The 286,045-nt window shown below is 46.6% G+C and overlaps 8 protein-coding genes and 1 long non-coding RNA gene across 17 annotated transcripts; 3 read left to right on the top strand and 6 right to left on the bottom strand.

Moving 5' to 3' along the window:
* Positions 1 to 8,135: 8,135 nt before the first annotated feature.
* On the bottom strand, positions 8,136 to 44,024 carry CDH17 (cadherin 17). Its single transcript, XM_048508061.1, has 18 exons — positions 43,936 to 44,024; positions 37,283 to 37,359; positions 29,682 to 29,771; positions 29,370 to 29,507; positions 28,242 to 28,380; positions 27,416 to 27,574; positions 26,587 to 26,780; positions 26,093 to 26,227; positions 25,199 to 25,349; positions 22,978 to 23,193; positions 21,056 to 21,132; positions 19,523 to 19,714; positions 18,490 to 18,734; positions 17,750 to 17,880; positions 16,213 to 16,452; positions 15,088 to 15,204; positions 14,877 to 14,990; positions 8,136 to 9,377 (listed from the first exon to the last, which is right to left on the bottom strand). Exons 2-18 carry the CDS (start codon positions 37,331 to 37,333, stop codon positions 9,268 to 9,270), a joined length of 2,499 nt encoding a protein of 832 aa, XP_048364018.1. The 5' UTR covers positions 37,334 to 37,359; positions 43,936 to 44,024; the 3' UTR covers positions 8,136 to 9,267.
* A 17,729-nt stretch (positions 44,025 to 61,753) lies between these two features.
* On the bottom strand, positions 61,754 to 85,622 carry GEM (GTP binding protein overexpressed in skeletal muscle). Of its 5 annotated transcripts, none has more exons than XM_048508029.1 (5): positions 85,567 to 85,622; positions 75,749 to 76,097; positions 67,877 to 67,953; positions 66,646 to 66,850; positions 61,754 to 62,757 (listed from the first exon to the last, which is right to left on the bottom strand). In XM_048508029.1, the coding sequence occupies exons 1-5, from the start codon at positions 85,612 to 85,614 to the stop codon at positions 62,480 to 62,482; spliced, it is 957 nt and encodes a 318-aa protein (XP_048363986.1). In that variant the 5' UTR covers positions 85,615 to 85,622; the 3' UTR covers positions 61,754 to 62,479. The 5 variants fall into 5 exon arrangements, with proteins under 5 accessions (XP_048363986.1, XP_048363987.1, XP_048363988.1 ...); XM_048508030.1 differs by having other exon boundaries at positions 75,749 to 76,094; positions 85,567 to 85,615; XM_048508031.1 differs by lacking the exon at positions 85,567 to 85,622 and adding an exon at positions 78,142 to 78,236.
* An 11,030-nt stretch (positions 85,623 to 96,652) lies between these two features.
* Positions 96,653 to 123,750, bottom strand: RAD54B (RAD54 homolog B). 3 transcript variants are annotated; one of them, XM_048508056.1, is made up of 13 exons: positions 122,049 to 123,750; positions 117,134 to 117,319; positions 114,975 to 115,259; positions 113,718 to 113,880; positions 109,846 to 110,071; positions 108,589 to 108,796; positions 106,575 to 106,714; positions 103,442 to 103,732; positions 101,832 to 102,007; positions 98,970 to 99,231; positions 98,440 to 98,506; positions 98,102 to 98,302; positions 96,653 to 97,022 (listed from the first exon to the last, which is right to left on the bottom strand). In XM_048508056.1, exons 1-13 carry the CDS (start codon positions 122,071 to 122,073, stop codon positions 96,823 to 96,825), a joined length of 2,430 nt encoding a protein of 809 aa, XP_048364013.1. In that variant the 5' UTR covers positions 122,074 to 123,750; the 3' UTR covers positions 96,653 to 96,822. The 3 variants fall into 3 exon arrangements, with proteins under 3 accessions (XP_048364013.1, XP_048364012.1, XP_048364014.1); XM_048508055.1 differs by lacking the exon at positions 122,049 to 123,750 and having other exon boundaries at positions 117,134 to 118,433; XM_048508057.1 differs by lacking the exons at positions 98,970 to 99,231; positions 101,832 to 102,007; positions 122,049 to 123,750 and having other exon boundaries at positions 117,134 to 118,434.
* A 79-nt stretch (positions 123,751 to 123,829) lies between these two features.
* On the bottom strand, positions 123,830 to 124,862 carry LOC125439135 (fibrinogen silencer binding protein). Its single transcript, XM_048508058.1, has one exon. The coding sequence runs from the start codon at positions 124,710 to 124,712 to the stop codon at positions 124,233 to 124,235; it is 480 nt and encodes a 159-aa protein (XP_048364015.1). The 5' UTR covers positions 124,713 to 124,862; the 3' UTR covers positions 123,830 to 124,232.
* A 20,995-nt stretch (positions 124,863 to 145,857) lies between these two features.
* On the top strand, positions 145,858 to 158,172 carry LOC125439275 (protein virilizer homolog). The gene is made up of 9 exons (XM_048508304.1): positions 145,858 to 146,072; positions 146,726 to 146,858; positions 148,220 to 148,372; positions 148,997 to 149,157; positions 150,691 to 150,787; positions 154,740 to 154,906; positions 155,965 to 156,296; positions 156,733 to 156,876; positions 157,835 to 158,172. Exons 1-9 carry the CDS (start codon positions 145,966 to 145,968, stop codon positions 157,990 to 157,992), a joined length of 1,452 nt encoding a protein of 483 aa, XP_048364261.1. The 5' UTR covers positions 145,858 to 145,965; the 3' UTR covers positions 157,993 to 158,172.
* A 3,644-nt stretch (positions 158,173 to 161,816) lies between these two features.
* On the top strand, positions 161,817 to 169,051 carry LOC125439151. Its single transcript, XR_007245488.1, has 4 exons — positions 161,817 to 161,940; positions 163,712 to 163,892; positions 165,002 to 165,155; positions 168,941 to 169,051. It is a non-coding gene; the product is annotated as an uncharacterized LOC125439151 (long non-coding RNA).
* Positions 169,052 to 173,528: 4,477 nt separating this feature from the next.
* On the bottom strand, positions 173,529 to 190,484 carry VIRMA (vir like m6A methyltransferase associated). Its single transcript, XM_048508608.1, has 10 exons — positions 190,399 to 190,484; positions 185,994 to 186,109; positions 183,797 to 183,883; positions 182,122 to 182,170; positions 181,097 to 181,265; positions 179,339 to 179,461; positions 178,145 to 178,432; positions 176,573 to 176,593; positions 175,244 to 176,390; positions 173,529 to 174,024 (listed from the first exon to the last, which is right to left on the bottom strand). Exons 1-10 carry the CDS (start codon positions 190,459 to 190,461, stop codon positions 173,529 to 173,531), a joined length of 2,559 nt encoding a protein of 852 aa, XP_048364565.1. The 5' UTR covers positions 190,462 to 190,484.
* Positions 190,485 to 194,855: 4,371 nt separating this feature from the next.
* ESRP1 (epithelial splicing regulatory protein 1) lies at positions 194,856 to 233,129 on the top strand. 3 transcript variants are annotated; one of them, XM_048508453.1, is made up of 15 exons: positions 194,856 to 195,084; positions 195,678 to 195,806; positions 197,481 to 197,594; positions 200,683 to 200,797; positions 208,935 to 209,033; positions 209,842 to 209,896; positions 211,700 to 211,810; positions 213,621 to 213,753; positions 213,849 to 213,891; positions 215,578 to 215,879; positions 220,036 to 220,254; positions 223,037 to 223,223; positions 229,013 to 229,181; positions 231,513 to 231,618; positions 232,007 to 233,129. In XM_048508453.1, exons 1-14 carry the CDS (start codon positions 194,953 to 194,955, stop codon positions 231,601 to 231,603), a joined length of 1,899 nt encoding a protein of 632 aa, XP_048364410.1. In that variant the 5' UTR covers positions 194,856 to 194,952; the 3' UTR covers positions 231,604 to 231,618; positions 232,007 to 233,129. The 3 variants fall into 3 exon arrangements, with proteins under 3 accessions (XP_048364410.1, XP_048364409.1, XP_048364411.1); XM_048508452.1 differs by having other exon boundaries at positions 223,037 to 223,235; XM_048508454.1 differs by lacking the exon at positions 231,513 to 231,618 and having other exon boundaries at positions 223,037 to 223,235.
* Positions 233,130 to 263,119: 29,990 nt separating this feature from the next.
* On the bottom strand, positions 263,120 to 265,734 carry LOC125439346 (GSK-3-binding protein-like). The gene has a single exon (XM_048508416.1). The coding sequence runs from the start codon at positions 265,291 to 265,293 to the stop codon at positions 264,589 to 264,591; it is 705 nt and encodes a 234-aa protein (XP_048364373.1). The 5' UTR covers positions 265,294 to 265,734; the 3' UTR covers positions 263,120 to 264,588.
* Between the last annotated feature and the right edge of the window lie 20,311 nt (positions 265,735 to 286,045).

Raw genomic sequence — 286,045 nt, 5'->3', positions numbered from 1 at the left:
AGAAAGGCTTTCACTGGAGGAGCGAATGCAGGTCGGGAAACTTGCACCCGGGCCTCTCCCCGGCCCAGGAGGAAAGAGGGGAGTACTGAAGCAGCTCCGAAAGCCGAAGCCTGCACCGCAAAAACCCAGACCACCTCCTTCTAATGGTATTTATTTATTTATTTATTTATTTATTTATTTATTTATTTATTTATTTATTTATTTATTTATATTTTAGACTTGTAGGCCGCCTCTTCCCCGAAGGGCTCGAGGCGGCTCCCAACATGGCTGTTTCCAACAGCAACTCAAAAACAATATAACTTAACAAATTTAAAATTCCAGCAGCAATCAGACATAATTTAAAACAGCTCAACAATATAACTGTTCAAACACTTCAAACGGTTCAAACCGCACAGTCTAACAGTTTAAAACAGTTCAAAACAGTTTAAAACAGTTTAAAAACAGGCGCCCAATCCCAAGGCTAAAGGAGAGGGAAAAGATAAACAGTAAAGAAAGAGAGAGAGGAAGAAAGGGAGGGAACAGACGGGCCCAGATGGAATCGGCAATGGGCCCGACCGGGTTGGCAGAAGATGAAAAATTGGCGGCCTCAGTTTAAATCCGGCAGCCTCGGTCAGTGGGGGGCAGTAAAACCGCGGCCAGCCTCTCCAAAGGCCCGGTGGAATAGCTCTGTTTTGCAGGCCCTGCGGAACTCCCCAAGGTCCCGCAGAGCCCGAACTGATGGAGGTAGAGCATTCCACCAGGCAGGGGCCAGAGCCGTAAAGGCCCTGGCCCGGGTCGAGGCCAGCCGCATCGTCGCGGGGCTAGGGGTCACCAGCAGTTCTGCCACCGCTGAGCGTAATGGCCTATGTGGGACATAAGGGGTGATGCGGTCCCGCAGGTATGAGGGCCCCATGCCGCGTAAGGCCTTAAAGGTTATTACCAACACCTTGAAGACGATCCGGAACTCCACTGGGAGCCAGTGCAGACGGCATAGCACAGGGGTGATATGATCGAAATAATCACCCCCTGTCAGAAGCCGAGCCGCTGCATTCTGGACCAGCTTCAACTTCCGGATCAAGCGCAAGGGAAGGCCCGCGTAAAGCGAGTATCTCTCTCACCTGCACCCAACCTCTTTCCCTCAAATTCCCCCATGAGATCCTCGTCGCTCCAACTCAGTACAGCGATCCCATTCCCTCGGAAGCCGTCGGATTGGTCTTGCCAAAGGCCTCCGCCGCTGAGCAGGGGTTGTTTGTTATTCCAGGGGTCATTGACTCCACACCAGGGAGCCATTCACATCCAGGTGTGGACAAACATCCCACAGGAACTGCCCAGCGGAATCAGCTGCGCACAGCTGATCCTCTTGCCCCACGCACTGCCTGCCGCCGATTCAATAAAGGCCACGAGCCCAGGTAACCATCACGGCGCAACCAGCACCACCGTAGCAGCGGTGGAGACGCCCATCGGTAGCTCCCATCCATACTTGGAGTTCACCATAGAAGGGTGTCCGTTCAAGGGGCTAGTGGACACCGGCACCAACGTAACCGTCATCAGAGCAGCCGAGTGGCCTGATCAGTGGCCAACAGAGGCTTGCCCGCGCATCTGGGGGGGTGGGGGGAAAGCAGACCGCGAGACGGAGCATCCGCCCGCTCACGGTCAGCAGCCCGGGACTTGAGCGCCAGCTCACAGTCCGCCCCATTGTCTTGGACATCCACGTTAGCTTGTGGGGAAGGGATCTTATGAGCCAGGTCAAAACGACCTTAGTTTGGGATGGATAAGCCTACTCCCACCGCTCTCCCTCTCACATGGATCACTGAGACCCCCGTTTGGGTGGAACAATGGCCGCTGCCCAGAGAGAAGTTGGCTGCCATGCACCAGCTCGTAGGAGAACAGCTAGCAGCTGGCCACATTGAGATCCCCACCTCCCAACCCTGACTGTGTTCCTTCTCCTCGTCAGAGCTCCTGCTCTGAAGTTCTTTCCTCTTCTCTCTCCTTCTATTTTCCAACCAGCAAAAGCGGGAGGGCCAGCTGACTGGCTAGCCCTCCCTGGTTTAAAATCTGGGCCCGTCTTGGTACCGCAGCACTTCCAAGACAGGCCCCAGGTTAAAAAGGGGCCGCCACCATGCCCCTACTCACAAACCTGTTTGGGCTGTGGTTACCCAGCGCCTGGCAGCTGTATCAATACAATGTTACAGTCCAGGCGCTTAGCCGAAACCGCCCCTTAAGGAGTGGTTTCGGCGGGCGGCATTTCCCCAAGATGCTCAACCGCAATCCCAACATCCAAGCACCTTCTTTTGATCGACCCCTGCGGTCACGGTGAGTATTCTCTAACCCCATTGTGAGACCTCTCCCAGCCCTTTGTCTTCAAAATTGACCCCCCCTTTGTGTGATTACTTCCTTCCCAAGTGCGCTCCCTTCTGCGCAACACCTTCGAAGTTCATTGTTCTACAGAAATTAAGTATGCATACCCACAATCCCCTAAGGGTCCGCCTGCCCTCCCAGGAGGCTCGGACCATTGCCTCGTCGCGTCCTTATGACGTTCCTGAAGCCAACGCTCCATAGGAGTCGCTTGCCCTTCGCCCTTCCTATCACAAACCCTGCGCTCCAGGCGTTCAAAATCGCCAAACGATCGTTGAACGAGCCAGGAGCACATTCAAGGAAATTTTGGCCAAACAAATTAAAGAAAGGGGAGTAGGTGGCCCCCCCAACTTAGGCCTCATCCAGCAAACCATATCCAAAGTACTATTCACCATCAATCATTTAAACTTGCTCGCCCTACCCTCTGGGCAACAGCTCACCCCCGTGGAGAGGCACTTCAGGCAATCAGAGCCTCTCCCCCACGCCCAGGTCTACTACCGCCAGCTCCCAGACCAAGCCTGGCGGGGCCCGGCCCCTCTCATAACCTGGGGAAGGGGGTATGCTTCAGTCCTTCTCCCTACAGGTCCCCTGTGGATTCCAGCTCACCATGTCCGGCCAGCCCATGGAGTGGCACCAGAAGGAAATCAACCCCATCCCAGAGATGGAGCGGATCTCCCTGGAGGACCCTGCCCTGCTGCCTCGACGGAACCGCCGCCAGCGCCAGAACGGTCCGAGGACCCAGATGACCGGGGGGGACGTCAAGGCAACGACCAGCCAGGCTCGGGAGCTGCTGCAACAGCGTGGCTGCCCCGAGACACCCGAGGATCTCTGCATTGCCATCTTTGCGGTTATTACTGCAAATTCCGCAGTCACAATCATCTGCTTGCTCTGCTGCCTCCTGCCCATCGGTCACCCCCTCTTGGATCTTAATCAAGCCAACATCTGGGAGCGGTTTGCTGCCGCTGCCAACGTCTCGTCCTTCTGCTTGGGCCAGTATCTGGGGGTGGGAAGTTTGCTGAGCTCCTGCCTGCTTCCTGTCTGCAAAGCCCCTGGAGACTTCCTAGAGGAGTCTGGCCTGAGCCCCTTCATGAATGCCTCGTCCATCAGGTATTCTATGAGCGCTGACTGGGGACCCGTCGTCCAGACCCTCCCAGCCGGCGCTCTCTCCCTCATCACCAAGACTGTCGCCAACCACGAGTCCAATACTTGTGCCCGCATCATCAACGTGGCGGGAGCACAAGCTGGCTCGAGCCCTTTCACTGGCTCGGCTAATTGGAACTGCACACACATGGAGGACATTCCCCCTGTGTATGGGAACATCCTGCTCCCTAAAGGTTGGTTCTGGACTTGCGGGGAAAGAACCTTCAACTACATCCCCTCCTGTCTTTCTGCCGGGACTCTTTGCTGTCTCAGCCGCCTCACCATCGTTCTACCTCAGGCTCCACCCCGGGAGCCCAAGCGCCGCCGTCGCTCCACCCTCCCTCTCGATCCGGCCTGCCGGAGCGACGCAGTTGCCCTCTCTGAGGCGGAGTACGTCTCCCTCGCGACTTCCCTTTTGGGAGTCCCTGATCTTGCTTCCTACAACGCTAAGACTATCGGCCGCTTGGCCTGCGCCCTTGCGAAGTCCATTAATTCCACCTCAGTTGCTCTGGATGCTCTGGCCTCCGAGCAGCAGGAACTCCGTCAAGCGACTTTAGATAATCGTGCCGCTATAGATTACTTGTTGTTATTGCATCACCAAGGTTGTGAGAATGTAAATAATATGTGCTGTTTTAATCTTTCTGACAATTCCCATTTGATTCATATGAAAGTGCATGAGTTGCAAGATATTGTGTCTAATCTGAAATATGACGTGTTGCCCCATTGGTGGTCAGCCCTGCCTTTGGAGCTGGCTGCCAGGGGGATGGTTAAGTGCTATTGTACAATTCTTCATTGGTTTGATTGTATGCCTTGTTATCGGATCTTGCTTTGTTCAATGTATATCTACTTTTGCCTGTAATAGTAAATGAAGGACTATCAGGAATAGTAAATATTAGAAGAGGTGTAAAACAGGGCTGTCCGCTGTCTCCATCTCTGTTTGTAATGGCAATGGAGTTCCTAGCTAATAGAATTAGAAATAATGGAAGAATAAAAGGATATAAAATACATAAGGAAGAAATTAGAATAAACATGTTTGCAGATGATGTATTACTGATAACAACTAATGCTGAGGATACAATGAAAGAGTTAAAAATAATTTTGGAAGATTTCAAGAAATATTCAGGGTTAACAGTAAACATGGACAAAACAGAAATATTAGGAGTGAATATAGAAAAGAAACAGTTTAATAAAGAGATATTAAAGAAGAAAATTAAATATTTAGGAATTATAATTTCTACCAGAAAAGATAGGATGTATAAATATAATTATGAAAATAGATGGAAAAAAATACAAAACCAGATAAAAAGTTGGGAAGCTAAAAACCTATCTATAACGGGGAAAGTAAAAGCAGTAAAGATGTGTTTGTTACCCAAAATCTCTTATTTATTTAGAACATTACCAATGGAAATTAACAAAAAACAATTTGAGGAGTGGGATAAGAAAATAAAAGCATGGATATTTAATAAAAAAACTGCTAGAGTGATGAATAAAATAGTATATATGCCAAATGGCCTTCTAGGATGGGGAATACCGAAAACTCAGGAATATTTTGAGGCATTCCAGATAAAGAGTTTATTAGATATTAATGAAGATAATACCTCAAAATGGTTAAAATTTGAAAACGAAGTAAATGAAGGAATAGGCAACCATGGAATTTACACTAATGATTATAAAAACAAGAAACATAGAGTGATAGGCCCAAGAAAAGTGAATATGGATATATGGGAAAAATGGAGAAGTAAATGGATGCCTGGCATTCTGGATAGATCCCCGGTGGCAAGCGTGACTGGAATAGAAGGTTGGAAAATCATAAAGAATTTGAAAGAAAAAGGAATACATAAAGTATCTGATTTAGTTAGTGAAGGAGAAATTATACCATTACAAAATTTAATAGAACTGGGAGGGAGAGAAAACTGGTTGGCGATAAGAGGCTTATGGGAAAAACTAAGGAAATTTAGAATAAAAGATGATTGCATAATAACTCAATGGTTAAAACTCCATGAAATATCACAAGGGAAAATTATAGGATCAGTATATAAGTATATGGTAGAGGATAAAGAATTCATGATAAGAACTTTGAATCAAAAATGGGAGAAAGAAAATATTTTAGATGCAGAAAAAATAGAAAGAATCATGGAGAGTATGAAGAAGTTAAAGATAGAAAAATATGTGGAACTAGAAAGAAAGATTTTACTTAAATGGTACAGAACCCCAATACAACTAGCCTATATGATTAAAGGATTAAGCCCAAAATGTTGGCATTGTGGAGAAAAGGGAGCATATTATACTCATATGTGGATAAAATGTAAAATGGTGAAAAAGTTTTGGGAAAATATATTGAAATATGTAGAACAGTTAGTAAAAGTAAAGATTGATATAAACAATGAGTTATTAATTGTGGGAATAATGGATGATAAAAGAGTGAATAGAAGTTTGGAACCAATGTACAAAATAATGATTAGAGCAGCACACGCAGTGTTGGGCTGGAAAGATAATTAAAAATGGACAGTATCAAAATGGATGGAATACATATGGGAACAAATACAGTTAGAGATCTTTGAGAGACTGACAAAAAATAAACTATGGGAAGAAAAGATGGAAGATATCATGAAATTATGGACAGTGTTTGAAACATGGATGGAAGAAGCCGGATTTAAAAAAAAACTAAGGAATAAGAGAATAAGAAGAATGAATCTCCTGCTGCTTGCATAAAATAATCAATAGAAAAGGGGGGGAGGGGGGAAATGGAAAAATGTATAGACGAAATGAAGATATTGATTGTAACAAATGTATGAATATTCTATACAATAAAAATTTATTTAAAAAAATACTTTTGCCTGTAATGTGTGCAAGAAACCCTTTGACTTTCCCCTGCGCAGAAACCAGGTTCTCATGTTGCACAAACAGCTCAACCAGCTTGAGCGAGTTCCTGGGGAGGCAAGCGTTCCCCTAAATTGTCCCAGCTAATTCGGTCCCCGTTCTAAAACGTTAGAAATGGGGAGATGTAGGGGTGAGCCCCGCGAACCCAGCAGAGCCGCAGAAAGAGCGCATGGAATGCCTGTGCCATTCATGCGCCCTTCTGGGCGCAAACTGGCTCCCTCATCCCCAGGCCCCGTGCAGTCACAGGTCATGAACTACCTGACCGCCACGCAGTCACCAGAGTGTCCCCAGACAAAGCGGGACAAAGGGGCTCTTGCACCCACAGGTATGGATTGAACTCCAGGCGCTGACAGCTTCCTCCTGCACGTAGCCACCCCATGAGATCATGCATCACATGATGCTCTCCCACTCTCCCGCTTATCTGCCTATCCGCCTCCTCTACACGCCCCCGCTAAAACCCGAATAAAAGGTGCCAGGGACTAGCACACGGCAGAGTTGCCAGGCCCATGGATCAGAGTTGCCGGATCCAAGAACCGCACTTCCTGCTGCTGGCTCTCTCCACCGGATGATATCACCGCATCTCGCCTCTTCCTTGCGACCCCTGCGGGCCGACTTCAATCTATTTCTAGTTATGGTACACAACTAGGATCCCTAGATAGAGACGTCACGTGCAGCAGACACATGCAGTCCAATCCAGATGGGAAAGGTGAATCGTCCTGTGGAGGTGGCCCAGGGCTAAACTGGCCGATTTGCCCTCCCTGGGGAACTTACAATGAACACAGCTACATAATGCATCAAGCTGATTTAAGGAACTGGATATACAAACACAGCAGCTGCTCGATCTTGGATTGAAATTTTAAGAAGAGTTTGGATTTATACCCCACCTTTCTCTCCTGTAAGGAGACTCAAAGGGGCTCATATACTCCTTTCCCTTCCTCTCCCCACACAGACATCTTGTATGGTAGGTGGAGCTAAGAGAGTTTTGAAGAACTGTGACTTAACACAAGGTTACCCAGCAGGAATGTAGGAGTGGGGAAACCAGATAAGAGTCCATCACTTATGTGGAGGAGTGCAGAATTAAATTCAGTTCTCCAGATTAGAGTCTACCTGCTCTTAAACACTACACCACGCTGGCTCTCTTGATGTACAGTACATTTCACGTACTGAAACAATATAAGCACACAGGGCCAACATGACAGCTAGTCTTGTGTCACGTAGAACATTCACAGTGCCATCATTGAACTATTTAATCGCTTTCATAAATGAGAGTGTCAAATCCATGTTGAGTTCGTTATGTGAGATGATCCTCCAGGAATGTATTTTACCATTGGATGTTACATACATGTTGGAAGTATTTTCCATGAGAGGAAGGCATACTATGAAGGGTTGTCGATTTCTTAAGTCATTGCCAATTGTAGCTAAGGTTGTGGAGAGAACCTTTAAACAACTGTAAAGTTTGAAAAACCACCCAAATCATTACACTGGGTTACTAGGCATATGCCAAATACACTCAAATGTAACTGCAATAATGTCAAGAAAATAGCTTATGCTTTCCGCATGGCTGCAATGTATGCAAACTATAGAATGGCAAAATTAGAAAATAACTATGCAACATTGCCCCTGCCCCCACCCCACATGTGCCACTTCCTTATGGTGCTTTTTAAAAACTCCTCTGAAAAGAAATTGTAATCCAAAATCTTGGACAATATTTGTGAACGCTAATTCTTTTTCTTAAAAAAATTATTGCTTTTTATTTTTTTCTTTAAAAAAAACAGGGAAAAACAAAAGAAAAAACTTGAAATCTAGCAACAAAAAGTTAAAAAGAAGAAAGTAAAAAGGATATACATAAAACAGAGACAAAACTATAACAACAGTGCTGATGGAGCTAAACATAGGTAGATGGTTTCAAGTTATCTAAAAACAAGTCCATACAAAATTGCCGTCTAGATGCCATACATACAAATATTGATAGTGTTCAATCCATTGATTTACCAGAGGTGGGCTTTTATCTTTCCATTGTCATAATATGAAACTATAGTAAGGGCATAGAGGGTTTGTTTCCATTAACCAAGGCTTAGCCTCCATGAAATGGGCAGATAATTTAAGAGTATATAAGCATCCTCAAAAATCACAGAACGTTCTAATACAAAACTGATATGGTAATAACTTCTCAGAAAGAAAAATGACTGGACACACTCAAAGAATATGTTTAAGGGACTCGTCATGTGATTTGCAATTAATTCCTGAGACTTTACATATCTAATTGACATCAAATATTTATAAACAAATATTGTAGGTTCCATTTTCTGCCTTGATTCAATTGGAGCTTCCAGAAGCAAAAGGTACTCTAGATATTTAATGCCCCAGGCCCATATTTAGACTCTAACAGATGAATACTAATTCTTTGCAAAACAGTGAAAACACAATCAAATAAGAGTTCTGATTCTTCTTCTCCCCCAACTCAACCCGCCCCCCAACAGCAGAGAATGCCTGTTTGACTCTGTTCCACTCTAGCCTCTCTTCTGCTCCAAAATACAAACAGATAACCTTTTCCCCCAATGGGAATGAATTTAAAATGATGAATCTCAAACTTTGCATTTGCTGCAGAGTCTGGTTTTATCATTGGACAGGGTAGACAAGCAGATCTTGAGGGACCATGAAAAGTCAAGACAATGGCGACTTATTGTTTTGTTTACAGCCATGGGAACCATCATTCCAATTTTGTGTCTGGCACATAAATCTCTTGGGAGTTGCCTGCCCTGTGCCCTCAATACAAGTTTGCTTCTATGCCTAAAGGAACAGGGGAAACAAAAAAGGGAAGTTTGCATCCACCTGAGTCATAGATATTTCTGCAAGGACAATGATTCCAACCAACTAGCAAAAAATATGCTTACTGTCCCTTTAGTGAAACAATTATGTCAAGGTTGCTATTTCTGATGGGTTCTGGGCAGTCACTGGGTTGGCTTTGAGCATGTTCTCCTTCTTGCGTTTCAGGTGCCAAAATACAACTCCTAAAATGATACCTGGAAAGGAGGATGGAAAAGATGTTTAAAGCACACTGGAAACAATCACGTCTTTGCAAATATTTCAAAGGCAAAGCAAGCCTAATCTGCCTAGAAAACTACATTTGGGTTCATTGGGGCTTAAGCTGAGCCATGGCTCAATATGGCTTAACTCCAGGACCTGGTTTCATTGATGGAACCCCCAACATGAGAAGCGAGCTGTAAATGGCCAGAGCATTTCATGCTTGTGGGCGTGTGCCTCTCACTCGTGAGCTAGCACTGAAAAATACCTGAGCTGCAGTGTTTATTTGACTTAAAGCATTTTGATCCAATAAAAGGTCTTATCCCCATTTTAAGTGGCAGCAGATTTGAAATGTTTAGAAGTGCTTTAAATACAAGCCCTTATAAAAATTGCAGATGACAAGCACCTTCTTAGAAGCAGCAGGGGATGCCTCTTCAGAGATTACATTTGTTGTAAACCCTGCATAGATCTCCAATAAGCAAATTAAAGTGCACCTGGAGGATCTTTTTGTGTGGGGGTGGGGGGAGGGCAGCAGTTAGAAATATAGGGTTGGATCCAGCGATGCACCAGAGACTTGGTCAGATGGTTGAAGTGTGCCCCTCCAGCCCCCTTTTGGAAGAAGCTTCCTCTCCTAGTGAATGGGAACCACTGTATCCAACCAAAAGTTCTGAATTACTTTTGATCACTCTCCATAGGAAAACTTGGTTGTATGTTATTAGATTCCTGTGTTTTGTAAATTATGACTTTAGAGTTAACAGTTTCTTTTTATTATTCTTGTTATATCCTTCTGACATGGCTTGTATGTTGTATTGATCTTCTGTTTTAAAACTGTGATAAATGAAGCCTAGGGGAAAACATGAATTCTTGTTGTCACTCATGTGCAAAAAAGAGCGGCCGCGAATCACCGCGGTTGCTGTTGCTGCCCGGGGGTGGGGCAGAGAGAGGGGCAGGCTCAGTGGTGGCATCCAGCGCAGTATGGAACTGGGTTGCCCAGCTGCCAGCGCAAGCGAGTAACATGCCCGGAGGAGGAGGGGCTGCAGCCTTGTATGAGCAGGCCAGGCCATTCCACGCCTCTTGTTGCCCAAGTGCCAACGGCTTCTCCCACCCTCCCTCCCTGGGTGGGCCTGGGGTTTTTTGTTGCTGGCATTCTGTTTATGGTGATTGTTGTGATTTGCATATAATCTGTCACAGCCTGGCAGGTTGCGCATGGGGACTGATCCATTCAGGGGTGGGGGAGCCTGCATGCTGGCCCTCCTGCTTCCTCCCCCCCTCGGGTGGCGATGTAGAAGTTCACCAACCAAAGCTCATATACATTTAATCAACTAAGACTTATGTGTGCAATAATCTTTAATATGTTATCTTTTTTAAAAAAATGAAAAACAATTATGAATTGGTTCAGATCCAGACAAAGGTATGGTGCATTTGTTTTCTTTCTAGCATATTCGTTATCTGGCAAACATCTACTTAATCGGTTAAAAGATGGATGAAAACTGTGCTCGTTAGCCACCTTTCCAGTTCCATGCATTAGCAACATTAATGCTTGCTTATGTTTAAGAGACTCCTTTTGTTCTTTCACAGCTTTCGTTTTCTAGGAGGTTGATCAAGGAACCTGTTCAGCTGTGCCCTTTGAGGGAGCACCGGCACTGCCTTCTGCCCTCTGCCACTGAATGGAACCAAATCCTGGTATACTTCACACATGACTGGGATCAGGAGATGGTACAGCCAGACTACCATTTAAGTACACCAGCAGGGGTGTAGGGGGAGAAAACAGCACCCCGGGGCAAAATGGCCTCAGTTCTGACCCCACCCCCTCTTACCTTTTTTTGCCAGCCGAAAACAGCTTTCTACTGAAAATGGGCCAGGCTGGTGGGACGGGGCCAGGCCTAGTGAGGCGGGTGAGTGGGGAAGGGGGCGGGGTCAGTGCCCTCCTGCCCCCTTATAGCCACTTCTCTGTACACCAGTTGTTAAGACTGGTCACAGCAAGGGACCCAGGCTCACTACAGTTCTTCTGAGTGGTAATTCTGTATGTGGGTTTGCACCATAGAGATGCTGGGGTGCAGCAACATCCCAACTGTTTCCATAAACAGACATGTCCAGTAGTGTCTTTCAGTTCACTCTATTATTTTTCCTATTCCTGTGGCTTCAACAGCTCCTGGTGAAGGAGCCAAAGACCTGCAGTTCCCCAATGGTGACTTTTCTTCCCAGTATGGACCTGTGGGCTGGATCCCTTGTTTCCACAACTAATATTCCATTAAAAGTTCTTTTTTAGCTACTTCCTAGTGTTTGTTTGGCACCTTTGCGTATTGGCAGCCCACTCCAAAAGGGTTGGTAGATCTGTGGCGGCACAGCTGCACCACATCCTAAGGGGTTTCAGGCAGTGTGGGGTGCGCGAAAAAAGACCTCCCTGACCAACCTGAAAACCCCTACTGTCACCCAATGGGTTACGCCACACAAAATATGGCATAAGTGTCAAGACGGCAAAGAGGGGGTTCCAGGCCCAAAAGGCTGTGGAAGCCAACTGAAATCAGTTCCACCACCAGGAACACCCCTGGACTGCCCCCACCCATGTTGGTGTGGGCCCCCACAGTGGAGGGGCACCAGCACATGCAGCAGCTTCCAGGCTGGGCATTGCATAGCTGCACTGTGCCTTGCTACTGGCATAACAGCTCCTCCACCAGCATATCCCCCCCCCCCGGATTGTACTCTAAGACTGCTTTATTTAATTTATTTAATTCAAGCTTTTTATTATTTTATTTATGAATCCACGTCTCTCTCTCTCTCTCTCTCTCTCTCTCTCTCTCTCTCTCTCACACACACACACACACACACACACACACACACACATGTATAAAGAATTGTGATGATGATGATGATGATTATGTTTGAGGGGAAGATTCCTCAGTTAGTTACCCTGGCTTTTTCCACATTTGAATTTAAACTACTCTTGTCTTGTGTTGTGTGGAGGGGGATCAACTTTGTCTAAATTCCATCAGTTCTTGCCTGCCAGAATATGATATAGCACAAAGTAATTTGTTTTTATAGTTTTGCTTTGTTCAAGGTAAACACAATAAATACTGTTAAATTGTAGAAAGTTGGGGACAGTAACTTGGGTTATGTTTAGAAGCAATGCATTGGAGATTTATGTATATACAAAAAGTATTAGCCTAAATTCCCCTTAACTTGTCTTGGGTGACATGTACTGAGTTTTTAAAAAAGAGAAAAAAAGAGCCAGGCTCGGCAAGGAAGCATAGGATCATCAAAGGCTTTCACCGCCAGATTCAACTGGTTGCCGTGGGTTTTCCAGGCTGTGTGTGGCCGTGGTCAGGTAGATCTTGTTTCTAACGTTTTGCCTGCATCTGTGGCCGGGTCCAGACATAGTGTGTAACACACTTCTCTCTGTGACATACCTCTGAAGATGCCTCTACCAGACCAGGCCACACAGCCCGGAAAACCCACAGCAACCAAGCATAGGATCCTTTTACATACAACATACCAGAGTGCAGTTAAACTACTGATCCTTAGTGGGACTGCAAGATCAGACCACTCCACTAACTATGTTAACATCATCTGTCAAGCCAAACTCTTAGGCTGCATCTTAAAACGGCTATTTCAGATCTGGAAAAAGTAAAGCGGGCAATCAAGATTTGTCGAAGGCTTTCATGGCCAGATCACAAAGGGGAGACTGTTACACACTGTGTCCAGTGACACAGTGTGTAACAGACTTCCCTCCGTGATACACCTCTGAAGATGCCAGCCACAGATGCAGGCGAAACGTTAGGAACAAGATCCACCAGACTACGGCCACACAGCCCAGAAAACCCACCACAACCAATCAAGATTATTAATAAATTGAGTATCTTTCTTATCAAGAACAGTATTCACTGTGGGTGGGGGGAAGCAACTAAAGCAGGGGTCAAGATAGTTTATAAAATTATGCATTGGGTAGAGAAGTTTTACAGAGAGAAGTTCCCAGTGAAGGTAGCGAATGCGATAGCCATGAGGATGAATGGATTTAAAGAGGGTTAGACAGAATCATGGCTGACAAGTCCTTCAATAGCAATTAGCCATGATGACTAAAGGGAATCATATACTGAGGGTGCAAACCAAATGATTAGCAGTTCTAGAAGGCAACATCAGGGAATGCCTTGGCCTCTATGCACTGTTTGCTTGTCCTCCAAGGCAACTGATTGGTGACTATGTAAAAGAGGATGCCGGACAAGATGGACCACTGGTTTAATTCAGCAGGTCTCTTCTTACATACTTAAACCATAGTTTGAAGTTGATTTGAAACTGGCAAGTAGCCAAGTCTTGTCTGAGGCTACTTAATGTGGTTACTTAATGTGGCTAGCAGCAAATGTTTTTAATTGGCTAGGAATGTTAAGTGGGACTGTGAAACCACCATGGAGAAGTAAGTAAAGAGTTCAGCTTTGACTGGGAAGGCCCATGGGTTTGTGGACCAACACAAAGCTGGGGAAACAGGAAGAATGACATGTAAACTTTCCAGAACTCTTTGGATAAAGGGAGGGATGAACATACTTAATAATAAATAATTTGCACGGCTAGGTTATGACTGCAAAGCTAGAGTGAAGAATACCTAGCAATGGCTGGTCTGAGAAAAAAAGCGGCTGTGTCTTATAGTACCTAAAGGTACCACCTACTCAGCTATACAATTAAGTATTGTATACTTAATTGCATACTTATTGTATACTACACAGGCCATTGCACTGGCTCCCAGTGGAGTTCCGGATTGTCTTCAAGGTGCTAGTATTGACCTTTAAGGCCCTTCGCAGCTTGGAGCCCTCATACCTGCGGGACCATATCACCCCATATGTCCCGAACAGGCCATTGCGTTCTGCGACGGTGGAGCTACTGGAGGTCCCTGGCCCTTCCACAATGTGGCTGGCCTCTACCCAGGCCAAGGCCTTTACAGCCCTGGCCCCTGCCTGGTGGAACGCTCTTCCTCCAGCTGTCCAGGCCCTGCAGGACCTTGGCGAGTTCCGCAGGATCTGTAAGACTGAGCTGTTCCACTGGGCCTTTGATGAGGCTGGCCGTGGACTGGCTGCCCCCTCATAACACCCACCACATCTACCATCTTTGGCAGCACCTGCTGGTTCCATCTTTCGGCGCTGCCAGCCCCTCCCGGCCTTTTAGATTGCCTCCAATCATGAATTGTATTGCTGTGATGGAGTTATTTGCTGCATTTGAATTTTAATTTAATTTATTACTGTTTTTGATGGTTTATGTATTTTGTTGGATTAATTGAATTATTATGTGGTTGTTTGGGGTTGTTGTGAGCCGCCTAGAGCCCTTTGGGGATGAGGCGGCCTATAAAATCGAATAAATAAATAAAATAATAAATATTATAGCAGTATCTTCTCCTGTGCAGTATGACTGCTCCCCTCTCCTCCCAGCAGTGATCAGACAATCCACAGAAGGGTAAAGAAACGGGTAGCTCTTAGCTATGTCTACCCATTACCAAGCATCCTGCTGCAACTCACCAACAACTACCAGTACACCAACCAGGAGGCCAACTGCCAATGCTACATCTCCAGTCGGGTTCCCTGGGACTTCTCGGAAGCATGACCCATCATCTCCACATTGGCACATGTTTACTAAGGACAAAAGGCAAATTTCCTGAAGTTAGTGAAAACCCATCACATATCATGGTTTTTTTTAAAAAAAATGAGTGTGAATGTATTTTTACTATACCTTTCAGCATAACATGTCCAGCCAAAGGTGGATTTCCATTGTCATTAATTTGTATTGGTATTTCATACACTTTGGATTCAAGATTTCTGTTCTTTGGGGAGATGTATGCATGTTTTCCTGTCAACACAAACAGTGAATGGATAAAAAGAGAATTAGAGAGCTATACAATCTGAATGCCCTGGACACAATCCAAACAAATGATTAAAAGTCAGTGATTTCACGGGTAGAAGCACTGAATTATTGGCTTAATTCTCCCATGGAAATCACTGGGACTTGAAAATGCTTAATTTTGAGTGACAGGTATGCCCTGGCCTGTCTACTTTGTCCTGAAGCTCAGGAACAGATCTGAGATATTTATTTATTTTACTTTATATATTTCTTTCTCCCCAAAAGGGATCCAAAACAGCTTACATCATTCTAGACCAAATATTCAACAAATATTCAACAGTTTTAACATGGCCTGCAAATTTTGCATTTTTCTCCAGATCCATATGATTCATGTTCACTTGTAAGTTGCCTGCTGAGAACTCAGTTCTCAGGTGTGTGAGGTCCAGTTTGGATGTGGGTTGCAATGAGTAGAAGGAGCTTCAGCCTTCCCTGCCCCCCATGCTGTTTTCCTGACTCAGAATGGTCCTGGGGTGCTGTTTATCAGGTGTACTGATAGGTATTAGGACCATTTCAAGTCACAGAGTAGGCTTGCCAATCCTGGCTTGGGAAACTCCTGCAGACTTGGGGACAGTACCTGTGGAGGACAGAGTCTGAGAAATGGAGAGAGCTCAGATATGTGATACAACAGAATCCACCTACAAAGCTGTCATTTCCTCTAGGAGAACAGGTCTCTGTAGGCTGGAACTCAGTTGTAATTCCAGGAGAATTCCAGGCTTGCCCTAGAAGTTAGTAACCCTAGGAAAGGCACATAAGGCCCTTCTCCCCTCAAGCCATAGGCCCTGTCATATCTGGGTCTGTACACATTTGAGAACTGAGTTTCCAGCAGAGAACTCCAGTCACATGTTGATGATGTGGACTGGAGAGAACATAATATGTAGCTAGACCCTGAATCTTTAATTTGGGATCACCTTAGGAGGATTTGGAACTGAACATAGATTGCTTTTGGCATGGGCTTACCTTCCACTTTTGAAAGATTCCAGTCATTTTGCATTGTGCTCCCACCCAGAAGAGCATAAGTGAACCTTTGATAATGTGAATGTTCATCAGGATCAACAACTTGGATCATCTTTCCCTCCTCATTTCCTTGGAGTGGATGGCAGAAGAACAAAGAAAAGTCTTCTGGTAATGCTGGTGGGTTGTCATTCACATCCAGGATGCGTATGATTACTTGTCCTGTGGAGCTCCGGGACTCTCTAGCTATGGATTTGAATAGAGCACAGAATTATATTCCAGAGATTCTAACCTCCCTACATGTATGTGAGGGTAATGAGCATAATAGGGGGCCAGTAAAATTACTTCCACACTAGCTATTCAGTCTGGAATGGATATAATTTGCTCACTCAGATTTTACAGAGAATTCAGGCAATGATGTTGCCACCTGTTGCTGTCTACTGTTTTTTTTGTGGTCTGTGCTGGTCTATGACCATAATAAAAACTGATTGATTGACTGGCTACTTTTGTGATTTCCCCTCATCATTTTCCATGTTATTTGTAGAATTTTTAAGATGAAGGGCAATTGCAGTACAGCCAAAGGCAATGTGTGATTGAGGTTTCTCGGGGCTACTCAGAGGTGGTTACTTCTAGTGGTTACTAATTCTATTGGTTACTACGACGACGACTTCTAGTGGTTACTAATTTTTTTGGAGTGCCGAGAAGGGGTTACTAAAGCAACCTTCCTGCCCAATAGGGACTGGAGGTGCGTGTGTGCGGCGCCGCCACTGTTTGAAACCCACCACCATTGGAACCTGTTATTAAAATTTTTGGATCCCACCACTGGGGCTATTGACCCTTTACTTTTTGCTCCTTTGTTTTAAAGCTACATCTGCTGAATTAGTGCCTGCAGAATTCCTACATCAATCTCTGATTAACTGTTTTGGTTCCCAATGCAAATGTCATTTACAGCTTTTCTCTTTGCAGCCAAAATGATTTGTTCATTGATGTCTTTCCTTTTCCATTTTCAAAATGTCATAATCAAGCAGAGTGATCATACAAATGTAAGAAAATGCAAATTATTAATGTCTTTATCTGCAAAGAAAACTCTAAGCGATTAAGCCCCCTCCCTGTGGAACTGATAATTAAAGATTGATTTTAACAATGATGTTACCACTGCAAGAGCAGCAGAAACGGCTGTAAAATAGAGGCATTTAAAGGGGTCATGTTGAGTTCTTTGGAGGAAGGCAAGACAAAACAGATAAAGGTCTTGTCCACAGAAATGGGCATTTGATCAAAAAGTAGCACCACCTAAGAAGATGTTCTGTATTCTGGATTTTGTGGGATGGGAGTGGTTGCATGTAGGACAAATAATTGTTATTTCTGTCAAAGAGCAAGTATACGTTGGCCTTTGTATATTGTAAACTGTACCAGTTTTTAACTAAGAGAAGATTTGGAACGTCCATGATACACCCAGCATTCCTTCCTTAGTGCATATGTCTTCTCCCTTTTAGGAATCACCACCATCAAAATGTATTTATAGATATAACATTTTTTGGCTTACTTTCCTCACTTGCAACTATTTGTACCATGTAGGTATGTTCCTTTTCCCGATCCATTGAAGCAGCTACATATACAATGCCATTTGAAGGGTCAATCCTCAGCCAATTCCTGTGGTCATTTCTCAGTGAGTACCTTTGCAAGAGGAACAAAAGAAAGCTAGATTATTTATGTGTTTTTAGTGATAGCATGGACCTGCCAATGTTTATGAACTGATGACTCCACTTCTGTTGGACTTTGTGGAAAGGTACACGCTTGGTTCCTATGCTTTAATTAGCGTGCCCTTCCCCTTCCAAGGAAGAGGGGGAAATGAGGAAATAAAGACAAGGCGGTGATACCATCTAATCTGTGAACACAGGGAGCAGCCTTATACTGAGCCAGACCACTGGTCCATGGAATTCAGAATTGTCTTTTCTGACTGGCAGAAGCTCTCCAGGGCCTCAGGCACAGATCTTTCACATCACTTACTACTTGATTCTTTTAACTGGAGAAACCAGAGATTGAACCTGAGGCCTTGTGAAGGCCAAGAGATGCTCTTCCACTCACCATAGTCTCATCCCTATCAAATTACAAAAATCATTTTTACAGCTTATCTTTCCATTGTGGGGTTCTGCCTCTTTTGTATATTTTTACCACAGCACTTCTTTCCTATCATGATCCCAAGGACTTCGGTGTTGCTATCAGAAGACTCCAATGTCCCAGCAACTGATTAAGTTTGAAATGGTGAGAGGATGTTTTCTTTACCTGATCCGGTCTCCTTCAGGATCAAAGGCTGATGGAATCACCACCTCAGAACCAACAGGAGCACTTTCAAGTACAGCAACCATGTAGGGGGCTTTCTGGAAAACTGGTGCTTCCTTCACATCCACTAAGTTAACTATCCAGTAGGCAACAGAACTTGAATTATATTGTACTCCATCCACCAAAGGCTCAGGGTTCGTGGCACTGATTGTAAGGTTATACACTGGTAAAGTTTCAAAATCAAGTACCTATGAAAGTAGGAAGAGCAAAAGATGGTGTAATTAGTAGAGTCCTTGATGAATCTCCAATTGAGGAATGAATCTTTTTAACTTCTCAACATAGGCATATGGAAACAGCCTTCCTTGAAAAGTGTTTCTACTGCTGCTCCCTCAGTGGACAGACATTTAATGATGGCTTATCCCTCCAGTGCTTAATTTCTTAACAATTTGGGATTGGAAGTCATACCAGCATTTGAAAGTTTCCCTCCAGTCACTGATATTGGGGGTGGGGGGCAGTATTTTGTGGTCATTCAATATAGCAGGAAATTGATCCTGTGCCTGAATAGGCACTGCAATTACTTCATAAACCTCAAAGCTAAGTGCCAGAGACAGTGGGGGACTGAACAGGCAATATGTAATAGTGGTTAGAGCATTGGACTAAAATGGGGGAGACTCAAATTCAAATGTCCACTCAGCTGTAAAGTTTACGCTCTGAGCCTAAACTTTCTCACAGGGTTGTGAGAATAAAATGTATATTGTTTATACTTTAGAGCTTCTTAAAGTGAGAACAGAATACAAATGTAATAACCAAACACTGACATGACTTTAAACCCTGCTTTCTTGGGTTTGTATATCCTCTTCTTGTCAACCAGTGTCAGCTATTTCCCCTATCCTGAGTATCACAGCAGAATTTGATCTATCTTACAATTTGCAAATTCTGCCTGCAGGACACACTCCTTTATAACTTGTCTTTCTTGCTAGGACGCAATATTAAGCATTTCTACTAATGATCTTCCCTTTCTGCACAAATTATTCACCTTATTAATTCTAACATATCCTTTGTTTGTTTTGGGGTCAGTCTCTATTGCAAAAGTATTGTTTGGATCTCCTTTTGTGAATGTGTATATGATTTGAGAGCTTCCAGTGAATGGCTCATCAGCATCTGTAGCTTGGATTTCCAACAGTACAGTTCCAACTGGTTTGTCTTCTGGCAAAGTAAGAGAGCCATACTAAAGAGAGAAAGAAGAAATGAAATGTGGATCATCAGGTGTGGTGTTATTGAAAGAATCCTTTAATTCATTCAGATTTATCCAGTCAAGAGAGAACTTTGTACACATTAACTATCTACACTAATTGCTCTTGGGATGATTAAGGCACCAAATAAGGTGTGTTTTTATTAGAGTAATAAATTCCTTTTGGACCTTGCACATATTACCCTGAAATATTTCAGTTTGTAGTAGCCATTTTTAAACAATAAAAACAGTCCTGCCTGACCATGAAAAAGGTTCTGTTTTTATCATAATGACACTTAACATAAATTCCCTGACATTTCACAGATGAAAATAATATGCATGCATACCACACCCCCTTTCTCATATCCTATCCTATTCATGGTATTACTCAGTTTTGAAGGCTCTACTCTACTCACTGTATTAGGGCTAGTCCCCATGATACAAAGTTCTTGTGGTTGCCATGAGGACTTGGTATCCCATATGTTCCTCTCTCATCTGTAGTTGCAAAATTCCAATCAAGATTGCAGTGTGCATGTGGAAAGGGCAACAGCACACCCATGCATTTTTGAAACCGTTTCAGGGAACTGCTCTTTGCTCTGCATGTAGCCATCGCGACCTGCAAGTTTCCCAATGGAGCAAGCAGCAGCTCCCAACGGCTGTTTCAGTTTGTAAAAATGAGGGAGGGGTTGTTGCCTTTTCTCCACATACATCATAGTCACCCCTGGAGTTTGCCCTTGCATACCTAGGAGGCACAGAATTCCCAGTGCCTGGGTAACGCAAAGTCCTTGTGATGGAAACAAATTATTTTGTTCCTGGTGAATCAGCACTTCATTAACTGTCTGGATTCAGCCATTGTGTGAAACCTTGGTTGCACCCAACAGCTGGTTGGAACTGTCCTTTGGACAGTACTAATCACCAGTTAGTCAGAATCAGTCTGGGTTCAGATCTTCACTACATGATTCATTTGCCATGGAGCTGCCACAAAAAAAGTGCAGCAAGCTCTTCCTTCCTCTGCCTTAAAGTCTAGGTGTACTCTCCAAATGGTCCAGAATATGACAACAGCACACATGCCTCTTTTCTGCACTAACACTCCTGATCTGGTTGTGCAAAATAGCACCTTCAAGACCAAGAAACATTTCCATGATATAATATTTCATGAGTCTAAGCTTACCACTGCCTATCTGAAACTATAGTCTAGTTAGGAATGTTTGTACAGAAAGTTGCTTCTTGTCATTCCTACTCCTACACCACCCTTACAGGAAACTGTGCAGGGATCAAGAGCTCTGGTCAAGTGCGTGATATTTCTATAAAAGCCAAGAGAATAAACTGAATACTCACATCTGATTTCTCAAACAGAGGGATCTGATCATTGATATCAATAACATGTATTTCCACTCTGCACAGAGTTTTGAATGCTGTAGAGAATGCAACAGTGTCAAATGCCAGCTGTTCTAGATAGATCAGTGATGCTCAAACGTATTGATCCAACATTTTAAAGTATATTCAATCAAAAGACAATAATAGTGATTATTTCTGATAGTTTTGATGCAATGATTTTGTTAGCTGTGGCCTAAAGTCAAAGGGTTGGGTCCAAAGATTCTTTTACCCAGACAAAAAAGAAGAGATTTTCACACACACTACATATACAACAAACTCCCATTCTCCATGCTATTTCTGAGTGTCTCTTGTCCTCCAGAATTTAGTTGCTCAAGTGTACGGTGTGAGAGAAGTTCCAGTCTACTAGCAGGAATGCCTTCCGCTGGTGGACTGCTCCTTTTGGTTTAAAACAATGATTTTGATGCTTCCTGGGCTTCTGTAATTTTCTTGCTGTAATAATAGCTGGGTAGTGTAACAATAACATGCCATTGTGTCTGAAAGGCCTTTTGGATAGGGTTGCCTATTACCAGCTGCCAATTGCCAGCTGTTGCAAGGTGACAATTTACCCTTGTTGCAATGGTAAATTCAGTGAGGTGGGGGAGAGGATGCCAGCAGCACCACATACACTGCGACATCATTTCCAGCTGAAAGCCAGTATTGACATCACTACATTGCAGTGGTGCTCTAGGAATCCCACTGATCTATGATGGGATTCCTAGAGCATCGCATAACATCATTTCTAGCTCTCTGCCTTTCCCTGGACCCCCTCCAGTAAACATCTTGCTGGTTGGGTCATTGCATAACTGGGAGAAAGCACTGCTCAGGTGACCCTATCATTGGGTCACTGCATGACTAGGAGAAAGCATGGTTGAATAGACCTGTGCAGGATTCTGGTTAACAGTGATTGCTCGTGAGCATCATGATTGCTGCTTAACAGTGGTTACTCTGCTTATGACACTTAAAATCTAGATAGTTAAATCACCCATGGATTCCTTAATCTGCTGACTACTCGAGAAGCAGCCTGCTCTGCCAACACCACTGTTCTGTCTTGGTCAAGGGGAATGTGTAGTGGTACAGCAGATTCATTTCAAAAAGAGCTGCCCCCATGATGCTCTAAGGCCCCTTCCGCACACGCAGAATAATGCATTTTCAAACCACTTTCACAACTGTTTGCAAGTGGATTTTGCTATTCCGCACAGCTTCAAATAGCATTGAAAGCAGTTTGAAAGTGCTTTATTCTGCATGTGTGGAAGGAGCCTAAGAAACAGACTGGGTCAGGGAGCAGAGGATTGGCCTTGGAACAGTGAGATCTGGGCTGCTGTCCTTGCTCAGTCATGAAGCTCAGTGAGAAAACAGACATGACATTGGAAGATTCCCCAAACAGATCTTCTATGCTTGGTTTTTAAAAAACATTTATTCTATAGGTATCTCGGTATTATTTCCTCCCCCCTTGTGGAGCAAGTAGCAGCTCTGTGGAAGTGATCGAGGTAAGGAAAAACTGTATGAGGGATGGAGCATTAAACCTCTTCCTTCCTGCACTGTGATCCATTCTGAATTATATAAAAGAGAGGCATGGCTCTCACTTGGTCACTCCTGGCTGCTGGATCTAACTTAAAATGTTCTTGAGAGGATCAAGCAGAAACTGCCATTTGCTCACTTGGAGTGGGGGCGGGGGGAGGATACAAATGTGATAAATCGTCAAATGGTTTATCTCCATCTTTGAAACATATATAAATGATAACAGTGATAAAAGAAATAGGCCAGCTCTATGTGTTCTGGTCTGTCATATAAGGAATTCATTGGGAGTTTGCACAACCTTTGAATTAATCTCCACAGCCAATAATTTGTTGGGGGAAGGTCAATTTTACACATTATTTACTGACCTGGATCTGCCACTTCTACCTTCACAGAATAATTAGAAGCCACCCGTCTATTTAATTCAGAACTAAATAACTGGAATTTTCCACTTTCCATGTCAATGCGGAACATGCTCCGTGAAGGGATCTGAGGGCTCTGTTCTACTATGTTGTACTTCAAGCGAGAGTTGAGTGTTCCTTCTTCATCTCGATCGGAAGCCTTCAGAATTCCTATATCATTCCCTAAGAGGGGGGGGGGGACAAAGAAACTTGAAATTAGTCATGTCAGCGCATGCGCACAATTGCACATAATTTCCTTAAAAGTTGCAAAACTATTAAAAAGATCCCCATTGTAAATCTCAGGAAATAAATGGTAGAAATTAAACAAAACAAAACAAAAGGATCTTAAAGAACATTGTTTCTCAAATTGGGGGCCTCAGGGGTACTCTGGGATCAAAAGGTTCCTTTAAAGGAGGTCCCTATCGCACCTGCCCATTAGATATTAAAAATGAGCCCTCTTAAGTTTTCTAGAAATGACAGTAAGAATCCTCTACTTCAAGAGAAGGAGATTAAGTTGGGTTCCTCTTCTTTTGAAGTGGGTGATCTCATGATAGCATTGATGCTGCTGCCCACAATCATCTAGTCACAACATCACTTTAGAGCAGTAGCTAGAAACCATGCTGATTAGTGGCCAATGTCCAGTAACTTGCTGAGTGGCATCAAGAAGGTACAGTCATCGTAGTGATCTAGGTATAAAACTGAACTTGCTTTCGCTCTATTTTCTAATTAGGGAGACTCAGTAATCTCCTTCAACAGGCGCCCTCCTGGCATCCCTCTTTGGCTTTTTTCCCACAGAAACTGGCATTCTGTTTGTATGTTAAATCCCATCAAGCCACTTCTGACTCATGGTGACCCTATGAATTAATATCCTTCAATACGCCCTATGGTTAACAGCCTTGCTCAAATTTTGCAAGCTGAGATGCCATGGTTTCCTGCATAGAGGATCTGCATCTTAGGTTGGGTCTTCATCTTTTCCTGCTGCCTTCATTAATGAGTTATCCAAGAAGACCTGGAGTTGGCCCACTACTGCTCTATCCATCACTTTGCCCAGAAAGGGCAGATCAGTGCCTGGGTGACAATTGGCAAACCAGTGCATGGAGGGTACCAATGAGAGGGGAGAAGACTTGAAGGAAGTCTGTGAAAAATTTGATCCAAAATGGGAGTCTGCTATTTTAGTTTATAATCCTAATGATTTTCTGTGGCCATATTTGAAACTATTGGGAAAGGCTGTGGAGAGCTTTGGAAGTGGCTGTTATCACACATAATATTCAGCTTTACGCTTCATTCGCCGACCAGTTAGGAGTTGTCTTGTTTATGAAAGATTCTGGAGGTGGTCATGACCTGTTCTGCAATGAGGCAGTGGCTTCAGATGAAGGATTATGAAGATAGCAGCTTCCATCCCCTTCACGACACATTGCTGTTCTGCCTCAGACCCACTTCCCCCGGAACAGCAAACACTCATTCCCAGTTGGGTCCTTGGATATCAACACTCATTCCCTGTTGGGTCCCTGGATATCAATGTTTGTGATACCTCACTGAGCATGCACAATTTGCCCTGCCACTTTTAAAACTGCCTGGGGAGCCAGGACTATTATCTATTCTGGGGGAGCAGTAAGAGGCTGTGGGGTAGTTTGAGTGCTGAGGAGTGGGAATGACAAGATTTTGCTGAACTGACACTGGAGACTGTGGACAAATGGGTGATCTGGAAGAGGCTGAAACTGAATCAATTTCTGACTTGTCTGATGTTAGTGAAAAGTCTGACCGCCTTGAGTGAAATATACATGAAACAGATTAAACTCTGTCAAATCTGACGTAAAGCATAGATCACTCCAAAACTGCTGCACTAGTTTTGGTGGAAAGAGATGCTTTGCACCATCTGATATGGAGCCTGTTGTAGAGGGGAGGGAATGCACTATCCTCATCCACACCTTTATAGATGTACTATTCAATGCATTTTATACAAATGAAGATGACTGAGGAACTTTAGCGAATGCAGAAGGTGGCTACCCACCAATTGGCATGCATCGGGAGCTGGTTCTCAAATAGAATGGTCATAATAGTCTGATTTGAAATACAAAGTGATTGTGCCTTTGCGTACCAGACAAGGATGCTACAAATAACAGCTACCTTTAGTTCAGCTGTTTGAATTCCAAACGTGTGATATAAACGTAGTATAAGGCTTTCTTACCTACACGTTCATTCTCCTGAACTTCAAATTTAGTCAGCACTTCGTCACAAACAGGAGGGTTATCATTAATATCTAGCACTGTGACACTAACAGTTATTGGGACGGCCAGGAACTCTCCATCTTCATCCTTTGCAGCTACATGGAATGAATACTACAATAAAAAATATTAGGAGTATTAGCAACATTTTATTTCAAGTAACTGCAAGGAAAGCTACACTTCCAAAACTTCACCTCAAAATGATTAAGACTTCAGCTAAACTCTCCCATTTCTTATACTGCACAAAGAGAACTGGCAGACAAATGCCCTTGTGCTTTCCAAGTCTGTTAGCCCTTCCACAGTACCTATTAAACAAAACATTTGAATTTGTGAATGAGCTTTCATCTCAAATGGACAATTCAAATCCTGAGGCCATTATCCACATTATCCTGAGGCCAATGCTCTTATCCGCTAAAGAATAATAATAAGAAGAGTTTGGATTTATGTCCCACCTTTCTCTCCTCTAAGGAGACTCAAGGTGACTTACAAGCTCCTTTCCCTTCCTCTCCCCACAACAAACACCTTGTGAGGTAGGTGAGGCTGAGAGAGTTCCGAAGAACTGTGACTAGCCCAAGGTCACCCAGCAGGAATGTGGGAGTGCGGAAACACATCTGGTGAACCAGATAAGCCTCTGCCACTCAAGTGGAGAAGTGGGGAATCAAACCCGGTTCACCATACTAGAATCTACCTGCTCTTGACCACTACACTATGTTGACATGGCTACTAATAGCCCTGATTAGGAATTAGAAAATGGGTTATTATAACTAGTGGTAACAGCATCTGTCGTAATAGTCTCCAAACACTGTAAGAATGCTTCCACTTCAAAGCACCTGCACTGTCCTCTTCCATGTACTTACAAAGGCTTTTTCTTCTCTGTCCAGTGGTTTAATCACATAAATGCTTCCATCTTGGTCCACTGTAAATGGGAGTTCAATAGCAGGTTTCTCTCTCTGAACAATTTCATACTTTGCACCTGCCTCGTTCCACCGCACCTGAGAAAAGCACAGTAAAAGTACAGGTTTAAATCCCAAAGGCTTTAAATGTCGATTAAATGTAGCAGCATATGGGAAAAGTGCATTTAGGATTTGAACTTAGGGCTAATATTTCATCAACCAGGCAAAGCACACCCACCTTCTTCCCAGGTCCAGCCAGCAGTAAGAAAAGCCCAAGAAGGGATACCAGACATTTCCCCTGATGTTGTTGACCTAGATATGCATGAGCATATGCATGAGATTCTGCATGAGCTTCAGTACCCACCTCATTGTACCACCCCAAGCTGCTGCTTGAATAGCTTCTCTGGAGAACCAGCCCAGTTTTGCTATTCATGTTATTGGGGATGGCAAGATCCTACCTGAGCAATGATGGCAGGATATGGTCCATTCTCTGCGATCTTTACTGGAGCAGGTGCCTTCCAAAGATTTTCCATCACCGTGACATTAACATCAACATTAGTCTTGAAATAATTTATAGACTGTCCTGCCATATCCTGCACTGAAATGTCGAGGAGAAACGAATCCACTTCCTGGGGATTTAGTTTACGAGCTCCTAGAAAATGCATGTAGAGAGCAAGTGGACTTCATTTAACTGGACTTCATTTAACTGGTATAAAGTTCTCAAGAAGAGAATATCAGCTGCTGGAAAATTGAGTACCATTTTGCTCCTCCCTTTCATTTGTTGGTGTAGATATAATGTTGATACTTCGAAAGTCATGGTTAGTAATTGAGGGCCGGTTTTGGGAATATGAATTCTTTCCCTGTTCCTTCTTTCTAGAGCAAAATTCTCCTTCCTGTTCTTCTTAATGTTAACCATGACTGAAGGTGACATGTTTGCCAACACTAATCTTGGCTAAAGCTAACCAGGCTCCCCTTTATTGGCCAAACAGAGGGGCAACAGGGCTCCTTTTCTGAAATCACAAATCTACTGATTTTTTATATATCCTGACACATATGCACGTCATTCAAAGAGTAAAAAATATAGAGTGATCTCTGAGTATCCTTGCCCCCCAGCGGATGCCCTGGTCTCCACGCCCACTTCAGACCATGGTTTCTTAGTGTACTTTTTGAGGGAAACATAAAATGAAGATGCTTCCACAGGGGGAACCTTTTTGTTCTGACTTAAAGGAACGTCTGCAAATATAGCCTTCCTTTGAGTGTGTTGCTATCAATAGTAGATTTACCTACCCGTGGGGCTTGTAGAAATTGCTCCTGTGATATTATCAATCTGAAAAAGCATCTCAGGGTAAGGGTTAGGGAAATGATGCTGAATGCTGTAGACCAGCTGTCCATGTGGGGTGCTGGGGTCATCGCGATCATGAGCACTGACATACATGAAGGGCTTTCCTGTTTGGATTGAAACATGAATAGACACATAAGAGGATGTAACAGAAAGATTTCATGATTTGTTAAAGGGCTTGTGGGAGTGACATGCGGTTTCCTGATTTAAGTTTAGCCATCACATAGCACACAGTGCAGAGGCCAGATCTGTGGATGATAACAGGATGGTGGATGGTGAAAAATAATTTGGATTGTGAAGATGGTGGATGGTGAAAACCAACTTGGATTGTGAAGAACTCCAGGATGACCTTTAAATCAGGTTAATGGGCAGCAATATGCAAATGAGTATGGGTAATCATAAGGTGATACATGTTGGAACAAAACGTCCTAATGTGAGACATATGCTGATGTATTCTGAAATAGCAGAGACCAAGGCTGAAAGACATCTTGGTGTTTTAATGGATATCCTAATGAAAATGTCAAGTTCAGAGTTGGCTTGGCTGTGGGTGCCTCTGAGTAACAACACTAGACTTTCTTGGTGGTCTCCCATCCAAGCAATAATCAGGGCTGACCCTGCTTAGCTTCCAAAATTGTCAAGATTGAGCTAGTTCAGGAAATCTAGATAAGGGCCACCTCTCAATAATCCTGGTTCAACGTAATATTGTTATCCAATCTGGACCTCTAAACAATACAAGGTAGTCCTGAAAGCTAAAGTACAAATGGAAGTAAATACCTGGACGGGAGTTTTGTCTTACTATTCCATAGTATTTTTCCTGATCAAATTGGGGTGGGTTGTCATTAATATCTTCAACATTAATAGTGATGGAATATGGGCCTTTCACTCTCACATTTTTTGCATCCAGACCTTCTACCTACATTGGCAAAGAAGAAGAAATGATAGAAGCAGAGTCAGTCAATTATGTCCTTCATGCATGCATTAAGATAGAACTATACCCTACATGGGATGGAATTATGGTCAGACAGTTCCCCAACCTCTCTATAACTAGTTGGCTCAGCTGGTGCCAGCACAGATGTGATGACATCACAACAATCTAGGTCTATGTTGCTACATGGTATGGGGTGGAGAACTCAACAGAGACAAAGCAGTGTTGTGTTGAACTGAGAACACTGGAGAGGCAATTGAGGTACCCAAGTTCAAATACCGCCAAATATGAAATTTATAATTTGGTCTTGAACCTAGTCTTTTTCTCAGCCAGAGAATAATGCTTGGGGTTGGGGGGAGCCATATGCACACCAGCCTTGTTAGAATAATAATGGGATCAAATAAAAGAATAAAACTAGAAGTCCTGGCTTTTGGTAAGTGGTCCGAAGACTTCCATTAAATGCTCAGGTCAGTCTATCAAAAATAAAATTATCTGAGCAAGACTATATAGAAACAGAATGTGGGCTGAGTGCATCACAAAACATCTGGGATGGGCCTGCCAGATGTTTGATCCCTCAACACACAGTTGAGCTATTTATGTTTACCCACACAGAAAATCTGCAGAATGGAAAGTGCTATTTGTGTTAAGCAAGTTAGCAATGGAGGCTCGATGTAGACTGCGAAGCCTGGCAGCTGCCCCACCTCATATGCTGATGCTGGCACCAGGGCCAGAGCAAGGGGGAACTGCACCCAGGACACGTGTGCGCCCTGCGCCCCTGCCATGCCCCAGCCTGCCCCCGGCACAGATCACCCCTGAAACACCCCCACACCGGCACGCGCCCAGTGCGTTGCACACACCCCTGTCCCCTTGGTGCTACACCACTGGCTGGCCCTGAAGTGAATAGTGGTGATGACGAGAGGAAGTGGAACAAGACACCACATTTTAAAAAAATAACCTGATTCATATTTTTGCTTTACCTGTAACTTGTAAACATTTTTCGTTTCCCAGTCTAAAGACCCATTCACATACAGAATTCCCTCCCTTGGCAAAATGTCTATGATGCCTTCTTGTTGACCGGTCAGTCTCAAACTGGCAACAGGAGGCTCAAATGTAAACTAGAAAATCAGAAAAAAAGAGAAATCAGAATCCCAAAACTTTTTTTAAAAACTGTATTTGCTTCCCCCCCCCCCCCCTTGGCCAATATTCCATTTTAGAAGCAGTTTTCAGACATCTCTGATAAATGTTGTATTTGTTTCAAACGAAAGCAAAGTTTTGAGATATGAACTTACCCGGTATAAATATAGCGGTCCTGGTTTGTTTCTTTCTTGAACAATTAAAATACTGTCCTGCAAAGGTCCACTTAGATCTTGGCAAACAATCTGCGGAAAACAATGGAAGGGAAATAGATTATAAGTATTTTCTGTATTGGTGGTAGAAAGTGCTGTTCCAGACACATCTGACTGATGGTGACCTAGTAAGGTTTTAAAGGCAAGAAGTTAACAAGGTGGTTGGCCATTGCCTGGCTCTGTGTAGTGACCCTGGATTTCCTTCAAGGTCTCCCATTTAAGTATTGAGCAGGGCTTAGCTTCTGAGATCTGAGGAGATCAGGCTAGCCTGGGTAATGAAACATTGGCCTGTCAATGCAGAATAGTTATACTTCATTGTGGGTACAGCAGCAGTGCAGCCATTACATTTTTGTTTGGGGATTAGAACAAGGGAAATAAATTTGTTTCCAAAACATTCTTCTTTGTGAATTTTTTCTGAATGTTCCCCCAGATGCTATTTGGTCAAATATTCTCTAATATCTATTTATTTAAAACATTTATTAGCTGTTTTTCTTCATTACAGAGCTCAAGGTGGCTTACAAACATAAATAAGACACATCAAATAAAATGTATTAAAATATAAAACCAAGATTTAAAAAACACTGCTCAGCACCACTACTAAACTTAACCGAATGCAATCTGGGGCAGCTGTCCTAGACACCATGCTGTGGGTGGGCTACAGGGCTCCAAGCAGAGGTGGGATCCAGCAGGTTCTCACAGGTTTCCAAGATTAGGTTACTAATTACTTGTGTGTGCCGAGAGGGGGTTACTAATTGGTGATTTTGCCACATGATTTTTGCCTTAGTTACGTCCCTCCTCTCAGCAGTAGCACGCAGAACTTGAAGCAGTCTAGCAGGAGGTACACTGGTGTGCATGGCAGCCTGCGCCTGAGTGCATTTGTTTCCCGCCCAAGGACCGGCACAGCGGCTGCGTCCTTGCCACAGCCCCGCCCAGGAATGCCCTGTTCCGGAATGCCCGGCCACACCCCCGTCGTGCCCCGCCCAGCCCCATTGGCGCTACGCCACAGTATGAATCCCACCACCATGGGAACCTGTTACTAAAATTTTTGGATCCCACCACTGGCTCCAAGGTCCCAGCTGTCCCACGCCATCGCTTTGGGGTCAAGTAATTCACTGATAGCAGCTGGCCCAGCAGGGGATGGGAGTTGTCTTTGATGTGTGGGTGTGGAGCAAAAGCCTGCTTCTCTTCCTCCAGGGGCAGTGAAGGGGCTGAGCTCCAGAAGAGGCTGGGTGAGTGCTGGAAGGAAACCTCACTGCAGTGGAAGGCTCTTCTCTCCCACTCACTTGCCACAATAGTGGCTGCATCTGCTTGCTTACTGCAGTAGAGGCTCCTCCCACTCACTCAATTGCTTGCCTGCTTACCCGACTTGCCCACCCACCCAACCAAGATTTTTTGGCCAGCATCCCAGAATCACTAAAAAAAACCCTAGCTGGGGATCTTTGCATGTCTTTTACAGAATCTTTGCATATTTCAAAAGATTCCTGGACAGTAATTGCAGTGCCATCATAAGCAGAGTCCCAATATTCCAAGTCCATAGAAGTAAATGGGTATAACCATTTTGATCTCTGGTCAGTTTCACCTTCAACTTGCGCCCAACATTTTGTGTGCAGGCTCTGATTTCCTTGCCACCATTTGCTGAATTCTCCATGCCGCCGTTTGCTGAAAATTGCCTTAGGATGTTTGCCCTGCAGGCTCCAATCCTGGGTGCCTTTTCTGCCCAAAAAGTACATGGTTGTACTCAGCAGGTCCTGTTGATTCCAACAATCTATAGTTTTCCCTTTTTTATTTTCGAAGAACTATCTTTGTAGCTACGCGGACACAAATACAAGAATCCTAGCTGCTCAGAAGACCCATCTTCCTCACATTGAGAAGCATTGGGTTGAACTGTCCTCCATGGGCTGACTTAGTTTAGTTGGTCAGCAGAGGGTAGGTCACTGAAGGCATAATGACATCGCTGTGAGGCCTCCTCCCAATAGTGCGTTTCTGTCCAATTGCTAGCCTCATGCTGGCTGCCCTAAAATGAACTTGGGCCAGATAGGTTCTGGTGGGTTTTCCGAGCTGTGGGGCCGTGGTCTGGTAGATCTTGTTCCTAATGTTTTGCCTGCATCTGTGGCTGGCATCTTCAGAGGTGTATCACAGAGGTATATCTTCAGAGGTGTGACATAGTGTGTAACATACTTCTTTCTGTGATACACCTCTGAAGATGCCAGCCACAGATACAGGCGAAACATTAGGAACAAGATCTACCAGACCACGGCCACACAGCCCGGAGGACCCACCACAACCAGTTGAATTCGGCCGTGAAAGCCTTCGACAATACATTGGGCCAGATACTCTCTTAGGGTTATTTTGAAGATAAAATATAGGAGAAGAAGAAACTGCCCAAAGCTTTTTGGAGAAAGAAGAAGATATAAAGGCATGCAATTAAAAACTGTAGGGAACTCATAGGCTATGCATGTAGGCTATGCCAAGAATTAGTCAACCACAAGTCATGTCTTGCTATAATATTTGGCTTGGGTCTGAGTGGTATGAGGAAGAGCCCAGAGGGAAGTTTTTCTTGTGTGCCTGTTGCAGTTCTTGACAGCTCTTTGGGTAATATAAAATCACAGAGTAAATTATCAAAGGATTGTTGATCATGTCAGCTCGATTCATTTCTGACCAGTTATTAAAGCATCTGGAATACAACCAGTGTCGTGGCCTGCTTTTAACTTCCATGATTGGCTATGCAAGGCCTATTAATTTACAACAAAGTACAGGATACAGAGCTACGGGCCGATAATGAACAAGGTATCCACTGTGTGATGGGGCGAATGTCCGTCACAGCAAGATTTCTTATACAGATATATTTCCTCAAGCCCCGCTTTCTCTTTCCATTCTCTCCACAGCAAGCGAGACCACTTCTAGTACAATTTTAATTTGCTTCGCTGCTAGAGCAGGACAGATTTGCCAGTGAGCACAGTTTTTCCCTGCCTGGACATCTTCCGTCTGCCCACATTCAACCACTCCCTCACACAGCCATTCCTGCTCATCCCCCTTCCATGTTGCCAGCAGCTTCTAGTCAAAGAAAAGAAGCTCACTCACACAGTCTTAGTCAAAACACACCGACCATTTATTCTCATACTGATATATCATAATATAGATTCAATAATAACAAAGAGTGCTTGGAAATAACAAACCTCTCTGTCCAGCAGCAGCAGCAGGAACACTCTGTCTGTCTGTCTGTCTGTCTGTCTGTCTGTCTGTCTGTCTGTCTGTCTGTCTGTCTGTCTGTCTGCCTGCCTGTCTGTCTGTCTGTCTAGGATGGCCGCCTTCTTCAGCAGCATGTGGTCCAGAGAATTGCTTTGCCTCTTTTCATTTGGGGGAGGGCATTATTTTTGGAACAGTAATATTGAGATAAGTGCAGTTTAAAGGTCTAAGCTAGTAATCTTGACTATTAGGTATAATGAGATCTGTGCCTTTAAGGATTACTTGATGGGTGCAGTTAAGGGAACCAGGCCCAGGAGAGTTCTTTGCAGAAAAGATCCACAGCAGGAGTGAGTGTTTCCTTGCGTTTAAACAGAAATGTAAGGAGAGCCCACTGCACAGAGAAAAGCCCTGAAGTAAGTGTTCCATGCATAATGGGCTAGGGTTACTAACCTTCAAATGAGACCTGAGGATCTCCTGACATTACAGCTAATCTCCAGATGAAACAGATCAGTTCCCCTGAAGAAAATAGCTGCTTTCAAGAGTGGACTGCATGCCCTACTGAAGTTCCTCCCCAAGCTCCACCATCCCCAGGCTCCACTGCCAAATCTCCAGAATTTTTTTCTGCTGGGATTTGTCAACCCTGTGGTGATGTGTACCTTTAATGGTTTGAATTGATGGGTGGAGTTAAGAGACTGGAAAAAGAAGTTGTAACTGGGGTCTGAGAGACTGAGAGCTTTTGTTATCTGTTAACTGTTTTACAGTTCATATCATTAGCCTTAATTAAACCTGTTTTATACAACTATGGATGTCCTGCCATTCATCTACAACAAACGCTACCAGCATGAGAGGAACTTCCACCATTGCACTTGTACACACATAGGCTGTACATAGACAATCAGATGAAGGCATGGGAGTCAGGAGAAGAGGCAGCAAACATGATCCCCACCACAACCTCCTGCCCCCAAAAGCTCTCCTTTTTAAAAGCATCTTTTAGTTTAAGAATTCTGGTTGAGAACCTGGCAGATGTTAGTAGGGTGAAAGAGATAAACAGAGCTTTGTAAATCTAAGCAATATTTTAATGGGATTTTGTCTTTGAAGAGATTTGTCATATTTTATGGGGAAACGTGTCCTGTTTGGAAAGATCAAAGTCTAATCTTTTATTTTCCAGGGTGCAAAGTTCCATTCTTATATCAGCATATAGGCCCTTCCCTGTCAATTTAAAACATTTTATGTGAGCTGTAAAATGTCCAAATGCCTCATGAATCATTAGTTAATGAAAGAGAGAGGAGGGGCACTTCTTTCTGTGTCTTTGTATCATGTACTGTTTGGCAGTTGCTCCAGTCCTACAGGAAATGGCTGCAGCCAAGTAGGGTTTCAACAGTCTACTGGTAAAATCCTGGGCAATAAACATCTGAAGTGCAATATGGCAGACAATTCCAAGGCTCTGTCTTGTCTGATTAGTCAGTGTCTGTGATACAGAGTTCATGAGGCCATATGTATGAAGAGAATTTCAGTTTTTTAAATTAAAATAAACTTTACTGCATACAGTTGTTTCCTTGTGTGCTAGAGTGGCAAACCCAATCCATCTAGCAGGTGGAAAAATGGCAGACCCGATAAATGAGGGCACCCAGGGAGGTGCTTCTAGTAACTCGTTCCACAATCTAGAATTCAACTTCTTCTAGAGGTCCACCAAAATACAAGTCTAGGCATTACCTTCCCATAGAACATAGCTGCAATATTGCAGAAGGATGAGATTTGAGAAGAGGGGGCTGCCATCCACAGTCGTTTCCCCACTCACCTTTTGTTGCGCGGTAGTTGCGGCAAATAAACCGGGGGCCTGCTGCATTCCCCACTACCTAAGCGGCAGCAACACAGCGACCTTGACTCTGCCGCTCTCCGTCCTCCTCAGCGCGCATCATTTCTCCCCCTGGATGGTCGAGCAACATTTCTGAAAACCCCGGGGCGACCGCAGGGGAGAGCGAGGCAGTGGGGAAGCCGGGGGTCACTGCAGGTTTGAATTTCCCGCCACACATGGTGACGTGGATCAATCAGGGCACTGCGGGGCGTGCGCAATGCACACGAAGCATTTCCTTCCGCCATATTTTAAACCAGGAAATCAGTCGTCTGCACATTGCTTCGAGCGCACGCGGACACAGCGTATTTTCATTGTTCATTCAGAACATTCATTGTTCATTCAGAACATTCATCTCATGAAATGGAGGAGAAAGGAAAGTGGGCACTTCTGTGTTCCGCGAATTTTCGCACCACAGCACGACAGCCAATCAGAAACCATTTTTTTAAAAGGAAAAAAGGCATTGGTTCAATTTGCAATGACGACTGTGCGTGTCGACGTTTCGTCGATGATTTCAAGTTTTTTTAAAACCAAGTTCCGCCCAAAAACCGGCGCTCCAGCCAATCGGAAGAGAGAAATGCCCTGCCGCTGACCACTGAACGCACGTTGTGGAGAATGCTGCCTATCATAAAGCTCGCGGCTGCCGCGAGGTTTACTACAGGGACAAGCTGCGGTGGGGAGTCAGACCTCGCACTCAAAAGCACAGATTCAAAGGAGCACAGTTTGGCTCAATGTTATTTCTTAAAGTGGGGAAACGACCCACAGCAATAGTTGTATACCATTGCCATTCTGAAGGCCTCCCTGGCTATGACTAGGCACTTAACTTCTCAAAAGTTGTAAGCTGGAGGTCTTATTGTACAATGAAGCCAAGCATCCTGCAAACCCATGTAACTCTTAGCATAATATTTTGCAGAATCTTTTCAATGCCAGCAGAATGTGTGAACATTTGTGAATTTGTGTTTGGGAAGTGATTAACTTCTGTTCTCCTTTCCCATATTTTAAGAAAACCCAGTGTGATGTGTACTTGCCAGTACAGGAAAGGTGGAAATTTACCATCTCCAAATAATGTCTGTAAAAATGTAAACTAAAAGACCCACAAAATAGCTGCACATTGCTCTGGGATGCTAGCACTAGTGATGTTCAATTGCTATATGATCACCCCAGCATTTGTCTTGCACAACTGAGAACATAAGAACATAAGAACATAAGAACAAGCCAGCTGGATCAGACCAGAGTCCATCTAGTCCAGCACTCTGCTACTCGCAGTGGCCCACCAGGTGCCTTTGGGAGCTCACATGCAGGATGTGAAAGCAATGGCCTGCTGCGGCTGAACACAGCCTCTGAACAATTTTAAATATATGTAAAAATAAATAAAATGAACGTTTACAGGAAATAGGGAATCAAACAGTGCATGTTATATAGTTCTGTGTGCCCCCCACCACCACACACAAAGACATGCTGCTTACTTCCTTGCAGTCAGAACAATCCTAATTCAATATATTGTTCTAGGCATAAACATTCTGTATATTACAAAATGAAATTCCCTTCACAAAAGAAGCATCACAAGTAATGACAAACCATATATTTAATGCATATCCAAAAAAAATCATGCAGAAATGTTCCCACACGGCCCCCATATGTTCCCACACGGCCTCTTCGTTCAGCTGAGGCCAATTTACTAGTGGTCCCCAGCCCCTCGATGATGCGGCTGGCCTCCACTCGGGCCAGGGCCTTTACAGCTCTGGCCCCGGCCTGGTGGAACGCTCTTCCACCAGCTGTCCGGGCCCTGCGGGACCTTGGTGAGTTCCGCAGGGCCTATAAGACGGAGCTGTTCCGCTGGGCATTTGGAGGGTCCAGCCGCTGATAGTGCCCCCCCTGTTCCGGCCCCCGCATTTGGGCCTATAACATCTACTGGAACCTGCCGTTTCTCTCTTGGGGGGTAGAATTTGATACTAGGCTATCAGGCGCCACCTATGTTTATATCTATGCTGTATTAAATGTTAATGCTTACTTAGTTAGTTTCGCTGCTTTTATAAGTTTTAGTAAATTATACTGGTTTTATGATTGTATTTATTATTATATATTATATTATTATATAAATACGGGGCGGGGACGGGGCGGTCTAGAAGCCCAAAGTATAAATAAATAAATAAATAAATATGTTGTGCACCGCCCAGAGCCCTTCGGGGACAGGGCGGTATAGAAGTTTAAAATATAAATAAATAAATATATAAATATATAAATATAAAATGCCCTGAAAAAATCTCCTTCGCGTTCACACACTCAGCTGAGGGGCAATTTTCCCAATGTTTCTACTGTTGGGAGAAGATAATTTGATCCTAAGCATACTGTCATGATCCTAAGCATTGGGACAGGTTACAAATAGTATTATTACAAAAAACAAGCTATCATCCAAACATACTTCCTATCCTAATATCTGTAATTGCTGCAGCTTACTGAAGTAGAAAGCATTGGGAGGGGGGAAGACAAGAGCTTTTTAACTTACCTTGTGAATAACAAGAAGACACAAGAAGTGGAGTCCACATGGCTTAAACATCTTGGTAGGGTCTGCAATGCGGACTCCTAAAATAATAATAAAATAAATTGGAATCATAGAATCTTAGAGTTAGAAAAGATCCCAAGGGCCAGCAAGGTCAACCCTCTGCCATGCAAGACTTCACAATCAAAGCACTCCTGACAAACAGCCATCCAGCTTCTGTTTAAAAACCTCCAAAGAAGACTCTGACACACTCCAAGGCAATGTATTCCACTGTCAAACAGCCCTTACTGTCTGGAGTAAGGGTGATTATGGGTGATGGAGTTAGAGGAGATTGCAGTCCCACTGTTTCTTGGAAACCTGTTTTGTTTCTATGTCTCGCTTGTGCAATTCAGATCTGTGAGCTTTTATTTGCATTTCATTTGGTATTTCCGCATTGTCATTTAATAGAAGGATGTGGGATTAGTTTTGGGACACAGAAGAAAATAGATGGAAGGGGATTTTTCTCCCATACTGCATGAGACTAGTGGCAAAACTATTGCAGACAAAATCCTGAAAGAAAAGATAAACAATAAACAGAGTTGTTAAATGGTAAGGGAATCAAAATGGGAGGTGGTGGAAACATCTGTGACACATCTAGCACACTGCAGTGAGAGCCATTGGCTATTTTCCCTCAAATAACATTAACAGCCTAATTGGGGTGGGGGGGTTGGTTCTTGGAGCCAGTGTGGGGGAGCTCCAGCGTATTTGCTCATCCCACCAGTGCAAGAGGCACTGACGCTGGTCGGGAGGACAACAGGGAGGCAGACAGGCTCTGTGGAACTCCGTAGCACCTGACTCAGAAGAGCTTGCTTCCTACAGAGCTGCACCAGCCTAAAGTCAGACATCAGCACAGCAGGGGGCAGGCTAGGGGTGTTCCTGGGGGCGGAGTCAACTTTAGCTGGCTTCCACTAGGTTTTCGGCCAGGGAATGCCCCTATGGTTACCTTAAAAAAAAGTTAACTTTGTGAGGAAAGTAGTCCTTGAACTTTCTCAAGCCATCCATAATCTTGGCCATGCAGGTATAAAAAGGAGAGTGGAGTTTTTCTCACTTGGGGAGAGGGGTATTCTCAGCCATAAGTCAGCCACTCCCTCTTATTTATGAGGAAGTGTGCAGGACCCCTTCTGGGAAACAAAAATAGGGTCCTGCGGGTGGTAGCTGCCTAGACCAGGGGTAGAGAACCTGCGGCTCGAGAGCCGCATGCAGCTCTTCTGCCCTTGCACTGCGGCTCCACGAGCCAAGCCGCCGGCTTCATCCTGCGGCCGGCTGGGCTGTGTGCTTCCTCTTTCGCCTGCCCCGTTGGAGCGGGGCGGGTGCTTTCCCGGTGGCTGGCGAGGCTGAGCCACCGGCTTCATCCTTGCCTGCCCTGCAGGCAGCAGGGTGGGCGCACCAATTGCCTGCAGCCGGCTGGGCAGCGCCACGGGCTTCTCCTCTCGCCCACCTTGTTCGAGCGGGGTGGACACTTTCCTGGCGGCCGGGAAGGCCGAGCCACTGGTCCCATCCTTGCAAGGTGAGTGCATCCATGCGCTTCTCAGAAGGAGTGGAATAAAAGGTTAAAAAGCCCAATATGTACAGTGTTATCTTTATTTTAAATGTCAAAAATTATTTGCGGCTCCAAGTGTTTTCTTTTCCCATGGAAAACGGGTCCAAATGGCTCTTTGAGTGTTAAAGGTTCCCTACCCCTGGCCTAGACTGAAGGAATCAAGAGTGGGCTAGGACCTGGGGTGTTTAGCTGTCCCTGAGGGCAAACAGGTAATTGCAAAGGGGAGTCACCTTCCCCTGCCGTGAGGTGGTCTCTACCTCCAGTTCACCACAACCCCCTGCACAGGAGTCAGATTTATGCCTCCCCAAAGGGTGGCATTTTTAAGGCGGCCAGGGGTTTCTTGGTTTTTGTTGGCTCCTCATGTCTCCTTGAAACCCTCTGGAGGTGGTAAGACGGCAGCACCATCCCCAGCCGCCATATATGATATAAAAGGCAAACAAATCAGAAATCAGCAGTGAAAAGGTGCAAAATTAAAAGGCTTGTGATAGGGATGCCAGCCTCCAGCTGGGACCTAGTAAACCCTTGTAAGGTGTCCCGGTTAAAACATCAAAAGAGATTAAGAACTTAGATGAATACCTTTTGAATCATATAAATATAAATGGGAACAGTGGACCAGTTATGTGAATGACATCAAGGGGACAAAGATCTCCCCAGTTGAGAACTGAAAAAAGCCGGTAGGGGTATAGACGGAAACAACAATACTAATGGAATGTTCGGTTCAGATTATGGGCTATTTTGTATCTAGATGGGAAGAGAAGTGTTAAAGTTTTCCTTGATTAAGTAAGTAGAATAGAATTACATTAGAGGGCTACGTGGTAGGTTGTATATTTAGGTACTATGAGGGCATTAAGTAATAGGTAAAGATGGTAGCATGAGTCTAGTTAGTAAAGAGTCTTAATTTTTAAAATATTCTGAATAAAGGGAGGGATATTATTTTTCATTAATATTCATATTGTACTTAAAGCTTTGTTTGGCTTTGTTTTACAAACTGAAAAGTGTTAATAAAATTTTATACATATATACATATACATATACATATACATATACATATACATATACATATACATACACATACACATACACACACACACACATACATACATACATACATACATACATACATACATACATACATATATATATACACACACACATATATATAAAGAGATTATAAGAGATAAGAGATTAAGAAGTAGCATGGCTAGGCCAATTAAGAAGCATCAGGAAACGCTACATTTTGGTGTAAGCTTGGGCAACATAGCTGCTAAACTTTTTGACACAATATCTGTTGTAAACGAGTCTTTGTCTCTCAGAAGAAGTTTTATGAGGTCCTTCTCATTTATATATTGTTCCAGTGGCAAATGTTGACAAATTGTTTGCAATTGAGCAATAAATGTAATAAGAAATCTGGAGTAGTGCACCCCAAATAAGCACAATCATTGTTGGAATGGTATATCTCTGTATCTCCCGCTAGTAGCATTTGATGGAACAATATTAAGTCTAAGTTATTTTATTGATAATATGGGATGGAGCCTATGTATTATATTTTATGTATGACTTGCTCCTGCCTGACGTTGAATTTTGTTGTTCACCGCCCAGAGCCCTTTGGGGATCGGGCGGTATAAAAATTGAAGCAATAAATAAAAAAAATATAAAAAATAAATCCGGCTGGTACAAATGCTCACTGATAGAGTGGGATGTCTAGAGAAGCTAGGTAAGGTACTGAGCTCCTGTATAAATAAGTTAGACCAAAAAAGTTGGGGCATAGATTTTTTGAGTAGATCCTACGAAGGTTTGTCTCTTGTTGTCTTCTAACCTACCAACAATTAGCCTCAGAATCAGCTTTTCTTCCAAGTCTACCAAGGAATTTATATCCAACCTTGAAGGAGCTTCTTCAAAAAAAATTTTTTTGCCAGCTAGATGTAAAAGAGTCACTCAGCATACAGGACAAGAGGCTTGTTGGTTGAGAATGAAAATAAGTTCTTTATCAATAACGAGATCTTGAGGTCCATGCCTTCGTCTCTAGCCTTTGTTGACTTAGTTCTGAACAGATTTCTGTGCTCATTACACTATTAGGTATGCCCAATAGCTGTCGAAATAGATGAGATTGGAGATTTTCCATCTTTCGATTAAAAGCCTTGATCCAAACCAGGATACCATGAAGCATTTTGGGAACCATCTTTATTTAATAAATTTTGAGCACAGCTGGTCTGTATTGGTTTCCTTTGAGGTGGTAAAAGTGATTCAGGGTAAGAGATGCTTTTGATATTTTTTATAGTTTTAACACAGTGAGCAACTTAAATTGCTTCACTTGCTCAGTTGATACCCTTCTATCTTCCAGGAGTAATTATGCCAAGTTTTAGCAAAAGCCATATCTGAGGTCTTCTCAGTATTGATGGTTAAATGGTTCTTCAATAATGATGAAAGGCATCAATGTAGTGCTCAAAGACAATTTCTTGCTCTAGATAGAATTCCCATGTCATCAGCATAAAGTAGCAGTGAAGTAGGGCAAGTTGTGAGTCTTGGAGGATTGTGCAAAAAGAGATTAAATAAATGTAGAGCTGGGGTACAGCCTTATTTGACTCCCTTTGAGATAGGGTTTTTTGTTATTAAGTTGCCTTTTTGAGAATATTTTATTTGGCACGTATTGGTAGTATGTAATTTTACAAGCAAATATAACAGTCTATGGTCAATTCCTGCCTCTTAAAGTTTTTTCCTTAAAGGTCACGATCGATAGAGTCAAAGGCCGCTTTTAGATTGAAAAAGTGTATTTTTCACTTTAAAATGATAAGACTGTACAGTGGTCCAAAGTAGTTGTACTGCATTCAAAACCAATCTGCTCAGAACCTAGAATATTATTTGCTGCAGTCCAGTTGATAAGTCTTACAGCAAGATGCTTCACATACAATTTATCAACACATCTGGCAATCCTATTCCCCATCCCCCACTGGTGGCCAGAAGGTACCAGGCAACCCGAATTTATGACAGCAACACACTAAAAAAAATAAGAAACATAAATGCCATATTTATGTATTCTAAATGTTCCATACCTTGCCTCTCTACAAAATTGTAATCAGGGTGATTTACAGTGTATAAAAACTTCAATAGCCCATTATAATCCTTAGCTGTTATCTTGTTTTTGTGTGTTTGCAACTTCTTGCTTTGTTAGCTACTTTAGGTCTATGGAAATAAGGTAGGATATGAATACTTTAAAATTGCAAGACTATTTTTTAAAAACACAATACCAGCCCTACTCTACCACCACAATCTGCACCAAAATAAAGAACTGCATAACAGGAAGACACCCAACCATAAAACAGGCTGATGCTTCCTGGTGGGTACAATTATCTATTGTATCCTCATTATTGATGCAAATGCAAATACAATCCCAGTGATAATGAAGCATCCACAAGGGGACATACTCTTTTCCCCCTTCACTTCCCGTTATGTCACCCCCCACAAAAGCTCACCCAGTGGTGGGATCCAAAAATTTTAGTAACAGGTTCCCATGGTGGTGGGATTCAAACAGTGGCGTAGCGCCAATGGGGCTGGGCTGGGCATTCCGGGGGCGTGGCCGGGCATTCCGGGGGAGGGGCATTAATAATTTATCTGTTACTGTAAAAAACTCTTACTGTAAAAAAAAGTTCCTAATTTCCAGCTGGTATCTTTCTGTCCATAATTTAAACGCATTATAGCAAGTCCTATCATCTACTGCCAACAGAAACAACTACTTCCCCTCTAATTGGCTGCCTGTCAAATACTTAATACTTTCAAATACTTAATTTTGTTTCTAGAAATCAAAAGAAGGATACTTTCCTTAAACAAGGAACTTTACCATATTACTAAAACATGTTTTTAAAACAGTCCAACAGGGAGAATTATCCCGTTTTCTACCTTCGCTAACCAGCCACATAGGAAACAACAGGATTTTATTATTTTTGGACCTAATGGAATTTCTAACGGAAAAGCAGACCCAATTAGTAACCCCCTCTCGGCACACACAAATAATTAGTAACCCACTCTCGGGAACTGGTGAGAACCTGCTGGATCCCACCTCCAAGCTCACCCCCCACAAAAGTGCCTAACAAAGCAAGTATGGTATTCATAACCATTTTTTAACTTTAAGTCACAACTGTAGAGTTTTCAAAGCAAGAAACTTGCCACTTTTGTGTAGCAATCTTGGACTTCCTTGGGGTTTCCCATCCAAATACTGACCAGGGTGGAGTCGACGCTGCTTAGCAGCCAAGATCAAACTAGCCTGGGCCATCCAGCTGAGGGCTAAAAAAACCTGATGTAGCAGGGTCAAAAAAAACTTTAGAGAATGAAAATACTTTTGTCTCATGGCTTCAGAAATTGAAATTGCATGCCAGGCAAGACTCCACATTGAGGAGGACTAGAGTACAAGAACCACCAGTGAGATATGCTCATTTCTAGAGATTCATGTCTATCTGAGAGCTGATTCAAATGTTCCAGGAAAAATGTTATCTAATACCCTACAGGATTGTTCCATCTCAGCGACTTTTGATATCCAACACCGGACAGGACATCCTTTCTCAGAGGGATATGGCAGTCATTTGCTGAAATGCTTCAGTAGTGCTTCCCACAGCAAATTATACCCTCATTATCACATAATGGAAGGGAATGGGGTAGTCTTGGTGCTAGACTTAAGAACAGATCAAAAGACAAAATGTTAAAAGAAAAATAATAAAACAAAGAGAAAGCACTTCTAAATGCTGAGGGGATTCAAAATGGAGGATGACAGAAGGAACCAGAGAGACATCTTGCACACTGCTGGCCATGTAACAATGAGTCTTATTCCTGCTTTCGTGAAAATGAGATATTCAGTAAAGGCACTCATTTTCTTCTTCCAGTCTCTGTCACTGTTATAAAAGACCTCCACTCGGAAAATACATTAGCCAAGCTGACAACCAAGAAACTTGATTTTAGATTTTTGAACGACAGTTCAAAGCGGCAACACTCCGAAAACAAATAAGAAATCAATTTGCTACACTGATTAAAGTAAGTCAGACCTGCTTTTAAAATTTTATTTAAAAATTATGGTAGGAAGATAATCTCTTACCTGCTGCATAAAAATCCTGTATTTTTCAAAAAGATATACTTATATACCTGCCCAGCTTGGTGGCATCTACCTTTGTCTCTGAAAGCACTTGGCGGTTTCACAGAAACTCGGTAAATGTTCCAATCAAACATTAACTTTGTATATTGACAAGACGTGATCTTTAAGGGCAAGGTGTGGCTTGAAATGGCAACTATAGCAATAAAAAGTGAGGAACCAGTTTCAGACTGATGTGATTTCTTACGTTTCAACAAAAACCTTCCAACAGACTTTCTTTCCTTCCAACGAACTCTTGCACTACAGAACAAGTTTTTGTATATCAAGTGCTAGAAACTAAGGGAAATAAAACTGAGGACTGTATCGTTCAGCAATAGTTATGATGAATTTAAAGATATAATCCTCAAGTAGTTACAATCCTTGCATCATATTTTTTCAATTATTGCTATTAAATATTTCTATTTCTAATAGTCCTGACCTGCATAGCCCAGGTTAGCCCTATCTTATCAGCTCAGCAGGGTTGGCGATAGTTAGTACTTGGATGTGAGACCACCAAGGAAGTCCAGGATAGCTATACAGAGGCAGGAAAACATCCTCGTTTTGCCTCTTGCCCTGAAGTCTCCTTGAGGGGTCATCATATAAGTCAGCTGTGACTTGATACCACCATTTCAAATAGTAATCGTGGTTGCCTCCTGCCAATCATGAAAGCAGCAACACAGAATGAATATGCAGCAATAACTTTTGCTTTCAAAGAACAAAACAGAATTCCTGAGGCACCTTAAAGCCTAACAAAATGTTATGCCCATACAAGTTTTCATGGACTGTACGTGTAATTTTGCTGTCTTGTATGTGTAATTTTGGTTCACAGTTGACTTATGGCAACCGATAGGGTTTTCCAGTCAAGAGACGTTTGGGAGTGGTTTGCCATTTCCTGCCTCTGTGTGGGCTGAGAACAGTTCTCAGATAACTGTGGCTGGCCCAAGGTTACCCAGCACGCGTCATACAGAAGAGTGGGAAATCAAACCAGGTTCTTCCAATTAAAGTCCGCTCTTTTTACCAGTTTATCACGTTGTCTCTTTCATGGACTAGAATTCATTTATTCAAAGAGTGGATTGTAGTCCATGAAAGCTTACAACAGAACAAATTTTATTAGCTTCTGTTTGTTTTTCTTTCACTAGGGAAAGTCTGACTTCAAGCCACATTTAGCATTCACAGGCTTCTTCTTTAAAAAGGAGCACAAATGGAACCCAGAAGGATTTACAGGTAGGTGACTAAAACGTACATGAAACCAGACTTCATGCAAGTTTCATAAATAAGAAAAGATATGCTGATGATTGGACATTACTGACATTCCAGCAAAAGTAATAAAATAGTGAGGTGGCTCTTAATTTCGTAGAACTTCTCTTTGGGATCCATGCCAAATAAATAGATCCATTCAACAAGCAAGTGATACAGCATAGCTCTTCCAGGGCAGCAGTGGTGTAGTGGTTAAGAGCAGGTGCACTCTAATCTGGAGAACTGGGTTTGATTCCCCGCTCTGCCACTTGAGCTGTGGAGATTTATCTGGGGAACTAGATTAGCCTGTGCACTCCAACACATGCCAGCTGGGTGACCTTGGGCTAGTCACAGCTCTTCCGAGCTCTCTCAGCCCCACCCACCTCACAAGGTATTTGTTGTGGGGGACTGGGGGAAGGGAAAAGAGACTGTAACCCCTTTGAGTCTCCTTATAGGAGAGAAAGGAGGGATATAAATCCAAACTCTTCTTCTTAATATAGCCAATGTTTTAAGGGAAAGCCTGGGACAAATTTTGATTATTTTGAACCCCCAGTGGTAAATGACAGTGGCATAGTGCCCACGGCCCCTGGGCGGAGCAGCGGCAGAGGCGTGGCTGGGCCGTCAGGGGCGTGGGGCGGGCAGGGCAGGGGCAGGTGACGCTGCAGCAGGGGCATAGGGTGCGCACATGTCCTGGGCACTGTTTCCCCTCACTCCACCTCTGGTAAATGAAGAATAAAAAGAAGACTAACTATAGCACACTGTTCATTCTTGCCTGTATTTGAAAAGCATCTGCAGCTTTTGATTATTGCTGTAGGCAAAATTACCAGGAATAATACCTTGAAAGTGGCCCTATGAAGCCACTTTGCGAGACTTACAGCCAATTTCAAAGTCTCTTCTTTATCAGCTAACGACTCTTGCTTCTTCTGATGCAGAGTTGCAGAAAGTTATTAACTATGCGTCCAAAGGATGCCCAAAATATGCACATTGTCTACCAAGTGACATTAGTCCTTATTTCACAGAGTATGGACATCTTACTGTGTCACATGGACTCATTTTCCATGGTGAGCATATTGTTATTCCCACTGAGAAAAGGCAGTACATATTATACCAGCTTCACACTGGACATCAAGGCAATACCAAATGCAGAAAACATGCACTACTTTCCATGTGGTGGCCACGAATTAGCCAAGATCTTACATCGTTCATTCAGATCTGTGAATTTTGCCAGAGACATACATCTTCCCAAAGGAAATAATCTTTTTTTACCTTCTCCTTTATTTTCTGAACCCTGGGAAAGGGTTGGTGCAAATGTGTGTACACTGCAAGATCAAAATTATTTTGTTGTTACTGATTATTTTTCTGGGTTTATACCAGAATTGCTTCCATGACAGACATGTCAACTCTCACGGTCATCACTTGTCTGAAAAATATATTTGCCAGATGGGGTTATCCAGATGAGCTGATGTCTGACAATGCACCTCAGTTCACCTCAGGAAGAGAGTTTGCTGAGGCTTACTAGTTTGAACACATGACAGCCAGTCCACACTTCTTACAGTCAAGCAGGGAAAGCTTTGCAAACTGCAAAGAAAATTCTAAAGCAAGAAGATTCATTCCTGGCTTTACTGGCCTACCATGCTACTCCAATAATTGCTACAGTTCTGCACAACTAATAATGGGCCACCAATTTTGGGCACCACTCCCTACCTTTGGAATAGCCTTGTACCCTCAATGGCCAAATCTGAAGACTATTCACATTATTGACCAGAAAGCCAAGGCAGGATGCAAAGGATGTTATGACCAGCATTGTGGAGTTCACATATTACTTTCACTGCCAGAAGAGTCACAAGTAAGAGTAAAGCTGGATGATGATAAAGAATGGCCCAGCCCTGTGTTCTGAAGTTCTGAACAATGCCAAACACCACAATTGAACCTCATTAAGACCAGCACTGGAACTATTTGAAGAAATAGAAAATACCGCCAGTTAGTTCCAGAACCAGAGACTCCAGAACCAGATTCTCCAACCAGCATTGAATCTCCTGCACCAGATCCAGTTCAAGCTCAGACTGCAGTAATGACCACTTCCTCTCCTTTGTCAACCACAGAGAGTAATTTCAAACCTGCACGATATAGAAACTGATGTGTAGATAGTAATAGCAACATAATGTGGGGCAGAATAAGTCCCAGCTGCTGTTGAGGTGCATGATAGTCCACTCATCATCTCAAGTTAGGATGTTAATCTGTATATTTTATAGTAATTTATATTGTTATTTAAATAACCCTTTAATTTAATATTTATTCAGAAGGGGAAAGATATGGTAATGTGTGCCTTAAACAGTTTGATTTAATGGGCAGAGTTAACTGAGGAAACTCTGCAAGTGTGTGGAAAAAAAATTGTTAGAAGAAAAATGGGATGGATGGAGCCCCAAAAAGAAGAATTACAAAAATTAAGCAAACTTCAGAGGGCAGTTGAGAGGGCCAGTTTTAAAAAGTTAGGGAAATTGGTCTGTTAAAGCCCCAATTTGTAAAATTTATAGAATCCTGCAGATTTGGGAAGCAAGAATTTCCAAGTCCTTTAACTCCCACTCCTCACTCACCACCGTTCCTTACAGTGCCCCAACTTGTTCTCTCTTATCAGAAATGTCATTTTGATGTGCCTCTCACAAAGGGAGTGAAAGGGCCAAAGTCATGGTGTTCATTTATATTCATATATTCATTTTTTCAGTTTTAAAGATTCATTTTTTTCAATTTTAAAGAAAGTTAATTGTGCTGAGAATGTTGAAAGTAGTTGAGGTTAAACGAGAAGAAGACAGAAGACATTGGAAGAAGTTAGCTAGTGTAACCTTCCAAGTGTTTATAGAATGCTGCATGATGAGAGGGTGGATTGCCCCATAAATTATTCCCTTATGAGTTCTAACAGCAATCAATCAAGCCCAATTATCAAATGTTTCTGTTTGATGATTGATCTGTGAAGCTGTTTAGAATTCGTGACTAAGAATAATCACATACACCACAAAACTGCAAATGCTTATTTGTCGCCATTCCTACTTACGGCAGGGAGCCATGATCACTTTTACTTCCCTGATATATTAGGTTTGCAGAACTGCAAATGTTTCTTTGCTGCATATAAATAGAATAGAATAGAATAGAATAGAATAGAATAGAATAGAATCTTTATTGGCCAAGTGTGATTGGACACACAAGGAATTTGTCTCCGGTGCATATGCTCTCAGTGTACATAAAAGAAAATACATTTGTCAAGAATCATAAGGTACAGCACTTAATGATTGTCATATAGGTCTAGTAAGCAATCAGGAAACAATCAATAGTAATAAAAACATAAAATGTAAAATCATAAAATAAAATGAAATGTCAGCACAGGCTATAGTCATACAGTCTCATAATTGGGAGGGAGATGGGTAATAGGAATGATGAAAAAAGTAGTGCAGTAATTATATAATAAATATATAATAAATAGTTTATTTGACATTATCGAGAAATTATTTGTTTAACAGAGTGATGGCATGGGGCATTACTGCTATGCTCTAGTTGTCTTGGTGTGCAGTGCTCTGTAGCGACGTTTAGAGGGTAAGAAGTTGAAACAGTTTATGTCATCAGGATGCGAGGGGTCCAGTAAAATATTTTCACAGCCCTTTTTTGTTGACCGATGCAGTATACAGGTCCTCGTGGAAGGCAGGTTAGCAATTGTTTTTTCTGCAGTTCTGATTATTCTCTGAAGTCTGTGTCGATCTTGTTGGGTTGCAGAACCAAACCACACAGTTATAGAGGTGCAGATGACAGAACTTTCAATAGATTCCTCTGTAGAACTGTATCAGCAGCTCCTTGGGCAGTTTGAGCTTCCTGAGTTGGCGCAGAAAGAACATTCTTTGTTGTGCTTTTTTAATGACATTTTTGATATTAGGTGACCATTTTAGGTCACGAGATATGATGGAGCCTAGAAATTTAAAGGTCTCTACTGTTGATACTGTGTTGTCTAGTATTGTGAGAGGAGGTAGGATGGGAGGGTTTCTCCTCTTACCTGTAAAATACATCTCCTCTTACCTGTAAATACCTGTAAATACATCTCCTCTTACCTGTAAAATGCTGATTTTCGTCAAAAAGGAAGATGATCCTGAATGTAAGACAACTCGATGTGGAGTGCTTTCAACCTGTCCAACTTCAACAGAGTGTACAAAGCAAGGGACTAAAAAAAGAAGCAAAGGATTATAGACAGTTTGTGGTTGAAGAACAGGAAGCTAGTTTGTGGTCATGAGCAGCACCAAGTCAAGTCAAGAGGACAGAATATGTTAGAGCGTAAGGTCGCCTGTCAATGGACATTAACCAGTCTCTGATATTGATAATAGTAGTCTTTATTGGCAAGTCTCAGTAGAGCAAGGTACCAAACTTTTTATAGCCAGTTCTGGAAGACATGGGAAAATCCAAGGGACATATAGGTTCAGCTTCAGCCCTCCTCTCCCAGCTGTCCAGCTGGTGGGAAAATAGGGTGGTTAGCAATGATTACGTCTAGTGAGGGAAGAACAGTTATCTGGTTGCCCAGCACTGGGAGGGAAAGGAATGCACAAGAGAGATCTCCTCTATGAAGTGGAGCCAGCACAGATTGCAGGTGGATAACATGAATGAGTTAATGGCTGCCAGTCTCCCGACAGGAGATTAGCAATAGGGTAGGCAAGGTTAAAAGGTTATTAGCAGGAGCTATTGAGCTCTTAAACTGCCATAAAACACTTACACAAAAGAGCTCAGTCAGGACTCTGACATTGAGCTTGCAAAAAATTAGCTCTGTTTGCAGAACAGAGAGCATGCGTAGAAACTCTCAGGAAGTGTGTCAGAATCTGGCCAATCGGCCATAAACGCACACTTAATCAATAGCCTAGGGAAATTAGGTTTGAGGTTTTAGGGCCAATCAGAAAGTGACTCATGTACTAATGGGTGTATAAATTATGCAGTTGAATGCTGCATTCTTCAAACACATCTTGCGTAATTTAACAGCATGTGTTCCTCTTTATTGCAATAAAGACTATCCTTTTCTATTGTCCACAAATTGTTATTTAGCATTATTTTTCCAACAAGAGTAAACTGTGAGTACGTGGCTTCATGCAAATGGATCTGTTCCTGCAACTGAAATGAATGATGGTTCCTGTTCATGCAATATTTCCATATGATGCACCAGAATGAGCTCAAGGCTCTGGATCAGGGAATCATCAATCATTTCTGTGTCTATCTCACTGGAAGTGTAAAGAAGAAAAAGCACAAGATGTCAGAGCATTATAAAACCCAGAGACTGTAAACGTAGCTCTTCAACACAATTGGGGTCTATCTCCAGCTGTTTCTGGAGAGTGTGAATGATGAAAAGCGAACAGCAGTAGGGTGCTCAGTACATGACTCAGTTTTTCCATATACAGTTTTTCCCCATCTCTGCTGCGCACCATTTATTCCACCTACCCATTTCTCGACTCTGATGCTCCTCTCCCTTCTTCCTTTGCCTTGTCTGGCGTTCCTTTTTCTGTTAATTTTTCTCATTTCCCCAGTTAAGCGTTCTTTGATTTCATCACAACTGTACCACTGCTTCACGCAAAGCTCCTAAGAGCCCCAAAATAGTCACTGCCTTCTGCTTTATGCCAAACATTATTTTGTTCACAGTATTTTGCAAATAGCATCTCAAATAGCCCTTCATGTCTCTCCACCTCTTCTCACGTATACCCTTTTTTCTGGTACCAAGTATCACTATACAAAGTTGAACAGTGCCCTAGATTGCAAAGGCCTTGATCAGTGGGGCTGGGCTGGAGAAGAGATTATTGTTTGTGCCTCTTAAATAGTGGGCTCCAGATCATCCTTCAAGTCCTTATAGCTCTGTAAGTGTGTGAATCTAAAATGTTGTCTGTATTGGCTGGTTCCTTCATGGATTTAGCTGAAGATTTTGGTTTTTCTTCGCAAGATTTAGTTCCTTTCCCGCCCCCTTTGCTGATGGCCGGAGGGAGTGTGTGTGAGTGTGTGATTTCACCATAAGGAACTGAAACTCTGGGAACTTGTTTGTCCCATCGCACTATGCATAGTGATTGAGGGCTAGAGAGTTTAGCTTAGTTGCCTCCACAGTGACTGGTGGATGAGGCTGCTGATATTTGGCTGCGGTGGCATGTGACTAATCTGTTAAGGGATGGGAAAAGACAACATTGCTTTTTTTCTCCATTCACTTTAAGCCCTTTTCCTCCACATTCCTAGGACAGGTATCATCCCCCAACCTATCTACTATAGAATTATAGTATAACACAAGAATCATGCTCTAGGATAAGTAGTTCCCATTACCCATATGGCTGGTTTTTAAAAAAAGGTTCTAATGTAAAGGAATCAGACTCTTCATTGTCATCGCATTTCAGCAATTGGTTCATGGTTTGAGTGTGCTACGAAGGAATCAGGAGATATAATTTTATTTCCAACTAGCGGAGCCCGGCCACGCATTGCTGTGGAAATTGTCCTTCTCATCACAGTCCGCAACCCACACAGATGTCCATGCAGGTCCAATGATCCCCAGCATAGCCTTTTGGGAGCAGCAGTGGCATAGTGGCTAAGAGCAGGTGCACTCTGATCTGGAGGAACTGGGTTTGATTCCCATCTCTGCAGCTTGAGTTGTGGAGGCTTATCTGGGGGATTCAGATTAGCCTGTGCACTTCCACACACACCAGCTGTGTGACCTTGGGATAGTCACAGCTCTTCTGAGCTCTCTCAGCCCCACCCCCCTCTCAGGGTGTTTGTTGTGAGGGGGGAAGGGCAAGGAGGTTGTAAGCCCCTTTGAGTCTCCTACAGAAGAGAAAGGGGGGATATAAATCCAAAATCCTCCTCTTCCTGTTCCTCTTCCTCTTCTTCTTCCTCTTCCTCTTCTTCTTCTTCTTCTTCTTCTTCTTCTTCTTCTTCTTCTTCTTCTTCTTCTTCTTCTTCTTCTTTTGGGGTGGTCAAATGGAATCCCTCTTTCCCTTTTCAATTCACATTATTATATGGTGCTGTCTTGGTTTGTAGTATAAGGTAACCCTTTCCATTCCACAACAGAACTGTCCAGAGTGCGAATCCCGCTGTCCATGAGGCTGGTTGACACGCACAGTCCTGGCTTGAGTAAGGCAGAACTGGGGCAAGGAGGCTATCCCAGTCAGGCAGCAGAGGCAGGGTGGTGAGGCGCTCAGATCGAGGCCAGCTCCCTTTGTTTTTAAAGGGCCACGTGCAAAAGAAGCAGAGGCAGTAGTGTTGGTTTGCCCCCACCCCGCGGATTTTCTTAGAAGAAAAAGGCAAACTCCAGCTTGCTTTTAGTAAAAGAGAGCTATGGCGAATATGGGTGAGGAAGTGGGTAAGTGGTGGTTGGATGTGAGGGAGGGCAGAGTGAGGTGTGTGTGGATGAGCTGGATGTATATGAGAGTATGTGTGTTGTGTGGTAGTAGTGGGTGAGGCACAGAGAGTGAAAGTTACCTGCGTGTGAGGGGGGGAACCCCACCTGACGTCTCACACGGCAAAGTGTGTATGTGTTTCACTTCCACTCGTATTACCTAACAGTATTACCTATTTACTGTTTTCACTACTCATCTCTGCCCATCTGCACGAACATTCTAAGCCCTCATACCAAGCCCTCAGGCCACAGACAGACAGGCTGCACGAACATTCTAAGGGTGACAGTTAAACACAAACAGCTCCATGGCCTGGTGCGCCAGGAAAAAGACGTTTTACCTGGCTCAGGTATGGACTTTCGGCGATTTGAAGGTCTGATTACCTGCCCGCAACAGGGAGGGACGTCATGTGAAAATTTGGGGGCGATCCGTCCAGTCGTTTCGGCGTTAGGGAGTCACCAACAAACGGATGGTTAGCTTTTTATATATATAGATTTCATACACTCTCAGCCAGTAGTACTCGGGCCACCATGTGCAGAAGCTCTGGACAAGCTTGCAAGGTAAGTCTGCCCAGTAAACATTGCTGAAAGTTATTATATTACCCCAGTTTAATTGCTGTCTTCAAAGAGGAGATGCTACTATTTCATTGGATGTGAGGGCAATCTGGCTGGGACATCTGTCACCCCATTGATCGGCAGGGTTGATTCGGCTGATCTGACTAGCTAGGCGGGTGTCCCCTACCTCCCTCACCACTCCATGTGCGTCCCTCCTGAAGCTGCGTGCTCGGTGGAAGAGGACGACCATCCCAGATAGAAGGAGTGTACCGTTCTTCGGTCAAGGGTATACGATAGCTGTGCTCCCTTGTTACTATTTCATTTTTAAAAAGCCTGCCAAGATTTATAGATAAATCAATATTCATTGATGAGCTCTACCAGAGAGTCACAATCCTATTCTCAGGCTGGAATTTAGTTTGGGTTATTTACACACACTCCATAATCAGGTTTGCTCAGCCTCTCTCTGACCCAGTTTGGTGATTGTTGGTACTTTTATCATGAACAAATGTTTGCTAAATGGGTGTTTCAAATTTTAAAAATCTTTTAAATTTATTTTATTATGTGCTTGCTCTTCTCTTCCCCAAGTGGTGAGAATTCCCAGGAACAAGGCTAAGGCATTCCTTTGGATGAGAGAAAACTGGAGATGTTGTCTTTGTAATATCTGTTTTCTTGGAGATATCGAAAGAGAATGTAGGAGAAACAAATAAACTACAGCTCCAAGGAACACTGTTCTTTGAGTGTGAGATCATAGCACAGGACTGGCCTTTTGTGCCTTTTGTGCATTTTTGTGCATTTTGCAGTGCAGTTGGGGTTTCCCCATATTTCCAGGTTGGCACATGAGAAGGTGTCCCACTGCTTCCCCTGAGTCTAAATGCCATTTTGGTCAGGTTTTTATGGTCAGGTCAAGTTTTTCACCATCCCTCTCCCTCCCTCCCTCCCTCCCTCCCTCTATTTTAAGAAAAAGCTGCAGGAGCTGTAGATCAAAAATATTTTAAAAATGTAAAAGTAGTCCCACCGATCCCCCAGAAATGTCAGCAAGGGAGTGGGTGGAACTGCGTGGGCAGGGGAAGGCAGAGAAGAGAAGACAAACCAAAGACAATAGAATGCACACTGGTGCGCTTCCCTTTTCCTGTTCAGGCAGAGAAAATATTGCACTTTGCTCACTCTTGGAACATGTGGGGCTTCTCTGATCTGAAGAGGGGGAAATGTGTGCAATTGGGAATCTGACCCGAAGGTGGTGTGTGCTTGACCTGAAGAGACCAAATACACACAAAAGACCACAGACAACAGCTTTTTCAATCAAAGCTTCATCTTATTTCCAGATAACCCCAACTAAAACTCCCTGAACTGTACCTGCCTATCTCTAAATTCAGACTGCAAAACTTACTTGAAACTGTTTGGAATGAATGTCCAGCCCAACATCCCCAGTCATTAAAGAGACTCTTTTGTTAAAATCTTGGCTCATTCATGAGCTATTCATAAAGAATCATAGGACTTTTGCAGTGATCAAGGTAGCTGTGCTCACAGCAATATGTGCTGTTGCTTGCTGTTCTTTTATGGTAGTGTTGTTAAGGATGCAGTGACATTTAAAATTATGAATAGCAAAATTGCTGCCAGAAGTTTTTCATACTGGTTTTGGTTATCCTACAGTTTTGGCTAGACTGTTACCTCAGACCATTTGTCTGAAGATCTAGGCTCATTGTTTCACCTAAGGGCCATATTACATATGACCCCATCTCAAATTTACATAACCTCTGTATGTTCTCATCAGAGGCTTGGATTGGTGGCAATCAGATACGTAGTTAAGTTGCAGAAAGTAGCCTTGGAGGGGACAATTTGGATTTTGTATCTGAGAAGCTGAATCTGGATTGGAGTCTAAGCCTTGGGTTCATGGCTGCACTGTTCCCTGAACCAAGCTTTGTGTCCTAAGACAACGTTAAGTTCCAGGAGCGGGGAAAGACCTGTCCTTTTCACCCTGCTGGGTCTTAAAGCACCTGGGAGTGTTCCAATTAGGGAAATCAGGGGAAAGAGAACACCCCTAGCCTTCTCTCTGTGATCCCCCATATGGATGGACAGCCTTAGACTGGGCGTGTGCCATTTTGATTCTCCATTTGTCTTGCAGAATGTGAGCATGCCCCAAAGAGACAGAGAATCAAAATGGTTAGTCTAAGGTGTTTTTCCCCCTATATGTCTTGCTGTTCATTTGTCAGAAGATGCATCACTGTGTTCTTAAATTCTGGTATATGATACTAGTTGGCCCAGCCTAAGGTAAACATTGGTCCTGATGAAGAAGGTGTTTAGTCAACAATTTCCTGTTCATTCCAAATCCATTTAATGATCAACCCACATTGTGTATAAAAGCTCATTCTACTTGTTTGAGTAGTAAATGAGTCAGCAAACCAACAGTCATGATGAGTGTTTAGAATATGTTCCCCTACCCATCCATCCAGTCTCTCCTCACCCAACACATACTGTCATCAGTGAATCTATCCATTTAATTCCTTTTCAAGAGATATGCTCTGTATAGGATTTTTGGCCACTGAAAACTACCTACTACTAGTTGAAAGCACTGTTCTCCTAATGTCTGTGCAAGGGAGGGGTGTGGTGATAGAGAATGGCAGATCTCCTTGAAGGCAAATGCTTCTGCCTCTAAAGAGTTCTTCTGTCTGAGACACCTTCTCAATCGTGAAGACTCAGGTGATCTGGGAAACCATTTGGGCCATCTGCCTCATGACAAGAGGAAAGAGGAAGAGACAAGCTTGATAACGCTGTGATAGAAGCATATCTATGGCCCCTTACACACATGCAGAATAATGCACTTTCAATGCACTTTGCAGCTGTATTTTACTGTGCGGAATAGCAAAATCCACTTGCAAACTAACGTGAAAGTGGATTAAAGTGCATTATTCTGCATGTGCGGAAGGGGCCTATGTGAGAATAGGTTCTCACAAGAATTCTCATGAAAATGTGAATGCAAACTTTATAGTCTAGGGACCCAAGTTAATTGTGACAGTCTCATTGATGTCAGTGGAACAAGTTAATTGCTCTCAACAGGGCTTAATTAGGACTAGCTTCAGATGCATTTAGCCTACATGTACCATGCAGCTCTGATTATAATTTTTTTGGCATTATTTTCCTGCCGTATTGTTAGCATTCTGCTTACTTTTGTGACCATTGGCAGTTACTGAGATGCTCTTTTCAATGTGACTCTGGTTAATATTTCTAGTGTAATTGTGCCCCTATAAAAAGATATAGCTGCGCCTTGTCATTTCACATGATTCCAGTTGTATGCTGCTCTGTTGGTTTTCATTGCTGGCTCCCGGGACTTCAGCATCACTGCCGTCATTTTGTCAGGGCTATGACTCATGAATTCCACAGCTCCTGCCAGATATCTGCAGATGACATGGCCATTATCTTATTACTTTCTATTACTGGAACTCTCATGTTTAGACATCTTTTTCAGCACAGATGCTGAATCACTAGCTCAGCTGACCTATGCCCAGCTCTGCCACTTTGCCTTTCAAGTGTGCCAGCCACTTGATGCTTCTCAGATTTGTTTGTAGAAATTACTTTCCAAAGGCTCAACTAGATATGATGGAAGCGGAGCGACTGCCAAGCAGCTTTATAGGCATCAAGAGGAATTTAATGCAGATAAACAGTAGGTGGGAGGAGGAAGATCTTTCTGCCTGCCATGTTTCACCCCGCCATGTTTTCCCCCAAACCAGGGGTAGGGAACCTTTAACACTCAAAGAGCCATTTGGACCCGTTTTCCAAGGCAAAAGAAAACACTTGGAGCCACAAATAATTTTTGACATTTAAAATAAAGATAACACTATAATCAGGGGTAGGGAACCTGCGGCTCTCCAGATGTTCAGGAACTACAATTCCCATCAGCCTCTGTCAGCATGGCCAATTGGCCTCACCGGCCGCCGGGAAAGCGCCCACCCCGCTCCAAGAGGGCGGGCGAGAGGGGAAGCCCATGGCACGGCCCAGCCGACCATGGGCTGTTGGTGCGCCCGCCCTGCTGCCTGCAGGGCGGGCAAGGATGGGGCCGGTGGCTTGGCTCATGGAGCCACAGTGCAAGGGCAGAAGAGCCGCATGCGGCTCTGGAGCCGCAGGTTCCCTACCCCTGCCCCAAACCATTCTTCTCTTTGATATGTTATTTCTGATTAGAGCAGTGATTCTCAACCAGGGTTCCGTGGTACCCTGGGGTACCATGAGCACGTCCCAGGGGTACCATGACAATGCTACCACCTGCCCACCCACCCACTGGAATCAAATGGATTTTGAAGGGGGGGTTGGAAGCTTCATGGGCTCCCTTTAAACAACACTGAAAAACATCATTGTTTTATTTGCCTAAATTCGGTGTGGATTGGGGGGGGGTAGATTTAAACGGAGCTTTTCCTTTAAATACCCCCAATCCAAGTCGAATTTAGGCAAACAAACAACGTGGCTGTCAATGCTGCTTTCCCTCCCCTCCCCCTGCTTGCCACTCCCCCCACCTACAGGCCAAAAATGGAAAAAAATCTAAAAAATGCAAAAAAAATCAAATGAACCTCAGGGGTACCCTGAGATATGAAGAGTGAGGTCAAGGGTACCACGATGTCGAAAAGGTTGGGAAACAATGGATTAGAGTCTAGGATAAAAGTGAGTCAGTGTGAAGTAGAAGAAGCCTCATCCAGCAACACACTCTCAGCCTAAGGGTGGCCAGCTATGGTGCTCCAGATGTTCATGGACTACAATTTCCATCAACTGGCCATGCTGGCAGGAGCTGATGGGAATTGTAGTTCATGAACATCTGGAGCACCATAGGTTGGCCACCCGTGGCCTCGCCTAACTCACAGGATTGTTGTGAGGATAAGATGGGGAGGGGAAATCATATAAGGTGGGCAGGATAAAAATAAGATAGAAAATGGCTGGGGGAGGAATTAAATCTTTGGGGGAGTGGAAGTATTGAAAAATCGCCAGCATCCTGTCCAGTTGTTTGGGGCAATTTTTGTCTAAACTTAACAGCATTACAAATATATTAAAGTAAGTTCCACTACAAACAAATCGATGGATCTGTAGAGAAAAATTAGCGATCACATCATTGGTAGGAAAAATAACCACGTTACTTAAATTAGCACTTAATCGCTGGAAAAATATTGACGTTGGGTGGTAGCCAATATTTGTGTTTACAGTCAGAAGGTTTAGACAATTCTCATAATAGCAGGGAGATCTAACTAATCCTGGAACCTTCTTTAATATATTTGTAATGCTGTTAAGTTATGTTGCCTATCTGCCATCATTCAAAAATTCAGCACAAGATGACACAACTTCCCCATCCTAGAGCTAGATTTTCTTCCCCTCTGCTGCATTCATCAGTTCTTGAACTATGCATTCATCCTTAACTGATAATAAAAACAGTGGCCCAACTTGGCTAGCATCCTCTCTCACATATAGTGAGCAGTCACCCTAGAAGGCCAACAAACCAGGCATAGAGGACAAGGCCTTCCCCTAATGCTGCCTCCTAGCACTGGTATTTAGAGGTTTGCTGCTTCTGTGGAGGTTCCCTTTACTCAGCATGGCTAGTGACCACTGATAGACCTGTCCTCTATGAATCTAATTCCCTGTAAAAGCTGCCTGTGTTTCAGGCAATCACAATATCCTTGACCAATAAATTCTACACACGAACATAATCCACCAGATCTGCATTAATCCAGTCATTCTATACCATAGGTTATTCTGTGCTGCTATTGCTTTCACACATGCTGAATAATTTGCTTTCAACCCATTTTCAATGTACTTTGCAAGTGGATTTTCCTGTGCAGAAAAACCCACTTGCTAAAATTCACTGAAAGTGGATTGAAAGTGAATTATTCAGAGTTTCTGAAATGTCTTATGCTTTCTGTTTTATGCTTTCCTATAGGGCATGCCTATACTGTGCACGAAGTTCTTTGTACAACTTGGGTCTTTCAAGTCTGAAAGGATTTTGCTATGCAGAAAAAGATACAGAAAACAGTAACTGAACTGATTTAGGGCTTGGAGCACCTTCCTATAAGAAAAGTGTGTTAGGCTTTTTAGTTTAGGAAAAGATTGTTATGAGCACATGACTTTATAAAATTATGCTTAGTAAGACAAAAACTTTGTGTGGACAGTCTCCTTGGAGAAAATAAAGATAAAACAACGTTGTAAATAAATATAAAATGATTCCTGCCCTCCCCCAACAGGGGTGTACCAGCTTAAAACAGTGCACAGAGCTTGCCCTGAGTGCCCCCCCCTCCAGCTCCAAGACAGGTAAGGAAGCAAGCAGTGGACCAGGCAGCAAGCGAGCAGGCAGATCAGGCAGCAAATGAGCAACCTGGGTGCTGAGTGGGAGGGCGGGCAGGCCAGTTGGTGAATGAGCAGGTGGGCCAGGCAGTGAACAAACAGGCCTGAGCCAAATGACTCCTGTCCCCCCCAACGATACGCCATTGCCCCCCAAGACAACTAGAACTATGATAGTTCTCCCCACTTTCACCCCCATTCTTATCCCTCTGAAGTCCTGGCCGGCTCCACCTATCTTCCTGCATCCTGTTAGCCCTCTGCAAGGTCACAGACATTCGAATCAATGCCTTTACATAACCTGTACAGGTCCAAAGAACCTGAGGTCATGTAACTTGGGGAGATTCCGATAGCAAATGGCTTTCCAAGCCACTTTTTATAGCTCTGGCCAACATGTTTCATTAGACTATCATTAGACCAGAAGTCTGCAACATGGAGCCCGTTGACATCTTTCCTGGAGCCCACAGTGTTTTCAGAAAGTGGGTGGGGCTTGTACCCCACAAGGCTTCGGACTGGCTATTGCGTATCTGATTAGCTGTGCTGATTAAAGTAATGTTGTTTCTGCAGCAGCTGTCCCCACAGTATTAGTTTTGTTCTCTCGATCACTCCCCTTTCCTAGGCAATTTTTAGACATTACTTCTGTTGTCCCCTGTACTTGGGCTTCCTCTGGGTATGTGTGTGTGTGGTTCTGCGTCTCTGGTAGTAGCCCTTTTGTGATTGCCTCTGCCTCCTGTTGCAGTCACACTGCGCTTGTGCCCGGTGTCTTGTATCAGAATTCCAAAGGCTCCCCACGGTGTCAAAAGAGTGGGAATCTCTATATTAGACCAATCTGCAAATTAAAAATCTCCCTCATGAAAATCAGATGAGCAAATTTTAACATTTCTAGTTAGTATTCAAATACAATGAAACCTTTTATTGATATATTACAAGGCATGTAAATAAAAAGTTGCTTAATCTGAAAAACGATATTATATAGAAAAAACAGTAACAAAACCCAAAATGTCTCTTGTTTTAAAGAAATCAATAAATACATCCCAACCACTGGATGTCATACCATTCCCTTCAGTATACCCGTTAAAAAATGCAATATTTGAAAGAGAATGAATACAAATAATTGTAGCATGATACAAACAATACCATATGAGCAAAAATGTACTCTCTTAGAAAAGGAGATCTATAGGAAGTTAAACAAAAATTTTAAAAAGATTTGGCATCTGACATTTGATTTTTAACATTTTTTTTAAATCTCTCTTTTATTCTTATAAACAATTTTGCAGTAAAGTATGAGAAAATATGTTATCACAAGTTTCCACTTTAAAAGATAATTAAATATCTCCATATGTAACAAGGAATTGTTTTAATATTTATCCTAGCGGCATCTCCTTCATTCAAACTTTCATTCAAACCTTATCCTAGCGGCAAACCTTCATTCAAAACAGACCAGACATGGAGAGACAGGAGACTGGATCCTCACGGTGCCTTTTAAAGCTCCAGATTTGAACCCAATAAGCATCTTAGAAACGAACAAGATTATCAAGATTGTCAAGAGTTAAAGCCCCTTTGGATGCCACTTTATACCCTGAAAATCTTGTTGGTCTCTGAGGTGCTTTTGGACACCAATCTAGCTCTTCTACTGTAGACCAAAAGGGCTACTCTCTGAAACTATTATAAAGCTTTAAATGACTGTGATTTAGATCTTGTCAATGTAGGGAAGGAAGAGGTCACCCCCATGTGTTTTTGTAAATCAAAACAGCAAGGTTTCCTGTGCTTTAAGATGAGTTAAAGGTGAACATCAAACAGATTTTTTTCCCTTTAAATTCTAATAACAGGGGTGTGGGCAACTTGCAAAACTATATGGGAATCACAAAGTTTCTCTTCTTTCCCTCCATGTTTCCAGGGCCAATTCTGTGGCTAAACCGCCCAAGCAACTATTTGGAGTAGTACAGGGAGGAGGGTGCCACCTTACCCCAGGGATTTAGTTCACTTATGGCCCTCAGCAGAGGCAGTAGGGACAATCATGCTCCTGGACATAGGCAGCAGTGACCAAGGCGGCAATGGATATATCTTTCTTGGGGCATCAAAATACCTTGAATTGGCCACACCTGGCCCAATCCAAATCAAGAAGAAGAGTTGGATTTATGTCCCCCCTTTCTCTCCTGTAAGAAGACTCAAAGGGGCTTACAAAGTCCTTTTCCTTCCCCCCTCACAACAAACACCTTGTGAGGTAAGTGGGGCTGAGAGAGCTCAAAAGAACTGTGACTAGCCCATGGTCACCCAGCTGGCGTGTGTTGGAGTGCACAGGCTAATCTGAATTCCCCATACAAGCCTCCACAGCTCAAGCAGCAGAGTGGGGAATCAAACCCGGTTCCTCCAGATTAGAATGTGCCTTCTCTTAACCATTACACCACTACTGCTCTTCTGTTCAGCTATTATCAAGCTCCTGTTCAGCTATTATCTAGTTGTAGATGACTGATATGTACCATGATCTCAAACCTGACTGGTTCCACCCTGGCTTCTACTTATTCTGTTGACGCCTCCCAAGCTATTGGGATGGATGATATTATAACAACAGATACTGTGGGCACTTAAGAAAATCAAAGCACTGGCTCACTGTGAAGAAGGTATCTCTAAGAATGTTCATTTCCCTTTTCACAGGTTTACAAAATCCCATTTACCAAAATTAGTAACAAAAATAATAATGAAAAAATAACATTCATTTCCAAAATGGCGTTTTTCAATTTTTGGGTCATTATCCAAAGGCATCTCATTGTAAGTGTGGAATGGTCTTTTGTTTAAGACAAAGCTGTTTACTGCTGCACTACATAAACTATAAACCAGAAAAGTATGACTGACTTGTTCTTCTTCCATGCATGCATTGACTGTGCTTATCGCTGGCACATTTCATCACAATAATCACAACTGTGAATCAGAGTCAATTTACGATGCTTGTTGGCCAATCTAATATAGATTGATTTATTGTTCAAAATGGAGTTGAGTCATGTCCATAAAAAGAACATCTGGAATGGTCTGACGTTCCTAAAGGACAGAGAGATCGTGGCAAGATTTGGACTTCAGTTTGAAAGCCATGTTCTTGTTTTTCTTGGCAACAATTTTGCCCCAGAATCTCCTAGCTTTCTTAGGGATGCTCTCTCGCCTCTTCTGAAATGCCAGCCTCTTCTCATTCTTTTCTTTGCTGTCTCTTCTGAGCCGCACTTGACGCACAATCCCTTCAAACAGCTCCTTCACATTGTGCTGGACAGCTGCTGATGTCTCGATGAACTTACAGTCAAATACTACAGCACATGCTCTGCCCTCTGCAAAATAGTTAAAGGGTATACATCAAAATCCTAGACCGAGAAATTGGAGTTTGTCAATAATAAAATGAAAATGTCCTCAACATGGTGGCTGAGGGAAGGAGCAGAGCAGAAAGAAAATCATTACAGCCTCATGCATGCATCTTTCTTTATCCTTTGCAGATGATACCAAATTATGTAGGGTGGTGAGAACCACAAAGGATTGCGAAGAGCTCCAATCGGACCTTGATAAATTAGGTGAGTGGGCTCAGAAATGGCAAATGCAGTTCAATGTAGCAAAATGTAAAGTGATGCACATAGGGGCAAAAAATCCAAACTTCACATACACGCTACAGGGGTCAGTGCTATCAGTCACAGACCAGGAAAGGGATTTAGGCGTCTTAGTTGATAGTTCCATGGGAATGTCAACTCAATGCATGGCAGCTGTGAAAAAGGCAAACTCTATGCTGGGGATCATTAGAAAAGGAATTGATAATAAAACTGCAAAGATTGTCATGCCCTTATATAAAGCAGTGGTGCGACCGCACTTGGAGTACTGTGTCCAGTTCTGGTCACCGCATCTCAAAAAGGATATTGAGGAGATAGAAAAAGTGCAGAGAAGGGCAACAAGGATGATTGAGGGACTGGAGCACCTTCCCTATGAGGAGAGGCTGCAGCGTTTGGGACTCTTTAGTTTGGAGAGGAGGCGGCTGAGGGGGGATATGATTGAAGTCTACAAAATTATGCATGGGGTAGAAAATGTTGACAGAGAGAAATTTTTCTCTCTTTCTCACAATACTAGAACCAGGGGGCATTCATTGAAAATGCTGGGGGGAAGAATTAGGACTAATAAAGGAAACACTTCTTCACGCAACGTGTGATTGGTGTTTGGAATATGCTGCCACAGGAGGTGGTGATGGCCACTAACCTGGATAGCTTTAAAAGGGGCTTGGACAGATTTATGGAGGAGAAGTCGATTTATGGCTACCAATCTTGATCCTCTTTGATCTGAGATTGCAAATGCCTTAACAGACCAGGTGATCGGGAGCAACAGCCGCAGAAGGCCATTGCGTTCACATCCTACATGTGAGCTCCCAAAGGCACCTGGTGGGCCACTGCGAGTAGCAGAGAGCTGGACTAGATGGACTTTGGTCTGATCCAGCTGGCTTGTTCTTATGTTCTTATGTTCTTCTCCTTCTGTCCCCTAGTGCATTCTGGGAATTGTCACTTCAAGATCTCCTAATATTTAACATGATGGTTTTCTAAATGCCCAGTACACAAGATGCACTGAGAGGGGATAAATTAGAGCAGGGGTGTCCAACTGTGGTGCCCCAGATGTTCATGGGCTACAATTCCCATCAGCCCCTGCCAGCATGGCCAATTGGCCATGCTGGCAGGAGCTGATGGAATCATAGTTGGACACCACAGTTGGACACCCCTGAATTAGAGGAAAGAAAGATGAAGTGGAGCTGGGGGAGGAACACCTCCCCTTCTTTAGTCACAGGCTACATATGGGGCCCTGCCCTCCTGCTATGCCAAAATGGCCCCAGCTTGCTCAGTCAAGTCCAGCTCTGGCAGCGCCACTATATCTGCAATACTGTTAGCCAAATTTGGTGTTTGTAAAAGCTGAACAGAATGGCTTGCATAGGTCGTGCATAGTTATCACATTTGCATACATCTGTTTTGCATAATTTATCCCAGTCTTTGCCATTCATCAGAAGGGATGACATTAGACATCACACTGAAGCCCCGCCTTCTAGCCAGTGGAAATGCTGCCCAGCCACATCCCCCTCTTTTGGCTTCAGAGATTTCAGCCAAGCCAACTGGAGTGCAAATTCTCAGGACGGTTAAAGAAAAACAGGACATTCCAGTCTTGCCTGGTGTGATTACATTATCTGTCCAGCATTTTTGTGAAAGCCTTTAAGCATGGGGATTCTACAACTTCCTTGCGAAAATCCCAGTAATATTTTGTTTATAAGAAGCTGAATTTTTCCTAAAGGTTTATATTCAGCTACATCAAACTTTGATCCCCAAAAGGATTTTAATGAGTTACATTTTGAAGTTTTTATAGTATTTTTCAAATCAACTTTGGACATGGTTTTAGCTTTTTAAGAAAAGGCAAAGGCCGTTTCCGCACGACCCCCCAGGCGCCCCCACGCCGGCAAGAATTCTGCCGGCCTGGGGGCGGAGGCCGTTCGCACGCAAACGTGCGAGCGGCCTCAGGAGAGGCCAGCGGACGACAGGCGGCTCCACATGGAGCCACCTCTGCCCCCTTCTTTCCCACTCACCTTGTCCCCGTCGTCGGCCTGCTGGCCTCCGAAGCCCCGTCCACGCTGCCCTCCGACCTCCAGGGGTCGGAGGACAGTGAGGGAGGGGCTTCGGAGGCCAGCAGGCCTATTCCACGGGGACAAGGTGAGTAAAGGGTCGAAAACAGCGTGTTCCCAGCGGTGCCGTTCGCACCGCGCCGCTGGGAACACGCTGTTGGGGCAAAAACAACCCTTTAAAGGGTTGTTTTTTTAGGGCGGCCTGACGCCGCCCTGGGGGAGGGGGAGCGAAGCCAGGTCGGCGCTGCTGCGTTTCAGCAGTGCCGCCTGTGCGAATGGCTCCCTGGGAACGGCGTTTTTGCCATCCCCAGGGCGCCATAAAAGGGCCGTGCGGAAACGGCCAAAGTTAAATGGATATTTAAGAGATGGGGGAAATAAACAACAATATGAAGATCCATGTACTCCCATGCTTAGTACAGTTTGCAAGGTGAACCACAGCACAGAATATGGACATTTTAAAAAAATAGTCAACTGGCTATGCATTTTTCAGAGTTTAACAGATACCAATAAAGTCCCAGATACTAGTGAGTTGCTGTGTATAAAAGTTTATAAGCTAAAAGGCTAGGGTGACATGGAGATAAAACAATAAATATACTGTATTGTTACATATTTACACTTGTGTCAGCACCTGGCAAAAACTGAGAGAGAGACAGAGACAGAGAGAGAGTGACTGAGCAGACAACAAAGGAAAACAAAGTAGCTTTATAACTTCAGGTATACGTGCTCACAAACATGTAAGCAATGGCTATGTAACTGGTGAATAACTAATACATCAGCTCATTAAAATATTACTTCAACATCCTGTTTACATACAGACAGTTAACACTTTTGTGACTGGTTGTGACAGACACTTGCAAACACCAACTATCTGCCAGAACAATGTATGCCAACCGGAACAGATTATGGGCTGATTCAAATTCTTTAAACCACTCCATTTGGGGTGTCCCCGTGGATGCAGCCCTGTAATCCAGAGCAAGCCTGATGATAGACCTTGCATCTAAGTGCTTCCTCACAGAAATGTGCAAATGTATAATTATATTAAAAATAGACTACTGTGACCATGCAAATGACTACTATACATCAACATCACATGACTTCCAAGTCACGTGACTGAATCCAAAGGAATGGAGGCATTTGAAGTATCTGATTTAATACTGCGTCTGGCTATACTTAAGGTTATTCCAGCTACAGTGTCAACAAACTTGGGTTACCAACCTCAAGGAGGGACCTAGAGTTGTTCCAGGTTTACAACTGATCTCTAGACTACAAAGATCAGCTCCCCTGGAAGAAATGGAAGCAAATGGAGGAAATATAGCATCATATACCTGGGAACATCACAAGCTGCAGTTGGCAACCCTACCTCCAAGAGTTATTAGGATTTTTTGTGTGAGTATGAAAAAAATATCCTACAGATAACTCCAGTTCCTATGCAGAGTTACATTTCCCAGAGTTCCTTGGGAGAAAGTCAAAATCAAAGTAGTTTTCATTTAGTATAGGCATGTTACCATTACCAACACACTGGGCAGGGTCAAAGCAGTAGAAGCCACAAAAACAAGATTACCAGTTGCCTTCAAAGGTTTCATACCTGCAACAGTGACTTCACGACACCGAACGAGATCGCTTTTGTTGCCCACTAAAATGATGGGGATGTCTTCTGCCTGACGGGCCCTGCGGAGCTGTATTCTGAGCTCTGACGCTCTCTCAAAGCTTGCACGGTCCGTGATGGAATAGACAATTAGATATGCATCGCCAATCTGCATGCAGTGATCTTGGATCCAGCAACTTGCACCCTGTTCAAATAGAGCAATCAACACTGAGCAAAATGTGTCCCTGCTATCTGGGAACCACAAAAGAAAAGGCCACATTACTGGAACGTACAGAGTCACAGCCAAGGATGCTTTCGTGATTGCGGCACAGAGGCCAAGACTCTGTTAGAAAGAAGACCACTGCTTAAGGTTGCCAACTCCAAAGTGAGAAATTCCTGGAGATTTGGGGATACAGCAGGGTTTGGGAAAAACCTCAGCAAGCAGCCTTTTTCCTCAGAGGAACTACTCTGGATAACCTGGATATCAGTTGTGATTCTGTGAGGTCTCCAGGACAACGTGGAGGTTGGCATCCCTATCTGGAAGCTCTGCATGGAAATTCTCTCTTTGAACCTCGAGATGCCTTTCCCCATATTTTCAGACCTAAAAGAGCTACCTGCGATTTCCCAGGGGTAAGAGGAAAAAAGCACTCTGCACACATTAGGGTATCTAGGTACAAAGGTCAACCATGCAGCTGAATTTTTGAGCATTATACACAGGTAAAGATTTTGGCCTGGTGGCTTTTTCTTCTGAGAGGTGCCCCTTTCCTGCTTAAAAAGCTACCGTACATCTACTCGTTTTCTCTCATTTATACATTTCAAGTGTATGCAGGGTCTCTTTCCTCCTATGCATCCAGAGAAAGGGGGGATATAAGCAGAGGTGGGATCCAACCAGTTACTAAGTGGTTACTAATTTTTTCTGAGTGCCAAGAAGGGGTTACTAAAGCAACCTCCCTGCCCAATAGGGACTGGCGGTGCGTGTGTGCGGTGGCGCCCCTGTTTGAATCCCACCACCATCGGAACCTGTTATTAAAATTTCTGGATCCCACCACTGGATATAAATCCAAACTCTTCTCTTAGAGGTTCACAGTAGAATAGTCCAGTGGCACCTTAGGTGAACAAGATTTTCAGGGTATGAGCTTTCGAGAATCAAAGCTCACTTCATCAGATAAATCATAACATAACATATTGTATACAAAAATATTCTGCGAAGACAAATGAATGTCACACCCACCTTGTTTTCCCACATATCAACAAGCATGATGGTTGTGCTTTCGCCATCTACCAGCAAGGTTCGTTCATAGGTGTCTTCTAGAATTGGAGGGAAAAACCCGCAAACTGTCAGTAATATTTTTTCTTAACATCATTTTCTTAGGTGGTTAAAACTAGAGGGCAATATTGGTTGGTGAAGAGAGAATTCTGCCTTGCTCAAGTGATCTCATAACATAGTGGCCTTAAAATATGGGTGGGGACCTTCAGGTGGTTCAAGAATCCCTATAAAGTATCATAGCCCCCCCCCCCCCCCCTGCACCTTCCCAGCCATTTTTGCCTGACTGCTGAGAGGAGCAGGAGGAGAGCAAGTTAAAGTAGATCAGTGATAGAAATAATTCCTTTTTAGCATGGTAAGAGAAGAGTTTGGATTTATATCCACCCTTTCTCTCCTGTAAGGAGACTCAAAGGGGCTTACAATCTCCTCTCCATTCCCTCCCCCCATAACAAACACCCTGTGAGGTGGGTGGGGCTGAGAGAGCTCTGAAGAACTGTGACTAGCCCAAGGTCACCCAGCTGCCATGTGTTGGAGTGCACAAGCTAATCTGGTTCACCAGATAAGCCTCCACAGCTCAAGAGGCAGAGCAGGAAATCAAACCCAGTTCTCCAGACTGTAGTACACCTGCTCTTAACCACTACACCACGCTGGCTCTCTTAACCTGCTCTTAACCAGTGCACCACACTGGCAAGGTCCTTCCTTTTCCTGTGATAGCATGTCAACTTTGCAGACTTGTGCTGTTTGGGGTGGGGGAAAGTCCCAGCTCTGAAACGTTCAAAGATCTCTGCCTTAGCCATTTATATCTATATGGCTGTTTCTCAGACAGCGATAGCTATATTGATTCCAAAGCATAAGGGATGTTATTTTATTCTTATTACACTGACTCAGTATAGGAGTGTGTGAATTTAGAGCATCACACTTTCCATTCTGCCTAATAAAGAGTTCTGTGAGACTCAAAAAGTCCAAAACACTTCTAATTTATTTTATGGGAGAAGATGTTTGAACATTCCACATTGATATAAATGAAGGCAAAAATATATATATTATTTCCATTTAATCTTTGAGAACTAAATTCACTCTTCATACATGTCCAAATATAAATCCATTGCTTTGTGGCAGCCATTTACACCAGCAGTATCAGCTTCAACTATGCAGGGTGGCGTAGTGGTTAGAATGTCAGATCAAAACAGTGAGAAACCAAATTTCAGATCCTCTGTCTGCTATGACATTCACTGGAAGAACTTGGCAAGTTACTCTGTTTCTCAGCTTAACCAGACTTGCCAGGTTGATGTGAAGTTAAACAAAGGATAGGAAAACTCATGTATGTCCTGAACTCCTTGAAGAAAAGGAGCAGTACGATACGAAGCTAAATAAATTTTAAATCCCTTTTGTTTTCAGGCCTGCCCCCCCCCCCCCCCCCAGTTCGTCAGGGATGCAGCTATGAGGGTTCAAATCCCTACCACCAGCAGGAAAAATCCTGAAGATAATTATGTTATGTTTGTCATTCAGATTGCAACCTCTGACCAAGAACTACATGTTGTCATAACTTCCATGATCTAAATTATGAAATCTGTAAGATTTGCTTTTTGCTGAAGTTATCTTTATCCTAAGGAGGATGATAAATGGAAGAAGACCCATTGGAAGAAATAAACCAAACACTGAATGTTTGACCTCATGGGAGCAACAGACAGACGTACAGTCTCCATCCAGGCTTAGTAATGGAAAATATTTGTTTTCACTCAGTTTATGGGTGAACAGTCAGCGCCACTGCGTTAGCATGGGGTGAAAGTGTGTTGAAGCAAGTGGAGCTACCTGAAATAAATCTGAAATGCTAAACTGGCAATCCCCACCCCAATGTATAAAAAAGCAGGATAAATACATGAAAATGATAAACATGAAAATACTTGGAATAGCTATCCTTTTTTTGTAAATTTCGTGTTTCTGTAACAGGCTTCACTACCTTCAGGGTAAAGATGATGTTCTAAAGCTGACATATCTCTCATAATTCACATAATTCAGAAAACTGCAAGGTCCCTGGGACTACAGATATTAATACATTTTAACTGATTCTATCTCTTTCATTTCAATTTTTTTTTAAATTGGGAAGCCATGCACTTCTAGGGAATGGTACGCAGGCTAGGAGACACATTTGACATAAACTTAAAAGGAATAAATAAATATTAACAAAGACATTCAAACAAAACATTAAAATTGGTTCTCTTTGGTTGCTATTGCGGGTAGAAGTGTGGCCCTTCCTGCTCGGTGACCTGATACACAGAATAATACGCCAGACAATATATATGTAGTGTGGGTAAGAAAACTGGCCATAGCCAATGAATTTATTAACAGAAAACACAGGAAAGCAAATTGGCACAGCATGGGAGGTGATCCAAGCATCTGGGCAGCCCGAGTGCTGTCCCCCAGAGGATGACTAGTTCCTCCAGCCCGTCTGCTGGAGGAATGTAACCAAGCAGAAGATTGGAGTGAGACATTCCAGACCGGTGAAATGCCCATGACTGGAGCCCCTTCTCCATCCTTCGCTAGGGGCGCAAGCTCCTTAGCCCCCCGTGGGGCATTCCAACCGTGGGCTTGTTCCACCCCTACCTCTTAAGGAGGTGTAATAAACAGGGGAGCTCTCCCAGCTCCCCTTGCCAGCGGATCACCCCCCATGAACAACCCGCAAACAGCTATGACAATTATAATAACATTTAAACATTTCCAAAAAAATAGGGATCGGGGGAGGTTAGTGCTCCTGTGCTTTTAATTCTTGCATAAATTCAGCTGGAGATATTTTCCTCATCACTGTAATTCCAGAAGGGCAGCCATGTTATTGTAGTAGCAAAACAAAACTGGAGTCTTTAAGGCAGGACTGAGACTCTTGTTCCATTTTCCCCTCCTATCTTCATGCCAGGAAAATTTTTGCTGCATAATTTTTTTGCAGGCAAGGCAGCATTAAAATGGCAGTATCCCCTCCCAGAAAAGATGGGTCAGTGGGAGATGCGTCTTAGTGCAGTCCTAAACACAATTACACCCTTCTAAGCCTGTTGACTTCAGTGGTCTTATAAGGGTGTAACTTTGCTTAGAAATGCAATGTCGGTAGGTGTCGGTCACTCCAATGGCCACAACATGTAGAATCGCCTGCAAGGGGGTGGGGTTGCGGTGCTGTATTCCCTCCCCATCATCTTAATAATCTTCTTTGCCCACACTTACTTCTCCTTCCCTTACTTATAGTAAGCAAAGGCAGCCGAATGCCTATTAGCTCCAGGAATAATTACAGTTCAAGGCTCCAGTTTTAATCGGCAATGTAATCCCCATGCTTGGGGAAACCCCTGGCAGGGAATACCCCCCATGTACTTAGTACAACAGGACTCCCAGATTTATCTTCTTGCTGCCTTGTATGCAGAGAAAAACAAAGTCTGTCTTTACTAAGGACACTACTTCCTTAAGTGCGTTTTGCGTACTGTTGTTTCTTTTTTGTGTATATAACTATCCCTGACTATCTGGTAGAAAGGTGAGACCTGGCTTTTTCTTTTAAATAATGAACACGTTCACAATGATTGAGTTAGTCAGTGTCAAAGCAATGATTTCTCTGCCCAGAGCCAGGAACACACCTGCTTAAACAACAACAGTTAGATTAGAGGGCTCTACTCTTATGAAAGCTTGTGCCACAATAAAATATCTCTCAAGTGCTCCATGGTTCCTGTTGTTTGTTGCTGAAAAAGACTAAGATTGCCAATTCTACCTTAAGAAATTCCTGGATATTTGGGGCGGTGCCTGGGGAGAGTTTGGAGCTGGATCTCAGCAGGAATTTGATGCCATAGAGGTGGGCCCGTTTCTTCCAGGAGAACTTTAGTCTGAATATTAGCTGTAATTCTGGGAGAACTTCAGGCCCCACATTAGAGTTGCTAAGTGCAGATTGGGAAATACCTGGAGATTTGAGGTTGGAGCCTAAGGAGGGTCAAGAAGAAGAAGAAGAAGAAGAAGAAGAAGAAGAAGAAGAAGAAGAAGTAGTAGTAGTAGTAGTAGTAGTAGTAGTAGTAGTAGTAGTAGTAGTAGTAGTAGTAGTAGTAGTAGTAGTAGTTTGGATTTAGGAGACTCAAAGGGGCTCACAATCTCCTTGCCCTTCCCCCCTCACAACAAACACCCTGTGAGATAGGTGGGGCTGAGAGAGCTCCGAGAAGCTGTGACTAGCCCAAGGTCACCCAGCTGGCTTGTGTGGGAGTGTACAGGCTAATCTGAATTCCCCAGATAAGCCTCCACAGCTCAGGCGGCAGAGCTGGGAATCAAACCCGGTTCCTCCAGATTAGATACACAAGCTCTTAACCTCCTACACCACTGCTGCTCCTTAAGGGAGGCAGTAGGGTTACCAGGTCTCCTGATATAGGAGAACTCGGGCCCTCACCATTTTTGTCTGCTGCTGCTTAACTGGGAGACTGCTGGGTGAAATGTGGGAAGGCGACCTGCATCACCCACTGCAATGGCGTCCCTTCTGGCATAACCCAGAAATTATTTAATGACATGGGGTAATGCTGTAGCATTCTCCCAAAACTTTATGTTTAAACCATGGCGTTTAGGGCAAATACTACAGAATCACCCCCCAGGGCAATGATATCACTTTGGGGTCATGTCAGAAATGACATGATTGCATTGGAGGGCACCACCAACACACACACACACCCCACACACACACACAACTGTAAGTTCCCACCTTCCCCACTACCTACTGGTTGCCAGCCCCTGCCTGGCAATGCTAGAAAGGGGGGAATTCAGCAAGGATATGATATAAATTCAACACTCTGAAACTGCTGTTCTCCAGCAAACTAATTTCTGTAATCTGGAGGTCAATTTTAATTCTAGGAGAACAGGCCCCACCTGGAAATTTGCAACTACCGGTATATGGTTATCCTCTCTTCAGTGGTACCAAATGTGTGCTGGCAATCTTCCTATTTACGTTTCTATAGTGAAACATTTTGGAGCACTGAGTTACCCTTTCTTAAGGGATTTATAGTAGACTTACACAGACAAAAGTAAACACTGGAGCACTAACGGCGATCATAAAGAGAAACAGAACAGGGCTGCTTAAACTGATACTCATGGAAGCCATTTTAGAGTCTTTTTTAAAAAGCTATGCTTTGTCATGGTAACTGTGGCTTTGTTCCAAAAACAAGATGGAGGTCAAAGATAAGATGGTTTATGATTAAAAATGAACTCTCGTTTACTCTAACTATGAGAAAAGCACTGAAGGAGTTACTATAAAGTCATGCAAGCCTAGCTCATAACCTGTTGTGATGATGCTTTGGGAAGTGGTAGCAGAGAATGATAATACACCAATAGAATTAATAGATGCAACTGCAAGGCATGTGTCAGACTCAAACCACAAATGGAGAACTGAAATCACCAAGTTAATAATGACTGGATTCACAGGCAGACCAGCTCTTGGTACATTCAACAAGCAGAAAAACTGTTCTAAGCATCTGCTTTCCAACCTTCCATGCATTCTACAATGCATATGTGACTTTGATCTAAGACATGTTAATGTTTTGTGCCGTAAATTGTGGATAGCTATGGATTGTGAGGTAATCCCAATAATCAAATGAAATATTTGAAAGAGGTACAAAGTCTCACTTTTCAAACTCTGAATCCTCAGTTTGATGTACGGACCTATTAATATTAAACAGAACAAGGGTCTGTCAAGTGAACCCACTGGACTTGATCAAACATCCTGGGAACCAGGAACATATTGGCCAATTTAACAAAAAAGCCCTTTCTTACAGCCCAATCCAGGACAGGGACAGATTTTCCAAAGGAAGTGATGCAGCCCTGCGTCAGCATGGGTGCCCACCGCACCAGCGCAAGAGGCAAATGCACCGGCAGAGGAGGCGATGTACGGGCAGGTGCCATGCAGCCCCAAAGCACTTGACCAGGAAGCTGCCACCATTTCCCAGACCCACTGGCACAAAAAGCTGTGCTCAGCATGGCTGGTGGTGTTCCAGGTGTGGGGCATTGGGTGGAGCCAACATTAGTCCACTTCTACTGCCCTTCCCACCCCTGCATGCCAACACAGCTGGCCTGGGATATATGTCATATTTTTCATAGTGAACGTCCATTACCTCCTATGAGGGATTTTGGCTGGCCGAGGTTTGGGTTTGTTGCTTCGGGCTTTCCGCTCCATACAGAAGCTCTTTGAAGGTATCAGGGCATTGCCACAGGGGTGCTGTGGCCTGCTGCCCAAATTCTCTGGATTGGCCTGTAAATCTCCTAATTCAACCGGAATCTTTCAATGGAACACCTTTGGGTTAGACCCCCTGCCAGCTTTTCTGCTGGCATGAAAGGGAAGAAGGGCACCTTCTGTGTTCCCAACAGGCTTTGTCCAGGATCATGGGGCCACACAGACCAAAAGCCACCTGGAACAGGGACGCAACATGAGAGAGAATTAGATGACATTACCTGTCCTCCCTCTTACACCGGGATCTATCCCATTCTTTCAGTTGCTCCTTGGTAATTGAGAGGATCAGAATATTGGAAGAGAGATTATTAGCTTTAAACTGTGAATATTAATTCAATACTAACTTAAGTTCATCCCGTTATATTTTTTATTTCTTGTTTCATGTTAGATTAGTTGCAACTCAGTAGAATCTACTTTGTCCATAAAAAGAAAATTTCTTAATCCTATTGATTGTCCTAGCAAATTTCTTGCCTTTCATTCTGTTTGGCTTTGTAATGTATGTGTTTTGAAATGTGAGTAAATGTGGGGCAAACTAGTAAATGGCACCCAGGGGTCTAACCCGTGGATGTCATCGCCATTTTAGAAGTGAATTTGGGCCATTTAAAAATGCTGCTGTTTCAGCACTTGAAAAGGTGCACGGGAGGAAACAAGGTCATCTGCCCTTGCTACACTGATTGGGAGCTAGTGATATTTTTTTAATGGCCTAAGTTCACCTATAAAATGGGAACAGTGCCCATGATCAGATCCACGTTTGCTGTAATTTCTAGTCTGGCCCTTTGTTACAGTGCAATCCTAAACAGAGTTACACCCTTCTAAGCCCATGTTCTTCAACTTTGTGTTAGTTTTTAACTGTTCATTGATTAAATTGGTCTGGTTTGTGACTAAAAATGTGCTGGGAGAACATAGACATAGCTCTAAGGGACACAGGGGGTGACACACCGGGTGCGAGCCACTGTGGGGATGTGGGGAGGGCATTCCAGGGCCGTTCCGGGGCAGGGCAAGGGCAGAGGACGCACCAGTGCACTAGGTGCTTTCCCCGCTTGCTACGCCTCTGCTGAGAAGAGAGCTCAAGTATCAAACCTTGGGCAGGAAATTATTGGGCAGGAACCATAACACTCATGTAGCAATCAATAGATTCCACAGCCACTACCCAGGATATCAGATAGGTTCCTAGCAAATACCTGATTTATTGTCTTCCCTACCCTCAGTACATCCTTTCTCTACATGAATACAGAGACCCAAATCTCATGGAACCATACATACTCACTGCACACATGTATAGTTTGATATTATAACTATTTTATTTAGTTTTTGGATTTACAGGCTGCCTGTTTTTTTTAATGTCCCACTGGTACCAGAGTAATTTAATTTCTTGTTTAAACCACATATTTCCTTTATATACATTTCAACAGATTTAAAACAAAATACCTGATCTATAAGCTCTCCCATCCCATTTCCAAGCTTATTAGATATCTGTGACTTGAAGGATAAGAGCCAAGGGAATTGTGACTTCAGTGTCAGGGTTTCCCTCTTCATCTGCAGTGATATTTTTTGATGCTAATTAGTGCTTAAGGGAGAGGTTTTAAGTACCCTGCAGTCCACATGGCACTTACCTCCTAGCACTTCGCAGTCACTGTCCATGCTGTCATGTACGCCTGCAAAGACATTTGCAATGGTGGTTTTGCCAACCCCTTGTTCCCCAATGAGGACCACGCGATAAAAGGTATTTCCTGACTCGGAGGAGATGACGGAATCAGAAGACTCTGATGACCAGCTTCTTCGGTAATACTCTTCAGGGCTGATGGTGTACCGTTTGTGCCGGAGGCACTCATGAGGGTCTTTCTGAACTACCAGGTGCCTTGCATCTGCTGGGATGCTCCAGCGTTGGTGTTGTGGCTGCAAAGCACCACTGCTGCGACGCATTGTGACATTGTTCAGCGTCATGGCTTTCCTTCCTACCTGCTAAAGAAAAGCAACACAGTCATACTTCTTATATATTACAAGATTATGAACTGCAGCATACCTTATCTGGTTGATTAAGTGTGTTTCATATATCTGAGCTGACTATGTGTGTGTAAAGTGCCATCAAGTCACAGTCGACTGGTGGAGACATCATACGGTTTTCAAGGCAAGAGATCAGCAGAAGTGATTTGCCATTGCCTTCCTCTGAGTAGAAACACTGAACTTCCGTGGTGGTCTCCCATCTGAGTAGCAACCCTGAACTTCCGTGGTGGTCTCCCATCCAAGTACTAACCAGGGATGTCCCCATTTAGCTTCTGGGCTCTGACAAGATAAGGCTAACTTGGGCCATCCTGGTCAGGGCAAGCTCACTGAAATATCACCGAGTGCTTCCAAAGAGCACTACTAGAAGGTGAGTGGCGGACAGGCACACTACCTGAAAAGAAAAACAGGAGTCCAGTTACACTTTAATGAATATTTATTCCTCCAAAATCAATATTTATTCCTTCATAAGTTTTTGTGAGTCAGAGCTTACTTCATCCATTGATCTCATGAGGTGAGCTCTGATTCACAAAAGCTGATGATGAGGTATGTTTTGTTGGTGTTGAAAGTGCCACTGGATGCCTGTTTTATTTTACTGCCATGGACCAATCCATATGATCTTCCCAAAACAAACTACCATTAGAAGTGTTGGCAGTAGCCCTGTCCCGAGACCAATGCCATGGTAGTCCTCATCATGTACTAGCAGCAATTTTGAATGGGGATGGTCCCTCTTCCTGCGTCTAGACATATGATTTGTGGATAATCAAAGCTCTGAATCAGTATACTGGCTACCCACCAAAGTGCAACAGATCCTTAGGGGGAAAAATCAGCATTTGAAGGAAGAAATTTGGTATCAGGTCATGCAAAGCAATAACTTTGGGTCCAGTTTTCATTCACTGAAATTAGTTAATTTCATTTGCATTCTGGTTCAGAAGCCAACATTATTATTTACCTCTTAGGAACTTTCCTTCACTCAGTTCTAGTTCCAGTTAGTACAGACTGCACCTCAGTCCTTTTCTGCCTGTTAAACTATCAATTATAGCATAAGGAAAACACCCTGATGAATAAGGGCTACGCATTTATTGTGCAAGAAAGACCAGTCAGTTAGAACAGTCCTAATTCAACTCAGAAATGACCCAGGCTTTCTCCTCCTGGCTAAAGATGGCTTTTCATTATGCTTTGTAGGAAACGACTCCTTAGCTTGGGTGGGAAAAAGATTGCCATGAGGTAATTCCTGATGGCCAATATCATTTGCAACTACCATTTTTAGGAAAGTTATTTTGATGCTCTCCAGCTCCCACAGTGACAGCCATCTAGACATCTTGCTTATGCAGTTGAAGCTGTTTCAACTCACATTATTTGTCTCTCTAGCTCACAAAGGGAATGTTTGCCACAGAGAGAGGTGGAGGCCATGTCCAAACTCCATGCACCATTGTAGTTCACAAGTTTGCCACCATCCCAAAATGTACAGTCCTTATGCTGTGCCGACAAGCTGTCTTCAACTTTAAGATCTTTTGCAAAGAAATATATGGATAGGAAAGTCACAGAGTTCTCTCTGAATTATTTGTAATGGAAACTCTTTCATGCATTTTGCAGCTCACTGCAGAATTTGACACATTTGACCTTCCCTATTTTTTGAGAGACATGCAAAGATGTGAAGAAATGCTGTGAGCAGAAAGATTCAAGATGCCATGCAAAACAAACTCTGCTTTTACTACTCTGGCCACATCTACTTTTTCAAACAAAGGACTATGTTTGATGTATCTCAAATCCATCTCTGTACAAAAGGTGCATGGATTTATTGATCTACTCTGCCTGCAAGGGACAGAGAGAGAAACTGTTAACCAACTGGTATGGTCTGCAACTTTGCTGTTATTTAGCAGTCCACTCAAACACAAAAATAAAGTTAGGTGCAAGTTTCAAGCAGCATCTTTTAAAAAATGTTTTGCATGTCTACAGTATGAAAGTAATGCTTTCAAATGAATGCTCCTTAAGCAGACACTACCTTGTTATTTACCAGGCGTTCCACCACACTCCCTTCTTCTCCGACTGCTGAATGCCCAGCTAACCTCCTGCAGGAAATCCTTCTTCTCTTCAGGGGCTGCCTCTAATTCTTTCTCAGCAAACCTGGTTTATATTAAGCCCATCTGATCAGATGCAGGGCTTTTCCGTGACGTAGTTATGCTGTCCACTGGACAGCCAGCCCCCAGCTGGACGGAAACAGGCAAGCAGAAAAGGGAGGGAGAGTGTCCACAGCTAACAATATAATTTGTTTGCAGTGAAGCATTATGTTTTTAAATAATGCCAGTTATTAAAGTACAGGGCCTGGTTTGCAATATAAATTGGAAACCTGATGTGTGTCCTCTCTGTGCTAAAAATCCTGTCGAAACTACTGATTCTGAGGGGGAAAAAATCACCTGGTCTTTATGAATACAGGAAATATGACAAATGTTTCAGTTTGTCAAAGGTCACTTCGTACAGGAAATGTCTATCTGAAGACTTTCATTTTATTAGTCCTTTTTGTTGCTTAGGTAAACAAGAAGGATGTTCTTTCTTTGGAAACTTGGAAAGAAAAATTGGCAAAATAGCCCATCTTTCATTACCTTCACAGCCTGTAAGACAACTTAACTACAGAGTCTCCAAAGTTATAACTATAATAGTTTTTCTAGCCACTTTGTGAACGGGCCCAAGCCTCTCTCACAAAGAATTCTTAGTACACCACCAAACTACAGTTCCTGGGTTCTTTGTGGGAAACCATTCTTGCGTCCTACTTATTTTGTCAGCCATATTATTTTAATAGTGGTTTTACAGAATTTGCTGTGCTGGAAGTCGCAATGAGCCAGGCTACTTTCAGTTGTAGCAAATTAGTTGTTTTCACTTGAAGGACACAGGAGGAGCTAGGTCCCAAAAGGACCACAAAATTTTTAAATAACGTGTTCACACAGTCTTACAGATAGTTTTCTTTAAAAGTGCTGCTAATTAAGCTCAGAAATGCCTTTTTTCTGCTGTGTTGCTCTCATAACACAATACTCATAATTTATTAACACAAATTTCCACCGGTTTGCGCAAAAATACAAAGTGTTAGATTAGGGTTTCCAGCCCAAGTAGCAACTGGAGTTATCCCATGATTACAGTTAATCTCCAGATGACCAAAATCAGATCCCCTAGAGCACAGGTGTCTGTACACATGATGATGCTGGCAGGGGATGATGGGAACTGTAGTCCATAACATCTGGAGGGCCGCAAGTTTGACACCTATGCCCTAGGGCCTTGAGAAAGTAGGCTCTATGGCATTCTGTCCCGCTGAGGTCCTTCCCCTACCCCAAACCCCACAGTCCCCAGGTTCCACCCCCAAAATATCCAGGTATTTTCCAACTTGAAGCTGGCAACCCTAAGTTGAATGCAGGCCAGATTTCCAGCTAACTGAAGAGGTAGGGTAATTTCCATCAGTGGTCTCTTCTTGCTGGATATCCTGAGGTTGCTTCATGCTGCAGTTAAGGGTTCCCCCCCCCCCCCCCCAGGTGAAGTGTCTGTTAGAGATCAGTGGTCTGCAACAGGGAGGGGGAGAAGGCAGGAATATTCTGTTCCAGCGACAGAATGAGCAGAAAAATTAGTCTGGATCCAGCAGGGTTATCAAGCTGCTTCCCTAGATGGGCACTGCCTCACTGCCGCTCAGCTAGTCGGGGGGTGGGGGGAGGGAATGCCAAGAAATATGCACCTGGAAGTGACATCCATGCACTGCTGAGGATGTTCTGGCTTTTGTGCAAAACTAATAGCCAAGGGGGGACCTGGCAACTCTCAGATACAGCCCCAAAGGATTTTAACCGCCACCACCACCCTGCAACAGGTTGCAACACCTATCAGGGGCATACCGCCCAGGGAAACATATGAGGGCAAATGTCCCTGGGCTAAATGTCCCATTTAGTCCCATGGGGGGGGGGGGGCAGAAAATCATTCCCCATACCATTTCTCCTTCTCCTGAGTCCCGCATGGCCGGCGCTCTCCAGGGAAGGAAGGGCCAGCCCCTCTGTGGATAGTGCACTGGGCTGGCCACCCCGAGAACGCTGCTGGGCCAAACCCGCTGCTGCCCCATCTGTGCACCTTCTGGGTGGTGGCCCTGCCAGGCGACTCAGCAAGTCAGGAAGGTGGGTCCTACATGCTCCTGTCCTTTGCCTGCCTCCAGCCCCTCTCCTCACCCCAGGGGCCACCCAGGGGGAGGGGCAGAAAACTCAGTTCTTGTCCTGGGCTCCATTTTCTGTTGATACTCCACTGACGCCTGTGAATGTAAGACAGAAAAACTCCAGCATACAACTTGGTTTGTGTAGAAACTTCTTTGGCATGCAAAAAAGTTTCAAAAGTAGAGACTGGCCCAGGGCAGTGAGTTTGAAAACAGATCATTGGGCAGTTTGACAAAAGGGACAGGGTCATGGGGGAGGAAATGGAATTTCCCCTCCTTTTTCATTCCTTGCAGATCTTCCTCTTGGGTATAGTAATGCTTTTAAATTTATCCAAAGTTAAATCTTCTCTCCTGAACACATTCTGAGGATGAGCTAAAAGAGCTATGTAGATAGCTGTGCCAACCCTGAAGGCCAATGACTCCGAGTTATAATTTAAAATATATCCTGCTTGCAAACATGCGAACTGTTGTCTCAGGTTCGGGGCAGGTGGTAGGCAGGGGCTGGTCAGGCAGGCCCAAAGTCAGTTGGTCCAGGAGTGCAAGCAGGCAGACAGGCTGGAAACTGAGGTTCAGGGGAACCAAGCAGGCACTTCCCTGTCAAAAATACTTGTTGCGCTCAGACTGAGCTAAGCTCCATCATTTCCACATTAAAAGTACATGAGTGAAGTTAATTTTCACTGCTAATTTGGCACACTTGTTTTCCCTTTTTTATTTTGAGGGAGGAGTCTTTGAAGCTACGACGACTCAAGATATGCGCACATTGCTGATGCTCATATCACGTCACCATAGCTTTGAAGACACCCTCTGCGAATGTTGCACAGTTATCAAGAATCCCAAAGTGGCAGAAAATGGCAGGCGCAAGCTGCTGAGGAACTGAAAGTGAGAGCTTTAAAGTCAGGCAGGAAAAATAAAACATTTCCTGCTTTCTGCGCAGCAAGCAGGAAACGTCTTCAACTGGTCTTGGGAGAAAAGATTGCTAGCTTAGGATTTTCTTTAAAAGCCAGGCTGAGCAGAAATAAAATATCCTGAGGACATTTGGAGGAAAAAGCTATGCTCCCCACTTGGGTTCTGTGATTGGAACTGCCACCCTCCCCTCCCTGGTGGTTTTTGGTACCTTGTACATTCTTAGAGGAACATTTCATTCCTGTGTTCACACCAGACCACTAGACAGAGCCCTATGTAGGTCTCAGGACAAGAATTGGATTTAGGTGAGAGCTAGCATCATGTAGTGTTTAAGAGCAGGTGGACTCTAACCAGGTTTGCTTCCCTACTTTTCCACATGAGCAGTGGACTCTTATCTGGTGAACTGGATTCTCCCTCTTCCCCCCCCCCCCCCAACATTCATCTGGTTGACCTTGGCCTAGTCACATTTTTTGGTGCTCTCTCAGTCTCACCCACCTCACAAGGTGTCTGTTGTGGGGAGAGGAAGGGAAAGGAGTTTGTAAGCCTCCTTGAGTCTCTTTACAAGAGAGAAAGGTGGGGTATAAATCCAAACTCCTTTTCTTCTACTTTGAACAACAGTTCAAAATATTGCAAGTGCTTGTTGCAAGGGTTCTTGCTGCAAGGAATGTTATGTTCACTTTCTGTTTCTGAAGTGTCTTTGTCCTGATTAAAGAAATTGAACATGAATTCCTTCCTTGATACAGTGAATAAGCAGATGTTACAGCAGAAGGAACACGAGGTTCTTGCGCCTTGCACAACAAAGTTATATTTATGCTTGCTACCTCTAAAGCATTTCCTCATTTCATAATTGGCATTCTTTGAAGATAGGCATGTTTTGTTAGATGATCCATCTCTGTTGTTCAAAATACAATGTTGCTATAGGGAATCAGAGGGGGTAGAAGTGCAGTGGATCTTGACTTTTGAAGGATCCAATGGATTTGGAACCTAAACATCAAGATATATATATATACACAGCATATGTTCTCATTCCCAGTGGAGAGCTGAAGTAATTTGCTCATTTCCGTGTTCCCACAGGCAGATTTATCACATGATATTTCATCACTTGAATATCCAATGCTTAAGGATTCACAGTCAAATTGAAGTCAAATTAAATAGCCTTTGATTTTTCCCTCGATATGTTCATTGTGCTTGGAAGTCAGAGGAAACTGAAGAATCAGCTGCATTTTGCATACACAAGACTTGCTTGAACATGACATCCTCAGATGCACAAGTGGTATCACTGGAGAAGTGGCAGGTTCGTGGGTAGGTGGGCTGGTAGGCACACTCTTGTTCTCAGTCCCATTTTCCACCATGCACAGCAGGGGGATGAAGGGGTTGCCAGGTCTCACTATGGTGGGAGACCTCCTGCCAGCAACCCCCACTTTCCATCACTGCTCCATCAACTGACTGGGAAGAGTTCATTAAAAATTGCCATTGATGCAATAGCATGATGTCACTCCTGGGGGGAACCTGGAAGTGATGTGACAGCATTCTAGGATTTGCCAGAAACTCAATAGTAAAATCATAACATTTTCGGTAGTTCCTAGAGTGGCAGGACATCACATCTGGGCTTTCCCTGGAAGTGATGCCATGCTGTCAGGCCAATGGCACCCCCTTCATATACCTGACCCGTGCCTTCCATAGACACCAGCCATAGAAGATATATTGCTTGCTCCGTACTTCTCAAACCATCCTTCACTGTGAGGAATGTTCCACCTGGGACAAAATCCTCTAACTCTCAGGATGGCTATCCTCATGAATCCAACCTCTTTACAAAAACAGTATCACTTGTTCTAATGATTTGCTTCGCCAAAAAAACTAGAGCCCAAGATTTACAAAAGAAATTTTTATGGGGGTGTGTGGTTTTAAGGGCACATTCAGTCCATATCAGATGCCAATTCTCTTGCTTGTATCACCCAGTGTGATATAAAATGGCAGCTAACATTCAGGAAGGCCACTTGTGAAGACTGTGAAGATCTGCAGTGGACACCCCAGTTTAACAAAAAAGTTATTTTTGATTCAATGAAAACCAAAATAACTTACCAGATACCTTCAAAATCCACTAATCCATCTTTTGGCTGAATATTTTTGGGTCTTGACACTGTAAACATCACCTTGGAGTGCTCCAGAGCTTCCCAACTTTCAATACTATTTCTTAAATATTTTCATACTGACTACTGTATGGTTTAATATATAATGGAAACTAAGTTTGCACTTCTCGATCCCATTGACTTTTTAAATGGTTTTCTATTGTCTGTTATAAAAAAGGGCTTTTCATTGTAAGCCATCTTGAGCAGGAGGCTGAAGAAATGGCACAAAAATGGTCTAGATAAATAAATTAAGGAGAAATTTAAACATGTCCTTAAATCCTTCCATTGAAACCCTTTAGGTCTTAAAAGGGCCTAAATTTGGCTAGATTGTGCCCCCAGATTTTAATTATACTGTTTTGATTGTCTGCTGGAAGAAGTTGTGGGGTTTTTGTCTTGAAATGTGGACTTATGTTTTGGGACCTGGTTATAATCTCACATAAACATCATGTGCAGAAATCCAGGAATCCCTTTTCCTGAGCAAAGGGCGTATACAACCAGTACTTTTCTGAAGGGCACAATCAATAAATGCCAGCAGTGAGAGTACTCTGGGCTTCACGCCCACTCAGTTACACCACAAACAAGTGTCAGAGCGGCATACCGCTAGAGCAGCACGTGTGACTATGGGTAGATGCATATACACAGCAGAGCTGTGTTCTCTTCTGCCAACTGACCCCCTTTTCACTCACTTCAGTTATATTATTGATTTGTCAAGCGCATAGCAACAAAAAGCATGCTTTTCATATAATAAAAACATCCGCTCCAATGACTTCTCAGAAAGCTTTATATGGATATTAAAACATTACTAAGAAGAGTAAAAGTTCATTGGGCGTGTCAGCTTTCTGTCTGGCTCAAAAAGTGCAGAGTACAAAATCATAGATTCTAGGAAAGGTACAGTTCATGGAGCAGAGGGACTATGAAGCGATAGAGGTATAAAACTAGTGTCTGGAGTCACTGAAGGAGAAATTGATTTTAAAAAATTAAACAAGCCAGGGAACGTGGTGTTCCTGGGAGAATATGGCAGATCTAGGAATGGATGTTTCACCTGCTTTTTTGGGTGTGTGTGTGTTATACTCAGTGGTGGAATTCAAATAATTTAACAATTGTTTGTTTACAAGCACCATCTTAACAACTGGTTCTGCTGAAGTGGTGCAAACTTGCTGAATCCCACCACTGGTTATACTCTCCCTCAAAGAGGAGCTTGGTTGCTTGAGGCAGCTTCCAGAAGCCTCATTATCTTTGGAGGAACAGGTGCCAAGAGCTGTGTTGATCAGGCACATGTTTTTCTACTGTGGAGGTCAGCTCTGTTCCTTCTGATAATTGTTCCTCTGTCATTACTAGTAGTACCCAGCTCCTATTTAGGGCCATAGCTAACCTTCCATGCAAACTGAAAGATAGGGAGTCAAAGAAATAAATTGAAAGAACTATAAGAACATCTAGAACCCTATTGCTAAGCCCAAGTGTCCCTTTCTTGCTTAGACTATTTATTTCCTATTTTTTTCTCCCTAAAGGGATCCAAAGGAGCTTATAATTTTAAAAAATTCAGACCACCACAGAAAATGAGCAATTTAAATAAAATAAACAAAAAAATCTATATCTTGAATCCTGTCTCGGACCTAATGGGACACCTCGTCCAAAACCACTTAGCATGAGTTGGGGGGCCTTTAGTTCATCCTGTTACACCCAGTCCAAAACGGGACATAAGGCAGTTCTATGTGTTTGTCAGCAGAGGGAGCTCTCACACAGATCCCAATGGCCAAAATGCTGTTTAGCTGTAGCCAGTCACCTGCTTGACCACCATAGCTGTAAATTGCACAAGTATCGGCTGGCAGTCATGAGACAGTGCAACTTAAAGTGTACTTTATAACATTTAATACTCCAATTAGTAGTGAATTCAAATCAGACATGAAAATCTGGGAGTTCCCTTAGTCTCCAACTTCATTAACATATTTCATTCAAACAAAAACAACTCAAATTTAAAGGAATTATTTCCCTTTACATAGTTCTCGAGCAATATCCATATATATATATATGGATGTTAATATGTACACACACAATCTGTTCTCCAACAGTCTAAACCCTGGGAAAACCTTTCCGGGTTTGCTGCAGATTCTTTAGTTTGTATTAATTCGAGCTAATTGGGTTGGTGCCTGACCTTGCAGCATCTTCAAAGAGTCAAAATATCTTTTGTGCTCACCAAGCCTCATACATTCAACATGCTCACCATTTTCATCCTGGACTGTGATCTTTCACCAAGTCTCGAAGCAGCCATGTCTACCGTAGCTGTTATGAGTAACTAGGGAGACTGAAGCAGGAATAGCTAAGACAACAGGAAAGAGCAGGAAAGCTCTTGGGGGTTCTGTGGATATCACATGACCACTAAAATGATCCCTCCATGTTCAGCCTTCTGCTACTCTAGTAGAAAAGTAAGCTGTATGGTGTCAATTAGCATTTTAATACAAAACAGAGAAGTCAAGACGCAAAACACGGTCTCAATAAGAACTGTAAAACAACAACAGGACAAATAGCCACCATAAACAGTGTGTTAGAGTAAGTGTATTTGTTTTAAAATTGTTTTGAGTTCCTTGGAATGTGTGCACGGTGCTATACTATTTACAGATCTTTCCCGGGGAAAGAAGAGTTTCAGGAAACTGCTTCTTATTGTCTAGTGGAAAGGAAGTGAACACTAATCTTTGGGCTTGCAGTGATGGCAGTCTGGGGTCAGATGGTAAATTAAATGTGGGGGCTGTAACTAGGAGATCAAAATATTTTGTATTCCTTGTGTAACAATATAAATCTGTCATATAGGAATCCTTTTTCTGTATTATCTCTATTTGATCAAAAGTCTTTATGATCTTCTCTGGCCCACATCTGTGTGGTAAGCTTGGTTGTGTTTTATGCCTTGACAGAGTAGTTTAAAAGGAACCAAACTGCAGTTTCAAAATGTTTGCACTATCTTTTCTGGAAGGGCATTTGTCTAATTTATTTTTAAGCTTACAGCATTGCAAACTTATGCAAAGCTTGAGATTTGCAGTGCGTCCAAACCAATTTCAGCTAAGCCCTTTAGAAATATTTGCAAAATGTAATGGCTTAGCTCTGGCATGGCGTTTCTGTGGGTTAAAATTTCTGTTCCTGGTGGAGGATACCTGTCCTTCAGGAGCAGCATGGTGGTGGTCATTTGGAGTTCCAGCCGGGGTGGTGGGGGAGGCACTGAAGTTCTGCTCCGCAGGTAAAATTCTCATGGAAATGCTTTGCTAGACTCAAGCCAATGAGAATCTATGTTATTATTGACTTAATTATTAAACATAAATGGGATTCACACTTTCATATATCGCCAGCTTGTTGGAACAGATTGCGTTCCACCTGGTGATGCCAAAACTTCCTGGTCAATCTTAAGATGCAGAAGCTGTGCCATAAATCTTTTGAAGTTATACCACCTAGCAGTTTGCTTAGGAAATGTTCCTTATAGGCTATGCCATACATATGAAGGCTCTTTATGATGTGAATAAAAGTCATTAATCCAGGCTACCCAACTGTTCAAGGAGGTTAAGGCATTTTCTCAGCTTAGTGTGTGCATGTTTGGGGGGAGTAAGGGTCCCTGTTTATAAATAGCTGGTGCTTGTTTTTAGCCACAAGACAGATTACTGCTATGAATGGTGTTGTGCCAGGAGCAATCGTTGAGGGACAATCCCAAGAGATCATCAATCCTGAGTGGTTACAGAGACTAAAAGTTTGCCTTAAAGCTGTGCCTTTCATCAGCGATTTTGGCACGTGATCACCATCCTTAAAGCCATAGCATGTGGAAACAAGTCAAAAAGGACAATTGTTGTTAATGATCTTTAAGGCATCAGGAAGGCAAATTCTGGACTATAAGCACACCAACTTCCTTTCACCCTTTACTATTGCAAGGAGCTTGTGAAGTATACATTCCATGTTCTGCCATGGAAGAGGGAAGTCATACATGTAGAAGAGGCATGTCGAAATTTTAGAACTCAGTCAGTGATGTTTGTAATGGTGGGGAGAAGACTGAACTTTCTAGTCTGTGCAAACGAACTTCCTATGGTGGAAACTTGAAATGCCATCAGAAGGACTGGGTTTGAGCATATCCCCTTGATGCATTGCAGGGAGTTTTAAAATGGGGAAGCAGTCAATGTTGCAATCTACCTGTTGTCTGAACTGGTATACCCATTCCAGGGAGAACAGGAGCAGTATAACTGTCATGTTGCCTCCTGGGACAAAATGCCCTGACTGCATACAAAGGCAGATTTGTCTACAAAGAACCCATTCTCCACGAGGAACGAAAGTTTTCAAATGTCAACACTGCACAGCAATTATAAAGTACAGAGGGGCTTGACATGTGGCCAGCTACAATCACGTTGCAAGCTTCCACATCAGATGCTTCCATGAGTATCCACCATGAGGTACAGAAATCCTCCCTTGCATTTGGAGGAATCCATGTGGTTCACTGAAAAATCCATTACAACTGGTGTATGAAGAATTGCTACTGAGAAGGAGGTTTCTATGGGGACAAGAAGCAGCATGACACAGCGGTCAGGGTGTCAGACCATGTTTTGTGCAACTTGGGATCAAATCCCTTCTTTGCTGTGAAATTTGCTAGGTGACCTTGGGTCAGTTGTTCTTTCTCAGCTTACTTTATCTCATAGAGTCATTGTGAGGAAAAAATGGAGAAGAGAAGACCTATGTCCTCCTCTCTGACCTCCTCGGAGCTAGAGCAGTATTCAACTGTAAATAAAAATAAATACTAATGTGTACACCTTTCCAAAGTGGGAATAAACCAAGGAAGTGTTAGCAGGGGAATCTCCAAGATGGGAGTCTGGAGTGGAGAACTGGTGGAGAACTAGAGCTAAATTCACATGATTTCTCACAGCAGCCAGGATAATACATCAGTGGTGAAGCTGCAACGGGGCAGGGGGAGGCGCCACAACCCGGGCGTGCGCCATTGGCTTCACATGGAGGCAGAAAACTGCCCCCAGACCCCCTCTCCCATGGGTGGGGCAGGGGCCAGCAGGTCATACCCCGGGTGCAGTTCCCTCTCCCTCCGTCCCTGCAGTGCATTAAGCAACCCTGTCATTTCACTCTTGGCAAAAAGAAGACCTACAATTGAAAAAATAGCTTATAACAATTTTCAAGAGATGAATGTTTTTAAACAATTCACTTTCAGACAAAACACACACACACACACAAGCTCAGGTTCCTTTTCTTTTGAAGCTTGCCAATCTGAACATTTGCCAGGTGTTACTGGCCTAACAGGGGAAGGGGTTTTATAAAAGGGATTCTCCACCAGCTGCTAAGAGTGTAACAGCACACATTAAGGTTTTTAAAGGTAGCAAAGGGGAATGAGCACTCAACGTTGGCAGCGAGAGGGGGCCAGGGGGATCTTTTAGACTGTATAATACGGGGAAGGAATTCTGGCAATGAATATTCCACAGAGAAACGCAAGAGTCCAAATTAAGTTTTAACGTATTTATATAATTTTGGTTCAACAACACACACATACAGTAAGGCACAAGAGCACATACATTCAAGTTCTAGTATATAAAAAGGTTTGAAATATAGATGGGAGGATAGAGAGGGAATTGGGAATTGCAGGGTGATACGTTACCTAACGATTTCACAGAAGTAGACGAAGTAGAAGGCAGGGATTCCACACCAGCACAGAAACCCAGTGAAGGACGAATTCGTGTCTCACACCAACAAGACCAAGGGAGGTTCAAGTTGGCAATGAGCAAGCTGTTGCAGGTGAACTAAACCTTTATAGGGTAGATCGTTCCTTGGTGGGAAAAGGAACCAATCACATTAAGTTTTGTTTCTGCACATCTGTGCTGGGTTAGGGGGTGCTGATCTTGATGAGTCAGCTCACCTATTGCTAACCCCGTGACAATAGGGCCAAAATTGCATTGTTAGTCTAAATGAGGAGCTGCTGTAAGGCTTCCATGCAGATTAACCTTTTAAGGTTACTGCCCAAGATATTCAGATTTTAGCTGAGACCTTTGGACCAGGACAAGGCAAGGGGTTTAGGAGAATCATTCCAAAGGAGGGAAATGCAGAGAAGTAAGTATTTGTTGCTGACCTGGGTGGGTGGAGGAAATGCAGTATCTGATGGCAAGGTGGCTTTCCATATCCTTTGTCTTTAACAGTTTCCATAGCAAGGTGTGGTAATCAAGCATGCTATTAACTCAAATGAGACCTCCAAGCTGCTAGGAGTAACTCATTATCTTAACTTAGCTTTTGTTAAGGCAGTTCTGACCTTTTGGCTTGTTGTCATGTGACCATGCGGCTGCCTACACCCAAAGCCAGCTTTGGCAACTGGCTTTTTGGCCAATATGTTTCTAAAGCAAAAACATATATACATAATATTCTGGGGGTGTCAGGGGCCATAACACAGGCATCATTTCAGCTTGTCCAAATCCCAAACCTATCAGACATTTCAACATTGCAATGGCAGATTGAAAGCAGAATGGGGCTGAAACGGCTGATGAAGGTAGTTCCTTATCACCGGCTGACCTACAATGTGTGCCCCTCTGCTAAAACAGATCAGACCCTTGGAGGATTCATCTACATCAAGGGGTGATTGAGTTTTCCAGGATTTAGCAGATGCTTGGGGCCAGCAGGATTAGTATGGACAGCATCCGGATGATGCTGAATTTCTTTGCCTGTTTATCTCTGTGGAGCATCTGAGGGTTCTCATCTGATGGCCTTCCTTATCTGTTGTTGCATCGCGTTCTTGTTTTCACCATTCTTTCCCAGGTATGTAGGGATTAGCTGAAGGAGACCTGATGGCCAAATCCAGCCCTCAGAGAAATACCAGTTGGCCTCCTTTTGCCAACGCAGATGCAAAAGGGAATAAGAGATAGTCAAAGGGGCATAGTGAACAAGCAATCCACTTGGGGGTCCCATGGGAAATACTGTAGGCTCACTACACTCCTGCAAACTAATTTCTGACACGGGCATCTTGAAGTGCATTCATTGTGCCTGGAAAGCATTCAGAAGAGCTTTAGGCCTTTCTGAGCTGAGTTCCACCACCTCTGACTCTGCTGTGTGTTCAGTGGGATGGGGTACAAACCTGACATTTGTGGGTGACAGAGTAGCCATACACAGTTCGAGACATTCAACCCCAATCAGGGCTTTTGTTATTGTTCTTTGATCACACAACTATCTGTTTACTGCATGTATCATTACCCTACTTTTCAGCTAAAAATGGCTCCAAACACAATTAACAGAGGCTTTTCAGGTCTTAGGTTTATATCTTTCACATCACCTGCTATCTGACCCTTGTACCTGGATAGCAAACCTGGTACTTTCTGCCTGCAACGCTGATGCTCTGCCATTGAACTGCAGCTTCTCCCCCAAAACTGTGGGTTGTTTTCTTAGCAAAGCATAAGTACCTTTGTGGCACCATAAATATCATAAACTGGGACCCACTTCATCTGATGCGTGAAGTGTGCCTTGGACAGATAAGTGTAACATACTGTACACAAGAGAGATGAGTACAAGCAAAACTGTAAGATCAAAAGTCCATAAAATGCCAGGTGCAGACTGCGACATTTTGTATGGAAAATTCAAACTGATACACAATGCACAGAGACACTGATTCATCTTCTTATAAGAATCTCTTACGTCCGGAACACAGATTCTGTTCTCTCCTTTTCCGTAACCAGTTGCAAAGTACACATCGGCGTGCGTTGCGACCGCTTTCACACACCTTTTCTCCCTCACCAGAGGAAAAAACGGCAAGTGCTCAGAGAATGCAAAACTATTTTGACAGCAGCAATTCACCTTCCTTTTCTGGAAGTGTGCGGGGAAACCCGGCTTCAGATTTACTGTAGCCTACAGAATGGGGTCATGTTGGCTGCTATCTTGCAAAAATGTTTACTTCAGTAATCCCTTGCGCTGTAAATATTGGACAGTTGGCATCACAGCGTGGAAAAACAACATGAAACATGAGATTCGGTTTAAGTATTTAAATGCTTCTCCAAGGCAGTAGCGGTTGTGGAAAGATGTGTCATGTCCCTGAACAGGGCTTGCTGTAAAAGGAGATCTTCCTCTGTCCAGCAAGCCAGGCTAGACCCCTTGCTGGGGTCTAACCTATCCACATTCTGAACACAGGAACCGCCATAATGCTTGACTATGAAAAACTCTAGACTGCATCAGGCTTTTCCACTAACACTGAACCCAGACTGAACCTTGAACTGAATTTTCGTTCTTGAAAAAAAATCTGTGAAATCAAGATTTCATGCCTAGAGTTTTCAGGTGTGACACCGCCTGTACTTGTGAGCAAGCATTTTAGCTGACTAAATAGATTGTGGCTTGAGTTGCTACAAGGCAGGTCTTCCCCAGCTGTTCCTTCCCCTAGAAGTCCGCCAAGACCTTCCAAAACCTGATGCTGAAAATCACAGGTTCCCCGTGGAGAAATAGGATGGGGCGCACCAGGCTGCAGGGAAGGGGGAATCCGCAGCCCTGCCCCCACTTCCCTCCTGCACCAACAAAGGTTCTTTCGTCAGCAGAAAGTCTGTTGGGGAAAGAGCAAGGAGTAGTGGTGCTCTTGGGCCTGCTGCAACACCCAGCGCCAGTTTTTGGGAGGTCTCGGATGACTGCTGAGAAAACAGGCAAGGCAGGATAGTTCTGGGTCTGCAGGCACACCAGCACGTGCTTTTCTTAGGATGCAATCCATGATGCTTACCTTCCTTCATTTGTGCGGTGTTTTTTTTAAAGCACCCACAGGCCTGAAAGAAAGCAAAATTGCTGCCAGACCTTACTCTTGAAAAACACATGCTGGTTACATGAACTCCCCAGACACAGGCTTATTTACACTTGCTTCATCACGGCCGTGGAATCTCAAAGACAGTCCACACCGCATGCAGATTCCTGCTTGGAATTCCCCCTGTTGTAACGGTACCAACAGCAAGCGGACAGCATTCTCTCTTCAGTTCATAAAAGATGAGTGCCACTGCCTGGCAAGCAGCGGCTGTTATTCTGAAGAGCGCTTACTCCCAAGGGTCACACAAGTGTACATTTGAATCATCACATCCAGCGAGAGTAATCGTTTTGCTTTCATGTGTTTCAGAGGTTTAGCAGGAAACATTATTTGCCTCCCTCACACCATCATGACAGTTCTTGCAAAGTAATAATGCAATACTCTCTGGTTGGACATGAACCTACAAGGATGCTGCGTGCAGATGGGATAGCACATGCCGACAACCAGTGGTGCACAGCGTGACCCAAGTACATATTTGCCACTCCTTCCCCAAAGGCTGCGCTTATGCTCAAACTCTGCAAACATTTTAACAGCCCAAAAGCTTGTTCCAAAGCATAGGAACGTGTAGTTGTTTTTGTTCTTAGCTAGCGATGAGAGGGAGTGAATAGGAGATATATACAATTTAGTTTTAAGCATGCCTCGGTTCTTTTCCATCCATTAGAGTTTTCTAAACAAGTGGAACTATTAATGTTCCATCTTCTTGGCCTGTGGGGAAATCTGTAGGATGTAGATATATCGTATTTCACCATTCATCAGGAGCAGTTTGCATACAGTCATGAAAATGAGTGAGCCAGGGCATTTTAAAAAAAAAAAACTGGAGTGAAATGTTTTGGCTTCCTTAAAGATAGAACTGGAAGGGGGGAAAACTTTAGAGATGTTCTGTGTGGACACTTAAGTTGCATCAGGACAACAAAAAGAGACCAGATAGAGAATTTGTGAAGTATAGAAGAGTCCTATTCTTTATAAAAGTTATGAAGCTTTACTCATAGTTAGTAGGACCCAGGCTGAAGGGTCTGGGGTTGGCAGTCAGCTTCATAAACCTGTAGGCACCATCCAGCTGTCAGTGTGCTGTAATGCACTTGTGCGCAGACAAACCACCAGCTGGGATCCTACAATATTTGCAGGCAGAGTGCAACTTGTGGAGTGGGACTTCTCTGCTTCTCCCTCCTCCTGCAGCCCAATGCATTGAACCAAAATTATATTCTGAAGGGGCGGGGAGGAGACCTTCGTAAACAGTTTAGAGAGCTAAATGGGTCTGCAGTGTTAAAATTGATTGAAAAACCCAGCTAATGGAAATACCCTTTTAAAACCTATTGGCCGCAGAAATGTAGGATCCAAGGCAATATCTATACATATCTTCATGTATGTGTAACATACACACAACCCCCCAAAAAGGAACATTAAAATGGACACGCTATTTCTTACAGCTTGAAAATGTTTTTAGCAGAACCATCTGAAGTCAGAAAGTTTACTTCAGGATGCGTCTGGCCCATGGGCCAAAACTAGTTTGTCATCTCCTGGTTTCCCAATCAGACAATCATTAGCAGTACTATACAAGTCCCACAGGCTGTTGTTAAACCCTTTCAGTGACAACAACCAAGAGACTTGGAGCACACCTCCTTAAGGACTTTATTTGGCCTAAGCTTTTTATTATTTATATTCATACCACAATAATATCGTCCAACCCTGTAAGGCAATTTGGCTCTTTGTAAAAGCAACAGCAAATAAAGAATAAGGAACAACCAAGCTAAAGGACTAAAATTAAGGGGAATGAAAGTCATAAACCCCACACCAGACGCCTTATACAACCTGTGAATCTAATTTTAAAGTCAGACAGATCTGAAAGGTTTGTTACACTACTTGGGCATTTTTGTTCCAGACAAATAGCATCCTGTGATCAGTTGCTGCCATCATCAGGTTGCTCTGGGAAAAAAGCAAAATTGCTTCAACCTTTTGAGCGTTAAGTCTGGAAAGTAATATACGCAAGTAACCACAGCTGAGCAATACCTCTTTTGATAAGTGTATGATTAGAGTGCAATGACAATATAATGTACCAGAAAGTGTCCATGTTTTCAAATAGAAATGACTAGAATTTATCTAAATTAGTTATGTAACTTAGCCCACAAGCTTCCATGGCATACAAAGGATTTGAATCCGAGTCTCCCAAATCTTAGTCTAGCACTGTAAACACTACACCCTACTGGCATTCTTTTTTAGAATCCTGTTGCCCTGGCACTGCTAATGTAAGGAGGGGCGTATGCAAGGAGAGTTGCTGGCACAGTCCCAAGTGCTGATGCAGCTGGATATTCTGCAATCGTATTCTCCAAGGTGGTTTCAAAAGCCAGCATCAGAAAGCACAAGCGAGTCTGGCAGCGGGATGGCATTTGCTAGGACAAGTCAATAGGTGCAAAATGGGCTAAGCCCTCTTAACTATCCCTCCCCAATTCCTATTATCTCAGGAAACTCAGGATTGTTTTACTCAGAAGCTACAGCAACAGAAAGCATGGTCAGACTACAGCTTATCATGTCCAGAAGCATTGTTTTAAAATCCAACCTTAATTTTTAAAATTTTAATGATATAGCAAGCTGTTTCATCCGTGTATCTTTCAATGTTGTAACTGCCTCACGTCACAGTGAATTCTAAGAGACCCACCACAGACTCTAAATGTGGCAAAAGATGGCATGGCTTTGGAAAGGTGCAGTTTCCAGAGGAAGAAACCAATACAGCCATACCAAAGAGTTTTAAAATCTCTCTTCTTCCACTCTATGAGAATGGGGGTACGAAGCAGCCTTACATCACATCAGACCTTTGGCTCAGTAATCAAACTGGGGATCCTACTGGGGCAAAACAGTTTTTCTGCTGAGCTGAAAAACACTTTACTGCAACAGAGGGATGGGAACAGAGGGTAGCACAGAGGAAGAGGACCTCAGCATGCCACTTGTGAGTGTGTGGGGTCCCACAAGGGGCAGTCCTCTCTTCGATGTTGTTTAACATAGACATGCACCCTCCCGCAATGTTGGTCAGGCTGCTGATGACACCCAGTTGCACCTACAGATGGGTGGCCAGTCAGATATCACCTCAGCTGTACTGGCCAGCTGTCTGGCAGCTGTGATGAAATGACTAAAGCACAGCCAGCTGAAACCGAATCCATCGAAGACAGAGGTCTTGTGGCCAGGCCAGGGAGCACAGCAAGGGACTGCCAGATCCCGACTCTTGATGGTGTGCAATTAACACCTATGCCAGCCGTCAAGACCCTGGAAGTGATCCTGGATGCATCCACAGATATGCCTCCACAGATCACAAATGTTGCATGCTTGGCAGTTTACCGCCTTTGCCAGGCAAAGCAGCTGACACCCTATCTGTCCCAAACCAACCCAGCCAGTGATCCATGCAGTGGTCACCCCCAGACTAGACTACTGTAACTCACTCTATGTAGGGATGCCACTCAAACTGTTTCGGAAACTTCAGCTGCTGCAAAATGCAGCTGGGAAATTCCGTAGCAGGCACATATCCAGCCAGTGCTCTGCCAGCCACATTGGCTCAGGTGGGACACCAAATCAGGTTCAGGGTTCTAGTACTAACCTTCAAAGCTCCAAACGGCCTGTGTGACCACCTTTTCCAATATGTTCCCCAAAGAGCCTTGTGCTTGGCAAATTACAACTTACAGGTGGCAAATTACAACTTACAGGTGGCTTCTGGCTGTTCTCAACCAAAGCCTTTCTCAGCTCTAGTGGAACGTTCTGTCAAGTGAGACCAGGGCCCTGTGGGACCTATTACAGTTATGCAAGGCCTGAAAGGTGGAGCTATTCCACCAGGCTTATGATTGAAGGCTGCAATGGTGTCCACCTAGCTGGCCTCACTTAACCCTCCCCACCCCCTTTTCCTCCGCTTTGATGTGATGATGTCTGCATGGAAGGTTGTATTAATACATCATTCTTCAGATTTTGGAATGGCACTTTGATATGATACGTTTGTTATTGCTGGTTTTATTGACTTGGCTGTAAGCTGCTCTGAGCCAATCTGGGGGGAGGTAGCCTAGAAAACAAACAAACAATAATAATAAATCATCCTGGCACCACTTTGGAAAAAGGTGAATTTTGAACTTGCATCCCTGTGGACACAGACTGAAAACACTTACCATGGTAAACCCTTGATAGTTGTTAGACCAAATGATACAAGTGGTAGAATATATGATATTAACAGATTAAAACCCAGCAGGGGAACTAAGAGACACTGAAACAGGTTTTAAAATTGACAATAGAACCCTTCCCAAACAGTGAGGTGAGAGATGCCATTTGGAAATACTAGTGTCAGAGGGAATATCCAAATAGATGCTCCTCATTCATATAGAACACTGCACACGACGGTCATGCTGGCATGGCTACACTGTCTGAGGAAAGCATTTCATCGTCACAGGTAACACAACAGTGCACATTATTATATGAAAAAGCCCTTCTGGTCTGAAGACTCTGGGATGAGATCAGCCCCAGGGATGAAATTACAGAAAAATGTCAACATAAGCAACCAATGAGATTTTTCCTTCCAATCATAATTTATTTAAGAATTAAAATTTTAATCTTATTATATGTTCTTAACAATCCTTGGCAATCCTATTATTTCATATCGCTTGAAAAAAATATGTTGATGATCAAGAGCACACCTTAACAATGGAAACACTGTCTTGCTTTTGCAGGTGGTGGCTCTCAAGTGGTCACATTTTGGAAAATGAATGTAATATTTCCTTTTATTCTTTCGAGGAAGAGACTGGGTAGACTCTCATGCTCCCCAGACAGGTGTTTCCACTGCATCAGCTGTGACATAGACAAGTTTTTTCGGGAGATGAGTTTGCCCCTGCGTTGGTCAAGCTGGTCGTCTTCCTGCACAGAAAGCTTTTCTGGAAGTCCTGAAAAAAAATCAACCCAGTAGAAGGCAATGAGGAAAATCAACAATAACCACGTAGTAAAATTTTGAAGCGAGAAAAATGCAGGTTCAGAAATGATGGTGTAAGACAATGTGAAGGTCCTGAATTTGTCATCTGATCAAGATAGGGGTGTGTGTGAGACAAAGTGAGAATACAGAGACACATGAAAAGAAAGATGGCTGCCACTGGGCACAATCCAGTTAGTTAGGTTTTTATCCCAGGAGATCACTGTGGTATACATGATTCTCTCCTGTTCTGTCCTCATAACAACCCTATGAAGTAGGAAGAGTGAGATAGAGTGACTGGCCCAAAGATAATATGTGAACTTTATAGTCGAGTGAATATTTGACCACCACCACCACCACCACCACCACTGGGTTCTAGTTCTACATGCTAACAATGATGTCACACTGGGTCTGATTATAAGGTAGCAGCTTGATATAGAAATGTATAAATTGAGGAAATTGGCATTTCTATTTAATCCTTAGGTGTGTTGTCCCATACTGAAGCCTATAATAGTCTGAAAGAAAGATTACTAGAAACAGAATCTCAAAATCTATTTGCAGCGGCATTCAAAACATAGCTCCTTGATACCATTTAAACAGGGATGGATAGCAGGTTATATATGCATAATGACGAACCCTGGCCTTAGAAATGTATAATTTGAAGGCCCACAGAAAAGCACTTACTTATTTCTACATCAGTATGCAGAAATGTCTAAACTGAGGCTATCACACTTTGGTCACATAATGAAAAGACAAGAGTCGCTGGAAAAGACAAGCATGCTAGGAAAAGTTGAAGGCAGTGGGGAAAAGAGACAGACTGGCTCAATAAAAGAAGTCACAGCCTTCAGTTTGCAAGGCTTGTCAATGGTTGATCATCTTGGAGGTCGTTAATAAATCTTGGGGTTGTCATAAATCAGAAACAACTTGACAGCATATCATACACACACCAAAAGGTGCTGAAGTCTGCCAATCCCAACTACTCCCAAACAATAGGATCAATTTGATTTGAATTGTGTACTGTGTTTGAAAGGACCCAAATATGAAAATAAAGCTCACCTTGATGATCTTTCTTGCCCATGCACTTACATTCCAGCAGATCATGGGTAACACACGGCGAATCTTCATGCAATATAAAGAGATTTCTGAGTTCTTCAACAGAAAAGCGGATTTGTTCAGATCCCTTGGAAAGGTCTACAACAGCCCCGGACAGCCCTTGCTTGCTGATCTGCCTCTGATAGATTTTCTCTTCGATTGTACCTGCATTGAAAGCAAAATCCAAAATCCTGTAATAGTCAGATGTAAAGATACTTGCTGTTTCTTCGCAATCATTGCTTCAAGTCTGCATTACATAGTATCCAAAACTGAGTAGCATTTGTAGATCTAATATGGCAGACCTGTAGTAAGAAGTCTGTAGATGTGTACTGTTCGCTTCTGTCCATCTCGCCACACTCTGGCCATTGCCTGAAAGACAAGTAGACAAGTAAACAACTTTGAAAGGCAACTATATAGGCAGGCATTTAAGGACTGTGAACAAGAACACAGTGATTCTGCACCAGGGAAGTCGAATTAATCGGCCTGAATAAATTATGCTAGTTAACATTACCTTGGCTGTTTTACTTCATTTGCTCTGCCATAGTGATGGGAAAGATGCTATCTAGAGCCTTTGAAGCCAATACTGGAAATCTTATTCAGCAATTGCTCTGGCTTCCAACTTCCACCACACAAAAGCCCACACAGCTTTTGTATAATTTATGGATTCGCAGTGCCCTATGGCATTCTGGGCAGACTTGCATATAAAATGGGAACCTCAGATTGGAACGAAGCTTTGAAAAAGTATTGGTACTGCTAGGGGATCACTGCTACACATTAAGGATGACTTATACAAAAGGCACTTCCCAGCCAGAGATAAACATTTGGGACATACCTGAATATCCGTGGCTGGATTCCAGTCAATATCATATAGGACTAAGTGGGATGCTCCAGTGAGGTTCAGGCCTACACCGCCTGCCTTTGAACTCAGCAGAAAGACAAATGCTGGACTAAATTTGCTATTAAAACTATCAACAATCTGTTGTCGCTGGGAAACAGGTGTGCTTCCGTCGAGTCTTGTGTAGGAATATCCATGCCGTTTGCAAACTTCTTGCAACACATTTAGCATCTGGGTGTAATTAGATACCACCACGACTCTATCAAACCAAAATACAAATAACTTGTTACCGGTGGATGAGGGTCTTCCATGTTTACTGAGCACAAGCCTCCAAGTATATGAATTAGAAACTACCCCGTCAATGGGTATCAAGAAATGCGCCTGAGGTTGAAGAAATCTAAGTAACTTGTGCTATAACCAACAACAAAAAACCAGGAGCTCCTCAGTATTGGAGATTGTGAGCCTTCGTGGCTGTATGGGATTGGTCAGAAAGACAGATTAGGGATGCCTTAAAATAAGCTGAGCTGCAACACAGACCTCAGAGATGGTACCCAGGTGCTATCTCTCCATGACTGAATGCATGCTAATAAACCTAGCTTGCTACTTGCCATCCTTGTGTTGGATTCCTTGATTGGTAAGAAATTCCATAACAGTATCACATCTCCAGTTTCCCAGCAAGTTTCTCATCAAGAGAAACAATTCACATATCACTCTAGGGGCACGTTTCCTTCGATTTTTTGGTTAGCTGACTTGCATGGAAAGGTGACTGTATGCTGAAGGCTTATACAGATGATAACAAATTAGAAATGGCAAATACTGGAATATTGCATTTTGGGACAATAGGCAGTGATTTTTAATATTTATGTATTTATATTTTTATATTGTAAATATAACTGAAGAATGCCACATATGTAAGAGCCATCCAACCTTAAAACTATGGAGATCGCAAGAATTGTCTTTGAAGAATGACGGGCAATTACACTGTTGACCTTTATTTGTATTACCATTTTGCACTGATTGTTCTTGTGTTTAAAACAAACAAACACACACACACACTCACACACACACACACACAGAAGGGAAATTTATGCAAAGGTCAAGAAGTTAAGGGACACAAACAGAATGAATAACCCTGCAGCTGGGATGAGACCAGGGGATAGCAGATGATCAGATGCCTGTAGCCCTGTACCCATGACGTATGGGGGAAGCCAGCCTATTATCCTCATTACAACCAATCATGCTGGCCCTGCTCTCTACCTAGAGTGGTCACAATTGAGCACATTGGCCCACCTTGCACATACATGTAGTCAGTTCACATGAGCACAGTGCCTCCAAGTATCACACAAAGGAACTGCCTCTCTGTGTTAACAGACTTCCCTCTGTGATTCACCTCTGAAGATGCCAGCCACAGATGCAGGCGAAAGGTTAGGAACAAGATCCACCAGACCACAGCCACACAGCCTGGAAAACCCACCACAACCTGAACTGCCTCTGCTTCCCCATGTTTCTAAACACAAGGATGGATTCTACACACAAAAGCAGTACCCACAAGAGGCGAATGTGAATATAAGGGGCGCAGCCTCAGGCTCTCTTTCAATGCACAGGAGACAGGTACATATGTAGATTGCATGCACTACTGTCATAAAGCTACTAAAGTCTTAAAAGCCAGCACGAATTTAACTTTGATAAATGCTTTTTATAAACAGTGAAAAAATAATGGTTGTAACTATGAGCAAACAGAAGCTTTTTTATCACAGTGATATGCAAAAGGAGGGAAAGATCAAAGTGGCCCTATGAGCAATCAGGCATAGGATGCTTCCATCTCATGCAATTTTGTCCTTAACAGCTGAACATCTTTTTCAGCAGGGAAGACAATGAAAAAGGAGAGGACGTTTTCAAGACAAAATGGCATGAAATGGAAACATTTGATGCTGCTGTCCTTACCAGCATACTTACTGATCTTTCAGAGGACCACTTTGTGTGATCTCTTCCTCAATAAGAACATAAGAACATAAGAACAAGCCAGCTGGATCAGACCAAAGTCCATCTAGTCCAGCATTCTGCTACTCGCAGTGGCCCACCAGGTGCCTTTGGGAGCTCACATGTAGGATGTGAACGCAATGGCCTTCTGTGGCTGTTGCTCCCGATCACCTGGTCTGTTAAGGCATTTGCAATCTCAGATCAAGGAGGATCAAGATTGGTAGCCATAAATCGACTTCTCCTCCATAAATCTGTCCAAGCCCCTTTTAAAGCTATCCAGGCTAGTGGCCATCACCCCCTCCTGTGGCAGCATATTCCAAACACCAATCACACGTTGCGTGAAGAAGTGTTTCCTTTTATTAGTCCTAATTCTTCCCCCCAGCATTTTCCATGAATGCCCCCTGGTTCTAGTATTGTGAGAAAGAGAGAAAAATGTCTCTCTGTCAACATTTTCTACCCCATGCATAATTTTGTAGACTTCAATCATATCCCCCCTCAGCCGCCTCCTCTCCAAACTAAAGAGTCCCAAACGCTGCAGCCTCTCCTCATAGGGAAGGTGCTCCAGTCCCTCAATCATCCTTGTTGCCCTTCTCTGCACTTTTTCTATCTCCTCAATATCCTTTTTGAGATGCGGCGACCAGAACTGGACACAATGGTCAATAGTACATCCACAAAAAGAGAAGTTGTGCAATCAGGCTTTTGAGTGGAGCACGTAGCCCACACAATAGATGTTGCCAGCATGATGGAGCTGTCAGCCCTTGTCTGCCATGCAAACTGGAACTGGTAGCTGGAAATGTCCAAATGATAAGTTGAAACACAGTGGCTTAGTCTGAGGAGTCAGCTAAATTCCAAGGGAAGCTGAGAAAACCTCTCTCCTACCTTTCTGAAGGACTGTGTTCATGAATGTTAGCCAGCAACTGTGTCAGCACCTGCAATTTTCCCGAGTCTGACTCCAAAAAAGATGCTGGAGTATATTCTTGAGAAAAAACGTTGAGCAAACCCTCACAGAGATTCAGTTTTTCTTGTTCATCACAATTTAGATTGCCTTCCTTTTCCTGTGAAAAGTGGGAAAAGGTGGCTATTCTTAAAACCTTTAAAAGATTCCAAATGCGCTAACCACAAGCCTTTCCTAAAATATGAACAGGAGCTGTAAATGATTTAACCAGGACTGCCCTGGGAGAATAATGATACAAATAAAAACTGTGAATACAACAAAAGGAAAGAACCACTTGAAGGCTAGCCTTACACTGACTTCTGTGTTTTTTCCCAGTTGGTTTAGACATCATCCTATGAAACAGAGATACACACCTGTTCTAAAATAAAGTGAAAATAAAGACACTCATTCAATTTTTTAAAAATTCACTGTTTCATTACCTTGCTGGCTGCATTCTGCTGGCTCTGGACTAGCTACAAGGGGCCCCTCTCCCACTGAGGAGTCCCCACTGACCTCAAGTCCTGACTACCCATGACAGGGATGAAGTGGGTGACAGAAAACACTTTGGAGAACACCATGGCACCACACTGCTCCAAAGAAATCTCGATTACTACTGGTAATATAATACAGCGGGGGAGATAAAAGAACCTGATAAACTAATCCTGACATCTCAGGGCAGCTTCTCTTTAAGAATTTGAGAGAAAACAGAGGTGGGATGGAGTGTGGGGGAAAAAAGAACCAAGGACAGAAATCAGACTGGATGATAAAGTCTGCACGGGAATGAACTGATATGGACACGTCCTTTTCACTCTTCCCAAAGCTGAGCTTTCTGAAGCTTTCAAATGCTGCATCTGCTTTCTTTAATCCTTTCTTGCATCCAACACAAAGGGGTCTGCAAAAGCTTCTATCCAAAATCATGATGTTGGTATGTTGGCTTTCATTCTTTGTGAAAGAAAATTGCAGGATGGATGCCTCATTTCTACTTAGGACTCCTTTTCCCCTTTAATATCATCTAATTTTATATTGACAGCATTAATGCAGAATTGAGTTGACAAACATTGAGACCAGCTGGATTGCATGTCTGAAGTGAATATCAGAAATGCTCTCCTCAGAAGGTGGAATGACTCATCATAGAGCATTGATATTTGAAAAAGTCACATGTACAAAATGCGTCAAAAGTCTGGGGAACTCATCAGTCACTTTAGTATCCATGGTTCCATATGACATTTGTTCTACAACATACTTATTGTACTGTCCCAATTATATTTATACCTACTGTCCAGTATATCTACTGCACAGCATGACACATTCTATGTAGTTCTATGATTATTCACATGTTTATGTAGCTGATTTTTAGCGCAGTCAATTGTTTTTGCATGGATCCATTATCTGTGGCTGTTTGGTTAGGTTGGCTGCTACAGAATAACACAACACAGATTTCGAAGATCGTAGCTGAACTATATGTGCAGGGCAGGGCGGGGGGGAGGGCCTAAAAAACATAAAATTCATTTTCCAAAAGATGGCCTACAAATCTGTAATGAAAAGCAATACAAACCTTCATTGTTTTGAAGAGGAGCTGAGGATGGTTGCAAAGTTTTTTCAGAGCTCCAATACATATTAAATGTGGGCTGTTCTCGAGACTCCCCTGCAGACACGATCTGACCATCTGGGAACGTAGCAGCCGGAGGTAGAGCTCATGCTGCAGTGCTGTCGGGCGGCAGAAAATGATGCTCTCCTTCTTGGGAGGGAGAAACTTGCTGATCGTCTCTTGGGTTCTTCTGAGAATAAAGAGTCCAGTCAGGCGGGTGAGCTCTGCTGCCCTTCTCTCCCCTAGTTCAATTTCTTCCTAAGGAACAGAGGGTCAACTTAGGTCATGCAAGCAGGCGCAGCTGAATTGTGCTGCAATTCTCTCTGTGTAGACACCAGCTCTTAGATCCCATGTCCCTCTAGAGAAAGGTATCAAATTAATTTGTTCAAGGGCTGGATATGACATAAATGTGATGTGGTTGGGCAGGGCTGGATGGTGGCGGCTGCCTTGCTCCCGGTGGCTCGCCAGCCAAGATCAGCCCTGGGGGCAGGTGGCTGGTAGTGGGATGGGCGGCTGCCTCAGTTGGCAAACCTGCAGCAGGCTCACCAGCCCAGATCAGCACTGGTTGGGGAGTGGCTACCTTGGTCAGGGAGCCTGCAGTGGGCTGGTTGTCTGGACTGACGAGCCTGCAGAGGGCTAACCAGGCCAGATTGGAAGAAGAGGGGGTGCCTGGACTGACAAGCCCACAGCAGGCTCGCCAAGCCAGATTGGGAGAGGGGTGGGGAAGCTGCCTGAACCAATGCAGCTCTCAGGCCAGATCAGAAGGGAGGAGAGGAGAGGATTGCCTCAGCGGCTTGCAGACCTGATAAGCCCCCTCAAGGGGCAAGATCTGAACCCCGGGCCACATCTTTGACACCTCTGCCCTAGAGTGATGGAGAAATGTAATCTGGGGGACAGTTAAGATATCAGGATCACCAGGGACAGGAAACATGTTTTGCCTCAATCCTGTGCTGTGTTTTTACTTTTTCATGTGTTAAAGCAAATAGGTGTAATTTGCACCTATGGAGTCCCTGAGGGTGCTGTCTCTCTTAGTGCATGAGGTGCCTCACTTACACACACACACACACACACACCACCCAACACAATGAAGGGCATTTGGAAGCTGCTTTCAAGCATTAGCTTGTGGCAACCATCACGGGAGAGTTAAAGCTGAACAGAATCATCTGTGTTGAATTATTTTGAAAATCCAGCTGCTGCCCACCCACACTGTTCTGAAGATGGAAGGACAATTTTGTCTAAGACAGTGGTTCTAAACCTTCCTAATGCCGCGACCCTTTAATATAGTTCCTCACGTTTTGGTGACCCCCAACCATAAAATTGGTATATATAAAATATAAAAAGACTGTTTTCTGATGGTCTTAGGCGACCCCTGTGAAAGGGTCATTCAACCCCCAAAGGGGTCGCGACCCCCAGGTAGAGAACCACTGGTCTAAGAGGCTGAGTGACTTTCACGGATTCCTTTTGCCCCTACAGACCATCACTCTGGATGCTGCATTGTTCTCCAGGGACAAAATTTTGCACGAGCTCAAGGGGACAAAAGTCCCCTTCCACATTATATTCTGTGAGTGGCTCTCATTGGATAGAACCACCATCTCTAAAGCTTTTTAGGCTTACACACACACACACACACACTAATAAGCAGCTAATTAGCACTAACTGATCCCAAAGATCTCTATGGTAGAGTTCAGCCTAATTAATTTATTTCTGGTATATAGCCTTTGGTTATGGAAAGAATTATGATCAAGTGACTTGTGCAAGGCCACCGGTAAAACATAAATATAGACCTGACATTCCTAACCAATGGATTGTTTCCACTTCAAGGCATTTCTCAATTTATATAATAGGACTCAACTGTATTATTCAAAATTGGATAGAAACATCACAATTTGTCATTAAATAATCTGACTAATTAAGACAATGGCAGGAAGTAGCCTCAATGAAATTTAGGATCTGCGTCTGGAAATGTCCATCGTGATCAGCTTAAAAACTGCTTCTGTTCTTTCCATATCTGTAGCCATTTTTACATGAGCTGTGAGAGAGACTAGAGATAAGCTTCAGTCACTTCCGAATTCTTGAAAATGGTTCAGGAGCTTCAGCTGCTACAAAATGCAGCTGTCAGATGATTCTCTGTGCTTTCATAATGTTCATTTGTTCATTTTATAGGCCGCCCTTCCCCATGAGGGCTCGGGGCTGCATACAATATCGCTAGTAACAATAAGAACAATGTATCTGAGCCCCATAGGCTCCACTAAGGGCTAATTAAAACCATATCCCTTAAAACCATAATTCACACCAATATTGGGAATGCGGGAAGGGAAGGGAAGGGAAGGGAAGGGAAGGGAAGGGAGAGGGAAAGAAATGGGGAAGGGAGAAGGATAGGAGGCCGACAGATGGAATACCATTGCTGTCCTCAACCATAAGCCCGGCAGAATAGCTCCATCATACAGGGCCTGCAAAATCGTACCAGATTTCTCAGGGCCCAGGTCTTGCTCGAAAGAACGTTCCACCGGGCTGGGGCCAGAGCTGAAAAGGTTTTGGGTCAGAGACCTCAAGTTGTTGTTAAATGAGCATAATGCTCTTTGGGGAAAAGGATTGGGATCACATTGCTCATGTACAGATAACAATATCCCAGTTCGAAAGCTAACAACCAGCAGCCTAATTTCTTTGGGGTCCAATTCAAGGTGCTGATCATCCTAAACAATTTGAGACCACCATATGTAAAAGGCCTTCTTCTACCATATGTTCCCAACAGTAAAAGTTTTCCAGACAATTTCTTCCCTGGGTGCCCCCACTTGTGGGTGTAAGGTAGATGGTCACAAGGGAAGGGTTTTCCTGTAGTAGTGGAGTTGCCAGGCCCCTGGCCTTCACTGACAAGCTAGAACTTTCCTGTTCTTCAAGGCTTTCCACTGAGGATTTTTTTACTGAGTGGTTTTATGTATATTTAGTCTTTTAAAATTGTATTTGATTTCATATTCTATAGTTGTAAGCCAACCTCTGAAGCCATAAAGGATGACTGTGTGGGACAGAATTATTAATAAACATAGGTCCCTTGATTTCACACAGTGTCGCTCTGTTTCATATTTTGATGATGGCATCATACCGTCGTTGCTGAAGGCTCTTGTGATCTGATAATGGGTTCCTCGTATACTTTTCTGTATGCGGACAAAGGTCCAAGTATTCCAGGATTTACAAAGTCTATTAATGCATAGAATTCTTGAAGATCATTTTGTACTGGAGTACCTTAACAGACAAAAGATAATCAAATATGAATTTATACCACCACCCCCCACCACCCCAAAAAGTACCATCTCCTGAATTAGGTTACATTTTATCACTGCAATGTGAAAGAAGTACAAAATATGAACACATGAATATCCATTCACAAAAGCCCAACAGCTTTTCCAATTTTGTCTTTCATATAAACTCATGATTTAATGAGTAAGTGTCCTGAGAAATACATACTCCAGTTCTATGAACAGTGTGGTAGCTTCCTATGTTGGACATCAGTCCTGCTTGTTGGTTAATTTTCAACAGGTGTGAGTCCAGCATCATGTTTATTGGGAAGCCAGTGGTCAAAGGCAGACTGTTGAGAGACAGTCTTGTATCAAAGATAGAGTCTAAACCGAAAATCTGGAGAAGTAAAACTACAACACAAAAAGATTGGGACAAAACAGGAAGTTCCATAGCAGCCAGATATGAACAAGATTTCTTATACCAGACCAGATTGTTTGTTCATCTAGTTTGATATTACCTAGAACAGACAGTGATGAAGGCAGGGCTCCCCAAGATCTCAGGTACAGAACACCTCAACATCTGCCTACCTGAATTCCATTTAATTGAAACGTCAGGGACTGAATTAGGGACCTCCTGCACGCAAAACTCTTTTCTTTAGCAATGACCTCCGCCCCCACCACAAAACTGAATAAATTTTCACTGGCCAAGATCGACTTTTATCAGCAGCAAGTTATTCTTCCTTGGACTGAGTAGGAAATAGCTCTGGCAGCATTATTCAGCTGCCAGCATTATTCAGGCATTCGTCCAAGGCTGGCAGAATTACCAGCGCTGGCAGGGCAAGAGATGCACAGCGGCATATCATCAGCATCCTTCAGACGCAACAGAGGCTGAAATAGGTTGTGTTTCTCTTCTGATATTCAAGGAAGAGCAATTCAGTATCAGGGAATATTTTACAAGGCAGCGCAGAAGAAATCGGAAAAAAGGATGTTTATCAACAAAGGATGAAAACTGCTACAGAATTACCTCAACCTTAAAAATCCTTAATGCTGCTATGCTCTTGATTTAATTTAGAAACAGATTAACATTTGCTTTGACAGATGCCTAACTCCGCTCTTTTCTTGATGCTTTGGCACTGATCATTAACTGTGATATGCCGCTGCCTAAGAATCTGTCTAGAGCAGTGATGGCAAACCTTTTTGAGACTGAGTGCCCAAATTGCAACCCAAAACCCACTTATTTAACGCAAAGTGCCAACATGGCAATTTAACCTGGATACTGAGGTTTTAGTATAGAAAAAACGGTTGGCTCCGAGACGCACGTTACTCGAGTTAAATTGGTGAAGCAACTGTGCAACGCTTTGAATGGGTGAATCACGACCCTAGGAGGGTTTACTCAGAAGCAAGCCCCATTGCCAGCAACCAAGCTTACTCCCAGGTAAAGGATCATGCCCAGGCCAGCCTAGATATGTGTGGGGTGTGTGTGATTTCCCCCCCCCCCCCACATGACAAACTCTGTTCACGTGTGCCCACAGAAAGGGCTCTGAGTGCCACCTCTGGCACCCGTGACATAGGTTCGCCACCACTGGTCTAGAGAGATACTTGTGGCTGCCTGGCTGCCTCTTTCCTATTCTTATCATAAGCAGGTGGGGTATGGGAACCAATCTTCAGGATGTAAGGCTTTACAATGGACCATACAAGAATACAATTAAGGTGGAAATAGAACAATATGCAAAGACTAAAGAGAGTGGTTAAAGGTCAGTGAGGTTTTTTTTAAAAAAAACTCAACTTTTTGTTGTTTGTTTTTAACTTTTAACAATTTTAATCCACGAGTCGACCTACTGGCCCACTTGTTGGCACATGAAAAAATTATTAAATATTCACCTGTAAGTATAATTCTTCTTTCACAAGGTAAGCTGGCAAGAGCAGCACTAGTTTTAATGGAGGTGTTTTTCAAACGATGTCCCTCATCACAGATTATCAGACTGAACTCCGTCTTCTGAATTTGGTCCAAGGACCGCAGAAGCATCTCATAACTAATGACCAGGACCACATAAAGGGGGGAATTGATAAACTCTTCCACCTTATGATCCTAAAGATAGTAAGAAGAACTATTAAGCGTTGGTGTTCATCCAGGACAACAGTTTAAATAAATTAGCAAGTGTGTCTGTATAGACAAGTGAGCAAAGACTCACAAATATTCCCATTATTGTAGATGCTCACACGCTATGCAGCCTGCAAGTTCTTCCCCATTGGGGCACTGTTGCGATTTTACTGCCCCTCCTTCCTCTACTGGCTGCAGTAATCCACCAGTATTATGGAGGAGACCAACAGTGAAATCCTATGTAAGTTATTCACATCTAAGCCCATTTTATTTCAATGGGCACGGACTGGAATAATTCTGCATAGGATTGCACTGTAAGAAAATGGACTAATGCAGGACTGCAGCAGAAAGCACAATTCCTGTACCCTGTGCACTTTCTCCCCCCTCTTCCCTAAGCTGTATGAGCCATGTAGTGGGGGGGGGGGGGGACAAATCTCAAAATACTAACTTGCAGAGCTTTAGAAGCTCCTTATTGCTTAGGAGTAATTAGAGGGCTTCTATCTCCTGCATGTTCCCTGGGCCACAAGTTTGAAACACAAAACCCAGTTGTTGAGTGTATAAGTCCCAGAGTAGTTCCATTAACTTTACTGCAATTGTTCAGGCAATATCTCAAAGTAAGCAGGATTCGGATAGGCGGGGAGGGCCACATCCAGACTGCTTTGTTCCACATGGTGAGAATGCAAAAGAAAAAGCGATGCTCAGAACAATAAAAATAAATGGTAAAACAAGCTGCTCACAAGTTGCTATAAAACTTTTTTCTTTAGTTCTCGAGCCTGCCAAAAGATTAAAAACAAAACTAAAATGCACCAAATATCCCCCCCCAAAAGTCTCTAGGGCTGTGGTGGCAACCCTACGGCACTCCAGATATTCATGGACTACAATTCCCATCAGCCCCCGCCAGCATGGCCAATTGGCCATGCCAATTGGCCATGCTGACAGGGGCTGGTGGGAATTGTAGTCCATGAACATCTGGAGTGCCGTAGGTTCGCCACCACTGCTCTGCGGCAACATGTGAACATTATCCCTGAGTATCTTACCTGATCAGTCAAAAACACCTTGATCCTTTCATTTCCCAACCACTTCTGAAATTCTTTCCCCCAATTCTTCACCAGGCTCCCAGGAGTGACTATCAGGACTTGTTTGATTACTGGCTTGCTTCCATAGGGCCCCTGATGCAGGAGAGTCCAGATGAGGGAAATGCACTGCAGCGTTTTGCCTAAGCCCATTTCATCGGCCAGAATAGCGCCTAATCTGCCATTCGCTCTGCAAAGTGATCATTATATTTTCATACATCTTAAAGATAACCAATACCTCCACCCACCCCAGTCAATATTATTCAAATTATATATAAATCCACTCAGGTCTACAAATATTCAGATTTGCAGCAAAAACAGAGGTAAACCTCACTAGTAGTAAACAGATAACATATAGGAAAAGGTAATACGATAAAAAAAACCCAAATATTAACAACTATTAGCACAGTGCCCTCTAAACAAAATACTTCTACAGATCAAGTCAGATGATCTGCTTAGGGGCTAAATCAATGCAGGGAAGGGGAGTAGATTAAGGATGTGATGGCAGACCCTGCCATGACCTATAGAGAATGATCAGCATTTTGACTAGAGGAAGAGCCCCAAGCTGAAGGGAAACATTAAGGTTGTTGAGCAAAAAGGGCAGGCAACATTCATGCCGGTTGCCGGCAAATAGACTTTCTCCATGCAACTCTGCAGTTTGTAGACCAACAGAACACAAGAAGAACATCTTTTCCAGGGGGAAAGAAGTAAAGCATTTGGACCTGCTTCATTTAGGAACAATACTACTAATGGGTTGTTGTGGGTTTTCCAGGCTGTGTGGCCGTGGTCTGGTAGATCTTGTTCCTAACGTTTCGCCTGCATCTGTGGATGGCATCTTCAGAGGTGTATCACAGAGAGAAGTCTGTTATAACTGTGTCCAGTGTAATTCCCACTACTAATGGGAATCATGACAGGCGTTTATAAAAATAAACAATGTGTAAAGAAAGCGGAGAGAAAGGAAGCTTTTCTCCCTGTCCCCTAACACTAGAGCATGGGATCAATTAATGAAGCTTTTTAGGACTCCTGTTTGCCTCTACCTATTAAAGGCACATTTTAGCATCTTGATGTTTTATTCTGCTGGTCTATGACTGTAATAAATGACTGACTGACTGACTGACTGATAAATGCTTAATCAAATATTCTTCCTGCTTTTCATACAATATTTCATACACCATTTCATGAGAAGAGCCATAAACTATGCCAGAATTTTGTTACGTCATCAGCAACTATGTCCTAAAACAACCCAAAGCAACCAACACAAGCAGCTTTCTCATATTTTTTGCGTATGTCAGGAATATAACACCATCTTCCCTAACGTTATCAAAAAGTACACAGTGAAACCAATTAAGCACTGAATGCACTTTGATGAGCTTGTCTAACTCTTCCCTTGAGCATGTAGGCAGAGTATAAGTATTTATGCTAATCAACTGACAAATTTTCCCAGCCAAGCCAGTCGGAACCACCTGAAAAAAAGTTGGAATACTCGCCCAATCCTGGGCCTCCACAGTTAGAGCCACAGATCTGCACAGTGCCAGCTTCTTGGATGCCAACAATGATCCTTTCCACACAGCAGAAATAAAACGTATGTTGAAGCCTTTCACGGCCGGATTCAACTGGTTCTGGAGGATTTCCCGGGATCCACCAGACCACGGCCACACAGCCCGGAAAATCCACCAGAACCAGAAATAAAAAGTCCTGTAGATGTTTTTAAAAGATCAGTTTTGACTTTTTGTGTTCTCACAGCACAGAGAACACAAGTGTGGCCAGCCAAAATAGTTCTTTTTTCCCTGCTGCTGGCCAACAGAGCTCTCAATTTTACAGTTGCGCCTGCCATTTTTGTGCTGTAGAGATTCTCCTGCCTCTGCCATTTGGTGAAGGTTTTCCATGGAGGTTTCCTCTGCTTGCAGTTCATCCATGTGTGATTTCCATGTAAAAAGTAGATGAATAAACTGGTTGTGGTGGATTTTCTGGGCTGTGTGTGGCCGTGGCCTGTTAGAACTTGTTGAATCTGGCCATGAAAGCTTTCGACAATACATTAGATGTATTGTTTTGACCACCAATCTCACACGTGTCGTTTTTCCTTTGAGGGGTATCTGTGAAACAACAATTAAACTAATATGTGCACATTGCAGTTTCTCCAATTGTGACATCATCCTTTGGAATAGGGCGGGATAAAAATATGAAAAATAAATACTCCTCAAAACAAAAGAAAAAAAGAAAAACGTGTGCGCAGGATTGCTCAGCAAAACAAACTTTGTTCATTTACTTTTTACACCAAAATCATATGGGAATGAGCTGCAAGCAGAGGAAACCTCCGTAGGGAACCTTCACGGAGAATCTCTGCTGCAGCACACAAAATGGTGGGCACGAACAGCAAAAATGAAAGTAAGAGATGTGGGCAGGTGGAAAAAAGCATTCCCTGCATGCTTTTGTTTATTCAACAGGCAGCAAATGTCTTCTACCCAGGTTGGAAGAAATAGATTGCTAGTTTAGCAATTTTTGGAAAGAGCTGTGTAAACTTCTTCCCCAAAACGCCCTTTAAAATGTCACAAGATATGGACATCACCAATGGGAAATTGACTAAGATGGTCAAAAAAATCATTTCTCCAGCAGTTTATTCCTAACCATACATTTACAGTTAACCATACATTTATTCCTAACCATACATTTACAGACACAAAATCAGAAGTTGCATCTAGGCAACATGCCACTCAGTTATAAAATGGCCAAGAAAAAGATGGGACTGGATCTGAGAATCCTGCCTTGCTCTCTCCTATTCAACAACTAGATTTATGAAGGAAAGGAAAGACAGCTCCAGCAAACCTCAAGGTGGGATTCCTGCATAGCAGAGACTACCGTGGTATCTTCATTTTTGTCAGCATTCTCCTCCAGATTTTGGCAAAAGCTGTAAACACTGCACAATACCAGCTGTCAAGGACTAAGAGCAGGACTACACATTATGATCACAATAGGAATGCTACCTCAAACGGCACATGATGGAAATCACAGGTTGGTCTCAGTGTCCCTATCCTCTTTCATGTTTAACAGCTACATCTAAACTGGGGTTCTTAGTTCCCTGGCAACAGTTGTCCAATTTGTACCGCAATCATAACATGGGAAAAGGAGGTGTTCCGCCTTCCCCCCTCCCCCGGCACCATTTGTCTGACCTGAAAAGGTTCCAGGGGTTGCTATTTCAGGAAACTCACAAATGATTGTTTGGTAGCATACCCACAGAACCCTTACAGGCCAGGAGAATGGTGCAAAGAGAAAGCCAGAACCCCTTCTCCATGCATGCCACAGATGAAACCCAAATTGGACAACACATGCCCAGGAACGGAGAAGACCAACCAACTCACATGTGACTATTACACAGGACAGAGGGTGAGGAATCTGAATCCAACCTGTTTTCTCCAAAAAGTGTAAATAACCTACCTGGGCTTTAGGAAAGTTCTTTATTCTTGCCATATGATGTGACATCAGAGCTTTGTGAGCTGTCAATTTCATGCCTACATGTGCAGCAGTGCAGAAATGTGCACAGCACATGACGCTGGGCCATCGGTAAGAGCCTAGAAAAGTTACAGCTATAGAGCAGAAACTGTGCTGCCTGGGTATTCATGGCAACTTTCATATGCAGAGAAGCTCTAAGGGTCTTTTGCAAAGACTGCCAGCCTCCAATATTTCAAGATACGAAAAAAAGAAGGCGTGTTATTTTTATGCACTGCAGCAGATGACTCTGTCAGGACAAATTTCAGCATCTAAACCCTAAAATTAAGTCATAAAGAAGGCACTAAAAAAAAGGTACACAAATGAAGTACGCTGAATTCTTGTCTTCTTACCTCATTCCCATCACGCACTCATAAAGAAATATTACTCCTTCTCGCTGGTGCGGCCGAAGATAATTTACAATGTGAGGATCTACAACCACGTCCACAATAGGCAAATTCGCTTTATTGAACTTCTGTTGGTGATTTATGGTTGGGTGTAGCATAACCAAACAATCTTAAATTTCAAACATAGGTATTATGAATACAAAATTATTGTTTAATAAGTAAAAAGTATTCAGTTTACAATGGGAAAAAACAGAACACTGATTTCCTGTCTGCTAAATTCTAATAAAAACAAAATAATATTTCACAGATATTAAGTCCAAGATTATGTAAACCAAAGGACAAAGGGGTGGGGGGCGCTGCAGTGTTACCCAAATAGCTTTTACAATAGCACTGGTTTAAATATTAAGTGCAGGAAATTAAACTTTATAATATATTACAGCCATTATTTCTGGTCTCAAGCACACTTGCTCATCCTTGTTTTTCCTCTCAGAACAGCAGCCAAACACTGATACGTGATCAATACATGCAGATGTGCAGGTTAACTGGAGTGAGTTTTCCCTGGATGATGGGAGTGAACTCTCAACATCAACTTCCCAGCCTGAGGGTCGAGAATGCCGTCAGGGTCACCTAGAAACATTTTAACAGCTTGTTTGCATAGGTTTCCAAACAGTTTCTACCCTCATCCCAGTCCAAATTCTGGCCTTCAATAATATAGGAACCCATCACATGTCCTTCCACCCATCAGTTCATAGTGGAGTATGGAGAAATCTCTATTTCACCCTCACAACAACACCGCAAGGTAAGTTAGGCCAAGACTTAGCAACTGGTCAAAAGTCACCCTGTGAGCTTCATGGCTGAGAAGAGATTTGAAATCCACTTTCTAGTCCTATTCAAGCACTCTAACAACTATACCACACTGTCTTCCCCATCACTACTTGGTTCAAATAAATTTCCTTTGAGAACTGCTAGGCTCAATGGCTACTGCATGATTTCTGGGACAAATAAAATGTTATCTTTTATGGTCAGAGTAGCTGCAAACTCTCTATACTCATCTGTAACTAGTGGTGTGTTTTTCCATCCCCAGCTCATGCCATCATGTGAATTTAGCTAGTATTGTTCCAGTAACAATGCTCAACTTGATCAGTTGCACAGTGAAGGGCAAGAAGAAAACCTTTTAAATCTTCAGTGTCCATTCAATTTCTTTGGGCAATTTTAAAACCGAAATAGAGACAGGTTAAGCAGAGAAACATTAAACCTCCTCACTTGGTGCGCACGGATCGTGACGAGGTTTACAGTTCCGGGAGCCTTTCAGCAAGTTTCCTTGAGTTTTGGTTTGGCAGATATTTTTGAGAGGGTTACAGAATGGCTTCACGGTGGATTGAGAGAAGTTTGGTGTCTCCATTAGAGTCTCCCCACCAGCTTGAAAACACCGGCCGCTTTTGAAATCCTCTTCCTGAATGACGCCCAGCACTTCGATCTCTTTGCCTCCAATCTTGAGCGTTTGACCTTGATCAAGATTTTCCAGATCTTTGGCTTTGTATCCAGTGCCTATGAAAAGTGAAAAATGTACGATACAGATCTTGTGTGTGTGTGTGCGCGCGCGCGCACACGAGCAGATCACACTGCTCAGGTCTCCTCCCCACTGAAACTAAGTCTAAACAACTGTAACAGAAATGAATATAACTTTGGTCTTATTTTTCCCTTGGCTTTAATTAGTTCTGTTTAACTTTTACATAGCAATATTCTTGAAGCAGAGACCAGACTTCTACTCTTAAGGGCACCAAGTGTTTGGGTGCTGGTATTTAACCAAAGATACCACTTACTTGTCAAATAAGCAGCCTTCCTGTGACTATACTAAGTGTAAAAAAGTGACACTGGGAGATCAATCACAGACCTCCTAGCAGTTCAGCCCTCAGGTTGTATTTATGTTGGTAAACGGAATGTGCTGAAAGTGGACTTTGAGAGTTCACAGCACTTCTGTATTAGGCTTGCCCACAGCCCATATTTTTCATTTTCAGGCTGAATTGTATATTTTTAGGAAACCATTGCTTTCAGTTCCCTCCCTTTACAGAAAATCAGAAATACAGGAAACGCATCTGTCAGATAGGTTAGCAAGAAAAAACAAAACAAAAATGGATGAATTAAAATTGCTTATGGCAGCCAGCTTCAAGATTTGGCTCACACTTTCAAATCAAAAGCAGCTTCGGATGCCTCAGCCAGTTCCCACACAGACACTTTTAGCTGGCTGTTCTTCTCCCCAGTGCTTTGCAACTTTGTCTCTTCCATGTTCCAGTCCTCATCTCCACCTGCTTACCTTGAATTTGTTCCTCCTCGGGTCTCATGACTATGCTATTCTCCTCAAGTCCTTCTACATGTAGGGAAACTGGCGCAAGATTGTGAGGAAAGAGATCTAATTTTTCAGTGTGTGCTACTGCCATGACGTCACTTCTGGCATGACCCGGAAGCAACTTTACTGTGCTCAGGCAAGACTCTAGCATTCACCCAAAGCTCTGTGGTACAACCATAGAGTTTTAGACAAATGCTAGAACATCACTCAACACAACTTCATTTCTAGGTCATAATGTCATAGCTGTGATATGTATTTTCCCTGGCATTTCTGCCCACCACCTAGTTGAGTCAGCATATGGTGGGAGTTCTCCTGCCAAAGCAGGAGACCTGGTCTCCCTTTCTGCATACCATGCCCATCTCTCCATGATTTCAGTAACTCAGCCAATAACAGAGACTCTTCTGACTTTCTGTGACATTCCACAGGGCCTGTAAAACAGAATTGTTCTGCCAGACCTTCTCTGCCGGGTCAACTGGACATCTGTTTTCTTACTAAATCATCTCCGGTCCTCGTTTAGTTATGGTGTGTGCATCCATTTCTTTCTGTGCTACCTCGTCAGGCTCTGTTTTTTACACCACCTGTTTTGTAACTGTTTTCAAACTATGTTATTGATTGGTTATTGTGTGTTCCCTGGGCTGTGTGGCCGTGGTCTGGTGGATCTTGTTTCCAATGTTTCGCCTGCATCTGTGGCTGGCAACTTCAGAGGTGTATCACAGAGGGAAGTCCTTTACACACTGCGTCCACTGGAACAAGATCTACCAGACCACAGCCACAGCCCGCAAAACCCACAACAACCAGTTGAATCCTGCCACGAAAGCCTCTGACAATATGTTATTGATATTTTAAAATGTTTTAATATATTATTATGCATGCTTGTTGTGAGCCGCCTTGAGTCTTTGGCGATATGGCAGGATACAAATGTAAACGATAAATAAGACAATTTAGCCAGTCACCAGCTAAGGTACCACTATAAAATTTCTGAGGACTTTTACAATAAAGACTATAGGACATTTCATTCCAAAATACATTGTTTTGAGGCCAGTGCCTATTCTTCAAGCATGCTAAGAGACATTACCTCTTCCAATGACTTTGCCTTCCATGTCTTTCAGTACTGCGGACTTCCCCTTCACAATAACCACAGCATCGCCTTCCCATTTTTTGTGTTTTTTCTTTGAGATCTTACACCACACTGCACTGAAGTATTTTGTGAGGCAGCTTGGCTCCTCTTGCTGCCTTGAGACCTCCGCCGCCCCTGTGCCTGCTGTAAGAGGGACAAGACAGATCAGGGAAAGAGAGAGCTCACAACGGACCTCTCTGTTGCAGACTGAGCCCAGCTCCTCAACTGAAAGAACAGACATTCACACCAACAAGCCACTGGCTCCCTCAAGTGAGTTATCCACTGAAACTCATAACAGTGCTACATGAACAGTATTTATCCATTCATTTTCCACCACTAATCCTTGATGACATCACAGGGTGGAAACCAATCAGCACCCAGCAAAGCTGGCTTCTGCTACAGACAGTTTCCCCCACTTCAGAGCCTGACAGTGGCATAGGCCCATTTGATTTGAGGGAGTGAGGCTGCTTCTAGACTAGCTCCACTGATCCAGCCCACTGACTAAGCAGGGTGAACTATCAAGGGCTGTGTTTGCCCATCTAATAGGCAGAAGCAATTGAAGTAATTGAAACCAAAGACAGCATGCCTCCCATTCAGAGTTGTTGGCAGTCTCCTTGCATACAGCAAGCATAATTCAGATTCAAAATAGCATTGAGTGGAGGGGAGAGACATATGCACAACACAGAAGGTCTTACAGCAGACACAGAGAACGAGATGTATGACATTTAAGGAATACCTTAGGCAAACAGTTGGGAAAGAAGTAATTTCAGACATAAAGGTTCAACACGGTTTGTCAAGGTCAAGAATTAGAAGGCAAGAATGACAGGGAGAGGCTAGGCAATAACGCACAGAAATTTCCTGTCTGCATTACAACCATTGTTTTAAGTTCTCCTTGCAATTGATACAAAGCACTCGACCCATGGTTTTGCTTTACTAAAGTGCACAGCCTCACTGAGGCTGCATCCGTATGGCCACAATCTTCCATGTTCCTTAGGTAGCTGCTGTGAAAAAGTCCTCCAATGGTATGGGGGGAAATGATGTCCCCAGCTGACTGAAGCAAGAAAAAAAAAAGCTACTGGTATGGGCCAAAAGGCCCACTTCCCTATCCACAATTGCCACAAAAGAGCAAATGCAATTTAAAAATCATCTTTGCATGCATTGCATTTTACTGTAAATAGATGGTGTTCTGATTATTAGGCCTTTTGGGGGTACAAACATTTTGATCCCCTGGTTGTGGTGGGTTTTCCGGGCTGTGTGGCCGTGGTTCCCAGTACTTAAAAAAATGGACTGATAACCCCACCTGCAATACGATGCACTCAACCACACCTTAGCATAGCAAATTCCACCCAAACACTTACTGATTGGTTCCTCACCCTGGGACATGGACAATATACCCCACTAAACTTTTCCTTCTTGCTAAACACAGTGCGAAACAGACTTTTCTCTGTGATACACCTCTGAAGATGCCAGCCACAGATACAGGTGAAACGTTAGGAACAAGATCTACCAGACCACGGCCACACAGCCCAGAAAACCCACCACAACCAGTTGAATCCGGTCGTGAAAGCCTTCGATAATACATTTTGATTCCCCATCTCACTTAAAAGGATGTCTCTATTTTTATGAGTAATAGGAGCACAGCTACCCTAGCAAGTTGCAGAAATCCAAAGATGTTAATATTGAATACAAATAGCAGGCAGGGAAGAATCATATATCTAACAGTGAATCTGGGGGTGTTTCTGCTTACTTGCTTGCCCATCCTGCACAATATTGATTCATAACAAAAACAACTGTTTATTTAAAAAAAATATCTAAAGGGAACCTTTTCAGTAGAGCTACCATATTCTCCATTCTGGTATTCCATCTTTATATAATTTCAGCACATCCGCCTGAGTAAAATGTGTGGGATTACAGACAACGGAAGACGACAACTGTCGGAAAGCTGATTTGTATTTTTGAGCAAATTTATGCATTATGCAGGGGTGATTACTTATAGATAAGCGAAAGATATTCTTGGAAGGAGAAGACATAATCTTTCCAAACCACATTACATAAGTCTGATTTACATGAATGTAATCCACTCAATAATTCAAGCAGGAAAAGTAACAGTTCAGTCCAAATTTAACAGGTTTTGTGCAGCAGCCATTACGTGCCTCAAAGATATACATTATGCCCCAGTAGACAGTCTTCCCTGTTTACAGGGACCTTAACTTTAGTGAAAGTTAAAAAACGAGCTTTCCAGAACCTCGCCATTCAAATTTTAACTGAGCCCAGCAATACAAATTACTTTATTTATTAATATGGTAGTGTCCTGCTATCGCCTGCATTCAGAGCAGCTCAAATATCATCAGCATACATGCATTCAAATTGTAGACACGTTTTTCAAAATAAAATCTATTGCTGCTTTAATGCACGTTGATAATATTTGAGATATTGCTTTCCAGCATGGGGTTCATACTCTATTCTAACTTCAAATCACTGTTAGGCAGTTGTACGGGAGAAGTGAGAACAGGATTCATGCAAGTTTGGGGAGCAGCAGTTCAGAGCTGGAAAGCCCCCAAATATCTAATAATTTATTCTTTTGGACTGTGCCCAAGTTTTGTTTTCCATTTCTCTTTCTGAAATGCTTATGCGTGCTTTCACCTGAAGGCAGAACTTCAAATGTTCAGGCAGTGGTAAAAAAAACAAGTAGTACTGAATTTCCCCATCTTCCAGACTGGGAAATATTCCAGCTCTTTCTTCTAGCTAGCTGATTGCAAGCCTTGCCTTTGGCATCATAGCCAGCCCCTGTCTCATACAGCGTCAGGGCCCTCTGGCCATGGAGTTATCCCCGCTTCAACTTGCTCCACATCTTCTCCTGCTCAAGGTCTTAAGTAACATGGTCTCGGTAACAATCTGGAGGGTACAAATCCAGCATCTCCGTCATCTTCTGGAAGCACACTACTTTTTTAAAAAGTGTTTTTCAATTATGCCCTGCCTTTCTCCCCAGCAGGAATCCAAACTGGTTCACATTGTTCTCTCCCCCACTGCATCCACACAACAACCTTGTGAGGTAGATTAGCCTGAAAGTCTGTGACTAATCTAAAGTCACTCAGCAAGCTTCTGCGGCAGAACTGAGATTTGAACCCGGGTCTCCCAGATCCTAGTCTAGTACTGTAAACACTGCACCATAATGGGTCAACCAATCAAGCTACAACTGGTCAGCAAGCAAAATGGTGGGGAAGCAGGGAAGAGTCAGTAAAACAAACAGACCTGGGGGGGGGAATCAAGCCAACAGTGGGCCTTTCCCCACTTCTCCTGCTGCCGCCGTCGCTGCGCGCTGCTCTGAGCGCACGGCATCCCTGGCGCGCGTCCGGGAGTCCCCACGACCCCGCAAAGGTGCCGTTTTCGCCAGCGCCAGGGATGCCGCGCGCTGAGGGGACGCAGGAGCGGCAGTGTCGGGGCGGCTGTGCTGTTGCCGCCCCTGACGTGGGGAGTGCAGTGGGACCCCACACTACTTGCGGAGAGTAGCGCAGGGCTTAAGGTAAGTGGGGAAAGGGCCAGTCTTAATCCTGTCACCAGAAGTGTTATAACAAATGTATACACATTTTCCAAACATTTACTAGAAAGGGGTCATGGCATACAACCCATTTTTCATGCTCCCAGAGGAGTTTTGGAACTGTTGGGGGGTTTTTTAGTGCATGGATAGACAACTGTTTTTTATTTCTCTGTACTTACACTCTTTAAAAAACAGAACAAGGCTCTCTTACCATCTCAGTAATAGTGAATAAATGAAACTGCCTTATACCATAGGTCAATGCAGACCAGAACTTCCTACTCTGAGCGGCAGATGTTTCTCAAGGTATCAAAGATGCCTGATACCCAGCTGGAGATGCTGGGGTTGAAACCTGTGATTTTCTGAACGTTCCTTACAAATGAACACAGCCTCTGCCTAAATGTATTCCACCGACTAATAATCATCTATATATCTATTCTGCACCATAATGGGTCAGCCAATCAGGCCCACACTGAAAGAAAGGAGATTTTGGGGTGCTGTGTGGTTTCCGGGATGTAGAAAAAGGAGATTTTTCTCCAAACTTGTTTGCAGAAAAATCATAAAACTTTTTTAAAAAACACATTGGGAACAATAGTGTTATCTGGACATGCATAGATTACTTCCCTTCGCAGCTGAAATGGTGACTCCCAAGCACCCTGCCAGCTGCCAAGGGCCCTGCTACTGACATGGCAGCTCTCTGAGCAAACAAAGCCCCAGCAGCTGAAGAGGAGATCAAGGTAAGGGAGGGAGAAAGGGAGATGGGGGAAATATTGGCAGAGAAAGGAAGTAGGTAAGAGGGGGTAGATTGACAGAGGAGGAGAAAAGGGGGAAGGGAAAGGAGGGAGGAGATAGGTGAAGCACCAGAAGTGGGGGGGGGGGGGGGGGGAATGTGCCCTTGCCACAAGTTTCTTGTGGGACCTGACTTGTACATTCTAGTAGCCAAGTCAGCTAAATCTGAGGATACTTAACTCTGGAGAACAGAGCCATGAACAGACAAGACAGTTTCTGCAAACCTGAAACATGGCACAGGTTTGCAGGAAAATCTGAAATCTAAACACACACACATACACACACACACTGTGTGTGTGTGTGTGTGTGTGTGTGTGTGTGTGTGTGTGTGTGTGTGTGTGTGTGTGTGTGTTAACAATCCAAAATTACAAAAGGAGCACCAGTGAAGCCCTCAGTGGTTGTTGCTAAGTAACAACAGCATTCTATGCTCAGCCTTTGTCAGTAAAAAGCAGAGGGAGGTGCCAGGGCTGTTTCAATGGCTGTTTTGACTTTTGAGGGAAGACACCCAGTACCACCCAGGCACAACATGGTGGTTTGTACAAAATTTACTTGTCCGCGCTGGTCGACGATGCATGGATGGGGGATCCTGTCCCCTGCTCTTTTCCCAAAGCAAACCACCATCTCCTCCTCAAACTATAATTTGCCTTGCTGGGGTAAAATATGCAGTTCCCTTTTCCCTGGAAGAGGCAAGGAGCAGTTTTGTAAAGAGCCAACAGCAGACTCATTTTCCACACAGAGTGTAAAAGAGGAGGGTGAATAGGAAAGGGTGTTGGTCCTGTCATTTTCCCATCTAAAGCAAAATGTGTCACTTTCCCATTCAGAGCAAACAGTCTGTGTATATGTGTGTGTGTGTGTCCGTCCATGTCGGTGTGCAAACATTTGATGGTAGCTTTAAAGGGAAGGATAAAAAGTGATTACCACAGCTAGGGAAGAGGTGGGGAGTGGCTTTCAATTGCTTAAATGGCACAATTGCACGGAATTGACACCATTGTTTGTACCCTTGCAAAAACCGGTACACAACGTATCCTCCAGCCTCAAGGTCACGTTCTCATCTCTTACATACTTGTCATGCAGCCAAATGAACATAGATGGAGTGAGCCCATCGGTCTCTTAGCTCAGTAGTATCTACTCTGACTGGCAATTCTTTACAGTCACAGGCAAAGAAATATATTTCCAAACATCTGCTACACTGAAGTACCAAGAACTTAACCTCATATGGTCTACTGCTGAATTATAGAACAGTTTGGTATTTTATTTTAGATGGTCTCTCCAAATAATGCATTACAACAATTACAAAAAGGCACAAAAGTAGAAATATGAAGGTCCTAAGGAAGGGGAAACCAGCTGGGGGGAAACCTCCCTACCACCATTTCCCCCAGGGCCAGAGATGGAAATATTAGGCATTACAGGGAAAGTTGGAAAAAGCTTTTATGAAATGTTCTATTTTTTCCAGAATAAATTATTTAAAATAATACGGCTCGTTTTGCTCCAAATCACTTGGATTCAAGATTCTAAGTTAACAATGCAAGGCAGGGGCAACAGAGATGCTCTTTGGCTAGATTACTACAACAGGCAACACTTTTGGACTTGGAGAGAAGGACATTCAAACGCTACAGAAGGCAGACTAGATTGTCAGGTATTTGCTTCAGGAATGCAGCCCTGACAAACACATGGCAACGGCATGGCAACATCTCTCTCTAACACAGCCTCAAATATCTCTCTCTGGCCTCTTATTCCTCCATCTTCCTCATCAAGTGAAATAACCCAATGCAAATTAGAAAACACACAACCAATGAACAAGCTATCCTCCACAGGTATGCATGGAGTCATACATAAAGCTATATGTGTTCTAGGAGAGTATGCATGCCAGCTCTATGTTTTACCACCAGTATAACTTTTCCAGCCAGAAATTTTGAGACTTGATCTAATGTTATACCAATACAGCATTCAAAGGATAACATTATTTTCATCCTGTTGTCTGATTTGTCTGACCATACTGTGTTCTTGAACACAAGTACCTCTAATCTATAAATGTATCAAATCTCTCTAAAGCCATTTTATTCCAAGTAGCCTATGGCAATGAATTCTGCATTGTGCAGTGGAAGCAGTACACTGAAACACAACACTGAATCATGAGTGAAAATGCAGAATTCTCACTGGAGACTGCTTACTGCAAAAAAATATCACACTCCACAATGCAGAGACTAAACATTTCCTGTGTTCAGCAGAACATGAAAATATCCAGTAATTCCTTGCTATGCTTCTTTCAAGAATTCTATCATTGAGCAAAGTGTTCCGTTTTACAAAAAAAAAAAAGAAAACAGATATTCTTGTTTTCATTCGTTCTGTTTGTTTATTGATCCACAATTAAATGAATATTTAGAAGGGCAGATAAGAGTTGTTCCAGAAAAAAAAAAGTTAGCATGATTTTTAACAGCTGTATAAATTATCATTAGTTTTCACTAACAGTAATATGCACAAAATTTCAAAGGACTCTTTTTAAAGAGTCTCAGATCTGGTTCTACGTCAGATCTGAAATGCTGGAAAGACCAGTGAAAGATGGCTTTGAATTTCTTTTGCAAATCTGCTTGAAGCACAAAATGGAAACCATGCGCTCGTTTAATTCAAGACTGGCTTTTGATCTGTCCAAATTAACATGGTAAATAGCCATTTCTAGATCAAAGGGAATTATGAAGTAACCCTGGTTTTGTGCAAAAAAACCCCTGCAAATATTCAGAGACTGTTGAATTCAGGAAGATCACGTCGTAGTCGTATTGCCTTTAACTTTTCTACTTTAATTTTGGCTCTCAATAGCTCTTCCTCTAGCTCCTGCCTTCTTTTCAAGCCATCCCTCTTTTCTTGAATATACAGCCCGATTTTCCTCTGATTTTCCAAAATGATGTGATGCTCTTCTTTTAGCATTTGCAACATCTGTGGGCCATAGGCCCCACACGTGGCCCGAAATCGATCCCCGCTTTCAAGCCTAAAAAATTCATCTCTTCTGGGGATGGGAGATGGAGAGAGCATCCTTATGTCAACAGAAGACAGGGAGGTTGAAGGAGACCTCTCCATGACATGGACCATGTGCTCTTGGTCTCTTTCCTCCAAGGCCTCCTGTGCCTGCAGCTCCACTATCAACGAGGGAGGCGGCTTCACATCCTCCTCCTCTTGATCCAGCTCCAGCGTGATGGCTGCAGGATGGTGTTCTAACATGGACTGTGGAGAACTGGTAGTCGCAATGGTTTCTTTATCCAGGGAAGGACTGGGGGGAAAAAAAATATCCCATTTTAAAGTCAATCACAAACAACAAAAAGAGGCTTTTGTCTGTCTAAGGCAGGGGTGGCCAACCTATGGCACTCCAGATGTTCATGGACTGCAATTCCCATCAGCCCCTGCCACCAGGAGCTGATGGGAATTGCAGTCCATAAACATCTGGTGGGGGGGGGGGGGGGGGGGGGGGGGGGGGGGGGGGGGGGGGGGGGTGGGGTGGAGGGGTGGGGGGGGGTGGGGTGGGGGGGGGGGGGGGGGGGGGGGGGGGGGGGTGGGGTGGGGGGGGGGTGTGGGGCCGGGAGGGTGGTGGGGGGGGGGGGTGGGGGGGGGGGGGGGGGGGGGGGGGGGGGGGTGGGGGGGGGGGGGGGTGGGGGGGGGGGGGGGTGGGGGGGGGGGGGGGTGGGGGGGGGGGGGGGTGGGGGGGGGGGGGGGTGGGGGGGGGGGGGGGTGGGGGGGGGGGGGGGTGGGGGGGGGGGGGGGTGGGGGGGGGGGGGGGTGGGGGGGGGGGGGGGTGGGGGGGGGGGGGGGTGGGGGGGGGGGGGGGTGGGGGGGGGGGGGGGTGGGGGGGGGGGGGGGTGGGGGGGGGGGGGGGTGGGGGGGGGGGGGGGTGGGGGGGGGGGGGGGTGGGGGGGGGGGGGGGTGGGGGGGGGGGGGGGTGGGGGGGGGGGGGGGTGGGGGGGGGGGGGGGTGGGGGGGGGGGGGGGTGGGGGGGGGGGGGGGTGGGGGGGGGGGGGGGTGGGGGGGGGGGGGGGTGGGGGGGGGGGGGGGTGGGGGGGGGGGGGGGTGGGGGGGGGGGGGGGTGGGGGGGGGGGGGGGTGGGGGGGGGGGGGGGTGGGGGGGGGGGGGGGTGGGGGGGGGGGGGGGTGGGGGGGGGGGGGGGTGGGGGGGGGGGGGGGTGGGGGGGGGGGGGGGTGGGGGGGGGGGGGGGTGGGGGGGGGGGGGGGTGGGGGGGGGGGGGGGTGGGGGGGGGGGGGGGTGGGGGGGGGGGGGGGTGGGGGGGGGGGGGGGTGGGGGGGGGGGGGGGTGGGGGGGGGGGGGGGTGGGGGGGGGGGGGGGTGGGGGGGGGGGGGGGTGGGGGGGGGGGGGGGTGGGGGGGGGGGGGGGTGGGGGGGGGGGGGGGTGGGGGGGGGGGGGGGTGGGGGGGGGGGGGGGTGGGGGGGGGGGGGGGTGGGGGGGGGGGGGGGTGGGGGGGGGGGGGGGTGGGGGGGGGGGGGGGTGGGGGGGGGGGGGGGTGGGGGGGGGGGGGGGTGGGGGGGGGGGGGGGTGGGGGGGGGGGGGGGTGGGGGGGGGGGGGGGTGGGGGGGGGGGGGGGTGGGGGGGGGGGGGGGTGGGGGGGGGGGGGGGTGGGGGGGGGGGGGGGTGGGGGGGGGGGGGGGTGGGGGGGGGGGGGGGTGGGGGGGGGGGGGGGTGGGGGGGGGGGGGGGTGGGGGGGGGGGGGGGTGGGGGGGGGGGGGGGTGGGGGGGGGGGGGGGTGGGGGGGGGGGGGGGTGGGGGGGGGGGGGGGTGGGGGGGGGGGGGGGTGGGGGGGGGGGGGGGTGGGGGGGGGGGGGGGTGGGGGGGGGGGGGGGTGGGGGGGGGGGGGGGTGGGGGGGGGGGGGGGTGGGGGGGGGGGGGGGTGGGGGGGGGGGGGGGTGGGGGGGGGGGGGGGTGGGGGGGGGGGGGGGTGGGGGGGGGGGGGGGTGGGGGGGGGGGGGGGTGGGGGGGGGGGGGGGTGGGGGGGGGGGGGGGTGGGGGGGGGGGGGGGTGGGGGGGGGGGGGGGTGGGGGGGGGGGGGGGTGGGGGGGGGGGGGGGTGGGGGGGGGGGGGGGTGGGGGGGGGGGGGGGTGGGGGGGGGGGGGGGTGGGGGGGGGGGGGGGTGGGGGGGGGGGGGGGTGGGGGGGGGGGGGGGTGGGGGGGGGGGGGGGTGGGGGGGGGGGGGGGTGGGGGGGGGGGGGGGTGGGGGGGGGGGGGGGTGGGGGGGGGGGGGGGTGGGGGGGGGGGGGGGTGGGGGGGGGGGGGGGTGGGGGGGGGGGGGGGTGGGGGGGGGGGGGGGTGGGGGGGGGGGGGGGTGGGGGGGGGGGGGGGTGGGGGGGGGGGGGGGTGGGGGGGGGGGGGGGTGGGGGGGGGGGGGGGTGGGGGGGGGGGGGGGTGGGGGGGGGGGGGGGTGGGGGGGGGGGGGGGTGGGGGGGGGGGGGGGTGGGGGGGGGGGGGGGTGGGGGGGGGGGGGGGTGGGGGGGGGGGGGGGTGGGGGGGGGGGGGGGTGGGGGGGGGGGGGGGTGGGGGGGGGGGGGGGTGGGGGGGGGGGGGGGTGGGGGGGGGGGGGGGTGGGGGGGGGGGGGGGTGGGGGGGGGGGGGGGTGGGGGGGGGGGGGGGTGGGGGGGGGGGGGGGTGGGGGGGGGGGGGGGTGGGGGGGGGGGGGGGTGGGGGGGGGGGGGGGTGGGGGGGGGGGGGGGTGGGGGGGGGGGGGGGTGGGGGGGGGGGGGGGTGGGGGGGGGGGGGGGTGGGGGGGGGGGGGGGTGGGGGGGGGGGGGGGTGGGGGGGGGGGGGGGTGGGGGGGGGGGGGGGTGGGGGGGGGGGGGGGTGGGGGGGGGGGGGGGTGGGGGGGGGGGGGGGTGGGGGGGGGGGGGGGTGGGGGGGGGGGGGGGTGGGGGGGGGGGGGGGTGGGGGGGGGGGGGGGTGGGGGGGGGGGGGGGTGGGGGGGGGGGGGGGTGGGGGGGGGGGGGGGTGGGGGGGGGGGGGGGTGGGGGGGGGGGGGGGTGGGGGGGGGGGGGGGTGGGGGGGGGGGGGGGTGGGGGGGGGGGGGGGTGGGGGGGGGGGGGGGTGGGGGGGGGGGGGGGTGGGGGGGGGGGGGGGTGGGGGGGGGGGGGGGTGGGGGGGGGGGGGGGTGGGGGGGGGGGGGGGTGGGGGGGGGGGGGGGTGGGGGGGGGGGGGGGTGGGGGGGGGGGGGGGTGGGGGGGGGGGGGGGTGGGGGGGGGGGGGGGTGGGGGGGGGGGGGGGTGGGGGGGGGGGGGGGTGGGGGGGGGGGGGGGTGGGGGGGGGGGGGGGTGGGGGGGGGGGGGGGTGGGGGGGGGGGGGGGTGGGGGGGGGGGGGGGTGGGGGGGGGGGGGGGTGGGGGGGGGGGGGGGTGGGGGGGGGGGGGGGTGGGGGGGGGGGGGGGTGGGGGGGGGGGGGGGTGGGGGGGGGGGGGGGTGGGGGGGGGGGGGGGTGGGGGGGGGGGGGGGTGGGGGGGGGGGGGGGTGGGGGGGGGGGGGGGTGGGGGGGGGGGGGGGTGGGGGGGGGGGGGGGTGGGGGGGGGGGGGGGTGGGGGGGGGGGGGGGTGGGGGGGGGGGGGGGTGGGGGGGGGGGGGGGTGGGGGGGGGGGGGGGTGGGGGGGGGGGGGGGTGGGGGGGGGGGGGGGTGGGGGGGGGGGGGGGTGGGGGGGGGGGGGGGTGGGGGGGGGGGGGGGTGGGGGGGGGGGGGGGTGGGGGGGGGGGGGGGTGGGGGGGGGGGGGGGTGGGGGGGGGGGGGGGTGGGGGGGGGGGGGGGTGGGGGGGGGGGGGGGTGGGGGGGGGGGGGGGTGGGGGGGGGGGGGGGTGGGGGGGGGGGGGGGTGGGGGGGGGGGGGGGTGGGGGGGGGGGGGGGTGGGGGGGGGGGGGGGTGGGGGGGGGGGGGGGTGGGGGGGGGGGGGGGTGGGGGGGGGGGGGGGTGGGGGGGGGGGGGGGTGGGGGGGGGGGGGGGTGGGGGGGGGGGGGGGTGGGGGGGGGGGGGGGTGGGGGGGGGGGGGGGTGGGGGGGGGGGGGGGTGGGGGGGGGGGGGGGTGGGGGGGGGGGGGGGTGGGGGGGGGGGGGGGTGGGGGGGGGGGGGGGTGGGGGGGGGGGGGGGTGGGGGGGGGGGGGGGTGGGGGGGGGGGGGGGTGGGGGGGGGGGGGGGTGGGGGGGGGGGGGGGTGGGGGGGGGGGGGGGTGGGGGGGGGGGGGGGTGGGGGGGGGGGGGGGTGGGGGGGGGGGGGGGTGGGGGGGGGGGGGGGTGGGGGGGGGGGGGGGTGGGGGGGGGGGGGGGTGGGGGGGGGGGGGGGTGGGGGGGGGGGGGGGTGGGGGGGGGGGGGGGTGGGGGGGGGGGGGGGTGGGGGGGGGGGGGGGTGGGGGGGGGGGGGGGTGGGGGGGGGGGGGGGTGGGGGGGGGGGGGGGTGGGGGGGGGGGGGGGTGGGGGGGGGGGGGGGTGGGGGGGGGGGGGGGTGGGGGGGGGGGGGGGTGGGGGGGGGGGGGGGTGGGGGGGGGGGGGGGTGGGGGGGGGGGGGGGTGGGGGGGGGGGGGGGTGGGGGGGGGGGGGGGTGGGGGGGGGGGGGGGTGGGGGGGGGGGGGGGTGGGGGGGGGGGGGGGTGGGGGGGGGGGGGGGTGGGGGGGGGGGGGGGTGGGGGGGGGGGGGGGTGGGGGGGGGGGGGGGTGGGGGGGGGGGGGGGTGGGGGGGGGGGGGGGTGGGGGGGGGGGGGGGTGGGGGGGGGGGGGGGTGGGGGGGGGGGGGGGTGGGGGGGGGGGGGGGTGGGGGGGGGGGGGGGTGGGGGGGGGGGGGGGTGGGGGGGGGGGGGGGTGGGGGGGGGGGGGGGTGGGGGGGGGGGGGGGTGGGGGGGGGGGGGGGTGGGGGGGGGGGGGGGTGGGGGGGGGGGGGGGTGGGGGGGGGGGGGGGTGGGGGGGGGGGGGGGTGGGGGGGGGGGGGGGTGGGGGGGGGGGGGGGTGGGGGGGGGGGGGGGTGGGGGGGGGGGGGGGTGGGGGGGGGGGGGGGTGGGGGGGGGGGGGGGTGGGGGGGGGGGGGGGTGGGGGGGGGGGGGGGTGGGGGGGGGGGGGGGTGGGGGGGGGGGGGGGTGGGGGGGGGGGGGGGTGGGGGGGGGGGGGGGTGGGGGGGGGGGGGGGTGGGGGGGGGGGGGGGTGGGGGGGGGGGGGGGTGGGGGGGGGGGGGGGTGGGGGGGGGGGGGGGTGGGGGGGGGGGGGGGTGGGGGGGGGGGGGGGTGGGGGGGGGGGGGGGTGGGGGGGGGGGGGGGTGGGGGGGGGGGGGGGTGGGGGGGGGGGGGGGTGGGGGGGGGGGGGGGTGGGGGGGGGGGGGGGTGGGGGGGGGGGGGGGTGGGGGGGGGGGGGGGTGGGGGGGGGGGGGGGTGGGGGGGGGGGGGGGTGGGGGGGGGGGGGGGTGGGGGGGGGGGGGGGTGGGGGGGGGGGGGGGTGGGGGGGGGGGGGGGTGGGGGGGGGGGGGGGTGGGGGGGGGGGGGGGTGGGGGGGGGGGGGGGTGGGGGGGGGGGGGGGTGGGGGGGGGGGGGGGTGGGGGGGGGGGGGGGTGGGGGGGGGGGGGGGTGGGGGGGGGGGGGGGTGGGGGGGGGGGGGGGTGGGGGGGGGGGGGGGTGGGGGGGGGGGGGGGTGGGGGGGGGGGGGGGTGGGGGGGGGGGGGGGTGGGGGGGGGGGGGGGTGGGGGGGGGGGGGGGTGGGGGGGGGGGGGGGTGGGGGGGGGGGGGGGTGGGGGGGGGGGGGGGTGGGGGGGGGGGGGGGTGGGGGGGGGGGGGGGTGGGGGGGGGGGGGGGTGGGGGGGGGGGGGGGTGGGGGGGGGGGGGGGTGGGGGGGGGGGGGGGTGGGGGGGGGGGGGGGTGGGGGGGGGGGGGGGTGGGGGGGGGGGGGGGTGGGGGGGGGGGGGGGTGGGGGGGGGGGGGGGTGGGGGGGGGGGGGGGTGGGGGGGGGGGGGGGTGGGGGGGGGGGGGGGTGGGGGGGGGGGGGGGTGGGGGGGGGGGGGGGTGGGGGGGGGGGGGGGTGGGGGGGGGGGGGGGTGGGGGGGGGGGGGGGTGGGGGGGGGGGGGGGTGGGGGGGGGGGGGGGTGGGGGGGGGGGGGGGTGGGGGGGGGGGGGGGTGGGGGGGGGGGGGGGTGGGGGGGGGGGGGGGTGGGGGGGGGGGGGGGTGGGGGGGGGGGGGGGTGGGGGGGGGGGGGGGTGGGGGGGGGGGGGGGTGGGGGGGGGGGGGGGTGGGGGGGGGGGGGGGTGGGGGGGGGGGGGGGTGGGGGGGGGGGGGGGTGGGGGGGGGGGGGGGTGGGGGGGGGGGGGGGTGGGGGGGGGGGGGGGTGGGGGGGGGGGGGGGTGGGGGGGGGGGGGGGTGGGGGGGGGGGGGGGTGGGGGGGGGGGGGGGTGGGGGGGGGGGGGGGTGGGGGGGGGGGGGGGTGGGGGGGGGGGGGGGTGGGGGGGGGGGGGGGTGGGGGGGGGGGGGGGTGGGGGGGGGGGGGGGTGGGGGGGGGGGGGGGTGGGGGGGGGGGGGGGTGGGGGGGGGGGGGGGTGGGGGGGGGGGGGGGTGGGGGGGGGGGGGGGTGGGGGGGGGGGGGGGTGGGGGGGGGGGGGGGTGGGGGGGGGGGGGGGTGGGGGGGGGGGGGGGTGGGGGGGGGGGGGGGTGGGGGGGGGGGGGGGTGGGGGGGGGGGGGGGTGGGGGGGGGGGGGGGTGGGGGGGGGGGGGGGTGGGGGGGGGGGGGGGTGGGGGGGGGGGGGGGTGGGGGGGGGGGGGGGTGGGGGGGGGGGGGGGTGGGGGGGGGGGGGGGTGGGGGGGGGGGGGGGTGGGGGGGGGGGGGGGTGGGGGGGGGGGGGGGTGGGGGGGGGGGGGGGTGGGGGGGGGGGGGGGTGGGGGGGGGGGGGGGTGGGGGGGGGGGGGGGTGGGGGGGGGGGGGGGTGGGGGGGGGGGGGGGTGGGGGGGGGGGGGGGTGGGGGGGGGGGGGGGTGGGGGGGGGGGGGGGTGGGGGGGGGGGGGGGTGGGGGGGGGGGGGGGTGGGGGGGGGGGGGGGTGGGGGGGGGGGGGGGTGGGGGGGGGGGGGGGTGGGGGGGGGGGGGGGTGGGGGGGGGGGGGGGTGGGGGGGGGGGGGGGTGGGGGGGGGGGGGGGTGGGGGGGGGGGGGGGTGGGGGGGGGGGGGGGTGGGGGGGGGGGGGGGTGGGGGGGGGGGGGGGTGGGGGGGGGGGGGGGTGGGGGGGGGGGGGGGTGGGGGGGGGGGGGGGTGGGGGGGGGGGGGGGTGGGGGGGGGGGGGGGTGGGGGGGGGGGGGGGTGGGGGGGGGGGGGGGTGGGGGGGGGGGGGGGTGGGGGGGGGGGGGGGTGGGGGGGGGGGGGGGTGGGGGGGGGGGGGGGTGGGGGGGGGGGGGGGTGGGGGGGGGGGGGGGTGGGGGGGGGGGGGGGTGGGGGGGGGGGGGGGTGGGGGGGGGGGGGGGTGGGGGGGGGGGGGGGTGGGGGGGGGGGGGGGTGGGGGGGGGGGGGGGTGGGGGGGGGGGGGGGTGGGGGGGGGGGGGGGTGGGGGGGGGGGGGGGTGGGGGGGGGGGGGGGTGGGGGGGGGGGGGGGTGGGGGGGGGGGGGGGTGGGGGGGGGGGGGGGTGGGGGGGGGGGGGGGTGGGGGGGGGGGGGGGTGGGGGGGGGGGGGGGTGGGGGGGGGGGGGGGTGGGGGGGGGGGGGGGTGGGGGGGGGGGGGGGTGGGGGGGGGGGGGGGTGGGGGGGGGGGGGGGTGGGGGGGGGGGGGGGTGGGGGGGGGGGGGGGTGGGGGGGGGGGGGGGTGGGGGGGGGGGGGGGTGGGGGGGGGGGGGGGTGGGGGGGGGGGGGGGTGGGGGGGGGGGGGGGTGGGGGGGGGGGGGGGTGGGGGGGGGGGGGGGTGGGGGGGGGGGGGGGTGGGGGGGGGGGGGGGTGGGGGGGGGGGGGGGTGGGGGGGGGGGGGGGTGGGGGGGGGGGGGGGTGGGGGGGGGGGGGGGTGGGGGGGGGGGGGGGTGGGGGGGGGGGGGGGTGGGGGGGGGGGGGGGTGGGGGGGGGGGGGGGTGGGGGGGGGGGGGGGTGGGGGGGGGGGGGGGTGGGGGGGGGGGGGGGTGGGGGGGGGGGGGGGTGGGGGGGGGGGGGGGTGGGGGGGGGGGGGGGTGGGGGGGGGGGGGGGTGGGGGGGGGGGGGGGTGGGGGGGGGGGGGGGTGGGGGGGGGGGGGGGTGGGGGGGGGGGGGGGTGGGGGGGGGGGGGGGTGGGGGGGGGGGGGGGTGGGGGGGGGGGGGGGTGGGGGGGGGGGGGGGTGGGGGGGGGGGGGGGTGGGGGGGGGGGGGGGTGGGGGGGGGGGGGGGTGGGGGGGGGGGGGGGTGGGGGGGGGGGGGGGTGGGGGGGGGGGGGGGTGGGGGGGGGGGGGGGTGGGGGGGGGGGGGGGTGGGGGGGGGGGGGGGTGGGGGGGGGGGGGGGTGGGGGGGGGGGGGGGTGGGGGGGGGGGGGGGTGGGGGGGGGGGGGGGTGGGGGGGGGGGGGGGTGGGGGGGGGGGGGGGTGGGGGGGGGGGGGGGTGGGGGGGGGGGGGGGTGGGGGGGGGGGGGGGTGGGGGGGGGGGGGGGTGGGGGGGGGGGGGGGTGGGGGGGGGGGGGGGTGGGGGGGGGGGGGGGTGGGGGGGGGGGGGGGTGGGGGGGGGGGGGGGTGGGGGGGGGGGGGGGTGGGGGGGGGGGGGGGTGGGGGGGGGGGGGGGTGGGGGGGGGGGGGGGTGGGGGGGGGGGGGGGTGGGGGGGGGGGGGGGTGGGGGGGGGGGGGGGTGGGGGGGGGGGGGGGTGGGGGGGGGGGGGGGTGGGGGGGGGGGGGGGTGGGGGGGGGGGGGGGTGGGGGGGGGGGGGGGTGGGGGGGGGGGGGGGTGGGGGGGGGGGGGGGTGGGGGGGGGGGGGGGTGGGGGGGGGGGGGGGTGGGGGGGGGGGGGGGTGGGGGGGGGGGGGGGTGGGGGGGGGGGGGGGTGGGGGGGGGGGGGGGTGGGGGGGGGGGGGGGTGGGGGGGGGGGGGGGTGGGGGGGGGGGGGGGTGGGGGGGGGGGGGGGTGGGGGGGGGGGGGGGTGGGGGGGGGGGGGGGTGGGGGGGGGGGGGGGTGGGGGGGGGGGGGGGTGGGGGGGGGGGGGGGTGGGGGGGGGGGGGGGTGGGGGGGGGGGGGGGTGGGGGGGGGGGGGGGTGGGGGGGGGGGGGGGTGGGGGGGGGGGGGGGTGGGGGGGGGGGGGGGTGGGGGGGGGGGGGGGTGGGGGGGGGGGGGGGTGGGGGGGGGGGGGGGTGGGGGGGGGGGGGGGTGGGGGGGGGGGGGGGTGGGGGGGGGGGGGGGTGGGGGGGGGGGGGGGTGGGGGGGGGGGGGGGTGGGGGGGGGGGGGGGTGGGGGGGGGGGGGGGTGGGGGGGGGGGGGGGTGGGGGGGGGGGGGGGTGGGGGGGGGGGGGGGTGGGGGGGGGGGGGGGTGGGGGGGGGGGGGGGTGGGGGGGGGGGGGGGTGGGGGGGGGGGGGGGTGGGGGGGGGGGGGGGTGGGGGGGGGGGGGGGTGGGGGGGGGGGGGGGTGGGGGGGGGGGGGGGTGGGGGGGGGGGGGGGTGGGGGGGGGGGGGGGTGGGGGGGGGGGGGGGTGGGGGGGGGGGGGGGTGGGGGGGGGGGGGGGTGGGGGGGGGGGGGGGTGGGGGGGGGGGGGGGTGGGGGGGGGGGGGGGTGGGGGGGGGGGGGGGTGGGGGGGGGGGGGGGTGGGGGGGGGGGGGGGTGGGGGGGGGGGGGGGTGGGGGGGGGGGGGGGTGGGGGGGGGGGGGGGTGGGGGGGGGGGGGGGTGGGGGGGGGGGGGGGTGGGGGGGGGGGGGGGTGGGGGGGGGGGGGGGTGGGGGGGGGGGGGGGTGGGGGGGGGGGGGGGTGGGGGGGGGGGGGGGTGGGGGGGGGGGGGGGTGGGGGGGGGGGGGGGTGGGGGGGGGGGGGGGTGGGGGGGGGGGGGGGTGGGGGGGGGGGGGGGTGGGGGGGGGGGGGGGTGGGGGGGGGGGGGGGTGGGGGGGGGGGGGGGTGGGGGGGGGGGGGGGTGGGGGGGGGGGGGGGTGGGGGGGGGGGGGGGTGGGGGGGGGGGGGGGTGGGGGGGGGGGGGGGTGGGGGGGGGGGGGGGTGGGGGGGGGGGGGGGTGGGGGGGGGGGGGGGTGGGGGGGGGGGGGGGTGGGGGGGGGGGGGGGTGGGGGGGGGGGGGGGTGGGGGGGGGGGGGGGTGGGGGGGGGGGGGGGTGGGGGGGGGGGGGGGTGGGGGGGGGGGGGGGTGGGGGGGGGGGGGGGTGGGGGGGGGGGGGGGTGGGGGGGGGGGGGGGTGGGGGGGGGGGGGGGTGGGGGGGGGGGGGGGTGGGGGGGGGGGGGGGTGGGGGGGGGGGGGGGTGGGGGGGGGGGGGGGTGGGGGGGGGGGGGGGTGGGGGGGGGGGGGGGTGGGGGGGGGGGGGGGTGGGGGGGGGGGGGGGTGGGGGGGGGGGGGGGTGGGGGGGGGGGGGGGTGGGGGGGGGGGGGGGTGGGGGGGGGGGGGGGTGGGGGGGGGGGGGGGTGGGGGGGGGGGGGGGTGGGGGGGGGGGGGGGTGGGGGGGGGGGGGGGTGGGGGGGGGGGGGGGTGGGGGGGGGGGGGGGTGGGGGGGGGGGGGGGTGGGGGGGGGGGGGGGTGGGGGGGGGGGGGGGTGGGGGGGGGGGGGGGTGGGGGGGGGGGGGGGTGGGGGGGGGGGGGGGTGGGGGGGGGGGGGGGTGGGGGGGGGGGGGGGTGGGGGGGGGGGGGGGTGGGGGGGGGGGGGGGTGGGGGGGGGGGGGGGTGGGGGGGGGGGGGGGTGGGGGGGGGGGGGGGTGGGGGGGGGGGGGGGTGGGGGGGGGGGGGGGTGGGGGGGGGGGGGGGTGGGGGGGGGGGGGGGTGGGGGGGGGGGGGGGTGGGGGGGGGGGGGGGTGGGGGGGGGGGGGGGTGGGGGGGGGGGGGGGTGGGGGGGGGGGGGGGTGGGGGGGGGGGGGGGTGGGGGGGGGGGGGGGTGGGGGGGGGGGGGGGTGGGGGGGGGGGGGGGTGGGGGGGGGGGGGGGTGGGGGGGGGGGGGGGTGGGGGGGGGGGGGGGTGGGGGGGGGGGGGGGTGGGGGGGGGGGGGGGTGGGGGGGGGGGGGGGTGGGGGGGGGGGGGGGTGGGGGGGGGGGGGGGTGGGGGGGGGGGGGGGTGGGGGGGGGGGGGGGTGGGGGGGGGGGGGGGTGGGGGGGGGGGGGGGTGGGGGGGGGGGGGGGTGGGGGGGGGGGGGGGTGGGGGGGGGGGGGGGTGGGGGGGGGGGGGGGTGGGGGGGGGGGGGGGTGGGGGGGGGGGGGGGTGGGGGGGGGGGGGGGTGGGGGGGGGGGGGGGTGGGGGGGGGGGGGGGTGGGGGGGGGGGGGGGTGGGGGGGGGGGGGGGTGGGGGGGGGGGGGGGTGGGGGGGGGGGGGGGTGGGGGGGGGGGGGGGTGGGGGGGGGGGGGGGTGGGGGGGGGGGGGGGTGGGGGGGGGGGGGGGTGGGGGGGGGGGGGGGTGGGGGGGGGGGGGGGTGGGGGGGGGGGGGGGTGGGGGGGGGGGGGGGTGGGGGGGGGGGGGGGTGGGGGGGGGGGGGGGTGGGGGGGGGGGGGGGTGGGGGGGGGGGGGGGTGGGGGGGGGGGGGGGTGGGGGGGGGGGGGGGTGGGGGGGGGGGGGGGTGGGGGGGGGGGGGGGTGGGGGGGGGGGGGGGTGGGGGGGGGGGGGGGTGGGGGGGGGGGGGGGTGGGGGGGGGGGGGGGTGGGGGGGGGGGGGGGTGGGGGGGGGGGGGGGTGGGGGGGGGGGGGGGTGGGGGGGGGGGGGGGTGGGGGGGGGGGGGGGTGGGGGGGGGGGGGGGTGGGGGGGGGGGGGGGTGGGGGGGGGGGGGGGTGGGGGGGGGGGGGGGTGGGGGGGGGGGGGGGTGGGGGGGGGGGGGGGTGGGGGGGGGGGGGGGTGGGGGGGGGGGGGGGTGGGGGGGGGGGGGGGTGGGGGGGGGGGGGGGTGGGGGGGGGGGGGGGTGGGGGGGGGGGGGGGTGGGGGGGGGGGGGGGTGGGGGGGGGGGGGGGTGGGGGGGGGGGGGGGTGGGGGGGGGGGGGGGTGGGGGGGGGGGGGGGTGGGGGGGGGGGGGGGTGGGGGGGGGGGGGGGTGGGGGGGGGGGGGGGTGGGGGGGGGGGGGGGTGGGGGGGGGGGGGGGTGGGGGGGGGGGGGGGTGGGGGGGGGGGGGGGTGGGGGGGGGGGGGGGTGGGGGGGGGGGGGGGTGGGGGGGGGGGGGGGTGGGGGGGGGGGGGGGTGGGGGGGGGGGGGGGTGGGGGGGGGGGGGGGTGGGGGGGGGGGGGGGTGGGGGGGGGGGGGGGTGGGGGGGGGGGGGGGTGGGGGGGGGGGGGGGTGGGGGGGGGGGGGGGTGGGGGGGGGGGGGGGTGGGGGGGGGGGGGGGTGGGGGGGGGGGGGGGTGGGGGGGGGGGGGGGTGGGGGGGGGGGGGGGTGGGGGGGGGGGGGGGTGGGGGGGGGGGGGGGTGGGGGGGGGGGGGGGTGGGGGGGGGGGGGGGTGGGGGGGGGGGGGGGTGGGGGGGGGGGGGGGTGGGGGGGGGGGGGGGTGGGGGGGGGGGGGGGTGGGGGGGGGGGGGGGTGGGGGGGGGGGGGGGTGGGGGGGGGGGGGGGTGGGGGGGGGGGGGGGTGGGGGGGGGGGGGGGTGGGGGGGGGGGGGGGTGGGGGGGGGGGGGGGTGGGGGGGGGGGGGGGTGGGGGGGGGGGGGGGTGGGGGGGGGGGGGGGTGGGGGGGGGGGGGGGTGGGGGGGGGGGGGGGTGGGGGGGGGGGGGGGTGGGGGGGGGGGGGGGTGGGGGGGGGGGGGGGTGGGGGGGGGGGGGGGTGGGGGGGGGGGGGGGTGGGGGGGGGGGGGGGTGGGGGGGGGGGGGGGTGGGGGGGGGGGGGGGTGGGGGGGGGGGGGGGTGGGGGGGGGGGGGGGTGGGGGGGGGGGGGGGTGGGGGGGGGGGGGGGTGGGGGGGGGGGGGGGTGGGGGGGGGGGGGGGTGGGGGGGGGGGGGGGTGGGGGGGGGGGGGGGTGGGGGGGGGGGGGGGTGGGGGGGGGGGGGGGTGGGGGGGGGGGGGGGTGGGGGGGGGGGGGGGTGGGGGGGGGGGGGGGTGGGGGGGGGGGGGGGTGGGGGGGGGGGGGGGTGGGGGGGGGGGGGGGTGGGGGGGGGGGGGGGTGGGGGGGGGGGGGGGTGGGGGGGGGGGGGGGTGGGGGGGGGGGGGGGTGGGGGGGGGGGGGGGTGGGGGGGGGGGGGGGTGGGGGGGGGGGGGGGTGGGGGGGGGGGGGGGTGGGGGGGGGGGGGGGTGGGGGGGGGGGGGGGTGGGGGGGGGGGGGGGTGGGGGGGGGGGGGGGTGGGGGGGGGGGGGGGTGGGGGGGGGGGGGGGTGGGGGGGGGGGGGGGTGGGGGGGGGGGGGGGTGGGGGGGGGGGGGGGTGGGGGGGGGGGGGGGTGGGGGGGGGGGGGGGTGGGGGGGGGGGGGGGTGGGGGGGGGGGGGGGTGGGGGGGGGGGGGGGTGGGGGGGGGGGGGGGTGGGGGGGGGGGGGGGTGGGGGGGGGGGGGGGTGGGGGGGGGGGGGGGTGGGGGGGGGGGGGGGTGGGGGGGGGGGGGGGTGGGGGGGGGGGGGGGTGGGGGGGGGGGGGGGTGGGGGGGGGGGGGGGTGGGGGGGGGGGGGGGTGGGGGGGGGGGGGGGTGGGGGGGGGGGGGGGTGGGGGGGGGGGGGGGTGGGGGGGGGGGGGGGTGGGGGGGGGGGGGGGTGGGGGGGGGGGGGGGTGGGGGGGGGGGGGGGTGGGGGGGGGGGGGGGTGGGGGGGGGGGGGGGTGGGGGGGGGGGGGGGTGGGGGGGGGGGGGGGTGGGGGGGGGGGGGGGTGGGGGGGGGGGGGGGTGGGGGGGGGGGGGGGTGGGGGGGGGGGGGGGTGGGGGGGGGGGGGGGTGGGGGGGGGGGGGGGTGGGGGGGGGGGGGGGTGGGGGGGGGGGGGGGTGGGGGGGGGGGGGGGTGGGGGGGGGGGGGGGTGGGGGGGGGGGGGGGTGGGGGGGGGGGGGGGTGGGGGGGGGGGGGGGTGGGGGGGGGGGGGGGTGGGGGGGGGGGGGGGTGGGGGGGGGGGGGGGTGGGGGGGGGGGGGGGTGGGGGGGGGGGGGGGTGGGGGGGGGGGGGGGTGGGGGGGGGGGGGGGTGGGGGGGGGGGGGGGTGGGGGGGGGGGGGGGTGGGGGGGGGGGGGGGTGGGGGGGGGGGGGGGTGGGGGGGGGGGGGGGTGGGGGGGGGGGGGGGTGGGGGGGGGGGGGGGTGGGGGGGGGGGGGGGTGGGGGGGGGGGGGGGTGGGGGGGGGGGGGGGTGGGGGGGGGGGGGGGTGGGGGGGGGGGGGGGTGGGGGGGGGGGGGGGTGGGGGGGGGGGGGGGTGGGGGGGGGGGGGGGTGGGGGGGGGGGGGGGTGGGGGGGGGGGGGGGTGGGGGGGGGGGGGGGTGGGGGGGGGGGGGGGTGGGGGGGGGGGGGGGTGGGGGGGGGGGGGGGTGGGGGGGGGGGGGGGTGGGGGGGGGGGGGGGTGGGGGGGGGGGGGGGTGGGGGGGGGGGGGGGTGGGGGGGGGGGGGGGTGGGGGGGGGGGGGGGTGGGGGGGGGGGGGGGTGGGGGGGGGGGGGGGTGGGGGGGGGGGGGGGTGGGGGGGGGGGGGGGTGGGGGGGGGGGGGGGTGGGGGGGGGGGGGGGTGGGGGGGGGGGGGGGTGGGGGGGGGGGGGGGTGGGGGGGGGGGGGGGTGGGGGGGGGGGGGGGTGGGGGGGGGGGGGGGTGGGGGGGGGGGGGGGTGGGGGGGGGGGGGGGTGGGGGGGGGGGGGGGTGGGGGGGGGGGGGGGTGGGGGGGGGGGGGGGTGGGGGGGGGGGGGGGTGGGGGGGGGGGGGGGTGGGGGGGGGGGGGGGTGGGGGGGGGGGGGGGTGGGGGGGGGGGGGGGTGGGGGGGGGGGGGGGTGGGGGGGGGGGGGGGTGGGGGGGGGGGGGGGTGGGGGGGGGGGGGGGTGGGGGGGGGGGGGGGTGGGGGGGGGGGGGGGTGGGGGGGGGGGGGGGTGGGGGGGGGGGGGGGTGGGGGGGGGGGGGGGTGGGGGGGGGGGGGGGTGGGGGGGGGGGGGGGTGGGGGGGGGGGGGGGTGGGGGGGGGGGGGGGTGGGGGGGGGGGGGGGTGGGGGGGGGGGGGGGTGGGGGGGGGGGGGGGTGGGGGGGGGGGGGGGTGGGGGGGGGGGGGGGTGGGGGGGGGGGGGGGTGGGGGGGGGGGGGGGTGGGGGGGGGGGGGGGTGGGGGGGGGGGGGGGTGGGGGGGGGGGGGGGTGGGGGGGGGGGGGGGTGGGGGGGGGGGGGGGTGGGGGGGGGGGGGGGTGGGGGGGGGGGGGGGTGGGGGGGGGGGGGGGTGGGGGGGGGGGGGGGTGGGGGGGGGGGGGGGTGGGGGGGGGGGGGGGTGGGGGGGGGGGGGGGTGGGGGGGGGGGGGGGTGGGGGGGGGGGGGGGTGGGGGGGGGGGGGGGTGGGGGGGGGGGGGGGTGGGGGGGGGGGGGGGTGGGGGGGGGGGGGGGTGGGGGGGGGGGGGGGTGGGGGGGGGGGGGGGTGGGGGGGGGGGGGGGTGGGGGGGGGGGGGGGTGGGGGGGGGGGGGGGTGGGGGGGGGGGGGGGTGGGGGGGGGGGGGGGTGGGGGGGGGGGGGGGTGGGGGGGGGGGGGGGTGGGGGGGGGGGGGGGTGGGGGGGGGGGGGGGTGGGGGGGGGGGGGGGTGGGGGGGGGGGGGGGTGGGGGGGGGGGGGGGTGGGGGGGGGGGGGGGTGGGGGGGGGGGGGGGTGGGGGGGGGGGGGGGTGGGGGGGGGGGGGGGTGGGGGGGGGGGGGGGTGGGGGGGGGGGGGGGTGGGGGGGGGGGGGGGTGGGGGGGGGGGGGGGTGGGGGGGGGGGGGGGTGGGGGGGGGGGGGGGTGGGGGGGGGGGGGGGTGGGGGGGGGGGGGGGTGGGGGGGGGGGGGGGTGGGGGGGGGGGGGGGTGGGGGGGGGGGGGGGTGGGGGGGGGGGGGGGTGGGGGGGGGGGGGGGTGGGGGGGGGGGGGGGTGGGGGGGGGGGGGGGTGGGGGGGGGGGGGGGTGGGGGGGGGGGGGGGTGGGGGGGGGGGGGGGTGGGGGGGGGGGGGGGTGGGGGGGGGGGGGGGTGGGGGGGGGGGGGGGTGGGGGGGGGGGGGGGTGGGGGGGGGGGGGGGTGGGGGGGGGGGGGGGTGGGGGGGGGGGGGGGTGGGGGGGGGGGGGGGTGGGGGGGGGGGGGGGTGGGGGGGGGGGGGGGTGGGGGGGGGGGGGGGTGGGGGGGGGGGGGGGTGGGGGGGGGGGGGGGTGGGGGGGGGGGGGGGTGGGGGGGGGGGGGGGTGGGGGGGGGGGGGGGTGGGGGGGGGGGGGGGTGGGGGGGGGGGGGGGTGGGGGGGGGGGGGGGTGGGGGGGGGGGGGGGTGGGGGGGGGGGGGGGTGGGGGGGGGGGGGGGTGGGGGGGGGGGGGGGTGGGGGGGGGGGGGGGTGGGGGGGGGGGGGGGTGGGGGGGGGGGGGGGTGGGGGGGGGGGGGGGTGGGGGGGGGGGGGGGTGGGGGGGGGGGGGGGTGGGGGGGGGGGGGGGTGGGGGGGGGGGGGGGTGGGGGGGGGGGGGGGTGGGGGGGGGGGGGGGTGGGGGGGGGGGGGGGTGGGGGGGGGGGGGGGTGGGGGGGGGGGGGGGTGGGGGGGGGGGGGGGTGGGGGGGGGGGGGGGTGGGGGGGGGGGGGGGTGGGGGGGGGGGGGGGTGGGGGGGGGGGGGGGTGGGGGGGGGGGGGGGTGGGGGGGGGGGGGGGTGGGGGGGGGGGGGGGTGGGGGGGGGGGGGGGTGGGGGGGGGGGGGGGTGGGGGGGGGGGGGGGTGGGGGGGGGGGGGGGTGGGGGGGGGGGGGGGTGGGGGGGGGGGGGGGTGGGGGGGGGGGGGGGTGGGGGGGGGGGGGGGTGGGGGGGGGGGGGGGTGGGGGGGGGGGGGGGTGGGGGGGGGGGGGGGTGGGGGGGGGGGGGGGTGGGGGGGGGGGGGGGTGGGGGGGGGGGGGGGTGGGGGGGGGGGGGGGTGGGGGGGGGGGGGGGTGGGGGGGGGGGGGGGTGGGGGGGGGGGGGGGTGGGGGGGGGGGGGGGTGGGGGGGGGGGGGGGTGGGGGGGGGGGGGGGTGGGGGGGGGGGGGGGTGGGGGGGGGGGGGGGTGGGGGGGGGGGGGGGTGGGGGGGGGGGGGGGTGGGGGGGGGGGGGGGTGGGGGGGGGGGGGGGTGGGGGGGGGGGGGGGTGGGGGGGGGGGGGGGTGGGGGGGGGGGGGGGTGGGGGGGGGGGGGGGTGGGGGGGGGGGGGGGTGGGGGGGGGGGGGGGTGGGGGGGGGGGGGGGTGGGGGGGGGGGGGGGTGGGGGGGGGGGGGGGTGGGGGGGGGGGGGGGTGGGGGGGGGGGGGGGTGGGGGGGGGGGGGGGTGGGGGGGGGGGGGGGTGGGGGGGGGGGGGGGTGGGGGGGGGGGGGGGTGGGGGGGGGGGGGGGTGGGGGGGGGGGGGGGTGGGGGGGGGGGGGGGTGGGGGGGGGGGGGGGTGGGGGGGGGGGGGGGTGGGGGGGGGGGGGGGTGGGGGGGGGGGGGGGTGGGGGGGGGGGGGGGTGGGGGGGGGGGGGGGTGGGGGGGGGGGGGGGTGGGGGGGGGGGGGGGTGGGGGGGGGGGGGGGTGGGGGGGGGGGGGGGTGGGGGGGGGGGGGGGTGGGGGGGGGGGGGGGTGGGGGGGGGGGGGGGTGGGGGGGGGGGGGGGTGGGGGGGGGGGGGGGTGGGGGGGGGGGGGGGTGGGGGGGGGGGGGGGTGGGGGGGGGGGGGGGTGGGGGGGGGGGGGGGTGGGGGGGGGGGGGGGTGGGGGGGGGGGGGGGTGGGGGGGGGGGGGGGTGGGGGGGGGGGGGGGTGGGGGGGGGGGGGGGTGGGGGGGGGGGGGGGTGGGGGGGGGGGGGGGTGGGGGGGGGGGGGGGTGGGGGGGGGGGGGGGTGGGGGGGGGGGGGGGTGGGGGGGGGGGGGGGTGGGGGGGGGGGGGGGTGGGGGGGGGGGGGGGTGGGGGGGGGGGGGGGTGGGGGGGGGGGGGGGTGGGGGGGGGGGGGGGTGGGGGGGGGGGGGGGTGGGGGGGGGGGGGGGTGGGGGGGGGGGGGGGTGGGGGGGGGGGGGGGTGGGGGGGGGGGGGGGTGGGGGGGGGGGGGGGTGGGGGGGGGGGGGGGTGGGGGGGGGGGGGGGTGGGGGGGGGGGGGGGTGGGGGGGGGGGGGGGTGGGGGGGGGGGGGGGTGGGGGGGGGGGGGGGTGGGGGGGGGGGGGGGTGGGGGGGGGGGGGGGTGGGGGGGGGGGGGGGTGGGGGGGGGGGGGGGTGGGGGGGGGGGGGGGTGGGGGGGGGGGGGGGTGGGGGGGGGGGGGGGTGGGGGGGGGGGGGGGTGGGGGGGGGGGGGGGTGGGGGGGGGGGGGGGTGGGGGGGGGGGGGGGTGGGGGGGGGGGGGGGTGGGGGGGGGGGGGGGTGGGGGGGGGGGGGGGTGGGGGGGGGGGGGGGTGGGGGGGGGGGGGGGTGGGGGGGGGGGGGGGTGGGGGGGGGGGGGGGTGGGGGGGGGGGGGGGTGGGGGGGGGGGGGGGTGGGGGGGGGGGGGGGTGGGGGGGGGGGGGGGTGGGGGGGGGGGGGGGTGGGGGGGGGGGGGGGTGGGGGGGGGGGGGGGTGGGGGGGGGGGGGGGTGGGGGGGGGGGGGGGTGGGGGGGGGGGGGGGTGGGGGGGGGGGGGGGTGGGGGGGGGGGGGGGTGGGGGGGGGGGGGGGTGGGGGGGGGGGGGGGTGGGGGGGGGGGGGGGTGGGGGGGGGGGGGGGTGGGGGGGGGGGGGGGTGGGGGGGGGGGGGGGTGGGGGGGGGGGGGGGTGGGGGGGGGGGGGGGTGGGGGGGGGGGGGGGTGGGGGGGGGGGGGGGTGGGGGGGGGGGGGGGTGGGGGGGGGGGGGGGTGGGGGGGGGGGGGGGTGGGGGGGGGGGGGGGTGGGGGGGGGGGGGGGTGGGGGGGGGGGGGGGTGGGGGGGGGGGGGGGTGGGGGGGGGGGGGGGTGGGGGGGGGGGGGGGTGGGGGGGGGGGGGGGTGGGGGGGGGGGGGGGTGGGGGGGGGGGGGGGTGGGGGGGGGGGGGGGTGGGGGGGGGGGGGGGTGGGGGGGGGGGGGGGTGGGGGGGGGGGGGGGTGGGGGGGGGGGGGGGTGGGGGGGGGGGGGGGTGGGGGGGGGGGGGGGTGGGGGGGGGGGGGGGTGGGGGGGGGGGGGGGTGGGGGGGGGGGGGGGTGGGGGGGGGGGGGGGTGGGGGGGGGGGGGGGTGGGGGGGGGGGGGGGTGGGGGGGGGGGGGGGTGGGGGGGGGGGGGGGTGGGGGGGGGGGGGGGTGGGGGGGGGGGGGGGTGGGGGGGGGGGGGGGTGGGGGGGGGGGGGGGTGGGGGGGGGGGGGGGTGGGGGGGGGGGGGGGTGGGGGGGGGGGGGGGTGGGGGGGGGGGGGGGTGGGGGGGGGGGGGGGTGGGGGGGGGGGGGGGTGGGGGGGGGGGGGGGTGGGGGGGGGGGGGGGTGGGGGGGGGGGGGGGTGGGGGGGGGGGGGGGTGGGGGGGGGGGGGGGTGGGGGGGGGGGGGGGTGGGGGGGGGGGGGGGTGGGGGGGGGGGGGGGTGGGGGGGGGGGGGGGTGGGGGGGGGGGGGGGTGGGGGGGGGGGGGGGTGGGGGGGGGGGGGGGTGGGGGGGGGGGGGGGTGGGGGGGGGGGGGGGTGGGGGGGGGGGGGGGTGGGGGGGGGGGGGGGTGGGGGGGGGGGGGGGTGGGGGGGGGGGGGGGTGGGGGGGGGGGGGGGTGGGGGGGGGGGGGGGTGGGGGGGGGGGGGGGTGGGGGGGGGGGGGGGTGGGGGGGGGGGGGGGTGGGGGGGGGGGGGGGTGGGGGGGGGGGGGGGTGGGGGGGGGGGGGGGTGGGGGGGGGGGGGGGTGGGGGGGGGGGGGGGTGGGGGGGGGGGGGGGTGGGGGGGGGGGGGGGTGGGGGGGGGGGGGGGTGGGGGGGGGGGGGGGTGGGGGGGGGGGGGGGTGGGGGGGGGGGGGGGTGGGGGGGGGGGGGGGTGGGGGGGGGGGGGGGTGGGGGGGGGGGGGGGTGGGGGGGGGGGGGGGTGGGGGGGGGGGGGGGTGGGGGGGGGGGGGGGTGGGGGGGGGGGGGGGTGGGGGGGGGGGGGGGTGGGGGGGGGGGGGGGTGGGGGGGGGGGGGGGTGGGGGGGGGGGGGGGTGGGGGGGGGGGGGGGTGGGGGGGGGGGGGGGTGGGGGGGGGGGGGGGTGGGGGGGGGGGGGGGTGGGGGGGGGGGGGGGTGGGGGGGGGGGGGGGGGGGGGGGGGGGGGGGTGGGGGGGGGGGGGGGTGGGGGGGGGGGGGGGTGGGGGGGGGGGGGGGTTGGGGGGGGGGGGGGGGTGGGGGGGCAGGGGCTGATGGGAATTGTAGTCCATAACATCTGGAGTGCCAAAGGTTCGCCATCACGGAAATAGAAGGATTTTCCAGAGGAGAATAGTTTCCCTGCAGTTTTCTACACCAGCTGAAAAACTGTTCCTGGGGGTTGGAAGACCCTTGGGGACAGGGGTAGGATTCCCCTGTGAGGTACCACTAGAATGAGGAATCAGTAGACATTGCTTGTGGAGCTCTTGCTCTGTTTGCAGAAGAGATAAAAGGACGGGACCAGGTCGATTCATGCTGATCTTGTTTCTGATTGTGCATCTCAGGGGTTGGACTGTGCAACCAGTTTGATGTGCCCCAAGGTGTTTTGGATGCCTGTTTAGTGAACAGCAGCACACAGTGTTGCGTGGTGAAGCAAATCTCAACAGTATTTTTGGCCTGCTGTTTAAATAATTTGTTTTAAACTATCAAGCTAGCAGTATCCTTTGGGTAATCTTACAATGTTTATTTGTTTTTAAAATATTTATCTTCGGCTCTGTCAATAGCAATTAGAAGAAGAGTTTGGATTTATATCACCCCTTTCTCTCCTGTAAGGAGACTCAAAGGGGCTTATAATCTCCTTTCCCTTCCTCCCACAACAAACACCTGGGGGGGGGGGGGCTGCGAGAGTTCTGAAGAACTGTGACTAGCCCAAGGTCACCCAGCTGGCATGTGTTGGAATGCACAGGCTAATCTCGTTCTCCAGATAAACCTCCACAATTCAAGTGGCAGAACGGGGAATCAAACCCGGTTCTCCAGATTAGAGTGCACCTGCTCTTAACCACTATGCCACTGCTGCTCTCCAATTACCTTTTTGGTTCCCAAAGGTAAGCTGTAGTATCATGACTGGTAATTAGAGTGGGCGTCGTCTTGGTTAGCTCGATACTGTGGTTTATTTTTTGCAGGATATTGCACTGATCTTGCCGAGCTCCTCCGAAGGCACTCTCTCTGAGCTGGAGCAGCTTTCCAATTCACTGCCAAGCAAGGAGCTGTTGGCTTCCATCTGTGACACTCTGATGGAGACCCTGGCGAATGCCGAGAGCACCTATAACTGCTTGCTGACTTGTATTCGGACAACGATGTTCCTTACGGAGCACGATTATGGATTCTTTCACTTGAAGAGGTACCTTTTAATGCCAAATATTTGTGTGTACAGCCCCCATTCATTTTAATGGGATTCACAATAGAGAAAATGGCCACAAAAGAAAATGTAAAGGAAAGGTATCAGCATCACAGTTTGGGGTATGTGGGTGGGTGGGGAGGCGGAGTCCAGGACTGTGCAGTTCTCCAGTCCAGAAATTCATAAAGCTGTTTGTCCACTAAAGTTGTTACTGTGCATCTTCTTATTGCTGAGATTTAATATGAAACTTTGAATTTTGATATGCAGGTTCCCAGCTGAAAGTTTAGACTTGGGTTCACTAGTTGTTTTTGCAGACTGGAAGGGGTTTTAGTTAATGAAGCATGACTTCCCTCTCTCTCTGCAGCCCCAAATTGCCTCCAGGTGTTATTCTTAGGAGATAGGGGACATCAAGGAACAGCATGTTGACGTTGGTAGTGGGAAGAGACAGTTGGCAAACATCCAAATTTCCCATTGGATCTGACCCATGTGTTGGTTGCAACATAGAATGGTAGCTTTGACATTTAGCAATGTCGGAATATAAACAAATTCATATAGAGGCAGCCATTTGTTTTCATTTACAAAATTGTCTGTTTAGCCACTTCAGCTTGTGCCTGCCCCTTTAAAAAATCCAGTGTCTAAAATATTTCTCTTTGCAGTTCTCTGAGAAAACAGTGTGATGCTCTGCTCACTGTATTGAAGCGAGTTGTAAGCAGCTTTAGCAAGGACCCTGGAGAATTTGCATCTTCGTTTTTGGATTTCTTGAGACAAATTCTAAATTCTGACATGTTGGTAAGTAAATACTCCTGGAAAACTTTTGTGATGCTTTTCCTTAATTTGATCTTCCTAGGCTTCAATTCAGCAGTCATAAATAGCTGTGATGCCCCCTAGGGACAAGGGAACCTCACACCTGGGGTCCACAGGGTCTTGAAGGTACCAGGCCCGTTACTGCTTGCTTGCTTGCACAAATGGTTTTCTTTCCAGTTGACTGCTCTGGGTCCCTGAAGATGTGGTTATCTTGATCCACGTCAGGGTTTCAGTTCATTACAAGGGATGGCTCTGGGAAGTGGATAGAAGATGCGAAGATGGACTTTGACTCTGATGAAAAAAAAACCCCAGCACTGAGTCCATCTTGACAGCGTCCCTCTTCTCTGCCTCGCTTTCTTCCCTCCTCCATTCCTGAGGGAACATCTTGGAGCTGCCTGCCTGAGCTTCTCTGTGGACAGAGTGTCTGGGAGAGTGTCAGCAGCCAAGATCACCAGGCATTAAAAAGCAAATGTTTTTAATCTGGCACTGTGATTGTTTCAATGTAAGAGAGACCTGGGCAGGCTTATTGATTTAGGCATCTGAGTTTCACTTCACCGGATTACCACATCTGTGGGTATCTCCAGGAACTGTGTTTTCTCAACACGTCCCAGTGCAAAGGTTGGGGTAGGGTGGGATGGGAAGCAGGATCTATTATGTCCCTTGATGAATGGTCCATTCATCCAGTAATAATTTACTTGTGGTCTTTGGCCTGAGGGAAATTTGACTGGCCTCGACCAGGGCCAGGGCCTGCCCTGGTGGAATGCCCTGTCTGAGGAGACTGTGGGATCCCTGTGGGATCTAATGTAGTTCCCGTAGGGCCTGTAAGACAGAGCTGTTCCACCAGACATATGGTTGAGGCAGCAATAGCTACCATATCTGGCTTCTTCCCCCCGCTATACCCCCTGGGATCAGGTGATTATTTCTATTTCTCCACAATGTTGAGTAAAAAGTTTCTAAATCCTTTTCACTGCTTCTTTCTTAGTGAAGAAATACCAGAAGTGTAGCTACATTGGTCTGCTGCGTCAAAATAACAAATTCTGTAGTCTTTTAGATGCCCCAAGACCTCTTGTTCTTTTCTAACATCAAAAAGGGATTTTGTTAGATGGGGAAATGTTGCTTCCTTGACCCTTTCTAAAGGGCGGAATCATATAAGTGAAAAAAGGATTATTCCCAAATTACTTATCACAGCCTTAGATTGTCTTTTAGTCATGAAAATTTATTTTTTTCTGGATTGTCACAGAATGGATACAACAGGTGTCACCAGTTTGCAGTGATAGTTGCTACCGTGTAGTCTGTTTTAAGCATGACATTTTGTCATGCAGTATACCTTTTTTAATGTTCTTCAGGGATGTTGTGGAGATGATGGGAGCCTTGTGGAAGTAGATGTAGCCCATCCGGCTAGAACGCTGGGTCTGACCACTGCAGAATTAAAACACCAGTTACAGAACAAAGAAGAACCTCCTGAGAATCTGCTGCTTGAACTGGAGAAACTAGTTTTGGTAACATAACTTAAATAAAAAGTCCATTTTATATCTTGCTTCATCACAGAGTGTTGCACATGTGTTATTCAGGCATTGATGGTTACTAACAGGTGGACTGTGAAATGGGTTCCTTTTGTTGGTCTGTGCTTATCTTCACTGACAAGGGCTTAAGCTTTGGTGTTGCACAAAATCTTAAGATAGCAAGTGCAGGCAAGCTCAGTAGGGAATTGGCACACATGTGCTACCTATCTGTTGCCAGAGGATGTGGGCGGAGGTGCGGAGAGAACTGAATATGGGGCTCCCTTTTAGGCAAAAGCCACTTTCCTGCCTAATAATAAGTTACCATGTTAAAGATTGGATACTACACTCAAGTTGCTTAGTCCTAGTCTGTAGTTGGGCGACAGTGTGGTTCTCACATCTGCCCTGGAGAAAAATGAAAGTCTTCGGGCCCTCTGTTGAAAAATCACTATGATATAACAGTCTCATAATTTCATTTGAGGCTTAAATGATGCCAATCCAAAACTGCAGACTGGGAAGGTGCTATGTAGATCATGTGAAACTAAAAAGAATTGCTAATTACATGCAAAGTCAGTGTCAAGTAGGAAGAATTGAAGTAGAGTGACTGGACTGTTTCTTGCACAGGAGCGTTCTAAAGAGGACGACAACCTGGAGTCTTTGTTGGACAATGTCGTTGGACTGCGGCAGATGCTGGAATCTGCCAGCGACCCTTGTCCTCTGAGTGACCAGGATGTGGAACCAGTTCTGCCTCCCCCAGAATCTCTCCAGAATCTTTTTAACAATCGGTAAGGTGCACTAAAATTCCTCTTTCCATGCAAGAGAATTAAAATGAATGAAATTCTGCTTTGTGTGTTTTCTGTGGGACTAGTAAATAAAGGCATTCATTCAAATCAACCGCTCTCTTCATTACAGCAGAGGTTTCCTAACTCCACTGCTACACCTTTTTTCTCACAGGTAATGGACAGGTTGTGGTTTTGCAAGTTTCCCACCGTCCTCCTTCGGGATTATCTGGTGACAAATGTCATTAGGCCTCACTGAATATTCAGATTGCTGAAGTAACTTTTTGGCAAGCTTAATTCTGACTTCCCTTGTTCTTGTTTGGGTCAGTGTTGCACGGTGGCTCATTGGAGTGTGCCTTTCTTCAAAAGGCTGGAACCGTGTTGGGAGTGAATAATCCAGTATTAATTCTTCCACCTGCTCTGATGGTATCATATATCGTTTCATTCCGAATTGAGCTGGGGTCCAGTGTATTTTTTTTCTTTCCCTTAAAATAAAGAGATGCAAACCTTTTCAAAGCTACTTCTAGTTGTTTCTAATTTGGGCTTGCTGTTTGTGTCTTGCTCTGTGCCTGTTACCACTATATGCCACATATTTATTTTGAACTGTGCCCTTGATGGGGTAGAAGGGTAGGATATGCCTACCCTTTACAACAGCAACAAAACTAGTATGCCAGATGCTGGGCAGAATATAGAAGTGATAGGGTGCCTTCTTCAGAGGGGGTTTCTGTCAGTTTTGGACAGGACAGGAAAGAACAGGACTGGATTTTTAAAAATAGGGAATTGGGACATAGGAGGGCCTGATTGTGGCGAAAAAATGCTTTGCCGTAGAAGGCACAGAGGAGACAAGGGGAGGGGAGGGACACTTGATAGATGCCAGTGGTGTCATCTGTGTGCTGAAAGGTCTACACTGGCTGCCCATCAGGCTCTGAGCACCATTCAACGTGCTGATTCTTCCCTACGAGGCCTGAAATGGCTTGGGGCTGACACTCAAATGGCAACCTCTTCCCATATTGCTCAGCCCAGTAGTTAAGATAATCTCAAGACCTGCGCTTTGTGACTTCACCTGCCGAGCTGAGGCAAGTGACAACTAGAGACAGGTTTTTTGGCGGCGGTGGTGTCTGTCTGGAATCTTGCCAGCTGTCTACTTTCTTTTAGACACCAGGCCAAAATATTCTCTCTACTACTTCAGCTACTAAGTTCCGTCATGGTTTAGCTGCTTGATGGTCTGCACATAGCCTAATGAGTTTTTAAAAATTATTATTATAGACTGCTCTGTCTTATATGGCCAGGGTATAAAAACACCCTGGCCTGTCTTTATTGACTTGTTTTGATTTCTTTTATTGTCTTGTTTTGATTGGCATAATTTTTTTTGTTTTGCTGTTTTTATTTATTTGTTTTGTTTTGCTCTTTTAGTCGTGAGTTGCTGTGAACAGGTCTGGAGAGGTGGCTTAAACTTCTTTCATGTACAGGTTGCCCAGAGAAGCTGGAGAATGTTACCGAAAATGCGTGCCACTAATCAAAACTGAATTGGTATTGCAGGACTGCGTATATCTTGGCAGATGTCATGGATGACCAGTTGAAGTCTATGTGGTTCTCGCCCTTCCAGGCTGAAGAAATTGAAACGGACCTAGATATGGTAGTTCTATTCATTTATTTACTTGATTTATACCCCACCTTCTCCACAAGGGGAACCCAAGCAGCTCGTATCATCCTCCTCTCCTCTGTTTTATCCTCACAACAACTCTGTTAGTTAGATTAGGTTGAGTACCCTGTTTCCCCGAAAATAAGATCTACCCTGAAAATAAGCCCTAGCATGATTTTTTGGGATTTTTTTTTTTGGGGGGGGGGGATGCTTTGGAGCCCTACTCCAAAAATAAGCCCTAGTTACAGATTCCCCATCGCAGCTGATCTGGTCACGTGGGGGCTGCAAAATCATGCAAAAAAAAATGAGATACCCCTGAAAATAAGCCCTAATGCATCTTTTGGAGCAAAAATTAATAGAAGATCCTGTCTTATTTTTGGGGAAACACGGGCATATGTAACTGGCCTAAGGTCCCTCAGCAAGCTTCTATGACAGAGTGAGGATTCAAACCCAGGTCTCCCACATCCTGGTCTGATACCACTACACAACACTGGCAGGAATTTAATATTAAGGACAGGATTTAAACTCAAGGCGGGGGGCTGAGTTACTCATAGCATTTGTTAATATCATGAGCAACAAAAATATGCCATAGAGGGACAAAACTGATACCTGATAGCAAATCATTCTGGGATGGAATCCAACAAACTATTTTAGAGTAGGAGAAGTACTTGGACTTGCCCATTGAGATATGTGACTATTTTTTCAGACAGTACCTCCCTCCTGCCATGTCACAACCTTTTTCCTTTACTAAAATATTTACACCTGCCCTTCCTATGTTCAAGAGCGGCTTACAAGAAAAGACTAAATTCGGCTTGCGCCTGAATGTCCCATACCCAAGCACAGCCCCGATTCTGTGTAGAGGAAGTAACACTTTCATTTTCATCTTACATTCCTTTCAATCAAAGGGTTCTCTAATCTGAAGGGCTTATTTAGCTTGCTTGTTTATCTGCACAGCAGTGGATTTGTGGTAGCCTTTTTGTGGTTAACAGTCTGTGTTGGAATGCTGATCTAGACCTGGATGATTGGCCTGGGAATTCCTTGAGGTGTATACAACTGCTACTTCTGAGTACTTGCAGCCCATAGGCAGTATAGTGGAATCTTGGAAAGCAGTTTCACGCATAATGTGGCAGTTAACGTATCGGCCACATTATGTTACGCATACCTGAGAGCCATGGCCAATGTTTCCTTCTTTTTGTTCACCTGGATATGTTTCCAAATGTATGTTTTGTTTCTTGCGTACATTGGCCTACATTGACAACTTAAAAATGCTATATGAGAAGCATGGCTAAGAGGCTGAAAGGGCTGGTCTATACTGTGTGTGTATGTCCGCCATCAAGTCACAGCTGACACGGTGGCTCCATAGAATTTTCAAAGCAAGAGATGTTCAGAGCGGGCTTTCCATTGCCTGCCTGCATGTAGGCTGAGAGAGTTGTGAGAGAACTGTGTCTGGCCCAAGATTACCCAGCAGGCTTCATGTGGAGGAGTTAGGAATTGAACCTGGTACCCCAGATTAAGAGTCCGCTGCTGTAGAGTCTACTGTACCATGCTGATTGTGTTAACTGTTGCTTCTTTACCCTACTCTGAACCAATAAGGAAAGGAACAGACAGTACCTTTGCAAATTAATTAGTTTATTGAAGCACAGGAGTAAAAGAGAGGATAAAAGTAGAATATTAGATAAGAGAGATTAAAAAGAATGTCTAGAAACATTGTAAAATAAAAGCCAGTAATAAAATTGCAAATGGTTATCATGGTAATGTATTTTAGCCCCCTCCATTATCGCCTGTAAATTCTTCTAACACACTTGGCTGCTTGTAAAAGTTCAGTTCCACAAGTGACTCTAGGTGTGGTCAGCAGCTTTCATTGTTACATCTCAGGGTCCACAAACCATGTACTTCTCCATGACACAAATGAGAAATTAATCCCCCAACTCACAAAGCCCAACCTGTCCTGGACCTTTCCTCCCTCTTTCTTTGGCCAGGGTGTTGCCCTCAATAGGCAGTCTCCACTTAATTGGCAGGAGCCAGAGCTCCTGGGATCAATGGGATCAATACCCTCTGTATATGGGATCAATACCCTCTGTATATCAGGATAGTCCTGGGTGAAAACTCTCATATTAGCAGGCAGTTGTATAATTAAAATATGGTTTTATTACAGAATAAAAATAGTAAAGCAAACTCTATTTTAAGCATACAAGAGCTGACTAAGAGAAAAGGTAGGAAATTGGACAGGGTTTCAGAGCTGAGTAATAATTACCAGTCTTGATGGGATGTCCAGGGAAGGCAGCGCTGAAGAGGAAAATGACCAGCATTTCCAGGAACAAAAGGAAAAGGCCCACACACAACACACGCAGTGCTTGGCCAAAGGACACGTATTTATACTCCAAAATGGATCCTGAGGTGGTGAGGTAAGCTGGCAGGAAAGATAGAGGCAAAGAATGAGTTGCTCTTCCAGGGTTCCAAGAATAATAAGGTTTATTAAGAGGCTTGATGAGTTGTCAGAACTCAAGAGAGATGAGTTAATAAGAGGCTTGATGAGTTGTCAGAATTCAAGAGAATGCCTGGACTATTCTCTTGAATACTGATCGATGGATGGGTTCAGATAGGGTAACTAATGGTCTGCTCAGAGCACTAATCACCTTGGGGTGACACAACGGAGATTATCTAACCCCATTGACCAGCCAGGCAAACCTTAGGACCAGGGGAAAAATTCAGCGGCCAAGCTCTTCCTGCCCAGGCTTGACACATAAAATAGATCCCAAAAACCTCTGAGGGGCATCCTTTTTGTGGGAAGCAGTCTCTTGCCCTTATGTCAGTCATTGTCCCCTGTGCCTTCATGGCACCCCTTAGAGGGAGGAGGGATCAGACTACTTGCAATTGTGGTATCAGTTTACTACCCCTCCAGGGTTGAGAGCAGAGACATGGGTATAGTTTTTCCTACACTTCTGTTTGCTTTATTGCCTAATACAAGGGGGCAAAGTTTGTGTTCTCTTAACAAATGTTGAATTATCCCCAAATGAATAGCCTCTAGTATTCAGTCATATCTAGCTCAGTTCTTGGTGCCATTATGACATCTGGCTTTCATGCTGTTGAGGCTGGCGTGTGTCAGTCGTACATGTGTCTTGCCCCCCCCCCCCCCCCCCAATCAGAACCCACCATCAGATCTGAAGATACCAGTTTCCATGTTAGAGTTTTAGGCTCCCCTTTTGTGTTATGGTTATACATATACAAAATTCTGGGGGTCTCTCTAATGTTCAAGGCTGTGTTCTTTGGAGTTCATGTGTAGGTGAGATTGGTTCAGGATGACTCCCCCTTTGCAGTTCATAGTATGTTTTTGGCACTGTGTCACCCCACATATTTTGTTACCATGTTATCAGGCAGTTTCTTCTTTAGCCAGGTGTAAACTTGAGTTGTTGGGGGCCAGAGCTCCTGTTTTCCAAAAATACTTGCAGCCATTTTTCATAGCACAGAAGCACAAGTGGCATAATGTGTGTCTTCATCATCACACAATATCTTTTGCAGTTAACAAATTTGGGGGCCTTTTTGAAAGGGTCATTTACTTAGTTGAAAAGACCCATCTTTGGATAAAATGCTTCCCTCCATTTTAAGTTGTTCTTCCTGGATTAACCTTGCAACTGAAGAAGAATGCAGTCAAACCTTCCTGTTGTTCCTCTGTTCTTTATTCAGTGCTGTCCAGCTGAACAGGTATGCAGTCTCATTTGGTTCAGAATGACTAATCTGAACCAGGCCAACCTTAAATAACTTTTAAGCATCTTAAGGCAGGATTCGTCATGATGAAGAGGACTTTATTAACAAGTTCACCACCATTCATTTACATTGCTCATTTAGCCACCCCCATGGTGTCATGTTCCTTTATATCACTGATACTGGAGTACTTACATTTGAGTGTGGAGATTATTGAAATGCAGTGATTTCTGTACTTTTGCAGGTAAAGGTTGACCTAATTGACCTGTCAGAAAAAGGATGCAGCGATTTCGACTTGCAGGCAGAGTTGGAGAGGTCCTTTTTATCAGAGCCATCTTCTCCTGGTCGGACAAAAACCACAAAAGGCTTTAAACTTGGCAAACACAAGCATGAGACCTTCATTACTTCCAGGTAACCAATGGTTGTGTGCCCACCCCACCTGCCTTGCTGAAGATTGGAATTTCCTCATTTCAAGGATCGGGATGGGTTGCAAGTACAACTTTTGCCCTCAGTTTCATTTAGTTCTGGTTCCAGCCCCTGTTGCACATGCGTTTTGTCCCTGCAGGTCCCATGAGCACTTAGCACAGCCTTTTTTGGTGGTCAAAGGGGACCCCTTCCTTCCTTATCCACTAATAGGAAAGCTAGTTGGATCCAACCTGTGTAGTACAGGAAGATTCAAATGGACTATGTCAGTTTCAAGGCACTCACTAGGGCTGTGTGGGTGGAAAAAACTGAACTGAAAATAAACTCCAAAGATGGCAGCAGTTTAAGGAAGCCAAAAAGCTGTTCCCAAAAATTGCTGAGAAATCTTACTGCATTTTTTGGACTGCTTCAGCCCTGCTGCCATTAAAAAAAAAATCGGGCTGCAGAATGCTGGGCTTGGCAGCAGAGCTGAACCTGGTCTTGACTTAGCTGATCCCTGCATTCAGCTCTGCACCCCAACTCTCCCCTCCCCTTACTGGCTTTTTTTGGCATTTTCAAAATTGGCTGTGATGTGACAGAGGCTTAGAACATAGAGAGTGGCACAGAATGGATGGGGTTGGAGTGCCACAGCTGTTTTGCTTGCAAGGGAAGGAACTGTTATGCTGTAAAGCCTGCCTGTATGCTAAAGAGAAACAAAGCAGCCATTGCCAAGAAGCAAGGTGATGTCAGCATCAGTTCCAATAAGTGGTATTAAAATGCAGTCCAAAGGAAAGGCTGTCATGGGAATTGCATCAGGTATTTTGCTTGTCTCTCAATCCAGAGAACTGAGGTTCAGTTCTAAGATTTGGCCGATCTTGTAAGTTAGAGCTGCTCTTTTTGACTTAACAACTTTTCTAAAACTTGCTTGAACAGTTCATGCTCATTTATATCTATGGTGAGAGATCGTTAGAAAAGAGAGGAGGAAAGGAAGTTTCTGTTTGATGTTCTCCAGACAAAATGTCTTTCACTAACTCAAGACATTAAGCCAATGTTTTGGGCCTTAACAGCGGGAAGTCGGAGTACATTGAACCTGCCAAGAGAGCCCATATTGTGCCCCCTCCTAGAGGAAGAGGCAGGGGAGCGTTTGGCCAAGGCATGCGGCCCCATGATATTTTCCGTCAGAGGAAGCAGAATACAAGCCGGCCGCCTTCTATGCATGTGGATGATTTTGTGGCTGCCGAAAGCAAAGAAGTGGTTCCACCAGATGGAATACCGCCACCCAAGAGACCTCCAAAGGTTTCACAGAAGATCTCTTCACGTGGTGGGTTCTCGGGGAACCGAGGAGGTCGAGGCGTCTTTCACAGCCAGAATCGATTCTTCACACCACTTGCTTCGAAAGGTATATTCTTAGGTCTCTTTGGGATATGTGGGCTTTAAGGAAGGGTGGTGTCCTCTGTGTTAAGGGTGTATTATCTGCAGAATTCTTTAGAGTACACTTCAGTTTAGTGATGCAGCTGTTACTAGTAATGTCGATCTTTGCAAACAGAAGTGTCTTACCTTCTTTTGTCCTTCTTTCAACAACGCTGGTAATATTCATCATATTGATGGGATCTCAGAATTAAATGGAATTATTTCTGTAAGGCCACAGTGAGGCGAGGTGGTGGTAGTTGCAGGATCTGAATTTACGGCTTCCAGCACAGAGCTTAATTCCATCCACTGGGCTACATTACTGCACCACTTACAGATTTAATTAAACATAAAGTGCAGTTTAGCACTTTATGCTAAACGTCAAAACATTCTATAATTGCCTTAGCCAGTTCTTGTTTAATATTTAGGAAATTACAGTCGTCGTGAAGGAGCTAGAGGGTCAAGTTGGAGTGCGCAGAGTTCTCCACGAGGCACATACAATGAAAGCAGAGGTGGACAAAGCAATTTCAACAGAGGCCCACTGCCACCCCTGAGGCCATTAAGTTCTGCAGGTATGTGTGGTTTTTTTTCATGTGTTGGAAATGTAAGTATTACCGGCTGAACTTATGATAACAGGATCAGGGTATCCCATCCCACTTGGACTTCCCTTTGAAGTTGTAGCATATAGTAAGTGAGCTCGATGTGTGATAACTACCTAGGAGTCCAAATGTCAAGTGAAAAGAAAAACTTGAAAAACAATAACATTGTTTTTCATTTTTAAGTTTCTTTGTTAGGTCTTAGCAACACTCATGGCTCAATGGGTGTTTACGAGTAAAAGAGTCTGTCTCTTTTGCCGCACACTGTGAGAAATCAAACTTCAGTCTGACCCAGGGCACCTGCACACAAGAATAAATGGGAGCATTTTTGCACCTGAGTGTTTGTGATCTGCCATGATCATAGATATGTATTTTATATCTAACAAAGCAAGAGTGGTAAATATCTGTATGACAGAGAATGAATTTGAAAATTCCAGGATCTCCAGTCCTGGAAAACGTTTACATGCATGTTATCCTGTCGAAATTTTAGCTTGGTTGTCTTTATGGATTTCCATGGAACTTTTACTTTTCTGTAAGTGATCTTAATTGCCGCTCCCCCCCAATCTTTTTGCTGTACAGTGGAGAATCTTTTTACTATTTGTGACTGATTCTTCTTGCAAATGGAGGCATCTCTGAATTAGTCCTAACAAATGGGGGCTGTTTGAGATTCCTTGCTGTGTTGTTTTTGTTATGTGCAGTTGTTTCTGACTTACAGTGACCCTATGAATTAATGACCTTGAAAACATCTTGTCATTAACAGTCTTGCAAACTGAACGCTGTGTCATATTGGGGTTTCCTGCTTCCCTGCTACCTTCAACTTTCCCTAGCATTGGGCATTGTAATTAAAATGGCCACAGGATATGTATTTGCCCTCATTTAGATTCTGACAGGAACCTAAGTAACCATTTCTGATGATCTTCTCTCTCATTTTAAGGCTATCGGCCAAGTCCTCGCGATCGTGCATCAAGAGGCCGTGGAGGAATTGGCCCATCTTGGGCAAGTGCGAATAGCGGTAGTAGCAGTGGCTCAAGAGGAAAATTCATCAGCGGAGGCAGTGGAAGAGGGCGTCATGTTCGTTCTTTTACTCGATAAATAGACCGTTTAGAACATCCTGACTCGGTGAAAGTTTCAGGATGTCAACAAAATGCTTGAGCACTCAAGGACCAATGCTAGTAGCTGGGGCAGCAAGAGAAGGTTTTGTTTTGTTGGAAAGAATCACATTTTGTTTGATACAAGATCTGAGATTTCAATAAAATGTTTTTTTTGTGTGTACAGTTTCCTGCATTTTCTGGGAGAATAGGGCATTATGTGCCAGAAGTACCAGTTTAAGGCTTGCTTCAGCAATGTCCCCAGGTTATGCTGCAAGCGGTACAGCCATGCATGAAGCCACCACAGCACAAAGCAAAATGCAGCATTATAGCAGTACTAGTGGGCCTGAATGTAGTTCCTCTCATTTCCTTAATGATACAATACCCCTTTAATCAGAGGCATAGCAAGGGGGGAAAGTGCCCGGTGAACTGGTGCGTTCTATGCCCCCGTCCCACCCCGGAACGCCCCCGCCACAACCCCAGAACACCCTCGCCTTGGAGCTACGCCTCTGCCTTTAATGGTAGGGTGGGGAATAAATGCAAAAATGCAACCTCCAAATCAAAGTCATTACTATCCGCAAGATAACTCTCTTATGAATTTAAGGTAGAATATATAATCTAGATGTTCTGCATTTCTTTTTCTGTTGAGGAGCATAGTTCTTAAATGTGCCAATTCCTCACTGTCCCATCCCTCAACAGTTGTTACGGCTTTGCTGTTGTATTAGCCTATCTGATTTATAAGTAGTTTGATAACAGCTATTTTTAAGCTTTTGCGAAATTAGTCTTCAGAAACTGCCTACATAAAACCATGCACTGGACTCTGAAAATACCATTCTGCTAGTATAGGTACTTTTTCCCAGTGGGAGGAGCTTTTCTGTCAAGATGCTAGTGGAAGAAGGTTGCCAACTACCTGGATACAAAGACTTACCCCTTAACAGAGGCAGGTGAAGCTTTTCATGGCAGAAGCCAATAACATCCCATTAAGCCTCTGATCAAAAGGCAGGATTTTTTTTCCTATATGTGGTTACCAACTGCAGAGGTGTCAATCTCGCGGCCCTCCAGATGTCATGCTGGCAGGGGATGATGGGAACTGTAGTCCATAACATCTGAAGGGCTGCGAGTTTGACACCTGTGCGCGGAATGGATTCACCCTCAGGTACGCAATTCTGTTTTGGACGGAAAAGAGTGTTATTTTTAAACCTTGATTAACGTTCTCAAGTTAGTTTTCCTGTTTGATCAAATCTAGACCTGGTGAGCCCTGAATCATATTTGGAGTTGATACAAGAAGCGTTCCTTTTTGTTCTTCTTGATCGGGAAAATTTCAGCTCTCTTACATTCTCTCCCCTTAAACCCTGCACATGATTTTTTTCAGTATCCAGTGCTTCTCAGTCAGTAAATTGATTTTTGTCCTTCTCAGCTTTTCTGTTAGTTGCGCTCATGTAGCAAAAATCAGTAGCACAGCTGCTGACAGTCCAAGTTTCAGATTGTGAGTGTGGGGTGGGAAAGGACAAGATGCATTATTTTAAATTATTGGCCATTGGGTAGCATAGGCAAGACTGACACACACAGAGAGAACTCTCAGCTAATCATTATGCTCCTGAGTAGCATGTAAAGAAGTTTATGCCAAAACCTTCTCCACAGTGAGCTTGGCCCCCTTTTCTCTTGTCTGTGAAGTAGCAATAAATAACCTACAGCAGAGAGTTCCTCTGGATGCAAAAAAAGAAAAAAAGGAAACATTTGTACTTGATGTGTAAATGGAGATCTGTGAATGAACTTGGCACTAGCAGACTGTCAGCAAAAGGCTCCAACAGATGCAGATTTATGGTGTGTTCCCTTCTGCTTCCAACATCTCCTTCTGGCCTGGGTGACATTAAATCCTGGGGTTACACGGCTGCAAGGAAGCAGATGCAAAGTTGCTCTTTTCTTTTCAGTATATTGCACTAATCTTTGTTATTCTTCTCACCACAGCTCTCTGGTCCACAAAGCACATTTTGATCTCCAAGCACAACTAAGTTTAGTTTGGTTTGTATTATTAGCCTAGGTACTGACACAATGCTGAAAAGGTTCCTTTCACGTTTCTCACAAGACCCGCTAAGTACAAATGGCACTTCCTTTCATGTAAGGCAACATATTAGTTTGCATTTTCCCTTACATGTTCACTCAGAAGTAAATCTCACGAAGTCCAATGAGTCTTGCTTGCACACAGAATACCTTACAGCCTGATCCTATGCCAATTTTACTCCCAGGTAACCCCCCCCCCCCAAAAAAAAACCCCACCACCACCATAAGGATCATAGCCTGAATTTGTATTGTTCCCCGCTTTGGAAATTCTCAAAAACATATCCTAAAGGATTACCTTAAACCCTATAATTTCATAAATGAAATTACAATCATTTTATTATTAAAATTGTAAGTAGCCTTGCATGATACTTAATCCAGCGGAGTGGCCTTGTTAGCCTGTTGCATAAAAATCAAACAGGAATCCTGGGGCACCAAAGACTAACAGGTTATTCCAGTGTTCAGTCACAGCTTACTTCATCAAATACAGTCTTGCAACATCCTACACTAATGACATTTGTTTAGCCTTTGAAGGTACCACAGGCTGAACCTACCCTCATAATTAAGTTGTAACACTAATAATCATAGTTAAGTTATAACACTCAAAGCTTAAGCGTGCAAGTAAAATCATAAAATCAAAACCCACCATTTCTGGTGCCACACCTACAGTCACCCACTCAGTCCCAGGGCAAGCTCTTCGCTTCCCCTCTGTCAGGGATGGCACTCAAGTGATCGATGTGCATTCCTGGCTCCAAGCTGGGGCTATAAAATAGTGGGTGATGGAATCTAAAGGACTGTGATGCATCCCTGTCAAAGTGACTGATTTAGATCGATGTTCCTTGCCTGCTAAACGTTACCATTGTGTGAATGGGACATTCTTCCTTTGGACTTTTTGTAATGGTTTCACACGCTTGCTGGGTAACTAGGCTGACCCTGAATACGAGTTACTCCCATGGGAGAAGGAGATGTTTCAGTTGTTCTGGGATTCAGCTGGTTCGCACCACTTCGGTAGAACCGGTTGTTAAAATGATGCTTGTAAACAACCAGTTAAATTATTTTAAACCCACCACTGGGTGAGAGTTCGGGTGGCTTTATCTCTGACTGTCGTTGACCTTGGGGCGCCTAGGCTCCGATGTAACTCTTACATTCCTTGGGAAGATGGGAGAGGGGACTGGTGCTGGATAAAGGGGGTGCTGAAGCCAGGTCCTTCAGAACTGGCTTCCTGTAAGCTAGATGCTTCATTACCTTCCAAATAAACTCTACTGAGCAACAGATCCAGAGTCCGTTTATTGTTCCAAGGGTCGAGACCCAACACCCTCTTACTTTAAGAGACCACCGCGACATGAGTCCCTGCACCGGAGGGGAGGCACACACACTTTCCTACCCTGCCTTAGAAAGAGAAGAAAATCGTGCCCCCCTTTAACCTCAAAGCCCTACCCCCGCCCCTTTGCTTCACGCTCCTCCCTCCCCCATTCAGTCCCCACGCGGCTGTCAATAGCAGCTATCCTGAAACACGAGGAAAGCGAGGAGAGTATTTTACACGCACTCCCGCCCTGTTGAGCGTGGCAAAGATCGCGTAGTCGGGCATGCGCCATGGCGAAAAAGTTTCATTTACGACACACCTCCGCCCTGTTGAGCGTGGCGAAAATTCCGTATCGGGCATGCGCCATGGCGAAAAAGTTTAATGAAGCACCAAGGGAGAGCATTCTTGAGCATGCGCAGTAAATCGGGGATCCGCGGGAGAGTGTTGTGTTCCCTGCGAGAGTTGGCGTCCGTTGCGCATGCGGTGTTGGGTGAGGATTGGATTGGCGCGGCTGTAGCTTCTCTGTGGCGGGACCGTTGAATTGGAGGGTGAGCGCAGTTCGGTTGCGAGGGGCAGGGATGGTCGAGGGAGGTGCGGAGACGTTCAGTGGGCCTTTTGACCGATGAAAGAGACGGTGTAATATTGGGATTTTGCAAGTGTCTGCCACAACTCAGTCATAAAAGGGGTAACTGGTTGTAAATAAACAAATTGCTGAAGTTACTGTTTATTATCTTATTAGCTGTTGGTCAGTCAGATAGCCATTGTTTCCATGTTAGTGAGCATGTACGTCAGAAGTTATAGAGTTAATTTGGTTTCTCTGTTTGAGCCACAAGTGAGCAACGAGAACATGTGGGACGGCAGATTGGTAGCAAGATGTAACGAAATGTGTAGCGATATAGATGTGTAACAGGAAATAAATTATTTCTTATTTTATCTCCATGTAACCCTCCCTTTATAGTTAGTAAACTTATATATATATAAAGCAACTGAGAATCTGTCTCTTCTGTTCTACCATGGCTATGCTAATATATATATATATCCTGCATATAGCCATTCTTCGCTTTGCAGTCTGCAATATGGTTCAACTATTATGGTTGACAACTCCCAGTTGGGAAATTCCTGGACAGTTTGGGGAAAGGGGTGTGTGTGTGTGAAATGCCATCGAGTCCACCTTCCAAAGCTGTTATTTTCTCCAGAGGAACAGATCTCTGTAGTGTAGAGATTAGTTGTAATTTGGGAAGGTGGCCAGGCTGGGCCCATCTGGATGTTGGCAATGTTATGATTGGGGTACTTTTTTCCCTCAAGGATTGTCGTATATCTATTTGAAATGAAATGAGATGGAAAGGGTACTTAAGGATCCTGAAAGCTGTTTCCCATCCTATCAGTGTTAGCCTGGCTTTGCATAAGCCTCTTTTCTCCCATATTGGGATGAGGATTCCACTGGAAGGATGGCTCAAATACACATTCATGTCATTGATATTGCCTATTTCTATGCGAGACTAAGCCGTGTAAATGAATATATCTTCTTGGGTATATACTAAAATGGAACACATGTGGTGCTTTTTATCTTGCCATTTCTGTAGGGCATTTTAAGCAGAAGGACCTCATCCATGACAAATGTTGATGGGTTTCTCCCATGACATTCTGTTTGTTAGTCTGGTGCCCAGGCGTATTATATATTTCCTCTCTATAGGAGGTCAGTCCATTAAGTGGATCCTCTCAAAACTATATGGCTGCATGAATAAGCAGTACCAGTTCAATACTTTTATGGAAAGTTGCCTGTCATACAAATCCTAAAGCTGCAGTGAGTTGAGAAAAACACAACACAATCCTGTACCTGTTTATTCAGCAACAGTGCAGCCTGAAGCAGTTTAAATGCTTTTAAATCCACAGTATCCAAGTCTGTTTATGATTTAACTGGTACTGTCTTAAAGATCAACCACAGCTGGTATTCATGACACAGAGATTAATTTGCTATATTGCCATAGCACTTTCTTTTTCTGCCTTTCTCTCCCAGCTTTGGAAAACCTGCAGTGTTACCTGGAGCAGAGTCACATCCAGACATCAATGGTCTTTGAAGAATATAACTGTTTGGTACTTTGTGATGCAGCATCACTTTTGGCAAAATTATGGAGCAGCTACAGCAAACTATACATATGTTCTGTATAACTTTTTTTTTGCTGACTTGCACATGTTTACATCTTACTGTTGTGGGAAACATTACAAAGAAAAAGGGAATCGTATCACCTAGACACTCCTATCTTTGCTCAGTGGCTTAATGAAAGTGTAACCTGGAGCAATGAATTATAGGAAATACTTCAGGTTGGTTTCTACAGCAAGCTTCTTTGTTGTTGTATTTCAGATCATCAACTGAGCGGAATATGAGGCGATCGGCAGCTCCAAGTCAGCTGCTGGGGAATTCAGCAAAAAAGCCAAGATTTATGCCTCCAGGGAAAGCAAATACACTTTATCTGAAGAAGGAGCCTAGCTACTCAGACTTGGACATTGAAGTAGCTGAGGTAGTATTGAAAGGAGAGAAACTTGTACGTTGATAACTAATTCCACGTGTTGCTTTAATGTCTGTAACACATGAACTAAATGCTGAAAGGACTGAATTCACTATGCTTTTTTGGTGTATTTCTCACTTTGATGTATTTCTCACTGAAGTATGTTATACTATACGTCTTCAGACCATAGTTGAGGGCTTTTGTGATTGAATGGTCTTCCATGCAAAAAATCTCTTCCATGTAAAAACCTGGAGATAGCCCACATGGTTTCAAAAGGAGTAAATGCAACATAGTCATTTCACATAAGCAATTCTTTTCTTCATGGAGTCCTTGAGTTTCTATTGTTTCTCAGTTTTATAGCACTTGTAACATTCCTAGTAGCGCTACCTTATTAAATTTACTTGAAAAAAGCCCCACTGAGTTCCAGGGAGTTTCCTGTCAAGTAAGAATGAATAAGATTGCAGCAATTCTATGCTTGCTTACTCCAATGACATTTGTTCTACTTGGTTTCAAGTAGGTAAGCTCAGGCTGCTTTCGCTCATTCTCATAATGGATCGCGGACAAATGAAGTAACTTATATTTCATACTGAGGGGATAACTAGTCCATAAAATATTCTTTTCCTCCTTGTTGTAATGTCAAAGAGTCTTGTGGGTTGGAAGCAATAGTGTATTGGCGGATCAGAGTCACCCCCTAGCATTTTTACTGTCTGGAGCATTCAAATGTTCTGTGGTCTGATATATTTGTTGGCCATTGGAGGCCTCTAAAAGGATGTAAATGCATCTCAGGGTCCTGAAAATTCTAAGGACCACTAATTAAAAGGACACACCCACTGGTCATGTGATCATTGTCTAATCTCGGAACCAGTCCAGTATGCACTTTTAGAAGAACTGTGTCTCCGAGATTTAAATGTTGCTTAGAATGACAGGTTCCGACTGCCCTGGCAAATGGAAAGTTGGCGGTTCAGCAAGAGTTTTTCTGAACTGTTCCCCGCATCTTCACTAGAGCCCTCCTTCCCACAAGGGCATCCTTTCTGCAGCAGGCATCCATGCCTTTCCCCCTGCTTTAATTGATATTTCAATAAATAATAAAAAAGCTGTCTTTGTGATAAAAACATTAATAATCCAGGATTTTTGGTTTACCATAGGTGAAAGAGAAACAACAGACTGGTTCAACATTCGTAAACAGTTCTTCCAGTGCTTGTGGCTTTAGTCCGATAACGTCTGGGAAACTGGACAGAGGAGATGCAGAAAGCTGGCATTCGGACATGGGAGTGAAATCGGTATATAAAACTAAAACAGGTAAGAAAACACATCTGAAAGTTATCCTGATCTAAAGTAAAGCAGAGTTGCTTTTAAATTCACTTCTGGAGGAAACTACTGGGGCACTGGGTTCAGAACAAATCTATTAAGGATGAAGGAGGTATTCAGGGGGGACAAAAAGGTAAACCTGACAGTGTACACAGAAAAACAAGAAATAGTTTAAAGTTAGTATAATTTTTGGGCACTGTTATCCTTTACTGTACTCAGACTGGTTTACAATGGGCCTGTTGACTTGAGGCACAAACCAGAGGCTTAGAATATAAGAGGAGCCCTGCTGAATCAGACCTATGGTCCATCTAGCATCTGTTTGATGCCCTGGAAGGCCAATGTAGAGAGCAAGGCCTTCCCTGATGCTGCCTCCTAGCACTGGTGTATATCAATGTTCCCTTAACTCACCATAGCCAGTAGTGTTTGAAGATCAAAGGGCCCTTTGGTTCATGCACAAGATGTTGCATTCCCGGGGAGCACCCAAGATAATATACCTGAGGCCAGAAGAGCAGCCCAGAGTACAGTTGAGATGTTGTAGGTATTGCCAGTGTTCCTCCCAGTCTGCCCTCCCCATCCAATGAGCCCACAGAGTCATTAGCATACAATGCATACACAAAAGGTAGCTTGGATCTGACTGAGGATTTCTGTAGATGGGGCAGGGACTGGCGAATTTTGACCATTACCCTCTCCTACTGCAAACTGTGACTTGCCCTTCATCCTATTCCTGGGTGTCTCCTATCCCCCTGGAACAACATTTTGGGGAGCATTTGGGGCTGCAGTGGCAGGACAGCTGTGAGAAAATTGCTCTCTGTAGATGGAAATCCTTTCCTTCAGAGGAAATTACCAACCTGGTATTTGGAGAAGGTTGCAATATATGTTTTAATATATGCTACTTCCTGAAGCCTGTGAGCTAAGGTGAGGAACTGGGGTGTTTGAAAACAGGCTGCTGTAGTGGCTAAAAGTGCATTCTATTAACTGCATTGACAGCCCAATCCACACCCTGGGGGTGGTGGTGGAGATGGTGCTGCTGCAGTCCTGCCACACCCCCTCCAGAGGGCTTCCAGGTGGTATGGAGAGGCAGCAAGAAGCTTAAAACCTGAAAGCCTTCCATAGGACTCAGTGGAGTTACACCACCTAAAAAGGTGGCATAAGTCTGCTGCCAGCATTCCTATGGCCAAAGCCTGGTGGAAGCTGATCAGCATTGACTCAGCCTCCAGGAATGCCCCCAACTGTATCGGTTGCCATGTTAGGCCAGCGCAGCTATGTAAACAGCGGCCACAAGTGAGTCAGAAACTGCAGAGCTCCACAGCGTGCACACACCTCATTTGCTCTACTGGCTGGCATAAACACCACTTATGCTGGCTGGGAAGAAAAATGCATTGGCACAAGCTCATTCCGCTTCCTGTGGCTGTTCCACTCCACCATCTGGATTGGACTGCCCATTTAGTTGAATCCAAGAAAAGAGAGACTTGGTAATCTGGCCACATTAATCCATGCTTTCGGACACTTGCAATTGGATTACTGCAATGTACTGTATGTTGGGCTGCCCTCGAAGACAACTCAGACACTGCAACTAGCTCAGAATGCAGTCCAACTGTTATTGGAACTATCTAATGGGAATATATCTCTGTTGTCTTAAAACAGCTACACTGGCTGCCACTTGGTTTCTGTGTCCAATTCAAGGTTATGCTGGTTATGACCTTTAAAGCCCTTTATGGCCTATTACCCACATATCAAAAGAAGAAGAAGAGTTGGATTTATATCCCCCTTTCTCTCCTATAAGGAGACTCAAAGGGGCTTAAAAATTCCTTCCTCCCTCACAACAAACACCCTGTGAGGTGGGTGGAACTGAGAGAGCTCTAAAGAACTGTGACTAGGCCAAGGTCACCCAACTGGCATGTGAGGGAGTGCACAAGCTAGTCTAGTTCACCCGATAAGCCTCCACAGCTCAAGTGGCAGAGCGGGGAATCAAATTCGGTTCTCCAGGTTAGAGTGCACCTGTTCTTGCTGGATCATCTTATCCCATATGACCTATTGTACCAGCTGTGGTTCTCGGGCTGCCACTTATTGGCTACTCTCCTACTAAAAGTAGCTTCCGTGGCATCAACTACAGCTTGTGCCTTTTCCATAGTAGCTCTTGCTGAAGGAGCTTGGGGGAGGGGCTTTAGAAGTCTTCAGGAGACCCTACAAGGTTATTTGCCAGGGCATTTACTGGAGCATCAATTGGAAGAATCTTTGGAGGGCATCTTAATTGTGAGGATCAATGATTCAAAGTACCAGCAATAATTTGGGACAAATGTTGGCATTTTCCCACAATTTTCTATGTGTAAGGAGCACTGGTAATATTCAGTTACATCTTCAGTATTTGTTTGCATATATAAAGCCCTTGTATTTGTTAGCATATATAAAGAACAAGAATGCTTTCTCTACATATAAATTCTGGTATGGTTGCTAGTGCAGATATTTTACGGTTGCTAGCTCCACATTTTAAAAGGACCTTAGTCTTGAATTAGCTGTATAGCTGTGAAGTTTGGCAGGAGTACATGTGTTTTCGTACCACAGGGATGAAATAAATTTCACCCATCACACCTTTCCCTGATCTTCATGTACTAGACTCTCAAACAAGACTAGCCAGGTCAAAACCAGACATTTCACAGTCATTTTAACAGTGAAGAGTATCTGTTAAGCATTCTCAGGGAGCAAAATGTCTGATTTGTATAGATATAGAGTGCAAATACTGAAAATATATTTTTTCTTAATTTTTAATAAAGAGATCTTTTGAAAACACTGGAGTGTTGTGTGGTTTCCAGGCTGTATGGCCATGTTGTAGTAGCATTTTCTCCTGATGTTTCACCTGCATCTGTGGCTGGCATCTTTAGGAGATCTGATAATAGTAACATGTGAGTAACCATGAAGATAGCATAATCAATTAGTGAGGGCATCTGCATAGTAGTAGTCTGGCCTTTTGATCCCTTTGATTGCTTATTGCCTAGAGACATCCTTTGTCTTGGTGGTCTTCACTAGCCCTTTGATTGGTTATGGCCTGGAGACATCCTTTGTCTGGGTGGTGTTCATTAGTCACTATCTTGATTCTAGTGTTTTTCAGTACTGGTAGCCAAATTTTGTTCATTTTCATGGTTTCTTCCTTTCTGTTGAAATTGTCCATGTGCTTGTGGATTTCAGTGGCTTCTCTGTGTAGTCTGACATAGTGGTTGTGAGAGTGGTCCAGAATTTCTGTGTTTTCAAACAGTATTTGATAATATTTTGAAAACAGCTGAGATGATGCTTTTTATTTAGCAGCAGATGCAGAAATAATATTTTCTGGATTGTACTACATTATGTTGAGTTCATTTCCAGCTCCCTGCCCCCCAAATAGACCTTGCTTGTCTTTTGCTGTGTTTTTTTGCTGTGTTTCTTTGATGCTTGTTGTGAATTCTTGTTGAGAAATTGTATTTTGTTGGAGAGGTTTCTTTTTGCATGCAGTCCAAATCTGATGATTACTTGATTAAACGTGCTTAGCTGGAATATTAGCACATGCCAAACATTCCATATGGTTATTATATCCACTTCTGTCTGTGTAGGCATATAGTTGCTGGTACACCTGCATAGTCTGTAAAAATGAAACACAGGATTCTGCTTAGTTATAACAAGCATATCATATTTGTTTGAATGTGTAAAACATATGAAATACTAAATGTTAAATAAGTGAATAAGGGTTTGTTCATGAGTATTTCACTTGTCTGCCTATTTAGAAACTGTTTTGTTTACATCCCCAGATTTCTGTTCCCACAGGATGCTATCCTCAATAACACTCCAACTTCCTGATCTTGCTTTCATGAGTTTACCCATAAAATTACAAAAAAGTATACATAAATAACAATACAGATAATAATTACAGATATGACTTTCCTTGTGATTCAAGAAATTAAATTCCTTAGTGTATTGTTGAAGGCTTTCCCGGCCGGATTCAACTGGCTGTGGTGGGTTTTCCAGGCTGTGTGGCTGTGGTCTGGTGGATCTTGTTCCTAATGTTTCGCCTGCATCTGTGGCTGGCATCTTCAGAGGTGTATCACAGACCATGGCCACACAGCCCGGGAAACCCACCAGATTCCTTAGCTTTGTATGAAGTTGGGGTGCTGTGTGGTTTCCGGGCTGTATGGCCGTGTCCTAGCAGCTGTATGGCCATACAGCCCGGAAACCACACAGCACCCCAGTGATTCCGGCCGTGAAGGCCTTCAACAATACTTTGTCTGAAGTTCTTGCTCAGCTGTCTATATTGAATAAATAGGGATTATTAAGGAAGAAAAGAAATCTAAAAGGTTATGTTACAGATGCTGAGCTGGTTATTAGATTCCTATCTTTGTTAACAATCCTGCGAGATAGGCATGCCAAAAGGTAGTGCTTTTATCTACAAACCATCAAGGATAGGACAACCCATATCCAAATCCAAAACTCTCTCAGTTCTTTGATCTTGCTCAGGAAGCTTGCTTGATTTCTTAGGCACATACTAGTTAAACAGTCAATACTTTCCATTTATAAAATGATTTGATTTCATATTGCAATAGCAGGTTGTCTCTCACAGAATGACAACAGAAGCCTGTCGACAGTAATCCCTCCAGATTCTGTCTTGATTGAATGTTGTCTTGACTATCAGCATCTTGAGACTTTTCCTGGGCCCTAATGATCACAGTGGGTGTAGTAAGGTGTAATAGATGTAGAAGGGTTCAGCTAGATGAAGTCCTAGAGTATTGCGCGGGGTGGGGATTTGGCTTGCCGTTCTCTTCTCTTTTGTTCACGTGTGCCTATTGAGCGGCTGCCTCTTTAAAAAGTGTGTGCGTGCGGGAAGCTGAAGCACACCGCAAAATGCTGGGGAAGCTTAGCTTTGCTGTGAAGCTGAGCCTGAGTGAAACCTAACTAGCTAGGCGATCTGCAATTCCTGATTGACAGCAAGACTAGCATTATGCAAATACTGCCAGAGAACAGCAGCCAGAGAACAGTGATCTGGGGCTCTGTCAGGGAGCTCTCTACACACGCACCCGCTCCTAAATCCCCCTCAGGTTTTTCTTCTTCCTATTTCTCCTCTTGCTCTCCCGGTCTGGTTTAACAATCAGTAAACGACGGACACACACCCCAATGTGCAAAGTTGTTGCTTTCTTGGATGTGAATAAATCCAGTTTTCCGTGCAGTTTCAGTTTCTGCCAGCTCTTAGAGATGTGCGTGAGCTTATTAACTCAGGATAAATTGGGTAATATTTAGCAGGGTAATGTGCTAATCTTTAAACCTGTATGCTTTCAGCCTAGTGCATGGATGGCTCTTTTGACACAAAACGGAGCGTGCGTTTTGCCTGCTCCTTCTTGTCTCCTTGAGTCTGAAGCCTTATGTAGGTCAGGCTTGGCTTAAGCAGATTTCCTGAACCTGCGTCAGCTTAAGCTGAAGGAATTTCAATAAACCCTCCCTTGTAGGCGTGGGCCTAAATGAGACAAGCCTAGTTAAGCCTGATCTTTTTTTTCTGTTTGTGAAAAAGAGCTGAGCAGAGCTGGGATCTGCCTGGTGCTTTCCGGCACTGCTTCTTCAGGCTGGAGGGAAGGATGGTTGGGAAGGCCAGATCCTCGAATTTTACCTTGTCAGAAAAGCTTGATTTGCTGAAACTTGTCAAGCCGTACGTCAAAATTCTGGAACAGCACACCAACAAGCACTCAGTCATAGTGGAAAAAAACAAGTGCTGGGACATCATTGCTGATAGCTACAATGCCATCGGAGTAGACCGCCCTCCTCGCACGGCGCAGGGCCTGCGCACGCTGTACAAGAGGCTCAAGGAATATGCCAAGCAGGAGCTGCTGCAGCAGAAGGAGACCCATGCCGACTACAAGAGCTACATCTCTGAGCCGACTAAGAAAGTTGTGGAGATGATCCCCCAGATCTCCAGCGTGTGCTTGAGAGAGAGGAACAGCCTGCCATGGTAAGACTCCCATTTTGCACTGCGCCCACGGGGCATCTGTAGCGCCTCCTACCTTCTCTGCCAGTCTCCCTTTCCAGCTGAAGGGGTTGGGCAAAGTTTTTCCAAAGTGATTCAGGCTGAGGGCCGTGCTTTTAAAAATTATGCTGGTGTTTTTACATGACTTTTGCGCCTAACTTTCAGCTGTGTTTCCAAGACCTCGTTGTCAGACCCTTGGCAAGTGAGGGTTAAGGAAGACTCCGAATGAAATGGGAGCTCCAACTTTTACCCCTCCCCTTTTAATAGGCACAGCATTCGAGCGCTGACCAAGTGAAAGGCCGTTCTGCATTTAAGGTCGCACTGCAGTCATCTGCCCGCATACGGAAGCAGCTGCCTGTTTGGGATAAAATCTATGTAAAGTCAAGTCGGGAGAACAAAGAAGCCTCTTTCGTACAGTGTGACCCATCAAGGATTATGATAATCTCTCAGCGTGGAATACATTTTAATTGAACGTAGACTTTTAGATGGTGTTTTCTTCCTTTTGCCTTTAACGATGCCAAATGGGATGGTTTAAGAATCAGTTCTTTTACCGCTCCTTGCAACCCGAATACAAATAATGTTAATGTTAAACTGTAAATAAGAATATATGTAATGCACGGGGCGGGTGTGTGTGTAGAAAGGCAGATTGGAATGATTCCATCACACAAAACGGTCTTAAAACAGGCATTTAATGTTTAATCAAATTGGAGCCTATCTAGATTTGAGCCAGACATAGAACAAGCAGGCTGTTTTTAAGCTTCCTTGCAGGGCCTTTGCTGACGCACCTCCCCCTGCCCCCCTCCCTGATTTCAGCATTGCTGCAAAGCTTCCAGGATTAGATGTTTTCTTTGTCTGAGTGAAATATTTTAAAAACCGGGGGATGAAGTGAACAGACCCTTTTCTTGCTCTTTCCATAAGCATTGAAATTCATCTAACTCAGTATGCCAAACAATATGTTAATTGGAGTTTCTTTGGACGCTTGACACCAGGTGCATGCTGGTCATCCTCTGATTTTGTGATGGCTCTTGTGGCATTGATTTAAATCTCACCTTGCCAGATGTTCTAAAAATAACACTGTGTGATACCATGCCTGCAGTACAAGCAATTCTGCACCAGCAATGGGTTAATAAATTATGATTAAAAATGGAGTTTTAGAACAGCAGCAGGGTCATGGAAGGTGATTTCTACAGTATTGATTTAAGCTGAGGCAATTAATCGAGGCTAGAAGTATGATACTAATTTCAGCTGGTCAACATTCTTGAACTTCACCAATACAGCAGATATCTGGTGGTGATAATTTTGCTTTGGGAGAACCAGAAAGGTTTGAATTAGTGTAATGGAAGCTGTAATATATTCTATGACTGAGAGCTAATAGCAGTTAAAATTCTACAACATTCTAAACGTGTAAAATGACCTATTGTGGCTCTGAGTTGAATTGAGGAACCCCCAATTAGGTTTTTTTTTTAATTTGCTGCATTTGATTAAGTACTTCATACTCAGTGGTGGGATTCAGCAGGTTCTCACCACTTCAGCAGAACCGGTTGTTAAAATGGTGCTTATAAACAACCAGTTTTTAAATTATTTGAATCCCACCACTGCTTGTACTAGAGGTAGAACACTGTGGGCCAAAATGCTTAGACTGCGTTCCAACATCACAAGCAGGTCATGGTTTCTAAACTAGGGATTGCACCTGCACAGTACAGCTGCAGATGACTGTGGTGTTCACCTGTGCTCCTTCTCATTCACTAGTGCATAGAGCGACCAATTCCAATCCAGTGTGCTCTTCAAAGGATCCTGCATTCGAGCTTGCATGAGCCAGGAAGTATTGCATTAAGCTCCACGTACTAGAGCACAGGTGTCAAACTTGCGGCCCTCCAGATGTTATGGACTACAGTTCCCATAATCCCCTGCCAGCATGATGCTGTTGTTTTCATGATGGGAACTGTAGTCCATAATATTGGGAGGGCCTCGAGTTTGACACCTAGGTACTAGAGTAAGGACTTGGGAGAAGCATGGACCTTTTGTGAGCAGAGCAGTAAACTCTAGCGGTTACCTGTTAGATTTCAGTTGTAGCTTGTTGTGACTTCTGGATATTGATATAATCCTGGTTTGTTGGCAACAGGCAAATTTGTCATTTTGCTAATTTGGATAGTGCGACAGACTGTGTTGGATTTTGATGTATCAATGAACTAGAACAGGGGTAGGGAACCTGCGGCTCTCCAGATGTTCAGGAACTACAATTCCCATCAGCCTCTGTCAGCATGGCCAATTGGCCATGCTGACAGAGACTGATGGGAATTGTAGTTCCTGAACATCTGGAGAGCCGCAGGTTCCCTACCCCTGATGTAGCTTAATGTGTACAACCTGAAGTAAAGGAACAGAAATTATAGTTACCCTAAAGCCTCTTTAGAATAGAACTCCATTAAAGTAAGAAGACTCTGGAGGTTCTTCTCAAGGCTGAAGACGTGGGCTACAGCAGACCGTCCTACAGGGTTAAAGGTGATCAAGTAAAGGTTATGAAGGGTTCCTAGGAGGTCTGAATGATCTGTTTCGTCAGTGGCCGTGCAGCGTTGGAAGTGGCAGAACAGTTCTGAGATACACTGAAGAGTCTGTGTGGAGTGAAGCAGCCATAGGGGAAACGCCTCGTCACTTGCCCCGTCTGTCTGAAGACCTTCCTCTTGATCGGGGTCAGAAAACTGGCAAAAGGCTCGAACCAGCAGGTTGGTGGCTTCATATTCAGAGAGGAAGAAAAGGAGACCTTTCTGGGACTGCACCAAGAACCTCAGGATATCCCTGATGGACTGAAGCACTCCAGGGTGCACGTTTGTTATTGGACTGGACAGCAACAATGTCACGGATTCCAAGAAATGGTGATTATGGAGGTACCTAGTGAAACATTAAACAGAAACTTGCATGACTTTATTGGAAGATACAGTATACTGACCATTTCCTGTAACATGAGATGGCAAGCTTACATGCAACATGTATTCATATCACAAATATTCATTGTGATTTTGAACACAGGACCACAGAATAATATTTCTGCTCCTATCTGGTCAGGGAAGCCTATAGTGAGAAAAAGAAACCTCAAAACTGACAGCTAATTCTAGGTTTGCTTAGCAATTGTATGTTTTCCCTATTCATTTTATTTAAAAGATGGAAAGACTCATCTGAAGCTTTTATTTAAAAATGGCCTAATTTTCCTTCACGCAATCAATCGTAACGCTGTCTACTGGAGTTAGTTAAATGTTGTGAGGTACACCATCAATTTTAGGAATTACCCAAGACATAAATGGCTTACTCCATAGTTCTACTAAATATGAGAGGCAGTCTTATGTCGTGGTCACCGCAGAATTTTGGAGACTGAGGTTCGAAACTCCACTTTGCCATGAAGCTCACTATGTGACCTTGGGACAGCAATCTCTCTCGGCCTAATCTACTTCATAGGTATGTTGCAAAGTCTAAATGGAAGAAGGTGTGAAGTAGTCCACCTTGCTTGAAAGAGGGACAGGATAAAGTGTGGCAGACGAACTCAGAAGTGACAGCCACAATCTTATAAAACATGCAGTTGAGGAGAGGACAGGGATTTTTAGAGGCTCATAAAATTCGGACAGCAGGAGGGCAACTTCATCCTCCCCGCCTTCCTGAATACCTGTACTTTATTAAAGAAACAAATTTGCCATATATGTGTCCTGCCCTTCCTCCCACCTTAGAATGGTTTTCATGCAATTATACCATTTGATCATAGTAACCATTCCATGAGTCATGTTCAGCTGAGAGATCTTGACTACCGCCGTTCAGCAAGCTTCAACTTTAAATGGGGATCTGAATCCAAACCTTCTCAACACAAGACAAAACACTCTGATTTACAAGCCTACTAATGGATTAGCAGATGGCTAAATATTGAGTTACAAGACGAGTGTGACAGAAGACACAACAGTGGAAATTTTTGGAAAGGAGATTGCCTGCAGTATCACCAGAATTAATATACAGCGCTGCCCCTGTTAAACAAAGCATTTCATATATTGAAATCATAAATTCTGAAAAGGGAAACAAACAAAGCGGTAGACCTTTGGCATGCATAAAGACAACTCGGTGCACTTGCCTGAACAGGACTGGGAAAGGGTCGTCCCTTTCTGGCGGACCTGTAATTCGTGCTGTAGTTGGGAAAGATTTCAAAGGCGGCTGGGTCATGGTATGGGGGGCATTCTCCATTAAATGCAAGATCTCATCCAAAAGGCTAATGAGTTTCTCCACTTCTCCTTCACTCAGGGTAGAGGACTCCAAAAGGTTGTCCATATCCATTGGGGCCTCCACATCATTTTCATACTCCTGGTTGCTTCTCTCGATCCCAGCGTCTGAATCCTGCTCAGACTCAGCATGATTAGGAAGGGGGGAATTTTCCACCAGCTGGTCAGCCATTTTTTTAACCTCGGACAAGATCTCATAGAAGTGGCACTTCTGCAGAATGGCAGACCCTGCGGTGACAACCCTCACGGTCTGATCCAGCAGGATAAGCTCCAGCAACCTCTGGTAGCTGCTTTTTTCATGCGCCTCCAACCCGCACTTCAAAAAGGCCTCCATCCCTTCGGTCATGCTGATAATGCTGTCCAAAGCTTTGAAAGCATTGAGTTTGAGGGAGGAAGAAACGTGATCTGCAAAGAGCAGCTCAAATAAAGAATTAATGACTCCTGCTTGCAGCAGTCCCGTGATTCCTTGACTCCCACATTCCGCTAGTGAAGAGACCAGTTTTGTCCCAGCTTTAAGCTGACGGACATTCAATGCAATCGGCTGCCTCAGGGCTACCTGCAGGTTTAAAGACTGCACTGTCCAGTCAGCCAACTGGCTCATGTAATCCTGATTCGGGTCCTTTAACTGCAAGTAGCTCAGCCCTTTGACTATTAAACTTGGAATCTCTTCCAAAGCAGTCACCCATTTTGCCCCTCTTTCCTCCTGATACAGTTCCAGGAGCTCAGTCAACTTAACAGAGGTCTCAGCGGTCCCAGTATTTTCCTTGTCTAGATCCTGATCTCTCAGTTTGGCAACTTCTGCCTCAAAAGTGGTTTTGTAGGGGCAGCTAAAGTACAGAAGGGGCCCCAGCTCCCTGTCAAAAGGATCATAGGTCACAGGTGGCACCCTGGCCAGGTCCTCAGCTGTGTATTCGATGTCAAAGCTTGGATACTTGAATGTCTCACGCTCTAAGTCAGCAATTCCATCTTCATCGCTTGAAATCTGCTCATAACCATCATCCCCTGCAACAAAGTTTTAAGATCACTTTGTAAAATATTTTTAACTCAAGCACGTAACCAAGGTCAGCTAAGTGTTACTGTTGAAAAAAAAAGAAGCAGCCCAATCATTCCTCTCTTTTTGATTAGATATACTGGTGCCCCCCTGGTGAATAACTCCACCTTAAACCTACTGAAGAATTACTTACCAATAATCAGCAAAGCACCCACTGAAAATATAGAGAAAAAGCAACCAATAAGAAAAGGATGCAAAAACATCACCTAATTACTCTTTTGAAATCTGCACATTACAAAATCTGACTCTTTAGTTTTAGCAATTTTCCTCCAGTCAAAACAACGCCTGCTTTAAATTCTGTAAGGCTGCAATTCTAGGCCTACTTACCTGGAAGTAAGCCACGCTAAACACAATGACACATATTTCCCAATTAACATGACTGGATTTCCAATTTTCAAGCACAAAACAAAGTCAGGCAGGCAGGCAATTCTGTCTCTACAACTTCAGCAACCCAGTCAAACGATACGGACCAAAAGACACTGCTACAAATAGGCATTCATATGTTTCAAGGAAGACTGTGCAAAACTATCTTTGCCCTACTAATCTACAAGTCCATTACTCCTCACAAGGAACGCAGCAGGTACGTAATGTCCAGATCAGGCATTCGTAGGACTGACTTAGCCCAAGCCATATGCAAACTCCATCCCTGCCTGGTGCTTATCTGGACAGAGGGCTATTTGCAGAGCTAAATGGTAGAACTACTTGAACAGAACCATGGAAAAATGGAAGCAGAATCCCACTGGGGAAGAGCATTTGTGTCATTCATTACTAAGATGGCTGATTATCACTGGCTGAGTATCACTCACAACAACTGGGGAAAGAGCCATTCCCTTGCAACAACGTCGTCTACCCTAAGAAAATTAGATTTCTACACATCAGAAGCCCTATTTTGGCAAAAGGTGTTCCATAGCAAGAGATTGAAAACTTGTGCCTTCATGGCACAAGATTACTTATTGGCGGAAAAGATGCAAAGTCTATAGGTGCTTCTCTTGATGAACACTGTTTTAAGCATCTGAACATTTAAATGTTGGGAACCACCACCACCACCACCACCCCAAAAAAGTGTTGGTTAGAAAATTAACAGAATACCCCCCTCAAGGCACAGTTCCCACCTGAAAAGCTTTTTCTCCTTTTTTATTTAAGAGCTTGAACACCAACCATTAATTTCACTCTCAAGTTCAGCTCGCTCACACATGCTCAGCACTACTTCATTAATGGTCCCAAGTGAGAGCATTTTCCTTTAGCTGACTGGTGTAGGGGGGACCATTAAATTTCTGCCTGAGTCATTCAACTCATGACATCTGAATACCACCTGCTGTAGAACAACAGGGACAGGTGGTTGTGGTGGGTTTTCCGGGATGTGGGGCTGTGGTCTGGTGGATCTTGTTCCTAATGTTTCGCCTGCATCTGTGGCTGGCATCTTCAGAGGTGTATCACAGAGGGAAGGCTGTTACACACTGTGTCCAGTGACTCCGAGCCCCACTTCTATGCTTTCTAGGGGCATCCAGTTAAACACTGTGGGAACAAGATGCTGAACCAGATGAACCACTTCTATGACCCAGTAAAGTTGCTCATATGTGCTTATATCCTTTACAGTGGTTGAAAGTTGCCACGCACGGTGCAAGAGTCAACTGCTGAGTCTACCATGAAGTGAAAACACATCTGAATCAGCCCTCATTAATTTCTGTTTTTATGTTCTGCCTACCTTCACCTTCTTCTTCGTCGTCGCCTTCTTCCTCCTCATCCTCTTCCTCCTCTTCTTCTTCATCCTCTGGAATACTCTCTACCGTTTGACCATCGTCATCCTCTTCATCCTCCTCCTCTTCCTCAACGTCCACCCCCTCTTCATCATCCTCCGCTTCTTCAGTTTGGTCTTCTTCCACTTCTCCTTCATCAGAATACGGGCCATCTGGATGAACAGACGTCCGATCGGGAGAAATGGGTTCGAAGTAATCCTCCCTGTGATCAACATCATCATCTTTTTCTCTGACCACTGAAAAGGGAATAATAAAAGCAAGGCAGGATATTTATAATGTGCGGCAGAAATTGTGCCATTAAAAAAGAAACAAGAGTGAAAGCAACCTACAATAAAGGCTAATGAGGAAAAAGAGCTATTTGAATCAAACTTCTTTTAAAAGAATTATTTTAACTTTATAGTCTTTCTATACAAACCACTTACTCTTTAAAGACAAGGATTTGTGGAAGGATTTTAAATACACAATTCAGCACATACTCCGTTACAATTGCCATTTCTCAGTGATGATTCCCTGAAAAGCAAACCCGCCTGGAAACACTAGGATGCAACTCAGCTATTCCATACAGAGAACTGGACTGAAGACTGCTTTAATTCCTCTGGAGAGCCCAGAGCAACTGCAAAACTCACCCACAAGTGAAATAGGGGAGGCTGTGGATTAACAACTTGCCCAAGGTCACCTCTGAGCTTTACAGTTCAGCACAGGTTGGGCTGCCCTTACACCCAAGAACTTGCATGTGAACACCTCAACACTAAAGATGAGCATGTACCAAAGCAGTGCTTGAAAATGCACACATCATAAAGGTAAATGTCATATAAAGCCAAATGGGTTTCAGCTCTCCATTGAATGCAGACTGTGGTACCACCTGACTTATTACTGTGTGTAATGCATGAGATTGCCCACACCACAACTCAGTACTGTCGGCAGAGTACCGTGGGCTGTCGCAGGATACCAGAGTTCAAGACATTTGTCCTTATTTTCAAACTGAACTCATCATTACACATCAAACCACAGACCCTTTCATTAGAAGCAGAAATCTGATATTACCAGTGAAATGTTACAATCCTGACTAGTAAAATGAAGCATTCCTCATTCTGCTTATGAGTAGACGTGAGCAGACAATGACCGGAAGGAAGAGAAGGTACCTGACACAGGCATTGGCTCATCTTCATCATCGTCTGGAGGAGGAGGTCCAGGTGGGGTCCTGGGTCCTCGAGGCTGCGGTCGCGGAGGACTGCCGTTGAATTGGTCCTCTTTCTCACCATCAGCTGTAAAGTCATTTTTAAAAATTAAAAAACAACAACAATTCTTCATAACGCAACAACGGAAAAAGAAAACCACAGATCTTCCATGTCAGGAAACTGTCACAGCAGGTTCAAATCCAACAAGACAGACAAAAGAAAGATAATTTTATCAAGAAGTGCACATAATAATCACCAGTTTCGGAAGGGCGGCCAGTACATTTGGAATAACCAAACAAACATAAAACCATATGTCCACAGTGATATTAGGAGAGCATACTGCTGCAATTAACCATGTTAGACACCACAGATCCAGTTCTGCTGGTGGAGGTGATTTACTCAGAAGCCTCATGCTGGCAGAGTTTCCTTCCATGGGAGGGAAAAGCCTCCTGTTAAGACTTCTGGGATGCAACCCATAATGAGGCCAGAGAGACCATGTGTTTACAGCTAATGGTTACGCTGCTCTGTAAAATGAAACAAGCGGAAATATTTAAAGTGTCACAATCCAGAAAAGAAATAAAGGACCCAACAACTTTTTAAATTCCCCTTACTTCATATTAATGGCCTGGGGCCTGCATACATATTGAACAGCATTCTAATAAGCCTGTGCACCAATAAAGGCACCTTACTTCCGACAGTCCTGCTATCTAGGAGTTTTATTCAAATACAGCTCCATGAACACTCTTTTTCAGTGATTGCCCCAACGCTTTAGAACAGTCTGCCAGGCACAGTATGGAACCCCACTACACTTTCTTCCTTTTGCAAAAGGTGAAAAGCAGAATTATTTTGACACACCTTTAACTAAAGCAATTAATAAACGTCACTGGCAGCTGGTAGCAATGATCAATTTCAACTTGATGAATTTCAATTCATGTGTTTTTAACTATGTTTTACGTTATGTATCATTACATTTCATAAACCACGTTGAGCACTGTAGAAAGGCAAAATATAAATATTTTAAATAAATACATTTCTCCTGAGCCTTATGCATGCAAGAGAAATGAGATGACAAAATGCACCATGCCTCTTCAGACTACAGGCAGGAGATAATGATCACATTTTGCTTGGAAGAACTACCTCAGCACAAGCATTTACACTGAGTTACTGAATCTAAGCTGTGGCGATCACTATGTGGCTGGCTTCACCACCTGCGGCAGCCATTTTGTGACAGCCATTTTGTTGCTGCAACCAACATGCTGTGGCAGAATTACAAATGTGCTCATGGGCTCAAAAAGGTTGGAGTCCACTGACTTCTAGTCTTGGTGGCACCATCCACTCTGCCACCTCACTGTTACCTCACTGTAGGAGAAATCTGAAGGAGGTTAACTCAAAAGAAAGTCCCTTTTATTTCAAGAACCTTACCCCCAAGTTTTGTTAAAGTGAAACTGCCTTTTATATGAGTATACATCTTCTGATAGATTTTGCACCAAACCACAAAATGGCTACTCAATATCACATTTCGAGGCTCCGACGGGAAGTACCTGAATGGATACTGTTCAAGGTATGCGCAGAGGTAACGTCATGGGCTACAACCAAACGCTTCAGAAATAATAGTAGTGAAAGGCAACATTTAGAGCTGCTAGCTAGAGGATACAACTCACACCGAAAGACTCTTCAACAACCTGAAGATTAAAAAAACCCATTAGTTTCAAGAACACTCACCGAGTTTGGGGGTCCTTTTCAAAGCTGTTTGCTGCTGAGGAGGTGGAGGTGGCGGAGGGGGTGGCGGAGGAGAGTCCCTGTCATGGCTTACTACTCTGTCAACAGAGCCATAGATTGCCAGGGTCAAGCAGTTGTACCAGCCCCTTAGAACTAAGCCATCTGTGTTAACCTAGTTTTTAAAAGAAAAGGTAAGAATTCAAAAATAACCCTGAAAACACCCACTTGCACCTACCTGACTAACTCAACGACAATCATCCCCTCTAATAGTGAACAGGCTGGCCTCTGAGTGAATAAGCAAAATTGCACAACATGGTCAACTACAGACAAAGCATATTTCTCTTATCAACTCAAGGGACTCGCTGTGTAGGCAGAAAATATGGCTTAGGAAATGAACCAAAATGAAAAGAGGAAAAGAAAAAAAATTAAATGGCCAGAGATTAACTGACTATGAGTGTAGAGATGTGAAACCCACTGTCCACCACTGCCAACTTTTCCCATTTTCCTCCCATCCTGTGTTTCAATTTACCTAACAGAAAAAAATATATATTTTGGGACACTTGAAAAAAATATTCTGAAATACGTTCTCTTTTGGAAGGTGTGCCCTGCTTTTGAGACAGAGTTTTCCTCAATCAAGAGAAATGCATAGTGTTTATATAAGACAGTCTATGGAATTAGATTAGATGGTGGTTAACTCCTACAGCAGTCTTTGGAGACTTAGCTCCAGCATTTAAAGTTTCTAGTCCTCACAGTGGCAAATAGATGACTGAAAACATGATGTCCTTTCTGAAAACAGTAGTCGCCTCAAGATGAAAGAAGTAAAGGAGTTTGAAGGCACACTGTCGTCTAACGAAAGGAAGACTTCCTCAGTTACTAATTCTACGCTAAGTGGCGTCCCAACAGCCGGTCAGATACTTTGCATTAGCTGTCTTGCAAAGTCCAAGTCTCCGGCATTTCCTATTGAACTGAGAATATTCTGTTTTTTAATTGCCTTAAAACAAAGGGTCAGCATCAAAATGTACAATTACCTTTGGATTGGGCCTAAATATAATGGAAGAGTTCTCATCGTATTCCAGACTGTTAAACAAAAGAACGACATGTGTTAGATATTAAACGAACCATAAGACTGAGTGTGTAAAGAAATCAGATTTGCGCCAGCATCCTGTATCACTTGGGGACTTGCTTATAAACAGTGTTCTGAACTCCAGGATGACAGTCTTGACTTCAGTGAAAGACTAAAGGCATTCCAACCAGGACTATATTTGTACCTGCTTTAACCTTAAGCAAAACACATGGAAACTGCTACAATACACCACTGAGGGGTGATTCTATTCCTGGAATGTGAGCCACTATCAGGTGACTTATCTGACCTCATCCCCTCAATCTTTTCTGCAAAGTATCTTTTCTACAACTACCAGCGAATCATATAAAGGTCCTAGCATAGGTGTCAAACTCGTGGCCCTCCAGATGTTATGGACTACAGTTCCCATCATCCCCTGCCAGCATCATGCTGGCAGTGGATGATGGGAACTGTAGTCCATAACATCTGGAGGGCCACGAGTTTGACACCTGTGTCCTAGAGGAAAACACTAGTTGAGCCACCCAAGCAGAATTAACTGCTCTTAGCACTTCCTGTGACTGTGGTAGGGCTGGGTTCAGACTTGGAATTTAATCTATAAGCCACTCCATAAGTGGGCATACGCAACAGGGACATAAGACTCATCACCAACTCATCTCAGGGGCATATGGAAGACTGAATGTACTAATTCACTAATGGAAAACTGAATGTAAACGTCTTGGGAAGCGACCTTAGCCCACTACTGACCCAAAGCACTGTAGCAGCAATCCCAGTTCTACGAGATCAACTGCCATCCCAGTTCTGCAAAATATCACTCTCACAAGCGTTAAAGCTGTTCATTCTTGTCTGATGCACAAATATTGGGCAAACTATTTTAGAAATTTCAGACCAATACAGGCATAACACTGAGGAACTTTTAACAGATTTAGAAGCCAGTCAGAGTATCACACATTCCCCCCTCCCCCCCCGAGATAATTTTGTCACTGGCCTTTGCCAGAGCGAAGTGTTACATTGGCAACAGTTAACAGGGTTAACTCCAAACAATGTTTTAAAGCAGAACTGAATGCTGGTTAGCAAATCTTTACTAAGTCAGGTCAGCATTTAGTTCATATCATGGCCAATGCAGTATTTACCAGGCTGCTGGAAGAAATTTGATCAATAGAGAGGGAGGAGGGGGAGGAGAGGGCCCCCACTCTCCATCTTGTAGTCACAGTTCAGAGAATCCCAATATTACCATTTGCAAAAATTCTTGATAATTCCTTACAACATGTAATATAATTTCATACAAGCTCATACAATTCTATAAAATAAATGCATTCTTCTTGGATTCTCAGATATTTCCAACATAATTTTCTCTATACCCTGAGAAAAATGAAAACATAGAAAATCCAATCCTTGTGCTGCCCTGCTATAGTTTTTTCAATATGACACCAGAAACACCCTTTAGCATGTGCTCAGTGGTTACAGAACAGTAAGATTAAGTAGACATTAGCTTTGCAGTAGTGAAGAAGCAGCTATGAATTATCACCCTGCCAAGCGCAGCAAACCAGAAATCACGTTTGTTCTCTACAGTTCCAGAACTAAGTAAAATCCAATGTTTATTAAATAATTTTATACGCACTTACCTTCCCAGCCTGTCAAATACAGGGGCACTTGGCTTGCTGACATTGTTGAAAAACAGGTCTAGCTGAAATGTATGAGGGGATGTCTCACTGGGAACAGAGCAAAAGCGAAAGAAAATATTATTCTGCTGGAGCTTGATAAACAAGATAGCTAAGCCCTGAAATACTGATTATCACATATGCAATAACCTACTAGAAGATAAAAACACCTTTTATATCATAAAATATATATCCACCTTTTCATTTGCAAGGCATTTACTCCTGGCTTCTATTATTATTAGAATGACCCAGATTTATCAGTCTTTTATATAACATTAATAAAAATAATAATACATGCATACATAACGAAACCAAAAAATCAGATATACCATAAACTATTGCTCAGCAAATACAGATATTGCATTTACAAAACTCTCTCTCTTAGCTCCTATATTTAAATCTAATACTTTTTTGATGTTTTGGCAACGTACATACATAAAACCTTTATTAAGCATAATACCAATATAACAACCAGCATTATCCAGGGTTTTGGCAACATGCTACACCTTTGAGATTGATTCCCTAGCTGAGGGAATATTACTAGTATTAGTAAAGTTCAATAATATTAGTTTAATATGACAATCTTTGCTGCTTTCAGAAGTTGGAAAATTAAGATGTTCAGATCTAACTACTTTATACTACAAACCTAGAACAGCAAAAACTGGCACCCGTAGGGAATGGGCAGTGGTGCTTTTTGTTGATTAATCAAAAGTGCTGGATACTCAAGCTTGTTACTGTGCCCTGGCTCCCCTACCCAGAAGAAGCCACAGTGATTAATCCCCATTGGGAACTTCCCCCTGAGCCACAGAGCCAACCTACATAATAGGCTGAGAATCAGGCAAGCTGCCTCAGAACCTTCCAGAAGAGCCCTATGAAAGCTCAAGACAGGCTGAGGGAACGGGAGGAACCTGAATATGACATCACACTGTCAGAAACTCAGTAACAGCCAAAGGCAACAAAGCTATTCAACAGGAGAGGTGGAAATAGGAGGTACACGAGCCCAAAGCCACAGGATATAGTGAGTGACGGGGAAGGAACGTGTCCTATGACCCTGAGCAAGGCCAGTTGTCTGATTATTCTGGATAAGCAAAGCCCTCCGACACATGCAGAGATCTTGGGGTGGAAGGTGAAGGTCTCTCAAATTGCATGACATTTGGAAGAAGCAGAAACAACATCACATTACTTCCACCTCTTCAGATGTTCAGTGCAAACTGAGATGTTCAGTGCAAACCTGTGCAGCTTTCCCTTAAGTTTTAATATGCCAGAGGGCTTCGGGAGAGGTCAATGGCAAACTCAGCATTACAGCTGGAAATAGAGCCAAATGGATGCAAACAGCTAGAGCGATTAGAAGACAATAAATGCGGTCCTGCTCAGAAGGTGTTTCAGATGAACTGCATAAAGAATGAGCAGTTATTATCAAAGAGAAAAGTCAGCACATTTACCTAGATACAAATGGGATTTTCTTGTGATTCACACAGGCAGATATGAATTTAAGCTGACCTCCGTAATGGACTTGTGGTAGAAAGGAAACCATGTCAGTGTGTTGAACGGATCCCCAGCTGTCTCCAGTGCCCCACCACCTCCAGAGGGTTTTCTGGAGGAGCAGGAAGGTGGCAAAAGTTTTTTTTAAAAAACCCACCACCAATGGAAAGCCCTCCACAGGGCTTAATGGATTTACATCATCCAAAAGGGTGGAGTAAGTCCAGGACACGGGACGCAGCATAACCAGCTGCAAACCTGGGGTAGAAGCTGACTAGTGTTGTCTCCACCCCCAGGAACATCCTGGCCCACCCCCATGCAAGTGCCCAATCAGGACATCAGCACAGCTCCACAGTGGTCTAGACTTCCAGCTCTCACTGCCATGGACCTGAGGGGTGGCCAGCCATCGGTGCCTTTGCCCCCTCCACTGGCAAGGGTGCCCTTTGCTCTGACGAAGACAGCAAATGAATCGGCAAGACCCTCTGATGCTCCTTGAGGGCACCCGCCCCCATGTTGATTGGGCTCAAAGTCACTGTCTCTCAGAAAGGTTTTCGTCTATACAATGGAAATAACAACTTATCCCTCAACCTACATTGTTGAGAACGTGAAAAATCACCCTGCAAATCAAAGCTTCTTGTTTAATAAGCAGTAGTTAGCTGTCTCTTTAGCATTTTGCACTTACCCATATGCCCTATTGTCAGGTAAATTAGAGTGAGCTCTTACTCCTGGAGGAATGACACGTACTTCGTTGATGTAAACCACACATGGAAAACGAACCACATCTACTTTGGTACTTTGCTAAAAACAATCAAAATAAAATACATGAAGAGTAACAAAATGCCCTCGTTCTGCTGCATAAGCACTTTTGAAGAATACTGAGCTGCCCTGAGGAAAAAAAACTATATGGCACGTAGCCCAGAAATTACCTTAGAAGAATGACAGCCGTATCTGCCTATTATTCCTGAAAAGTGCCACCCACACCACACTGCTTGCCATTCGTAGGGCCAAGGGGGGGAAAAATGCAGACACAGGTTTCTTAAATAATGTGAGGGAGTGGAGAAACGTCTCCCTCTCCCTTAATACTAGAACTTACTGGCATGAGGTTGATGGGCAACAGATTCAGACCAGATAAAAGAAAGTACTTCCTTACTCAATGAATAATCAAATGGTGGAATTAACTTCTAAGCGGACACAGTGATTGGCCAAAACACAGATGGCTTTGAAAGGGGATTTGACGGATTCATGGTGGTGAGATCTATTAATGGGTACTAGCCACAGTAACTAAACCTCCACATTTACAAGCAGTAAGCCTCTAAATAACAGTGCCAAGAGACAACTTTAGGAAAAGTTTTGGCCCCTATGCTTTGTTCATAGGGTTGACTGCTGGGGGAAATGGGATGTTGCTCTAGACCAGGGATGTCAAACTCATTTGATATGAAAGTGGGATAAAACATAAGTGTGACTTAGTCAGCTGGGCCCGAGAGGTTTATGTATATGTGTGAGTGGCTGCCAAAACATTAAATTTTACTCAGCGGTACTATGGGGCTTCATCATTTCAACATGTTTATGGTCTATTCTAGTCTGAGAGATGCTTTTATAAATATAAAAATGGCCAAGGAAAAATTTGCATTGGTAACCTCCTGGTTAGACTACTGGATTGAGTGGATTTTGTTATAATCAAATGTTCTTGGGATCATACTATATAGGGAACATTACAGAATTTTTCACTATAATGAGAACAAATGGGAAAGCAGGTTGAGGCCAGATTCCACAAAATGCTTCCCAGTTGTAAAAGTTGTTGATCAACAAAGCAAGTTGAAATAGTCTCCCCTGTAATTTTCAGACACATTGACTAAACCTAAAACCTCCATTTTCAATTATGTTAGCAACAGCTTTAAAAGTTCTTCAGCTGACTGAATGTTTATGCAAACACTGGCAAATCATGGCACTAAGCACATACAACAGGAACATCCTGACTCAAGTTCAAGATTCTGAAGGTTTGACAATTCCTTATTGGAGGCAATATGGGACATGGTGCAACATAAGCAAGTAAGGCTTGCTGCCAAGAAAGTGGCATAATTTTCCAAAACCACTCTCCAATTGTGTGCTAAGACAGTTTGCACAGTACAGTTTCAAACAAAAAGACCACCCAACTTCCAGCTTGATTGATGATGCACAATATACTTCCACTGCATATGAAAAAATTAAGCACCAATTTATTTATTGTTGTTATAAAAATTAGTTTGCGTAGCTGTTATGTTCCCCAAATGCCCATGAAGCCTACCTCTGTGCACATATTATTTTTAAAGAACTCATAGTCTTAGATGGAATGTAAGCATTGTTCACTTTGAAAAACTCTTGTTTTAACAACCACAAAGAATCTTTTATCTAACCGTCTCCAGTCTGAAAATACTGTAATCCAGCTAACAACAACTCCACTAAAAGTGTGTAAATATATGTATTAACCAGTGAACCTCTTCACATGTTCTGTTGTGTACTGATGCGTATAATGGATAAAGGTAAAAAAATATACAATACAGTGTAAACAGCCACAGCATTCAGCCAGTCATACTTGCATGGTTCAGTGAACTGACAAATCCAAAGAAATATACATAACATGGGTCATTTGGAATCCATAGGTTCACTCCTCCAGGGAAACAAACCAATTTAAATGTAGTTATATAATTTAAGGGATTTACTATGCTTTTGTACCAAAATACAGGCAACAAATTCTATGGACTGGCACACACAATGTCTCACTTAGGATTTGAAAACAGCATTGCTCCATCCCTCTGACTAAGCCACATAAATGTCCAGGCAATGCATAGTTGTGCTGCTGTATAGCTAATAATAAAAAAAGCCTCACAGACTGATCGCACTTGGATTAGAATAGGGTCAACATTACTATACTTTGTTCCACATAAATATGATTGTATGATCAATTGAGGTGCAGAACTGAGAAAATGGTATGCTTCTGCATTAGAATATAGTCCCAAACAAATATGTCAAAACCATTATTTTGTGTATTATTGAACATGGATACAATAGAATTTACAGTTCATCAAATGACTTCCAAACAGATCGGGGAGCTGGGCTAGGCAGGCACTAGGACCCAGGTGGAGCATTCTAAAACAAAGAAGGTCCAGCATTCTTTGTTCTGTGGCAGACAAATATATAACCGCACTATCATCTTTCTGTGGAACAGAGTACAGTACTAATACACTAGATCAGGGGTAGGGAACCTTTAACATCCAAAGAGCCATTTGGACCCGTTTTCCACGGGAAAAGAAAACACTTGGAGCCGCAAATAATTTTTGACATTTAAAATAAAGATAACACTATATATATAAGGGGGTGGGGTTACCTTTTACTCCGCTCATTCTGAGAAGCGCATGGATGTGCCCGCCCTGCTGCCTGCAGGGCGGGCAAGGATGAAGCCGGCGGCTCGGCCTTGCCAGCTGCCGGGAAAGCGCCCGCCCCACTCCAACAGGGCGGGCGAGAGGGGAAGCCCACGGCACGGCCCAGCCAACCGTGGGCAGTTGGTGCGCCCGCCCTGCTGCCTGCAGGGTGGGCAAGGATGGGGCTGGCGGCTCGGCTCGTGAAGCCACAGTGCAAGGGCAGAAGAGCCGCATGTGGCTCTCGAGCCGCAGGTTCCCTACCCCTGCACTAGATGCATCCCAGTGCTCCATTAACCCACCAGAATATAATGAGCAGCCCCATCCAAAGAGCCAGGGACCCACATGTGGCACCAAACGCACCCCATCCCACCATTTCCAAGGGGTTTTTCCAGCAGCAAGGGAAGGCAAAAAACCCTCCCCACCACCAAAACCATGGCATAAGTCCAAAGCCCCAACACCAGAGGCACCAGCCAGGTGGAAGCCACCTATATATACCCTTTCCTGCAGAATGATAAAAGTCACTGTAGTGCTGTAGTAGAAGTGAGTGCTTCCGCAACAGAAAACAGTCCTGAAGGACTAGAACCAGGCGGGCGAGTGAGCGTTGAGTTGGGAGACAGCGGGGCACAGGGACGCTCATATAAGGAATTGTGCAGAGTAGGATACACAATTTGGAAGTCCCATACATACCTAAATCTTCCTTTCACAATTTTACAAAATCAAAAGCACCTGTGCAATCCAGCTCCCCTTCCACTTTTGGTATTCATGCATTTTATCTTCTTTAGCCACTGTCAACATTCCACGCTTCCAAAAGCATACTCAGTCCTCACTTGACTTATTTTACTATTTTTGTTGTTTTCCCCATTTTTCTAGAATCCCCACCCCCCTCTTCATACAGAAACCTCTCCCTTGTCCTTGGGGGGGGGGGGGCTTGGTTTTGCTGCTTTTTATCACTTGCATCAACCACATTTTCTATTAATCATAGGAATGATAGACTACCACAGGGCAGTAATGATTCCACACTGGTTAATGCTGAATCCCAAAAACATGGCTCGTCATAGTGGCCTAGGGTAAAGAATCTTTTATCAGACTACTGTACCCTTCAAAAAATGTGTGAAGCTCTAAGTAACGAGTATACTCCATGGACCCTTTTTATAAAAGAGCATTCCTCTTCTTAAAATCATCCTCCAGCCTCCGGCAGGGTGCGACACATATGCTGTTTTATGCCTTTGAATTTTTCTGCCATCCTGTTAAAACTGGTTTAATATTTATATATTTCAATATTTTTGTATTATTTTTTAAACTACTGTATTATGTTTCAATTATTCTGCAAGCCACCTCAAGCCCTTTGGGGGATTGGCGGGATAAAAATGGAATAAATAAATAAATAAAACTAATTCATTTATAACGATTGCAACTCGTTATATATATATATGCTATAGCGTAAGTTATGTATGCGGCACCAAAAACCCCTTACAAAAGACAGCGCGATGCCAAAAGGTGGTGGCTCATGACAGTCTCAGCTACTTTTGCAGGGATAAAGAGGGGGTGGCGTGTGGCTCCGCCCCCAGAGTCTGACTGCAGCACAGGTCTGACCCCTCAGTCGGGGAGCAAAAGGACCCCCACCCCGCTATCCCACCCCTCCTAAACACTGGACGGAAAGAATACATCAGCTGTCCCCGTCCTCGTTACCTCTGTGCTCTGGTGCTTGAAAGTGTCTAAAAAAAGAAGCTCCGTTGTTGTGTCCGCCGCCATGTTCCCTCGGCGGAAGCACCCGCCCTGAAAACGTAAGTGCTTCCGGAGTTACCAACGGGCTGCGCATGCACGTTTTGACCCTATGGAGATGCATTTCACGCTTTCCTGACTGTTGCAGGAGTGATTATAGCGTAAACGGAAAATGAACCTCAGTCACGCCTTCTCGGGAGCAAGCCCCATTGACCTGCGAGGTTTACTCCTGAGTAATCGTGCAGAAGACGGTGAGGGAAGAAAGTATGACTGGCCGAGGTTCACCGCAATGAGAGAATCACTTTGCACACAGCGTTTAGAGGATGTGGCCAGCGGGCTTGTTTACAGCCTTGTGCTTACGAATGAACGGAGTCGCCTGGTGGCACCTGAAAGACAAGTGAGGATGCCAACAGAGCTGGAGAAAAAAGTGCTTTCTGTAGAGGCTTAATTTGTGGAAACACCAGGTGAAGCTTTTGATGATGGAAATAAATATCACCTGTTAAAAAAATCCAATTAAGCCTCTATTAAAGAGACAGGACTCTTTGTTTAAAGTTGGACCCTGAGACTGTTTTGCACCCAGGTGATTCCGCATAGCATATTTTAGGGGAAACAAGTTCGTTTTTAACGATAGCAACTCGTTATAAATATGCTGTGCGGAATCCACTTAGCCTAGAAACGTGTTAACGCCATCTTAATTATGCTACAACATCCTGTCTTCGCTATTACTCTAGGCCTGTTATAAAAGAGCCTAGTGCCATTGGCACCTTTTTGTGGCATATAAAGTTTGGGAATCTGAAGTCCACTTCACGACGAAGGGTAAATTTGTCCGACCCACGAAAACGTTGCCACAGTAGCTTTGTTAGTCCTTCAGGTTCCACAACACGTTTGTTATTTGAGTTGCAACTGCCTGATACGCCTTCCTTGATGGAATATAAGGCCGACCTTGTCAGGAAGCCGGAATCAGCTCCAGTTCCTCGTCTAACAGGTTGAGTTTCTTGCCAGAGGCTTGGTAGCAGAAAGTTACAGCCAGATCTTATGCAGAGTCAAGCATGCCTCAACCTATTGGTGCAGCCGCACCTAATTCTGCATAGAGTCGGGCTGTTCCTTCGGTTAGTGAGACATTGTTTTTGGTGAAGTAAAAGAAAGAAAAAATGGAAAGGGTCAGAGAAGGGAAGGTTCAAACACACTGAAGTCGTTGTTCCCTATCTACAGTCGTTCACATGGCCAGAATATTCTCTATGCACTGTCTTATACTTGGGAGAATATGTAGGATCGAGGAGTGACAGTAACACTTTTACACAGGGGTGTAAACTTCTTAATAGGTTAGAAGGTTATTGTTAGTATGTTGCTGTTGGAAGGGCAGGAGGGAGGGAGGGAGGGGTGGCATCTAAAGATCCCGAAAATCCTTACTGGGTAATCTTTCCTTAGCTACAACCCACTTCATCAAATACATGGATTCTAATGCAGCCGTGCATTAGACTGTGCACCAGATTGCATGCCAATGTTTATTCCGATCTGTTTGGGACTGTTTCTTCCAGATAAATTAGTCCATCCCCATCAGCCCCTACCAGCATGGCCATGCTGACAGAGGCTGATGGGAATTGTAGTTCCTGAACATCTGGAGAGCCACCCCGGCCTGGCCTGGGCCAGGGGTAGGGAACCTGCGGCTCTCCAGATGTTCAGGAACTACAATTCCCATCAGCCCCTACCAGCATGGCCATGCTGAAGGCTGATGGGGTGGACCCTGAGCATTCTAACTGGAATCGAGCCCCAGTGAATTTTAACAGAGTGCCGCCCAGTCCTGCGCGTGCTCGCTTCTGCCCGTGAGAAGTGTCACCGTGTCACAAGCGGATGCGCAAAAAAGCCTGACGCCTACGAGCAAGCCCTGGGGACCAGTGCGCATGCGCTCAAGAAGATTCCGCTTGCCTAAGTGAATGGCAGCTGTCAGCTCAGACGCCTGCCCGGGCAGCCGAGTCTCCCCCGCCCTGCAATCTGGGGGTGGGGCTGCTGGGAAGGAAGCTCCGCCCTCCGAAACCGGATCATCCAGTCCGACGAGCTGCGGTGCTGTGCACGCTTCTTTCTCACCTCTTAAGGCTGCTGCTGCCCTCTTAGCGTCCGCAGACGGAGAGCATGAATGAATGGATGGAGAGACTATGTGGGAAGGGGATGCCCTCTCAACTGCCTTTGGACAGCTGACGTCCTCCCTCCGCAAGCTCTCCAGGCAGCCTGAGATTCTCCTTTCCCAGCGTCCAGGCAGGGCGCGGACCTTTTCCCCACCTTTCCATTCAAGGCTCATTCGGTCCGTAATGAAATGGGGGGGTGGGGGGGGGTGGGGGTATTTCTAAATGGATAGAATTGCCTTGCACCTTTGGTGCTTTTTAGTAATTGTGTGGAGGGTTGCAGCCGTGGCGTCGCACACTTCCTTAAGACTGGCTTCTTGAACAAACCTGCCTGGAATCATGTCACGCTTTTCCTGCAATCGTTTTAACTTAACCCGATTCGTGAAATTAACGTGTGCTGCCTGAACAAATCCGGCGCAACACCCGTCGAGTTTACTTTGGAAGTCAACTGAACTGAAGTCAATGGGGCTCTGTTGCCAAATCAGTTCAGCTATGACAGAGCTGTCACTGCCTTGTAAAATGTCACCCTATTCGTCTGTCTGCTAATCTGTGCTTCCATACTTTGTAGAGGGGAGGGAGGGGCTGAGGAAAGGCGGCATGGTATAGTTCAGCCTCCTCAGATCTCGGCAAACCACCTCAGTTTCTCACTTGCCATGAAAGTTCCTTGCTGGGATCGCTAAGAGTCAGCTGTGTCTCCGCAATGATTTACACACAAACGCACACAGCTATCACCTAGCCTGGGAGGGTTAAAATTTGGAACCCAGACCCTTAATATTGCTCCCCGATTTCTCGTAGCAAAATTCCCATCTGCCCCAGAAGTGACCGTTTTTTCTCCACCATCCAGTTTCAAGAGCCCGTCATTAGCCCTGTCTCATGTTAATATGAAGATATTTGTATCACCCCTTTCTACCCACAGGAGAGCCAAAGCGACTTGATTTGAAGGATCTTTCTGTGTCTCCATTTTATCTTCACAACAACAACTGCGAAGAGGAGGAGACTAGCCCAAGGGCCGTCCCAGCCCAGTTCCTACCACAGAGCTGAGATTCGAACTCAGGATTCACAGATCCTAAACTGACACTCACTGAAATGTCACTTTCCCCCCTCCCCACCCAGGGTCTCAAAAACCCGGGTTCCAGAGCAGCTAGACACGAGTGTAGTAGCCCCTTAGAGAGGAACAAGCATTTCGGGGTGTGAGATTGCAAAGAATCAACTCTCCAGGGTGTTGTGGTTTTTCCGCGTTGTATGGCCGTGTTCCAGTAACATTTTTTCGTGACGTTTCGCCTGCATATGTGGCCAGCCACAGATGCAGGCGAAACGTCAGGAGAAAATGCTACTGGAACCCAGCCATACAACCGGGAAAACCACAAGCCCTAGTGATTCCGGCCGTGAAAGCCTTCGAGGAAATAATCAACTCTCTCTTTGTCAGATATCTAAGGAAGGGAGTTTTGACTCTCATCTCACAAGGATATCTGACGGTGATGGGAGCTTTGGGCTCGGGAAAACTCAAACCCCGAAAATCGTTGTACGTCCCTAGAGGGTTAGTAGTTTGGCACAAGCCAAACTGTTCCGCTGCAGACTCCTGAAACTGACCCTCCGTGGGCTTCCTGGTGGGGCTTACTCCCAAGCAACCGACAGCTGGCTTCATGAGTTGTCAGGGGCAGGGCTCTCCAAAGCAACAGCGCGGAATAAAGCCTCCCGACGGGCGCTCGGGACAGAAGTCAAGAGGCGCCCTCGGGACTCAGCGCCAGCCGCGCAGGTGCCATTGCCCCTTGCAGGGAACCACAGGCGTCGAGTTTCACTGCGAGTGGCCACTTTGCTGGCCACCGCCCACGGGGGGTCCCGCCACAAGCCAAACTTGCGAGCCGTCGGAGGGGGCCCCTCTGTTTTACGGCCCCCCTTGCCTACCTTTGCCCCGCCACACTCTCAGCTCCCCGGCCCAAGCCCCTCTGGCGGCCGCTGCCCTTGCCTCCTCCCTCGGCCTGCCACGTCCCTGTTGGAAGCAGCCAATGGGCGGGCGCCCCCAGGTGTCTCTTACCTGCACCACGTGGGGAGGGCGGAGTGGGCAGGTAGGGCCACACCCCAAAACGGCCGAGCCTGCAGCCATTGCGTGCCTGCCAGGGGTGTAGCCTTGCCGTTGGTTTCCCTCGCCATTAAGCCACCCAAAAGGAAAAAGGGGCCCTCCCCTCCAAAGGCCACACGGGGCATGCGCCTTCCTCCTCAGAGGAGCAGGTCCCGGGGAGTCAAGGCGCGCTTGGGGGGCTGGAGGTGTGGGACGGTGGACGGGCGGGTTGGTTGGTTGGTTGGGGCGCGAGGGCTTGGGGGTGGGTGGCCGCTGGGTGCCTCTGGGCCAAGTTGGTGAAGGTCGTTTCTCCCTTGGTGGTGCTCCTTCTTCTTCCTCGTCATGACGACGTCTCCCGACTACCTGGTGATCTTGTTCGGGGCCACAGCGGGGGCCAATGGGGCTAGGCTGGGATCGGATGAGCGGGAGTTGATCCAGCTGCTGTGGAAAGTGGTGGATCTGGCGAACAAGAAGGTATTTGGCTGAGGGGAGAGGGCTCTGTCGGGGAATGCGGAGAGCCCCCTTCTGGCTTTCTCCCAGTCGTGCATGGTGGGCTGGGCTGACCTCCATGGAGCCTCCTCGTTCCTCATTTTAGACGTGAGACCATGTGGAGGTCTGCTGTGTCACCAGAGAAAAAGAATGGAGAGGTGGGACTCAGTCTGAGTGTGGGATTTGAATGTTTGAAAGCCCTGGAGGGTCGAGCCAACATTGAACTGTTCAACGTGTTGCCTACCTGTAGTTACTGCTTCTCCAAGAGGCTGGAAAGTTTGAATTTTGGAAGGCACCTCTGTGATATCAAAGGCCACAGTCCTCCCTACACTTATCTGGGAGTAAAACCCATTGAACCCGTTGGGGCTTCTTTCTGCAGAAACGCTCGTAGAGGGCCACACCATAAGTAAGGGGGAAAGTGCATCTTAAACACTCTTCGTCCAGCGACTGGGTCTGCCAGTCTGAGTTACCTGAATGTCAGTATCTGATCTTCTTTCTTGAGGCAAGTCGACAGAAGAAAATGTGGGGGGGAAAGGCTAATCTCTTATCTTCCCCCCTGCCCCTTTTTATTCCTGGAGGTGGGAAATCTCCACGAAGTGCTGATCAAACCTGACCTTTCGGAGCTGACGGAGGAATGCCAAGAAGAAACCCAGAGTATGTTGGACAGCTTGATGCTGGCCCCGCAGCTGGAGCAAGCTCTGAGACAGGTAAGTCCTCTCCCCCTTTACCATTTCCACAAGAAGTAGTTCTCTTGCCCGCTTCTGTCTGGGGTTAGTTCTAGGCTTGCATGAGACCTGAGATGTTCAGACACTCCATTTCTCTCCAGGGATGGGTTGGGTTTGTTGTGGGAGGGTGAGGTGAGTCACATAGGAGGAGACGGTCTGTTCCACTTTCAAGGCCCACGTGTGCTTAGCTCAAAAGGGGAGAGTCTTTCTCATGGAGCATGTGAACCACATTAAGATGACATTGTGATTATTGTTGCTGATTCTAGCGATTTGCAGGCTCAGACTCTGCTGGTTTACATAGAAGTAAATCTTGGTGAACTCAGTGGGCTGGACTACCAGAGAAGCACAGATAGACTGGGAGAGTGGAGGGTGTGATTTTTCCAAAGCCTTTGAATCTTCTCTCATTCAAAACCAATTGATTTTCTCATTGTTATCTTCATTTTGCCAATCCTTAACCATTCCTTTAAGAAAAAAAGCTCAAAGGCTAGAAGGAATTTTGTTTGAGAACTGGAACATCCTTTTTTGTTACTACAAACTAACATGACCTGCTGACTGGAATAAGTTAAAGAGCAAATTCAAACAAATTGAGAAGATGTAACATCTAATCACTGCCCTATTCTTTTTCCGATGGGAGTTTTTTCATTGTTCTATAATGAATTATAAAATGAAGTATAGACTAGGTGAAATGTAAGTATAGAATAATGATGCACAACCCAGATGTTAGTTTTCAGCTTAAGGGCATCTTATGTTTATCTCGTGTTGCTTCAGTGAAGGCCGGTGTGGTACAAAGGTATTATACTATATATATATATAAACCTTTAATGGCATAATTAAAACAGCAGCAATATACCAGAAAAATGGCGACCTCAGTGTAATGATACAATCTCCAGTACAGTTATAACCGTTTGCTGATGACAGAGCACAAAAAGTTAGCCAACGCTTCCAATACACTTGCAGAACCACAATCCAACATCGTTACCACAATTGATAGATTAATATTATCAATGGGGGGTAGGTATTATACTAATATCTGGAAGATTAAGGTTCAAATCCCCACTTAGGCATGAAAACTTGCTGGGTGTTCTTAGACCAGTCATACACGCTTTAACTGACCTACTTCACAGGATGGTTGTGAAGACGAAGTGGAGAAGGGGACAGCAGTGTTGTAAGCTGCTTTGAGTCCTCATTGGGGACAATAATAGGGTATAAATAAAGTAAATTAAACAAAGTGCTTTTTGAAGTGCATCTCTACAGACTGCTTTAACTGAGATCTGTAAAGATAATTTGAAGGCTGATCCCGTTCATTTGTAGGTGCTGGTCCTCTGGAAATGTTTCCTGCCTCTCCCAGAGACATGCTGAATAGTGTTTTAATAATAACTTCTGCGTGCTAGAAAGTGCATAAAATAACTTGTTCTAGACTTGCAACAGCCTTCTAAAGCAGGCTGGAACGAACAACTCATTGTCAAGTTGCCAAATCTAAGGAGTTCATATTTTGCCTGCACTGAAAGCATAGAGCTGTGAACCTAGGTTTGCAGAAGCAGGTGTTCTTCTCTAGGCAAGTAGTGCATTTCATTTGAAAGAGGAATGGAATCATATGTACTGGAAAAATGTGTCTTCATGTTGTAAGTGTTCTATTTTCTGTCTTGCTGCTTCTAGTTTAACCAGTCTGTGAGCAATGAACTAAATATTGGTGTGGGTACTTCATTCTGTCTCTGCACTGATGGGCAGCTTCATATCAGGCAGGTTCTACACCCCGAAGCATCCAAAAAGGTAAGGGGACTAATTCCTTGAATTCTGCTTAACCATTATTGATGAGTGGATTATTGCTGGCTTTATTTTGAGGATTTTGCTTAAAATCTCAGATACTCATGAATTGCCCCTTATCCAGATTCATGGTAGGATTCTGGTGATTTATTCTCTGGCAGCACTTGGAATGCTTGGAAAAGTGTATCTTGTAACCAGCAATACGATTTTGTATATTTGCATTCCGTACAACCTGCTGTCTTTGCTTGTTGCTTTTATTCAACAGAACAATGCCCTAGCAATGAACTGTGTAGAACTGGGCACAGCAGGGCAAGTATTTTCTAGCATTGACCTTAAATTTAATATTGCTTCCTTTGCAAGGTACTCCCTGACTTTACAAGCATCAGTTGGAAAAGGTTGAATTTGAAATTTTAAGTCTCACAGTCCCAGTCTGAGGCTTGCTGCTTACATATTGGCTTGTTTGGGAAATTCTGCAAAGTTTGAGATACTGTTTCTGTTAAGAGTACTTCCTAAGTCAGGGGTGGCCAACCTATGGCACTCCAGATGTTCATGGGCTACAATTCCCATCAGCCCCTGCCAGCATGACTAATTGGCCATCCCTGTCCTAAGTGATGGTTTCTTACACATCATTGCTGCATTTAGAAAAAGAACAATTTAGGTGTTCATTATTGCATTTGCACATGCTTTGCGTGGTTGTAGAGATGTGATTTCAATGCAGGTTTCCAACTCACGATGGCAACTGTTTATGTTTGAAGCTGTTTTTCCTTTGGTTCTAGCTGGCCAAGCTTTTGGAGCATTTAACTGTTGTTATCATTTTTTGTTTCTCTGTAAATGGTTTAAACTATATCCTCTACATTGAATGCTATTGACCTTGAATAAGTGTTTGTGAATATAGGGACATTTGAATCTGTCTGGGACCTGAGTATTTTATTGTGCTAGAAAATAGTTTGAACAAGGGAAGACATGCCTATTTAGTGTTGCTAACTTTCTTTCCCTTTGCATGGAGAGAAAATTTGTTTTCTAGTGGATCCATGTACCACTTCTCACAAAGCTGCTGAAGCAGATAATAAAGAGCAATTAAACTGTCCTCATTTATAAACATCTCCTTCCTTCTGTGTGCTGTTGAAGAAAATGCACACACATTATTGGAAAACTGAAACCCAAGGTCAGACTTCCCTGTTCAAAACAGACATCTTATTCCTCAGCATAAAACTCCTAAATGTTCATATTTTCACAACCGTCTTTCCCCTGTGCTTTTGCACTGATCACCTTATGGTAGCATTCCTCCTTTTGTAGTCTGTGTGTGTCCATGCTGTCAATCACAGCTGACTTATGGTGACCCCTGAGGGTTTTCAAGGCCAGAGACTTTCAGAGATGGTTTGCCAGTGCCTGCATCTGTGTGGCCTCAGAGAGTTCTGAGTGAACTATGACTGGCCCAAAGTCACCCATCAGGTTTCATCTGGAGGAGTGGGGGATCAAACCTGGTCCTCCATGTTAGAGTCGACTACTTTTAACCACTGTACCACTAGTTTTGTAGAGGCTCAGCACCTAGGACAGGTATTCCTAATATAGTCATTAGCCTACAATTCTTGCATGTTTCTTCAAAGAGCATTTATGTTTAACTGCAGTCATTGCTAACCTGCTATCAGTGATCTACAATGATGCTTTCAGCATTATACTTTATCTGAGCAGGATTAAATACATAGTATATTGTGATGCTAACCATACAATTACAGTTGTATGTCAGCCCCAGTTACATTGTGCTCCCAACAGATCAACCTTTTCCAAAAATACATACATTCCAAACTTTTAAAATAGCTGGAAGCAGATGCTTGTCAAAGCATGGCCATTCAGAAATCAATCTGCCACAAAAGTATGTCTCATATATGCCTCTCATATATATATGTGTGTGTGTGTGTGTTCATATATATATATGTGTGTGTGTGTGTGTGTGTGTGTGTGTGTTCATATATATATAAATGTTCACATATATGTATATATAAATGTTCATATATATATTGCTTCTCCCCTTTCCTATTCCGTGCAGATTTTTAATTCTTGCCTAAGGTGTACTGTACTATAGGGGATCAAGTGTACAGAAGTTTTCTTAGACAATTGGGGAGGGAGGGGGGTTAGTTGTAACCCAGGCCCATTCATTTATTATTTTTCCAAAAACTCTTATACAGTTCATGTGATTTGAACACCATGTGCTTCCCACTAAAGTAAAATTGAGTCTTGAGGCTTTGGAACTGTACAGTGTCACAGAACAAAAAAGGATTTAACTGGCATTCATTTTGGAAGTTGCTGAGTAACTCACTCACAGTTTCCATAATTTGGGCAGTTCTGTCACTGCATCATTTAGTACCTGAGTCTCTCCATCGTTCTGTATCTATTAAGAAATGTTCCTTTCATTTTGTCTGGGATCCCAGCCCTAAAATGGACTTTACATCTGGGTTATGAATTCTGGGTCACAGAGGAAGTCTGAAGTAGAAGTTTGCTATAAGTTATGTACAGCATAGTCCTCAAGCAGAGTTACACCCTTCTAAGTCCTTTGAAGGTGGAAGGGTGTAATTTCGCTCAGGACTGCTTTTTTAGAAATGCTTTTCATATTAAAGATGCGTACTGGAGGAAGGAATAGGCTGGTTATGGTACTGGAGAAAATAGGTATGTGTTGTTCTTCAGGCTTCTGTTGAGAACAATCAACGTTAAATTTCTGGAGATCAGAACCAACTTCGTTAGATAGTCTGCATTGATTCCTGGGGAAAAACCCTTCTATAAAACGTGCCCTTTTTCTCTTGTCCTTTGCCTTAGTGGATAGTTAAACTGTGTATGTGGGAGTAATGAGTATTCCCGTTGTAGTGTAACCACTAGTTGTGGTTTTATAATCTACAACAGGTTGCACTTTCATCTTTAAGTATTCACAAGGGAGAAATTTAGCAATGTTTAAGTGCCTGATGAGTGGATTGCAAAAGGGCTTGTTATGATAGCTGAGCAGGCGTTCAGACTAACTGTTCAGACTGTTAAGTGTGCAAGTTGGAAAAAAAAATAGATGGATTCTATCTTGGCTTACCAGAAGTAACCCATTCTCTTGCAGAATATCTTGTTGCCAGAATGTTTCTACTCATTTTTTGATCTACGAAAAGAATTCAAGAAATGTTGTCCGGGCTCACCTGAAATCGACAAGTTGGATGCTAAAGCCATGGCAGAACGTATCCTTTAAGAAGCAAAACCAAGGGTTAAGAAATGGTACCCCTTCAGAACTGTAATTGCCTCCCCCTCTCCCACAGCGATGGCTAGAAAAACATGCTATAGTTCAAAATGTTGCATATTTGTATCTTAACTGGTGATGTTTATACTTTGTTACACTGAGCGTTATACTAGTGCAGAACTTTGGATAAATGTGTGAAAAAAATGTTCGGTTGGCACTCCCTTAAGCTCTTCAGTTCATGCAAGATACAGGCTTGCAAGGGTGTGAGGCAGCTGACTGGAACAAGAGGGAGAATTTCTCCCTTCATACTTTGTGGGAAAACTCTTACCACTTGTTGAGTAAATGGGGGTTGCTAACCTGGTCAGTTTCCTCTCTTTTCTGCAAGGGAGGAAACAGTTTGATTTGGAGTGTTGAAGTGTTCTCTGCATCCTCTTATCTTGGTACTATGGTTGCAGCATCCTTTGCTTCAGCCTGACTGTTTGAAGAGTGTGTTGGTGCAAAGTCCTTCTCCACCAGAATCTGTTTATGTGCTGGGGCGGGTAGTGATGAAGCTCCGTGTTCTGTTTCCATATACATAATCTGCGTGCCTTTACCGGGGCTTATATACTGCAGTGGCAGTATGCCACAGTACGATGCAGAGAGAGTTTTCCCCCTATGGGGCTGGGAAGAAGAGGCAACCATATAGGGCTCTCCATTAAATTTAGTGAGAATATTTTTATACTGTTCCTTCTCTAGGCATAAATTATGTGATTGGCAGGAGCAGGTCTGACTTCTATACAAACTTATAAACTTCTAATTAAGCTCTGATTCTCCCTGAAATAGCCTAACTCTACCCAGATCTTTCAGCCTTGCTAGTAATCTTTCACTGCAAGTGGTGACTAGTAGTACAACAGTAGTAATAAAATGACCTTGGATTCCTTGTCCAGGTTATCTTTGATCTCTATGGAAAAACCAGTTGAGCTAGAGATAGAATTGTGCTGTTAAATCTTCTGTGAACTTTTTAGATCATTCATTGCTACATTATGGTTGTAGCAAAAATGGACTCTCTTGGTTAACTTGTAAGCAAATGTACTGTGGCATGAAGTTATATAGGTCCAAGAACCTACTTTCTCAAACGCTTTTTAAGAAGAACCAAATCTAATTACTGTACATATTTCTTGATGAGCAAATCTAGATATCAGCTTTATGCACATAAAATGTCTATAACCAGCAAAAACCTGTTAACAACAGATGCAAGTCATCCATATAAAACAGGAAAACAAGGCGCATGCAACGAAACTAACACAACCATTTTAAAATTGCAAAAACAATAAATTTCCATAAATCTTGAAAACCATAATTTATCAGGCAAATGTACTAGCATTCCTGACTGTCACAATCTGTTCCCTCCTAGCCTGTGAAGGGTTAAGTGTGAAATTTTAAAAACTCCTATCACTTTACACTTCTTTCCATTGGTAGTTCATTCTCCTTGGTCTGCACATTTTTTGTCAGTCCTGAACACAGCAAGCTATATAGGGGGGAGTCACACAGTAGGGCCAAAACAAATGCTGTATGGTTGATGTTTGTTTAAAAAAACCAGACCGCCCCCCCCCTCCCAGTTGTGCTTTTAAAATGATGATCAGCTGTAATCAGAAACACTGAGAGGAGGACTGGCTTGATGTTCTTCCCTTTTGGCTGTTTCCCACTCAGAATTCTTCCTCCCCTGATCTGTTTTTCCACTCTCTAGGAAGAGATGCTGTGATGGAAAAGGAGCAGGGATGATTTTTAATTTTTAAAAAACCAGGAAATAGCTGACAAGCTGTTCTGGTTGCCTTCCTTTCACCCTTGACAAGACTGCTCTTGGTTCTTTTTTTAAGGAGGGGAGAATAACTACATCCAATTTTCAAGAGGTATATTTTGGTTTGTCATCTGCTGAGAGCAGACTGCTGTTATATGGTAGACTTTGTTTTATATCTTAACCAATAGGATTCCATTTCAGGCTTTTGTAGTACCTGGGTGCTTTGGATTCCATTGAGATTCTGGACTAATTTGTTTTTTAAGAATTTATCTTTTAAACTGTTTAGCGCCGGATAGCTCTGGCATCTATCTGATAAAAGTTGTATGTGATCTTTACTTCGGATAGTAGAAATGAATTAATAGATAGTTCTGATCTTTGAATTATTAATAGCAACCCAGACAGAAAACCTTCAGAAAATGTCTGTCTTTTATTGAAAGAAGAAATAATTCTCTTTATCCGGCAAGGTGTTAGAAAATACAACCACATGAAAATTAACTATAACAATGGCAGAAAGTGCTGGTAATTTTAAAACTTCAAACATTTCTCATATTTGAATAAGTAAAATTTAAAGCAAGCCAGATTTCAGATTCCTTTAAACTGTCTTTAGGTATTTTCTATAAACCCAAGACGTGCACGTAAACAGAAATCATATCACTATTGTCTGAGAGCTCTATACATAGAAATCTGATTTGTTTATCACATCAGTGCATTAATATAGAAAAATAGCTATCTCATCTTCACTCACTAGCCCTTTTCTAACATAAAAATGGGATCATAGATAAATGTTTTGTTCTTAATTGTTGTTCAGTTAATCACACTATTGATGAAATAATCAAACGTATTGGATATTTGCTTATCTGATATTTTTCAGGCCAAGATTAGAAGGCTAAACTTAATTATTAATCTCTATTAGAAGGCAACAAATTGAATATTTTTGTAACTATTTTAATTAACTGTTAAAGAGTAAAGGGAAAAGTTACACTATCAGATTTGACCAACAGTTGAATCTGATGAGCTCAAAACTACATAGAAACATGCAAAATCAGCAAGAAAACTTTGTGATAAAATCTTACTACAATCTCACCCTATCCCCCCTTTTTACTACAGGCCCTGTTTCCATCCCCACCTGGGATCCCACAATCCTCATCATAGCCTTTTTGGTAGTCATGGGAACTCCGTTCATTTTTTCACACACAGAAAAGCTGGTTGGTTTTCTGTCACAGGTAGTAAATATACCACAGTAGTGTGGCGTGTAATTGATTATAGTTTCTAAAACACTTCACATCACCTTTGAAAGTTGGAAATGTTCCTCATGCATCTGTATGGTATGCAGTTGGGTCACTGACTTGGGCTGGGAAGAGCCGGCTTCATAGCTTCAATCAGCCAGGAGGTCACTGTGTGATTTTAGGACAGGCACTCTCTTTCATCCTGATTCGTTCCACAGCTTTGTGTGGGAGGAAAGGTGACCCAGTAAGTTCTTTGGAGTATAGGCAGGGTTTTTGAAATGAGGTAAATGATGATTGTTGGGTATTCTTTCATCCCCCTCCCCTTGTTTTGGCATATAGAACTGAATGCAGCCTTCCAAATGAGGTTGTACAAGTTCATAAAACGTAATAGAAGTTAATTAGTTTATTAAGAACATTGCTTAAAGCTGCTAGCAAGATATTTTTTAATCCAGTTTTAAAAAGCTAAACAGGTTAAAAGAATTATAGGCACTAAATGCTGGAGAAGCATAAATGAAATATTGAAGAAGAATGAACAAAAATAGGTGAAGAGATTTGTTTTCACTTGGTGTCTGAAAGATGACAAAACTGGCATCAGGCAAGCTTCAGAGGGGAAACATCACATAACAGGGGAGCCACCACTGAGAGTGACCTGTCCCTGCTCACTACTTACCACATTTTCGTAGGTGCGGGCTCTAGCAGCAGGAGTTGCAATGACGGTCTTTCGTAGTAGACAGCATAATATGGGCAAAGAGATCAGCCCTTCACCTACCCTGCTCTCAGTTCATTCTGTGCTCATTTAGTACTTCAACCCTGAGTTGCACCTAATGGACACAGGTTGTCATCCTCTTCTCTGCAATAGAAAACATGGTTAAATACCTATCAGTAGAAGCCTGCAAAGGGGCTGTTTATGTAACCTCTATCTGTGGGTTCTGTGGGCAGAACTTGGAATGAGTTTGCAACAACAAATTTTAAAAACAAAATGGTTTACTTTCTTAACATATAACATATAACATCAACATTTAACATCACACTTCAAGGTTTGCATTTTAAAGTCCTTATATTTACAGTCTACTGATACTGCCAAGTCCAATTCTTCTTTGCAAGTAGGTTGGCTCCTGAAGACTCCAAGGGCTTGATGAACAGGATTCAACATGATGAAGGTTTCCAGGAGAACTCTCACCCATTACAACCACAAAAAGAAACCCTTAACAAGGTGTTAAGGGCTTATACAAACCAAGGTCCGAGTCTGGTAGCCTTGTCTCCTCCAAACTACATGAGGTCTGCAGCCTCTTGCTGCTTTGAGTCTCTACCCCTTACTGGGTCAACCCATTCTGAGCATGGGGGTTACATTTACAGACAAGAAAAGAGGTTTTTGTGTGGGGGGAGGGGGACCTTCCCATGCTTGCATAGATTATTAGTTTTATAGCTTAGTGGAAAAGGAGTGTACTCATAGGTCTGAAAAGGAGAGAGAAAAGAAAAATAGCACCCTAGAAGAGGCTCATCCACACAACACAAGCAAAACATCCTCAGGACGTTAAAAAAGACATCCTCAGGACGTTAAAAAAGACAGTTTCCCTCCAAAAAAGTTTGGATTTTTAAATTTTTTATTTTATTTTTGCTGAAAACAAAAACAAACTTTTTTTTTTGCTCAAAATAGACTTTGCCAACAACATTAAAAGAACAATTTTTCTGAAGTCGCTTTGAAAACGTTTCCTGCTTGCTGTGTAGAGAGCAGGAAACGTTTTATCTTTTCCACCCGATTTGTGACAGCTCCCACTTTCCGTTTGGCATCTCATGCCCATCATTTTCTGCCACTTCAGGCCTCTCCATACCACCTGCCAGTGGCAGAAGGTTCCCACAGACATTTGCTCTGCTTTCAGCTCATCCATCTGCCCTTTCTGTTTGTAAAGTACATGAAGTTAGTTTTCACTGCCGATTCTGTATTGGCGTCATTTTCCTTTTGTTGTTATTTTCAATTAGGTATCTTCAAAGCTACAAAGACTTGATTTGAGAATTGTTCTCATATTGAGTCTTCATAGCTTCGGACATACCTCGTTGGAAAAAAACCAACACACATGTGGAATCGGCAGTGAAAACTAACTTCAGGGACTTTACAAACAGAAATTGCATATGTGGATGTGCTGCAAACAGAGCCGACATCCATGGGAATCTTCTGCAAATGGTGGGCAGCACAGAGAAACCTGAAGTGGCAGAAAATGGTGGGCACAAACTACGCAATCCGAAAGTGAGAGTTGGGAGGGGGATGAACAAAAGAACCATTTTCCCTGAAACACTTTGCCCCCCCCCCCCACACACACACACACTATGCACACACAAAAAGCCAAAATGGTTTTTTTTAATGTCTGCAACACATTTGTGTTGAGCAGCATGGGCCAAACTAATGTATAGCCAGGTTTTTTTTTCCAGTTGTCTGTCTCCTCACCCCACAATCCTTTGCATGCCCCAGCTTCTGCAAACTATTGAACTGCAGTCCTATGCTGTATGTTTGTGTTCATTTGATCCCCTGAAACGCTTATTTCATTCTTTGAAGTGTTGCTAATTCCCCTGATGGTATACTCTGTTTTACGTTATTTTATGAGTGTTCTTGTTAAGTGCAGCTTTTAGAAAATCATCTGCCCAGTTCTTCACTTTCAGATTATGTTAATTATGTGCCTATCCTCTCAGGTGAGCCTGCCATTTGCTAACAAATGGATAGGTTCATCCCAACTAAGCTGGAAATACATGTAGATTTTAGAGTCTGCCTACATTCCTAGTACTATCTAATCCACTGCAGTTCTCCACCTGCAAAGCTTGCTCAGCCTGTTCCCTGTTGCAAATGCCCTAGGGTGGAGCCAATCAAGCTTGCAGTCATAAATCATGGGTCTCCAGAGGACACATCCCACTTCACCTGGAGATCAGACATGCAGAAGGTGTTGCACAGCCAATCATGAGCATTCTTTGAGTTAGAACAGATTCTTGGCAGTCATTCAGATTAATGCATTGATCCTCATATTTATGTAAAAAACATTTGGAGTGCACGGTTCAGCGGCACTTCCAGTGTTTGTTCTAATTTATACTTCTGTAGTACTTTGCGATGCAGGCAAAGAATCAGGATTTTACATAGAATGTATGCTAAGGTATTAGAAGGCTGTTCTTAAACTGAACTGGATCTTCTGCTGGTTGTGCTGTTAACCTTTGCTGTTTTACAATATAGACTTACTGCATCTGGACATATAATATTTCAAGTGGGAAGACTAGATCTCCCTGAAGGAGCAGCAGTGGCGTAGGAGGTTAAGAGCTCGTGTATCTAATCTGGAGGAACCGGGTTTGATTCCCAGCTCTGCTGCCTGAGCTGTGGAGGCTTATCTGGGGAATTCAGATTAGCCTGTACACTCCCACACACGTCAGCTGGGTGACCTTGGGCTAGTCACAGCTCTACAGAGCTCTCTCAGCCCCACCTACCTCACAGGGTGTTTGTTGTGAGGGGGGAAAGGCAAGGAGATTGTAAGCCCCTTTGAGTCTCCTGCAGGAGAGAAAGGGGGGATATAAATCCAAACTCCTCCTCCTCCTCTAATCTTCCATATTCATCATTTGTGTAAAGAGCACTCAAATACAGATGTCCACTTACATTCTAAAGTGACTCCACCATGTACCTTTTCCAGAGGCATAGCAAGGGGGGAAAGTGCCCAGTGTACTGATGCGTCCTCCGTCCCGGAATGGGCCTACAACGCCACACCCCCAGAACGCCCTCGCCACATTCTCATAGGGGGGCATACCTGGTGCATCCCCACCCCCTTGAAGCTACACTTCTGACCTTTTCTGCAGTGTTCAGATGGCTTTGAGAAAATTTTTAATGGCTTATATGAGCAGCCATGGGTGGTTTCCAGGTCTCTGCTTTCTACCATGTCTGACTTTACTTTTAACAGATATTATATTTAACTACATATATGATTCTGCTATACTCACGTTGTAGACGCGCAAAAAAATGTTAGTTACTTATTAGGCTAAGGACATATATAGAGATGCCAGTCTAAGGAAGCATAGTTGGTGGGCTCTATAAGTTATGCAAAGTTATAGAAAAGGCTAATCTAAAAGTGGGGGAGGTAGATTACCACAGTGTCTGACACTGGAGAAGAGAGCCAGCGTGGTGTAGTGGTTAAGAGCAGGTGGATTCTTATCTGGAGAACCAGGTTTGATTTCCCACTCCTCCACCTGAGGGGCAGAGGCTTATCTGGTGAACTAGATGTGTTTCTGCACTCCTACATTCCTGCTGGGTGACCTTGGGCTAGTCACAATTCTTCAGAACTCTCTTGGCCCCACCTACCTCACAGGGTGTCTGTTGTGGGGAGAGGAAGGGAAAGGAGCTTGTAAGCCACCTTGAGTCTCCTTACAGGAGAGAAAGGTGGGATATAAATCCAAACGCTGCTCCTGCTCCTCCTCCTCTAAGGAGCCTTTGCGTCTTTTGTCAAGACAGTTTACGATCTGCGGTGCCTGTTCACCAAATATTGAAATAAAGCCCCTCAGTATTTTTGGCATCATGTGGAGATTCTGCCTGAGGCAGAGAAGACAGAATAGGCTTTCCCCTCTTTTGAAGGGTAAATCCTCATAGGAGCACCACCATTCTTAGTCACCTAGCATTTAGACCACCTCAGAGCAATAACAGAAAACACATTGGTTGCTTGGAAATGCTGATTGGCTGAGGGGCACAAATGAAGTACAGTCCTAAAAAAATCATTACTACAGGTATGAAATTGAACTGTTTTTTGTTTTGCTTTCCAAAACTTCTCTGCCTCCGTTAAGCTAGATGGTGGTGACAGCAGGGATTCTGGGATGCTGGCATGACATCCAGCATAATGACTCAGCACTCGGGCTGGGGGACTGCAGCTGCTGCATGCAAGCGAAATTGCCCCTCTGCAAATGTCCTAGAGAGGGTAAATCCACCAGCATGGCTGCACGCTGCTCCCACAAGTGGATCCCCCACCCCCGCCCTCGGATGGGGCTCTAAGTTACATTTATGATTAGTCTTGAAATGTAATACTTTTATTTGATCTGCTGAAATATTGGTAATTTTTTTATTTTGTTATTTACTTAACACCATTGTTAATATTTGTTATTTACTTAACACCATTGTTCAGATCTGAATCTTGACCGGAACAGTTCACCACAGCGTTTTGGTATCTCTCAAGTTGAAGACATGGGGAATGTCATCATAACACTAATTTCTGAACCACATAGTAAGCAATCGGGAGGAATTCAGGATGGGACTGGGCTTCGGTGATCGTTATTTTCTGATACTTGTCTCCAGTAAATCCTGTTTTGCCTTGGGGGAGGGGATTTATGGAGAGAATGCATTTATTCTGAAAATTTGTATGCCAACTCTGCACAGACTTGAGGCAGCTAAGCATTTTTTAAAGTTGAAAATAGAATACTGTTGAAATATTAACCCTACCAGCAATAAAACTACCCCAGTCTATCACCTGCCAATAGTTGTACATAAACATATTTGTGCTTTCTATTCATCTATACTCTCTGTTCAGGTAGTATATATCGATGAGCCCATTCCATTGTATAAGTAAATATTTACAAAGTTTTGAACATTTTTTTAAAAGCCTAAAAGGTCAAAAGGGAGCTGTTAAAGTCTGTTTACTGACAGCACACTTGCTTTATGCTTGTTGAAGTATAACAGGCAATTGCATTCAGCCTATAGCTGGTCATCCTTCAGAATGGAAAGAAACGAGACTCAATAAAACAAGATGAATTAATTTGTTGTAACATAACCTCTTCTGGACCAGAATTCAGTCTCCTGATATGTAAAATTAGTTCTCAGTCAGTTGAATATATACATGGCAGAGGGAGAAGAAAAACACTTCTGTACAGTTGGGTTAAGAGGCCATGAAATACGGGAGGAATTTCTTCCTCCGTGTGTAATGAGTATAGAGATGATGGTGGGGGTGGAGGGGTGAGAATACAGTGTTGTGAGTTGGAGGGAATGTTACACTGTTCTCTAAAAAGGCTGCTTAAAATGAAATATATTTTCTGCAGATCACAGATTTTCAGATCCCGAAAGAGTAAGCTACAAATTTGAAAGTGGAACTTGGTAAGTGTTTGCATTGGGGGGGGGGGGGGGAGCATTTCTAAAGTTCAGAGTTCTACTTACTGTTAAGTTAAATGCTGCAGCTGGATATACTTTTCATGGCTTGTTTAAACTCTATCTTGGCTGCCATAGTCCTTAGAGCAGGGGTCTTCAAACTATGGCCCTCCAGATGTTCATAGACCACAGTTCCCATGAGCCCTACCACTTGGCCATGCTGGCAAGGGTCGATGGGAATTGTAGTCCATGAACATCTGGAGGGCCATAGTTTGAGACCCCTGCCTTAGAGCATTGCAGTGAATATCCCCAAACCAAAAAATAAGTGGCTTGGTACAGGTAGCCATTACTGAGAATTGGAAGTCCATGAGAGCATTGATGTGTCAGTCCATGAGAGCATTGATGTGTGAGGGTTGCCCAGTGATACAAAGTGGAAATACTAGTGTGGATCTTGGCAGTCTGCTCAACTATAGTCAGGCAGTCTGCTGTACCTTCTTCATCCCCCACCCCACGTCTCCCTGTCCTGCTTTGTCCAAATACTGTTTGGTGTGACCGTTTTGTTATTAAAATGCCAAGACTCCCATTATTAGTAGAGTTGGCAGCTCCAAGTTGGAAAATACCTGGAGATTTTGGGGATAGAGTCTGAGCAGGGTGGGATTTGGCATGGGGAGGGGCCTCCAATGGGGTTTAGGTAGGGGAGGGCCTCCAATGCCATTAAGTCCACATATTTTCCAGGAGAATTTATTTCTGCCCTCTGGAGATCAGTTATAATAGCAGGTGATTTCCAGCCACTAATTGAAGGCTGACAGTCATTATTAGCCAGGAAAAGTAGGTTGAAGTAAATCTTTGCAATGACCTAAAAGGTTCTATTTGGCAGGGACTTCCACCAAGCAAAATACCTATTTGGATTTTTTAAAACATCCTTTTTCTTCCTTGCTTTTAAAGAGCTGGTCCTAAGTCCCATTTCAAATTTGTGTTGATGTAAAACACTTCCTTGGTCATTACACTAAGTATCCTTTTATGGGAGCTGCAAATGTTTGCTTCAGTTGCAATCAACATGTCACCAAAATTTTTATGGGATTAATGGGAAGAACACTAATGGGAAGAACTCTAGCTCTGGTTTAGATAGGCACTGGCTGTTAGTATGCACCCACTGTCCAACCAGCGCAGGGGTATGCAACCTGTGGCTCTCCAGATGTTCATGGACTACAAATCCCATCAGCCCCTGCCAGCATGGCCATTTTGCACAAGGTATTTCTTCTGAAACTATTTCAAAACCATGTGAACCATCTGTCGTCCCTCCCAATGCTCCATATGCAGACTATTATTTTGTCAGAAATTGTGATAAGTGCTGTTTGTTGCTGCAGCATTGCGCTGCTGGTTGTTCGAGCGAACCTGTGCTGAGTGCATTTTTTTTTCAGCTCATGCACCTCTGTGTTGACGCTTCATAGCTATGCAGAGCTGGACTAAGCATGATAGAGTGAGCCTCAGTCTCAGAGCACATTTCTAGCCCCCGAATAATTGCCTGAAGAATAGCATGATTACTGATATTACTGATTTTGGCCATCCCCAGCACACCCTAGAGGGGTCTGCAACCTGCGGCTCTCCAACCTGCCAATTGGCCATGCTGGCAGGGACTGATGGGAATTGTAGTCCATGAACATCTGGAGAGCCGCAGGTTGCAGACCCCTGAACCAGCGCACCTTATTGGCCATACTCAATAGCAAAATATGGGTTGCAGAAAAGATTTGAGATTTTGATTTATGGGGGATAGGAGTGTTAAATATGTATATCTTCATGACTGATCCACAGCAGCAAGATGGAACTTGTAGATGACAACACCATAATCCGAGCAAGAGGTTTACCGTGGCAGTCATCTGATCAGGATATTGCTAGATTCTTTAAAGGCCTAAACATTGCTAAGTAAGTGAACCTCAAACATCTTATTCTCAGATGATTACTATGATGAAATTTATAATGTTTTTTCTTTTAAATCATTTTCTGTTCTTCCTGAAAGGATGACGAAAAGTTAACAGGGGTCAGAAAGACATCATTATACTGTAAACTTCTCTCTAAGAAGCAATTCTATGCTTTCCAATGTAGTAATATTATGAGTGACCTAAGGATCATGGGGAAACACACAGTAGAGAAGAGTAGCATAGAACACCATTTAGAATCTGTGTTTTTGGTGCGGGTTGTACATATTTTTCTTTCTGTGGTCCTCCACAAATTGAGATTTGCGATACTATTCACAATTGTATGTGTGAATGGTGCAAAAACAAAGCCTGTACTCTTGACCTCCACCTACTATGTGTCTGTGTTTGTGGATTATCATTGAGGGTTATCATGGACCTACTCCTGGAAGTGAAAAAAAAACAGCTATGAAAGAAAGAGCAAGCAGTAGGTTAGAGCTAGAATACTTGAAAGACGTACTACAAATGGTTTAGGAGTAGAGTGTAATTGCTTCTTTCATGGTCCCCAGAAATAACTGGGGGGGGGGGATGTCCTTCTCAGACATCATGTTCCATACCCATACTCAGTGCAAATGCATAAAGGATATGGACGTCAATAACAAGAAACCCAAATTCTTCACCAAGACTAGCTAAATTCTACTTTTGGCAAATATTTGCTGAGTTTGCTGCTGCATCTAACTTTATTTTTAGCCTGCCCTTTATTTTTCTCACCCATGTACTTTAAAAGCATGTGGCTAAAAAAGCTGTGTTGAACAGCTGATTTGATCAGCGCTTATAAGGTGACAGACCTCATAGATTTAGTATCTAAATAATTAGTGATACCTATAAAGAAATAGCTTGATGCCGGCTGAAATCCTTTTTAGAATATTTAAATAGAATACAATTTTTCCCTCTGTGAAAAAGGGAAGAGAGGATCCTCTTTGCCCACCAAAAAGGCTATGCTGGGGATCATGGGACTTATATGAACAAAAGGTGTTGGGATGAGGGGAATTTGGGTAGACTGAGTGAAGATGCTTGAATCCAACCCAGTGATTTCACTATGTACTTCATAAAAACATAAAGGAGGTTCACATCAATTCAGCCAATTTTATATGTACTGTGCTATACAAATCTCCTTTTTCTCCCCTTCCTTCATTACTTTTTTTTAAAAAGCCCTGTTAATATTTTCCCTTTGATTTCCTTTTTGCTTGTAATGTTTTTAAATTAACTTATGGTAATGTTTAAACAACTTATTTAATCCATTGTCCCTCCATGAGATATGCAGTGGATGACTTTGGACTAGTCACAGCTCTTCAGAGCTCTCTCAGCCCCATCCACCTCACAGGGTATTTGTTGTGTGTGAGGTGGGGGGCGGGGGGGAGGGAAAGGAGATTGTAAGCCCTTCTGAGTCTCCTCACAGGAGAGAAGGGGGGGTATGAATCTAAACTCCTCTTCTTATTTTTTCAAGCTTGCCACTATATAGATTCCAGCTTTCTTTAGAAAAGAATAAAAGCTAAAGTTCAGACCACAGAACTCAGTTCCTAGTGTGGCATGCAGCACTTGCACAGAATAGGAAGCAATATAATAATGGCCACTCAAGTGGTTGTCTGAACATTTCAGAATTACTTCCGCTGCTGATGTTCAGTTAAACATTGCATTGTAATTCTCCTGAAACACACACAGAGAATGACCAGTTGGTTGCTTTTTCTTTGTGTATGACTAGCTTTATGAGAATGCTGGCCTGTGAGGCTCACCTCTGCTTCTCTGTCTTGACATTCCAGAGGCGGGGCTGCGCTTTGCCTTAATGCCCAGGGCAGGAGGAACGGGGAGGCTCTTGTCAGGTTTGTAAGTGAAGAGCACAGAGATTTAGCCCTGCAAAGACATAAGCATCACATGGGGAATCGGTACATTGAGGTACGTTGCTCAAGCTCCAAAATCTGCACTGGAGAGAGAAGGTGGCATGGCTACTGTTGTCTATTTTTAAGCATTTCTTCCTCTTTCTTTCCTAGGTATACAAAGCAACAGGGGAAGATTTTCTCAAAATTGCAGGAGGTAATTTTTTTCCTCATAGTATACTTTTGATTAAAATTTTGATTAAAACTGAAAACATTTCACATTTAGTTTCCTGTTATTAAGCTGAAACTGTGAAGATAAAATTTCCTTGTTGCGAGTTAGTTTTAATGAGCCATTGGGGAGTAGTTGGGCAGTTTTGAATTTTCAGCAAGGGACCATAGGTTCTGTCCTGAATCACTGACCTCGCTGGGCAACCTGTCGCCTGTCATGTCTTGATCTACCCTCCCTGTTGTAATAACAGGTAGAGGAGCAAGGTCTCCTAGGCCCCTTCCGCACACGCAAAATAATGTATTTTCAAACCACTTTCACAACTGTTTGCAAGTGGATTTTGCCATTCCGCACAGCTTCAAAGAGCACTGAAAGCAGTTTGAAAGTGCATTATTCTGCATGTGCGGAATGAGCCCTACACTGTCTCAGCATCAGCAGGAGAAATGGGGGGGAGGCGCAGCCATGAGACTTGCATAACTAGAAATGACTTCAGGTATCACCTCAGTGCGGTAGCAATCCACCAAATTTCAACTGCCATGCACAAATCTCACTTCCTGGGATACTTGGGGGAATTATATCTTCTACCCCGAAGTTATTGTAAGAACGAGGGTTAAAATGTATGAACAATTTCATCCTAAGCAGCTGTACTCCAAATCCTACTCAAGTGTACTAAATAGAGTTCAGTCCCAGGAAACTGTCCTTATGAGTGCACTGCTGGTAATCTAATGTTGTTGTCTCTGACTAATATATAGACACTGAAGTTTCCTTATACCAAGTAAGACCATTGAGCCATGGTTGATGTTAGTTAGTCTGGCAATGGCTCTCCAGGTTCTCTAGTAGAGGTCTTTCCCACCTCTGCTACCTGATCCCTCAACTGGAGACACTGGGGGACTGAACCTGCTTTGGGTCTCAAAGGTCTTCAGGAGAAACTTCACAAAAGCTTTTGGACTGAATCCTGATCTGGAGGGTGGACCTAAGCCATGATGTGAATTCAAGACAAACCATTGTTTTGTATGAAAGTGCACAATTTATTTTAAAACCGCTCATATGGGGGGGGGGGGGAGGAAGAGAGTGCAGGAGCCTGTGAGAACCCATAGTTTGCTATGTCTGAATTTCACTTATCTATGAACCGCCAGACTTCTCAGAGCAGGGAATATGCTTGTAATTTTGTTTTTTTCCCATAAACTAAAACAAGAACTAATTGCAGAGTATATCTGGGATAATTGTTATGGCCCTCTTTTCCCTCTTCTTATAAGATTAGGTTTTATTCAGGATCCTAATCTTTTGAAGTATTATCTGAGTGCAGGCTCTAACTGAACAAATAAACTCACATACTTCCTCAGGACTGGATGGATCTCTCCCAATGACTAGAGGAACTACATTAGTAAACCTGTAAGGGTATGTCCATCTGGTTGTATTTTTGGCTCTTGCAAAGAAACATCAGTTTCTCATGTAGAGAAACATCAGTTCCTTGAGTGTCTACTAAAAAGGCCACAGTGACAGATGGTTGTGCTCTCTTTCCTTTTATGAGTAGCCATCTCAGTCTCTTCATATTTCTGTTAGTTCTTCTCTCTTCTCTTAAATTACATTTTTGAAACATAACATCCAACCATTTATAAGACAGAAAAATAACAATGGGAATAATAAAAACTTGAGCTCTGGTGGTTTTTCTTGAAGGAACATCCAACGAAGTAGCCCAGTTCTTGTCAAAAGAGAACCAAGTGATTGTTCGGATGCGGGGCCTTCCCTTCAACGTGACAACAGAAGAAGTGTTAGCATTTTTTGGTCAGCATTGTCCTGTGACTGGTGGAAAGGAAGGAATCCTCTTTGTTACGTACCCTGACAATCGGCCAACGGGGGATGCATTCGTGTTGTTTGCTTGTGAAGAATACGCACAGAACGCATTAAAAAAACACAAGGACTTGTTGGGTAAAAGGTATATAGAACTCTTCCGGAGCACAGCAGCTGAGGTACAGCAGGTGAGTGACCAGTCTTGCTAATGTGGTGTACACTGGCGTAATGCCTATTGGGCAAGATGGGCAGCTGCCCAGGGCATCACCTTGTGGGGGGCATCAAAATGCTGGGTTCGTTTTTGGGTATTTTAGTGGTTTTCCATTTCTGGCCTGCAGGGGGTGCAGTTTTTAGGCTAGTGTCACCAAAATGAAAGCGTATCATCAGGGGACTGTCCTTATGCTATCCCCCAAGTTTGGTGAGGTTTGGTTCAGGGAGTCCAAAGTTATGGACTCCCAAAGGGGGTGCCCCATCCCCCATTGTTTCCAATGGGAGCTAATAGGAGATGGGGGCTACAGTTTTGAGGGTCCATAACTTTGGCCCCCCTGAACCAAACTGCACCAAACCTGGGGGGGTATCATTAGGGCAGTCTTCTGGTAAGAGACTCCTGAAATTGTACTTTGTAGACTGTGCCTTCAGAAATGTCCCCCCCCCAGCCTGCAACCCCCATTGACAGCAATGCAGAAAACTCAATGCAGAACAAAGATTCTTGGGCAAATTTTGGGATGTTCTTGCAGGGAGGGCATTCTTGATTACATATAAGCACCAAAGTTCTCAGGGAATTTATCATCTGGAGACTGTCATAGATGGCACCCCCCAAATGTTTGGTGCAGTTTGGGTTCTAGGGTCCAAAGTTATGGACCTTCAAAGAGTAGCCCCATCTCCTTAGCAAAAGAATGTGGGATGGGGTGCACCCCATTTGAGGGTCCATAACTTTGGACCCCTGAACCAAACTGCACCAAACTTGGGGGGTCTCCCATTAGAGATAGTTTCCTAGATGATACCCTGACATTTTGGTGCTGATACATCCAAAAATGCACCCCATTCAGGAACATCCTAGAAATTTGCCCAAGAATCTTTGTTCTGCATTGAGTTTTCTGTATTGCTGTCAATGGGGGTTGCAGGCTGGGGGAGGGACATTTCTGAAGGCACAGTCTCAAAACTTTCAGGGTCTCATCAGGAGACTGCCCTAATGATACCCCCCAGGTTTGGTGCAGTTTGGTTCAGGGGGGCCAAAGTTATGGACCCTCAAAACTGTACCCCCCATCTCCTAATAGCTCCCATTGGAAACAATGGGGGATGGGGCACCCCCTTTGGGAGTCCATAACTTTGGACTCCTTGAACCAAACCTCACCAAACTTGGGGAGTAGCATAAGGACAGTCTCCTGATGATATGCTGAAATTCTGGTGCCGATATGTCTGAAAGCGCACCCCCTGCAGGCAGCAATATCCTGGTGCAAAATAAATTTGGTCGTGGTGGAGTGGCCGCCCATGGCGGGGGGGCATCCAACTCAGGTTTTGCCCAGGGCTACAGTTTGCCCAGGGCTGCCTCGTTACGCCCCTGGTGGTGTAGTGGTTATGAGTAGGTGGATTCTAATCTGGAGAACTGAGTTTGATTCTCCAGTCCTCCACCTGAGTGGCAGAGGCTTATCTGGTGAACCAGATGTGTTTCCGCACTCCTACGTTCCTGCTGGGTGACCTTGGGATAGTTCACAAAAGGGGAAAAAATCTGTCTGACTCCAGTGCAAAGTGAAAAACTCTATTTTTAATGAAAATAATTAAATCATTCATATAATAAACCCACAACTCTTAATCGACTACAAAGTATACATATTAGAGATAACACTACAAAAACAATAAGCAATACACACACAGGGGATCCCAAAGACAATACTAGGAAATCAAGTCTCTATAATCAAGGTATCACGTTCAAAGAGATCCACTAATGGTACAGATGTGAAGGATACCAAGTATATGATGCCAGTAAGCACTCAACTTCAGTGGATGAGCTTCATGTACTCATAGGTGGAAGCACAAAACATCAGGATGATGATGAAGGAATTCTTGGCTGGTGGTCAATAGAAGGAAAACCAATACTTTCGACTGTTACGTCTTCCTCAGCCACTTCAGTCACAATCATTAAATATAAAGAACCAGAGAAATCTAGCTCACACACAAAAAAGGCATCTAGCTCAAAGTCAAGACAACACCCACATTATTTGAAAGTAAGAATTTTCTGTATCCATGGCATTTGAGTATAGGATTTGGATAGAGAATTTAACTTGATAAGAGTCCTGCTTTCTTTCTTTCTTTTTTAAAGTCACTTGCTAGCCCAGGGGTCTGCAACCTGCGGCTCTCCAGATGTTCATGGACTACAATTCCCATCAGCCCCTGCCAGCATGTGGATGGCATGTTAAGGCTGCAGAACTCAGCAATTCTTGAATTGCTTTAATGAAGAATAACAGTCATTTTATAGTACAAAATATGTACCAGACTGCCCTCTTTGCTGTGTGACTTTAAAGCATGAGACCTTTTCTGTTCCTTTGGGTCCTTGGTTCCAGACCTTCAAACTGCACCTGTTATAGGCATTCTCTGCTTTCAGTCTAGAGCCATGGTGGTGAACCTATGGCACTCCAGATGTTCATGGACTACAATTCCCATCAGCCCCTGCAATTCCCATGCTGGCAAGGGCTGATGGGAATTGTAGTTCATGAACATCTGGAGTGCCATAGGTTCGCCACCACTGGTCTAGAGAGACATGTGTACAGCAGCAAGGTGCACTCATGCACTTTCTGCATCAGTGTACCAAGCACATGAGCAATACTGTCTACTTCAATAGTCAATACTCTTATCCCTTGTCCATCCTGAAAACAATCCTACAAACATGCCAGTGGTGATCTTGCAATGACAACCATCTTATAATAGTGCCCTTCAGTAAATCAGGGCATATTTGTGCTGCCCCCTGGCATCGGTTGATCCTGCACCTAGTTATGATGATTTCTTACCAGCTTGACCTGTTTGGATTGTCATCTTTAGCAACTTATTGGAGCGCAACACATGAAAACAGCTGTAGAAAGGAAAAGCTTATGCATTCATCACCATGTATTCCATCATTCCAAGTGTCACTTCAATCTCACCATAGAGCTTGAGATGAAGCATGCAGTTTTTGCAGAAATTGTTTATTCTAATTGGGAAATGACTTTGAGAAATGAAAACTGAGTTTCTGAAGTAATCTGTTACAGCAGATGTAAAGGGTTTTATAAATTACCAATGTTAATGCATGGCTAAAGAGAATATCATCATGAGAATGTGGAATTAGAATACAGAGTTGGAAGATAGTAAGAGAACTATCTTGATATTGACAAGCTGGAACTAAAATGGTAAAAGATCTGGAATCCATGCCCTACAAAGAGGGACTTAGGGAGCTGGGGGTGTTTAGTCTGAAGAAGTGTAAGTTAAGGGGGGACATGATTGCCATGTTTAAATATTTGAAGGGATGTCATGTTGAAGAGGGAGCAAGCTTGTTTTCTGCTGCCTCAGAGACTAGGTCACAGAGTAATGGATTCAATGTGCAGGAAAAGAGATTCCACCTAAACATTAGGAAGAACATTCTGACTGTTAGGGCTGTTCAACAGTGGAATTCACTGCCTCGGATGTAATGAAGTCTCCTCCTTTGGAGGTTTTTAAAACAGAGGCTGGACGATCATATGTCGAGAGTGCTTTGATTGTGTCCCTGGAGCAGCAGAAAACAAGTTTGCTCCCTCTTTAACATGACATCCCTTCAAATATTTGAACATTTAAATTCCAGGACATCCCCAGGCTCCACCTGGAGGATAGCATCCTTAACTCTCCGTTCTTCAAGGGTAGCCCCAAGTAGAGCTTTCTGTTGGTGTTTTGAAAATGTATGGTATGCATGGCCCAACAAGTTAGTTATGTTAGGTCTGGCCCTCCTGTTACCTGAGTTTTATTTAGATTTAGACAGAATACTTATTCTGATTTAGACAGAATAAGCAGTCAAGCAATTTTAGAGTGGGTATTTGCCTGGTATTTTCCAGGGCACAGGGAAGAGCCAATATTCATCTTCTATACTGGAGCCTCTTTATCCAGTGGGAGAATGTAAGTAGCTGCAATTAAGGGCACACAGCTGAGCAAGCCTCTTTCCTCCCCATGAATGCTGGACACTAAGAAATGCAGCTAGAGGGAAGGGGATAGAAAAAGTGGGACAGACCTGCTTGGCTTTTTTTTGGCTAAATGGGAAGCCTTCAGTGTTTGATCAAATGATGATGCGGGTTATACTCCCAACACACATGAAAGCTACTCAGCTGTTGTCAAATTTTTGTGCAGGTGTTGAACAGGTACTCTTCTGCACCTCTCATTCCTCTTCCGGCTCCGCCTATCCTTCCTGTGCTACCTCAGCAATATGTACCTCCCACCAATGTCAGGGACTGCATACGACTACGTGGTCTTCCCTATGCTGCCACTATAGAGGACATTTTGGGGTTCCTGGGGGAGTTTTCTGCAGATATCAGAACTCACGGGGTTCACATGGTATTAAATCACCAGGTAAGTAAAGGAGAGAACATTTTTGCTTATTAATATTCAACATTTTCATTTGCATACTTTTTAGCATATTTGAGACAGTTCACATATATGACTGATAGTCCATTCAGCTTCTTCATTGGCATTGTCCCCATATTATGGAGTGGAGAAAGGCTAAGAGAGTAGCTTTTTCATTTTTGAGGTTGTGGGTAGATCAGTTATGCTATCTTTACCACAAACTGAATATTTTGGCTTGTCAAAGTATTTTTATGGCACCTGTCTGCAAGGTCCTTGAGTTGGGTGGCTTCACAATGTCATTTGAAACTTCTCTTTAAAAGTTAATCACTGTATGTGGATGGAGTTACTGGATTGTTGTGGAACATGGCTCAACAGTCTGAATAGCCCATTCTAGCAGGAGCGTACCGCTCTAGGGATATGGGGACACTCATGTCCCTGGGCACACGTCTTTTGGTTATGTGTGGGGGAGTGCCAGACGCTTAACAAAACGGCGGGCGCCCGAGCCACCCTGGGGAGAGCAGGAGCCAGCTTCCAGGAACATGGGGGGGGGGGGCTCTGCAGCGGGCAGCAGTGGTGCTCCACCCTCCCGGGCTCCCTGCAGCCCGGATTGCCATAAGTAATTTTCAGGTTGATGCCTCTTAATTGAATTAGAACAAGGCTCAGAATTGCCACTTCAATTCTATGAAGTTCATCCCCACATGAAGCTAACTGGAGAGCTACGCATAATCTTTGTCTTGCTGACCAGCCTACCATATGAGAGTACTGTCAAGTTAAGTAGAACTACTGTGCCCTGAAAGGAGCCGGGAAAGTGGAAAATGATTCGAGTTGTTCCAGGATGTTTTCGCAGCTTATAATGTAATCATGATTGCCTACAAAAGCATTACTTAAATTTTTGAACAGTTTTTTACCAAAAGGCGATGTGTGTGTGAGTTAGCGATAAAAAAAGAATCAAAACGTTTGTCTTCTAAAATATTCGCAACGCCTTGAAAAGTGGAGTGTTTTTTGTTAAATTTTAATCTTTCTTAGTTTCTGAAAATTTGGTGTCTAAGCCAGGTATATCTCCAGAATTTTACAATGATGGTGTTAATCCAAAGTGTTCCGTTACAATGAAAGCTGACGGGCAAAGAACAGCCAGTCCTGGAACTGTGGGCTTTAAGAAGGATTTAAAATCAGGGCACTTGTGATTAATAGCTCTGTGTATGCCTTTATCACAAGTAAAAGGACAAAATGTTTGCAAAGTGTACAAGGAGCAACATTCGGCCATTGTGGTGGTCAGAGTGAACCAGATTAAAAAGGTGACTGTTCTAATAGTCCTGCTGCACCACACTTACTAGGAAGTAAGCCTCATTAATTTTAGACAGTCTTACTTCCAAGTAAACATGCTCAGAAAAGCACTGCAAGAGTAATGCTTGTGTAGTGTAGGCATTTTTTTTTATTTAACCAGAAATCAAGTCCACTTGTTTCTGTAACTTTAGCTCAGGGTCCATGGTGCCTGTTGACACCTTTCCTTGCACCTTAGAAAGTAGGTGAGGCATTTGCCCAGCAGGGATTCTGATTGGCTTTATGCATAGGTGTCATGAGAGGGGTTGGAGGGGTGGGAACCCCAGGTGTCACTCGCATGGATCACATGGATCACATATTTGGCAGAGGGGTTAAAAGGGGGGAAATGGGAAGGTTGTCAGAGTAATATCAGGGTGGCAGAGCGGGTAAGGAACAGAGTTGCCTTAGACAGCCTCAGGACTGGGGACTGGGGAACGTGATTGTGCCTACCTTAATTCCCGTTTCTTCAGTGCTGCAAGAGGCACCCCACCGTGGTGTGAGGAGGAGAGAAACAGTGGCTTTGTGTTTGGAAAGCCATCCTAATGCATGTTTCTGCTCATCAACTCTTCAGTCCCCTTGGGTGGGCCCACCTCATCTCTAGCAAGGGGGTGGGGAGCAGTCTGTACCTGCTGGAAGGCATAGTTGTCTTCCACGTTATCAGTGGAGAGGAGGTGCTCTGCACATTCTCACAGGTATGAGTTATTTCTTTATATACAGGTGGTCTTTAGTGGGGGGAGGCACTTCCCATGTGCTTGAAGGTTTAGGCTTAGTAGCAGTTTAGCCTCAGCAAAGGAACTCTGCACAAGATCAGAGGTACGATCATCTTAGACTGGTCAGTGGCAAGTGCGGGAAGGTTTTCTGCACATACGGAAAGGCATGGTAGTCTTTAGCCTTAACACCTGCTTGTTTCAAAGGAACTCTGCATGTGCTCAGAGGCATGAAAATCTGATCATTGGTGAGTGAAGGAATACACTCAAAGACGTCATCATAGACTGATCAATGACAAGGGGGAAGGAAGGTATCCTTCGACATGCTCAAATGCATGATAGTCTTATTAGTGGGAAGGAGAGGGGAGAGACTCAGATTATGCTTGAAGGCACAATTGTCTTTGGCCTAATTCATACCGAGGTGACCCACTGCATCTGCTCAAAGGCAGGGTTAATCTTTAGTCTTATTGCCAGTGTGTAGTCAAGAAACAGTTCAGGACAACTGGTTGGCTACTGTGTGAAACAGAGTTTGGGACTATATTGACCACTGATCTGATCTAGCAGGTGCTTCTTAAATTAAAGCAGGACCCAGGTTTCCTTTCAAAGTACCTAGAACTGGGAAGGGAGCTTCTTTTCCAAATTCAGGCTTATCATTGCTTCTGTGATCACTGCCAATCCATCTCTCTGCCACCTAGGCTTTCTGCTGGCCCAAATGCTTCTGTAGTAAAGCTATAGCTGGTCCTCTCTGCTTTCATCCTCAGGGACGTCCATCTGGAGATGCCTTCATCCAAATGAAATCTTCAGACAGAGCATTTATGGCTGCTCAGAAGTGCCATAAGAAGACCATGAAGGACAGATACGTTGAAGTCTTTCAGTGTTCTGCCGAGGAGATGAACTTTGTGTTAATGGGGGGCACTTTAAATCGAAATGGCTTATCCCCGCCACCATGTAAGTTACCATGTAAGTTTTGCTTGGCTCTTGGCGCTACTCTACGCTGTTTGCTGGTAGGTGTTGGAGCTTCCTTTCTCAACTCTCGTGTCCTTCTCTTGGAAAAGTTCAGTGTTTGGGGTCTGGGACGCAAAGCTTTCCCACCTGGAATCAGCAACAGTCTCTGAATTGCTCTTCCTTTGGGTGTGGACTATTGTGATTTTGGAGAGGAATATGCTTCCTTATTCTTGCTTCTCTGCTGACACCCACTTTTTTTCTTGGTGCCTAATTTGCACTGGATAGGCATTGATTTTTTTAAAAAACCTAGCTCCTTAAGAGCATTGCAGTTGGCTCTCTGTTGCATGATAGGCCTCTAAAACAATTAGCTATGCTCAGATATGGGTGCCAAGGCATGCAGAGGGGAAATGTGTGTTTTAATTGCCTGTAGATTAGAGGACCACTAAAATGCTTTAGTGCAGGTAAGTGGCATTTAAATAGCTTGGATGGCCACTCTAAGAATACGCTGCATCTGTCTGGATCTAAGAGAATCCTGTGTGGGAGCTAGGTTTCTTTTACGTCTTTTAATGTTCACAGGTGATATAGAGCAGCCAGTTATAACTAACTTGGACTAAAATCTTTTCTCCCTCCAACTGTTGTCACTGTGAACATTTGTGTGTAATGGTCACAAGGAGATCTTGGACATGCTTTTGTGTCCTCTACATGTTAGAAACCCAACATCTAGGCAAAGGGAATCCAGATCACTATTGGCACTAAGTAGAGCTGCGTGGCACAGTAGTTAAGTGCTTGCACTGCCACTCACACAGTTAGGAGTTCGAGCCCTCTGTGGGTCAGATATCCTGGCAGCTGGCTCATGGTCAACTCAGCCATCCATCCATTCCCTGGTCAGTAAATGAGTACCTAGCTCATAGATAGGGGGTAAAGAATAGGTGGGGAAAGCAGTGGCAAACTACCCCACAAAAACGGCTTGCCTATAAAATCACTGCTTGCAGTGGTACCCCAGGGTCAGACATGACTGAAGGGGAAACTTTACTTTAATGGCACTGAATTGACCATTGTTGCTTATATTAGCTCGTTAGGCTTAATTTTACATGCTTGCTCTCAAGTAAATAGAACTAGCATACACTCTTTAGAACAACTTGATGCGTTTGGATGGGGGGTGACAAATGGGTGGACTAAAGGTCAAAGAATAATGCCCATAGTTGGGGAGAGATGGTGTGTAAATAATATTTTGTGTCCCCTTGGGAGGGGAGAGAAGGTATTTGAACATACTTTTATTTATACGTCAACATTTTCATCCACCGTGGCAGTTTACAAAAAGGCTACAGCTAGATCACAACATACTATGCAGAATGGTTAAACAAGTCATTTACCAGCAGTATGAAGTACTTTACATACTCTATACACAACAAAACTGGACATCACAGAAAGCTATGTTCAGCTTTTGATATCCCACTAGGCATCCAAAGGCCATTGGGAGGAGGGTCATCTTTTCTTGGCATTTAGAGCATCGTCAGCCCAAGAGCTGCCATCATTTCTTGCCACCAGTCCTTCATCTCACTATGGGCAGCAGCAAAGGTAGTAGGAATGGTCCTTCCTTTCTGCCCTGATATCATGCTTATATGGGCAACCCCACCTTTTCCTGGCTATAACTGTCTGACTGCTGTAGTAAATTGGCTAAGTGTGAACAAATTGAAACTAAACCTTGAAAAGACAGAGATAATACTAATTGGGAAATTGGAGATCTTTGAAGACAGTACTTTCCACTTTTGGAGCTCAGCTGACCCTTCCTGACTCTGTGAAGAGACTTGGGATTATAGTGGACACAGCATTATTGCTGGAGCTGCAAAAAAAGGCTTCTTCTAACTCAGCCAATCTCAAAAGATGGTGCCTTACCTTCATATGGTAGACATGGCCACCCGTATCTATGCCACAGTAACATTGAGACTAGACTACTGTAATTCATTGTACATTGGTGTCCCTCAAGATCAAACTTGAAGCTCCAGTTTGTGCACAATGCCATGGTACCCCTCCAGTCAGGAGCTAGAGGAAGCAAGTACTTTGGATAAATGATTAAAGACGACGGTCTATACTGCTGTGTATAGCTTGCTGTAAGAAGGATCCCTACTATGTAATGTTGCATAATTTAATGTGGCATGTTAATACTTATACCTTTCTTCACTTCTGTTCTTGGATTTGTGGCTGTTCTACAGCCCTAATCCTACTTCATGTTTATTGAATGTCCCATCCTGTATATTGGATTGGATTGATTCCTTCTGAGGAATCCCTCCCTGGATTCCAGTAAGAAAGGTGGATGATAAATAACCTAAATAAATTTTTAAAGAACTATGAACATCTTGTTCTATAGGGAAACCAGTTGATCCTACCCTCTTCAGTTTGTAGAACATCAATTAAGATCTGGCTCTTTTGAAAAGCCATCGAAATATAACAGGCTGAGATTATTGCTATATGCTACTGTTCTTACACGTTGTGTCTTTTGCCTTCTAGCTTGATTTTTTACTGTTACATGTATGGAATTTTATTTTGCCAGCTGCCTTTGAGGGATTTGCTGAGGTAAAAAAAACAGGCCATCATGGTAGTATATAAGCTAAGGGGGAACCTTCAAGGGGCTTCCTTTCCAAACAAGATTTCAACTTATTAAACTTTTTGGAGTTAAATACTCCATATCTCATTATTTGCAGTTTCATAATGCTCAAAGTTCTAAAAGATCTGAGGTGTCTCTCTTCAGTAAGATCACAACATGTAGGCAAACAAGCCCTTTTTCCTGTGCTGCACATCTTGAAGTAATCTAGTAAACATGAATTTTAGCTTTAAAGAGTTTAGATGGAGGAAAAACTTTCAGCTACAAAACCCATTTTGACCCTTCTGATTTATAGCTGGCAGAGGAACTTCATAAGGCTAAATCCAGGATGAGAGGGTTTTAGAAGCAGACTGCAACTGTAAGGTTGCCAACTCCAGTTGGGTAATTCCTGGAGATTTGGGGGTAGATCTTGGGTGAGTTTTGGGGAGGAGAGGAGAGGAACCTCAGCTGGGTATAACTCCATAGAGTCCACCCTCCAAATCAGACACTCCAGGGGAGCTGTGGAATTATGGGAGAACTCCAGGCCCCAACTGGAGACTGCCAATTGTAGAATTATGTCATAATAGTTCTATCCCCAGGACCCAATTCATATAGCTCCTCTCAAACATAATCCAGAACAAGAAATTAGCAGTACATTTCCAGAAGATATTTTACACAAGCTTTATTATTTATTCATTCTGATTCTGCAAAGCGGCAGAGTAGTGTTTCCATATTTGGAAGCCTCCTAATAAAGTACTGTCCTTGCATTTCAGTAAGCAGGGAAGATACCTTTTAAAAAGCCTATCAGCGATACTGGCATCATCTAGCAGCTGCCTGGTTACTGGATTTAAGCATCCACCGGTTTGGCTACTTTAAGAATTAGATGTGATTATTCTTGAGGAAGTTATCCTTCTGGTGGTTTCAAAGTACTCTTTAAATGCTTCTGCACTGTAACCAGTTAAAGGGGAGTGCACAGCCTCCAAGGAAACATTGGAAATATTACTTATATAGCAAATTATATGGATATGTGGAGAGTACTGATATTGATGTGCACCAAAAAATGAAAATTCATATGTTTAAATTTATGCATTTCATTTGATTTATGAGATGCCCTTCCCCATATGGATTCTGATTTTGGAAAAGGTCCAAATACCAGTATTCAGGGGTATTTGGGCACCTTGGTATTCTTTCAGGATTCATGTTCAGTTTTTGGAGGGATTCCAGGCCTATTTGGGTTTCATTATTCCCTGTTTTGGGAGGGAGATTGGCATGGCTGTTTTTCAACCAAATGACACCAAAATTTCAGGGGATTTAGTGCTGCCTGTCAACAAAAGACCCCCCCCCCACCCAGTTTTAAGCAAATTGGGCCAAGGGTTGAATTCTATGGACCTCTAAATGAGATGCTCCCTTAATCCTACTTGTCTCCATGTTTTCCTTGGGGGGTAATTCAAAGAAGCCAATAACCCAATACACAACAGCAACCACTGACCAAAAACCTCCAGATTCAGACAGCCCAACATGACCAATGTCAAACCAGAAAATCACTAACGACCGCAGGCCAATGTGGCAAGCATAATAGAATCAACAACCCTTCATCAGTGGCACTCCTGTTCTGTCCCATTCCTTTAAAGAATAAACACAACAGCAATACAGCACGCACAAGCTTCATTTTAGGTGCTTTTTTGGGATCTGCTTATACTTGTTTTAAACTGAGATGCTCATCTGTTTTCCTAACATCTCGTTCCAATTATTTTTTTTCTTTATGAGAGTGGCAGAAATAACTTTTTGGCATTGTATCTTCTGCACAGAAGTGCTCCCCTTGACATCTGATCCCATTGCTGGGGAGAATTAACTCCCTCTGTCCCTGCTCCTACCTGTTCTCCAGAAAACTATAAAACTGAAGAACAATAGAACTGGGAGACTTAAAATGCGAACCCCCAATATTTCCAGATTTCTTCAGGAATTGATATCCAGTATTTCTGAGAATCCTGAAAATATACAAATACATTTGAAAAATACTGATAAGGTATTTCAGATATGTATTCAGATCAGAAATGTCCAAATGCATACCCTTAGTGATGCTTCTTAGGAATTGCCAAAAAATATCCAGCAGACACCTCTCACACTTAAAGAGTCACAAGTGTGCTACATGACTATAGAGAATGTTGTATTTCCCTACATATACAGTATTGTGTTCTGTCTACCTTCTGGTTACCTTTTCCAAGCACTGCAATCACAAACAACATGTGTATAATGCAATCACTGGCAAATATGGTTTTTATGGAACAGTAAACTCATCTTGCAGAAAAACTATTAGACAAGGATCTGAGACCTTTGTGGCTGGGACAGCTTGTGGCAATGTCTGTGAGATGAGACTGGAAATCTGGAAAAGCTTGCATATGCATAGCAAGGGGCAAAATTGATAGTTTGATGAACATGCATGTTATTCTTGCATGCATTTTTGCATGCAAGAATAAAAACTGAAATTATGTCCCAGGTTAAATATTTAAAACCTCATCCTGATGAAGGATCCCATAGCTGCTTTAAGCAATAGGATGGGACCTATGAAACTTTGTATATGAGAGACATAGCTAATGACAGGACAAAAAGTGTCTAGGTTTAGAAATGAATGGGAGGGGGGAAATGGCTCATACATGCCCCAAAGGCTTTGGGGCATAAAGTCTTAATAAATACAAATTCTTTATTGCGGTCATAGATCTGTATGTAGCACAAAACAAATTTCACTATGTATAACTAATAATTTAAAATTATAAAACCTCGTATTTCAGATAAAATGATTACAATTCTACATAAAACTCAATAAAACAATTATACTTAAAAGGTTATGAGATTTAAAATGGTTCATTGTCACGATCAAAGATCTTTATCTTTCAGGCTTTAATCACAAAGGCACAAAAATTAGCCACTTTCCTCAAAACAAACAGGTTTTCATCTGCTAATAACTTTTCTAAAAATGCCCTTTCTGAGCAGCCGGTAAGTTTGACTAGTAAAGGGACGAAGATCTTATCTCTCAATCCGCCAAAATAAGAACAATGAAGAAAGTGATCCATCTTCTTCACCTCTCCCATTGTACATGGGCAAAGTCTCTCTGAACATGGAATCTTTTTTTATCATGTTTGTGCTGGTAGAATTTCCAATGAAGTGTGTTTAGAGTCTTTATCTCTGTGTTCTTGTTCTGTCCAATTGTTAGGTATTTCTCCACCCTCGTACACATTTCCAGCCCCTGCAGCTGTGATCCCAACAGAAGCCGCCCTGTACCAACCCTCTGTGCTCCTCAATCCACGAACGCTCCAGGCCTCCACAGCATACTATCCTGCGGGCACTCAGCTCTTCATGAACTACACAGCATACTACCCCAGGTAACAACAACAAAAAGGCCAGGAGTGAAAGAGGAAGGCATGTTGGGACTGCTCATGTTACAAAAAGCAACTTGATCAGTTCAGTCTGGTCAAGATGTTCTTGCAGAAGTGGTGGTTGTGTTGGTGAGGTTGATTTTCTCTGTCCTTGACTGGCATCTCTGTCAAGTGGATACATCACGTCTTGCTAGTTGGGTGTTTAAATTAAAGATGCCCAAATTATCGCTAAAAGTGTTGCTCGATATTTTTTTCCTTAGGGCCCAAGTTAGTCAATCCATTTTGTTTGCTCTAATGCGATGGAAAAGCTTTGGTTTCTCCCAGACTAGGTGGTATAGAAATCCTCTCAATATAGTAAAACCTCACCATTCATGGATTCATTACTTGTGGTTTAACTTAAGCAAGATCTACAATCTACAAGATTCTCCATATGTAGCAGTGAACCTCTTAATATCAATGCTAAGAGGCAGCATGAGGAGAAGGCCTCAGTCTCTAGGCCTTGTTTGTTTAGTCCTCCAAGGCAATTGGTTAAATCCTGTGTGAAACAGGATGCTGTATTAGATGACCACTGGTCTGATGTAGCAGGCTCTTTTAATGTTCTTATGATCACATGATACGGTCTTCAGCAGAGTTTTACTCCCACCACATCGTCAGTCGTTACATCATTGCATTTTGTATTGATTGGTTTTTGTGATTGTTTGGAAAACCCTGCCTTGTAGTAGTCACAGATTTCGACATTCACAACAATCCCAAGAATGGTTCTCCTGCCAACTGCAAAGATATACTTTACTGACACAGCAAATTGTCGAATCACAGTCTTCATACAGTGTGTAACAGACTTCCCTCTGTGATACACCTCTGAAGATGCCAGCCACAGATCCAGGTGAAACATTAGGGACAAGATCCACCAGACCACGGCCACACAGCCCGGAAAACCCACCAAAAACAGCTTTCATAATGTTCTCTGAATTGGATACTACAACTAATTTAACCTGTATAGGACATGCCTAGAACATCCCCAATTGCCAGTCAGAGCCAGCATGGTATAGTGCAGGGGTAGGGAACCTGCGGCTCTCCAGATGTTCAGGAACTACAATTCCCATCAGCCCCTGCCAGCATGGCCAATTGGCCATGCTGGCAGGGGCTGATGGGAATTGTAGTTCCTGAACATCTGGAGAGCCGCAGGTTCCCTACCCCTGGTATAGTGGTTAGGAGCAGTGGAATCTAATCTGGAGAACCAGGTTTGATTCCCCACTCCTCCACATGAGAGGTGGACTCTTATTTGATGAACTAGATTTCTTTCCCTGCTCCTACATGTGAGGCCTGCTGGGTGGCTTTGGGCTAGTCACAGTTCTCTCAGAACTCTCTCAGCACCACCTACCTCGCAAGGTGTCTGTTCTGGGGAGAGTAAGGGAAGGAATTTGTCAACTGCTTTGAGGCTCCTTACAGGAGAGAAAGGAAGGGTATAAATCCAAACTCTTCTTCTGCTGCTTCTTCTGCTGCTTCTTCTGCTTCTTCTTCTTCTTCTTCTTCTTCTTCTTCTGCTTCTTCTTCTGCTTCTTCTTCTGCTTCTTCTGCTGCTTCTGCTTCTTCTGCTGCTTCTTCTGCTGCTTCTCCTTCTCCCTTCTTCTCCTTCTCCTTCTCCTTCTCCTTCTCCCTTCTCCCTTCTCCTTTCTTCTTTCTTCCTTCTTCTTTCTTCTTCTTCAATAGTTTGGCTGTGGCTGAATATGATACCTTTAAGGGTCTTAATGAAATCCTCTCCCCACCCCCAGTGTCATGGAAAGTCCCCAAAACCCAGAAAAGATGAGGAAAGTATAAATTTGGATTTGCCAGCCTTACAGAGGCAAAAACTGGTGGCCTGGGAAGGGGGTTGGGAGGGAGAGGAATGGATGGTTCTTGTCATCCTCAAGGTGTGGATGTATTTTAACTCTGACCCATTTCACTAAACTACATCTGAGAATACTGTTGCCTTAATAAATATTCACTGTTGTTCTTGTATGAATAGAACTGGTGAGTCCTGGCATTTTCATACCTGCCCACAGAATGTGCCAAAACAACCGAACTCAAACTACCAAGCATTGCAAAACTTTTGTAACTGGTGAAATGCCCTCTTGAATCTAGCTGGTAGTTTAACATAAATATTCTGCAGGAAGTTACTTTGAGGTGGCTTATTTGTTTCACTACCGGCATTTGTTTGTCCACTGGGACTGTTATACACAAGGCATACCCTTTAAAAGCTTCCTAACTTTTTTGGGCTAAGCTAGAAATGATTTAAAAAGCAGAGATTGCTGTTAACTGCAGCTGCCTTTGTGACCTTGTGTTTAATTGTCCTTGTAGTATGCAGCAAAGAATGGATCTGGTCACACAGATGAGTCGGCCAGGTCAGTGCCCAAAGAATGGATTTGTCTTTAAAGGTCCGAGCAGTTAGACTTTCTTAACAAAGGTAAGGATTGACATGGTCTTCTCCAAAATACAAGAATCACAACACTGCCTTACAAGGGAGAGGGTGCTTTTATTCCCCTTTCTCCAGTTGCCCAGGAAGGGCTATCAAGAGCTATCCTAGAGCACCCCTGTAATACTTCTGCTCTTCCAGATGCACCCAGACATCATATGAAAGCAAATGGTATGATCTAATCGGGCTTCAAACCTTCAGAGCTACCAAGGCTATGTAGCCTGTCCCCCTGTCCCCTCTACAGCCTGGCATTCCCATTGCTACAACTTTATTAGTCATTCTGGTCTGCTCTTTCTTATGTTCTTATTCAACAATGTGCACAGGGTAGCTACTAACATTGGTTAACTAGATAATAAGATTCAATTTATGTTTCTTGTAGATTCTTCCTGACTTCCTGAACAATCTCAACCAGCCAAAATGGAGTCCCTTCTGTCTACACTCCCAACTGCAACCATCTAGTGCAAGAAAATTTGCCACTGTTGTGGACATCTGCCGGTGTCTTTAAGAAAAAATAGCAAATGCATGCACACTTGACTCACTCCACTTATGCAAGCTTGCCATTAAAGATGTTTAAACTGTTACCACATAGGAGCACAACTGCCAAATGCACAAGAAAGGGCTGGGTCCCTCTGCACCCTCAGGTACTTGAAATGTTAGCATATTCTCCCATCACTAAAAGAATGAGGACTGGAGATCAAGACACCACAAAATTGTTAGAACAGCATGCTAAGGCAAACCGCTGTCGTCTTCTTTTCTTTATTTGCGCACATATGAATTAACTTTTTATGAAACAATAAGGGCTTTAGTACCCTTCAGCTTTTTATTAAAAAAAGTTTGCTTGTTTTGTATATATTTGTTTAGAAAGTATTCCGATTCAAGACTGGCTTACTGGACAGTGCAGAAATGGTTCAGAATGAAAAAAAAATAGAATGCTTTGCAGAAAAACCTTGTAACATTTTGTAAAGAGAAATTATATATATGTATGAAAATAGTGCTCTAAACTTGTATATTGCATATATGACTACTGTGTATTTAAATAACTCGTAGCTGAGTCTAATGAGGGGGTTGTCATTGTGCACAAGACAGATGTACAAAACCTCCAGTTCTGCTCTTTCACAACACAGAGCTGTTGCTTGTAAAAAGTTCATATTAAATTCTGGTGGGGAGAAATCACTGATGTACAATATTTGCCCACAGCAGCTTTGGCTGTGGTAGAAGTAATTACAATGAAGGGCCTTAGGCTCCATTTAAGATTTCTGGGCATCTATAGGCCAGGGACCCTCTTTTTAACGTTTAGTACTTGGTTCTTCTGCTGAGATCAAGAACGTTATCAAAAGCATAACAGTTTTCCTAGGAAAATAACTATTATCACTACTGTAGAATCGTTTTGAGCTACTCTACATGGATTCCATACCAACCTGCTATGTGGATGCTCTGCTCCTTGACTTCTCAATTTCTGCTGCATTCACGTCTTCCACAGGTATTAAACTGTTTTAAATCCATTTATGAGTTGCTTAGTTTGAAATCTGTTTTCATGCAGAAATGATGGGCAAAATACAAGGTTGGGCTTCAGGCAACATGAGATATTGAATGGTTTGCACCTCTCAAAACTGAAGAGTGCTAAAATGGCCTACTTCGATGGCATTGTTCTAGAACAGTGAACCCTAACATGGTGCTCGTTTACAGCATCGGCGCACACTACGCTAAAACAGAAAATATTTAACTTGAGTTTTTTCAGTGCTCCCTCAGGTTCACATTTTCCCCAATTTCTCATCTAAAAATTTTTGAGAAAGCTCTCAGACACACACACAGGTGGATTCCGAATGGACTAAAAACAGTGATGTGAAAATAGTGTAAAATGGTTTAAAACGGTGTAAAAGGGTTTACACCGTTTTCACACCATTTTCACACTGCTGTTTTTGGCCCATGCATAAACACACACACACACACACACACACACACACACACACACACAGAACACACACACACACACACACACAGAACACACACACACACAGAGCACGAGAGAGAGAGAAATGGCAATGCGTGAAATGCTTTTAAAGACCACGTTTTTTAGACTCAGAGAAAATATTTCATCAGTGCTTTTTTCAGTGCCTTGGAAAAATTGTGTGTGGGGGGGGGAGGGGACTGTATTTTTATAGACCTTTACATTCTATCCTCCTTTTTCTACATGAAGATTAACCAAGCCAACCCCCAACCTCTGAAGTTTATTAATTCAAGTCTCCATTGTTCTAAAATGGGCTCCTCTGCAAGGCTCATGATATTTTCTAGTACCTGGTTGACATTTCTTCCTAAGTTTTCAGACGTTTGAATCAAAACTCTCTCCCACCCCCGAGGTGCTACTTTGCTGGGCCAGAACAGGAGCAGAATTTAAAATGCAGAGGTGTGTTCTGTGAAGGGTCTGGTGGGAGGCATCTGAACTGAACAGCCTGTAACACACATTCCCTTCTCTCATAATGCAGTTCTACTTGCTAGACTAGTAAAAGGATGACCTATATTTAAACTCTAGTCTTAGTTAAATAGGAGCTTCCTTATTTTCAGTCTGCTTAGCTAATATAGTTTGTTGGGGTGCTTTTGTTTCAAAATACTCAAAGTTTGGTTTAGCTTGCAGTACTTGGACTTAGTTCCACCTGTGCAACTGGACACACCGGGCAACAAGTGTTCTCCAGCGATGTCAGCCGGCTGTGACGGGCTCAACTTCATCCCATGAGATGTGAGCCTTGTTTAGGTCTTCTTTGAAGATCTGGCACCATGTTTTCCATGGTCTGCCTCACTTTCCTCCAGATGGTACCCATCACGTCATGGTCTCTGGATGACGGTGACCTGGTAGGCGTAGGATGTGCCCAGCAAGATGCAATCGTTTTGTAGAGCAAGAAATGGGGATGGTATTTCATCCTACTGGGAGCTCTGCTTATGGTGAAATGTGCTGCTCTTATCACAGACAGGCCTAAGGCATTTTAGCCACACCTAACTTTTGCCTCTCTTCCTCCAAGAGTCAGGTGTGGCTCTGTGGGGATAGGGCTGTAGCTACATAAGGTTGACTAACTTTTTCTTTGTCCTGCTGCAAAAGTAACCCAGCTACAAACTTATTTTGGTAGCTGCAGACATTGTGTCAATAGTACTCAGGAGGAAAGTGTGAACATGCCTAAACAAAGTTCCCTAATGGAGCAGATTGGGACCTGATCCATAAACTGTGTGTCCCAAAGGTAACCTATTGGGGCTGCAGTGGGCAGGGTAAATTTGCCTAAGTCAGCACATTTTAACTTGGCAAATAGTCTTACCAAGAAAAGTAGATTCTTTGGGGGAAGAGGCACTGGGGGGCTCAGTGGAAACTCTTCTGCTTCGCGTGCAGAAGGACCCAGGTTCAACCCTTGGCTTATCCAGTTAAAAGGACCATGCAGTGGAAGATGTCAAAGACCTGAATCAGGGTGTGAGTTCAGCACAGCCAAACTGACCCTCCCCCCCCCAAAAAAAATTATCAGTATTGTGGGGATTCTCCCCCCCCCAAAAAAACAGTGGCAATTTAAGAGAGCAGAAAAGCAGTCCCTGAATAATGCACCACTGTCACCAAATTGTTGTGGGACAGACCTGCTTTACCCTGCAGACCCTATTCCACTAACCCAGGGGTCTACAACTTCTCCTGGAGGGGCTTTTCTGTGTCTCTAGGGTAACTGCTGTCAGTACCTGAGCTTTGTAGGAATTTTCCTCTAGGGAGGGTCAAGTCAGCCCCCCCCCCCCAGCTTTCTTTGAAATTCTGTGGCCTTGCTTCTGTGTTTCCTACTTCCCTTCTTCTGAATACCACAGGGATGGCTTATGGCCTGGTGCACCTCTTGAGGAATAGCTGCATTGCCAACTGCCAGCCTTACCCCCTCCAGGTGCCCCCTTTTTAAGAATAGTGTATTCAAAACTGTGGAGGTCTTTGCAGTACAGAGAATAGCTACCAACATCCAATGTTAAATATTTATTAAAAAGAAAAGGGAAATATTTGCGTACTTTTAGAACAGCAAGGGAATCAAAAGAAGCGAAAGATAAACACAATTCCTCTGTCCCGTTCTCTATACATACCCTATCAGTTGTTAAAACAGAGCAGACTCTTAAGCTTAGGATGTTTCAGCTGCCTACAGATTCTCCATTACCTGGAAGATGTCCTTCAGGTCCTTGGGTGAGCACGTGGTCAAAATGGCTGTCCCGTCCAGACTGCAGCAAGAGCTGTGTCCCTTTTAATGGCATTATTCGGGTTGCTTTGGCTCTGTCCCATTAAAAAGTGTCCCTCCTTCTCCCCCTCACTTCCCTCGGTTGGGTCTTTGAGGTGGCAGGCAGTACAGAGGGGAACACTGGGATCAGCTTGGATTCTTTTGGATTTTTTAAAATTTCCAGGTTTGTTACCCTCAATACTGGGGAAATGGTGCACATCCTTAGACCGCAACCTGGGACCCTGGAGGGCTGCTGACAGTCTGAGTGCACAATACTGCCCTTGATAGACTTGATAGATTCAGTAAAAGGCAGCATCATGGGTGGTTCATTTCATTCAATTTTTGGCACTGCTTATATCTATGATTCTAGCCATTTGGTGAGAATTATAACTTCTGCGCTTGCTGCTCTGCAGGCTTGGGCTTGCTCCAGCTAACCTAAAGCTGTTGAACAAGATGTATCACTTTGCTGTCAACACCACTGTTGCAAATTGTACTCCTGAGCTTATTAGGTCTAACTTTTCTCATATTCTGTATCAGCTATTTTTCATACATATCTTCTGCACTAACATAAAAAGTTGGAAAGAAAGAAGGCTGCCATCTGCAGGTAAGAGTGGTGTTATTACAAGGTAAGAGTAAGGGAAGGAAAGGTATTGTGAACGCCGCTAAGGGAAGGGAAGAGCCAGAAACCACACAAAATGAATGAGTTGCCTCACACAATGCTAGCATTGCGTCTGGTATAAGTTAGGATGATTTTATATATTTAAGTGTCATTGTCCCGTGTTTTTCCCCGCTTGGGAACCAAAAGTGATTTACAACATTGTTCGCTTGTCCATTTTACCCTCAACACATCCACTCTTTAAGGCTGGACTAAGGCTTACTTAACAGGATGAGAAGTATGATACCTTATTGAAAGCTACAGGACTGGTATGTGGAAAGTGTGTTGGTTACAGAATTGAAAACAAAAGGAAAGGCAGGGGCTCATGGATGATTAAAGCTCGTTTTTAGTTTTGTGTTTATATATATAAAGGGCCACACTGTATCCAGGTCTTGACTGAGTGCACTTTTGAAACCTCTTGGAGCGTTGAGCAACTGCTTAGCCTGGTTGTGTCCTGCGGCCCGCCATGTTCCTTGAGCTACACATGCAATTATGCATTGTACAGCTCTGGGCTTTATAGATCAGCCAATCCTTTTTCATCTGCCGCTCCCTAAAGCAAATTGTGACTAGCCAAATATTTATAGCTATTCCCTTTGTAGTGCATCTCTCTCTCTCTCTCTCTCTCTCTCTCTCTATCTATCTATCTATCTATCTATCTATCTATCTATCTATCTATCTATCTATCTATCTATCTATCTACACACAGACACACACACACATATGGTTTTCTAATGGGGTCAGTTCTGGATGTCACCACCATTTACTTCAGTGGACTCCATTTATTTCAGTGCATTTGCCAAAAGTCTGGGAACAATATAAAAAGGTAGCATCTTTATGTAGCATCTTTAAAAGCCCTTTTCATAAGATCTGTGTAGCGTAGTTCTACAATGCAGTACTCAAACCAAAAGTTTCCAGCAACCCAGCAGCAGAATGGCAGGTGTTGTTTATGCTACTTCTTGAGTAATAAATATCCTGCAAATTGCCTGCATAGCAAACGGGACCTGTTTAAGACCATTGTTTCCAGATAAATGCCATTAGTTGTATCTTGGGAGGTTCAGGGTTGCTGGCACTATACAGGTATAAATAATTGCCCTGTATGAGTAAAAGGTAGTGAATAGCTCTCTTGCTGCCAAAGAAGGAACAAAACCTCCTTCCTACCCATGGGCTGTTAAAAGTGGAATCACACATTCATTAGAAAGTGCAGGAAAGTTGAAATATGACTGTAAATGCCTTTTTTCCTTTGCACATGAAGGAGACTAGCAGGAGAATAGCACAAAGGTCTTTCAAGCGGTATCTATGAATTCAGCCATTGCCGCCTTTTGTTCTTCAGCATCACCAGCAAGTCATACACAGCACGGTCCTCGCTACCATCGGCTGGTACAGCAGACCTGAAATCAAGCTCTGGAAAAGGGTGCTGCCATTTTAGCTTTTGCCTATTTATCTCAACAGTAAAGATGCAAAAAGGAAACCCCGATGAAACTGTTCAGACCCAGAGTCTCAGAAGCAGAGACTGACAATCTCTTGACTACGGACACCAAGGTTAGAGTTTGTGAGAAGGGTTGCCAACCGTCTGCAGGGGAAAAATGCTCTGTCCCTTTAACAGATACATGGCATTTGCCAGGTGAAGTTATTCCTAATAAATATGTCTAGTAACAGGCATGGAGCTGCTGCACATTTAAAAGATCTGCACCACAGTACACCTAGAATGTAGTTTGACTGAGGGGACTGTTTGGATGTTTTTTCACTCTGGGAAAAGGATGCTATCCTGATCACAGTATTTGAGGAATGGGGACGGAAGACCCATGTTATATCCTTCAGAGCTCCTTCAGAGGAAGGGTGGAATAAAAAATACCCTATATGAACAGAAATTTGTTTTCTGTCTCTGTAGATAGACAGCCTTCTTTAGACCCCCCATTAATTTCAAGCAATTTACAGAGCAGTCCTTAGTATGTCTACTCAGAAGTAAGTCTGATTTCAACTGGAGTTTCTACCTAGTAAGCGTGTTTAGGATTCAGCCATTTAAACTGGTCTCAGCTGCCATGGTTTGTGAGGAACCAACAAGTTCAGGTCTGTTTTGTTCCCCACATTGTGATTTTACATCATGACCTTTTATGTGTTTTTATGTTTTATTTATATTTTAAGCTATCTTGAGTTCGATAAGGTTGAAATGTAGCTAAGAAATGTTTGAAATAAATAAAATACAATACTTAAAGTAGACTAATTTTTTTAAAAAAAATAAGCAACCACCAACTGCTGAAAGCACAATTATAAAGCAATCAAATAGCAATAAAAGCAGTAATAAGCAAAAAAGCCAGCAATGAAAAATCAACAATAAATAGGCTGCTATCCATTTGTCTTTTCTCTCAGCATCCTTTTCCCAGAGTGAAAAAACCTCCAAACAGTCCCCTCAGTCAAACTACATTCTAGGTGTACTGTGGTGCAGATCTTTTAAATGTGCAGCAGCTCCATGCCTGTTAAAAATATGGGCAGACTCTCAGTGGAAGTGGCTTGCTTTGCAGTATTCTTTTTCCAAAACAGAGCGAAACACCATTTTCTCTTTTAAACAGACTGTGGTCCATTCTGCACAGCACAAATAAGACATCCTGGGAACGTCTTTAAAAAGGCCACCTAATTTTTTGTTCAGATACCATGGTCAAAAAAGGCAACAAAGGAGAAAGAGGCTTTCCCCCCAGCCTGACCATTAAAGTATCTTGTCAGTTTCCTCCACCACTAATGCCTAACATTTTGTGCTACAGGGGTTCTCCATGTAGCTATTTGGTGAAAGTTACCCCTGACATTTACTCTGTAGGCTCTGATCTTGGGCACCTTTTCAGCCCGAAAACTATATGATTCTACTCTGCTCATCTTGCCACATAGGCAGAGCAAGGGGAAACTCCACCCACCTCCCCCCGGAATGCCACCACCGTGCCCCCTCCGCAGCCTGGCCACGCCTCCGTGGCCTGGCCACGCCTCCACTGCAGTTCCGCTCAGGACATCCCACCCCACCCCACCCCACCCCATTGGTCCTACGCTTCTGTCCTGCCGAGTCCAGAAATATATAGCTTCTCCCTTTTTAAATTTACGATGAGCTGTCTTTGAAGTCACAAACACACAATATGAAAATTGGCTGTGATTCTAAAATTGTGTCTGCATATCGCCAAAGAAAGCTCATTGAAAAAAAATTTAAGGGAAAACCACATGTTGTTGGAATCAGCAGGACGAGTTGAGTAAAATCATGCACTTTTCAGGCTGAAAAGGACTCTAGGATAGGAGGAAATGTCCTGGAAAAACTTAAAGCAAAAAGCTGCAGTTGCATAATGCTGGCCAGGGGCTGATGGGAATCATAGTACATGAACATCAGGTGGGGCAGAATTGGACACCCTTGATCTAATTCCTTTTCATTCTGTCATTTCTCTGATGACCTCCGAATGGCTCACAAGCATTTGCTTTCCCTGTTTTATTTTCACAAGAACCCTGAGAGAAACTGGACCAAGGTCACCAGCGAACGTTAAGGCAGAGTGGAGCTCTGAACCCTGGTATCCCAATTCTTAGTCTAGCACTCTAACCAATTGTACCACAATCTGTTATTGAATGTCATCTTCCCCATTAGCAAACATGGGTATGACCAAATCTCAGTCTCTGTTCTGAATTCTGCATTCTGCATCTCTCTGTCCTGCGAGTTAAATGCTCAGTTGCCAGTCGCTGCACTGCAGTGGGAGCAATTGCATTAAGAATGGCTTCTATTCATTGCGTTATGAAGGCTATTAAAAGAACTGCAGCCAAAAAATCTATTTGATTGATCAGTCACTGTGAACAAAGATCGGAGCACAATGGCTGGAAATTGCTGTAGGCTCAGTCTCCCATTAACAGAGTTTCCAAACTAAACGTTACACAAGATGTGCATGAAGCTGTTCCCTGATTTCCTAAAAATAGAGGAACAGTAATGGGATGTTGTCAGATTGAAACCGTGAGGGTTGGGCGGGATGCAGCTTTTCCTTCCCTTCTGCCTGCTTCTGTGCTCAAAGTTACCCACTCCCAGTTGCTCTCCAGCTGCAAGGGAAAAGACACAGGTGTCCATATTTCCCCACAATGTCTAGAAAAGTGAGTTATATATTGCCTTTGTGAGCACAGTGTGGAATGTGGCTGTGGAATGTGGTTGAACAAGTTTATGAAGGGTTTGGGACTGGGGGGGGGAGAGTACTTCAGATCCCAAATGATAATTAATTAAATGAACTTTGGCTGATTCAATCATGACACAATCCCATGCACACATACTTGGAAGTGGGGTATTTAGTTTAACTCAATGCTACTTGTTGCTGTGTAAACACGCTGTGACTCTTTTTATAAAAAATGAAGAAGAAGAAGAAGAGTTTGGATTTATATCCCTCCTTTCTGTCCTGTAGGAGACTCAAAGGGGCTTACAATCTCCTTGCCCTTCCCCCCCTCACAACAAACACCCTGTGAGGTAGGTGGGGCTGAGAGAGCTCTGTAGAGCTGTGACTAGCCCAAGGTCACCCAGCTGGCGTGTGTGGGAGTGCACAGGCTAATTTGAATTCCCCAGATAAGCCTCCACAGCTCAGGCGGCAGAGCGGAGAATCAAACCCAGTTCCTCCAGATTAGATACACGAGCTCTTAACCTCCTACGCCACTGAACTTGACTGAGTTGTAGGTAGGTATGACAGAAAATTGTTTATGTGTTGAAAAATGAAGTGTGTTGTCCATAAGGAGAATTGCAGAAGGGCAAGGATGCAAAACTGATGCACACATCCCACAAAACTGTCTGGCTTCCTACTTGGTCTTTAGCTGCCAAAGGCTTATGGCGCAGTTCGATTCTCAACCCTGACACTTCTCTCAAGACTGCTGGGTGGAAATCACTGCTCTGTCAGAAGATGCTAAATGTCAGAACACTCACATTATTAAAATATTCAATTTTAATTGGAATTGCTAGTGGGTTTTTATGTTGTGTTGTATTATTGTATCTTTGAATAATGTGGGAAAGCTGCTCTGAGCCTGGTCTTTGGCTGTGAAGATCGGGGTAACAAATTTAATAACATAAAATAAATAAAAATAAGTGGCTTATGAGCCATTGGTTTGTAGCTTGCTGAAAATGGATTTAGCACCTTCTGGCTGAGTTCCAACCTATCAAGATTCCTCCCCCCTCCAAAATAATTGCAGGGACATGCTAAGTGGTGAACTAGCAATGAGGCCAAAACACTTCCTCATAATGATCTATTCTGTCTGAAGAGGAAAGGAGTGAGAGAAAGAAGCATGAATCCAAAGCAAAAGTTTCAAATGCTGCCACAGTAACAAAATCCCAAATGAGATTTAAGATGTTTTAGATGTCCTCCACTCAACAGGCTGCCCTGGCTGGCAGCCACCTTTGAGCCTGGGACATTGTGGAGCCCTAATTCTCCAGAGTAATTCAGGATCTCCAAATGTTTTAACATACCAGGATTGAAAGGTGGGTTTTAGTCAAATTAAAGATGGGCACGTGTGAGGAATCACTAGATGGGGGGAACTGTCTCCAGCTCCTTTTATTGCAAATATATGCCTTTCCTTTCATATCTCTCCAATTAAGGGGCTATATAGTGTGACTGTTTCAAAAAATTAAGGGACACTTATCCTTTTGAAACAAAAGTAATGTCCTATCTTTAAAGATATAGTATTTGGAAAGTTATGTATGCTCGTTTTTCAGAACTGAAGAGCACATCTGCTCCAGTTTTGTGAAAGGTGAAAGGAGGATAGCTATGCAGCACAAATACCATTATTCCCTGTCTGTAAGATATCAAATGTAATGCATGCTATTGTTGAAGGGATCTGTGGTTTTTTAACATCTGGAAAAATACTCTTACATAAAATTGTTTGAAATAGGAAACATCTACCCTCTGAAGCATGGCCTCTCAATTTCCCACCTTGTTTCATTCAACATGGTGACCCAGTAATGCCTAAAAGCAGCTTCAAAAGCTCCATTCAAATTAGACTCTCTTCCATTTTCTTAAAAGTTTGCGCAGTGAAATTGTATTTAGAGGCACTTTTCGTTTTCATCAGCTGGGTTATTTCATTGCACTATTTTGTCTCATTAGCAAAAGGCATGTTTTAAAAACCATTTTTAAAGCTAGTGGTTAAATTACAGGGAGGTTTTCCATCCAAGAAAAGGTGTTTTGGGCAAAACAAAATAGGACAGATTCTGCACGGTTCCAGGTAAGACCAACTCCTGTCTTCTCTGAGAATAAAAAGGATCAAAGAAGATTTAATGTCTTGAAGACCGTGAGATTATTTGGGATTTAAAGTTTCTCTCTTTCTTTCTCCTCCTCTCTCCATGCTCAAACAACATACATTCAAAACTACTGATTCTATTCAAAACTGCCAAGCATGCCTAAACAAGTTTACACCAGAAGACACTCAACTCCAGGAAATGTTCTGGAAAAGTCCACATTGATTTTTTGGTTTTCTGCCTTGGATTCCATACAGCAGGGCTGTTTTGTTCTCATCTTGCTTCTGTGTTTACCCATACTTTATCATGGTCCAAAAAGACTGCAGTCGATGCATCTTTGAATGCTGTGTGAATACAGAGTTGTGCATTTTTGCAGGTTCTACCAATATTGCCACATTTTTTCCTTAGCAACTGTGGCAGTCATTCCTAATGAAACCTTTCTCCCCACATGCCAAAGGGCTGTGGTCAGGCTTTTTTTAAAAAATCAGATCTTTGCCATTGCACTATAGCATTGCAGTGATCTATTGACCCAATCTACCATTTCCCAATTTTCATTTCTAAAAGTATCTAGCCCTTTTCAATGCACAGTTATAAGGAGATATCTGCAGCATTCACATTTCTCCTTATGAGTCTACAACAAACTGGATTAGAAACTTACTTATTAAATTAACTCTGGGAACTAGTAAATTGTGGTTATAGTTTATTATAACACTTTAATATTACAGTAATCTAGAAATTTCAGGATTTTTTAACCCTCTGGTGGGGCCTTTCCCCACTTACCTTAAGCCCCGCGCTACTCTCTTCAAGTAGCGCGGGGTCCTTGGGCACTCCCCACAACAGGGGCGGCCACAGCAAAGCCTCCCCGACGCTGCCATGGTCACGCCCCCTCAGCGTGCGGTATCCCTAGTGCTGGAGAAAACGGCGCCTGTTGATGACCCCGCGCAGAGCGCGGGGTTGTGGGGACGCCCGGGCGCGCACCAGGGATGCCGCGCGCTGAGAGCAGCGCGCGGCATAGGGGGGATCGCTTCGAGTGGGGAAAGGCCCGTGGAGGGATGATGACTGTGAGGGAGCTACAATGTGGATGTTCCATTGCCACTGTGAATGTTTCTGTGTTCACTGCTCTAATAAGAGCTACTTATGTGTGGAAGCTTTTTCCACAGTCTAGCAAACGCTGCTGTTCTCAGATACTCCAGAAGAGGGAGCAGGAAATCCAAAAGATAACTTTCCATCTTCTCATTCATCACTTAGCAAATCTCCAGTACCTCTCAATTATTACGGCATGTGCTTCTCTTACATTCTCTTCAGTTCAATAAATGTCATCATTTTAGCCAGACAGTACAACAAATCAGTGTGGCTCAATAACAAGAGTTCCTCAGATTTAGTACCTTTATCAGAGTTATTAAATTGGGAGTGTAAAATACTGCTTGCTTGTAAATATAGGAATCAATGTAACAATTCACAACACTTGTATTAGCAAACTTCCTCCTATATTTGAAGTAGTTGCTGCAAATTAGTAAACTGTCTTTGTAATTGTTCTATTCTTTCCACTCTGCAACATGTACTGATTTTTTAAGGATAAGATGGGAGGGGGATTTTTTTCCCTTATACTGGTATATAATGGACAGCACTAAAGGTCAACAATAGACCAATAGCACAGTCCTAAACCTATCTACTCAGAATCCTACTCCTGCCCTGCTCTATTCAGTAAGGATTTCTACCGGAAGAGTGTTTTTAGGATGGTACTTCATGTCATCCACCATGTGTACACCGATTATGTTCCATGTTGATATTTCTATTCACCCTTTAGAGTCAACAATTGCACAGGGATTTCTGAAATTTTGTGACAGGAATTAGTGTCCCCAGGAGAGTTGGGGCCATGGAAATGAATTTCAAAAGCTTCTATGCTGCCATTTTGTATTTCCAGCAAGTTCTGGAAGACAAGTCTGACAGGAGATAGTATGCAGTCAATCTGCCATAGGCTGGTTTCTACACACAAAAGCCTTTTGGGGGGTTTTTTGCATCTATTCTGCATATTCCACTGAAACATTCCACAGTATTGTCCAATGGCTACATGAAATGTTATTTCTCCTGAGAAAAGTCAACATGGGCTCATTCCGCACATGCAGAATAATGCACTTTCAAACTTCTTTCAGTGCTCTTTGAAGCTGTGCGGAATGGCAAAATCCACTTGCAAACAGTTGTGAAAGTGGTTTGAAAACGCATTATTTTGTGTGTGCGGAAGGGGCCATGGTATATTTTGTTTATTTGTTTGCTTCATTTATAGCCTGACTTTCTTCCAAGTGGGAGCCAAAGCAGCTTGTACTCCTCTCCTCTATTTTACACCAACCCTTTGAGGTTAAATTGTAAGTGTGCAACTGGCCCCAGATCACCCAGCAAGATCCCATGGCAGAGTGGGGATTCGAACCTGGATTTCCCAGATCCTAATCAGACACTTCAACCACTACGCCCCAGTGACTTTCAGCAGTGTTGGCTTTGGGACTAAGATGGGGTTTTCAATATGGCGCCTGTGGGCACCTTTGGAGCCGTCAACAGCCTTCTTGGTGCTTATCAAGTGTTTTTAGAAAATGGGTGAGGCTCTTGCCAAGCAGGGTTTCTGATTTGTCGCTGAAGAGCTGGTTGACTATACAGATTAAATAACATTATTTCTTTAGCAGCTGTCACTATGGTGGTTTTATTCTCTCTCATTTCTCTTTCCTAGTGCATTTTAATTGCTCCTTTTCTCCCCTGCACTTGGGCTGCCTCTGTGCATGCGCAGCTGCCTTTTGCAACCATCATTTTGAAGCTGGCTTGGCTTCCTGTGGCAGCCATTTTGTGGTTGCACCCACGACCCTGTGTCAGAATTCCAAAGGCGCCCAGTCTCAAAAAGGTTGGGGATGCCTGCCTGCACTGAAGAGACCCATGATCAAACTGTAAAGCTCATTAGTGGATCTCGCACCAGCCACTGTCTTAACCTATGCTACAGGTTGGTTAGAAGGATTAAAGGGAGAAGGTGAGAAGCATCCAGGATGATCTGATCTCCTCTGAGGACAGATGGAATAAAGATGCGACAAATAAATAGACATATAACCACCAGGCTGAGCAAATTCCTCCCTCCTGACTGATCTTAGGCAAACCAGAAGCTATCAATCTCAGTATAAACCGTGTACCAGTGATAGTGTTTTGGTTTTATCTTGCAAATTAAGCAACCACTTGGGGCTTCTTCTAAAGCTGTTGTTTCAAGGTTGCTATCCCCTCCCAGTAGCCTCATCCTGGATTTCACTAAATGAGTTTTAAATTACCTACCCTTTTGTTCACTGTCTCAGGTCACCCTGAGGTCACTGTGAGCTTTCTGGAAACTATGAACTAAGACTGCCCATCCATAACACTAACAGAAGCCAGTTAATCTCAATGAAAAAGAGAGGGAAGGAAACAGCTAAAGATGACTAGTTTTATGTTGCCTCGAATTCAGACTCTCCATCTCCATTCTTGCTGTATCACTGTGCGTCTTTCTGTTTCTGCACATGTTGTGCTGGTAACTACAGCTGTGTTAAAACACAGGGTTGCCTCTGATGACACTAGAGCCAAATGTGGCTTAGTGCAGAACCAAATATGGCTCTTAGTGGAGGGGCAGGTGGATGCGAGAATAACTAGCATATGAGAGGAAAGGCAGGCAGAACATTTTTATGGGACTAAATGATTCTTGGAGATACTTTACAGAAAGGAAACTGATCTGGGTGAATGGCTGCCAGTAATCCAAGTGCAAAGCAGGTGCAGATTTATGCCTGTGGTCTAAAACAATTGCTTTACAATGTGCAACAACCAGTTATGTAGGTCACCGAAAAGTTATGGATTATTAATTAACATGCCAATTAACAGTAATGTTAAATTGTATCACTTATGGAAACTGGCTTTTTACCTATTGAGTCACATCTGATTTATGGCGACCCCTGATGGGGTTTTGAAGGCATGAGATGTTCAGAGGTGGTTTGCCATTTCCTGGCTCCATATCATAACCCTGGCATTCCTTGGAGGTTAAATACCCCCTCTCCCATCCATATACTTGCCAGGATCAATCCTGCTTAGCTTCTGTCCAAGTCAGGTAGCTTTTTATACCAAATCCTTTACCTCTTGCTGTTAATTTTGACATAGGCCCTTTCTACACAACACCGTATAAAATGATTTGAGATGAGAAATAAAACATTTCCTCTGAGGATTTCCACATAGTTTCTTTCCAGCCTGAAAATGTTTTTAACGCATCCTCAGTTTTAGCAATTCTTTTGTTGAAATGTTTTCAAAACATTTTTGCTGGCTGTGCATAACTCTTTAAAACATTTCCTACACATCTCTGCAGTTCCTGGACTTCCTCCTTAGTGGCATTTTCTGAGCTCACTCCATCATCTCGTGTTTATTTTTCATCTGTTTTTTTAAATGGGGGGGGGGGTGATATCTTCGAAGCCCTAAGTGCACAACCTGTGAAGAATCATTGCACGAGGCTTTGAAGCATAGCAGCGTCGGATCCAGAAGAAGTACAAAAGAAAAAAAGAAACGGAACAAGCACAAAATGACAGCCAAGAATTGTTTCAAGGGAATGTGTGTGAACAAACAGGGGGATTAAAAACATGTTGCTAACGTTTTGCAAATGTTTTCATTGACTAGTGCAGAAAGGATCGTACCTTGGTTTCTAAAATATAACAAAATTCAGACCCCTGTGTTAGAGGCCTGATTGCCCTTTGAGGAGAGCACAGAACTATAGAACTGAATGGTTTTCAGTGAGTCAGTGTTCTGCTCTTAGCTGATATATTAGAACATCTTGTGCTGGACAATATTCAGACATGTACCCAACACTACGCAGTAATAGATTTCACAGCCTCCCTAGATAGCTTGCTGCATTAAATATTTTGAGCACAATCCAGCCCATACCACATACAGAACAATATATATGCCCAGCTCTCTTTGTAAAGGAGAGGCAAAGTCAGTAATAAGGGCATCTCAATCACATGACTTTGCCTAGAAATGACTGCATCCCTTTTGTTAGCTGTGCTTTCAACCACCATGATTCACTTACGATGTATTTATTATTTATTGAATTATTTCATTCATACCCTGCCATGCTTCCCAATGGGGATCCGAAACGACTTCCACAGTTTTCCTCTCCTACATTTTATCCTCACGACAATCCTGATAGGTAGGATAAACAGAGTGTGTAACTCAGGTCACCCGGCATCCATCCATAGCATAGTAGGGATTCAAATCCGGGTCCCCCAGAACCTCTAGACCACACTACACTATCCCCATTATGTAGTTACCTTGCTTTACAGAATTGCAATATAGTAGTAATGACTACAGCTATGAATAAGTTGGGTTTGTCAGTGGGCTGTCTGCTGTCCCTGGACCTCAGTATTAATACTAGTTTCCTTGTGTAACCCCCATGCCCAGAATGGGTTGGCCCAGAATGGGTTGACCCAGTAAGGGGGTGGAGACTCAGAGCAGCAGAAAGGCTGAAAGAGCTCTTTGCAGAAGACAAGGGTACCAGACTCGGACCTTGATTTCTATAAGCCCTTAACACCTTGTTAAGGTAATTGCAATATTGTTGGGAACTACTGGGAAGGTAGTTGTTGTTTTGCTATGTTGTAAATGTTGGAGTTTATTGTTTCAGGGTTTTCTTTTGTGGTTGTAATGGGTGAGAGTTCTCCTGGAGACCTTCATCATGCTGCAACCTGTTCATCAAGCCCTTGGAGTCTTCAGGAGCCAGCCAACTTGCAAAGAAGAATTTGGACTTGGCAATATCAGTAGACTGTAAATAGAAGGACTTGAAATGCAACCTGAACAGGACCTTGAATTGTAACGTTAAATGTTGATGTTATATGTTATATGTAAAGAAAAGTAAACTGTTTTGTTTAAATTTGGTTCTTTGCAACTCCTTCCAAGTACTGCCCCACAGAACCCACAAGCTGAGGTTACACTTGCATAACTTGATCTTACTACCATTTATTTGGAACCATTGCATAGAGCTTGATTAGTACAGTTTAAGGGGTTTGGCATGGAAAAGAGAACAGGGGTGAAAGGCAAAGAACCAAGAGGGCACAATTATTCTGAGCAAGTCCCACTGAAATTAATGCAGGCTATATCTGAATGGCATATACCCACCAACACACATACAATACACATTAACAAGAGAGAGGGAAGCTGAGCTTTGAATCTGGAGTTTCCATTACATCTGCAAGAAGAGAGGTGTGATAGTGAGCATAAGGAGCCCCTGGACAGTGTCTGCCCAAGGCCCCTGAAGCCTGAAATCAGCCCTGGGGGCTCAATGCTGGGGGCTCACATTGATCCCTGGGGTCTCAAAACAATCAATGGGGGCTGGGGGCTCATATTGATCCCAGATGGTGGCAGTATAGGAAGAGGTCCCCAGATCCATGCTGCCACTCCTCAAGAATCAAGGCAAGGTCCAGAGGTGCTGGCAACAAGTAAGAAGGTGATTATCATAACTTCCACATCTCCTTCAGCATGGTGTAGTGGTTAAGAGTAGGTGGATTTTAATCTGGAGAACTGGGTTTGATTCCCCACTCCTCCACCTGAGTGGCAAAGGCTTGTCTGGTGAAACAGATGTGTTTCGGCACTCCTACATTCCTGTTGGGTGACCTTGGGCTAGTCACAGTTCTCCCAAGCTCTCTCAGCCCCCCCCCCCCCTCACAAGGCATCTGTTGTGGAAAGAGGAAGAAAAGGAGCTTGTAAGCCACTTTGAATCTCCTTACAGGAGAAAAAGGTGGGATATAAATTCAAACTCTTCTTCTTCTTCTAGAACCATTAGAACTCAGTTTGGTTCCACAAGATGAGGGAAAGGACTTCTTTACTCAACAAGTAGTTAAATTATGGAATTCATTGCCAGTGGACATGGGGATGGTTATGAGCAAGGATATCTTTAAAAAGGAAATATACGGATTTGTGGAGGATAGATGGGCTACTAGCAATGGGGACTAAAGGAAATCTCCATATATGCAGGAAGCAAACCTCTGAAAACCAGTGCAAGGAGGCAGCATCAAAGGAAGGCCTTGCCTTCTGTGCGATGCTATGTTAGCCCTCCAGGGCAGGTTGTTGTGTATCAGAATGCTGGGCTAAATGGACCATTGTCCTGATGCAGCAGCGCTCTTCTGATTATGAGGTATTTTAAATCAGGAAAACAGCAGAGAGAAAAAGGGTTAAATGCCCCCTCTCTCAATGTCACTTCCCTGGTCAAATTAAACCCCCTTGCCCCCACAATTGCTTTGATCGATTAAAAAAGAGGAAATCCTGCTCACAAATCTCCAACTTCTGTTTGTCCCTGAAACCTAGGATAAGAGAAAGGAGAAATCTGCTCTGAGATGGAGGTCAGTTTTAATAGAATTCTGCGCCAGCCATAGCTCAACAAGGTATGAATACAGCATCTTTTGGGAACAAGGATTTGTCTGTCCCTGTAAACCATGAATGGTGTCTGTTCCTCTCCCACATTTCAAATGCCACGCTGGTCGTGTCGGTCTACACATCAAATTGTTAGAACTTACCATGAAAGCGAGTGAGATGCTCAGGAGCGGGATATTGTCTGATAAATATTAATGACCTAGCTCAGAAAAATGAAGTACCCTGAAAATGCTCTGAAGTTGAAAATTGTCAGCACTATTATGGTTTTCTACTTCAAATAATAAATGATTCAACAACTGTACGGTTGCCATGGGGACGGCTTCTCATTGAGCCTAAAATTACCAAGCTGCTGACAAGCCCCTATTTTTAGTATCACCAGATGTGCCTCTTTAAAAACAGTGGAGGAAATAGTGCTGTGTGTAAGGCGTGCGGCTGCTGCATGTGTGCAAATAAGAGAGCCCATATTGTTACGCTGAATACAGCAGTGCCATCAGTGTTCATGGCAATTTACAGAGTAACATAAGCAGCAGGAGGGGAGGGGGGTGAGTTACTTCCCCTCAAGGAATTTGTAATCTAAATTTCAACTGAAACAGAATGGGAGGAAGGGGATATAAGGTCAGTCGGTAAGGAAAGGAATGCAGAATATGTCTCATCTCTGTGACAAACTGAAGTGTGAAATTCTTAGTCTCATCAGCCATAGAATCCTGTGAGAAACAATTATATATAAGCAAATTGGTGTGGCGGGGGGGGAGGGGGGTGTAACAAGAATGAAACTGAGCCAAGGAGAAGACTGCACACTATTAGAATTAGATAATTTGCTGCAGTAATAATAGAATGCTTTTGTCGGTATATTACATCAGCCGCCGGATTTCCTGCTGCACTTGTAACACCTACTAGTCAGACATAAACCTGACACACATTCTTATTGAATCTTTTTCACATCATTCTTGCAAAATGGAGGAGCAAACCACATAGTTGGAATTACTGATCTGAGAGGATCTTGTTATTGACCCATATGTGAACCCTACCTGTATTCAGCATGCTCACTGCTATCTCTGACAGTTATCACTGTACCAGGCAAAGAAGCTGAGGCATTTTGGAAAGTATGATCTTCGACACCACACGATAGTGTTTTCAGCAGCTGACATATGGGTTTAATTAAACACTTGGAAAAACAGACCCATTTGGCCACATGGAGCTTCAAGAACTTTCTCTCTGGCAGCGCATATAACACATAGGTGAAACATCCTGTGGTTTTCCAGCACTAACAAAAGATTGAGCTAACTTAGTCATTGTGCCTTTACGTAGTACATTTATTTAACCCATGAATATCACAGGGACCTGCAGCCACACTGCAGTTGCAAATTCCTCATAGTAAATCAAGTTGAAACTATCACAGAGGCTCATATTCAGATCAGGATTGCAGTGTGAAGGAAGGAGAGGTTCCAGCATCCCCCTGTTTCATTTTCCTGACCTGAAATGGCCCAAGGGGTGTTATTTTTCCCATTAGGGGACTGCATATATATGTACAAATCCAGTGGTGGGATCCAAAAATTTTAATAACAGGTTCTGATGGTGGCGGGATTCAAACAGTGGTGTCACTGCACACACGCACCTCCAGTCCCTATTGGGCGGGGAGGTTGCTTTAGTTACCCCTTCTTGGCACTCAGGAAAAAACACTTCTAGAGAAGTGCTGGTTGGATCCCACCTCTGTACAAATCCCCTGGCAGAGCAAATAACTTCCCTGTGGGCCAGGAAAATGGCACTGGGGAAAGGATGGAGCCCCGCCTTCACTCATACACAATCCTGATCCAAATTGGGATCCTGAGGCACTTTAGGATTGAGTTCCCATGGAAAACGCACAGCCAGGCATCCAGCTGCCAGTCCTAATTTTTATAATGTGATAAATATAACATTTAGTTTTGCCCTAATATGTGGGACACAAGGATATCGTTGACTCCTCCTTTAACTGAATACTTATCATTTCAAGGGCAGATCTCCCCAAAGCAAAATAAATATGTGGTTATGTAAATTTTCATAATGGTGCTCAGGACATGAAACTCCAGTACTGGCACTAGTACACCAATGCAAAATAGGCTTACCCTTCCTGCCCCCAGGGCCCCACAGAGACAACAACAGTGCATGAGGTGATGGCGGAGGCAGGTTGGCTATTGGCACACTGGGTGGCTGCTGATTGGCCAGCGGCTGCCTCTCAGACCTATTTTGATGGTGTCCCACCTCTTTAAGATGGAAACAGGAAGAAGAGAGGTGTGGGGTACTAGGGAAGATTAAGGGTGTTTTTTTTTACTGGCGTACCATCTGCCCAGATCAGCAGTGGATACTGTTAGGTCTCGAACCTTAAGCCAATAAACTCTGTGTTGTTTATCAGCAGCATTTTTTTGTAAGCTCAGAGCACCAAAGCTTGGCAATGCCAGTTCTAGTGAATCTGGTCTTTGCCATTCCCTTTATCCCTGTTGTCACTCCTCCCTCCCGTTTTCCCAAGAAGTTTGAAGGAAAGAGTTTGCGGAGCCGAGGCACCCCAAGGTTGGCGTCAGATAGTGATAGAGAGCCACCTGGCATCCTGCCCACACAGAAAAACAGAAACAACACCATATCTCATAAGACCAGGGTGTCAGGGGGAAGCCTAGTTAGCTACAGAGGGTGTGAAGCCATAAAGTAAAGATCAAGGAAAGAATGCCCCAGATGGCAGTGGTAACATAAAGCAGGCTGGTTACATATATCCTGTAGCAGCATTGATATATAGTTGCATTGAGTTAGGAACACATCTCAATCACCTAGATGGCATCCCCCAATAGATACCCTGCTGAAGTTGGCTGATGTCTCCAAGTGGACTCTGAGGTTCTCTTGGCTGATAGTTCTGGGTAACTTCAGCATCCACATGGACACACAGTTCTCAGGTGCCACCTCCAATTTCTTGGCTTCCATGACAGCCTTGAGATTCCCCCATACAGTGTCAAACCCAAGGCAGATCTCTAGACCCTATCCCAGTGTTTGGATGCTGTGGTTGGATGGTTGAGACAGAGCAGGTTAAATGTTAAATGTAGCAAAAAGAGAAGTTAGTTAGCCAAGGAGGGCAAAGTCATGAGGGGGGAGGGGGAAGCAGATGTGGTTCCTGGCTCTTTATAGAGCCCAGCTATCGTTGATGGATTCTGTGAAGAGTCTGGGGGTTTGGCCAATTCCTCTCTCACCATGGAGAAACAAGTATCTTCAGTAATGCAGTTGGCATTTTTTAAATCTCTGTCAGGCTCATCAGCTGTCCTCCTTTCTGACTCATTGGACTTGGTCACTCATTTGACGTGGCCATGCTGGTACACACCACAGTCATTAATGCAACTTGCTCTAAACAGGCCTGCCTTTGAGGCTCCTTCATAAACTTCAGGTTATACACAACATTGTTGCTAGGCTGTTGATCAGTGCATGGTGGTCATCCCATATTCAGCCTGTATTTAAGCGCTGCTCTGCTTTCCTATTGGTTTCTGAGTCAAGGTCAAGGTTCTTACCTTTAAAGCCTTAAACATCTGAGACTTTCATGTATACAGGATCACTTATCCCTGTTTGTGCCTCCAAGAATGCTTTATTCTTCTTCACATGATCTGCTGGTGGTGCCCAGTCCACAGGTGGCTCAACTGTCCTCAAAAAGGGCAAGAGTGTTTTCAACAATAGCCTGGTGGAACTCTCTACCAGATGATATCTGTGCTCTGCAGCATTTTTCTAGATTCTGTAGGGTCTGGAAGAGGGAGTTGTTCTGCCAGGCAAGGTGTTGAGGACAGGCGATTCCAGTTTTCTACCACCTATTAGCAGTGCTGCCTGTTTTTGACAGTAGTTTGGGATGTTTATTGTCAGTCGCCGAAAGATCATGTTTTATTCTGTTGCTGAACTAAGATACTATCTTATGAATTGTACTTTAAGATTTTTTATGTTTTATCACTATTGATAGATTGTTTATTATATGTTGTGAGCTGCCCTGAGCCCTGTGACCCAGGGAAGGGGAGGAATATAAATCTATTATTTTTTTAAAAAAAGTAAAATAAATGCTAATGCCATTAAGAGAAAAAAATGAGTTTGGAAATCAAATGTTTTAGAATTCAGACCTCATAGTTGTTTGTGGTCCTGGCCAAATCATTTGTCTCTATCTAATCTAGTTTCCAGGTCCAGCAGTGACCACTGCAGGGTCACTGAACATGGAGGCTCCAGTTAGCTATCATGGGCTGGTAGGTACAGCAGATAAAAGCCACTTTGAATGGGTGTGGTAGGAGTGGTTTAACAAGATCAGAAGGCACTTGACGCAGTGGCCTCAAGTGGATGCCACAGAAAATAACTTCTCTGTGTTAAATTAACCCAATGTTGGCTGTAACATTTACATATGGATCAATGGCTGATACCATCACTTTGCAAGTCTCTGTACTCTTCCACTCCCTATCAACAATGCAAATGCAAAAGGGCGTGGAAAATTAGAAATTAGGACTGAATTTATATTTCGTATTTGGTATGGATAATTCTATGCAAACTGAAGGCAATGGCCTTCCACAGCCAGAAATAACGTCTAAATAGAACTCCCATCCTTACCTTTTAGAAAAAAGCATTCGGGAGTAGAAAAGGGAGAGGGACAATTCGGAAAAGACTAAACCAGGTGCAGATTCCCACTGCCTGTAGAAGTTAGCAAGGCCCTGTTTATGTGAAGATGATAAAAGTTCCCAAGCAGTCTTGCATTCAAAATATTTACCTATGTGGGCTTTATCTAATCAGTTGCTAAACCTTTGTGTGTAGCCATATCTAGCCCAGGGTCACACCCTTGCATTTGATTAATTGAGACACCATCCCTCTAGTAAACTCTTGTAAGATATCCTGATGCAATTTATGAGTGCAATGTTTTGTTTGTTTGTTTACCATCCTTGCTGCAATGCCTGATATGCATCTTCCCTAACGCTATCTCCAAGTCAGGAAAACCTTCACTTGCTAAATTTCTGGATTTTGTTCTCTCTCTGTGTGGGGGTGGGGGTGTGTGCGGGTGGGGGTGTTTACAGAAATAGTTAAAAAAGAATTGGCAACATCAGTTGCTCTCCAGCATGCATTCAGCCTAAAATAATGGTTCCTTGAAGCTTTAAGTAGAAGGGTCTGATTCACAATGCATTTTTTTAAAGATAACAAAAGCCAAGTTTCATACACCCTTATAAATGTTCAAGCCTTTAAAACAAAACAATATTTATTTTTATTTATTTATTAGATTTTGTACACCGCCTCATCTCCAAAGGGCTTTAGGCGGTTCTTGGTGTCTCACCTACGGTTGGTGCCTACATCTCTGAGCGTTCCTCCAAGCACTTTCTTCCTCCACTGTTCCTTTCATACTGACTAGTAAAAGTCAAAGTAAATATAACATTGGCCACCATTCTGCTTAAGCACATTGGTTTGAACGGAAGGTTCCTGTTTTAAGTGTGCATTGATTTCTTTGTTTTATTTATGTTATGTATAGTCTGTCTTTCTCACAAGGACTCAAGGAGAATTGTGCAGAGCGAGTCAGTACAATCAACAAAATGGGGACATTCAATAACCAATGTATTAGGATTTTAGAAGTCTGGTACCACCAAAAAGAAGTGAAGCATAGCATACATATTCACATGGCACATTAAGCAGTATGATATTCACATTATAGGTTCCTAGTTACAGAGAGCCATATATAGCAGTATAGACCACTGTCTCTAATCATATTATCTGAGTATGTCTGTGAACCATTTTGTACAGTGCAATGCTATTACCTGCCCAGATAACCTCTCTTGAATAGTTCAGTAACTGCTTTATAACAGGTAGCCATCCGAAAGTTTAAGCAACAATACTTACTGAGATAAATCTGATTAACTTCCCTTATATGGCACCTGTTCCTACTCAGGCCTTCCTCAAGTATCTGAAAAATGGAGAGAACAGCCATGACCTGTTTTGAAGGGCTCGCCAAAAGGACTGTTGGCACAAATGCTTTGTTTCAAACTGACAAAATCTTACTCACAGGAGAGGCCTACACATTTTGAATGGTTCCTGTCCTGGAGATTATCCTGGCCAACTGACATTTGTCGCAGGCAACAGAGGAAGCACAATAGACTATATGCTTGTGTGCAGTTCCTTACTGACAACTGTGTTTATTATTTTATGACTACTACTGCTGCAGCAAAAAACAAGACACCCAACTAGGATTTTTTTTCTCTTTTATAAATGATTGTGAATATAGATCCAGTCTGTAACGACAATGTGATGGAACTGAGCTCATATGATCTGTAACTATGAAGTGCAAGTTGCCAAGATAGAATCATCCGTTTTCAGTTGTAAAATGACGAATTATTGAACACCCTTGCATACTGTCTACTACTCAGCCTCAAATACTTTTTGTAAATACAAGAATAGCGGAAGTCTGCTGTTCATATATCAGAATATATAATAATGATCTATTAGTCAGAAAAAAAGTGTGAAGAAGAAGAAGAAGAAGAAGAAGAAGAGGAGGAGTAGGAGGAGGAGTTTGGATTTACATCCCCCCTTTCTCTCCTGTAGGAGACTCAAAGGGGCTTACAATCTCCTTGCCCTTCCCCTCTCACAACAAACATCCTGTGAGGTAGGTGGGGCTGAGAGAGCTCAGAAGAACTGTGACTAGCCCAAGGTCATCAAGCTGGTGTGTGTGGGAGTGCACAGGCTAATCTGAATTCCCCAGATAAGCCTCCACAGCTCAGGTGGCAGAGTGGGGAATCAAACCCGGTTCCTCCAGATTAGAATGCACCTGCTCTTAACCACTACGCCACTGCTGCTCCTCTGTTTATAAGGAAGAGTCAATGAGTGTTTTCTTTACAATTGTATCAACATAAATGTAGACTTTAAATCATACATTCAGCTGTCCGTGCATTGAATGTAGCACGAGAACCATACGACACATGTATAAAGAAAAACCAAGTGCATTCTTTACACAGATTGTTCATGCATTCACTGCAACTCATGAACAGGGCTACTATATCACAAGGTGGAGGTGGAATCTAACAGTCAGGTCAGGAGAGAGCAGAAATGCCTGAACATGGATCATATTCTCCCCTCTTGATGTCCCTCCTGATAAAGGCTGGAACGTCCAGTTTTAGGACAGGGCTTTCATCCTCATCCTGGAATGCTCCTCTCCAAAAGTAGCAGTTTATTTCCTGACATAAAAGTGAGCTCCTTTAACAAAAAATTACAAGCTGAGTAAAATTTCAAAGAGTAGCTGTGTTGGCCTGCAATAGAACGGTTAGATTCCAGTCCAGTAGCACCCACAAGAGTTTTGGGGTATCAGTTTTCAAGAGTCAAAAGCTCCCTTTATCAGACACAGTCAGACTGAATCAGTAGTACAGTACAGTCTGGAGAGGTACCTCAGCAGGGTATAATGCCATAGTGACCACCTTCCAAAGCAGTCATTTTCTCCAGGGGAAGAAACTGCAGTAATCTGGACATCAACTGTAATTCCAGGAGATCGCCAGGCACTACCTGAAGACTGGCAAATCGCTTGTGCATAGAAAGTAAAAGTTGGAATGCAGTTATCAAACAGACTTTTCTGCATTGCCAACAGTTTGGAAATGGGATAGAAGCACATTTTAAAATTTGTTTTTTAGAATAGAATAGAATAGAATAGAATAGAATAGAATAGAATAGAATAGAATAGAATCTTTATTGGCCAAGTGTGATTGGACACACAAGGAATTTGTCTCCGGTGCATATGCTCTCAGTGTACATAAAAGAAAAATACATTTGTCAAGAATCATAAGGTACAGCACTTAATGATTGTCATATAGGTCTAGTAAGCAATCAGGAAACAATCAATAGTAATGAAAACATTAAATGTAAAATCATATAATAAAATGAAATATTTATACTGATACACCAACACATTAAAAAATGTTTAGTCTATCTGCAGTGCAATCGTTAGAATTCCAGACTAGGAGACCCAGGTTTAATTCTGCCATGCATGTTTGCTGAATAGCTTTGGGTCACCTGCTCTAATCCTTAACTCAGTGTGGTTGTTGTGAGGATAAAATGGAGGGGGACAACAAAGTTGCAAACTGCTTTGGGTCCCCATGTGGCAGAAGGGAGGAGAAGTGGCGTATAAACACCTAGAATTAATAAATTTCTGCTTTCCCATGAGTGTAGCAACCATGGGAGGAGCTGAGAAAATTCAGTTGTATTTCCGCCCTGCTTCACCAGCTGTGGTAATGTTATGGCTAAACTGCCACCTCTTCCAACTATAAACATCAAATTTTGCTCATCCCAACCATACATATTCAATGTATCCCAACGTATTTACAATTTGTCTATGAAACGCAATTAAAAGTATAAAAAGCATGCGGCAGTAAAATAATCAAAACCAGTTAGTGTAATGATGCAGGCCTATGACCCAGCTACCCTTTGTCCATAAAAAGAATCATTCAAGAGTAAACAGCCTCAGTTAATGACACAATGATCGCCACTTCTGACCCCACTAATTGCAGCTGGCTAAGATTTATGGAGATCTTTCTTCTGCAGAAAACATTGTTCTGCAATGTCATTCTCGTAAAGGGGCACAATTCACATTTCTAGTGATAGTACTGGGAGCAGTTGACAATCCTGATCATACTGTGCCTGTTTATTGGAATTTTTATGATAACAATAAATATGATAATAAGAATGACCTGTTCTTGATATCATTGTGGTTTGCTTGTTTCCTTTCCTGTTTTTTAGTATAAGGGGGATTTCTCTCTCTTTTTTGTCTCTCTAAGCAAAGAATGTCCCCATGTTTAATTCTACCAAAGAATTTAAATTGTTTTTGAGGGGTCTGTAGAATCTATTGCTACAATGAAACAAGGCTGTTTCGAAGGAGGATTCCTGCAGAGAAGCTGCAGAGTTGGAGTTCATACGCATCTTTGATATTATCAAATTTGGACTGTGTGAGGACAGAAAAGGGCTAGCTCAGTCAAGAGATCATCTCCTTTCTATGAGTTTATGTACACTATTCAGATGTACCCTACTTTGCTAATTCACGAGGAGTTGGGAATAGTCCACGCCCACACTGACTGGATGATTTACTTTTCTGAATGGATCTTGTTTTCATAGGTGATGTTTGATGTATACTGAGCCTTGTGGCCTCCTCTCCACCCCACCCCCCAAGCCCATCCCCCAATCCAGTCTGATAAAGAGAGGATGTAAACACTGTATGCATCTGACCAAGTGGGCTCTCTAGCTTGCCACAATAAATGAATTAGACTTTTTGTTATTTTGGTAACAGTGAATTAAATGGCTGCCTTTCTGAATTTTGTCAAGTCTTTAAAAGCCTTCCAAAAATCAATATGTTTAAAACACAGCAACTCTTCACTTTTGATATGAATTTTGTAGATTTAAACCATGCTAATGACGGCTAAGCAGCCCAATCAGGCATATAAGGCATTTCAGGGCATATAAGGCATTTCAGCAAATGAAAGGTATTTCAAGTTGAGAATTTTTTTTAAAAATGAATGAATGATTCAAACAAAACCTCTTCTTCCATTACTGGCTTCACGGCTTTGTTTCATTACTTAATTTTTAAAGGGAGTGTATTTATTTATACTTCACTTCTCTCCCCAATGGGGCCCCAACAATACTATTCTCCTCTCCTCCATTTTACTTTCACAACAACCCAGTGATGTAGGTTAAGACAAGAAAGAGAGAAAGAAAGAGTGGCCCAGGATCATTTATGGCACTGAGGGGATTTAAACCAAATACTGGCCTGGTACTGTAATCCCTGCACTATGTTCTCTTGTGATGTTCCTTGATTTCCCAGAAACTGGCTAACCACAGAAACAGAATGCTAAGCTAGATAAACTATTTGTTAGATCCAGTACAGGTTTTCTTGGTTCTCCTAACCAAAGCTGTTGCTCTGTTACCATTTGAAAAGATGAATAGGGTAATATAAATAGAGGGTTTCAGTTAAAAAGTAGCAGTGGGCAAGACTTTTGAGCTCTACGATGCATAAGGAAAAGGCAGAACAAAGCTGTTTACAAGTCATTTTTTTGGTCCACTAAAAACCAGTGGGCTAATTTTTTTAAGCCTTCTCTTTTGTACCTAGCCAAAGGAGCTAAAATATTTACATTTTACCCATATCTCCACTGTGTCTAACAAGGCTTCTTAAATGCTAGCCTGCTTCCTTATCAACAAATGTTGCCATAATTATAGTGATCTATTAACATGCAGAGGGACCAACTGTGAAAAGCAAATGAGTGAATTCCACCAAGAATCTCAATGCTACATATATGTGTGTGTGAGTGTAAAGTGCCTTCCAGTTGAGTCAATTTATGGTGACCCAGTAGGGTTTTCAAAGCAAGAGATTTTAAAAAATGGTTTGTTATCGCCTTCCTCTGCATAGCAACCTTGGTATTCCTTGTGGTTTCCCATCCAAAGCCAATCTTGCTAAGCTTCTGAGATCTTATGAGTTCAGGCTATCCTGGGCTATCCTCTCTCTATTCAGGTTTGATAAATGATTACATAAAGTTGTTTCTGGAACCACTACCCTTCAAAATTTGTTTTACCTTTGCCCTTCTTGGCTTGAACACTGAATGGTTTTCACATGCATGTTGTTATGCAGAGTACAAAACAACATTTTGAAACATTGCTTTTAGATGGAACTCCTATTCAATAGATATTCTCTTTCACTTTTACTCCCAAAGACCAGCTGTGAATCAAAGACGTCTCTGAGTCTTGGGTAAGAAGTTTTGAAATTCTATTTTAAGATCAGTTTCCCTAAAACATTTGTAAAGAATGCCTGATTACTTAGTGGCATGAGTTTAGAGGACAAAACAAATTACATCAGGGCCAAAATAGACGTAACTGGGCTGTATCTATCTTCTTCTGTTTTCTATTTATTTACATTTATTGCCTGCCCTTTGCCATAGTCTCAGTGCGGGTTACAATATCTGAGAGGCAGTATGGTACACTGATTAGACTGTGCTGGGCTGTTTAGGGACAGATCCCATTTCTCCCCTGGAAGGTTGGTGGATCATTCCCATTAACCCTCCCTCACCTACAGAAGACAAGCACCTGAATACTCTGTTATGAGATGTACATATAAGGGATGACATGTACAACAGAATGACTACATAAGTCACTTGGATCCCCATTAGGAAGAAAAGCAGGGTGTAAGTATCTAAATACAGAACTGTACTTAGCACAGATGTGGGCTGCAGAATCCTTCTTTTACCCCTTATATATACACACCCTGCCACTTACATTCTCATAGTATAACTCCTTCACCTCAACGAAGCTCTGGTGCATGGCTGGAAGGAAAACACTTGGACAAAGTAAGCACAGAGAAGTGAAGTGCTGGGAAAGAAATGGTTTTGTACATCCTCCCTGTTTGCTCTTTTTAAACAACTTCTGTTGTTTTAATCTATATTTATTGTTAGTAACTGCTGCTTAAGTTTTTAATAGGTTTAAGTTTTATGTTGTATTGATTTGCTGTCTCAGAGAACAGCCATATTGTGAGCCGCCTTGAGCCCTTCGGGGGTGAGGCAGCCTATAAATTTAACAAATAAATAAATAAATGTGAACCTGAAACACACACACTTTCTACATAATCAGGGCACATCTATATTTAAACTAGGAATCTGTCACTGTTATGTTTAATCTGCCCCAAAGTCTGTGCACTGAGTTTATTCCTCTGCATTGTCTTTTGATTCAGAAGAATCAAGGGAAAAGCTATTAAAAAGCAAAAAAAAAAAGTGGTATAGATGCATTTACCTTTAAAATACACTATTTTATAGCTTACTTTCATGCTGCTTTATGATCACATTGTACCTTTTTTACTTTGTGAGGCAGCTCAAGCAGGTGTCTGGAGAAGTAGACTTGTTAACTAAAATAATTCTTAGCATGGAATTATGCTACAATTCATGTAAAATTCTGAAGGGTGCACCAAATAAAATGTTAACAGAACTAAGGTGATAAAGGTCACTTGCTTATAAGATTAGGACATGGATCCTGAGCCACAAATTCTTGTATATAATGAAATGTTTGTACAGCCTACTTGTAATTTAACCATATAAAATATTTCATATTATTGTTTTTGTACAAATGCACAAAAATGACTAATCCAATAGGAAAGTCCCAAGTAATTCTACTCCATAAAGGTCTGAAGTTCCAAGGGATAACACGGTTTTGAAGCATCTGCAAAATAGTAATGCATGCAGATATTGCTAGTTCTCACAAGCCAGCTTGTCTTCTTTTTTAATCTATTCTATGCTCTATCCTGTAACGGCAGCGTAGCCAATCTGTATCACAGAGCATTCACACGGTGGGTAAAAATAACTCTAACATATTTCCTTGCCATGGTGCCTGCCATTTTCCTTTTGACATATTCAGCACTAGCAACAGGACTGGGTTGAAATTCGGACACAGGAGCCAGTGGAGTGTCAGTTATGTTTCAGTGTGGTTAAATACCCAGTTACCCAAGTTAAATGTTCAAGACACTAAGTGTTATGAAGATGTTTAATTGACACTGGGGCGGGGGAGAAGCAGTTCTCATCTCACAGAGATCAAATAGCAGGGTCCCCACTGATGTGAGTGAATGTGGATCACAGCCAAAATCGCCTTGCAACATTAATCAAGTTGTTGCAAGAAGACTATAGTTGTTTCCTTCTAATTAAAGCATTTAGGGTAAGCAAGAGAGGGGCTTCAATCACATGTAACTATCCCCCCCCTCCATTGAAGTGTTCATGATTTTGATGGGGTTATCAAATACATGATAAAACTGCAAATTCCAACAGTAGCATTTCATCAGAACACACAAGAGGGGCCCCGTGCATCGGAAAATGCAGCCGCCAAACAAAGAGACTGAGTTGCAATCTAAAGCATACGTAAGCAGCTTCCTCTGCATCACACTATGCAGATTTATTTCCTCTGCAAATAATACGCTTTCACAGAAATGTCATGGAAAATGTTTTAAGCATGTATGAATAAATCATTCCAGCGTCAAGAAAAGAGACAACCCAGTTCTTTTATATAAAAAGTCTACCACATTTATTTATTCAATACAGACATATTTAAAGACAAACCCTGAAAACCAGGAACAAACACTTGAACACTCCGTTACGAAGTGTATTATTCGATCAACAGCCGCTTCTGCTGATTGAGCCATTGAGTTCTGTTTGTGTGTTTGCTTTTTAATAAAAAAGCTTATTTTAGCTACCTTCTGTGAACAATGTGCCTCTTCATTGTCGTTACATTTCTGTTAAAATCAGCTGCTTTCCAGTTTCGATGGTCACATTTTTAAGCTGTTTTTACACAGTCGTAAACACAAAAGGTCTGTGTGTAAAAATGAAAGGGAAAGTCTCAGAAGAGTCATTCAGACTTATTGCAAATGATCTCATAAGACCATCAAAGACACAGGCAGATTTTCTTCTGTGTAAGAGGGACTGACTCACAAGGGAAATGGCTGGCAGTGTGGGAATCAGAGAGGGGGGTACAGAGGCAAACCTGATAACTCTTTGGCTGGGAGAGAGCCCCAGAGAGTTGGCCACCACAGCCAGGCAGAGCAAGCGGAGGGGGGTGGGGAGATTTCTTAGAAAGACTGGTGTAACATGACCCTGTTTCTGAGAATCCAGCTTATATGAAGAGGAGGAGCTCTTGGAAAAGGGGGGGGGGTAGGGAAGCACAACAACAATTTGGATCTGGCAGCGTGCAAGTCCTCAGGAGACTCCCAGCAGTTACAAAACACAGGGTTGGTACACAGCCCAGTCAAAACAAACTGGGATAGGATTACACTCTCCAACCTACTAGGGAGCACAGCAAGAATAAACAGTCTGGGTAGTCGAGGTAAAGGGTCACCTTGGCAAGAGAGATGCAACTCTGCAAACCTTTTATATTTGCGTTCAACAGCATACAAATCTCCCCACCCTTCCAATTAAATCCCAATATCTGACCTGCCGTTTGGCTTTTCTCCCCCACCCCACCCCCTCAAGTAACACACAGCTGCGAGCCTGAGAATGGTTTCACACAAGACAATGCCAAGCAGGATGGTCCCTTCTTGTGCCCCCCAGCCTCCCCACACAGCAGACTGTGCTGGAAAGGGGGTGGGGGGCGCATTAAGATGTCCAGACAAGTGCAAGATCCTGGTGCAGAAGGCAGATACTGGGTGGTCTGAACTTCTGATGAGGAGAAACTGGAAGGCTGCCGTCCAGGGTTGGGTAGCACCACGATTTCATAACAGAGGGAGAGAGCGGCAGCCCGGCTGGCGGCTCCCTCCTGACAATAAGCGATAAAACACAATTTCCTAGCAGTCTGTTTCAAGTATCCGGCGTCGCCTCCATCATGGGTCGTCGGGGATTTTGCTGCCGCGCTCGTCCTATCTGGGTGGGAGGTGGGGAAATGCAGAGTCTCTTCCACGGGCTCCCCCACGGCTCGGCCAAAAAAGAGCGAGGGCCGCCGGCGATCGTGGAGGGGGGGTGGCTGCATCCCCGACGGGGTCAGGGCAGAGGCTGCAGAGATGAGACGGCGAAGGCGGCGGCGGTCGGCGGCGGAGCAGCAGAGTCCCCTTCGCTGCTACTGCTGCGGCAGCTTCCCGTGGACGAGGCAGAGCTCGGCGAGCCCGTAGTGGAAGTTTCGCCCACCGCTGTCGAGGACGCGGAGGCGGCGGCCAGCTGCAAACGTCGGACGGCTTCCTTAATGAGATTGCCGGAGAGGATGAGCTGCTGCAGGAGCCGGTGCGGATCCTCCTCGTCGTCGTCGTCGCCCGCAGGTAAGAGAGGATGCCGACGCGACTTCTTCTTCCCCCCGGCGCTCCTCAGCCAGCCGCGGCCACACAGCTGCTTGGCGACCCGAGGGCTGCCTTTCCTGTCCGTAGACGCCGACGACGGCGGAGGAGGCGGCGGCGGCGGCAAGAGGAGCAGCGACGGCGGAGGGCGCTGATGAGGCGGCTGCCGGTGCAGCGAGGCTAAGAAGCCGAGCCCCCTCGGAGCCGAGTAAGGAGCCGCTCGGTCCCGGCCGTGGTGCTTGGGTAGCCGCGGAGGCGGAGTCCGGTGCTGGGCGCTCAACTGCAGCACCTCGCCCAGCTTGGCCACCAACGCGTCCACCTCCTTGGAGCCGATGCTTCCCCCGACGGGGCTGCTCTGCAAAGACACGGCGCGCTCCAGCAGCAGGAAGCGCTCTCCGCCCGGCCGCCGGCACGGCATCGCGGCCGCTTCCAGGTCCCCTCGTTCCCACCCGGGCTTGGCACGCGCAGCTCCTCCCGCCGCTGTTTCTGCGGCGCCGGCGTCTGCTGCTGCTGCCAACGAGGCCGCCCTCAGCTCTCTGGCTCGCTCCCTCTCCAAACACTCTTGTTGCTGCTGCGGTTGGTTTGTAAACAATGGATGACGTACGTGCCGGGCGCAGTCCACTGCAGGCACGGAGAGAAGGGGGGGACAAAGGCAAGAAAGGCACGGCTACCCAAAGCCTTGACCCCTCGCTGACTCTGGTCCTCAAGCCTCATATGACTGCGTCGATCCGAGGCTGATTTAGCGCCGACACGAACAGTCGCTGAGCAAACCTTGCTTTAGGGTTCACCTCCTTCTTTCATGCTCCCCTCCTGTCTGCGCCTTCGAGTGGCCTCTCCCGATTTTTCAAAAGCCGACGTTTAGGTGCGGTGGGCGGGGTTCTGCGATAGGCTGAGCGGAATGATTGCGGTGGGCGGGGCTGAGGTGATCACAGTGCAAAGAAATGAGGTCAGAGGGCGGCATGGCAACAAAACAGATGCATGGAGAGTAGCATGGGGTGCTGAGGTCCCCCATATTTAATTCTCTGAGTAATGTACACCCTGTTGGGCTGTTGGCCACTTTTGATTGTTCTGTGATTTTAATCTCTGTGGTTTTTGCCTCAATATTCCCTTTAAACTGTGATTTTTTTCAGGATGCTAATATATGCTACACTAAAACCATAAACACAACGAGCTGCCTTATACAGAGTCAAGCAATTGGGCTACCAAAGTCAATACTGTCTACTCTGACTGGTAGCAGCTGTCCAGGGTCTTGGGTGAAGGTCTTTCGTGTCCCCTACAAGTTAATGGTTTTATTGTAAATTTCAGGAATTGAATCTGGGTCTCCCAGATCCTAGTTTACTCCTATAACCGGACTATCTAGAAGGAAACTGTATTAAGGGGAAGTCCTTCAAAATAATTTTGCCTGTGGTTGTAAAATGCCTAATTTCAATATAGCATACACTGCTATATGCCACATTTTAAAAAGTTATTTCTCTGTGACTCATATTTACTTCATTTACACACTGCCTTTCTTATATTATTCCCCTCTCCATTTTATCTTAACAGACTGTGAGTTAGGCTGAGAGTGACTGGCTCAGTTACCCAGCAAGCTTCCACAGCAGATTTGAATCTGGGTCTCTCAGATCCTTGTCTGACACTAACCACTACACCATGCCATACTGACCCTTTAAAGTTCTTTTACCTTGATGTCTGTTTTTAATTAACAGCCTTCTAAATGTTACTGGCTTATGGTGTTGTTTTTTAACTAGTTTCAAGTAATGTTGATAATTCTTTTTAAGGACTGCCTTGTTATTTAATTTTCTGCTGTAGACATTTTTTGTAAATGCTCTTAATTTTGTGAACCAATAGAATGAGAGTTCAGGAAATAGATAAATAAATATTTCTGTGTAGTCAGTGGTCTTTTTTGACTCCATTCAACATGGCCTTTATATCAAAGGAAAAATTAAAAGGCTCGTTTGCCAACATTTGGTGGATCAGAACTCCTAGATTATTCTCTTTCTACTCAGAGATTCTACTAACATTGTCAATGGGACTATTTCAGAAGGAACATGCAATCTTTGAATAAACCCTCAAAGAGTTCATTCTGAAACAGTCTGGGCTCCATGGCATAAATGACTGCCTCTGCTGCTGCAGAATGGAGAAAATAAGAAAAAGACTATTTTCCAGAGCGCAGTGTCCCAGAAATGTGGGGAATTAGGATGAGGCAATCTGTTTCCTTAGAATCTTTTATGCTCTGTTCAAATACTGTAAATTGAAAAGGAATGTTTCTATTTTTCATTCACAGATGCTCTAGAGTAGAAAGGACTCTTGTGCCTAGACCTATTTATAATTCCCTTTATAACATTCTCTTGCAGACTTCCATCTTCATTTTATTTATATTTCTCCTGCCAGATAACTCACAGCTTTATATGCAGTGATGCTGCTCTTCTTTTCTGTATGCACAACAGTGTCTTCCTGTCCAGCAGGGCATTGATTTACAATTTTTCCTTTGAGATCACAGGCTGCATTATCAAAATTATCAAAAGTGAATCATGTCAGCTCTGACAAGTTCATTGCATGTATGGATTCTTTGTGAGAATGATCTAGTAAAGAGCACTAATGGGGGGGGAAGCTTTGGAGTGGCCATCTGTTCAAGATACAAATATGTAAACAAAATTATAAAGGAACAAATGATAGAATTGTAAATCTGCTTAGTCTTAAGTAATCCTCACTATCAATATACTGCAGATGACCTAAGCAAATAAAGTTTTTGCCTAATTCTCAGTCAAGATGGGAGAAGAATATTCTCAGGAATGTGTGCAGGTTATTGTTGTTATTCTTGCAGGTTGCCAACTCCCTGGAGAAAAAGTACAATGTCCCTTTAGTAAAGACTTAAAAGAATGTTGTTTACCAGGTGGAGATATTTACTTCCATGCCATGAAGAGCCTCGCCTGCCCATTTCCACACATTACACTTTTATTTAAAAGGAAAGTTTTATGACTTACCTAGTTCTATTTCTGGGATTGCATGTATAGATCTTAATCAGTCTTCAATTTCAAATGTACTCTGTTCTACAGAAAGATGACAGTTCAGTTAAGAAAGTTGTATGCTACTATATTAGAATATAGTCTTGAATGGATATGAGAATTATTCCTTTTTATGCACTGCTTTTAACAAAACTATTATTTTGTGCGTTATTGAACATGGTACTTTGCTACAAGAGCATTTATGTCAAAATGTATTTTTACTTTCAAATGAATGAGAGGAGCGGGGCTAGGTATGCACGAGGACCCAGATGGATCACTTTACAACAAAGAAGGTCCGGCATGTTTTGTTCTGTGGTGGGGGAATATACAATCTTATCATTTTTAAGTGGAACAGAGTATAGTAGCTTGTATCAGTCACAAAATTATCATAAATGGAATCTTACAAGGGTAAGGTTTCTGTGACTGCAATCCTAAGGATAGTTTCCTAGGAGAAAAGCCCACGGAAAAATATGAGGCTTGCTTGTGAGTAAGCCTGCTTAGAATTGCTTCCTAGGTGATGTAGATGTGAGTTGGGAGGCACTGTAGCTCAGTGGTAGAGCGTCTGCTTTGCATGTAGATGGTCCCAGTTTCAACCCCACTTAAAATGATTGGTAAGAGGTAAAGTGCTCTGCTGGAGATCCTGGAGAAATGCTGCAAGTCACCGAAGACAATGTTGTCCTTAATGGGCCAATGATCTGACTCAGTTTAAGCCAGCTTCCTGTGTTTTCCTGTGCTAGAAATGCCCTTGTTAGGAAACAACTTCTAAAAAAGATGACCTTGGAGTATGTTCCATGCTTGTGAGTCTATGATACTCTAGTTTCTGAAAATGAAACAAACATTTATAACAACTGCTGAAGCACTTAAGATTGCTAAGTGATTATCAAGCACTGACCAATCCCATGTGTACAAGTCCACATACACAAAGATAAGGGATTTGCTCTCAATTGTATTCCTCCTGTTCTCAACAAATATGTCATATTAAAGTGTTCAGCAATGATCAGCCAGACTTGTTAGCTCATGAAAATTAACTCTTGTACCAACTTATACTCGAAGTCCATCCTTTCTGGGGAAGAACCATATCATGGAATATAATTAAGCAAAAGTGAACTTAACCCAGTACACCACAATTCAGCTATTATCAAGAGCTAGGGGGAGAATGCATATAACTCCCATTCTGCAGTCATTCTATATTCAAGATACTAGTTATCGCATACAAAGCCCATCACAATCTTGGTCTTGCATATCAGCAGCACTGCCTTTCTCACTCTGCTCCACCATGAGAGCTATATTGGAATTCTCTCTTCCACCTTATCTATCTGAATGTCCCCGCCCGCTGTCCTAGCTTTCTGCAAATTATGCAGAACTTAATTATTCAGTAGGACTTTTTTTACACAGGTAATAGGGCTGTACAGCAATAAAATGGTTCAGAAGAACGCTTTGGCAAAGAGACAAGGACTGCAGACTGTGTCACTGTGCACTTTATATAGGTATACCCCTACTATGTAATTTCTGGATCATTAAACTTTGTCATGTGTGAATGCTTCATTTCAGCTGTTCCAGATTTCACTTCACTTTCAGATTTCTGCCATCCAAACCCCATTGCACTGTTTATTGGACGTCCCATCCTCGATCATACTGACTTACACTGTGTTATCAGTATTGGGTTTCAGTAAGAAAGGCAGACTATAAATAACACGAATAAACCTTAGTTGGATCTAGAGGCATAGCGCCGGGGGCCCCACGATGCACCGGGCATGCGCCTCTGTGGAGGCGTTCTGGGGGTGGACAGGAACTTGGAGGGGCACGGGGCGCACGCGCGCACTTCCCCCTTGCTTCGCCCCTGGTTGGATCACTGCAGGAAATTTGAATTATCTAAACTGCAAGTGTCCAAATTAGCATGTTAATGTTGGATGCTGTCCACCTCTCCCCCTAGGTTGGAATCAATTGTGTATGTGAGGGGGTGTGCAGTTGGACTTGTTGATGCTCTGTCTTTTAGACCGTCTTGCTCTTTAGACATCAGCCAAGTGAAAATGTTTATAGTATGGAGGTAAGAATGACCAGCTGCTAATATTTGCACATCAGATGGCTGATAGAAAGCACAGGAGCTAGTAGGAAAGTTGGCAGTCCTCGGAATTTGGACATCTTGATTCTGGGCATGTTTACTTGGTAGTAAATCACACTGCATTTAATAGTACATTTTCCTAAGAAAGTGTGCATAAGATAGTAGCCTATGTGTAGATTCTGCAACTGTACTAATAACTTTACTATGCTTTTCTACTGATTTTAACAATTTCTTCTCAAGCTGTATGTGATCTAAGAGATGTCTAACTTTTCCCTCCTCTCTGAGAATCCTAGATCACCCACTGAAGTGGATTAGTAGACTGAGGACAGACAAGAGGACTTCTTCACTTAAATAGTAATTAACATGTGGAATTCACTGCCACAGGCTACAGAAATGCCCACTGCTTTAGTTAGCTTTAAGGGGCGGGGGTAGATACATTAATGAAGGATAGGTTCATCAATTATATTAGATACTATTACTAAACTGAACCTTCATTTCAGGGGAACAAACTCCAAATACCAGGGCACAAATCAAAAATTGGGATGTTTTGGACTCTGAGCACTTCTTAGAGGTCTTTTGTGGATGCCAAGTTGGCCCCAGAGAAACAGGATTCTGGACTCCAGAGATACAAATGCTAAGTTCTTATTTTCTTATTTTAAATTTTATTGCATGGACGTCCAGCGATATCCTCTTTTAGTCTTATCACAAAGCGGCCAGCTCATCTGATCATCTTTACCCTGCTAAAATGGATATCTATTTATTTATTTTACCCTTTAATTTACAATTTATTTGTCTTCAAATGACATGTGACCAGATCTTGTTTTATAGAAGGGAAGCATAGCATAGCCTGAGGAATAGTGACATGGTGATGTCACTTCCAGCCACACAGCCAGAAGTGATATAATGGGATGCTGTTGTACCCATCCTCCCATTTCCCCCCCTGCTGACCAATCAGTGCTGACAGGGGAGCGCTGGCAAGGCCTCTGATGCTGGCAGGCAAAGGGCACCAACTTGACCCAGTTGTGTCCTTTTGGCATATCCTGCTTCATAGAGTTCTTGTGATGTGTAAAATGGAAGAAAGGGAAATCCCTTTATATTGCTCTGAGTGCCTTGAAGGAAGGGGAGGTTAAATATGTAACAGATAAAAATGCAGAAGTTCCCTGTTCAAATTACAGACATTGTTCACTGGTCTGTATTGGCTCTGCAAACAATGAAAATGTTTCACTTTGAACAGCAAAGTTAAACTTGTTTACAGTATCAGCCAGGTTTGACTCCTCAATCCAGTCACATGCTCTCTGTCTAACTCATCTCACAGGAAAAACAATATAAGCTGCTTGGGGTCTTCATTACCATCTATAGTTTTCAGCCACTGGAATATCACCAAGTAGAGAACATTTGACAGTCAATACATAAGGCCTGCAAGTTTTGGCTGTGCTGTTATATTTAAAAATATTTTCAGCATGTTTTCATTAGAGCTGGGAGTGGGGTTGTTTGCTTTTTGTTTTTATTTTGTCTTGCTTCAGAGGCAGTTGTAATTTCGGAAAGGGATTCAGAAATGTTTCCTTTGACAATCTCTTAAGCAAACTTAATTATAATAAATCCATACAAGCCACAATCAATAGAAGACTCCATAATAGTGAATCATAGTCTGTCTCTTTCTTGGTATTTGGAAGACAAGATCTTCTGCCTGAGGAAGAAGGAAGCTTCCTTTGCTTGTGACTCAAGATACTTGTGCGGCTCAAAAGTCTTCACACTGAACAATATTGTAAGTATGTGTTGCATTAATTCTTAAACTTTGTAAGACTGAATGTGCATCAATTAATAAACCTTCTGTTCACCTCCTTGGGTCTAAAAGTATGCTAAGAACAGATATGAGTGTATATTGTGATGTGTATTTAGAAAAATAAAGTAAAAGGCACAAATATTAAATTTGTTTTTAAAACTCTTTAAAGTCCACTAGGATTTCCATTTTATTGCTGTCATGGTTCCCATATATTTTGCTGCTGTACCCAGCATGACCATGCAGCAAAGAATGGTGGTGGGAAGTGTCATCGCCGCAGTCAGTTTATGGTGACCCCCATAGGGCTTTCAAAGCAAAAGATGGTCAGAGGTGGTTTGCCAGCCACTGTGGATCAACCCTGGGCTTCTCTTGGTCTCCTAGTACCGCCTTTCCCAGTATGTTCCTCAAAGAGCCTTGCATTCAGTGAATAACAACTTACTATATGTCTCACAGAAAGTTAAAAGTGTGGTCGGTAGTGGTGTGACAGAAGTGTGTGCTTCCACAATAGAAAATAGTCCACACGAGAAAGGAACTACCACCTTGGCAAGCAGGTGGGCAGAGTGGGGAGTTAGGTTGGGGAGGCAGAAGGAAGCCGAGGTCCTGTGTTTGGGTGTGGTGTTTTGGGAGGCTGGGAGGTGGCAGGTGGGAGAATGGGGATACTTGGTGTTTGGTATCAGCCCTGTGCCCAGAGACACCAAGCAGGCCAAGAGGAAACATGCACCTCCCAAAGCCCCCCTTGCAAGGCTTGCTTGGAGGCTTAGCACCTTCTGCAGGAGGCAGGAGGTTAGGCACCGACAAACCAACATCGGCAAGGCAAAAAAAAAAGTTTACAAGCCCCTAACTGGAGATGGCAGTGGGAGGCAGCCAAGAGTCCACATGAGCCCTGTAGACAGTTCAAAACGAAACTTGGGCAAATGAGCCAGAGCCTCCACCTGCCATTGTGAACTCTGGGAGACACCAGCCAAACTGGGGAGCAGCAAACATGGCGCTTACCTGCCTGTTGCGTGATTGACTTGCCTTCCTCCCTTGCCCACTGGCTGCCCTGTTGTCTTCCTGCTGCTGCCCCAACTCCTCCAGAGCGAGTTGCCCTGAGCCCATAAGGGGAAGGGCAGCCTATATATCAAATAATCCAAATCAAATCCCATTCTAGAACTAACCAGATACGAAAGGGTGATCTCCTACTCCAGTGATAACCGGAATGAGATCAGGTAGTCTAGGTCAAGGTCCAATAAAACTGCAACCCAGTAAATTACTACAGGAACTATTTAAAATTCAGAAGCCACAAGTATGGGGAGTTAAACCCTTGTTTAGATATGTTGCCATTTCCCACCTTGCAAGATAGCTTATGCCTTTACAAAAGTGATGGCAAGAAGAAATTCAGTAGGTGCAGCACAGAAGTTCAGAGATGGGAAATGTTCAACGTGCTGAATTCTGATGAAAATGCATCTGTTAACCTTTTGGTAAGAAAAAAGTATTTTTGGATTCACTAAGAAATTAATGTAATGGGGAAGGGGAGGAGTGGCATTTCTCTTCCGATCAATCTGTCACACATTTTATTTCACTCCTGGGCATCAGTTCAACAATTTGCATTACAGTGGTGGGCAGAACTTCTGTACCTCTTGCAAATGTGCAGAAGAAGGGGCTTTGGCAAGGCATGCTCAGTCTCCCCAAAATTCCTCTTCTACAGAACTGTTACCCAAAGAAGATTCCCACCCTCCTTTCTATCTGGTACCCCTAGCTGTTATTTGAGCACAAATTGTCATTGAGAAACAAAATGTTAATGCATCTTATTAGCATGAAGTTTCTATATACCTTGTTGTTTTTCCTGTGTGCTGTTTCCTCCACCTTTAAGAATGAGAAAGGTATGCCTTATGCCACTTTTTGTGTGTGATGTGCTCTAATTCAGTTAAAAAGATTACAATGATTTGGATTTTTTTTTAAGTTGCTTCACCAGCTATCCTCCCAAAGGCCCTGTCATGGTGGGAAACACTCCAAAATAAAACAATCAAGATAAATTGTGGGTGGGGACTACAGTTTTCTGTGGGCTAAATGTATTTTAAAGATATGTAAGGTCCTTTGTGTGGTTGAGGGAGGAGTTTAGATGGAAAGAGGTCAGTCAGTCCTAAAAGAACCTGCAGGCAATTGGTATTCTGATTATGTCACACTCCTAAACAGACAAAGCAATGACTGATGTTTGGAATTCCTCAGGGTCTGTTTGTTTTAGTAATGCCCCTGAAGGCCATTTTCACTTAAACACTTGGCTCCTAATATATAAGCAACTTCTCAAAATACCAAGGATCACCTGAAGGCAGATCTGCTTAGGTTTCCTTTATGGTTGGGCAGTCTAGTTCCACTCACTAACTGGCTGCTCTATATTTTCTAAGCAACCAGGATGCAGTTTTACATATTGTTGTTTTTTACATTTAAAGATATTTATAGCTCCCCCCCCCCCACATTTATCAGCACAGGTCCCAAAGTATCCAGACATCACATAAAATAAAGAGCAATACAGCAGCCAAATATATATATTTACAGAGAACACAGAGAACAATATGATTTTTTTGGCTAGTGCCTAAAAGAGAATAGGCACCCGGGGGATCACTGCAGAGAGAGAATGCCATAATTTTGGTGCTACAACAGGAAGGTCCTGTCTCTCATATTCATCCATCTGACTTCTGAAGGTAAGTGGGCAAGGTCACTGAAGTAAACTTTCATTTATATCTGTTTGTGCCTTGTCTGTCTGTTTTCATTTCACTGGTGCAGTAGAGAGCAGGCAATGAAAGAAGAATGCTGTTGGGTTTGGTTGACCTGGCTGAGGTTTCTTGTTTCAAATGACAAGACCCATGCTGTGTGAAACATTTTGAACATTATGATATTGAATCTATTGCTCTGGCTCAGTTCTGTCTGGACACCTCGGACTGCAACAGGTTTTGCTGCAGTTTTTTTCCCCCAACAGATTTTCTCTGCCCTTTGTTGTTTAAGACTAATGCCTGAATTTCTGGGTACAAAAGAAAAGAATATATTAGTTGGTACCTGGGGTCTAAACAATATATTACTGTACAACACTGCTGCTTCTATTTGAACACCAACAAAAGGGCTTCAGGTGAAATCAGGAGATGGTTACATAATTGCACAAAAGGAGATGTTGGAAAATAGCAGCCATCTCATACATATTCAGTAAAATCAGTGAATCACCCATCCATTTTTGAAGCCATGCGTACGGGTTTTCGGTGTGGCATCATTGCATTATGTACCCTGAATTTGAGTAATTTTATCACTCGGATTCTTTACATAATCTCATTGGAATGTTCATAGTTCTAAAATAAGTCCTGTTTAGTCGCTAGGTACACTTAAATCAGCTCACCACCTACACTGTGCCAGTTATATCCACGCTCTGAGTACACTCAGAATCTCTTCCCTTCCCCCACTCATCTAAATTTTGTTTTTTGTTAGGAATGCAATCCACCAAGCTTTACAGTCAAATATTTTACAGTGGTTTGAGTGACGCTTGTAGAAGATCATAGCTCTGTAGTAGAATATGCTTGCTTTGCATAAATACAGTGCTGGATTTAATCCCTGAAACAGCCAATTGGAAAGGGTCCTGGGTAGGAAAGGCCTTTGACTGAAGTGTGGCAATTCTGGAATAAACAGACCAATAGTGTTATAAAGTTTAGCAGCTTCATATGTCCGTATTTTTTCCTTTTGTTTTTGGTAACTCTGAAATTCTAATTTGCCATCAAAAGCCATTTGGTGTTGCTTGTCCTAGACACATTCACAGACAGCTGTCTTACTATAGTGCTAAATCTGGAGGCGGGGGCAGAATTCTGAAAGAAATACCAATTGGCATAGTGTGATGCTGTGCAACAATTACTCTTCTGGACTATGTCACCCTGTAACTCTGTTGTTTTAACCGGAATCACTGTAGGAGCTTGCCTTATCTAGCTCTAGTCATGCACAAATTATCTTGTGCAACAACTAGACAGGGGATATCCATTTCCATCTGCATCAATAGACACTTCCGTCCAGTTTGGTGGACTCTGTGGTATTATACCCCACTGAGGTCCCTATCTTCCCCAGGTTCCACCCCCAAATTTCCAGGAGTTTCCCAGCCTGGAGCTGGCAACCCTACTCCAGCTCCAATCCCCTGCCAGTGGCCAGGAGAGGGGGGACCTGGTAACCCTAGATCAGGGGTAGGGAACCTGCGGCTCTCCAGATGTTCAGGAACGACAATTCCCATCAGGCCCTACCAGCATGGCCAATTGGCCATGCTGACAGAGGCTGATAGGTGTGTCCCTAAAATAGATCCGCAGGTATGGATCGGCCAGGATCTAGATCACACATGCGCCTGGTGTTCAGTTCAGGGAGCTCAGTTTCCACCGTCGCAGGGAGTCAATTCAGATCTGAACTGCAACATATGAGAAGGAATTCAGGCTTCATCCCCCCTCCCCCCTCCCCCACTGCACACAGGTATAACCCCTTAGACTGTATCAGCTGAGGAAATCGGTGTGTGTGCGAGAGATAAAGCCCCTTCTGATATGCTGGGTTCCCATTCCAAATCAGGCAGGAACTTGATTTGACTTCATGGCCCTGGAAAGGGTGGGGGGATGCACACATAAAGTGTAGTGTGAGCTCACTCACAGGGTACAGATTGTGTTGGGACTTGTGGATGCCTGGTCCTTCATTTCAATTGTAAATTGGCCTCTTATTCTTTTTTAAATCTATGATTCCATGGCTGCTTCCGGACAGCCATGCTGGGTCATGTACGCCGACCCAACCCCCCCCCCCCCCGGGACCATTCGCATGAACGGTCCCAGGAACGACAGGGAAGACGGCGCCGTGGAGCGCCATGTCGCCGCCGGATTGACGTATCTTCCCTGCGACTGTCCAGTGCATCGCCGAGGCCAGGGAACACACTACCCTGGCCTGTGCGACTGCTCCGGAGTCGCAGGACGGGGGGGCATGTCCCCAGGCCTCGGCGATGCGCCGGACGGCTGCAGGGAAGGTACGTCGATCAGGAAAGGGGGGGAGGGATGGCGCCTTCCAGCCACTGCTGTTCGCACATGCAGAAAGGGCCCATGTTTCCATTTAGTTTTAATGAATCATCTTTTTGAAGCACAGGCAGGACAGGCACAACTAAACCCAAACGCAAATTCGATTGTACCATCCCTCAGTTCCAAAGCAGCATGTAGCTGTTGAACCAAATCAGATGGAGGAAGCTTAATCGAGTCCAATGAGCTGATCCCCAAGTAATGTATATAAGATTGCAGACCTTGGTGCTGTTTCGCTCCAATAGAGCTAAGAGAGTTCAAATCTAAACATTTCCTTATGGACCTGGCTGCTTTCCTCATCTTTCTAAGCAAACACAGCTTTACCAACCAGTTTTCATGCAAGGGTTTCTTGCATCAGATGCAGACCAGGTTTTCTGTGTTGTTATTTTTCACCATGTTTTATCATATGAGCAAGAATTAAATTTTACAGCTCAGTGCTCCATCATCCTTTTTGCAGATGATTGGTAAAATGTATCATTATCAAATTACACCACAGAAGTAGGAAGGCAACCCATTTCCTGTTCTTGCCTAGACATTCACTGCCCCAATCAATGTTTCTATAAACAATCTGCATACGAAGATCAAAACTTGGCAGGTTAAAAAAAAAATTTCCTGCTAAGATTTAATTCCTCGCATTTCCCATTCATCCTCTATAAATCCCATAATGTCAAGGACTCGGATTCTGTTTCCTTTTCTGAATCTCCAAAGCAGTTTATAGTTGTTCCCAAGAAATGTATTAATACCCTTACAGTTATTTATGTTCTTTAAATTAGCAAGGACATATACAGTAAGCAAAACCAGGCCAGGACACATTCGTGTCTGATTATGTCACCGGGAAAGGAACTGCCTTCTACCCATAACATTCTCTGGGTTTTGTAAGATGATCCCAGCTTCAGTGGATCATATTATAATGCTATGCAAAGTTAATATGAATCACTGAGGAAGGATTCCTGCCCCCCCCCCCTTCTCAGCCACCATTCGTACTTTTGTAGAATCATTTTGCTTGTTTTTTTCCACTTCTTCACACTTTTTATAAACATTTAGAGCTAATGTTCTTTACAGCGAAGATAGCCAAGTATGAGTGGTTTGTACACAGAGACAGTAAAAGGGATAGAAATTGAACTTGTACTGAGAAGGCCAAAGTTCAAATCCCTTCTCAGACATTTAGATTGCTCTGTGTGCAGGGGCGTAACGAGGCAGCCCTGGGAAAACTGTAGCCCTGGGCAAAACCTGAGTTGGATGCCCCCTCCCCCCCATGGGCGGCCACTCCACCACGACCAAATTTTTTTTGCACCAGGATATTGCTGCCTGCAGGGGGTGCGCTTTCAGACATATCGGCACCAGAATTTCAGCATATCATCAGGAGACTGTCCTTATGCTACTCCCCAAGTTTGGTGAGGTTTGGTTCAAGGAGTCCAAAGTTATGGACTCCCAAAGGGGGTGCCCCATCTCCCATTGTTTCCAATGGGAGCTAATAGGAGATGGGGGCTACAGTTTTGAGGGTCCATAACGTTGGCCCCCCTGAACCAAACCGCACCAAACCCTGCAGAGAATACCATCATCTCCAGATGATACCCTGAAATTTTGCCACATTGCCGATACAGCAAATGCACCCCTGCAGGAACTATCCTAGAAATTTGCCCAAGAATCTTTGTTCTGCATTGGAGTTTTCTGCATTGCCCGCTTGTTGTCAATGGGGTTGCAGGCTGTGGGAGACACACATTTCTGAAGGCACAGTCTCAAAACTTTCAGGGTCTCATCAGGAGACTGCCCTAATGATACCCCCCCAAGTTTGGTGCAGTTTGGTTCAGGGGGGCCAAAGTTATGGACCCTCAAAACTGTAGCCCCCATCTCCTATTAGCTCCCATTGGAAACAATGGGGGGTAGGGGCACCCCCTTTGGGAGTCCATAACTTTGGAATCCCTGAACCAAACCTCACCAAACTTGGGGGATAGCATAAGGACAGTCTCCTGATGATACGCTGAAATTTTGGTGCCACTAGCCTAAAAACTGCGCCTCCTGCAGGCCAAAAATGGAAAACCACTAAAATACCGAAAAATGAACCCAGCATTTTGATGCCCCCCACAAGGTGATGCCCTGGGCAGCTGCCCACCTTGCCCAATGGGCATTACGCCAGTGTCTGTGTGTCCTGCCCCCACCCCTCCAAAAGAAAAACTGCAGTAATTTTTGTTTCCACATATTATTGTTGTACAGTTATCCAACTTCTGGGGTTTGCCCAGCTTTGCTGCATTTGTGTCTAAACTCTCTCTCTCTGACAATGGTGTGCACAGGAAGATGTAGACTTTTGGATCTTCTGGCTAACAGCCAGTGCTGTTTCCTCCCATTGCTTTGTGCCTTTGTTTCGAATTCCAAGCTTCCATATTTTTGTGACTGTTATGTCCCTTTGCGTGTGTACTTCTGAAGGTGGGAGAGATCTTTAGGTGCAAATAGGGATTATAGATCTAGGAGTTCATTTACATGTGTGGACTTTCCTAACTACCCATTGCTATATACCTCAACTACACATTGCCTAGTACAGGGGTAGGGAACCTGCGGCTCTCCAGATGTTCAGGAACTACAATTCCCATCAGCCCCTACCAGCATGGCCAACTGGCCATGCTGACAGAGGCTGATGGGAATTGTAGTTCCTGAACATCTGGAGAGCCGCAGGTTCCCTACCCCTGGCCTAGTATATCGATTCAACCATGATGGTGAGAAAATTGCTTTAAAAAATGAAATTAAGAAAGATTGGCTCTGTGCCTTTAAGAATAAATTGATGGGCAGAGTTAAGATAACCTGCCCCGGAGAGTTTGCTGCAGAAAAGCGCTGTGGAAAGAAGTGACTCCTCGCATGTAAACAGAAAAATGTGAGCCCACTGGAAGCCCACTGTGCAGAGAAGAGTCTTGAGGTAAGTGTTCCATGCGTAATGGGCCATAGACACCAACAAGTAAACTGAAGCCCTCATATTGCCACAATTCAAGAGAATCTGTCTATGTTGTTTCTTCTTGTCTAATAATAGGGCAGTCTGAAGTGTCGTCATTTTCCCATCAGGGAACCCTATTGTTTGTTTGCTTTACTCACTTCCTGAGATACCATTCTTCTAGCACATCAGGACTTCCCTTCAATTATGTAATACATTTTCTGTGTGACCCAGTTATGTGTGCTACAATTCCAATAATGAAGTCCAATGCAGTTACTTCTCCCTTTCCTCCCTCTCAGATTATGTGACATTTCATATAACAGAACCAAAAAGAAAAGCCAGAAACAGATTTGGGGAAACAAATTTAAAGCTTTCTCCTCTGACTACCATGCGCATTTCCTTTTCTTGATAGTAGGATTGGGGGAAGAAAGGAGCAAAAAGATCAAGATATAACCACTGATATAATTTTGACTTTTATCAATTTAAGCTCATGACCTTAAAATAAACATATCGAACCCTTGCACTGCCTATGTTCAGTGATATTTGGAACACTCTTTCGGAGTCTACAACTAATCAATGTGCCTTTGAATTGTTGTTCTACATTGTTCATAGAACTTTTCTTCACTCTAATAGTATTTCAGAAGGGGATTCAGTTCAAAGATATAAGGTGGTGCAGCCCATCTGTGTCAACATGTGAACTGAATAGTTACAAACAGATTGCACTGGGGTGTGTCATAAAACTATTGTTTGGTTATCAAAGTTTAGGGTATTCTCCAACATGCCACAAGCCACTTGCAACTGAGATAACCAGGCAACATATGCCCAGTTGCAATGCATGTGCATTCAACAGGATGGTTGTCATACTGCGTGATCAATAGCCAAACCTCAAGTTCTCAGCATGAATCTTCATTAAGACTGTCAGGATAGACTGCTGTCCAGGATGTCATTTGAAATGTGAAGTAAGACCTAAGAAAATACCCTTTCTCACTCCGCATCTCCTTTGTATTCAGATTCGCTCATTGCTGAATTCATTGCATTGGGGTACATAGATTTTTGCATGATGCAGTAGAACTGCTGTTTGGGTTCTTTTAGCTATCACCAGTCGACCCAGTGCTCTCTTAGGTTTGTTTGTTTGTTTGTTTATTCTTTTGACTTCTGTCCTGCCATTTCCCAACCAAGTCAGGCTCACAACAAATTCCAACCATTAAAATCGCATCAGTTACAATTTTAAAAAATCAATATTTATTAAAATTCCATTGGCGCCTTTAAACCATCTAACAATAATGGGGAACCGGTCAAAGAGGAGAAGAATAACAGAACGGAGGAACAGCAGGTTACCTCAATAAGAGATGGGTTGGGAAGCAAAAGGAGATGAAATATGGGTAAAAGGGAAGGGAGAGAGGTCAGCTATCCTCAACTGCAGAGCCATGGAAACTATTGCTAACCTCAACTGTAGAGGCAGAACATCTCAGTCGTACAGACCCTGCAGAATTACAAGTCCTACTGGGCCTAGGTCTCACTTGAGAGAGAGTTCCACCAGGTCAGAAGAGCTCTGGTTGAGAACAGCTGGATGCTTTTGAGCCAGGGACCATCCATAAGTGTTTCTAGCTGAGCTTAGCACTCTTTGTGGGGTGTATCAGGAGAGCTGTTCTGCTGCCCTTTCCCCTTTACTAGGAAATTATATTAGCTGAGCTACCCCCACATACCTCCTTCTTCTATGACTAAAGCATTGCTGAATATGATCCATTTGTATAGCTTGCTGAACTATTTTGAACCCTTGTCTTTCTTTATGATGTGTTGCAGAGGGCCAGAAAAGAACAAATGATTATGCAATGCGAGACGGAATTGCATACTTTCCTCTTGGTGTTTGGGAGATTTGAGGAAGCATCTGGTCTTTCTTGTTTACTGCAGTGATATTCCCCAGGAAGTTGGACTGAAGCAGCTCTTAAGCATACTTTTTCTTAGGAGCTTCTTATTACTTCCTCAGAAAAATAATATATCATGTAATATGTACATCATGATTTCTATTGTGATCCTCCTCCTGGGTTCAGGACTAAAACCATAGAAGACTTGGACTGTATAGTGTTACTTATATTACTTTCCCCCATGTCATAAATAGTTGTAATAGTTCAGGTTGTTTACAGTACCATAAACTCTACTGATTGAGTAATAGTGGTTGGAAACTGCATGTTCTAATGTGGAATAGTCCTCTCAAATGACTGTGGGCACATATAGATTATATACTTTAAGTGGTGAGCCCGCTGTGGATCTGCACGTAGCTGTTTTGGCCCATGATCCACACCCTTGGGCTGAGCAGCATTTCAAACAGAAAAAAAAATGAATTGACTTTCTAAATAAAAAGCACCAAATCAATACTTAAAATGTCAGGTATATGAATTTTTAAAGGCAAAATCCTGCCTAGGCTATGTCTGACTTTGGAGTCAGGTATGTATTTGATGACATGAGCTAAGATAGGGGAAATCATAGCTTCATCCTTAGCAAAAACAGTCATACTGGTTTTTGGAAGCTATGTACAGCCTGTACTGTCCACAGGAAGAGGGAGTCTCTTGTTAGTAAATACAACCATCATAATATGGTCCAGAGTGAAGTTTACCTCCTCAGATAGAAGGCTCAGCTAGAAGCCATCTCTTCAAGGTATACGTAAATGATTGCTGCTGTTTTGCTGTCAAATCACAGTCAGTTTATGGCAACCACTCATGGGCCTTTCAAGGCAAGAGATGTTCATTGGCGGTCCGCCATTGCCAACTTCTGTGTAGCAACCCTGATCTTCCTTGGTGGTCTCCCCTCTACCAAGCCTGACCCTCTTTAGCTTCCAAGATCTCACAAGGTCAGGCTAGCCTGGTCAAGGCATACGATTTTGATCCTGTATTTATATCATGCTTATCTCGTTGAATTTTTGTTTGTAAACATATATTATGTGTGTCTCTCTGGTTTCGCATCTGCATAAAATTAGAGACAAAGAATCTCCCAAAAGAATCATCATCAAACTCCAGAGTTCAGCCCGGATGACTTCCTACTGGTCTTTTTAATATAAGGATTCACACTCCACTTGAATCCCATGGCAAAAGGTACTGGAAGACATTTTTCACCTAACATATCTGATGTTAGGCATATTCATCATACAAACATAAATAAAGACATGGGGGTGGAGGTGGGGCAAGCACCAGGCCTTTAGATGGGTAACTGGATACCTAAAAGGCACTTCGTATTAACTTACAGGTATTACTTACAGCCTGGACTGTGCTTGAAGAAGCATCAACAATTATTCAAGCAGTAGTTTGACCACATTAGAGCACGTTTTCCCCAAGAATGGTTTCCCACCGAAAGAGAATGCAGTTGAACTGACAGGCAGCTGTGAATGACAACAAGAAGGAAGAGGTTTGCAAAACTTGTTCTGATTTATGGGAAGCATTTTCTTTTGTGAATATCAAGTTGCCTTGGTGGAAAACAGCAGCTGCTCTTCTTACACAATTGCAACTTACCACATGCCACTCCTATGATTACAGAACAATCAGTAATTATCACAGATTTGTGCGTGTGAGAGACACTTCACCTACTATTTGGGAGTCTACATAGCTGCTGGTATTGTAGGTCATAGTTGTACATTTTTAGAATTAACTTTTCACTTGTTTACCTTTGAAGACTCTTTGTTTCCACCATAACAAGGCTGTGCAACTAAACAAATGCTCACCGCAATGTGTGTATTTGATCATAGGATGAACAAAGAGCACAAAAGAGAAGGGGAATCACCTTTCAACATGAAATGACCGCTAATACTGGCCATCTCGAATGTTCATTACATATGTAAGTAAATATTAAGTGCTATTGGCTGTGCTGTTCTGATGTCATAGACTACGGATCAGGGCAATTACGAAATTGTTGATTCTGAGTTTAAGAGGCCCATGGGAAACTTTTGCCAATCAAACAATCTAACCTTGGAAAAAAATGTTCCAGATATTCTCATGTGGGAATGGATTTGCAGTGCATTTTATGTCAATTCACATTCTTGCCTCTTTCCTATCCACTGTATCAACTTGAAAGCTGGAACAACTATGGACCTGGGGCTTCTTGCATCTAGTTCCAAATGTAGGTCAATTGGATCTATAATAAATTTAAAATGGGGATGGGTGAGAGAGCTTTGCTTGACCATTTGAAAACCAGTTGCCCCCCCCCCCCATTCTGTGTTAGTGCTCAACTCTGTTATGCTTTGAAACTGCCCTGAAATTTAGTGGGTGAAAATAAATTAAGACAAACCTCAAACCCTAAATCAGTCCAGCAATGTACAGTATAGAAGGATCTGTTTTGTATACAATGTGTTGGAAAAACAGCACAGACAACTATTACACCATCTGCAGAAACAATGAGTCAGCTCTGCCAAGGCTATTATGCAGAGTGATATAAACAACTGGCTATAGGCAGATCCAGATGTAAACAGAACTAAGTCAGATGACTGGTTATATCACATACAGAGGAGGAAATGTGTGTGTAATAAACTGGCACTAGCGATTACTCTAGAATGTAAACAGAACAGCTTGCATCTTATCACTGGTGCTGAAAACGTCAGGGCTCTTATGTTGTTGGAAGGGAAACAATTGTCACCACAGACCCACACTTTGCCCCCTAGACATGAGCAGACCTCATTGAACAGAAGCCCCTGTAAAGTATTTAGCCCTGCACCTCTGACTCATAAACCACTTTTTCTGCTGTCCCATAGGCATCTGGAGAGGCCTGGGTAAGTTCTTTGTCCCTATCTTGCCAATATAATATGGACATTTTCTCCTATATATAGATTATATAGTTATTTTAGTTTAATGCTAGGCGAGATACAGGTATCTTAAATATTCCCTGTCTAATCCAGGAATATTTATCTGGTTTGAGAGAAACATAATGAACAGAGGTCAATTAAATAATTGTCTCATTAAATAATTTGGTCTTCATTCATCCTCTATACCCAGGGCTTATCCTAGTTCCATTTACTGTAAATACTGCAATCAGTTTTTCTGGACTAGACTGGATAAGTTGTAGACTCTGTACTGGAAGTGGAAAGAAACAGATGCTTACCTCACTTCCTGTTGCAGATGTTGGGGGGTGGCTATCTAGGACCTTGGAAAGAGGAGCAGAACTTTCTTTGACATGTTTACAGATACTTGGGCGAGAGTGAAGAAGGAAGTAGCAATGGAAGGAAAAAAGAATAATGGCACAGCTTGTGTATGGATACAATTAGTAATTTAGAGACATTCCCACAGAGTTAAGGAGCTGGTAGATTGTGGACTTGTTTGTCGACCATATGACTTCAGGCGGTTCTGTTCAGGATGGTTTACTTGCTGTTGAAACGCCTTTAAATGATTCCCAATAATGGTACACCTGGAAACATTATAGCTTGGCCTTCAAAATACTGTCTCTGGCTCCTAACAGGAGAAGAGAAGATAGCTGAGCCAGTGATACTTTTCTTAAGAGGTAGAAGGGGCAGCCAAGTGTGGCTGTATTTTGAATGGGATGGAAAGCTTCACTTGGTATTCCCTTCCTGATTGTTTTGAAAGAGCATTAGTAATTGAGGTTCACAATGTGGTATCTTTCTCAGAAGACCACTTAACGGCATAAACTCTGAGTTGCAAAGTTTGGACACAAATTCAAATCTTGTCATGATCAATAATTCATTATTTTTGACCGGGGGAAAAATCCATAGCAATTTTATAGACGAAAAGGGAGCACAGGAATGAAACATTCAAAATTAACAGCTTTTTGTTCTGCCCTGACAACTTTTTGGAGTTTTATGCTGATCTCTCAATATTTCAGTACAACATTTACTTACGACCTTTTCCTTGATTTCATAGCACAGACGTCTGGCCAAAGAATAAAAATAAGTGTTTCATAATAATTTCCAGCCCTGCAAAATCATGCAGCATGTGAAATGCATTATGAGCTTTTGCTCCTTCGTGTCTTTTCAATGCCATCTCACAGTTCTGTGGAATAAAAATCAGATGACAGCTTTGTGTCTTTTACAGTACAGTCCTACCCAGAGTTATGGTCGCCTAAGTTCACCGCTTAAAACTACACTATTAGTCTCTCATGCGCTATTCATATGCATTTGTGCACTCCTGTAGTTCAATTTCAATGCAAGGGAATCTAGTTTAAAATTGAGTGAAGCCAATAAAGGAAAGTTTTTCAATATGAGAAGTGATTCTCCATATATAGAGGCAGTATACACATGAATGTCAGATTCTGGGGACTGATAATATGGAAAGGCTTTTATGTCTCACTTTTAAGCCACCGGACAGAGATGTGTGGAATGCTATTGTTGGAAACAAAATATTAGATGGGTCACGGTTTGATC

Source organism: Sphaerodactylus townsendi, linkage group LG09 (genome assembly GCF_021028975.2).
Source record: "Sphaerodactylus townsendi isolate TG3544 linkage group LG09, MPM_Stown_v2.3, whole genome shotgun sequence".
Lineage (NCBI taxonomy): Eukaryota > Metazoa > Chordata > Lepidosauria > Squamata > Sphaerodactylidae > Sphaerodactylus > Sphaerodactylus townsendi.
Note: the sequence above shows the minus strand (reverse complement) of the source record. Positions and strands in the feature narration are given on the sequence as shown.

What these genes read in the sequence shown, in the direction of transcription:
- LOC125439275 (XM_048508304.1), top strand. Translation starts at nt 145,966, where the DNA reads ATGGAGACCCTGGCGAATGCCGAGAGCACCTATAACTGCTTGCTGACT. An exon ending in GGATTCTTTCACTTGAAGAG is followed by an intron (nt 146,073 to 146,725) that starts GTACCTTTTAAT and finishes TTCTCTTTGCAG; the next exon opens with TTCTCTGAGAAAACAGTGTG. An exon ending in GAGACCTTCATTACTTCCAG is followed by an intron (nt 154,907 to 155,964) that starts GTAACCAATGGT and finishes GGGCCTTAACAG; the next exon opens with CGGGAAGTCGGAGTACATTG.
- LOC125439346 (XM_048508416.1), bottom strand. Translation starts at nt 265,293, where the DNA reads ATGCCGTGCCGGCGGCCGGGCGGAGAGCGCTTCCTGCTGCTGGAGCGC.
- CDH17 (XM_048508061.1), bottom strand. Translation starts at nt 37,333, where the DNA reads ATGTTTAAGCCATGTGGACTCCACTTCTTGTGTCTTCTTGTTATTCAC. An exon ending in CCTGAAGGAGACCGGATCAG is followed by an intron (nt 17,881 to 18,489) that starts GTAAAGAAAACA and finishes CCTCTTGCAAAG; the next exon opens with GTACTCACTGAGAAATGACC. An exon ending in TGGTGTACTGGTAGTTGTTG is followed by an intron (nt 9,378 to 14,876) that starts GTGAGTTGCAGC and finishes CCTCCTTTCCAG; the next exon opens with GTATCATTTTAGGAGTTGTA.
- LOC125439135 (XM_048508058.1), bottom strand. Translation starts at nt 124,712, where the DNA reads ATGTTAGAACACCATCCTGCAGCCATCACGCTGGAGCTGGATCAAGAG.
- RAD54B (XM_048508055.1), bottom strand. Translation starts at nt 117,416, where the DNA reads ATGTCTGTTCTTTCAGTTGAGGAGCTGGGCTCAGTCTGCAACAGAGAG. An exon ending in AGGCAAAGTCATTGGAAGAG is followed by an intron (nt 115,260 to 117,133) that starts GTAATGTCTCTT and finishes CACTTTTCATAG; the next exon opens with GCACTGGATACAAAGCCAAA. An exon ending in AAGAAGAATTATACTTACAG is followed by an intron (nt 106,715 to 108,588) that starts GTGAATATTTAA and finishes TTGTCTGTTAAG; the next exon opens with GTACTCCAGTACAAAATGAT.
- GEM (XM_048508029.1), bottom strand. Translation starts at nt 85,614, where the DNA reads ATGGCTGCTTCGAGACTTGGTGAAAGATCACAGTCCAGGATGAAAATG. An exon ending in TGACTGCGAAGTGCTAGGAG is followed by an intron (nt 67,954 to 75,748) that starts GTAAGTGCCATG and finishes CTCCAATTCTAG; the next exon opens with AAGACACCTATGAACGAACC. An exon ending in TCGTGAAGTCACTGTTGCAG is followed by an intron (nt 62,758 to 66,645) that starts GTATGAAACCTT and finishes ACTATTTTGCAG; the next exon opens with AGGGCAGAGCATGTGCTGTA.
- VIRMA (XM_048508608.1), bottom strand. Translation starts at nt 190,461, where the DNA reads ATGGCGGCGGACACAACAACGGAGCTTCTTTTTTTAGACACTTTCAAG. An exon ending in TGAGCCAATGCCTGTGTCAG is followed by an intron (nt 178,433 to 179,338) that starts GTACCTTCTCTT and finishes TTCCCTTTTCAG; the next exon opens with TGGTCAGAGAAAAAGATGAT. An exon ending in CGACGAAGAAGAAGGTGAAG is followed by an intron (nt 176,594 to 178,144) that starts GTAGGCAGAACA and finishes CTATATTTTCAG; the next exon opens with TGGGTGCTTTGCTGATTATT.
- ESRP1 (XM_048508452.1), top strand. Translation starts at nt 194,953, where the DNA reads ATGACGACGTCTCCCGACTACCTGGTGATCTTGTTCGGGGCCACAGCG. An exon ending in AAATTTGAAAGTGGAACTTG is followed by an intron (nt 209,897 to 211,699) that starts GTAAGTGTTTGC and finishes ACTGATCCACAG; the next exon opens with CAGCAAGATGGAACTTGTAG. An exon ending in TACACAGCATACTACCCCAG is followed by an intron (nt 229,182 to 231,512) that starts GTAACAACAACA and finishes TTGTCCTTGTAG; the next exon opens with TATGCAGCAAAGAATGGATC.